The sequence below is a fragment of the Aphis gossypii genome, chromosome 2 (assembly GCF_020184175.1).
Source record: "Aphis gossypii isolate Hap1 chromosome 2, ASM2018417v2, whole genome shotgun sequence".
Taxonomy (NCBI): domain Eukaryota; kingdom Metazoa; phylum Arthropoda; class Insecta; order Hemiptera; family Aphididae; genus Aphis; species Aphis gossypii.
This window is the reverse complement of record NC_065531.1, coordinates 43901116-44112101: the sequence shown is the minus strand read 5'-3', so window position 1 is coordinate 44112101 and position 210986 is coordinate 43901116. Positions and strand designations below refer to the sequence as shown.

Here is a 210986-nt window from a genome sequence, read left to right as displayed (position 1 = left end):
GCAAATGTGTATTTACATAACCTTGACCGTTGACCTGTCAGTGGATCATTTTAGTGAACCTCTCAAAAATGGCATAATAAACAGCTACTTATTGTGGGCTGTTCTTGACTTTCACCTGACCTATATACCTATTACCTATATTACCTCATTTCGTAGATCCTTTATATGGCTTTAAAACAGACTACATCGATATATTTACGTTGGACAATGTAGTCTTGATCTTGAAAGCATATCGTTGGGTGGGTACCTAATAATCGGGCATCATAATTTAGTATCCACTATTTGAAATTAAGTGTTAACACCCAGGCACGTAATTTTTATTTGATATGTAGTAGAGAATAATATATTATGTAAAATATTTACAAAATTAATTACAACTTGATTTTATAATTAAATATTAAATCAATATTTATATGTACTAAATTCGATATTACTTAGACAAAGAATAAAAATAATTTCAGTATTAATTCATGAAATAGTAGTTAATAGACATAATAATATTATTATACTACACCTACTACCTATTGGCTATCGGCTATGGATTAAAAATCACAGAATGCGAACATTGCGAACTGTAAAAATCGCCTTGAATCTTGACCATTGTCGAGGAACAGCGCTGCAATTGATATCAGTCATCAGCTGCTGCGAATTGAACCAATCAAAATGGTGGCAAGGACGACCGGAACCCTACTTTTTAGCTATGCGCGAATCTTTTTTATGGAGAGAGCCGTGAATTCTTATCAGTGTGACAGTGTCCATTCCGCTTTCATAATTGTGATTTCGGTTCGTCAAAATTTCCTACAATTGTTATTCGTCGTAAATATTATTTAATTTTTTTTAGTTTTTTCTTTCACCCATCGCTGTGTTTTATAATAAAGTATTATTTTCTGTTTTTCGCTCGCTGGGAACCCGACATTAATGATAATCGCGCTCTTTCGTGAGCCGAACCGACGGAATTTATGGTGGCGTAATGTAATCGCGACAGCAATCGAACGAGATTCACACTAGAGAACCGCCGCGGAAGTTTCATTTAGAAAACAATAATAATAGGTAGTCCAACATTGTCATTTTCCAATCATGTGCTCAAAATCATCGCTACTTCTGTTATTATGGAGTAGTGCAATGTTAATATTGGTGCTTCCTGCATTCTGTGATGTACTCGGTGAATCTAGTTTTAATTCGGCCAAAGTCCGGGTCACAGAACCAACAGATTCTGGTAAGTGAACCATATGATATTACTTAATCAGCAAAACATTATAATATGAATAATTATAAAATGTTTATGTTTGTTGTTTATTATTTTATTATTATTCAATATATCTCTACTTATTGTTAAGAAATGCTATTTCACAGTATAAATAAATATGAGTAATAGGTAATGCCTATATAATGGATAACTAGTAGTTGAAAATCATTGTAAAAGTTTCATAATGGATAGGTTTTTAAATATTACTCAAAACTGTGTAATAGAATAGGCTCTAATAGAGCTTTTGTAAGTACACATATTTATCAAATATAAATATATATTACATACATTTTTCTTTTTTATTTAAATTTATTAGTCATTCTATATACCTAAAGATCTTTTATTTTACTTTGATATTCATTTTAGGTTCTCTATTTATTATTATTTGTTACAATGACTACTTACAATTTAATATATTTAATTGTCCAGATAAATACTTAACTATAATTAGATTTAGCAGAACTGCAATATTTCTCATCTCCCAGATTAATGATTGTTGTTAAGATGTTAAGAATATTTCTATTTTATAAGTTAATTATAAAGTAGTTATAAGCAACTGCATTAAATATGCTTACTATGTACGTAATAAGTACCTAATCTTCTTAATTTAATGATGTTATTTAGATACATAAAGTGCTTAATTTGTATAGGTATATATTTAAATTTATATAGGATTAAAATATATACTCCAATATATACATTATACAATACCTAATACCTAAATATATTTAAATATTTTAGATATTTTGTATTTACTTACTTCTACTTTTAAAAAATAATGAGTACATAATTTATTTTTACGTTTGACTAAGTTCACAAAGTACCTAATTTTAAATTTATTATGGAAACAATTAATAGAAATGTAAGTTTTTAGCTAGAATTAACAATTAATTAAAAAACAAACATTTTAAATAAAAAATGCGTTTGGTGCATTGTATACATATTGTAATAACTAATATTATTGTATTGTCTAACAAGATATAAATAAATGGGTTAGGTTAATGTTTCAGGTACATATTCACTTTTAATTGTTAAATTTTTGTACCTAACTATTGAATTTACCCTTATAAGATATGAAAATAGGTATATGAATTATTTTAACTGAAATTTTAACCTATCAAAAATAATTAATTTATCAAACAACTTCAGTGTAGCTGTATGCCTAAAATGTTTGCTTGTATTTGATTTTAATAATATAATAATGATTTAAATGTGTCCTTGAGTTTTGTAAATTATCATTAGATAATTTTTTGCAAATTTTTCTATTAATATAAATCTTTAGTGTTATTTAAACATTTCAATCATTAGGTACCTAATTCTTGAAAAATTACATTGTTTTTTAGTTAATTTAAAATATACAAAATAATTCCATATTTAGAATAATTACTGCTTACTAGAATTATGATGTTTCTTGTTCTCTTTTATTTATGATATTTACTCTTAATCTCGCTCTTAACCATAAAGATTGAATTTAAGAATAATGTTTATTTAGGATTACTGTTATTATGTAAGATAGATTTAAATTTATTATATTTATTAATGTTAATGTATGTTACATTCAATAATTATTTCTTGGTACCAATGGTACCTACTTATAATTTAATTTCTTTTTAACCGTTTTTTAATCTTATATTTTAAGGTGGTGTTAATGATTCGTGCAATGATGATATTGCATGTTTGACAATGGCTACCCAAGACAGATTGGGTTTAGATGCAATTCGATCTTTACATCGACAACTAGATGATGATGCAGATGGTGCTATTGATCTTTCAGAATCTGATGATGTAAGTTTAGTTTAAATAAAGAAATTTTTATAATATTTGAAAACTTCAATAGTAATAATAGTAATAATAATAATTTTCAACTATTTATTAGTAATTGGTTGTAAGGGATTACCATAATAAACAATTACATATTAAAGTTCAATGCAAATATATAGTCAATTTATAACTAATATTAAGTGAAATTATTTCTAATTAAAATTGAAGTGATGACTATCTTGTCATATTCTATGAAATTGAAGACAGAGGGCAAATTGCCAGATATGTTTAACAGTTGTCACATTAGTGAGTTTTTAGTAATAATTGATTTTTTAATGACACAGTTGATATCTTAACATATATTATACTTCTATGTTGGAGCAAAGCCTGTATTTTTTGTATATATTTTTAACATAATGTTTTTATCAGTAAACATTTGAGTATACTGATGTATTATAATTTATTATTTTTTAGCTTTATATCAGAACACTTTCTTAAAACGTGAAAGACAAAACTTTATTGTTCCACTTTCATCATAATAGAGTATATAAATAAAAAAAAAATGGGAGGATTCTAAATGATATTTTTATTGTAGTATAAAAGTAAAAAAAAATAGTCTAAATAGTGTGTTTGTATTATGGTATAGAAATTGATAGTATCTATGAAATATATATATAATGTATATTGTGTATTATTATTAGATAATCATTAGGAAAACATAGGTAATGTAACCATAATTTTCCTGTCCAAATGAGGAACACTTTTTATAAATAAAATTACTAATAAGAAAAATTATTAAATGCTTACTACTTTGAATTATTATGCTTATTAATTTGACTTCTGTGTAATATTAATATTATTATTAATTATTATATAGTAAAATAACATTTGAATACTACATTTTTTTTTAATTTATCATAGTACCTATAGATTATAATTGATAATTGAAAAATGATCGTAGTATATAGTACTATATATTTTTCAATGGTATATTATATTATGTTTCATTTTATCTCTAAAACTGCAAACCGCGGATAATAAAAGATTTAGTTTTTAATACTTGTTATATAACATAATTTTTTTTTTAATTTTCATAAATATGTGACAGAGAAGATGCAAATTTTAAAAATGGAACAACTCCTCTACCCTAATATGGGATTTATAGTTAGAAGTCACACTAAAGTATAAATAGTATAAAAAATTTTTTTGCACATTTTTAATATGTAACAAGAAGGCTTTGTACATATTTGGTATAAAATAATTTTTATAATTCATTTATATTTTTATAATAAACATTATTTTAGTTATTTCAAAATATATTCAAGATTTAGATAAATAAGTAATTCATGTTATAAAAATATGTTTTCAAGCTTTTAGAACCTATAATATGAAAGTATATACCTATTAACATATTTTTATCCTAACACAATTATCCATAAATATTTTGATAAGGTAATATGTATTATAATAATTAATAATTATATTGATAAAAATATAAAATTGCTGCTTTTATCTGTTTAACTATTCTATTATGTTTTGATTTTCTTATGTATTAGTATTAGCATTACTATTTTAAAAAAAGTAAAAAATAAATACCTACAAGTTTAAAATGGCCTTCACTTCATGGACAAAATAAAATTATGACAGTCTGTTGACTCATTTCACTTAAACTAAGTTAAACAATAATTTTAAATATTTAATTATTCAGAAAACTATATTTTTAGTTTTTATCATAATTAATTCTCATTTTATTTAAAAAAATTGAATTCCAACTTTTAACTGGAAGTAAATAGATGTCATCTATCATTCTTCAAAAATAATTTAATGTCTTAAATTATTTAATTTGTACCTTGAATTTTTACTATTTAGTTATTTTATAAACAAAATTAAGTGTTTTTTTATTATATATAATAAATATCATCTACGTAAAGAATTCTTCCTGAACAGGATCAAATAAGCAATTAAATACTGTTACAAAAATGATTTTTTTTTTTTTATCAAAAGGATACGGTTACACAGATTTAGCATTGATTAATATTTTAAAACAGTTATACATTTTTCCAGAAAGATAAAATTATTTTAAAATTAATATTTAATTTATGAAAAATTAGTTTCTTAGAAGGATTAAAGTTTAATTATTAAATGTTAAGTCATTTTTCATTGTAGTTAGTTCATTATAGTTTTTATGATTATTAAATTGAAAATCGTCAGGGTAGTATATCTTAGTTTTAAATTACTAAATACTAATTATATTAAGTTTAAATAAAATTGTTTAAACCTACTTAAGATAATAAAGAAGTTATATATATTTATTTTAATGTGTTTAATCTTAAGTTTAAATTATATTTAGAAGGTTGTTAAAATTTATTGATGAAGGGTTTTCGATTTTCCTTAGTTTTTAATTTTTTGATGGTACCTATATGCTTATTTTGTGGTTTAATATATACGGGATTAAAGTTTAGTTATATTTTCAAAAATATGACATTTTTTTCAGATTAGGTCCGTGTATTAGTAGTATTTTAAGAAGCAATACGATACTTTTGTCCCTCTCAAAAACAGAAAATCGGGTGTGAGATGGTAAAATAAATATTAATGATTCACTTGTGTACCTGTAATCAAATATTATATGAAAAAATAAGTTTTAAAATGCTCATAATTTGTTTCATAAATCAATAAAAGCCTCGGAGATTCCCTAGATAATCTCACCTTTATATTTTATCCTAAATCAATTCCAATGTATTTTAAAAATTACTGAGGAAAATAGATTATTGTAATTTGTAAGCATAAAATTTGTAATATTTTACGTTTGTAAGACTGAGACAAGACTTGCGTGTATGGCGTAAACCCTATAGCTTAGTTGCTTAGTGTATTTAGTTTATCGGTTTATTGCGCATAAATAGAAACATAATTTATCTTTAATTATTGTAGTACTGGAGATGAACTTAATTATTGTGCTATTGCCTAAACAATTAGTGCTTATTAATTAAATTGATCACTATACTCGTGGATATTGGATATGCTATGTCAATGACCTCAGACTAATACATTATATTCCAATAATAAACATTTATAAATATTATGAAAATTATATTTATTATGTACGAGATGTGTTTAAAAAAGGACGGTACTTTAATACATTATTAGTTTATAGTTTTCATATAAGTAGATCAGTTATGTACTCAGTATGTATTCTCATATAACATAATATAAATTATCATTTTTACTTAGGTATTTATATGCTTAAATACCTAGTTAAATTATTGTATAGAACAATGCGCATACCTATATGCTGGCTATATTACAATTTCTACCTTAATCAAGTAGTATATTGATGTACAACTATGGTCTATGAATATCTCACTTTGCGTGGATAAAATTTTATTTAAACATTGAAACACTTTTTAAAAATGAAATAATTTATATTATTAAAATAAATATTCGTATGTATTTATAGATTTTTTTTTATTAAATAAGATTTACATATTATGTAACATATAAGCGTAAGAAGTAAACACTACTTATAGAATCTAGTCTCTACTCTCTACACTATTATCTGCTTTATTTTCGGAATACGCTGTTGGTTATTTGTATAGGGAATCACTAACATAATATTATTATGTTGCTTAATGCCTATAATACCTATATTTTGTATACTTATATAATTGTTATTATTTTGATTTTAAATTCCCAAACCTTGAAAAATACGTAAGTACACTCGATGAATAAACAGTAATTTTTAACATACACCTCACACTATCGTAATTTTTTTTCTTAACTTTTACAATTTTATAATGCTTAATTATTTATTTAAGTATAAATATACTATGTTACAAATATATTAAAATTTTTAACACTTTGTCATTAATAGTGATTGATTCGTGTCTCTTGATAAACATAAGTAAAAAAGTTTGTAAACCACATGGGCGGAGTTATAAAAAGAAAAATACTAAATAGACAAACCGGTGAAATAAATGTAAGTCATTGATTTATTGAGGTAGACTGTGATGTTAGCCAATTGTTAAGTACTATGTATTGAGATGTTTAGATATGTAAGGGTTAATATTGTGCAGAAAGAATGGATGTTAAGTGGAAGCAAAGCGGTTCGAAGGAAGGGCACCAAAAATGGAAAACGAAATCGGGGGAAATACGTTTGGACGCATTTACCCAAAACAGAACACTTTAGGCCTTTAGGCCTTAAGGCGTAAATCCATAACACGTTTGATCGTAATATTTATTATTTATTTATTTATTAAATAGTACGTTTGGGTGCATTTATTTCTTTGCATATATAATATATATTAACATATTTTACGAAATCTGAGCCTATTAGTGTTATCCAGAAGACACTACGAGGAGGTTGGCTCAATAGTTAATATTATTATTGTGTTTAATATTTATCACATAGATATCAAAATGTTGGTAACTCTTTAGTAAACTCAATATTATATTCTACATTTCTACCTTATAAAAACAGTGTAGTGTGAACCCAATTTTATTAAAAAATCATAAAAATCTATAATTTTTACATAGGTATGAGTATAATATCTGGAAGTTTTTTAAACATGAGTATTTGTGTAATGATCATACAAACCCACAAATCATTAAAAATATTAAAGAATTGTAATTTTTAACTTAAAGCTATCTATGTATTATGTATAAATATTTATGATTTATCTTTAATTTTTATTATTGCTACCTACCTCTTTGTGCAGTTTAGTGTCTATTATTAAAATTGGATTCACTTATAAATACTTAATGAAGTTTTAACTATATTAAAAATATGAATTTATAATATTAAAATATAAATTTTTAATAATATCATAGTAAAATGTGTTACCAATTTATCATTAAACTATATTAATTTTCAATTTCTATGTTTATCCATATTTTGATTTGATGCAATTCGCCTCGCTTACAAACTTCCATTTTTTGTAAATAATTGTATAATTACTTTAGTAGATAGTAATTTTATTATTAATCGAATAATATAATTGGGAGCTTTAGTAATGTTTCTAAGTTTAATTTTTCCCAATTGAGTCAATATTAATAGGATCAATGAAAATAAGTTACAAATTAATTTATATTCCCCCTCACAATACTGTTGGTAGTTTATTTATACATATGGTTGTGCGAAAAAAAGTACTGAATATTTCCGCTTCAAATTAAAATTATACTCCCAGGCAACCTAGATTTTGGCAGTTTGCTCTTAGGAATATTATAGGTGAAGCATTTTTTCGTATTTCTTATAAATAGTGTGTTGAACGAATTTGGCACTTAAAACATTCCTACATAAATACATAAAAAAATACAATTGAATGCGCTTGCGGAAAGCATGTTTAAGGTTACGTCTCATTTGAAATCATAAATCAGAATGTAAATTATGTTAATAAATCTGTTACTATGTTTATTATCTATTTAAATTATGTTTACAAAATTGACGATATCGCGCGTATATAATCAACTATTTACATAATATTGATTCAAAATTTATCATAAGAATTCATCAGTATAATATAGTATTATTATAGTATTAATCGGGATCCACTAATAAAACATTGTTTAAGTTATATCTATAGTGAATATTTTGTTGTATTTTAAAAAAAAATTTGCTAAGTGTTCAAATTTCAAATATTATGTATGTTTTCGATTTATATTTCTTCTGCAGATTTGCATAGAATATAATAAATATATCAGTGATATATTATTATTTAGGCAATATATATTTTTATTTTACTGCTTATAAACTTATAAAATCTATATAGTTAATAAGTATAATAGATACTATATTGTAGTCTTTTATGTAGTCTTTATTTTACTGTAATATTCTCTGTAGTTAAAAATAATTGAGTGAATTGGTTCAATACGTCTTTTGCATTAATTTTAATGGTGATACAATCTGATGCAGTTGAATAAATTCAATTATACACCACAATATACTTTATGCAGGTATTTTTCAAAATTTGTCCATGATTTAAAATTCACATTCGAAAACTTAGAAAATTTTAAGTACAGAAACCTTACGAAAAAAATGTAAGTAGGATCTAACTGTTGGATATTTTCGTAAAAAACCTTTATACGAGTAGATTATTTAAAACCAATCACCAATAATTTGATACCCATAATGGCAATATTTGTATTTTAACAGTGATCTAAAGTTGTATTAATCGATGTGTAAAGTAACATGATTGCATTTAAAGTTCAATAAATTAACATTTAAAAACTTAAATTAAAATTAGGTATATATCAACAATTAGATTAACTGAAAAGTTTTATTATATTATTATTTATATATATATATTATTTTTTTTTAAATATATAATATTAATTTATTACATTTTCATATTTTGGTTCTATTATTTTTATGAAAATATCCCACTAGGAGAAGCGTGAAGGTGCTCGTCAAAAGTCAATACCCAAACTTTCTGTATCTGTCTATGATACTTAAACTCTGAAAACTTACTTCTTATCTTTTTTGAAATATTTACGAGAATAATAACATTTTTATTCCGAAACATGTGTCTCCGATTATTGTATAAGCTGTTATACTTTTATAATATATCTTAAATGATGAACACTAAAGCTACCTACCCTTTATTTTTATAATGATGACCTATGCTACTTTTGGATTTTGGTGCATTGCAATAAACCGAATGACACATTTAGATGAAGATCCTATTGTATCTACATTCTACTTGTCATGTCAGGCCAAGGTTGACACTTGAGTAATTTAATAATAGTTGATCAATATACAGTTTTCTGTATGCAATACGTTATAGGTTTTACTAGGTTAATCTAAACCATACGGTTATTGCAAACTATAACTATCTTCAACAATTTATCGATTCAACGAGGAATTACAGTACTAAAGAAAAAAACGTATTATTTCAATAATAATATAATAACCTAATTATATAATAACTTTTCATTTTTTCACGTCTTCCAAAGCACATTATTGAATATCCATTGTTCACACATTTTGTATCTAATAAAAATATTTTAATTATATACATTAATTAAATATAAATAAAACCTTGAACTAAATTACCTATAATTTCAAATTTATGTCAACATTTTGAAGTTTTACAAAATATGAAATTTCTATGTTAATTGAAATCTTATGTTTTGTATTTTACAGTTTCTTCGCGAAGAATTAAAATATGAAAAAGGCGCGGAAAAACGCCAAAAGGCATTTCATCAAAATGATGATATGTATATATCTGTTAAAGACTTGTGGGATGCTTGGGTAAAGTCTGAAGTAAGTGATTGAATAATAACATTATTATTCACAATAATATAAATCATAATTATAAATACTTATATTGAAACCCGTATAAAATATAATATTGAAGATTATGAATATAATTAATTTTTTATATTGTATTTTAGGTACACAATTGGACTGTCGAGCAAACTTGTGATTGGCTTTCTACATCGGTGGAACTGCCCCAATATGTTCCTAATTTTATACAACATAGAGTGACTGGAGCCCATCTCCCTAGGTTAGTAACAATTGTGGAATTACTACCTATGCTATATATATACGAGTTTTTTGGCGTTTGTCTATAGAGTTTGACTTGCGAAAAGAGGGTAAATTAATAAACATAATATGAAAATCACAAGGCCTTATTTTAAAGCGTAGTTGAACACATTTTATTGAATCGAGAAAGCATATGCCTATAGTTACGTAGGTACTTGAAAATCAATTATTTCGTATTCTATTCATTTGTGTATAGTGTCATGAATCATGATAGAAATGCAGTATATTGTATACGAACCTACTAATATTTTGCTTATTACAATTAAAATGGTTAGTATACTATGAGCAACGCATAATATCAGAAAACTTGTATTTTAAACTAATATTTTCATGGATTAATTAATAATAGTTATTTATTAGGTGTCAATAATTTTATCGAAGTTTTTTATAATTCCTAATCGAGGATAATCAAAATTATGGTTTTAAATATTATAATCAAGTGGTTTATATAAATTTCCAGCGTTCAGGAAAACTCTATGAACAGTAATTTTCGGCTTTCATTACTCTTTTGGTATACTGATAACAGATACAAAATCAAATCATTATTTTATGAAGAAATTATTCTTCGACATGCACCTATATGGCTATATAGGAATGTAGAATTATATAAAATATATACAATTTTGAAGCGTTACTATAAAAAGTAATAACAATTCATTTATTTAATTATACTTGTAGTCTATGTACCTATACAACAAGATAACGAATTCATTTTACAAGTACCTAGGTATCAGTCCAGTATCGATATTTTCATTATTATTCTAAGACCATCGTTTCTCAAACTATGGGTCGCAAATCAATTTTTAGTGGGTCTTGAGAATTTTATAAATTATATAGATTCTAAGATATTTAAGATATTTTATTCTGTATAAGCATAAATTATGAAATGCTGCTCTCAATCACAGCAGAAAACAAGCACACACTTCGCATACCTACGCCTCAATAATAAAAATAAAATTTTAAAATTATATTTATTACAAACCTATACACTTTAGAGTATAAAGTAGTAAGTAGTAAAAGCAATAAACAAACTTTGATTTTTTAGAACTACTTCCTGTTAGAGTGATATCATGTGGATCGTGATAGTTTTCAGAGGAAAATTTGGGTCGTGAACTCGTGAACCGTGGTATTAAGAAGATTGAGAATTATTGATATAGCCTATTGTAAATATTATCATCATATTAGCTATAGTATTATAATATATTTACTATTTCATTTTATTCATCGATAAAACTATAATTAACTTCTAATTTACAGGGTAATTTTTTTATAATTTAATTATTCGTAATTTCAAAAACTATTCACGTTTTGAAAATACTTTTTTACATAATTATTGTAAGTAATAAAAAACAAAGTTTGTGGTAACGTGGTGTGGCATTGAAGTATCCCAGACAATTTTGGTCTACTATTCCGCTCATATAAACTTAAAATACCTATAATTCATAAACTACTTCTCTGAAATTTGAAGTATACCTATTTTATGCGAATACGTCGAATAATATTCTGATTCGGAGTATGAAATCAAAAATGTGTGTTATATTGTGTAAACAATTAATAAAAAACTTAAAAAATAGTTGAAATGTAGTTTTTCTTGAAAATTTTTATTTTTAAAAAAAAATGATGATTTATTTCTAGTCGAAAAAAAAAACAAAAATGAAGGTAGAATAGGTTTTAATGTAAAAAATGTTTTTTAAAAAATTAATTTTTTTATTGTTTAAAAATAAATAATTTTAGGAACTTAAAATTTTCACTAAATATTAATATGATCATTTTCTATACAAAATATAATTTTCAAAATATGTCGATTTTTTTGAACTATTTATTAATAATTAAAATTATCAATTTATTTTTTAGTTTTTATTCATAAAAAAATTTTCACTATCTAAAGAAATGAACATTTTATACAAGGTTCCTCATGAGTCATGACTTTATTAATATAATTAAAAAAATTCGAGCGTGAATCCATAAATATTTTTTATATGTTTTTGAAGATAGAATCTTAACAAATTGTTTTGTAGTTAAAAATTCCTAAGATTTGAAAATTAATACAATATGATTCTTTATATATAATTCACACTGGAACCAAAAATTCAAAATATATATATATATACTGTTATTTTTATAAACATTTGAAGTATAAATTTGTACAAAATTATATATTATAATGACGAATAATTATATTAATTATTTTATTATAATTCAAAAACATTATTTGCTAGATGATTAGTTTTGAATTTTGAATGTCATTTTAGTAATTTTTGTGTATTTATAATATGTTTATTTTGATGTAAATTCTTTTATGCCTTGATTGTATTGTCTTAAAATTTTATTTTTGACACCTAGTTGTTTAATTATTGACTATGTGTTTGCTGTCAATTTTAAAGTTTTTTTTTAATGATGCTTAGTTATTACTAACTAATAATAATTGTTACTTATAATATGTTTATAATTTCAGACTAGCTGTTACTAATATGCAAATTTTGAATAATGTACTCGGAATCAAGGATCCTATTCATAAACAAAAAATTGCATTGAAAGCTATGGATGTAGTTTTATTTGGACCCCCTAAAGGTTAATAACTGATTAATACAATTTGAGAAAATAAATCTCATGATAAACTTTTTATTTTAAAATATTCTAGATTTAATTTTAAATATTTTAATTTTAATTTATTAATAGAGTCAGTCACACATTTGAAAGATTTAGTTTTAATAACATTATTGTTGGGAGCATTGATTGGTTTTTGGTATGTTTACAACCAAAATAAAAGTTCAACACTACATTTAAAACGTATGATGAGAGATATGGAAGGTTTGCAAAAAGCAGAAACTGCTTATGAAGATTTACAGGTATAAATTGTATAACTTGTTAAATTGTTTATGTTTTATTGTATTCTTAATAATTTAATTTTAGAAAGAACTAGAAAAAGCAAAACAAGTGCAAGAGTATGTTATTACTGAAAAAGCAAATTTAGAAAAACAGTTACAAGAACAACAAATTAAAGATGAAAACTCATCAGAACTAAAATCATCTTATTCTAATTTGGAAATTTCTCAGCTTAAAACTGAAATTGAAGTAATCCAAATTATATAAAGTATATATGTGATGGTTACAAATAATAATTTAAATTTTTAGTCATTAAGAGGAGAGTTAGCTAGAGCAGAAGGTGAATTAGATGACCGTTGTTGGACACCTCCACATGGATTACAGCAATGGTTACAACTAACGCATGAAGTTGAAAATAAATCTTACATTAAAAAGAAATTAAGCGCTGAGAAACAATTACAGCAAGCAAGAGAAGCAGTAATATTTTATTTTATATAGAGTTTAAATAATGATTATGTATATAATATTATATGTAACATTTAACATTTACTTTTTTTTTTTATTAGTGCGAAAAATTACGTAAAAAAAGATCCAGTTTAGTAGGTGCCTTTGTGTCAACTCATGGAAAATCAATTGATGATGTTGATCGTAGTATTGTCGAAGCTAGGTAATATTTAATAATACATTTTAAATTACTAATATATAAACTATATTGATTAATATTGTTTGGTATTTTAGAACATCATTAAATGAAGTTACTCAAGAACTCGCAGAGAGAGTGCATCGATGGAAACAAATTGAAATATTGTGTGGATTTAATATCATAAATAATAATGGTTTGTCACATTTAGAGAACATGTTGTATAGAAATGTAGTGAATGGGCGAAACTTCTCACTGCGAGGTTTGCACAATATCTAGGTATTGGTTATGATGTGTTAAAACATTTTTGACTTTTTTTGTTTCAGGGCGCATGAGTAGCCAAGATGACCTTGAAGATGATTCAAGCCAGTATTCAGTTTGTGTGGGTCCAGGTAAGGGAAGGGACGATGAATCTATTGGTTGAAATTTACCACTGCTTGTTTGTCTTTTACTGTTTCTTCGAGTGTTTCCTATTGCTTGCAATAATGTTTAATTATTGTTCAATTAATTTGAAATAAATACAATTTTTACTTGTTATTTACTAGATATTTTCATTCTTTATTTTTTATATTAGAATTTGATTTAATACAATGGATTTTGACCAAACTACCTAGCATCTATATGTCTTTAATATTACTGTATTATATTGATGAATTATTATGTTTATAATGAATAAATAATTTTTATATCATCTTCTATTAAAAAATAAAGTATTTTATTGTAATCCAATATTACATTAATTATAGAGTATAGTAAATGAACATTATTTTTAACCCTTTGAATATTATTATAAATATTAAAGTTCTACAATTTATTTAACAGTGAGATGAACAAGTTGTTCTAACTATTATTAATTATATTATTACTTAATTTAAATTAACTATGTTTGTTGTAAATGTATTATACAAATGAAATTGAGAAATGTTATACTAATTTTTATCATTGAAATATTTAAAAAAATTAATTTGTTTTGTTGGAATATTTTTGAAATTTTAATCTGTAATAAATAATAATTGGGTTAGCTTATATATAATTTGATATTTTAAGTTTAAATATTGCTTGTATGATTTTTATTTATACTACCACTTATTATTTGCTTACCTCGTTTTATGTGTATTTATTTTTTTAGATTTTAATTTGAATTCATATTTTTAGTTTTTAAAGTTGTTAGCTGTTTTAGTTTTGAAGCATTAGATATTATTTGGCCTATACATTAATATGTTAAGATATTATTACTTGGTGCATTTTAATAATTAATTAATTTTTATCCTTAATGCTGCTGCATGAAGATGAGTTTTTGTGGTAAGCAAAATATAACAATAATATTTTTTCAAAACAAAACTACTGATGTTAAGACAATAAAAAGTAAAATTCTAGTCAAATTGGCAATAACATTTACCTTCATCATTATGTGTACACTTACAGTACTAAATATTATTTTTTTTAAAGTTATTTTAATATTCCATCTATTGAAATGAATCGTTGATATATAAAAAAAATTTTGTAGATACTCTTCATGGGAAGTCGTACTTAGCTTGATTATAAGATATTTGTAAAAGTATCAAACAACGTTATCTTATAGTATATTATATTAACTTGTATAACCTAATACAATTTAGATTTATTATTTAGTTTAAGGTATTGTAAAATGGAAAAAAAATTTTAAATGTTTTCTTTTCCAATAAATAAAATGTTTATTTATATTTTTAATATTTATAATAATTATGAATAAAAACATAATTTAAATTAAATTTTATTGTATTGTTCTAATGCTCATAAATATATATGACTTAACTCAAATTTATTTGATAAATGTAGTTTTATTTTATTTATTTGATTCATTATATATATATGTATGTTGTATACTAATATATCATAGAATATTAATACTTTCATTTGCTTGTGTGTTTTAATAAACATTTTTAACACATTTTCATTTTTTTTTAATTGCCATTTATATATTTTCAGGGACGTCGTATCAAGACCTTGGTGCTTGTGAAAATTCCGTACAATGGCGGGACAACGGCCAGGATTCTTCAGGGAGCGATCAATTAGAATGCGTGGACGAAGAGCAACAAACCCATTCCTCGGATACAAAACCCTGTTTCATACTCGGCGAAGACATTTGTGATTTAAAACAACCACAGCAATCTGTTCAAACATCAGACCCAAAAATAAAATCACCCAATACTGATAGCAACCAATTCATATCTGAGCAAGTTGTAAGACTTATTTCAATATACTATTATATATTATGTGTTTCCTATAAATATATATATATATATTTATGATTTATTTAAGGGTATATTTATTGAATCAAAAAATTATTTTTACCAATCAAAGTTTATAATGGATAAAAATACTGATACAAACTGTCTAAATATTTAATTTTAAAATAATTCCCTATTTTTGTTATAATATTCAAAAACTATATTTAATAATCAACGGATACATACAATCCAGCAATTAAAAAAATAATAATAATAATTTTAAGAATCTATTCTTTTTTAGTTAGTTTTTGCAATCTTAACTACTAGTTATAATATTATTTAATTTCTAAACTATATATTGTAGTTGGTATGTCATAATATAATCAATATTAATTCATTGTTCCATTTATCATATTGAATCTAAAAATATATTTATTAAATAAATATTTAATACATACAATTTTGGTTAACTTGAATATTTAATTTTAAATATCAAATTAATTTTTGTAAAATTATATATTCTAGTATTAATAACAATTTAAAACATTTAATATTAATGTTATAGGTCGTTCCTGGTACGTTCCGCCATTCAAATTCAGATTCTAGTATAGATCCAAAACATCGAAAGATATCAAGAGTGTCTAGCCGTACAGATATTGTCTTAGTATCTCCAACACCTAGTGAAGTATCTGTAAAACGTATTAAACGTCACAAATTATTCCCGATATTTTTATCTGCCAAAAGTAAAGCAGCTAAATCCTATCAAAATTCTGAAAACCCTAATGTAAATAATGATAAGGCGATAAAGTCATCTAAACAAAAATTATGATTCTACTCATTCCTTTGTATGTGTTACTTGTACATAATAATGATTGTGATAAACATGATTTAGGAATGTTAAATATAAGTGATTTATTATTTGTTATTTGTTATTGTAATATATTATTCGTATTTATTTATATGTATCTAGTTTTAGATTGAATTATTTGAATTATGCACAAAATGAGTAATTCCAGTTATTGTTTTATTAATGTTATAATGTATGTAAATTAATTATTTATTTTAAATAATACATTTTATAGAAGGTGCCTTAAAAGTACTTAGAGCTGTTAAATGGTACTTAATTTATAAAGACAAGGAAATATATATTTATATATGTATATTTTTTACCAACCCTTTTGATGTGATTATTGAACTCAAGAACATTATTTATAGGACTGAACAATGTAAAACTATATTAGACAATTAACTGCAATAATAAATGTAATAATACAATTAATAATTGTTTACATTTTTAAGTAAACACAAGTTATTTAAAGACATTGTTTTTATTATTAAGTAATTAATGTTAAGTTCATGTTAATTTCCATTCTTATTGATGTAGAATTATACTTTGATGGTTGTTACTATGTATACCAAAATATATAATTAGTCATTTTTTTTTCATTTAATATTATGATTAGGAAAATATGAAATCTTTATATTTTTAGAATTTTTTAAATTATATTCATGATTGGGTTTTGACTACATAAAATAACTAAACATTTTTATTGATAGGATTTTTTTCAAATGTTTCATTAAATAATAACAATCAATGTAGGAAAATGCAAGCTAACTATATGATATAAGATTATAACTTATTGAAACCTTTAAATATTATAAAACTTTTAATATTTCAAATTATTTAACCATCAACTCATAATACACTAATACCTGTTATTACAATATTCTATATAATATTTTAAAAAGTATAACAAACAAGTAATATAATTAAATTCAAAATTTTACTACTTTCTATCTGTTATATTAATAATATATGATCATTGATCTATTAAGAATATTTAACCAATTTAATTATTTATTAATACATACCATAATATTTTAGTAGTCATAACTAGCGGTTGGATTTTTATGACCTTGCATATTTATTTCTATTGTATGCAGTTAAGCGGGAGTAAAATATTTTTACAATCCATGAAGCACAGGATTCATAGAAATAATTTTATTTTGCAAAAAAAGCATAGTTTACGGGTTAAAGAATATTCAATTTTATAGAATATTTTTATGTTTGTAAATATTTTTCAAAAGAAAATAATAATTATATTTCATATTATTTTTATGTATCATTTATGCACCAATTAGTTTTGATTGTAGACAAATAAAATAAATATTAACTGTTATTGACTTGTTGTAAACCAAATAAATAAAATAAATTTAAACTGAATAATTTTAATATGTATATATATTTTTTTTTTACAGTACATTAAAAAAATATATAATGCCTATTTTTAATGATGTAAAACATTATATTAGGTAAAAGGATTTTAAGAGAATATAAATCTGATCTCTTGTGATAACACTCATAACTCTTAATATATAAGGATAATTAATATTTGATATACTTAAATGTCATAAAAAAAATGGTGCATTGACAATTATTTGTTTTTTTATTTTATTTAGTTTACATAGTTTGTATTTTTCCCCATATTTCTTAATAACTTGTCATAAGATAGAAATAAAAAGTTTTATAGCATATTAAAGTGGTAATTATTTAATAGTTTTATATTTTATAAAACAAATTATCTCTACAATTATGAATATTATAACACAAAAAATGATATAAATATGTTTAAATAATGCCAAAATTAATAATTAAATTGTTTGATATAGGTAGTCATGATATTAGCCTGTACTCCATAATATGTTCATCTTTATAATTATATTTATGTATGTGTCCTCTATGCATTTTTAAGTCATTCATACGATTGCGATGAAATTTTATACAGCATAGGTTAGACCTCTGGGAAGAAAATGGAGCTAATTTAAAAAGGGAGATGCTCAAACAGGGAAAATACACTGGACATTTTTGTTTATACATTTATTTGGCAGTTCATACCTAATCATTTATAAGTAATGAATTACTTATAAAACAAAACATATTAGGGATGGCATTTTTAATGGGAAACAAAGTACACGGTATCTACTAGTAAGTTATATTTATAAATTCTAAATAAAATGATCTGGGGATTATTAAAACTGAAATTTATCATTTTTTCAAAAATAAGTGCTAAAATCTTTTAAGCTTTAGACTCTGAAAGTCTGAAATACTTTATAACAAACAATAATGGTTTATTATTGGGCATCATGGAACTTAGATGGACATTTAGATGTTTATGCAACTACGTGTTGTCGTGTTGAGAATCTTATTTGATTCACTCATTTAAAAATGCATACAATTAAAATCTAAAATATTTATTAACATTTGTAATTGATTAACTAGTACACTAGGTGAATACCTAGTATTCATTTGTTTAAATTTTTATCACAGGAATATTCTTTAAAATGAAAAAAGAATCCTGACAATAGTTTATCCTTGTTTTAGTATACCTAATATATTGATGATTTCTACAGTTTATATTTGCAATATTACAGGTAGCTATGTAATGTGTGTTTTTTTTTGAATTTCATATTAAATGGTTTAATCTTGAATGGTAATAGTAGTGAAATATCATACCACACTATTAAAAATACATAAAATACATATTATATGTAAATTCTTATAATTTTATGTATGATTTTAACATTAGAATCATTATATAAATATAATATCGTGTTAGATTTTTGGTTAGGTATAATTTATTTTTTGAAAATTAAAATCACGCGGCTGATCTAAGATCATGGACGTTCTGAAAGACATGCAGTGCACAACGTCTTTGGTGGCGGATCCGCGGTCGCCACGCCATTGGTCGATACACGTCCATTGTTATCGATGGATACCGTGGGAAACGAACTAACAGTCGTTAAGGTTACGTTTCTGTCGTTCACTTCAATTCCGCGCCTCTAGTACGCCGCACTTCGTTCAATTTTCGTTGTTACGAAGTTGTGTATTGTGTGGTGTGTGCACGACATTCGCGCGACCGCCGAATTTTTCGTGCCCGGTGAACAAACCCACCAGTGCGTACACACGGAGATTCACTTAACGATCAGCAATCTTTCACGTACGGTTCTTTCGACACCTTCAGGTAAGAGAACGCACTTTTTGTCCGGTTATTACTATGAATATCGGTGATGATTGCGCGCGCTACACGCTGATGACCATGTGCTTCCGAAAATTTCTCGTTTCACGGCCCGCCTAATACTATCGTGCTGACTTGAACATTAATTGCTGAATTATCATTATGTATTGGCGTTTTCGTTTTTTTTTAATATGAGCATACAAATTATAATGTAGGTGTATGGTCGACGGATTTTAAGTCGTTCAGGTCGGCGTAACGTAGTGATAAGGTGGTGAGGTTAGGCGGTAGTGCCGCCGCTCGCACGCCGACGGTTACATGCCGGACCATGATCAAACGAGGTTTTCTCCGTTTCTGAATTTCTTATTTTAATATTGGTTTGTTCGGCACGAAATAATGAAAATTCATTGTTGTATTACGAATTAATCCGTTAAAGCGACGTATTTTTCGAATTTATTGAGGTTATCGATATGACGTAGTTCCTTTTATCTATTTCAACTGTCAGTCAACGTCGTTTATTACGTCTTATATTATTAAATTTAATTGTATTATCATTTAACGCATTGCGCGTAATGAGAAAATTATTGAAATTTATTAATTGTCAAATGTTATATTATGTAACTTAATATTATCCTGTTGTATATAATATGATAGTTTGAAAATTGTTAAACTAGGTAGATTGATTGAGTATTTTATTTTTATAGTCGAAATACTGAGTGTAGTAGACTGAGTTATTCACTTGGTTGACTCATCATTATACTGTATGTGACCTTGCTTAAATTAGTTCTAAGTATTGTCTATTTAATCAACTGATATTTTAAACTAAACATTATTTTTAACAGAATGTCTGCAGAAAATGACAATGATTCTTCATCATCTGGTTCTGAAATGGAACAGGACGCTCCATTAAAACATAAATCTGGTTTTAGAGGTGAAGGAGATGATATAATGCCAGTAAGATCTTTGTTTTAATACCATATTCTTAGTGAAAATTAATTTTAATATATTTGTGGCAATTTTATTCATTAATTTGAGTTTTGCTTTTTTCATATCAAGTTAAAATTTCAATAAGTTTTTAATTTAACTTTATTATTAGAAAAATAATTAATAGTTAATTTAATATTGCTTACTTACATTTTTATGAAATACTGATAAAAATAAATTTTCCCTCCAAAACTATGAATACCTTTTTTTTATGTCGAAATCGTGGGCAAAGAGGGAAATTTGGTATCCCATTACTGCCTTCTTGCTCACATCATTTATTGTCATATCCAGAAAATAATTAAAAGTAACAAAAGTGATGCATAACATATATTATTAATATTCTTAAAAATATGAATACCTAAAGGTTAGGGTCTAACTGATACCTATTATATGTAATTATTAAATTTGATTAATTGAATATTATAGTCAATTCAGAATAAGAATTCCCACTTTCGTGCATACATATTGAGCCGCCAGACGGCTTGACACCCCTGGTGGAATTGAAGTATGCTGTGGTTGGTTTTCAGTTGTCGACCACCACTGTTGCTGTGTATACTATACAGATGACGGTGGTGAACGAGATGAGTTGTGTACGGTTGAGTGGATATTTTTATTCTGATTAGACTATTTAAGTCAATGTATTATATTTGTTCTCTTAGTTTATTTAAAAGTTTTTTTATAAATACATTAAATTTAAAAATGTAAACCAAATTCAGAAATATTTTTATGATTAATACTTAATTATTTAGATTCTTCCACCAGTTGTGAAGAAACGTGTGAAGGCCTTGAAAAAGTTACTTGTAGCGCAGACTGATGTTGATACTAAATTCTACACTGAGCTTCATGTTCTTGAATGCAAATATCATAAAGAGTATTTGCAATATTATAATAAGGTAAAATACATAATAATATACTCTAAATATTTCGGTTTAATATATTATTTATTTTAGCGAAGTGATATAGTTCAAGGAAACTATGAACCTACCGAAGAAGAATGTGATTTTCCTTCAGATGAAGAAGATGATGTTAAAGATCTCTCTACAGATATGGAAGGAAAAATAAAACTTGAAGAATCAAAAGCGTAAGTGTATTATTTATATTTATTATAATTATTATAGTAATATATATGTAATTATTATTTTTTTAAGTTATATGAAAAATTGTAAATAATTTTGTTAACAGTGATGCTGTTGTAGACAGTACTAACGACAATTTAAAAGGCATTCCAGACTTTTGGCTAACTATTTTAAAGAATACAAGTCTTATCAGTGATATGATTCAACCCCATGATGAACCTATTCTTAGTCATTTGACAGATATCAAAGTTTATCTGTTGGAAGAACCCATGGTATATTTCTTTAGGCACAACTCATTTTTTTTTTTTTATTCTTATTTATTTATTATTGTAGGGTTTTGCTTTGGAATTCCATTTTTCTCCTAATGAATGGTTTACCAATACTGTATTAACTAAGGAATATGAAATGAAATGTGTTCCCGAAAAGAACAATCCATTAAGTTTTGAAGGACCTGAAATTTTCAAGTGCAAAGTATGTATTTATATATATTAAACAAATAGAAAAAACTTAAAATAATATCAATATAAATATAGGGTTGCACTATTCAATGGAATAAAGGAAAGAATGTGACAGTGAAAGTAGTTAAGAAGAAACAAAAACATAAGGTGAAGGGTGCTGTTCGCTTTGTTAACAAGACTGTACAAAATGTATCATTCTTCCATTTCTTCAGTCCTCCTACTGGTGAGTTATTAATCTTGAAAATTAAGATAGTTAAATATATATAAGGACTCAATTAAAATTTGTTTATCTATGAAATTTCATTTAATTTTCCAATATAATTTTTTGTAAAAAAGCATTTTAGATTGATTTTGACAAATTATTTAATCTGACTGATTTGTCCTTCCATAATGCTAATATTAACTGGCTTAAACAACTACCACTTTGACAAATAGTGTAATTGTGGCTTTAATTGAGCCAATAACAAAATTAATATTTATATTATGATAGGTATCTAATTTTCACAATTAAAACTGCAATTTGTTGTAATTAACTTAAAAGTTTTTTTTCTATTAGAAAAACTAATCCTTTTAAGTTTATTTAATGTTATACGTTTGCTCACATTTGTAATTACATTGTTATGTAATTTCAGTGCCAGATGATCCAGAAACTGAAGTTGACGAAGAAATTGATAATTTGTTGACAACAGATTTTGAAATCGGCCATTACATCCGTGAAAGAATAATTCCTAGAGCTGTTCTGTATTATACAGGTATGAATTGGTTAATACTTTTTCTTTAATATATTAAATAATAATAATATAAATTTCTGATTTTTAATCATATAATAGGTGAAGCATTATTGGATGAAAATGATTATGATGAAGATGATGATGAGGAAGAGTCTGATAATGATGAAGACGATGATGACGATGAAGATGAAGAAACTGGTAATGATCCTGAATACAATCCACGTCAGGATAAATTGTTGAACAAACAAGTCAACCCAGCTGAATGTAAACAACAGTAAATTGTTGTAATAGTGTTAAAATCAACCTCATGTATAATCACTACTCGTTTTACAAATAAATAATAATAAAAAAACCTTCACTCTAAATAAGTTCACATTTTTGAGATTAAGCCTTTATTCATTGCTATGTTGAATTGAATATGAAATATTATGTGTATTTTATACATTTCTCTAACTTTATATGCAAATAAAATTATTTTTATATTATCATATATATATTTTTTTTTAATTGTAGTAGGTTCTGGTGGATTAGATCAGGGATCTCCAAACTACGGCCCGTGGGCCGGATACGGCCCTCGAACAAATTTTAACCGGCCCGCGGCGCTCTAGGATAATAAATATTCGAGATGATATATCTAACATTTAAAAATTAAAATTTGTATGTGTTAATGTGTTATAATATATGTGTATAAACTTTTGGCCCGCTAAGAGAGAATGATATTTTTTGTGGCCCTTGAATAAAAAAGTTTGGAGACCCCTGGATTAGATTATATATGCATTTAGTTCTTAAACAGCTAATATATAGGATATGTTTGTGGATGTGTGTTATTGTACTTTTTAATTGATTTTAATTAATTATTCAAGTGTAAGAAATAGAGAAAATTGTTGAACAAAATGTTTTGAGATACTGTATTGAGCGTTGATGATTGAATGTTAATTTTACAATATTTTTTTCAGTTTATAGTAGTAAATATTAAAAGACTAGACTACAAACATTTCTGATAGTGTTGTATTTTTAAGAGGTTAAAACATTTAATGTTTCTAGTATTTTTTACTTGAGGAAAAATAGATTTTGTTGTTGATTTGTAATCGAAAAATAAATTAATTGTATAAATTATAAGATCTGAATAGACTGGCTGTGAGTCACTTTAACTTAAACATATTAAAATTACATTTCTATACGTTCACTTCATCAAATATAATATTATATCCACTTCATTTATCAAAGGTTTATCAGTGATTTTGGCTTTATCTTCAAGTGCAAACATATAATATGCATTAAAGCCTGCAGGTAGTATTATGCATACTTTCTTCATTTAAGGCTTTCAAATTGTTCATTAGTTTTTATGAATTACATTTTTCACAATTATAAGTTCTAAAATTATATCACAAAGCTCTATAATATTGCATACTTGTAACTTTTATGCTTTATTCTTGTGTATTTCTCAAAAGTCTTATGTGATAAATGTCTAAACGATTGTTAACTATAATACATTAACCCACCTTTAATTTATTACAGTCACTGTCACCGCATGTTCTATCCATGCCATTATAGGTGTAGTCGTGTAGGCCATAATAGTCAATGTACTTAAAAGTCAAATCTTCTGTTGAGATTGACGGTATTGTAATACTGTCATTTCAATATAGTTTATAATTCATAGGTAAGTGTACATTAAACACTTACAGTATTACTAAATAGGTGGTATAGTATTGCACTTTTAATAAATCTTCATTTTAAAATTAATGTGCTTTTATTTTAGGTAGTATTAACTGATAATACCAAGGTAGTAAGGTAATAATATTTGATCGAACAACATTAATCTAACCTTTATATTATTTGACCAACACCATTTTTATTTTTAAGAGCCATCATTTTTGGAGCAGTTAAAATGTTCCAACTTTGAATATTTTAAATGTTGGGACTTCAGTGGCATGCGTAGGAAAATTTGGTATAGTGGGGGCTGTCATAAATAAAAATGTATTATTTTACATTATTTTGATAAACGAGATCCATAATCCAGTCATGTTTGAAGACTAAAAAAAAAAAAAAAAACCCACAGGGGATATGTCCCCCATCATCCCTCTGAGCCCGCCAGTGTTGAACGTAGTAAGTTTGTTACCTATGAGTTTATGAGTACCAAATCATGGCTAAATTAAATTATTTAGCCATGTACCAAATTAAATCTAGAAGATACTATGGAAGAAAATATTCCCTATACCTACTTTTCAAAATAATGAAACTTAGAAATTACAAAAGACAGACAATCCATATAAGAAGTTAATAATAGTTAAGTTTTAATTTTTACCAAAATCTAGAAATTGTATACATTATTTTGTAGCTTTAAATAATTTTTCTCGTTATGCCCACGGTTTAAGATGTATCTTAAATCGTGGTCATGCTTAAGGCTAAAAAAATTTACCATACTGTTATGAAACAATTTAAAAAATGTCAATGAATTAAATTTTTTATTAGATTAGTAAACGTCAGACAGAATTGCTCTGTTATCAACGTTGATAAAAATACGTTAATAGACTGTACTTGTATTAGTTATGTGATATAGTCATAGGATAGGTATGGTCGTGTGTATGTGTATTTGAAAAATTACAATTATTTTGTAATACCACTTTTATAAAACCTTAGATAAGTACAAAATTCTATATAACACAATACATACATTGAATGCGTTTATTATATTATACGTTCATAATAATCGCGAATAGTAAAATAAGATAATAAATAATAATATTTTTAATAAACAACCATTTTCTTTGTCTATACATATTAGTAAATTACTTATGACCCAATTACTGAATTAAAAAAACAACAGTGGAAAGTTAAAATTTACAATTAATAGCATAATAAAGTTACTTCTTGAAAACGAAATGGATACAACATTCCTGCCAGAATATTTAGAATTACTAGTGAAAAATTGGCTTTCATGGAATCAAGTATGAGCTTTATTGTTCGAACAGTTTTGCCATAGAACATTATTAGTAGCATTATTTAACTTATTTAGTTGTGATTTTCAGTCACAACAATATGCTGTCGAACTAGCAGAAATACTTGTAGAGAAAAATGTGGATAAAATAAAAAATATGTTTGATGGTCGCCTGTCATTTGGAACAGCGGGCCTGAGAGGAGCGATGAGTCCCGGTTTCAAACGGATGAATGATCTAGTAGTCATACAATCTGCTCAAGGGCTTTTGTATTACATGCTTAGTGTCTTTGGGGATTCATTAAAAACATCCGGTATCATTATTGGATATGATGGAAGATATAATAGTAGAAGGTTGTGGAACAAAATTCCCTTAAATAATGTGAATTTTATTAATTGTTTTAAATCATTTTAGATTTGCAGAATTGACATCACAAGTTTTCTTAAAACATTCTGTCAAAGTATATCTAATGAATGAAGTCTGCCCAACTCCATTTGTGGCTTTCGGAATAAAGTTATACAAATGTTGTGGTGGGATAATGGTAACTGCGTCACATAATCCAAAAGAAGATAATGGTTATAAAGTATTCTGGGAAAATGGAGCACAAGTTAGAAAGTTTTAAAAAATATTAGTGATTCCGCTAGTCACCTTATAACTTATATAAATGTTCAAATATATTTCCAGATTATCTCTCCGATTGACAAAAATATTGAAAAAAGTATTACTGAACATTTAGAGCCTGAAGATGTTTGGAATACTGAAGACATTTATAGTAATAATTTGTTAGTAAATCCATTAATTGACCTGCAGAAACATTACAACTGTTATGTTGACAAAATGTTGTTTCCTAATTTGGATAAAAAGAATACAAATACAGTTTTCACATATACCCCTATGCATGGTGTAGGCTATAATTATATAAAAAATGTGTTTGAAAATGCAAAATTTAATGTGAGTATTTATGGAAATTAACAAAATTGCATTTGTCATGAATATATCTTAATAAATTAATTGATGCGTTAGCTATTATAATACCTATTTGAATCACAATATATAGCCAGTGGTAGTTGTTGAACAACAAAAAGATCCAAACCCAGAATTTCCAACTGTTCCATTCCCAAACCCAGAAGAGGGTAAAAGTGCATTAAAATTGGCAATAGAAACAGCTGAAAACAACTGTAGTCGTATTATACTTGCTAACGATCCTGATGCCGACAGATTAGCTGTAGCTGAACATCCGTAACATAAATATTATATAATTATTATAAAATATTCTTAGTTAGAATGAATGATAAAGCACATTTTATTTTTAGGATAGGTAGCAATGACTGGAAAATATTTACTGGAAACGAACTTGGAGCTTTGTTAGGGTGGTGGGTGATACATACATACAAAAAAATACACGGTAAAACAAATCCTAAATTGGTTGTATTATCAAGCACAGTATCATCTGCAATACTTAAATCCATGGCTAAAATTGAAGGCATCAAATTTGAAGTACTTAACATCACAAGCCAAAATTAATATCTTAGTTTATGCTATTAACAAATTATAATTAACATTTTAACTTTTAGGAAACACTCACTGGGTTCAAGTGGATGGGAAATAGAGCTGATCAGCTGTCTGCTGAAGGATATAACGTAATTTATGCCTTTGAAGAGTCTATTGGTTACATGTGCAGCAGTGAGGTTCTGGATAAAGATGGAATATCTGCTGCTGTTAAAATTTCAGAACTAGCTATATACTTAGAAAAAGAAAATAGAACATTATCTTCAGCTTTAGAATTTATATACAAACAGTAACGGTTAATTTTAAATTTAATATTTATTTTGGAAATAAAACTATTTTATTTTGTATTAGATATGGTTGGCATTTATCCGTAAACTCGTATTTTATATGCAACGATAGCTTGATGATAAAGAAAATATTTGAATCAATTAGACAAAATAATAATCAGCCAAACAATGTAACTTTCAATATCACTCATAATATGTTGCAAGTTTTAATTTATCTTTTCATTTTTACAGTATCCAAAATCCATTCTCGGAGGACGATATTCAATTAAATCGGTTCGAGATATGACAACTGGATATGATTCCAGTACTATAGATCATAAACCAGTATTGTCTGTATCAAAATCATCTCAAATGATAACATTTCATTTTGATAATGGTTTGATTGCTACATTACGAACAAGTGGAACAGAACCCAAAATAAAATATTATGCTGAATTATGCAGTGAACCTGAAAATTCTTCGTAAGTCTTATTTAATGTTTTTTTTTTTTTACTATTTAACTTACAATGCTTTATATAATTTAATATTTAAATTTATTTTTAGTGATGTTAACAAATTGAAAAGCGTCCTGGATGAAATGGTGGAAGGAATAATTGAAGAATTTTTAAAACCACAAGAAAATTCTCTTATTTTTCGCAATAACTAGTTAAAGACAAATAGACATTACTCAGATTATTTTGTATATTAATTTAAAATTTAAAATAGATTCAAGATTGTTATAAAATTAATTTTTAAATTAATACTGGATTTGATGGTAGTTATTAAATAGAAGCGAACAGTGGTCAATAGTCATACTTAAACATTCCAATGAAAAGAATATAATCCAATTATTTCAATTATTTATTGTAAATAAACATATGTATTAAATATTGGTATAAAAATGCATTTGAATTTACAACTTTTATAAATTAACGACAACTTGCCATAACACCCAAAATATTTTCATAATCAATTTTCTCAGTAATATTTTTGGTTTTGATATTTTCATCTTGGTTAGCTACAAACACATATTTATTGTCCAGTTCCTTCCAATTGTATTTTAGAATCCAATGTTTTAAAGCAGCGTCTGTTGAAAAGAATGATTATTAATTATGGTAAATTGAACTTTAATATAATTGATTAATACATACCGTCAATCCCTCCCAGTAATTCCATAAGAAAATGTTTTTCGATAGACTGAAATGTAATACCAATCACATGGCACACAAATTTGCGCACAGAATCTAAAAACCCATTAACTTTAGCATATAGTTCAGGCGTGGAATGAACATTATACCAAAATTCTTTGAAGTTGCAGTTTTCCAATAAATCAGCCAAGAACAATACTTGACTTAATGGAGCTTCTTGACACTAAATTATTTAATAAACTCAGTCAATATATATTTAAATAAATTGAATAACCAGTACATAAGAACAATAAAGTATGAATTAATAACATATTTTCAAAGATTTGATAAATTATTTAAAGTTATAACTCAGTAATTGGTACTATGAAAAGTTCAAAACTTAAATTGAATGATCAATATTAATAGCTACACTTTAATATTACTATACTCCATTTACATTAAAGAAGAGAGCCAGGTAGTCAACTTCAGTGTATGGGTATGGTGTCGTTCTGTTTATATTACTGGTGGTTGATTAAACAGGGAGAAACAACGTATGACCAGTGCACCATCAACCAAAACTGGTCGCTTCTAAATGTGAATGGAGCACCTATTTTAAGGTTAAGTATGTATCAGGTGGCAGCCAAAAAATTAATTTTATCATACCAATTTATTGTTATTTATTTCTTTTTTTTTTGGCCATAATCACAGATGGCTGGGATTTTATGTCCCAACAACACTAGTTTTCAGTCACCACCTGATGCATTCTTAAACTGAAAAGATTGGAGTATTCTATTTAGTAATTATTAATTAAGTAAAAATTACTTAATAGTATTTAAATGAGCTGTTTAATCTTAAAAATCTAAACCATTTTATTCTTTCAAAATCAGTATACCTCGTTAATTAAAATATTATGGATGAACCTAACCAAAATATTTCTTACCAATTTTTCATTCAACAGACATTTGCACAGCACGAAATCAGAGTGAGGAAAGTTGGTGATCGCCTTCAACATGATTTGAACAGTGATATCCAAATTATAATCGTGATGAAATTGATATATTTTGAGGACTGCAAGGTTCGCTTCTAGATCGTACGTGTTCTCTTGAGACTGTACTTCCACGTAGTGTTCAAGGGTGGACAAATGCTGGGGATTGTATCTAAAAGTGAACAGTTAAATGCATGTGAAATTTGCTGAAGAAAGCGAAAAGACGAGATCAACAACGCGCTGAAATGACTAAACATACCTTTCGATGCCCTGCAAAAGTGACGCTACCGTTTGTCTCATTGCTTCGGCCATGATTAGTTCGATTAAAAAACGAATAAAGTATTAACACCCAAAAGTTTTAATAAAATGATTAAACGGACTACAGGCACGCTGGTTATGGAGACAGGAAGAAATGGTAAGTCGCGTCGTGACTCGTGATCGTATGACTTTTTATTTGTGTGATTATAATTTTAGGACGGCCGTGTTCATTAACAGCTAGTTCGATAAGCAAATGGACAATGCGGCAAAACCGGGAACCGGTGTAGACAACCCCCACAACACGTACATTAAAATATGGTACTATCCGTGGCCTTGTGCTGGCGAGCAACACTGTTGTATTTTGAATTTTCATCACACTTTCTTCAAAAATCATCCACTTTACAATCAGTAGTTTTATCATTATCGGATAACACACTATCATCAAATAGCTGCAGTCACTGAGATAGATAAGAATATACTGGAGCGCGGACTATGATGTAAAAACGGGCCGACGTATTTTTCGTTACCCCCACTCCTGTATGGCAAGAAATTGAACTTCCATACCAATAACATTGAAAGACTACACATTTTAACTTGACATAACTCTGGGATAAATTATCGTATTACGTTAACTTTGGTATCAAAATTTTTGTTTTTATGTGTACTTCAAACTTATATTTACAAAATATAAAAATAAAAACTCTGAACAACATTTTTATTAAAAACAAAATTGCCCACGCTGTAGTATAAATAGTATAATACTCATCACGCGATACCATATTATAATTTATATTATTTAATGAAATTAATATTAAAAATACAATTTTAATAATTTTATCATAATGAATCTTGGAAAAAAAAGCCCCGTACCAACTAAATACATTTTTTTTAAATTTTATAATGTACCTTTATATCAACTTAATTATGTAACACTTTTTTTGACATAGGTATTTATAATATATATTATATAAAATATTCGTTTAATAATAATTTGTAACTACTTTTATATCATAATAATATTAATAAAATAATACACCAAATATTTTAAATTATAGGTATAAAATATACATTTGAAGTATCTATAAGAGATTAATCATAATAAAAATAACATAAAATAAAATAGATGTCATTTGTATATAGTTTTAAAAAATGTTTAAGGGTGGTAAAAAATTTCATATAATAGAAATAAATAAAAATAATTATCATAATAAAGGCATTGTTTTCTGATGTTGTGGCTAACTATTAGAAATATTAGACTACTATTAGAAAATCTAATACCTACACTTATCTCATGCATAGTATTCACTATTTTTGTTTTGTGTATTTACTAATAACATGTTTTACATTTTATTAATTATATAAGGTAATTGAGACTTTAAGTTAATTTCCATATAAAAATGGTTTTGTCATGTTCGGCCTTTAGATGTACAAAGAGTTGGAACAAGGAAAGTAAATTAAAATCTATTCAATTCCATAGGTGAATAATATATTATCTAATTATTATATTTTTAATGTAATGTAGATGGTCTTGATAATATATTTTTAATTTTTTAATTTAAAATCATGCTGTTTATTGCAATTAATAGGTTCTATAACTATTGTAATAAAATATAAATTAGTATCCAATTAAAATTTAAAATCCTAATTTTAATATCTAGATTCCCACTCAAAAAACCTGAGTTATTACAAAAATAAATAAAAATGTTCAGAGATTTTATTTTTATTTTTTGTAAATACAAGTTTGAAGTACACATAAAAACAAAAATTTTGATACCAAAGTTAACGTAATACGACCATTTATCCCAGAGTTGTGTCAAGTTAAAATGTGTAGTTTTTCAATGTTATTGGTATGGCAGTTCAATTTCTTGCCATACAGGAGTGGGGGTAACGAAAAATACGTCGGCCCGTTTTTCGTAACATACGAGCATAGGCAAGTCCGCGCTCCAGTATATTCTTATCTATCTCAGTGGCTGCAGTATAGCAATCAAATTGATAAAAGTTATTTGAAAATAAGATCAACAACTTAAAGTTATGTCGAAATTATTTTATTAGATTTTTTCCGAAAGACATTTCTATTGCTTATAATATTATCCTTACGTTTTTCATTTGAATTTTAATACTGCTTTCGATTGGTGAGTGTTGCAATTAATTATAAATAGTTAGGTACAGTTACATAAATTGTCTTAATCATCGGTATTACGGTCGAATCCCGAAAACTGTATAATTTTGTTAATAAACTTCGGCCTTGATTCTAAAATACTGTGTGTATTTTATTTATTACTTTGATACGAAATTATGAAAATCATTAATATAAAAATACATTTCGTAACATAAGATAATCTACCAATGTTTGTATGAACAATTTGAACAAATGGTATAGGATATTAGGATACTTGTTTAATTAGTAATAGCTTATTATTATTTAATTTAATGTATGCATAAGTGCATTTTTTGTTTCAACTCCATTATTTATGATTTTTTTTTATTGCAAGATACCTAATTAACTTTTAGAGGTATAAGGCCTTCATTTAACCCTCCTTTATTTTTAAAATATTTTACTCCAATCACTAAAATGACTACCAAATATAAGATAATTTTTAATTATAGTTGAATAATATTATTGTCTAGCAATTAATAATTACAAACCATTGTAAAGAATTCTAATTTTATTTGTATAATAACATCAAGTAATGATTTGTATTATTCTAGTGGACAAACTGCAGATGCTAGGATAGCTGCACCTCTTCCACTGCCATCTTCAGAAAGTATAATTCCAAATTTAATACCACTATTAACTAATTCATTAATCTTGTCCACTAGTAACTGATGATAAAACGGATGATATCTGTACACTGATCCGTCCACTCCAATTATCACATCTTTTTCATTCATCCTATTTAATATGACTGTTAGTCCAGCAGCAACTAAGTATGCAGATCTTCTTGAAATGCATTCTGCTGCATATCTAATATTCATGCAGTCTCCATCTGTTGGATTGACCACACCAATTCCTCGAAGGAACTTTCTAGTGGCTGTATAAGTTCCAGGTGGGTCATTCTCAATTAGAGATATCACATCACTAGTTAATGATTGAGGAACATCAAGCATTGATGGTTTTGTGCCATCAAATATTAATTCGTTCTCGATCATTTCTACTAATACTAATCTTAACAATTCTCCAAGGTAGCGTCCAGATATCATTTTTTCAAAAATTTGTTGTCCACGATTTTCAGAAATTTCATCAACAGATTTGTCATATTTAGTATGAAAATCTTCAAGTTCATTATTATCTCCAAATGCACCCCACTCAAGATTGATAATCATTTCATCTTTTGATTGGTCACCCTCGTACAGCTTGATATTTTTTACCTAAAAATACAAATTTCATCATATTTAGTTATTAGAAATATAAATACCTAGGTTTTTCAAATTTACTTTTTCTAAGTAACAACAATTACAGCCTGTACCAATAATCAAACCTATTCTGGTTTTCGGATTTAACCAAGCACAGGACATTAAAGTGCCAACAGTGTCATTTAAAATTGCACAAATGTTTATTTTTAGGTCAGGAATATTGTTAATTGACTTTGTTAACAGCTGTACAACATCTTGGCCAACTACACCCTCACATGTAAAACCTTTTGTCCATCTTACTAGATCTCCTTTGTTAATGCCTGATTGTGACATTGGGAAACTAAATGTAAAACCCAAAGGCAGTACGGTATTGCTCTTTAATCCTTCCATGTTCACAAATTCGTTTAAACATTTGGCTATGTAATCAAACAATATTGTTCCTGATCCAGTCATTAGCTCCTTAGAACATGCATATACCTTCTGATTCATTGTGAAGTATTTATTTTCCCCTAATTCTAGATCGAGTACTCGAAAATTTGAGCCACCCAAATCTAGAGCTAAGTATTTTCCTTTTTCATTACCAGTTGGCATGTCTTGGACATATGTTTGCCAACATTTGATAGTTGCTTTTGCGTGTTTTTCTTTATCAAGACCTTCATCAATGCAAGTGTTTATTCGGTTCATAAATTCTCGTAGCTTGTTATTCGGCAGTACAAAATTCCTGCATAAACGTCTGACTCTAACATGATTTCTCCATGTTTTTAAGTTATTCAAATGTCCTTTACAACTTTGTCTCATGTCAGTCATTTTGATGAATTATGTTAGTTTCTCTGAATAAAATAATAATATTCTAAACAAATTTATAGCAGTCTATACTCTACATGAACTATATTTGAAATGTTTATTTTATACTATAGATGTGGTTTGTTTATATTTGTACTGTTTATATTAGCCAACAATTAATTTTATGAAAAATTAAAATATTTTATGGTCATTATGTATTTTTTGACTTATAAACTACTTTGAATTTAATACTGAAAAAATAACAATCTAAAACCATTAAGTTCAATATTATTAAATTAAATACTTGTATAGTATGATTTCTACCCTAAAATACCATCTAAAGAAAATATTGTATTCTACCTACTAATTAATGATAATTTATTTAACTAAAATTTATTTAATGTTTATTGCAGATGATTATTGTCATTATTTTAAAACTGTATCCTAAATTATGTAAATTATTAGTTATTTATCACTTATACCTTATATTGTATTTATATTTTATATTTGTTTATTAGTAATTGACAATGGCAGATTTCAAAACATCATCAAGTATATTGACAAAAGAATGTTTAAGAACACAAATTTGTGGTAAACATTTTTTTATTTTATCTATTTATTGTATATTTAACTCATTGTTTTACAGGTGAAAGTGAGTGGCCAAAAAACACAGTATTATACCAGCCTTATGAAACAGAACAAATCCTATTACCTGATAACTCAAAATGTTTATCTGTTAAAACATTTTTAAAAATGGCTGGATTGGAATTCATTGTGGAAGCAAGAGAAAATGCTGAATATATGTCACCACATCGAGGTAAAGTGCCTTTTATTAAAGCAGGCCAGTTTTTAGTTGCCGACTTTGAACCAATTGTCAATTTTGCCCAATCTAAAGTGAGATTAAACATTATTTAAAATATTCAATTAAATTAAATGTTAATAAATGTTTATTTAGGGCTATTCTTTATCTACACATTTAGATGAAGCTCAAAAGTGGGATCTAAGAGTATATATGGCACTAGTAAATAATGTACTTTTAAATGCCGAGGTTTGTTTACAGAGTATTATTTTTGAAACATTTACATAATTTTAATTATATTTAGATTTATGTAACGTGGAACCATGAGCTTACTTACAAAGAACTCACTAAGCCAAGATACAGTTCTGTTTATCCTTTTCCATTGAATCACTGGGCTACATATTATAAGCGCCGTGAAATGTTATCACATTTAGATGTATTAGGTTGGAAAAAAAAAACTTTGGATGAAGTATTTAAAGAGGTGGAAAGAATCTGTGAATCATTGTCAAATTTTTTGGCAGACAAGAAATATTTTTTTGGCGAGAAGTATGTTATTAACTGTTTATATATGAAATATTTATTTTATTGATGAAATATTTTCCAGGCCAACTGATTTAGACGCTTTAGTATTTGGTCATTTATTTTCCATCATAACAACACCACTATTAAACAATCGTTTTGCCGCAACTATCAGAGCTTATGACAATCTAGTTCAATTATGTGTACGCATTGAAACAGAATTTTATCAGTCTAGAATTCTATGATACCAATAATTGTGTTATTTGATTGAATATTAGTTAGTATTAAATACTAATAACTTCTTAATAAATTTACTATTAATATTTAATTATACTAGAATGAAAAAAAATGAAATACAATATTAATTGATGTTATATAGAAATATTTAATGTGATTTAATTATGTTAAGAAATGTTAATAAAATTAATTATAAAACATATTATGTTTGTTGTTGCAATTTTATAAATATACTTACCTTTTCATATTTAAGATAGGTTTATGTTTAAAATAAAATAAAAATGTGTTCAACTTCAAAGCATGTCATAAATTTTATTTTATCAAGAACAAGTATAATTAATGTTATATAACAATAATAATAAAACAAACAGTAAAGCAAAAAAATAAAATAAAATAAAATACAATAAAATTATGGAGAACAATAAATTGAAGTAAATATACCCAATCCTAAATAAATATAGATAAGATTTTTCATAACAAATATTCATAATAACTCGCTTAACGTTTCCTTATAATACTGAAAACTTAACCAAATACTGAAACAAAGTTATTTATGAAAAATAAAATATTTTCAAAAGCAACATAAATATCATCATTTTTAATACATCATAAATGAAAATTAAAAATTGTAAAATTAACCAAAATTAAATTTAATATTAATAGTACTTATAAGTAATAATAAGGTATTTAACATTGTGATGTGTATAATTAAACATAAAAAAGTTACATATTTCTCCACATATATAATATTTAAAAAATTTGTTAATTACGTTAAACCGGTTCTATAATAGTTTATTATCGTTACCTAAACTTGGTTTAATAGAAATAAAAATATATTAAAGACAATATTTATCAACTTAATATTTTAAATAATTTCATACTTATAAATTACATAGGGAAGACACTTAAAATATTGGATACTGTTAACAATCGCAACTAAAACTTATTATAATTTTAATTATTCAATATAATATGTTATAAAAAAATACTGTACAATCTGTTGTATATATGTTAAATAACAGAGAGTAGTTAATCGAGGAAAAAACATATATTGTGATTTGAAATTCATACATAAATTTATAAATCAATCTTTTAAAATTAAAGTGTTAGGCTATTAATATTGTGATGCGTGTTAGACATACTTAACACATTTTATTTTAAGAAATGTTGACTTGAAAAAAATCATTTTATGATATGAAGAACATTACATTTATAATCAACTATTTTACTATTTTTTTATGTTTGATAAATATACTGAAAAGAAGTAAAATTTTTAATGCAAAAGTAAAAAATGTTCAATGAGTTAATAGTAACACAAGTAATTTATAGCAGAAATATTGTCTATGTGGTTCCCCCATAATGTCTGCTTTAGAGAAGTTGTTTGAGAAGATGTTTTTGATTGCATCTTGCAATATTTATAATTGTTTTTTTATGATGATGATGATAATAATTTTTTTTTTTATATAAAAGAATTGTATCTATTATTTTTGTTAAAATACTTAAGTTGTTAAAGATAAGGTTCTAAAATTAAAATAAATACACTTTAACATTTATTGCAATATTGCTGTAAAAATTAAACGTTAAAAAAAAATATATAGTAACAGCAATTTCTGTAACACAGTAGCTTTATAACCAAGACTTAATAGGATAAAGTATTATGTACTTTTTATGAGTATGTCAGCACAAGTATTTTAAAGGTTTGAAAAAATTTTAAAGTAGGTTAATATTATTTAAAAATGATTTATAAGGAATCTCACGTCTGTACTATTTTTGGTTGTTGCATTATTATAAGAAGAAAATTAATTTTAAAAATAAAACATTTTCAAATGGTTATGGTAACTAACCTAATGGTTAGTATATACGGTTTTATAGTTAAGCATCAAGTTAATAAATAAACATTATAATCAACTCACTATTTAAGATAATACTTATAGTAAATTATTATAAATAATTTTCATTAAATAATGAAATCTAAAAAAATATCAATGATAAAGATATGCGTTCCTATTTACCAATATAAAATAATTAAAATTAAAGCTTAGTTTAAATACTAATTACTTTAAAAATCTGTTTTTAATATTAATTATTTCACATTTATATATAAGTACAGCTCAATAATTATAAAATATTAAATACAATTATTATTATTTTAATGGTAAAAATTGTAGTTGAATTACATGGAATATAGAAAATCACTAGATTTTAATAACCTATAGCTATTGTCATGAAATAAAACATTTAAAAATATATAACAATTTTTTTAAGGTAATGTAATTATACATTTTTCACAAATATTTTGAGACGTTAAGATAAATATTAATTGCAAGGACTAGGTTCAAAATTTCATCATACAAAAATATATACATATATACATATGATATATGTATTTAAGATTAATTATTAATGTTAACAAATAAGTTATAACATAACAATAATATGCCTAACAATAGACAACAAAAAAATTATTGAGTGTAACATTGTCATTAAATAATTCAAAATGATTTCAATAATCTTCAAGGGTAAATAAAAGAAATAAAATTGTTTGAATTGTTGGCATAATAAAATAAAAACAAAATTATAGAATATCTAGATTGCAAGAGTGGGTTAAAGAAGGGGAGCGATTTTTAAAATACAATAACCATGCTTTATCCATAATTCTTATAAAATATAAGTAAAATACTGATGACTGATTGAAGAAGAATTAAACTAATTTTTTTATGCTGCAGGGTTTAGAGATATTATATTGGATTGATTTTCTGTTCATTGAGTGTTGTATCATATGAATATTAGTAATATAAAACATATGTTGAATGTTTATATATAGGGAAGATTCAGTCTCACTCGTTTTCCCCCTTTAATAAACAATTAATTTTAATTTTTTAAGGAATGTTCATGGATAAATAACTACTTATTTGTTTAAATAAAAATTTGAAAAAATAATTTTTGTGTAATTTAACTTTTTTATATTTTTGTAAACCATTTTTAAGAACTATTAATTATCTTTCGTACATATATTTTAATAACCCAAGAAGAGAAAAAACTAGTTATTCCAATTTTGACTTAGAATGTCAATATATTAAAAAAATATATATATATTTATATAACTTCTTAAATGAAATAAAAAAATTAAATAATTGGGTATAATTATATTTAAAAATTCCAAAAATCATAATTTAAATAAATATTTTTATTGAAGTAAAATATGGGAGTAAGTATGCCTAATGCTTTGCAATAAAATAAAATATTATTGGCTATTTATCATACTTATAAATCATTATTCTTAAATTATTAGATATTAAATTAAAATTTGATTTATAGCACAACTAAACAAATTTTTAAATCTTAAATCGCCCCTCTTCACTTCCTCACAAAATGAGAGTGATTAACTTCCCTGACTGACTACTAATTTGGGATTAAAGAAATTACAGGCTAATTATTTCACTGTAATATGATAGTTTGACTAGTTCTTATTAACTATAAATTATTTTTAAAAATTTTAAACAATGGAAACAAAAACATTTACGATCAAGACTATCTCTTAAGTATAAATATAACAGTAAGAAATAAGTAATAAACAATAAATAGAAAGATAAGAATTATTCAACAAAAAAGGTTTTAAAGATACAAAAAAAATGTCAAGATGAGGAGATATTGTATACGATATTACAATTACATTTGGACAAAAGAATAATATGTTAGGACAATGTAAAAATATTTGTAAATAAAAATTATAAAATGGTTATTTCATTATCACAGGTTACTAAATCCTTACAAACATATAATCCATCCATTAATTAAGGATCACATTAAGATTGCTTATAAGTCATAAGCATAACTATAATAGTTATGTCACATTTTCAATTTAGTAAATTCAAAACATTATGCAAACCCTGTAATATTAATTTGGGATTTGGAATGATTAAAATTACTTTTTGTAATTATGCACATTAATTAAATATTTTACAGCTGTAACTATTTGATTAATAAACAAATAAGTCTTTGCGGTTATTTATTTTGGAATACTAAAAATGTATTTATTTATACAATATTTTGTCATAGCTTAGGTAGAATTTAGAGCAGCTGAAGTAGTTTCTTAGTTATGCCTATGACTATATTTATAAATAATTATACAAATACTCTACAAATCGTAACTTATTGGCAAGTAAATACAAACAACAATAATTTCATAAGCATTTTATAATTTAATACAATAATATAGGTTTTCAAACTTTTTTAATCAGATAAATAATAATGAATTTATTCATTTGAAAATGTACGGTAATTAGAAATCAAGTCACTTCAATCTTTAAATATATAATTAATTAAGATTTTTCTTTTACTATACCTACTAAACTGTGGGATAAGTATTGTACTTTAACTACATTTATCTTGTGTAATAAAATAAAATGTATTATTTATAAGTTTATTTTTAAATATTAAAAATTATTACACTTTATGCCCATTTTTGAAATTATAAATTAATCAAAATGTCATGATACTATAATATTTTAGATGTCATTATAATTTTAAAATGGCGACTTAATCATAACTCATATTGTAAAATAATAGTACCTAAAAGTTAACAATATAATAAAATGTGAAAATGTTAAATTAGTATAAGTAGCATAACCAGAAATATTTATAAGAGGGTATTTGATAGAATTTTAAACAAAATATATTTGATGTACACAACCTATCTTAATGATTTTTATTATATCAGTAAATAATATTTTTTGTCCAATTCTTTTATCAAAGCTATATTAAATACATTAACTATAAAAACTTTGAAAATTATTGAAGTTTACACAACAAAAACAATTTGAAGTTTAAATTGCTAACTATTAACTAAAAGAGAAAATTTTTTAGTACACCTCTTTTTTTCTGTTTATTCTAAATTACAATTGATCTCAATTTCACAAAATATTTTTGCATCTATTCCAACATTTTTCCAATTAAATCATTCCAAAATAATATCATTATTCTTAGGTTGAACTACTGTATAATTTTCATACAGTGGGTATACAGTGACACTGTCTATACCTTAAACTTATAATTTTGTAATGCAAAATACAAAATTAAATTTTAAATCACAAAAATTTAGGATATTACTAATTTAAAGTTTAGTATTTTTATATTTAAATATTGTTTATGGTAACACTAATTAATCACTTTGTCAAATTCAACATTTTATCATTAACAACTAATTTTCCTGTTAAATTATTAACATTATTATTATTATTTATCATTACAATTTTTAATATTATTAATACCTATAATTTTTTAAATATATATTTATATATATATATAGATTAAGTATCTTAAATAAGAGATTCCTAATAAAATACTGAGCTAAACTATGAGTCATTGCAAAGAATTTAAACTCCTAAAATATAAGTAACATAATAATAGTCTTTCAATGTAAAATAAATTATTATTTGAAAGAAAAAATTGCACTTACGTTTTATGCATTTTTAGTATACATTTTATTAGTTATTTCTTCTACTCCGCCTGGATATAGGCTCTGCAGTATCTCTAGGTGCATGACGTTTTCCACCTTGAGACTGAGCACTCATTTGTAAACTAATTGCTTGTGTATTCAATTTTTTTGCAATTAGTAAATCTTTCATACTTCTCATCTTTTTACTTTTCAACACAATTTTAGTTTCAGGTTCATCATCTTTTATTGTTGTTTCTAAAATAGGTGTTTGAGGTGTAGTAGTAGGAATAGGTAATGAATCAGAACTACCTACAAAAGGTTCTCCACCACCTTGTAATAAGAATTCTCTATTTAATATTCGTTCACTACAAGCCGCAGTTAGTGCTTCAATGCCAGGGTGGAGTTCTGACTTAGTTTCTTCTTCTGTACCAGGTATAGTATTTAAAATTTCTTTAGGTAGTGGACGATTATTATTATTCATGTTATTATCATGATAATCTTGTATTAGATCAGTATCATTTTCAGAATCCTAAAATCATTAGAGTAAAATTAAATATGAAATACATTTTTTTTTTTTATTATGTAATTCTGTTGTTACAAATGATTATAATTTAAATAACTTGGAACAAAATATCTTACTTTTGGTTCTAATATGATAAGTCTTGTTCTCACACTATCATCAAACTTAGAAATAGAATTTATAAAATGTTTTGCCCATTTAATATGTAATACTGGGGTTGTACCGTCTTCTTCCCAAAGACAAAGGCCATCATAAATTAGTAACACATATGCATAACATTGTGGATTATTTAATATTGATCGACTTTTGCCACATGTCATTTCTTTCAATGAGTATGGTATTAATTCATAAGCAATATCCATCATTTCTTTATATAACTCTTCATCATCTTTACTAAAATTATATCTGAAATGTAATAATTAAAAAAATCAATTGAATTAATAAACTATTAAGGAAGTAATAGTATACTTGTAATTTATCTTACTTGCTTATAACTTGACTAGCGTTGGCCCAACTTGCAAAAGCGTCTTTAATCATATTGTGTCTGTAGAAATATCCACCTTGGTAAGTATATGGATAGACAAACATATCATTATAGTATATACGAGCAGCTGAAATAGCTTCTTCAAATAAGATAGTACAATGAGGTCTTCCAGGTGTTGCATTTAATTCTTCCAAATCGCCTAAATTACCTAAAAAAACAGTAATTTATGTGTTAAATCCTGTAACAATAAATTCAAAAGTTGTAATTACCTAAAGCAAGTGGAAATTTTGATAAATGTCCTTCATCATAGAGAAGCCACAAAAGATGTTTTTGAAGAGTAGCAACTTCCAATGCATCATTAGATTGATTAATACTTGGGTTGATGGAACTTACTAATGCTGATACTTCCATATGCCTATTACAAACTACAGGGTGGCCATTAACATAAAGCCACGATCTATGACCTGGTCCTGAATCTTTAATTTTTTGTCCACGTTTATCTTCATTTCCTTTTCCTGAAATAAAATAATTAGTCAAATTAGTAAAACAGTTTGTGCAGCTTTCTGACCAACTAGTATATTTAACTATAAATAAAATTAAAACAAATCACAGAATAGTGCAGGTCATTTAATATAGATGATACACACTACTATTTATATTCTATACAAGCAAATGAGTAGTTGCTACTAAACTATTGTCTGGTGGCATTATCATGTGTAAGATAAAAATAATAAAACTTTTTTGAGTTATAGATGTCCATAAAAATATGAAAATGAAAAAACATTACAGAACTTTTATTAATGTTTGTATTAAAGAAAAATATAAAGGAATACTATTCTTCTAAATACCTAAATTGAATATTAGTATTATACAAAAAATTACCATGCCACGTAACCTCTGCATTTTCACTACCATCTGGACCAAATACAACCCATGCATGGTCTTCAGACAAAGCCAAATGAACATCATTGTAACCGAGTATTTGACAAGCAGCTACTACAGCAAACGCAACACCAAAACAGTCCAATTTTGAACCTAAACAAAAATTTTTATACAATAACATAGGTGTATGTTGAGGATAGCGTCTATGTTTTAAAAGGTTTTCACTCACCTGTTAAATAGCTATACATGCTTTGCAAGTGTGCTCTGTCCTTGTAGTAACTTCTAGTCAGCGTGTTCCATATGACGTCAGACACTCTTTTCACAAGTTCTCGGCTGGCATGTCCGTCTCGTTCATCAAAATGCAATGGGTCAATGCTGCTCTTGATGACCGAGTAGAATTTTGTGTACAGTGCTTCTACAATGTGTAATTCAACGTCGGGCAGCCTCAGTGGTGCCTGATCAAAGTCAAAGTTGGTTTCAGCCGTCACGGCAACTGACACTTCGGTGGTTGGTCGGACAGAAGTCATCGTATTCTCGATGGCGCCAGCCACTAGCGACAGCAGCAACAGGTCGGGTTCTTTTTTTTCTAGCTCTCTGCGGAACACGGCCACCACGGCGGGTACATCGCGAATTGGAAACAACTCGGCGTGCTCTTTGAATACCTTCAGGGACATAATAACCGCCTGTACTTACCCTAAAAGGTGCACCCACAGCACTGCAACCACCAATGCTATTGATGTAGACCGGCGACCGCGTCGTGAATACGAAAAACATTCACCCGAGGTCGACTGCAGCGCGTCCCCAGTATGACCGTTAAAAAGTGTTGCGGCGTTTTGTATTGTTACGGACGGTCGTGTCGCGTCGTTTTGTGTTTTGTTGTTTTTTTTTTTTGTTTGTTTACTTTACCGCGTTGTAATCTCGGAGTTCAGATCATGCGAATCTGATGCAGAGCTGCCGCCGGACCAACGTTTTCGAGCGGATCGGCGTTGCGAATCGGTTACTTTGCTGCCGGCGTCGCCGGTGCACGTCCGTCATATACGAATTCGTTATTTTTGTTGATATTACCACAGTATAGATATTACCCACGGCTTTAGATCTAAAGCCGTGATATTACCACAGAATAGATGATAGTACTCGTGACGTACCCGATGACGTATTTAAATTGTGATTAATAATTATTCCATAGTCAGTAGTTGTTGTAGTCAAGGTAATCGTAATTACCTTGCCACTTGCCAGTAGTGAGCGGAGCGGCATAATATGAAAAAGCAATGTGCAGTCGTGTAGTGTCAGTGTGTACAGTGTACACACTAGACACACAGGTTCTGAAGTCTGAAGACTGTATGGTAACGAGTCGTGTTCTTTGTTTTTTGGACGACGATAATATTAATAGCAGCTGTTATACTTACATAGGTATTAGGTAGTATAGTCGTTGTATTAAGCTCGTTAATTAATAATTCATAACGTGGCCCCAACAAACGCGATTCGTGTAGGTGTATGCCGTACACTGATTATAGCAGTTATGCATGGAATGAATATAAAACTCTGAAGGAATAAAATAAACACAAAGTATATGATTAAAAAGCTCTTAAATATTCACATTTTAATTTACCGGAATTTTATATTTTTATGTCAATTTTAAAATCTTAAAATATTTTACCACACATCTTTTACCTCTTACATTTACGTACCTGTATGTGATATATCTACTTAATAGCTTATGTTGTAAATAGGTACACATTACATTATTCATACTCGAAAATAAAATCAATATATATATATATATTTAATAAATTTCATACAGCATATAAATTCTATAATATTAATTATTATTTATTAATTATGTAATTATTTATAAAAAAAATTTCAGACTACCTACCTACCGTTATTACTTCGCTTATTTTATGTTAGGAATATCTATATTTACATAATATTATATATCATGCACCATAAAATTAATAATGTATTCAGGGGTTTTCCCGTTTTCCACTTATATAGAATATAGACACTTTCAAATTCACCGCCTTCTCCTCCCTATCCTCCTAAAATTATTTATTAGACATATTTGAATAAATGATGACGTGTTGTATTATTATATTTTATATAAAAAAAATATATTATTATTTTATTAATGATAATGAAGATTAAATTGCACGTTATACTTTTTTTTTGCAATTTATAAATTAATTATACTTAAAACTTTTTATTTTTTCTTCCGTTTTTTTATTTAGCAGATGCATCAATTAAATCATCACTAGACACAATTTAAAGTCGACAGTAAATCTATTTCGATATTTAATATACTATAATACTAAAATGAGTATACTGTCTACATCATGGGCATCCCCAAGGAGGTGCAAGATGAGACACTTGCCCCCCCTGGAATAATGTTATTTCTATAGCAATCAGTAAAATTCCTAATAAGAAATAAGCTTCTAAAAATAGGTTTACCTATGTATTTAGTTAAAAAAAATTTTGCCCTCCCAGAAAAATGTCTGGGAACGGCCATGGTCTACATTATTATATTTTAATCCATATTATGAGATATCGAAGTTCGAACCCATATTGAATGCACGCATTTTTTCTGATGCTTACTGGTTCATATCGTATTACGTATGTGTATAATTTGTAGGTATAGCTATTTAAGTTTAAGTGAACAGACGTGGTTGCTTACGGTTTAACTTGTAATTTTAAATTATATAATACTAGCTGACCCGACAAACTTTGTTCCGCCTTAGAGGCAATAATAAAAATATAAAAATAACATGCCACATATAATTGATCATAGGAAAAACAAGTTTTATAGATTCAGACCATAAAACTTTCAAGGATTCGCCCTGTGATTTAGTCATGGCGAATGCAAGACGGATCGGAAATTGAAGTCGTTTTAACTCAAACGGCATATCGGTTGGGATCATTGGGATCCTCGGAATAAGAACTTCCTCACCTTCGAATTTTCCTTTGAGTATCGTTGCGTAAATCACATTGTTCATCAATTTATTTACCACCCAACGCGTTCTGTTGCACAGTTTTGTTTGGTTTATATTTCGAAGCATGATTACCTACTATGGAGCCAACCTTTAGTCGTAAACTGTGCGGTAGTAAGCCAGGTACATCTAAAGAGTTAAAAAATTTAATTGGAAAGTTGGTGGCTTCATTTTCATTTTTTACACAGTCAATAGATTTGAATGAATGCAGTGTACCAATGAATTATGTAGTTTAAGTCATCTACATCTTTATTCTTAGCCGCCAAAATTGCTCACTCACTCAACCATTCATTATTTTTGTGGTTAGTAATGATGTTTGGGAATACTTTGCTTATGCGTTTATCTTTCGATGAGACAAAGTTACAAAAATTAGGAGGAAATGAAATCAATCCGCTCGATTCGTTGACAATTACTCGACCATTACCGATAGTCAGCAATTGCTCAGAGAAAGCTTCAGCAGATGTATCGTTCAGCAATGCAACTCTCATATTTGTTGTCAGCTGAAGTTTCTTCACATAGCACCATAGATTCGATGATTTGAGGCAAGCGTTTATTTCGTCGGCAATAGTTGATCTTGGAATTATACTGGCAGTGTTTGACGAAAATCGCCAGACAGTAAAATCATTGCGCCTCCAAAACATCTCGAGTAATTGCGTAAATCTATCAATTTTCGGTTAAGTGTTTCCAATGAACATTTATGCGCCATCGTGCATTCGTCCCAGATGATGATTTTCGATGCTGATAAAACTTTGGCCATTTCGAAGTGTTTTGCGATATTACACGTTCGTTCTTCAATCGTTTGAAGATTTAACGGTAGTTTTAATGCTGAATGAGCCGTACAGCATCCTTCTAACAATTTGACTGCTACCTATTTCAGAGGAAGCAACTGCAACCATAATGTTGGATCTCGCACGAACAGTGACTAAAACTACTGACATAAGGAATGTCTTATCAGTTCCACCAGGAGCATCCAGGAAATATAAACCGCCATTTCCATCACCAATTGCCTTCATTAATGTATCATAAGCTTCTTTTTGTTGGGGATTCAACAAGGTTACATTTGTTTGAACAACTAAATCTAATTCAAATCCCATTAATGGTTATTACTTATTAATAAATAAGTAAATGAATGTATTTTATTTTATATTTTAACCATATGCTTATTGTTAAGTATTTGTTATGTAATATTCGCTTGCATATTTGGAATTATTATTGCAGCAAGTCACGATCCTTACGCCCTACTCATACACTGAATTTTAACAATCTATAGATACAATAATAAAATAAAATGAGCAGTTTTTACTTTGTTTATACAATTTTATACTACAGGTACTAAGTACTATAAGTACTTGTATAAAAATATTGTAGATGTATTGTATACAGAATTACTGGATGGATAAGAGTAATATATTATAATTGTTTTTTAGTCCTTTATTGATCATTATCAGAACTCAATATCTTTGATAACCCATAATTACGCATATTTTCTGTGTGTATATTTTAGTCACAACTACGCTTTAGTTCTTCGATTACCGTTAATCGTTGCAGATAAACCAAACACTGACACTAACCACGTAGTATAAGCGTGAATAATAATAAAATATAATAATTAATTATTTACGTTCAGCATTACATTTTTAAAGTCCACAACATCAAAAAAAAAAAAACCACAATTGAGTTATATTTAACAATTAATAAGGGAAGGATAGTTGAGATTTATATTTTTGAATGTGAAGATGGATAATAATGATTCAAAAGATTCAAAATTCAAAGAATATAAAGAATGCCTTTGAACGGTAGAAGAAAGCATAAGGCTAGATAGACAAAAGAGGCAATAAAAGTGGGTTTATAAAGATAATACTTTATTAAAGCAGTAGGTAAAAAGACGAAGTATCCAATTTGATTTGGGTTGGGTAGAAAAACTTTTCTCCGATCGATCTTCATCAATTATATGATTAAGGGAATGCTGTCCCAAATGATTCTCCTTCAATTGTGTCGAGACTATAAAATAAAAAATATTAATGAAAGATATATTTGCTAAAAAAAAAGTAAAACTTTTGCAGATATCTAAGTAAGCGAAGAATATTTTTATCGTTATAAGGAGTTTGGTTGAAGTCCATTGCATGATTTTCTTTCAAAATGTTTGTCTGCGTTGTCATCCAGAAGTTCTTCGCTAGAGGATTTAATTTGGATTTGTATTGAATATTATTATTGTTCATAAATATTTTTTTGTTCGTTTCTAACTCTGCGTTATCAGCTTTTGTTAGTGCAACCATATTTGGTTCTTTATCCATAATTTTTGAGTAAACAAAATTTTTATTTTTGTTCGGATTAATTAATTATAAGTGAGTTTTATCATTTGGATATTTTTATTTATTTTTGTTTAGTTTTATACAATATATTATACGGAATTATTATTTTTTTTTGTTTTATAAATCCACCTTGATGGCTACACATTTTATTCTTTTCCTCTGATAATAAGTGATAGTATCATATCAGTCTAATGATTTACGAATTCCGTTGTTCCCAAGAGCCAACTATATATCTATTTATATAATTTAATATATTACTATAATACGTAGTATATTATATACAACTGACGTCTGACAAACTGTATAGTGTATAGACAGTATAGTCATAGTTGTGTAGTTATTTCTTATTAAGGCTTAGTCTTTATTCTACCCAGTACTGTATTTATTACTATTCTATATTTCTCTACTAAAAAGCAATGGCGTATTTATGGACTTGGGTGGGGTTATGGGATAGATCTACCTTGCCTTCTTTTTTATGGTTTTTTGTTTTTCTAGAAAAATGTATTCATAGATAAGTATTTTTATAATGCAGAAAAGATACGTGTCTAAGTGAAGTAGTTGGCCTTCAAATGTTTTGACGACGAATAGTAAATATATCAAATTACAACAATAATTAAGAAAACGTCGTACCCGCATGTGTTGTCTCCGTCTAACACATGTACGACATGGCAAATTTTCGTTCACTAGTTTCGAAAATAAGCTGTTAGTTTTGATATTAAAGTGAACTGACTTATTATACAATTTAAAGGTAATATTACTATCTAGGGTCTGACCCCAGGTAGACTTTTATTGATATTATTAATTTTAAGTAAGTTATGACATTTTAATGTCAGTTTTACTATATAAAAATTATATAGTATAGTATCTATAGCCGTGTGTAAGACTTACACTAGTTGTAAAAACATCAATGAAATATAATTTTTTACATGAGGTACTTTTAAAATATTGACTATTTTTGTTTAAATTGTTATTATGTAAAATAAACACACAGGCCCTAAAAGTTGACGAAAGGTTGGCCAAAAGTGCAAGGATATATCACAGAAATATTGTACAGTCTATTTTTCCTTTTACTTTAAAAAAATTTACAATCATTATTCATTACCTTTGATGAATCTTTTCATCTTTTACTCTTTGCTTGAAATAGGACTGTTCCTACCCAAAGCAAGATGTATGGTCACGTTAGGCTATAATTGTAATTGTAATAAGTTATAAGTATTAAGCAATACATTATACAACTAGTACAATAATTGTGTTGTAGAATACTAGAATAGTAGAGTATTCAATATGAATTATAAAACCAATAGTACCTATTTTTATAGCCTATAGGTCTTTTAGTATTTTATAGTTCTGGCGCACAATATTATAAAAGCAATTTTCAAAAATCAACATAACATTTATTTAAAATAAAAACAAAAAATATTAACTTTTACATACTTAAAATGAAATTATTACTACTATACAATATCATATAATCTCGTTTTATAAACCATAACATTAAAAACAAGATATTACTTAGTTTAGTAATATATGTTTTTTATATATTAGTATTTATAATATATTATACCTAGTATACAGTCCCAAATAAAATATTTTCTTAACAAAACACCTACGTCATACTGTTATAATTGTTCTTGAATAATAAATTGATATATATTATATATAATATATTTAAGTGTATATCAATATAATTATATTTCTACACGGTGAATTGGTAATAACGAATAAAATAATACACACAAGTTATTTTAATACATTAACGTGTTGCATATGTACGTAGGTCCCCGTAACTATTGATTTTATTAATATAATTAAAATTTGCGTCTATAAAAAAGAATTATATCACAGATTTTTTTTTGTTTGCAAATATTTTTTATAAATATCAAATAGGCAATTGATAAAAATGACAAAAATAGGTGAATATAATCTAAATTAAAATATGTAGGTAGTAATCATTAAATAGATAATACGATTGAATATTATATGAATATAATACTTAACTTTATATTGCTTGATTTAAAAACACATTAGCACTTGACTATAGCCATATACTGATTTAGGTAGTATGGCGTATAACTACTTATAATTTATGACAGTTAAACAAAAGAAAATACATTTATTTATTGTAAATAATACGTCATGTCATTCCATATATTTTCGATATTATATTAATTCTTTATTCTAAATTTGTTTAGTTTGTTCTTTGTTCTAAATTTTACTTTTAATAATTTTTAAATTTGATATTTTTTTATTAATCGAATTACGTTTACAATGCAACTTCTACTTACATAATATATAGTCATTTAGAGATAAAACAATTTTCCTTAAGGAAAGAGTTTATGATTAACTATTTTTAGGTATACGCTGACTGATACTAAGAAGCCAATACATTTAAAATTATTATGAACAATTTCGTAAAAATTAAATTTGAATAACGTATGAAACACAAATGTGAATCAATCTGATGTAGTGGATACCTACTTAATTGATAAATAGGTAGTTTTAACGTAATATGATTTTGATAATAGTTGCATTATCATTTAAATATAACTACACATATAATCAAGACAGTTTAATAAGTCAATTTTCTCAAATTTAATTTCTTCTCTAGTTAAGTAATCTTTTAAAATTTTAATTGATCATGTGTTATAGGTAAATTTTATATTCTGTTAGTTTTATTTATTCAATTTATTATTTCATTATACCTATTTTTAATCTTAAGCCTCTAAGTATGTTCACATTTTACTTCCCTTTATGATGTACACAATATATTAATATATATTATTAACATAAATATAGTACTATGATACAAAATAATACATGATATTATACGTCCAATTGGTAATTGTATAGGTAGGTATTAGGTAAATGGACAAATGGATATAATATAGTCATATATTCTTAACCAACATAAATAGATACATTTATCCATTTAGGTCCATGTAAATTAGTTGAAAAATATTAATCGGATTCGGATATAAGCAATTGAATTGAAAGCATTGACACAAAACCAATGGCAATAAATACTAGTCGTAATATTCTTTGTTTAAGTTGTAAATTTCCAGGAGACGGTTTGAGCACTTCAAAGAACACCACATACATCAATGTACCAGTAGCTAATCCTTGTAGAATGACTGAAAATAGGACCACGCTTTTTGTTTCTTCAAGATTGCTGACCAATGTGCCTATACCAATACCTATCGGAGACGTGACAGCAAAAAGCAATATTGAACAGTGCGCCAGCAATGGCTTCGTCCTATCCGAAAGCATCTGTAATCCGACGTAAAATGCTATGACCAGCTTATGACATGCAACGGCCACAGTAAGTGACCAAACCTGTTAAATGGAAATTAAAGTTATTATTAATTTCTGTATAAAATATGCACTATATGTACTACTATAGGTACATAACATTTATAAGTAAAGGAACAATATTGTTGCAGTTTTATTTAAAGCTACATTTTTGTAATTATTATTCAGTGCTTAATTTTACGTACTACAAACTTTATATAACAACTATTTATAAACGAGAATATATATATATATATTTAATAAGCTATGCAATATTTTAGAAAGGATATCAACGTTCTTTCCTAAAGCCTAAATGAGTAAAATTCGATAAATCTAGTATTTTATTTAACAGTATGTATATTATGTGTAAAATATATGGTTGAGATTTCTCGTTATTGATACTACTGCTGTGCATTTCAACTACTCAAAGAGAAATTAAGAAATTTAATAGAAAAAATATTATATTAGAATCTATTCATTATTAAAACAAAATTTTGAAATAACACCATTGACAAAAGTAGAACAATATAGGTATAACGAGTTTTATATTGAAAAATTAAAACAAAATGTCAAAATGAAAGTAAATATTTGAACATGTTTATAGTATAGTATGGTCAAAGATGAATGTATTTATTGATTTGAATTATGAATTCAATTAAAATTTGAAAATTGAAAATTATGAATCGTACTATACATGCAATGGCATTTTTAAAATATGTAAATTAATTTTAAATTATTACTTATTGTAAGATTGTATTAACTCAAAAGTTAATAACAATAATATAATATTATAGTATACTCGTATAATTATTAAATACTAGTAATATAATAAATGCATATTTTTTGGAAAAAATAAATAAACCTAAGATAATACTAGTGGTAAAATAATTTACTTTAATAGTGAAATTAAAAAAATACATCATAAATTTAATGATATGAAATGTATTTTGTGATATAGGCTGACAGACTATAAGAGACAGTCTGTTTTTGCTCGGAATCATTTTTTGTGTATAAATATACAGTGATATATAATTGAACTCAAATTTAACACATCAAATACAGTGACTAATTCAACATCTATAATATACAGCAGAACAAATGCACTTATCGCTGTTTTTATTATTAACCTCAGATTCATTAACATAGGGATTTAAAAGGTTTTTTTTATAAGTTATATTTTAACAATTTCTAGGCTATATATTGTGTATATGAAATATAAATTAGTTTAAATAAACTATACAAGTGTATAAGTATTGTATATTTTGTTTATCATTTAAATACAATTATTTGTTTAGATAAGATATAGGTAGTTTGTCATGGCATTTTCATTTTTCAGATAACAGTAAAATTAAAAATGTCAATGAATAGGTACTTAGATTTTAAATTTCACAATTTTCAATAAATCTTTTGTATATACTGTAGTCTGTAAATATACATATTAATTTTAAGATAGGAACATTACATGATTTTAAATGTATATTTGTCAGCACTTAGAAATATTTTTTATAAATAATAAAATATTTATTTTTTCTACATTCTATACTAGTCCATAGTCTACACTCTACATTATAATATTATGCACAATAAGTAAATTTTATTACATTTATAAACAAATTATGATGTTATTATAATATGTTAAAAAAAGTTCACAGTAGGACCGCTGGAATATGAGTTATTGTAAAATAAAAAGGTCATTCTATGGTATTTTATTTATACCTATGTATTTAATTTTTTTGAAAATACGTTAATTAAAGTTACAACACAATCAGCGGCGACTCCTAGTAACCTCACCCTACTACAAGCTAATAATTTAAAAAATTGTATATTTAGTAAAAATAAAATTATAAAAAAAAAAAAAATTATACCTTCGACTATTATGGATACGTGCAAGTAGGGGCATGAACCTATTATATATAATATATAAGTACTATGAAGTATAAATTAATTAATAAACTATAATAATATAAAATATACTATTGTATATGATATTAGTATGAATATTATGACTTAGCCCTCCCTCCAAATAAGTTTTTGGAGTCGTTTCTACGTAGAGTAAAGAATTTTATAATATCTTATAGTTTTGATGTAAATATGCGATATAAAGTCTACACAAAAATAACAATTTTGTATGACTAACCTTCAACAACACGAAAGTCAGTATTATTTTGAACTGTATTTATGTGATATAGATATTTTGTAGGTACTTATGCACAATCGCTGTTCATTATTTTTTAGTGATAAATGATAATAATCATTTGTTTTTGCTTCACAAGAATATATTGTAGTTGTACTTTTAAGTATTTAATCGTTATCGTACTCTTTATATACCGTCTATAACAAAAATGCATAACTCATACCACTCATTAAAATTGTCAACTACTTAATCATTAACAATTTTATAGGTGCTTAATAGGCACTGCTTATATATTTTGTATGATAATATAATTTAAGTGTTATCTCCGAACAGGAGCCAATCAATACATAATGCCTTATTTATAACCTATACATTTTGATATCTATTTATAGCTAGTATAAATGGATAAAATGGATTTTGTCAGGGGTACATTTCGGATGGAATAATTAATATATAATACTTTGATTGAAATTTAAGTTAAAAAGTTAATCATATATTATCAGATGCTGATGTAAGATAATGCTTACCTATTGCTTTTAAGACTGAAAACAACTTAGATATATTTTATAAATATAATATAATGAATATGAATGTCACATTTTCAATATCACATCATTTTTGTGCATTGGTAATTAATATTTGATAAACACCAATGTATTTATAAAATGTATATTCAAAACAATCGTGTAAATATTAATAATCCATAGAATAAAAATAGAAGTTTACAAACATTATCAGATATTTTTATAATACTCTAAAAATTTTCAAATGTGTTGTGACTCTTGTGAGGTTTCGACTGTAATAAATCCTAAATTAAGTTAGGAATATTTTGAAAATATAGTCCGATTTCAAATTAAAAATTATAATAAAAATTTTCAACACACATTAATATAGTGAACAACGAAAATAGTATAGTTGATTCATTAAATTAATTAAAATCGTGAAGTTTATTTTATGAATCATAGGCAATGCCTAAGAGGTCTCTTGAAATATCGAGTCAGGCCCAGACGTCATTACATAAAGCAAGAAAGCATACTTGTAGACTGTAGTATAGTTTTTATTATAGCTTATTAGCTTATAGACGATTATATTAAGAAATAAGAAGCATTGTTTTATAATAAAACACTTATAAAGATAATAATTTAAGTTGAACATTTATTTATTTTTATCTAGAAACAATAATATTTTACAAGAGGGCTTAATACATATTTTTCACTTTTTATTCAGGTTTCAACATGTTTTAAATATTATAATCGCACATTTTAATTTATATAGCCATAATAAACTAATTAATGCATTTTAATTGTTATATTGTTGAATATATAGACTGGACCAGTAGGAATAAAGACTAATATATAAATATAATATAATGCTTAAAATTAACTATAATTAACGTTTGAATACCTTTTATTTTTCATATTACAATACCTCAAGTGTTGTTTAAATTTAGATTTTATATCTATATTCTATATGCATAAAAAAAAAATGAGTAGTACAATTTTGCTAGCTAATAAATAATATTATAGTTGATAAAAGGTAGTTAACATATTCTTTATAAAATATTTACATTTTTATTTAAGATTCTGAGCGGATTGTTGAATTTATTGATGATATTTTTCTGAGTGTTTGTATATAATAATTATGTGTATACCTAGTAATTACGATAAGTAGTCGAAAAAATGCTTCGATTTTCAACGCTGAGAGTGGTTTTGGGTAAAAAAAATTGGATCTAGATACTAATTATCTAGTCTAAAAATACAATAATAAGTATTATATCACAGCAATCTTAATTATATACACTATTTGTTAAATGTACCAAGTTACTTAGCGCATAAGACAAAATAAATGTGATTGGCGGTTGAGTACCTACGATGCGTTGTGGTTTGTAACTTCCTTCTCTCCGCGAACGGAGAATAAATGAAATTCCCATTACCTACATTTTAAATTTAAATTGTAAACGATAGTATAAAAAGGAAAGGAAGTTTAAACGTTTAATTAATAATAAGTAACTTAAGTTTATTATGATGTAGGTAATAACTTAATGTTATAAATGACAATTAAGAACACGGGGTAAAAAAATTGTGTTTAAATTTATAAATTTTAAAAATATTTTTAGGAAGTCAAAAAATTCAAAAATTTTAACGTTTAATTTCTTCATTGTATAAATTGTAAACTATTTAAGTATTAAACAGTAAGTACCGTTAAAAATTTACACATATAATTCTGCAGCAATATAATAATGATACACTTGTTTTTTAGACAAACTTTGTTACTTTTTATTACCAGCTGACAGCTGTTCTTAGAAACTGTGTTTCCATTATTTTAATTTCTTGATTCGACCTTATTTAATCATCCAACCAAAACTAAAATTTATTGATTGTAAAAGTATTATAGAACATGTAAAATAAACTTTAACCCAATATTTAACCTCTATTTTTTTTTAACATTTCATTTAATATAGGTACTGTAAATCGTAAACGCATTTATCGTCTATGGCTTAGGTGATGTGTTTAAATAATTATTGTTCCTATTCAACTCTTATATAGCTACAATATTCTAAAATATTATAATCTAAATATTTCATCCGAAATTTAATTAAATTTTGAATAGGTAATACATTTTGTAAGCACAATGAGCTACTTAAAAATAATTATTTAGATTAAACGATATTTTTTAAATTCTGATAATTATATTTATTCCATACTGTTATTTTTATAATCAACAATAGATTAATGTCTGTGTAGATAAAGTGCGTTTTGTGTTTTGTAGAATATATACCTATATTTACATTTTACATATTTGATAGAGAATTATGAGGTACCTATAAATTATATAGTTCATAAAGAACCATTGAACCAACTTATTTTAGAAAGCATACATTTTATTAACAAATTAATTTTTACCGACTATACCAATAACTAACCAAATTAAAATTAGATACTGTTTTTGATCTCGGACTATATTTTGATTATTTATTTAAACGCGTACCTACCTATTTAATTCGTATCGAATTGAAAATTGAATAACTGAAAACTATCAATACGGACATAAGTACGTCATATAAAACAAGTAATACAATTGTATAAGAAAAACAGTAAGGTCAATCTCGTTGGATTTTACTATGACCGTGAAAATAAAATAATTTAACAGGTGAATTTAATAAAATGATAACAGGTCATCTAACTAAACGAATCCATGTCTATGTATAATTAAGTCTTGTTAAATACTCTGATAGAGTAAATAGTATTTTAAATACTTTTTAAAAATAAGAAATCAGTAAATCAATGATCCCATATAAAAAAAATAATAATAAATGGACATGTGCATAACATAAAATAAAAATATTATTTATTTAAAACAATAAAAATTGGGTAGACATTTTCTTTTTTATTTTAGCCTATAAATAGTTTAAAATGTAAAGTTAATTATTTTTAGACGCATAAATTATTAATTTAATTCAAAATACTTGTGTATAATAATTATGATATATTTAAACCATAAAGGTAGGTAGGTAATAAGTACTATCGCCCATCGATTTTATAATAAAATTGGAAATACCTATAATAGCCCTAAATAATAATACTCTCATTCTCTAACGATAAAAATATTTTTTATCCGCGTGAGTGTGTGGCAGTTTATTCTACTGAACTTTCAAACAAGGAAAACAGATGGTAAAAGGTTTAGTTATACGAAACGTTGACGTGGTGCACATTTTTAAATAAAAATTTTCTTACGGAATATTAATATAGGTATTTTAAATAATTTTCAAAGTAGCGAGTACCTGCGTATCAGCTGAACCTGTGCTCGAATACTTTTAAAAACGGTCTCACGTACAAGACTATGGTATAGCTGACAACATTGTATTCGGGAATGCCGGATGTACCTACTGAAAAGCGTATTATATCATAGTTTGTGTGGGCACTGTGATAGACGCGACGACGTAAGTATGAAACGCACATATTATTATAAATCGGAAGGAACCACAGGGATAAGTACTATAGGAAAAGTGTACCCAACCCGCATCATAATCGATAAGAACGTCGATGTCACCACGTCAAATCGATAGTTGAAAAATAATCGTAAATAATATTATACACATTAATATATTATATTTTAAGTCGAGCGACTGACCTGAGTGGGATTTTTCTCCAGACCGACGGCCAGGCCTTCGAACAGTTCGTGTATGCTGAGCGCGCCGACGACCAAGAAGCCGCGGACCACCGACTCGGACGCCGACGACGGTACGGCCGACACCGGTTTCCTGACGGTCGTCGCCGACTTCTTGTCGGCCGCCGCCAGCTCGACGGACGACATGCACGAGTTGTAGTTGGCCACCCGCCCGGCGCCGCCGTCCATCTTGTCGTACGCGACGGCGTTCGTTTGGCAGCCGCCGCCGCCGCCCGCGACGGTGACCGCGTCGATGCGGCGCTGTTGCGGCGTCGCGGCCACGTCCTCGCCGTGGCCGCGGTCCGCGATGCTGTGGTCGCTGCCGCCGCTGTGGTGCGCGTGACAGTCGCCGCCCGCGAACCCGTGCACCAGCTCCTCGATGGAGTACATGAAGAAGAAGCCCGTGCACATGATGAGCTCGGCCAGCAGGCCGGACAGCGGCGAGTCCTTGTCGAGCCTCCCGTCCGCGGTCAGCTTCTCGACGCCCTCCCGGACCTCGGGCAACAGGTGCAAGAACGTGGTGCACAGCAGCACGCCGCCGCCGAAGTTGAGTATCAACCGGAGAGCGGTGTTGGCGGCGCCGCGACCGCGCCGCCTGATGCCCAGCCGCTCGAACACGCACACCGGCGTGCTGCCGGCCACGAACGACGACACGCCCAGGAACGCCATGGCCAGTATTTTCGCCAGCACCGCCGACGAGCCGTCTTCGCCCGTCTCCCCGTCCGCCGCCATCGTCGTCTGTTTTATCGAAATATACTGCAAGACGCGTTGTATCGCGGGCGGTGTTTTCTTTTTTGGCAGTTGTGTTTAGGTAGTAAACCTCCTCCTCGGACACGGCCCCGGCACCCACCGCGACCACACGACCCGTCGACGACTCTGCCCTCGGGCGCAAAACCACACGAGAGACGTTGAACGCGCGCCGCCGAACAGACACTGCGTACCTACGCGGGCGTGTGTGGGTCCGTTCGTACGAGTGTGGGTATATCTCTCCGAGCACGCACACGCACACACACGCACACGCAGACACAATATATAGTGGCCGCGAGATAAGACGACCGCGCGCGCCCAACAGATCTAATCGCGTCCGCGTACCGACACGTTGTCGCACTCGACGATATTATATTATACGACGACGTGTTGTTTACCGGGCGTACGGTCCGATACGCGTACGACCGTTGTAGTCGTTGTAGTGCCGGCGCGCACGCGGCTCGTACGGCGACCAACACGGCCGATATACCTGTGTATCGTATTATTTACAATCAGTCGAATATTATTAATAAGCAATAATAATAATAATACTGTAATACTATGTTATTGCGCGCGTCGTAGTATCTATTATTGTCTCTCGTCGTAGTCGCAGTTGTTGTTGTTGTTGTTGTTATTATTTTTATCATTATTCATCGTCACCGTTCCTATGCGTTACTCCGTTATTATAGCTCAGTTGCTTACTCTTTTACGCTATATATAATGTACACACACGGTCGAGTGACATTGAATTGAAACGCGTTCCGACACGTTCGGTTTGGTCAGGTTTTTTTTTTTTTTTTGGAAACACGACATCGGTCGTTTTTTACTTTATTCCGGCTCGACATTTAACCACACACGTGTTTGTATTATTTATCGCGGCGCCGTAAGTCGCTCGTCGCCGCCGTCTTTTGCGACTAAACAAACCTAAACAGCGAGTAGGGCACTGCACGTCTTATTACAACTACTCTAAAACCATTGTACGCGATATTCTTGGTTTTAATGACAATTTTATTTACAAATTTTAAGTCATAATAATAGATTTTATTTGTAGCACGAAAAATTCATAATTATTAACCGAGTTACAGATATATGATAGCTACTAGCTGCAATAATCCTTGTAAGCTCAGCGTATGTGCTGGTGGGAGTAGAGATACTAACAGAATATTATTATGATATTTTACAAAAGAATTCCACAATATAAAATATTTACATTATAAATTCAGTAGTGTATACAAAACTTTTTTTTTAAGAGGATATCCTAAAAACTAGATTATATTATTTATTTTTATATGTACCTGAAGTTTATATTCGTCACATACCTAAATAATTATATAATGATTTTCACTAAATTACTTTATCAATTATAGGTCATATAAGATGTGCACATGCATTTATTGCTCTTGAGTCTAGACGCTCCAGTAGTGAATGTGTAAATCAATAATAAAAGATAATCGAACAAATTTTAGTGAAAATTAATCCCTAACCCCCACGATCACCCGTTGAACACGCCGCTTTTTTCTTATAAATAAAGGTTAAACCAATTCTGTAGTCATAAACAATCTTCAATATTTATACAGTTATATCGTAAATAATTATTACTCCTTTGTAAGTACTTATTCAAACATAAAATTTTTCTATACTAATTAATTACGTCAGATAAACTCAAACTTAATAAATGTACACACGCCACAAGCGAAAAGCAATATTAGACGGGAGTAGAAAAATAATTATTTTGTGTTTATTATAATTTAAATTAATTTTGTATACTTTTTAGTTTTTACTAAATACACTTTAGTATAATTTAAAATCAATGTTACTACTATTTGTATTAATATTATTACATACTACATAGTATTAAATATTTAGTTTTTAGGCAAGACGTCGCGCGCCGTGTTCATTGTAACCTGCGCACCGAACGAAGTCTGCAGCATGTATAAGGGTTTTCCAGGGGAACATATTATTATATTTTCTAATAAATGTAATATGTATACGACTGCACAAACTCGATTTTAATAATTATATTAATACATTTATTTTTAACTCTCCAACTTGTCATATTACTATTCTCAATGTAGGTAAATCAATTCTCGCGGGAAACTCGTAATTGCATCCTGTTCCTGCATTCTGCGTTGCGCGTACTTATTTAAGTTTTGTACCGTTTTAATTTAACTTCTCTTCAACTTAACTCAAGACGATATCTATTTAGTAAATAGGCCCACTGCGTACTTATCGTCGATATATTATAAAATTATTATGACATTGAGTTTATTGCGTATCGGTCGTTCAATGGCATATTATTATTATATATTCTTCAGCTATTTTTCCACTCCTTAGTGCGCAGCAATAGATTAGGACTTAGGAGTGACTTGAAAAAACTTATAGATTCCCAACTATAATAAAGTATAAAAAGTAATAACAACATAATAATACATGCGTATCTGGATTACTAACAATAAAATTATCGACTTTGATTGTTTACCAACTGATATATATATATATATATATATATAATTTTTTTAATAGTATTCACATAATACGATGTACCTATCTGAAAACATGACTTCAAAGAAAATATCTGTATAACCTATTTAGGCGTGTGAGATTAATATAATATTATATAGCGTGTATTTAATTTTATGTTTATAACAACCTTTTGAAGAGTTGAGTTTGATGAACAAGCATGCAACAGTGCGTTTTGTCAACAAAGAGAACCCTTTTAACGTTAATAATTGTCTACTAAGTACAAAAACATAAGTGTAAGATTTTGTTTTTTAACTAATCTACAAGTAGGTAGATAGGTATGTAAAAATATTGATACCACGCGTCATTGCGTTATCGAGTAGGTTAATCGACAGTGTATACGCACTACGTAGGTAGTTTGCTGTTACCTTATTAGATAAATGTTTTTCCATTACATAACACTTTTTTTGACTAGTTTGATTAGATAACGATAAAAAAACTATCCTTACATTTATATCATAAAATATAGCTGTATTATACGTGCATTAATATACTTATATACTTAGTTCTACTTGCAATAATATGTTATTTACTTAATCATTCAATGATTAAATATAATTATTAATTAGCTTGTTAATATTTAATTTTGATATAATACGAGTATTATATTAGTATTATCTTATTGTGTGCCTGATTATACACTTAAATTATTATTGTAATATTATTTCATATTAGTTAATAACTTAAGGTAATTAAGGTATTCAATTAGAGCCATTGATTAAATATTTAAGTATACATACATTTATGTTTGATCAAGTATAATATTCAACTAATAGAAGAGTGCAGGAATCAATTAAATAAGTGCACTTATTAAACTAAAATGTTGTTCATTATTTTATTCATATGAAAACCTTTTTTTTTTATTATTAAATTAAATTTATTAGAATTTTACAATATAATATTTAAGATATTTTAAACTATATTTTTATTTGATATAAAAAAAAAGTATACGTGTTTATTTAAAATATACCTATATCTATAAGTAATGCTTTTAATACTCGTATGTTCCTATTAATTTTAAATTGATTAATTTTCTCAATGTTTTCCTCATCATAATTACACAATTATTAAAAAAAAAATGTATTATTAAAAAAAAGTTATTCATTTATTAACTAATAATCAAGTCATTTAATATTTGTAATATTAGGTACATTTAAGACGATTAAAGAAATTAATAAAATATCATTTATTTTATTAATAGGTATACAAATATTAATTATATAATATAGAAAGATAGTATTATTATGATATTAAACAGTTAAATTTATTCTTATCAGTTATGGTAAATATAACATGAAATACGTAACCTATTATAACACAAAATTTGTACCATCACCTATGTATGCACATTTTAAAACTATATTTTGTTCTTAGGTACATAATTATAAATATTAAAATATATTTTGGTAAGTATGAAATATAAATCCATATTGTGTAGGTAAACTTCAGTAACACTAAATCTAATCTAATCCAATCAATGAATGGAATTTAATAACACAAGTTTAACTTAAATAAGTTGTTACTAACATTTTTTTTCGCGAATATTTTTCATTGAATCTTCATTGTTTTATTTTTTTGCTTTAATTAAAACATTTCGTAAGTTATATAAGTAGTACATTATGCTCGTTGTGGTTAACATGTCTACCTACTTATTATTTTAGAATTTGTGATCATAATGAATACATTTTAGAAAATGTTTGTATAATTTAATATCAACCTACCTTTGAACAAACGTAAGACGACAATCAAACGTAGATATACAGTCCATCTGTTAATGTAGTGGATCACCTTTGGCTGTAATGATTGATGTCCTATTTCAAAACAGAAATGCTCAAATAAAACAAACAATTTCTCTCCTAATGTTGATTAATACATTTTTATCTGTATGACTGATTAGTAATTATACATTTCACTGAAATGTGTTGATATAGCCGATATATAGGTGACCAATGATGGCTAAACACGTGAACAGTGATTATGTGTTTTAATCATAAACAACTAATAATATTAATCAGTTAATATTTAGAATCAAAATATAAACTATTATAATGATAAACATAAATGATAATATTATAATATGATTGCCGTAATAGTTATAGATTATTGACTGTAGTAAACTATATAATACTTTCTCATTAAACTAATACGCAGAGGAAATAAAAAAGGATATGTATTAACTAATAAGCTGTAATATAATACCTACTTAATTACAGAAAATAGGAATTAATCAGTTTTTATTTGTATTTATTAAATAATACGTACTTATAATAATACTATCTATATTTTTATCATTAATTAACTAACTTTTTTTAACTATTGCCGGTAGATAAATTTATTATTTTATATCCACTTAAATCATTACAATAGACAAATAGTTATTTTAAGTTTATAAGTTTTGTATAATACGTATTCTGATAATTAGATATTTAATCAAACACTTTAAATAAACTATTTTTCACTAAATTTATTATTTTCTCGTGACATTCAAGGAAACTTAGTGTCTCAGCCATCGCGTGACTATTTTACCAAAGTTATTTTTGGATTTTATAAACCTATATAATAATGGTTAAGAGGTCAAAGATTGTAAGTTCGTTTTTTCAATACAATATAATATTATTATTATAAGATATTATGCACAAATAATATAAATCGTAAATAGCGGTAGAGTCGTTGTCATACGAGGATTCCACGAACAATAAAATTAATGACTAATTTATAACTTACCTTGACGGCTTGACACACGTTTGGCTCATAATCTCCAAGAAATATCCGACACAATTCGACGGACTAAAGTGACGAAATCTGTAGATATACGCAAACGAAGATGATTTCCCCGGAATTTTATTGCAGTGGTCGCACTATCTACACGTCACAATCGCACAATACACGGCGCTCATAAACGGTGACGGAAATATAATGATCGTATTGTTCATTGACAATCAGACGGAGAAAACGATCAGTGGCCACCTCTTTCCTTGACTGTTCAACGGAAAATATGCTGTTACTTGTTTGTAAATACAATAAATCTACAATATTTAGATCCTCCTGCACAATTGGGGAGGAGGATCAGTGACATCCTTGTTTCTGGAGCTTGGATTCTCGAGGACCTCCGTAAACGTTATAAACAAACAGTTAATTTAAAATGACTAATCAAGAACGCACATTATATTAATCTGTAAATATTTATTATTTATAAAAATGGTCCATGCGAGTATAATAAAATATACTAGATCAAATATTTAATTTATTTTATACTTCCCTAAAACCATTTTTATGGACTTAATATAAGCATCTTAATAACTGAAAAACTAACTGTTCAATTATTGTCGAATTAAGTACATTATAATTAAAAAAAAAAATGATCCACAAAATAATTTAAAGTGGAAAAAAGGTTTTCATTTAAGAAACAAAAGTTTTTAATACCACAAGACGCTAAAAATACAATTTTTAAAAATGATTTTGATTATTTCTTTAATAATGAGAATTTGAATAAACCCATTATTAAAGGGAAAAATGTGAGTGAGTATGTGTTTAGTGAATCACCAATAATAAATACTTATACATTTTTTTATTTTGTAAAAATTAAATCGTAAAATAAAATTTATAAAATTTGATACAAATAAAATATTTATGAGCAAAGTCTATTAATTAATTTACAATACATTTTCACTATAACTTGTGAATTTTATTTTATTGATTTATTGTTGTAAAATACAAATTAAATTAATTATAATTATGATTTAGGGATTTTTCATTTCCTTTCACAAATCAATTTTAAAGTCTCCCCCTTGTAATCGTAATATTAAATTTACTTATCCCTTTCTTATTCCATTCGCCATTTCTAATTATACCCAAACTCCCTTGGTATGTGTAGACCCCATTTTAATTTTCCATCAACTATTTATCAACTGGTTTTTTTTATTATAATTATTGTTGTTATTATTGTTACTATTATTATTATTATTATTATTATCTACCGTAACTAAAATATCTTTAAAATTCTTTATATTGTGTTTTGTCTACCGGTTAATGTTTTAGGGCCTCGATCTGTATTGTTATAAAAACATTATAATAACTTATAGTGATTAGCATAGCGTAATGTAGCCTCAACAACATACAACATAATTATACGTATATACTGTTAATACTTATAGCATTAAAACTTGAAATATATTTCAAATTGTTCGCATAAATGAGTAAAAAATGGCAAACCATTTCAACTAGTATCTAATCAAGTGTTTTATTTAACACATATTGTTTCAAAAAGGTACAATTACCTCCCCTTAGCTAGATTATTTATTAGTGTCTTGTATAAAGTTAGAGTCTATCCGATAGACAGATATTTATATACTCTTACGATAGACCTTAATACGATTTTAAGTATAATTAATATAGTTAATAGTTATTATATAACAATGATTTAAAACGCAGGTATATATTCGTATAAAATAAACGCCAACTAGGGCTATCAATTTACAATACCACCCACACCTCTTAGGTAATACGTCTCTGTAATGCTCAAGTTATGTGTAATATAAAATATATATATATATAGTTTTGTATAATTTAAGATAAATTATGTTAAAACACTTTCGTTATGTAGGTGGTCAGAGGATTTTCTTTGTAGGTATTAAATTTGAATTAATAGCATTAGGTACATTTGCAAATTATGTAGGTACCTATGTATAATATTATCATTGATTATTTTCGTCGTTTCGTATTATTTGTATAGATACATCTGATATTGATGTAGCAACATTATATCGTAGCTGACAACGATATAATCACAATTAGATAAAGTCGGTAGATACGCATGTAAAATTTCGAAGACAAAAAGCATATACAACTTGCTTGAAAGGGTGGAAACTAGTAGTTGCGTCCCACTGTAAAAATTTCTTTCGAATTGTGGCCCACGTTTGTTTGGGAGTAAATTTGAATTACAGCTCAGATCTTTTTTAGTGTACACACGAATTGCTGCCCAAATTTTATTAATTCAAAATTTTTGAAATATTAAATAATTTATTCTAAATTTCATTTCTCTTTCGTTTTTTGTACATACCTAAGACAGTCTTAAAATGACTGTCTGTAGCATTAGCATTATGGGTAAGTTAAAATTGTTATATTTTTTAAAATTAATAACATAGTTAACACTTATTATATAGGTTAAAAATATACTAGATATGTGTAAGATATTTTTAATTATTATTATGACACAGGTATTATTAATTTATTATTATAATATTATTATGTATAATAATTATTAAACAGTCAATAAGTTATCAGCTAAGATAGAAAATTATTTTGATATAATGTCATAAACCTATGTAGGTATTATGACAGCCGACTGTCGTTATTATCGATCGGAGAACGATAGTAATATTAGGATGTGGACAAAAATTAATTGGGCCGCAACTCGGATAATATGACACGAAAATCTAGGGCCGCGATTCAGATTCGACCTTTTTTCCTAGATATCTTTGGGACGCAACTACTATGCAGGTCTAATCTGAATTAATGCGGTCCGATTTTTTTCGCGTCATATCCGAGTTGAGGCCCAATTTGTTTTTGTCCACATCCTAATATTATTATCGTTCTTCGTTCGATAATAACGACAGTCAGCAGTCATAATATAGGTTTATAACATTATATATCATGATAATTTTCTATCTAAGCTGATAACTTGTTGACTGTTTAATAACGACAGTACAATGTAGACACCCAAACTACCAAATACACCTTAGTCGTCGCTTTTCTACCGTTGAGAATGTTTCACCGCTTTCGGATTTTGATTTTGATTATGTTTGTATTAGATTTATTTTCTAATGACTAACGAAATGAAAACCATGTGCAGTGAAAAAGTTTAGAATATACAATTTTATATTTCAAAATTGTTAAATTAATACGATTTGGGCCGCAATTCGTATGTACTCCTCCAAAAAAAAAAAACGTGTGCTACAATTCGGAAGAAATTTTTACCGCCGGATGCGACTAGTTGCAACTCGTATTATTATGAAAAAATATAAGAAACTGCCGTTTCACTACAGTCGCACTAAAGTGCTTTAAAGGTAATTTGTTACGGCGATTAAAAGTCGAAGTCGAGAAAAACGCGTACTATTCGTGTACTTTAGTACTTAGGAAAAACGTCATACTTTGACTTTTTTCGGGCAGACCTATAGTTGTGATTAACATAATATTTGAACAAAGCGATAACAACTAGCGTCTAGCAACTATATTTTTGCTAACTATAGGAAAGATGTTTTTTTTTTAATATTTGGTACACATAATTAATGATAAAATAAATATAATATTGTATATTATACTATAATATTATAATAATACAATTCATAATGTTAATTTAAAAAATAAAAATAAAAATAGCATGATGAAATTTTCAATTGAATTTTCAATTGAATTATTATTCAATAAATTGATACATTTGTATACATACCTAAATTGGAATATTATAATTCTTCATTTAATAATAAAAATACGTAATATTTTATATTATAATATATTTTTGAAATATTTATATTTTATTTTTTATTTACAGAATTACATGTATATACTATCGTAAAATTTTTTATAACATAATTAAATATTCAAATGTATAATTGATACGGTTTTTTCTAATGATGTTAGTCACTACTACTTTTTCCCGGTCATAAGTCGAAATATGACGTTGTGAGTGGCAATTCTTGTTTTGACTGTGGGATTTCTGGGGTTTACCCGATTTCAACTTTTGTCCATACATAATATATTAGTTCACATAAATAAACCGAACAACAAATATACGTGTGCTTCTCGAAGTCAGTGGACAGTAATCGTTTTTGTATTGGTATCAGATCTACAGAATAAATTTATTATAATTATTATTCTACAGTATCAAGTTTATACGTGAGTCGCTTTCAATTACGTATTGCTCTTTTTGTTTCAATATTGAAATTTTATAGAAATGCATTCTTGAATTCTTCATACTATATTGTTTTAAGTGTTTTAACGATTTATTTTAAACATTTAAACAATGAAATAGTAAATAATGTATCTGGGTTTTTTATATTAAATAAAATTGAATGTGAAAGTATAGACTATCCATCATTATTCAAATGTGCATTAAAAATTGGAAACCATGTTTTTATGAGAAAATACGCTGTTGAAGAACTGAACTACATTTTATCGGAATCACATATTTGCTCAGAGTTTTATTTTATGTTTATTTTTTGATTATTTTGATTAATTATAATATGGTTGAAACAAACGTCTTGCTCTTGCAGAAACACTTACTACAAATTGATTCGATTCAAGTTCAGGATTTTTGTTATTTATAATAGTAAAACTGTTATTAGTATTTTACATTTCAAACTATGGATTTTTATAACATTTTAAATCCCAAAAAGTTATCGTAGTAATGGGTGTTCCCTACTAATATTTTAATAGAACTACAACATTGCAGTACATATTATGCATACTATTAAAATATTAATGTTAACATCAACATAATATATATTTTAAACTTTTAATTTCAAAATTAAATTATAAATGTAATAGTCCACATGTTGTATAAGCATACGATTTTTTAAATAGGGAGTTCACAATTTAATTTTCCTATATCTAATACATAGATATTATTATATAACTCTTGTCTTCATTTTTAAAATTGACATAATATTATACCTATTAGTAAATAATGGTTTTGTTAACTGTTTGTATTAAATAATGCATTTTTCATAAATTATATTTTTAAACTCAAAAATGAATGATATTTTATTTTGGTTTGCACCCACAATAAATCAATATTTGGATTGAACGGTATATTATTAAAATTGAATTAGGCTCGTAAAAGAGTCTAGTGAGTAGTGAGTGGAAAACCGTCTTTTAAAAGCAGTCAATCGCTATATCGGTGTCGTAAACGATATTTTATTATTATTGTTATTAGGTATTTGACGACGCGTTGACATAAAAATCGCATTATACACACATCTATTGGATAAACCCCGCAGAGGAGGAAAGTTTTTTTAGTTGTATACTGGAACGTTCATAGGAACTGTAGAATTTATATTAAGCGAATTCCTTTGTATAGTATTATACGTCATTATGTAACTACTCAATAAGTATTGAAATAACAAAAACCAACTATCTACCATTTAGATTTAAGATAATATTAAAAACTGTTAAGACGTATGGTTCATTAATTTATAAGGAAATGAGACTTAATAAAAAGAACTAAGGTCAGTCGTATAATAACTAATAATTAAATTTAGTGAATCGTATAAGGGTCTATGATGTTGGCATTAAAAGTATTAAAACATATTTAAAAGTGTGTTGGCGCTTGAAGCTGGCCGTCGAATAGTCGGACGATTATCCGACTTAAATAATATCACGTTGAGATTGTGCCAGAAATATACATATATTACATATATTATGTATTCCACGACAGCGTCACTACGCCGTTAAAATTGGAAATTCGACGAGAACATAATATTAAAATAATATTGTAATATTCATTATGAGTTATATTGTATTATTAAATTAATTTTTCGTGACTAAATTAAAATCTGTCAGTGTTGGTTTATTATAGGTAGTTAATATATTATTATAAGTCGTATTGTATTGGCAGTAAAATATTATGAACATTAATCGTCTATAATTTTTATATGTCTGGTTAATTTTTAGTGAACAATATTGTTTTGATTATTTTAAATTGTTTAAATAAATTTGTTTTATTTGAATGACCTCTAATAAATAGGTACATGAAAACGATCATTTTCATATTTCAATTAAATTCTAATATATGTTAATAAAAATATAATATATTGATTATATTACATACCATTCAACATAATACATCTAGATAATCAACGATTTTTTTTCACCTAAAATGATTATTGATAATGGAAAAATAATAAATATAATTAATAACAGGAAATTGGGTCTTAAAAAAAATAACACAAGTACAATTTTATTTTAACTATAAGAATATAGAGATAAAATATTATGAATTTGAATTAATTAAAATCATTAAATATATTTTTCTACGTTCTTATACAGATATTTTTAATTTTTGTTCTACTATTTTTTTCTTAAATAAGTGCAACCTATGATTGAAACAGTAAGTTAATAACGGCAAGGTGAAGAACAAACAATTTGAATCGTATATAATAATGTCTACCGGAAATGAACTCTGCGGGATTCTTATTTTAGTTTTTATCTATTATAATGACCGTGGTATTTAGGAAGTTATGAACCTCAACAACGCAATAATTTTTTGGTTTACATAATGAGGTGCAACTTAAAAAATTCTCATTTTATTAGTTATTCTAAATTTTTTTTTTTTAAGAATGTGCTTTCATAAATAGAATTACAATATTATTAGTAACATGAATATAATATAATATAAACTATTCTTAGAAATTTATGCTGATACATCTTTTTCCTTCGTTTGGAACCGTTTTTTTCATTAACAATGATTTACCATTGAACACAAATTGAACACATCATTATATTGATTACATCAATGACGAGGCACGATGATCGATACCTACCTATAACTATACAGCAAAAGAGAGTTTCCGACTTGCATTATAATTTTATTTAGTTTTTACTTTATCTAGGAAGTATAAGTATTAGATAATAATAAATAACAATAACATACGAGAACGGCTATTTGATATACCATGTACAGTAAAACTTCCGTTAACGGTCACCTCTAAAAGACGGCCAACTCTATGTATCTAACGGTCATTTTTCTTGGTCCTGTCAAGTGTTATGGGAAAAATACATTAATACCTTTATACATAGCGGGCACTGTAAATAACTATCTAATTATAAGATAAAATAATAGAAAATATGTACATGTGTATGGTGATATCAAGTCATTTATCACTAGAGATAACGAGTAGGAGGAATGTAATGAAGAAACCTAGGAATCTGCAGAAGACTGAAGAGACTTAAGAACCTATGTGCAATACATACAGTTATTCAGAGGTTGTTAATCAAATAAAACAATTAGTTCGTTTTACTCTTCAAATAGACAGTTTTAATTTATTAAAAACAGCAGAAATTTATTTTGAAAAAAATTGTTCAGAAAATAAAAATTTAGAACAAACTAATATTAGCCAATACTTTTAATTTTAATTTTTTTAATTTACACAACTTAAAATTTTTAAATTTTACATACATACATACAAGTAAATAACACTTGTCATAAACACATTTTTTAGTATGTGCATATTATTGTGTATATATTTGGTTTTTTATGCACTCTATACCTATAGCGGTCATCTGAAAGTATTGCGCTTTTATTAATAGTCACTTCTGTAGGACGGGCACCTCTATATAGCGGTCATTATTTCCGGTTCCTTCGGTGACCGTTACATAGAAATTTTACTGTAATAATATTTACCTTTCGTCATCCATACCTATACATTTGAAAGCAATTAAGCGAACTTTCATGAACAGTAAACACGTGTATTTTTCATATCATAAAATTACTATGAACAAATATTTTCTAGAAGAGAAAAAGTCATAAAATAAAATACATATTTTGGGGATTTATAATCATTCATAACAAATATTTCCTGGCCTCATAAATGCGCAACTGTATTGAAGTTACATACATAATATTATATTTATATGTATCACATTGGTTTCATTGGAATAGTTTATTCTCTAATTAATGGTTCCTACATTAACATTTTTTTTGTTTTAAATAATAATTGTTGGTCAGCTTTCATTGCATGAACAGTAAATATGGTTATATAAATATTAAGTATACCTACTATTATAGTCAGCTAGGTAAAGTTCAACAAACTAACATTTTTTTTAGTTAAAATTCCTGCAGTAGGTACACACAATTCTTGATTTGAGTAGAATTACAAATTGTTTGGTATTGTATCAGTATTTCAATATTAATGAATGTTGATAAAAAATTATATCATATATATGGGATAAGCACGAATAACTAAAAAAATTGCATATTAAAAACAATAATACAAATAGTGGGATATGCTTTGAAGGGAGAATTTACTTATTAATAACACTTGCTAATTGATTTTTACTTTTTTTTATTCATTGAGTTTATTGTGTATATAGTTTTTCAGTTGAAAAATAATATTATACTCATCTATGTAAATTAGTGATAAAGATCACAAAATCATAAAATTTTGAGATATTTAAACATTCTCAAAATGTTTAGGTTTATCGTGAATTATGGAGACTGCAACTAAACTTATGACATTTTTTTTTTTTTTTAGTTTAAAAATATCCAATTTTGTCTACATTTAAACTTCAAACGTGAAAAAATGGCACTTACGTGGCTATTATGTATTTATATTTTTTAAGTTGTTAAAAGAACTAAAGCAAATATGGTATTTTCTACCAGATATAAACTTAGAGATTAAAAAACCATAAATAATTGTAAAATCAATGCATTATTCCACCCACTACTGACACTCAGAATCTAAAATAGTAGGTTATATAACAGGGGTGGCTAAACCGCGTCATAGACTTTGCGGTTCGCATCTTATCGTAACATTTTTACAAAAAAATTTTTTTAATATGAATTTGTGTATTATATTATAATAATATGACCTTCTTTTTTTATATACATATTTTGGCTTTTCCATATTTATTAATATATTTAGTGGCTCGCGAGTCTCTTCTTGCTGGTCACCCCTGTTATATATAAGCTTATACACGTACAATATATAATGTATTAATTACTCATGTATAATAAAATAAATCTTAGTTACTTTGTTGTAGTTAAATAGAAAAGCTAGTAGATATAGAGATTTCAGATATTCGTTGAAAATTAAATTGTATTTAAAAACTACCTTTTTATTTTTTTAATCGCTTACTTATATAGTTTATACATTTTATGATAAAATTATAAATGATGTAAATAACTAAATATTAGACTCATAAACGTAACACATATATCAAATATCAAACATATATACATTACCTAATATAAATATTATATTACCTATAGTATGTATTATATAGATCAGTATTTAGTATTAGTATTTATTAATTTTTATTGCATCATATGTTGAATTATGAATAATGATGTTATTTTAAATAATTTGTAGTTAATATCAACTATCAAATCTAAAATAATTCATAGGTATAAAAAGTATTAGGTACTAACGGCACGCTGAAAAATTATCATTTATTTTATACAAACAAAGTCCATACACCTTTTAGATTCTGAGTAGAGCAATGATAATTTATTAATTTTACAATGATTTTTTTTTTCTATTATTATTAATTATCACCTTTTGGAATAGTAAAAATATGACGTAAATTACTAACTTTGAGAGTGATTTCTGGTACATAGTTTACTATTTCTAGTTAATAGTTAAAAATCTCTAGATGATAATATTCTGAATGTCTTATTTTTTTTTTTTTTTGTTATTCAAGAATGTAGAAATAAGATTTTTTCACTTAATATTTATAGTAGCATTTTCTAGACAGTTAAAAAAATTAATAAAACAAAGGTACTTTTGTGTATTGTGTTATTATAATCATTCGAGATTTTAGAATATTTAAGTTTTTATAAGGTTTGTCAATATATCTTGGTCAAAGAACTTGAAAATTAAATATATTATGTTCTAAAAAAACTTTTCTGATAAATATTTTAAAATATTAAAAATAAATGCCAAGTTTTTTTATTCGTTTGAAAATCAAATTTTAAAATAATTGTGATCATCAGGAAAATTTGCAAATTATTACGTAGGTAGTTAAAGTTTATAAATTTTAAATTTGAATAGCTTATGTTTAAAAATTTAAAGAAAAATTTTTCATAAGTTGTTATTATAGAAACCAAAATATTTTAAAAGTTTATAAGGTTCAATGCCTTTTTTTGTTGTACACATTTTGTCAAAATTATATATTTAATAATTATTTTGTCATAATTCCAAAAAAAAATAATCGTAATGATTTGATATTTTTCACCATTAAGTATAAGTGTTTAATATCATATTATTAACTATAGGCACACACTAAAATTCTTAAAATATTTAGATAAGTTTCAAACTATTTTACCACGAACATATTATTTACATCGTTCTATGGTACGTTGGAAATCGGTATTAACTTATTATAATATTTTATAAAAGCTAGTAAATAGTATACCAGATAATATTATAATAACTACTAAATAATAATTTATGAGATTTGTTTTGGCAAAGCCCAATTCAACAATCAATGTAGCTACTTTATGCAATATAAAAATATATAGTAAAAACTAAAAAGTTCAACATTTGATTTTAAACACTTGCTTAATAAATATGTCATCATAAATATAAAAATTAACTTTGAAAATGCTGTTTCAGACATACACCATTGAAGTAAGTACATTTTATCAAATAATAATTTTGTTAGTTCTAACAATGTGTATTTTATTATTTTTAAATATAATCATGAACCGTATCATTAAAATCCACAACAGTAGGAAGTTATTGCAAAAATAATAAATGCGATAAATAATAATCAATATAAATAAAATATCAGTAACTTATCGTAGTGACTATGATATAATTTGTCATAATTTATTATGCAAAATTGAATTTCTGAAAAATGTATTATTCGCATTTCGTTTCATGACTGTCGCTCTTATAATATAATAATATTATATATATATATAATAGTGTAATAATATTATGTGATCATTTAAAATTATTAATACTTTTTATGTGAATTCTTCAAAGTCCAATGAAAGCCTAGTGGGGGTACACACTATTACAGAAATAGAATAACTATTACTGGATTCTAGACCTCTTGAAATAATAATATAATATTATATAGGTTAACATAATAATATATAGGTATTACATACATAAATTATAAACTGATACCTATCGAGAAAAATGTCTTGTGGTCAACCTATAGCTATTTAAACAGTGAATGCAAGTTATTGTGGTCATGGATGTCATTAAAATAATCATTGCTGAAAAGATTTAAACGACTGGTACCTATTTTAAAGTATTGTTTTTAACGACTTTAATAAGTTACTTTACTGTTACCTACTTTTAGTTGGAAAAAATGGATATAATTTTTCGTTTTAAAATAAATTATTATGATTTAAACAATTTAAGCATGTTTATAATATATTCACAAGACGTTCACAAATATTTATTAAATCAAAATTATTATTTTTCTTTGTTTACTGAGTAACTTTTTACTCTAGTAATTGGATAAAATATACAAAGCAGACATAAACACTGAGATTTTGAAAATTTAAATAATTATGATCGAGTGTTATATTATTTATATATTATATTATATTCATACACGTAAGTAATAAAATCAACTTTAAACTTTTATAATTTTATAAATAAAGAAATAATGTGTATTTTAAATTTATAATGCCAATTATATACGGCGATAAATTATGCAATTTATATCAAAAAAATTAAGAATAATTTAAGGCAAAATAAAAATGATTGATTTTTGCATATTTGTAATGATCTTATTAGGTAATATTTTAAAAAAAATTTAGCTATTAATTTTTTAATATTTTACAACTTGTATTATGTAGTCATATAAGTGTTTACCACCATTTTATAAGTGTTGATTATTACAAGATAATTCTTGGATATCTGAATTTTAATTTACAAAACTTTATTCATTAATAATATACTTATTAATACACTTCAATCGTTTTATTAGTAATAATGTTTTTGTTACAACTCGAGACAAATATTTCTGCACAAATATTACAAATCTATATAGGTCAATGTCCTAACATTTATAAATATTTATATATCAAGGCGATTACTTTTTAATAATCGAAATTAGAACACGAAAGCATTGGTTGACGGATTGATAATATTATATACATATGTGTCAACGAGTGTCTACCATGTATACCTACTGGTGAGAAAGGACCTGTTGGCGGCAAGCAGGTTTATCCGTTATCAATTTTATTAATCGTCGTACTTCTCATAATATGGTATCTACCTATATCTAGCGGTTAGTTACTATATAGCCGCTAGTGGTATATTATGGAAAGTGCCCTCATATGAATCATTAGAGTGAAATCAGAGGGGCCCGCAGGTGGAGCCAATGGTACCCATTAGCACCCACAAAAAGATTAAAAAAAATATATTATTATATATTTTTTACAATAATGTATAATGTTTAAAATTTAAAATACTAAGTAAACATTATTTTCTTTACTTTTATCTCATTTTTTTTTTTATAATGTGTGTTTTAAGCCTTAAAAGCGTTGAACCTGAAAGTGTTTGAAAAAAGCTGTTTTGTTCATCAAAACGAATACTAAAAAGTGGAAAAATGGATTCTTCAAATTTTTTTAGTAAATCCATTATAGTAATGTTAACAAACTACCTACTGTTATTTTGATTTATTTATTATTAGAAGGTGTGTAACGTGAATATTCAAATTGATATGATGAAATAATCGTATTTTGGTCAGTGCATATTTATACCTACTTAAACATTTACGAGTAGAAATAATAAATTGCATTTTTTTTTTAAACTGAACTTGCCAAACGTACTTATGTGCGATGTACTAACTGACGGATACACGGTGTAGACTCTAGCGTCTTTAAGTATGCTAATAATATCCATGATATTTATTATTTTATCGTACAACCACAATAATACCTTTCTTTAACAAGATTTCTTTAACAAAAACTATCAAACAATATTATGTATCGCTGTAAACGCATATAGCAATGCGGTTTGCAACGTCGACATTTAATGCGCGGGAATTGACACTGCAATAGGAATGGCGGTGAGGTGGAAAAGTTCGCAACACTAAGAGGGTTGCTACTGAATTTTTATTGTTTGTTAGAAAATACAAACACCAAAACGTACGTGTAATATTTTTTCAACAGTCCAAGTCCTAATAAGTACTCGGTATTATATATTGTAAACGATTTATGTATAGCAAACGACGGTTAAGATTTCATCAAAACTTGCGGAAAGGTTGAGCAGCGGTTAAACGAGCGGTATTGCCGCCGTACTGACAACTGAGTATGATTTATTGCGAACAATAACAATGGCAAAACGATGACATAATTTGGAAAATCAAAATCGAAGGAGAAGTTTTAATGCGGACGGCGTATAACGTTCACTTTATAGTAGGTACGTATACGATGTGATGGCTATAGAACAATATTGCAACTATCTACAGGTATTATGATCTGTCGGATCGTGCGTCATCGTCGACACGCGCGCTCACATTTTAATCGAGCCATCCGGTCGGATCGATCTCCTCTCACATCATACGGAAAACGACAACAACAACAACAACGACGACGACTAAGACTTAGATACGCGCGCGTGTGGGTAATTTATCACTCGTCCACACGTGAGCGAAGGTGCGAGAGAAAGACGCGGAAACTACCTACATACCATTAGTGCGGTATATAACATAATCATAATAATAATAATACATATTATTATTATTTATTATTATAATATTATTATTTTCGTGCGTGTTTTCGTCGTCGTCGTCGTCGTCGTCGTAGTAGTAGTAGTAGTAGTAGTAGTAGTAGTAGTCGTAGTAGTAGTAGTAGTAGTAATAGTGGTACACCGTCGGCGGCGACAGTGGTAGTGGTACATATAGTGGCTAGAGGCGCGGTAGTGGTGGCCGATCGCCGCCGTCAGTGTGTAGACGCCACCACGACGGTTCTCCACGTTCGGCCGTGTAGTCGCACACGGCACACCACGCAGTAACCGGCGTCCGCGTTCGAGGTGTCCGCTCAGTGTTTGCGAGACTGGTGCTGTGCTATGCGTTCGCCGACGGTCATCGTAGTTACGGGTGGTGCACGGGATCGTAGTCGGTGCTGCAGTGACGGCGTTTGACCGCCGCCGAGTCGTCCGCGTTTCGCCTGCGGAATACAAGCGCGCCCGCGCACGCTGCCGACTATTATTATATTATATTTTTGCGCGTCACGCTCGCGGTTTTGCGCTCCAACGCGTATTATTGTAATAATAATATATTTATAACAATATAGTACGCGTCATATACGCGAACGACGACTACGCGTATACGATTTTCACGTAATACCGAGGCGGTAATATTAATAGTATAACACACATAATATATTATATATATAGCGCGGAGTGAGATCATGGCCGAAACGGTAATAGTGTCGGACGACGCGACGGCGACCAGCACGTCGGCGCTCGTCGACCAGATAATCGTGGCCAAGACGTTCGCCATGCTCGTCCTGGGCCTGGGCTCGTTCGTCCTGGGCGTCGTGCCGCTGAAGCTGACCAAGTGGTGGCGCATGGACCCCGCGGCCGCGGCGGCCCCGCCGTCGCACCACGCCGGCCACTCGCACGGCGGCGACTCGGCCACCGGTTCGCCGGCCGTGTCGCTGCTGCTGTGCTTCGGCGGCGGCGTGCTGCTGTTCACCACGTTGCTGCACCTGCAGCCCGAGGTCCGGGAGGGCGTCGGCCGGTTGCAGAAGACCGGACAGCTGCCCGACGGACAGGGCACCGAGCACCTGGGCGACCTGATATTCTGCGCCGGGTTCTTCATGGTGTTCATCGTGGACGAGATCGTGCACTCGGTGCTGGACCGGTGCGCGGCCAGTCACGCGGACCGCAGCTCCGCGGAGGAGGTGCTGCACCGGTCGATGAGCCTGAGGCGCCGGACCATGTCCATACCGAGGGCCTCGCTGGCCGGCAGCGGAGGCTCGCCCAGTTCCGTCCCCTCGGTGACGGGCGGCATGTCGGTGGCCAGCAACAAGGAGCTGCTGAACGACGGCAAGCCGCACGACAAGCGGTACCGGCCGGCTGGCTGGGGGTCCGGCCCTACGGCGCCGTCGTCCGCGCTGGCGGCGCACCGGCCGCGAGTCGACGAAGACGCCGAGAAACAGATGAAGCTGGACGGCGACGGCGTCGGCGGGCCCGACGGCGGCCACTCGTTCCGCGGCCTGTTCACCGTGCTGGCGCTGTCGTTCCACGAGGTGTTCGAGGGCCTGGCCATAGGGCTGGAGGAGCGCGTCGACAACATGTGGTACCTGTTCATCGCCGTGGCCACGCACAAGCTGGTCATCGCCTTCTGCATCGGCCTGGAACTGGCCTGGTCCAAGACCCGGCGGCCCGTGCTCGTCATGTACGTGGCCACGTTCGCCCTGGTCACGCCCGTGGGCATCATCATCGGCATGGTGCTGGTGCAGTGCGGCACCGGCGGCACCGTGGACGGATCTCCCGGACGGGTGGCCGTCATCCTGCAGGGACTGGCCGCCGGCACTCTGCTGTACGTCGTGTTCTTCGAGGTGCTCGCCAGGCACAAGCAGTCGGGATTCATGCACCTGCTGTCCATCATGTTCGGATTCAGTATTTTGCTCGTATTGCAATTGATGAGTGAGTATATTAAAATATAGGTAGTACCTTAACGTAGATAATATAGTATATTATATCACTCGAGTGTAAACAATTTTAACCGAAAGATTTTATTTTAAAATTAACGGTAAAAATGCTAAAAACGAATAAAAATCTAACAAATGTAAAATTGCAAATTAAAAGTTTCAAGATTGAATTCATTAGTGACAAATTCGAAGTTTGTGTTAAAGAAGCTATGTTACACAATGGACTAAAGTCTAAAAGTAATCGATTTTTTTTTAAATTCCCCAAAATACTAACTAAATGGATTAGGATTCAGTTGGGTAGGTATGTATGTTTTTTATTCACAACGTGCTTCTACAAATGTGCAGGTTAGGTATGCCCTCAAATCAAGTCACAATAATATGTCGATACAATAATGATCTATTTTTTAGTTTTTTGTCATTATTGTTATTGCTAAAACGCCTAAAACTGGAGTTAGACTGAGTTTATTTCTCAGTAAAAATAGTCGGTTCTTCATTTTTTACGTATCGCATATTTTAACAATGCTATACAACCTCACGATGCGAAAACGACCTACCTACACAACAAAGGTTATTTGTAACAATAGTAATTTACAAATAGCTATAAAAAAAGGTTATTCGTAATAATAACTATGAGCAAACGCCTGACGCCTGTTAAAACTAAATAGACAAAAAATGCTTGTATTCGCAATGGTATATATAATTGAACGCAAATAGTAATAATTGTCTAATTATAAATAATATGTATAAAATATATTATTGTAGTTATAAAATACATACAAAAAAATATAGATATTAATATTATATTAGTATTAATTTAATCGTAACTAATCGTAATTATATAATATATACATAAAATACAAAATTCAGTTAATATTTAATAGTTGAACTGCCATTATATTATTATCTTTATTTATAATAATATATTGGTTATTATTAAATTCGATTGTCGACGTTATTAAGCTGTACATTTTTTTACTTATAGTTTAATATAAAAATACCAAAGGGACTGAACTAGAATAACTAAATGTTTAACGCAGGACGGAATTAGTATATCCATTAAAAAAATCCGGGACGAAACTATAGTATATCTTTAAATTCAATTTTTATGCATGGGACGAAACTCAAATGCAGTTATAGATAACGCGTACGTATACGTCGATTTTATAAAATTATTGTTTTTTCGTTGCATTGATCGTAACATTTTTTAAATTATTCCTACTATGGAATTATTTAAAAGTAAGTCTAACAAAACTGATTTGGCTTATATATATATATAATATGAAAAGCAATTTTATTTGATGTGTTTTAAAATTATTCGCTTAATGATAGTTTGGAACATTGTATTGGTAAGCTTGTCGTATATTTTCATTGCGCATATCTTAGCATATTTTATTTTTTTTTATTGCGCATATTATACACCCAAGCCCTGAATTCATAACATAAAATAATATTATAATAATATTAAGCGAGTCACATAATTCGTTTCTCTTTCTTACTTAGGTTCTCACACGCGTACCTACTTATGCGAACTACATTTTAATAATATACATAATATTATAATGTAATATCAGAAATCATCGTGACGCGTATATTGTAAACTATTACAGCGCTGTTTACGTTTTTCTAATCCCTTATTGGGCGGCGACGTGGTATAGCTATAGGTGTGTACGCTATATGCACGTCTTGAAATTATTATAATAACACTTATCGCCACCAATTCAATAACCATACCTAATACAAATATACAATGTAGAATTCAGATATATATTATACTCGTATATATATATATATATATGAAATATACGCTGAACAAATATGTGCGTTTACTGTATTTTTAAACCTTTTTATAGTAAGGGTGGTATTGTTGTATAACCGAATTAATGCGCATCACATATTTATCACTTACAACTCACCATTGCGCATTTACATACGTATTCCGATGTCGTCTGTTCTTTTATAATATATTTCTGATATATTTACGATTATTTATTACTATACAATTATTTTTTACCGTATAATGATATATTGAATCAAGTTTATTATATTTTTCTTTTCAAAAATAATATAATAATGCTATAGATTATGTATAATTTTTAACTCGTTTTTTAACTTCGTTTGAAAAATCGTTGGGTTGCTTATGTAATTTACAAGTATCCATACAGTGTTTAAACGTTGAGCCATTGAGTAATTAATTATATATTATAACAGTATAATCTTAAATGGTCTATGATGGTATAGTTATCAAAAGTTTTTGTTTGTAGAGACAGCTAGTAGAGTTCTTAAATAGCTAAAAAAAAGAAATCTACAAAGCACTAATACTAGAAATGTCAATTTTGAACTAACAAAATGACAAATCGTGATTTGATTCCGATGTTTTCACGGAGTTCCTACATAATTGGCTCCGTGAAGCACTGCAGCTTGAAAACGACTATAGTCTATGGCGCGTGACCTGCAAGTTATTTACATTACTATCAATTATCATTCTACCTTGACTCGAGATACAAAATACAAACTATTATCACTTTTTTATTGATTTGTTATAAAATTAAAATTAGGCTACCCAAAATAAAACAAATTTAGATGATACTAATCTATTTATAATGTGTATGCGTGTAGTTATATTTTTAAGATTGATAATAATTTCAGACTAAGTAATAAATATATACTATTAAGTGTTTATTTTATTAACTGATTATAAAAAAAAATAAAGATTTAACACTATATAACCCAGAATATTAAAAAAGTTATAGTTAGCAATTATGAAAAAAAAGATAAATAAATTTAATTGTTTACAGTAATATATAGTTTGTCAAAATTCAAAAAGATTTAAATGTTATTAGTTGCAATGAAAACGATTAGGAATAATTAGCATAATGGATAGTATTATGAAGTTAAAAAACAACTTAGTGTATTTTACACAAACAATAAAGATTTCGCAAAGTTCTTAATCATTATTAGTTCTGCACATCTACACTAACCAAGTTAGAAATTGGTGATCCTTTAATGGTTTGAACTTAAAATTTAAATACATAAGAACACAAGAATTTCATGACTTTCACGTCTTCTTTTTTTATTTATTAAAAATAAACCGGTTCATTTCAAAAACAAGATATTTAAAACGTCCTATAATAGACCTCAGATGATATAAGCATGATAGGTAAAAGAAATAATAATTTCACTATGTATACTTACTTTGTTGGTACCTACTTAAGCCTAAAGAAATCTCAGAATGTTTATTTAGCTATTATTCATGAGACATCGATAACCCATAACGAACTTGAGTTGTTGATGTTAAATTCAAATTTATATTCGTAAAATATTTATATTTTGCCTTAGTAATCCAGGTCACTACAGGCACTTCCATAAAGATTTTTTTCAATAATTCTAAAATAATTTTAAATATAAAACGTAAATACTAGCCATGATTTCTCCTGATACTACCTATACATTTTTCATTTAAAAAATATATAAACCAAATTGTTTTAAAGTAGAATTTAATTACATTGTTTAAAAATGTACAATAGTCAATAGGCTCTATTAACAAAGCATATTTGTAAATTGTCTCTTAGACCTACTCAATTATAATATAATTTGGAATGTAATTGTGGACATTAATAAAGCGAATTACATTTGATGGAAAAATCAATGTACCTAGACCGATAACGGATACTTTTATATTTTAACTGGAATTAAGAGAGTAAATTAAAGATTAGTCCAAGTATAGAATAATTTATACAATTAGTAACATTATGAATGCTCACTATTAGTTTTAATAATAATAATATTAACATTAATTTTTACGTAAAGACAAAAACTATTGAAATATATGATCTTGGGCCGTATCATTAGTATATTTTGTTACTATACTGTTTCCGCATCTAATGCATCTCGAACACAAAATTAAAATTCTTCAATCTCATATCGAACTAAAATGTAGCTCGTAGGTATATCATCCTTACAGCTCCAGCGTATGTTCTAAACAAAACACTTCATAAGGATATTTTTTACCCATTTTAAATGAAGTAGCTAAGTTACAATGATATAAAAGATTTAGAAATCAACTCTAAAATGACGCTAATTCACTTATCCATCTGTTGTGCTTTAAAAGAAACGCTTTTATTTTAAGAAACCTCATACTCGTATAATCCAGCGTAACTTATGTAATAATTTGTAAACCATAGTCTGGAAGTCTTTCAACGGACGGATTTTCTCCAGTACTCTACCTATATATCTTAAATGTAAATAAATAAATAGATCATATAACTATACTATTAATAAAACAATTATGTATCTATGTATTGATTAGACTGTATATAGAATATTTATAAATAACATTGTAAATTAACTACTGCATTTTATGTTTAGGTAGGTATGTATTATGTATTATTCATATTTTACAACGAATTAAATTTTAAATAAAAATAATAGCAAAGTATTTTTATAATATAATTTTTGTCTTATCCAAGTATCTTATATCTACTAAATATTTATCGCATTTTTTTATAAATACATTTCAACTTTTATAAACAACTGATAAATATTTTATAGTTACCTAATAAAAATTATGATTCATAATAATAGACTTTGATTAATGAATGGATCTAGGAATAGAAATGTATTAGTTTTACAATGATAATATGATATTGTGTTTTATTATCGTAATTTTGTATTAGAAAAATATTTACTTCAACGATCAATTTTCAATCGTAAAAGTTTGATAAAAAAGTTCTAAATTTTTCATTTTTAAATTTTTATTTGAAAAGTTCAGCAATCTGTATACTTTCTTAAAATATAGATTATTTGAATTGACAGGAACGTGTAGGCTTAAGTGAAGATACTATATAGAAAGTATTCGAAACGTCATTCCGGCCTTAAGTCGAGACAAACTAACCACAAATAGCAGAAATACGGGAGTATTTAAGCAACACTAGTTTTTGACAAAATCAGTTTTTTTTAATTAGATAGGGATAGTAGACTTATAATTTTCACCAATATGTTATATTTTACATTATATTTTCTACACATGATATTATGTTTTAAAAATCGTTTTCATTAAAAAATACTAACATTAATTTAACATTGATATAGTATAAGATGATTTAAAGATGAGGACGTCTTGTGAACTATTTTTTGAAATAGATGCTGATCCACAAGTTTTTATTATTCTGAACCGTCTATTTGTATAGCTATAACGATTTATGAATTTATAACAAAAACAAATAAAATAAATCTTTATTCTGCATAGATGGTTTTAAATTTTGTTTATATAAATTATTCAAAAAAAAATTGTATGCTCATCTATTGCATTAAAAAAACAACTTGATATAATAGTTAGGTATTCATGACTAAGAATTGAATGTATTATTATTGTGGTTATTTTTGTGTAAAAAAAAAAAGTTGACGGATTAGTTTGGTGACGAAAAATACAGTAAACGAATGGATGATATTATTAAAAATGGTGGTAAATCTATTTCTATCGAATATATTACTATTACGCATCACGTTCATAACATGTTGGAGTCACGGTCACGGCGGTCACGTTTTGCTTGCATACTTCATCTGTGTGGCGGGTAGACGATTCGTGAGTCGTAACAAAGAACTGTGACATAATGGTGAATTCACAAACAATCAGTGTCCATCAACATAATAATAAAACATGAATTCGTTCTTTGAACACATGCTCCTTATGTTATTGACCGCTATAATAAGGAAGTATAGATATCAGATGTTAGTGACGGATATAATTTTGAACGTTTCCTTTTCATAATAATATTCCCATCAACTTTCTACGAATTTTATGTTTGTACGGAGTACTTTAAAACATATTCATTCTTTAAGACTTAACGAAAATAATGTAAATACTAAAAAAATACAAACATGTGATACATCAAATCCGAGATTCGTGTAAAAATGACAGGTGTGTTTTTTCCATTAGGCAACAATACCTACTGAATTTTTTCTCAAGTATTTCCTTTGTGAATACATGCGGTTTAATATCATACACATATTGCGTATGTTGTACGTATTATACTATCTGAATTGAACTAATTTTAATGCGCAATACACACAACCTCAATCATTGAGGTTAAGGATATTGGGGTATTGACAACAATTCGCAACGGACACGCAGGAACTATGCGAAAGACAAAGACAATATCCGATAGCTAGTGTTCCATGAAAACCATTAAAAATTGTAAGCTATTTAAATTTTTCAATTTCATAACGCAGTTGGTTTTGCATACAGTTTATATACTTAAACAATTTAAAATGTAAATATAGGCTTAACCTTCTCATTTCGTTAATAACAGATGACATTAATATAACTACAAAATATGTTATCTAATATATTATAAAATTAATTAGAGGTACATAATTATTTCTCTTCAATTTACCTATAAACTTGTATATTCATATACTCATTTGCCCAAACAGACCACATTTGTGTCGATTCGCATAAACGATTCGCGCCAGAAAGAATTGAGTTTAGTATGTATATTTTAGATGTATGTAATGGGTGGGTTACTGTTGGGCAGCGGGAGCGAAGTACCCAGGAGGTCTGCGTTTGCCGACGGGTGGTTGGAAAACAAAGTGAACAGAGGGCAGAGTCCTCTATAGTCACTTATAATATAATTATTAATTAATATATTTTAATTTATTAATCATATATATATAAATTATAAACGATAAGTACACTTATGTTAATAAAATATTAATTATTCCTGAAAGGACAGTTCGTTAGACGTGCTTAAGATGTATGTATATTTTAAATTCTCATTGAGGATAATTCAAACATGTATTTAGTATTTACATATTACACACATGTAATTATTCTATAGATGTCAGTTCCTACAGTTCCTTGGATGTCAAACTAAATATGTTGTTTAGATAAAATTAGTGTAATTGTTTAATTTTTTTCTCTTCCCTGTTATTTGCGCATAATCACACTTGTCACGTATTGTCATATTTATTTTATCGATTATTACTCGGCTATTTCCTATAATTTTAACAATAAGTAATTTTTGTTAATTACAGTTTAAAAACTAACAATTTGACTTAAAACTTTAAATTTTAGTAAAATTATTCACTAAATACTTACCTAATTGATTTCATTTTGTAAATTTTTACGTAAAGCAATCATTAGCCATGGTTAATATTGGTACTTTAAAATATGAACCTATTATTATTAAACAGTAACTATAATTTATTTTAATGTGGCATCATTACTTTCAATACCATTTCATTGTAAACATTTTAATTGAAAAAATAAAGCTATTTCAAGTTATTTGTTGGTTAAAGAATGTGTACGATACTTTTGAATTAAATGTTGTAGAGAGGATTTCAAACTAAATAATACGTTATAACATTAGTTATCTAAGTGAAAAACTAGCAGCAGATATATATTTTTTTTGTGTACAAATATAGTTTAAAAACATATGATTATATGAATAAATTATAAGTTAGGTATTAAAAATAATAACTAAAAAATATATAAATATGCAACAATAGTATACTCCATACTCTTTTAAAGTAATTTATATTTTTCCAACTATTGTATTTAAAATCTAAGGACATAAGGGTTATTGACCATTTTATAGATATTTAAAAATTCAATGCGCGTAGACTGATGAGTGATAATGTTTTTTATAAATATATTTATTTATTATTACAATATTTCAAAATATTATGGTAAAATGAATATATGTTTGTTCTATTATCAAGTAGAATTCATAAATTTTATAATAATTTTTAAAATGCGAGTATATTTTAAATAATTACCTACCATAATTCCTTATTAACTAAACACAGTATATTATTTAAGTAGGTATAAAATAACAATGCAATTAATTGAATATCAATTTATCCATTGTCTAGAATTTAGTCTCTAGATCGTAGAAAGATTAAAGTAGTTTAAATCTATTAACATATTTATATGAATGTGGCTAATGTTATTGTTTGGTTTTATATACTGTATTTTAAAAAAATATTAATCGGTATAAATGATATTTTATATATTGCAATAGGTACTTATCGTAGCATCTAAATAATTTTATAATTATATATATTTCTATATAGAATTCTACTTTAGATAATTAATACTTATTTTAGTTTAAATAATATTTTATTTTTTGGGAAGACAATTTTTGGCTTAGTAATAGAAATCGAAAGTTTAGTGATGAAGTAACCGGGTATAGTTTAAAACTGATTACATACAAGTTGAATATATTATAAATAATTTTCATTATTTCATTGAATTTTTTATGTGAACAAAATTGATGGATAATTATCACTGATAATGTTTGAGATAAACAACACTATTTAATTAAATCAAGACCATTTTTTCGTTTATCGGATTCTATTCAAAATTATTTTTGGAATACAATATAGACAGTTATTTTTTTCAAATTTAAATTAAAACATTCCACACTTCAATTCTTTACCAGTTATTGTACAATAATTGTATTTAAAATTTATAATTATCTATACATTTACGTTTTTTTATTTTTTAAGTATTAGTTCACTTATAAATTGCTTATTTATTTTTATATAAATGTCTTATGTATTTATAAACATTGTAAGCTATTATATAATAAATTATTGTGAATAAAGTACTAAAGTAAACATAAATTTTATAATTTTGTCTACAGCAGCCTGCAATGATAAACAACTAAAGATTTTTATTACATACCGTATCTAACTTAACTTACTAACTACACAAGTGGGCAGTGTCCTTGGCATTTCGGTTGATTGTTTTCAAAGAATTGTTAATAATGTAACAGTCATATTATTGGTAGTTCATCAGTCATCACTCATCACTCATCAGCTCTAATTACAGTCATTGTAAATTTTAAAATCACTCGTAACTTTTTTGTTTCAATCTATGCCTACCTTAATTGCTAAAGCGCAATATGAATATCTGAATATAATTATTGCAATGCTGACACCTAACCTGTTGTTATTATTAGGTATATTATTATTTATTACTTATTAGTTTAGCAATAGTATCTAAATAATTTTCGCTTCAGGCGTCTTAAAGGATTACGTTCATTGACAATAATAATTCAGGGAAGGGGATCAGTATCAGATTTCGCCAGTCTCGATAGTTAAAATTAATACTTTCGATTTTTTTGTTTTGTAAATATTTAGTATAACATTTCCGTAAATTTTCTAATCTAGATTTGAAATTTTATGAGAATTCTTTCCCTTGCAATATAAATAATAGATTTATAAATAAGGCCAGCATTTATAGGTTTTGCCAGTTTATTTGATCACTCATTTTAAGAATATTTAAAAACATATTATATTTTATTTTATTCATAGTAAAAATTTTAAATATAAATTACTTAACTATTATTAAATTATTTATATAATATGAAACAAATTTTGAATGTTTTGAGAATAGTCTATAGATGTGTATAAAATGTGTATCTAAGATATCTATAGAATTCACAACTTACTTCCTCTTTCGACAACTGTACAATATGCTATTAAAAATTGTATAATACCGCATGCATGTTGTTCATTGAATACAATATGCTGAATAAATTATTTGAAGGAGCCAAGCCATAACATATGCAATTTATATACTTAATTTGATGTACATATTTAATAGATTTAGAAAGTTAATAATAATAAATCGCAGTTTTTGAAGATGAAGTAATTATTGAGTCAGTGGATATTATATTGAAATTTGAAAGGGTAAATTGAATACTATCTCATTGCTGACTAAGACGATTCCATCCAGAAATTTATATGACTAATAAATACTTTACAATTACAATGTACTCTGTGTTTAATTTAATATGTAATGTTTAACACTTGTTTTGTAGTGAACAAAATAAAAAATAAAAATTGTATAGCAGTATACTGCACTATTAATGATTTATTTTGAAGAGACAAATGATGTTATAAATAATAGATGAGTTAATGTAATCGTTACATTTTTTTAGAACTACGATTTTTGTGATAAGATCAATAATATTTTCAATATATCCAAGTATTGACTAATGAGTAATTACAAGTGAGTAATTAATACCAAAGCAGTTGAAGTTAACTTAATAATAAAATAAAAAATTTTTTTAACTAAAATATAGATTATCATCTTTAGGAAATTTGATAACAACTGCTTATGTTTATAGAACTTATAACTTATAAGTCATTGTATTAATACTTATTAGGATTGAATTTAGTTAAAATATTATGATTACCTCATAATTTAATTACGTAGAGTTCATTCCGGTCACTTACAATTTGCTCTGAACGAAATTTATTTAGTACATTAATTCGATATAGGTGAACACAGCATCGATCGCTTTATGTTTGTAATGCCTTTTTACTTTTTGTTCATTGGCCATTATAATAGCTATTAACGTGTGGTTCTGTAATCGAATCTTAAGTAAATGAAGCGATGAGAGAATTCTATATTATTATAGGGTCATTAAATTTTAAAAATAACAAATTATATTATTGTGCTTTGCTGTAGCTGTATATCATTTTAAAGGAGTTAAAACGGACAACAGGCTGTAAGCGTACGAGTGAATACCGCATCAAATTATCCAACAATGACGTACCTTATAGTCAAGTTAGATGGCTGTGTAATATGTGTTGTTTAATTAATGTCATGATTCAAATTTATATTTTTCAAAAGGGCTGAATAGGAGGAAAAAGAAGGACCCAATTGTCAGTTTTATGTCGCAATAGCTCGTGCAGTTGAGTACACGTAATGTACCTACCATTGTGCTACAAAAACTAAACTAGGTATATTCTTAATAATATAGGTACCAATGTGTTACATAACTAGTATACATATTATATTTTGTAAAGAAAACAATTAATTTTAATTAATGTTTAAATATTTTTATTTTTTTTATTTCGCATTTGTTGGTATTCGGACATTAACAGGTCATTAGAAACTGTATTTATCTCATACAGACAATTTTAGTTTAATTTAAATATAATATATCGTAAACTTACTACGTTAATAGATTATTGATAAGGAAATAGATTTTTAGTATATTATTATAAACAAAGTAAACTTCGAAGACATACTTATTACACGCATAATTGCATTAATTGACAACATTTTAGGCAATATCTTTTTCAAAGTAAATCACAGAGTTTCTATATTAAAACATAAATATTTATAAAAAACATTATAATTTTATACCGTACAATGTTTATTCATAATATAAAACTGTTAATAATTATTAGTTTTAATTTCTTAATATGATGAACTAATTATGTAATAAAGAATTATGTTATAAAAAAAATAGTAAAATACGCATATTATATTATTACCTACGTATGTTTGGCTACTGTCAGATGTATAGATAATACTATAATATTTATGATTTATATAACAAACAAAATATTAAAAATTGAAACAGTAATAAGAATTTGCTGCGCATTAATATGTATATAATTTTAAGAGAGTTCTTCTTCGAAATAAATTCTTTAAGTGATGTTAAAATAAGAAAACAAATTAGCCTCGGGCGTTGTTTTAGATTTAGAAGCCTGGTCTATTTTAAATAATTTCAAAAAAGTTAAATTTAAAACAAAAATATTGATCACTATTCACTGGAAACCAGAAATAAAAATTAATACATATTCTTTTAATTTATTTGAAATTTAATTCAAATGTGTCTTAATATAGTAAATAAAAAATATTCTTACCAGTTATTAGTATGCTAGTATCATAGAATCTTTGAAAAATTAACAATAATTATTATAGGTTGATTGTTTTTTTCTTTTATTGTTCTAAAATATAGTTTGAAATTTAAATGTATATATTGAAATTGAAGTGTATAATATGTGTTAGTGCGGTTACGCTGTTATATGCTTAAAAACATAATTAATAATTAATGAAACTGTTGATGTCCGGTACGTCGGTACATTTAAATTGTAATATTACCACAGTTAAGTGTATTTAAAATTTTAAATTATGTACCCCATGTCCTCGTGTATTTAATTTGTTCTTGCTAATAAAATAAAATTACACATAAAAGTCAACATCATCAATGAGTAAACTAAAAGTTATTAGTTATAACTTATAACTTATAATGTATTTAATATTATGTAATTTATAGTTAGATGGTGTTTGAGTTTGACTTAAATGTATATGCTAAACAACATCCAAACCTGTAGGGTTACTTAAAAGGTTACACATGTTTAATTGTTTGTGGTGTTTTGTGTTTAACTTAGAATAACCTCGAAGTATAAATAACAAAATTGTTTACAGTATTAAATTATAGCAAAAATCAAGGAATTAGGTATTCTGTTTAATATAATATAACCTGCTTAAAGTACACTTGTGATGTTTTACTCTACCATTGTGGTTAACAATTTCATAGAAAATGTAGTAAGAAGGACAAATAGTACATACATACACATTACACATATATATAATTAAACGTCTACTAAATTAATAGATGTTTAATTTGCTTAGAAACGCCGTCGTTCTATAAAATAATTAATTTCTAGTTTGGAAACAAATTAAAAAAAAGCTATACAGCGATTTATTGAAATTGAAGTAATCTCTAATAGCTAATACAAGTATAAAATAAATAAATAAGTCATCAGAATATGATCAAGTATGAAAATGTCTTGTATTAGTAAAATAAGTTGAACCCTAATGAAGTTCCTAAATTATTCAAAACCTAGTAAATATATATTTTTAAGAACATTATGAAATTATGAAATCCGATAAAATAAAATACATATATTAATGATCAGTATAATTCATGTTTACTACAATTACAACAGCTAATTGCTTGTAGTTAGTATTATATTATTTATAAGCATTTTTATCAATTATGAGTAAAATGAAAACGAAAACACAAAACATTTTGATCAATAAGTTATGATGAGTAAATGACGCGATTGAAATACATTAACACTACTGTTTAAAACTATCAAAACAGCGTTTAAAAATTGAAAAGAAGTTCACATACCTATATAATATAATAATATGTTGTACTTAATAGGTAGTGGCTAATAATGAATTATTTACTGAATTATCAACTTGATTAAACAATAAAATTAATAAATGTTTTCAATAATAATAGCAAATAATGTGTTATAATCTGCTAGTATCTGTGACTCATGTATAATAGTTAGATCATAATATTTTTTAGCTAACAATGACTTACCTATATACCTATATATTTATAATATTTTAATCAGAAACCAAATATGATGTATTAATAGGTAACACGTTTTAGATAACACTGAAAATTAATTTGTAAACAATAGTTTGTAGAAATTTTAAATCATGCGCAATTATTTTCGAATGATAAAAATAATAATAATATTTTATTTTATGATCTATCTCAATATGTTTTATACTTGATGTTAATGGTATTGTTTTGTGTTATACAATATTAAAAAATGCTTAAATATAGAGTAAATTCCAAGTTACGACTAGTCCATTGCAAATATCTAATGTTTATGAAATTATTTAACTACCAATGGGCTATGAGCTATAAGTTATGACTATTAAAGTATAATTAAGAATTACAAAACACAACTTTATTTTTTCTATATCTACCTGAAATATTACTGGATTTGTTTGTGATGTACTAATGTGTAAATGTGTTGATTATTATTATTTATTATAATAATTCCATTAGTTAATCCATTTGTCATTAATATGTATTGTTTAATTATTATAATTATAGCAAATGAATAAAAAATTTAAATATTCAATAGATAAATATCATACTCACACACATATTATAATATATATGTTAATTAGTCTATTTTATTCAAATACTTAAAATTATATTTAATTTATTTACGCTATTGAAAAAGTATTATAATATTAGATATTAGCTTACTATTATAATATTAGGTACCGTAGGTATACAATTTTGTATTACGTCTTAATAGGTATTGCATCAAAGAATAAAGATCATTGTGTATTTTTAATATTTATTCTTGTTACAAAAAAACAATAGCTAACATAACTTCACCCAACCTACGTTTTCATAATTTAATCCTATAATTGATATGACGATATATACCTGCATTTTTACGTTATAAGTTATAACTATTGCTTAACTTTTCATTATAACAGTTTTACATCAGTTTGTAGTTTATTTGATAAATAATATATTTTAATATTTTTCAGCTCATCAACACAGTCACGCCCCAGTTGACAACCATCAACATTCGGATCACGATCATTCATCACACGAACACGAACACGAACATGAACACGTGCATGATCATTAGAATTTCTCAATGCTTTGAGTTACCAAGTATTTTATTAAGCCCATCGTGATCTAAGTTTGATGTAGTTTGTATTTCGTTATTAAGTTAAGCTATCAACTATTTTGTATTGTTTATTTATTTGTATTCAATATTTCAATACATATAATATAAATATATACGAGTGTATATAGGCGATTTTATTAACGTAAAATACTTACTTTATAATATAGAGTTTTAAATTTGTTATATATTTTACATTTTACTATACATTTTGAAGAACATTCGACTTTAATTGTAAGCTTATATATCATAATACTTTCGCAAAAAATCTATTCTATATTATTTTCATACTAATGATTTTTTTATTAATCATATCCATCATATTATCATATTCTAAGATAGACATTTTTTATTTACAAATATATCGAACATTAAACGAATATGAATTCTATTATTTATGAATAATGATTTATGAGCATATAAGGATCTGATAATAAGCATGAAGTGACAAGAAATTTATTTATAATTTGTTGATTTACTATTTCGCTCATTGATTTAAATGTTTAGGTACCTACTAATAAATAATTGATTTAAAAAAAATAAACAATTGCAGAATTATTGAGATTTGAGATACCTATAATGTTTTTATTATTATTATTATTTTTATTATTTATTTATTTTTAGTAGTGCTATAAATGTTTAAAAATATACGTTTTTTTCCAAAATCATAAAAATTGACTGAAAATTTGAGTTTTTAATATAACTTTAAAATAATTAATATTTTATATGTATATGTATGTGTTTGATATATTGTATATATTATTATATAAAAGAAAATAATAAATTATTTTTTCATAAAACGACTTTACCATATTAAGTACCTATTCTATTTTTTAAAAAAAAAAAAAATGAGATTGTTATTTAATCGATCCTTTTTTTCTATGCTCTATACAAAACATTTAGAATTATTGTTATAATTTGTAATATTATTGTTTTAGATTCTATCATTCTGATGTGTTTTTTTTGTGTTTGAAACCTTACCTTTTGTTAGAAAAAAAAGAAATTTTTAAGCAATATTATGTGGTCACATACGTGTATTGAGACTTACTGAATTTTTCACCAAATATTAATATTATAATTTTATAGAATCAGTTTTCTTATTAGTGTACAACGATTTATATCATTGAATTCACATTTAACACATCCATTACAGTGAACTATTCAATGACAAGGTATGCAGCATATTTGACAAAATTAAGTGAATTTAATTTTTTTTAAATATTTTTTACATCACCTCACAATTTATTAACTTACCAAGTTCTACATTTGTTGATTTTGTTCAAGAAAAAACCAAATTAAACTGTCTCTATACAATTATTGAGTTTATAAGACTGTATCTAAGTCATATAATCACTATTCACTATTAGTACCTACTAAGAAAAGTAGACATAAAATAATTTCAGTTCACTTTAAATTACATTTGCACGAAAATATTATCGTAACAGTGTTACGATTTCCGATCTCTCTCTTTTATTCAATCAATTTTTATATTGTTTGCGTTATTTCTATTCACTTATATTTTTGACGTTAAATCTTAGTATACACTTTCACCACTCGTTTAAGGTATAGATACAAATAACATATAGGTAACAACGCATAACAATATACTATATATTTGAATATGTATATCGTATGTATATGTTACGGTAAATTATGTTATATTGAAAATCACGCTATTAACGTTATTGATCAATTACATAAGTAATTATATCGTTATAAACCGGATAATCACGTTGTTGGCTAAAAATACAGGTAATTATTATTTATTTTTATAAGTCAAATATTCACACGAAAACCTCAAATAATATAATTCAAGAATTATGTAACTATTTTTTTAAATTGATAAGATGTATTATCATTACATATAATTTATTTGTTTTTACAAGTCATATTTCCGTGAACCTTAATTTTTAATGTTACACAACTTTTCAACCCCGCGACAGGGACAATTTTATTGTTGCAATCAGTCTTGCAATGTCAGGGCTACTATTCGCTTGAGGAACCTCAACATGCAGAGATATTTCTAACTGAATCTCTCGGTGTCCACTGTTCATCATCTAGTATCTGCTAATTTTATTTTATTATTATTCATCGTCTTTTTTCTAAGAGTTCTTCTTCACAAGTAACTATTTTTTTGATAAAATTAGAGTGTTAAAAAAATCATGTTTTGTATATCTATAAGAACAAAAACAACCAATAAGTTGTTTTAGTTTTGCCTACGAAAGTGCGAATTACACATTTTCGAAAATTTAATTAGTGATCACTTTAATTTGTTGGACATCTATCTTATGATTAAAAGGGTTACGTGGGTAGGACTCGATCAGTGACAAGTAAACATCATAATTTAATTATAATAATTCATAAACATAACATTTCCCATTTCATTCATTCTAGAATAACGATAATTCCCTCATTTGTCGGTAAACAATTATATATTAGATAATGACTGCAGTATTATGGCGAATAACTTTACTTATCGATGTAACGTCATTTACCGTAAGTCCGTAACAATACAATTATTATGTATACTATACATTATAGAAGTCCCTGTAGGATGTTATATAGATAATGAACAATTCTATAAATGTTCAACAGCATAATAATAAAAAAATTATTTGTGAGGAAAAAAGTTGTTAATTAAAGCATACGCAGATTGCAGATATATTAATTATTGGGAACCTATATATTATATTTGATTTATTCACTGTGTGTGCCGACATGCCATACATTATATTATATACGGATTGGGTTCAGAAATAACTGCGGAGTTTTATAATACGTATACGTCATAATAAATATAATAATGTTTGTTGTAAAATTATTTTTCCCTATTATTTACATTCAATTAAATTCGAACAGAATAACCGGTATACCTATACATAAACAACGGAAAAGTAAGTATTATTAAAAACCCCGTATAGAAAACAAACACGACCCTTACAATGTAAAGTATTAAATATTTATTTTCATGATAAATATATCAAGGATGAACTTATATTAACGTCAAATTGACATGAATATAGACGGTTTTTTTTTTAATATCGTTTTAAACGTATCATCATTATTCATCATTAAAATGTTGATGCTATTGTTAAAAATAAAATCGATAAATTCCAAATTCTTGTATTATTTGTGTAACAAAACTCATGCTTAGTATAATATATATATGTATATAATATATATACTACATAGGTATATTAATACTTGGTAGTTGCTTAGTAATTACAAATTATATTAAAGTCGGCTGTTGAGCAGAAATTTTAAGATCGGAGTGTCTTTACCGATGAGCGATGAGATGATTTACCAAGGTCCAAATATATATATAGGATTTAAGAAATTTGTTTTTTCAAAAAAACTTTTATTAACACATAATAATATACTTATTTACTTATAAAAAAAAATTAGTTTTACTACGTCGTACATATTAAAATCAACATGTATCTTTATATTATGTATATTTTGTTATAACTTATAAAAAGTTATAAATATTATCTATTATAAATATGTAGGTATATTTATTAAAATATGGGTAATTATTTTCGTTATATGTATTTATACTGTATAATTAAAAAGATCACTTATATATTTTATTAAATTTAATGTTTTCTGTTCTTTTCAGCGTGTATTTTACAAATTAGTTACCGCCAACCACAGCGATAACCTAAATGGCCAAATACCCAATTATTATTATCTTCCAAACTTCTTTATACTTTCGATGGTATACCAATCAATTAATTCAACAAGTTTTCGTTAATCGAAAAGAAAAACCATTAAGATTAGGAAATATGAATAAAATGTATAAAAGATAAATATGGTGCCTAATTTATTGTTTAACATGTTTGATAGTAAATACGGGGTAATCAATTTAATGTAAAACTTATGACCTATATCAGAAAAAAATTACGTTTTTATAAAATCTGCTTTTAAATAATTTTAGGCAGTTACAAAACGTTATTGGCACTTTTTACTTCGCTCATCTAAACTTTTAAACTCATAAACTAGTAATCCAATATTTGATTTCTATTTACCTATCTAAGAATTCCAAAAATGTTTTGCTTTATAATAAAGAATTACAAATTTGTGTTATCATTAAAAAAATTAAATATTAAATAAATGATATTGTTAAAAATATATTTATTTTTTAATGACATAAGATTAAATAAAAATTATTTTTAAAAACTTTAATAATTTTGAAACAATGAATCACTTACGTTAAATATATCATCCGGTGTATTATATCCTTTAACGAGAAATAAATTATAATATTGGTACCTAATACGGTTTTTAGTTTCTACGTCCATTACCTATTAAGAGTGACCGCTATCTAGAGGTTAAAACACTTGTTGTGTACATTTATTTTTGACGGATAATTATAAAATCTCCATTAATATAAATTTAATTGTATCTATACTTTAATGGGAATGAAAATTAAATTGTATGCAATGAATAGGTAGTCTGCAATAGATGTTTAGTTTATATAGGTAACTATAGCTGGCCTTGTGCAATTCGTTGCCCGTTTATTTGGTTATTTAATATTTGGTTTAATGCGCTGTTCAAAACTTAAACATTTTCATTAACCATTTTGAATCTCAAAAAACTTGTGCCAGCACCACTTTAAAATGTGAATTTTGTAAAATGCTTTCTTATTGTACGCTAAATTTGTAAATTTTTTTTCCACATCGAAATCCATTCAACCGTTTCGAAGTTTATCACGCACAAAAAAAAAGCCACTTTATTCTATACTATGTGTATTGATTGATTATTAGCATTTTTCAGTACTTCTTTATGTAATACGGAAGCATACAGTTAGTATCATACAAGAATATGGATATATAATATACATCATAGTTTCACATGTTAACGAAGTGCATTCAAATAATCGATTTTTGAAACACAACTATAGATTATCAAAAGAGGTAAACTGAAATGCAATTAGGTTAAGACTTATTTTTGATCTTTTTGATTCAAACGCAACTTCCTTAAGTATTAAATAAATTCTGAGATGCAATAGTAGTATATGTACCGATCCATTCGCTTTTGGACTATCGCACGAAACCAATCACATCATGCTCTTTCACAGAAACTGATTTATTGTTCTATATATTTTATAGAGACCCGGTAGATCTATATTCAATAATGTTTTTTATGTAGTTGGTACAACCAGTGGGGCACGATTACGAAAGGTTTTTATCGAGGTGATCTTTTTAAGAACACGATTTCGGACGGTCAACCTAACAATGGATCCCCAAAACGACACGAATGCAAAAAAAAATATTGCCAAATTTAATTACATGTGTTGAAATTTTATTAAATGTAAACACTTATATATAGTATTTTAAAAGTTATTTCAGTAAAACATTATTAATAAATAAGACTCGAATTTTATATAAAATATAATATTTAAAATATTTAATACTATACTTTATAATATTACTCGAATAACAATTAATTACTGAAATGTCTAATAACAAATTATTTTAATCATTTCTAAGAAAAATGTACAAAATTATAATAAAAATATTCACGAAAAACCAAAAATTGAAAATTAAAATAATTTAACACAATTTTCAAAAAAAAAAAAAAAAATGAAATGAAATAAAATAAAATCTTTATAATTTAAAAAAAAAATATATTTTTGCTTATTATTTTTCCAGGGAATGTTTATCTCTATTTTATAGCAGTTGTGCTAATAAAAGTTTTATAAAGTTCAATCATAATTTATTTATTATTATTATAATGTTGTGTAGTTGCTACTCTTTTTGAGATTTCCAGACGATAAGCCGATCATAAAATTGATAAATGCGATGGGTTCAGTGTACAGTATCGCACAATTGGCAAACTTTTCATTAAATTATGTCCGCAATGTGTGATTTTTTTTGGAAAATAATGTCTTGGTCATAATGTAGTAGCTATTCGTAACCATGCTGTGAAAAAGCGTCAGCAGTCGTGTTTCACTCGATACGTTATATAAGTGCTTAGAACCATGTGGTTCATCCTGACCAGGATCCATCCTATCCAGATAAATGGCGAACTACACGCGTTAAGTATTAAAATCTGGTGTTATCATATACCTATTATAGGTTTATGAATATGATAAGTAGACAGGTACATAATGCAAAATAAATAAGATTCTAATTGTTTTTAAACGAGACAGCGTTTTACGAATTACTTTCGTTTCTACTATAATAAAATATAGAACAAGCATAATGTCAATGTTAATGTTTAGACGTGAATTATCACTTCGTTTGATATAGATTAATGATTATTTGATTTTAATAACTCATACACGAACACCTTATCTTAATGAATACGTTTATTTCTCACGGTTACGTGAAATGTTTCAAACCTATACTATGAACGTTAAACGCTTAAACATACATAATATATTACGATATTATATTATAGTCACTGCATGTAATAATTGAAAAAGTACTATTATAACATTTTTGATAGGAAAATGATGCAACATTCCCCTTTTTAATTATTTAAAATTATTGTTTTAAGTTTTTTTTTCATGTAAAGCATCTGAGTTCGAAAGTCACAGGTTGATATGAATATTTTAAATTTAATTAATTTAAGTAAAAATAGCTATATCTATGTCTTGGCCAGCTCCTGTTGAAGGTTGAAGTTCTAGTACGTAGTACTTCTATTAGTTTTTGGCGATTGATCAAACCAAAGTACCTACATAAACTTGACTAACGAGCAAACTCATGAATAACATATAATTAATTAGGCAGTTTTTTCTTAGCAAGTTTGAATAATCATTTAGCAGTATTTTTTTGTAAAAGCTGATAAATTTACCTACCATCTTCATCATGCTAATATGCTGATTACTGATTGTATAATATGATAAAAATGATTTTGTGATAGTTCACCAATTTGTAGTTAATGGGTACTAGTATGACATTTTGCTTTAATAGGTTCAATACCTATAAACTGAGTATAGCCGGCGGGTTGGAATAATAGGGTAAAAAAAAGATAATTTTATTTTGGAGGTCTTTACATATTATACAAATGAGCAGTGGCAACGATTTATTTTTGTGTTTTTTACCTTGTATTTTTAGTATATTAATCTCTAAAAGATCAAATCATTTTTGTGTTTCAAAATGTTTGCAAAAAGCAAGTCATTTGTTTTTACAGGTGTATAATTGAATTAAACCACTTTGATTATTTTTGAAAAAGAAATGTAAAGGATGACATTCAAATATCTTCGACTTATTTTCATTATGTAGTTAATAATTTGTAGTACACCACTGAGCATTAAGTGTTATATGTGTATAATTTTTATATAATACTTCAATGTATGTATAACTATGATGGTAATTCAACAAATAACAATTTCAACACGTATAATTACGAAATTCTAAACAAAAGTCACGATCCAATTTTAATTCATTTTTGACGACTATAATAAATTATAATCATTTATCGTGATTCATAAGTTTATTATGAAAACAAAACAATGAGAATGATAGACACGAATTATTGCGATCTCTTTACGCACTGAACGAAAATGAAATGTCTAACTGATTCAAAATTCAATCTTGGTATACATATTATATTATAGTACATTCAATATAGTCAATTATGTCAATGGATATTAGAAATAACCTAACTATAATAATTATTTTTTTAGGAACCGTTCGAAATAAAATTGTATGCTTAACATAGACAGGGTAATCTAAGTAGTCACTTATCATTTATCGATAATGTAAGGTAAAAATAAAGGCAAAATAGTTTCCTTTACGTCGGTTAACAATGTACGAACAATTTAATTATGAAATCGTTATAGGTTAAGTTGAAACTTGATTTTTATAGTTATGAATTATTTAAAGAACAAAATAATATTTCTGATATTATCATTACTGTTATTGCAGTATCAATAATCATTTAATAAATAAATCGAGAGATTTTTGGATTGTCCATTGGGATTTTTACTATACCTATATATTTGTTACATTGCGGTGTTCAGTGATAGGTAGAATTAATACTTGCTGAATTCTTAACCTAAATGCTACAGTAGCCTGTTGTTTGCAATTTTGAAGAGACAATAATTAAAACGGGTTTTCTGTTTTTGTACTCAGTAATAAAGTATAAAAAAATGTATGATAAAAAATGGACAAGGCTGGTTTTGATCAGTTTGAAAAATCATGTTGACAAATGGAGACAGTCAGTTCCCATTTTGCCGAATTAATTGTTTTATCGTTCCATTTCTCCGAATTTATTTTTCAAGTAATTTAAAAAATAACTTATAGATTACAAATTACATACTAAATAATTGTATTTATATAGTATGTATTTATGTACAATTTTAAGCGCTATTATTAGGTACCATTTCTAGTCATACATAAAAAATCGATAATATTATGATAAAAAATTTTAATTTTAACATCGACACTTATCGATTTGTACCGTTAATAAGTATAATATGTTGTGTATAAAACTATCAGATCTCGTAAACAAAAAAGTCGAAAAAAATACATCATTCATCTTAGAATTAAATATAAAATAAATAAGTATATAAAATTATTTTCTATTATTATAATTTAAAAAATTTTAAATAAAAATTTTCCTTGTGATCAAGCAATTAGAGGGTATACGCGGCATACCGTATACCGCATAGGGTATAGTCAAAACATATTAAATTAATAAAATATACTAAAACTAGGGCTCAGATTTTAAAACATAAGTTTCTTTTTATATATATGAGATAGGAATATAATTTTTATACTTAAATTCGTTTCACGTCATTCGGATTCCAAATAAACCAATTTATTTTTGATTTTTTCGGGTTTTTTATGCATACATTTTCAGTTGTAGAATTTTTATATTTTTATTACGCTACTATAGTAATAATAAAAAAATTAATTAATAAGAAACGTAAAAACCCAGAATGCAGACTAAATGTTTATATTGGAATATTTGATAACTATTGTTTTCGTTATCGGCTTGTTTATTAAATGTATATCGAATATCGATCTATATATATTATAGCAAGCAATATCTATACGGTCAGTAATCAGTATACCTACAACATCGATATCGATCCCTTCCAGGTCCGACTCAAAGGGTAGGCAACATAGGCTCACACCTGGGGCGGCATTTAACTTTTTTATACTATGGATAAAAAAATATTTAATGTAGTATTTACATGTAACTATGTAAGGGGCGGTAAAACTCAAGTTTACCTAGGTGTGTTTAAACACTTGAGCCGGGCCTGATCACTTCAAAATTTAAGATTTAGTGTTGTAATTTGAAACCTCTTGTATGAAGTATGCACTGATCAATTCAGTGAATGTAGAGACTAGAGAGTCGTTTTCTATGTATAGAAATATTCCATCGGACAATATAGAATCAGTTTCACTACTGAAAATCTAGAGAAATACATGGTAATTAATTCTTTAAATTTTTTAATTAATTTTTTTAACTGTTAATTTTTGATTATGTTTTTTGTTGTTTTTTTAAAAATAAACATTCTTCTTTTTTGTTTTTTTTTAAACAATCGTGTGCTTTTTATATGCTTATTATGCTTTAAAATCTGTGTACATTAATATTTTTTTAATTATCGTTCATTTTTCTTTCTAAAAACTGAGTATACAATAAACAAACTCAATAAAAATCCTAGCAGACATCAAATATATTTTATATACATTATGTTTGTTTTTCTTAATCATAACAAATCAATTTTCAATTTTAAAAACAATATTTGTATTAGTGTAAACTGTAATATAATAAGGATCAATAATGGTTCAAAACTCGTTGGTACAAAATTAAATCTTGTACAGAAAATGGTAATTTAAACAACTGGTATATGAATCAAGTTTTTACGACTAGTCATTTTAAATTTTAATAAAAATCTAAAATTATTTGATAGTAAATTGTTATTTTACGAGTGAATTTTGGATTTTGTAAAAATTTAAACTAAGGGTAAAATTTTTTAACTAGCAGACGTTCTTTTATAATTATTATTGTAAGCCAAACTTATGGAAAAATTTTGTATTAAATTACAACTCTTAGCTACTTATACAAATTTTTTTTATACATTTTTAATACAAAATAATTTGCAAATATTCATAATTTTAACGAATTTTTGTCAATATTTGAACTTCAAACACTAATAAAAAAAACTTTGTCTTGTTTGTGTATTTTTATAATTTTTGAATCACTATAAGATTAACTTATAAAGAACTTTATAGTTTGTATTCAATTTTCAAGTATTTTGACTTGGCCAAAAAAAAATTATCGATATTTATAAAAATAACTAAACAAAAACGAATATTTAAAATTTAAACACATAACATTTTTTCCTATACCTAGTGACGCTATGAGTTTTTTCTATAGCTATTGGAGGGAAAACTTATGGAAAATTGAGTTTGAATTTTTTAACTTTAGATATAAATACTTTAAATTTTATAATTTTTCAACTACATAACTACTTGCAAATTTTCGCGATTTTGACATATTTCGTAAAAATTTGAACTTTAAACACTTATTAAAAAAAAAATTGTGACATAATTTTTAATTTTTTTTTAACTACAATAAGAACAACTTATGAGAACCCTTGTATTACATTTTTAAGTTTATTTAACTTATATTCAATTTTCCACCAAAAACCGCCCCTGAAGTTTTAAATTGAAGCATTATTTCGACAAGTTACGGTGTACACAGACACAAAAAAAACCCACACATCAATGTAAAATCAATACATTCATCACTCCGTTCAGAATCTATAGTAATAAAAATAATTAAAAAAAAAGTTTTTTAAACTACTTAAAATTATTCAGCGTGTTTAATTAAATAACTAACAATGTTCAAATAATCAATTTAAATGATAAATATTTATTCTATCACTTTTTAAATCACAAATTCATAACCATGTTTTAAAACAAAAATTATTTGAGAATTATGTGGTGAAATGAAACGTAGGCGAAACGGGATACGACCAATTGAAACCTTCTTGGACCATTTATTTATAAAGGAAAATTGTCGTTTTATAAAATGTTAACCTTATTTATATTATTTAAATTTGCATAAACTATTTAGTTTTAAAGGTTCTACAGTTATTAAATAGATTGTATTTTTTGTCAATATTGGTTAAAAAATGTATTCTGTCCATTAAAAATTTTAACCATTATAAATTATAATACCAGTTAAATAATATATCAATAAATTCTAAAAAAAGAATTATTGTAACCTATATAGGTACCAGAGGTAACCTACTATATGTATGTACGCTGTACCTATAATTAAACAGAACAATAATTTAAGGCAACAATAGAATTTTCCTTAAAACGATATCATTTAAAACTACGTCTGTATTTTAATAAATTGTTAGTAAAAAATAGTTGTATGGAGTTAATTTAAATTTTAATAAATATATTATTTAATTTTTTCTTGATTTAGTTTCCATAAAAATCTAAAACGCGATCACAATCGTTTTGTAAAAAAAATAAGGATAATAGATAAGTAAATCAATTTTAATTACGGGAATTAGGAAATTATTTTAGGTAACTATAAATTAAGTATATAATATCATAGTCAAAAAGTGTTTAATAAACTTGATAACATAATTTTTAAATTATTGATCATAGGCCGTAGTTTTCGTGATGCATTGATAAAAAAAAAGTAATAATAAACCATTTTAGTATGTTTTTCTGTAGTAGGTAATTAGTAATTAGTAATTTATTTACTATGAGTAACTATAGTTATATATATATACTCTACTCAAAAATCATGTATCGTTGTTCCAGACAAAGAATTAAAATGGTTATGTTCTCGAATCAGTTGTAAATTACTACTATAGTACCGACTGCTGAGTGCTCGCATATAAGTATAATATACGAGTAGATACCCATATCATTCTAACTACGTAAATATAAGATTGTACTTGTCCTTATATAGGTTAGATACTACAAATTATTTTTTATAGTATTCGTCATTATAAATCCATAAAAGGTTTCTTCCTTGTGAATTTGACACGAATTGACAAACGTAATGTCTCGAGTACAACATGCAATATCGCCAATACCTATTCATATTTTATGATATTATATTTATAATAATATGTTCGATAGCCGTAAACTGTAGTGGAATAAAATTCGGTGTGCAATGCATTATTATTTATTATTGTCCGTTGCATACTTGCATGTATGAACGTCGTTTTCTCTAAACCTCGTCCGATTTTACCGGACCCGAACTTGAACGAATCGGCCTACGCTCAATTAAGCGAGTAGGTAGGCACACGATATTTATTTAAATATAGTTTTTTATATCGTTATGCGTTAAATATTACGAGATAACTAATGTAACTGACTGACCAATCCTGCAGTAGTGAAACGACGACACGCATATTGTCTAAAAGACAATACTAACATATATCATAAATTTTAATATGTGGATCAATGGTTCATATATTAAACATACTGTTCATCTGAGTATCTGACTGTATTTTATATGGACGAGGGTTAATCTAATGTGTAAGCTACTGTGAGATTCTGAGGTTAGATATAAGTAAATCCATTTATCTATGTAGTATGTGATTAGTGAATATTCCTACCTTGAATTGCTGCAGACCCGTAACAGTTGTTGAGCGTTGCTAACCAATTTGTGTTCCGAGAGACAGAGAGACAGAGACAGAGAAAGTAAGTAATATTACAACATTTCGCAATACCAACGGTGATAGTTAAGTCAAAAGTCTAAGCATGCCATAAAACAATTGTAATTGAAACAATATAATAGTTTTAATTGTTTATATTTTTTATGATTTTGATTTATTATATACATATGAGTATATATATTATATATATTATATACTAGCTGAACTCGTGTATACATATACATAATACATATTTTATATTACCAAACGCAGAATACGAAGTGAAGCTAATAATAAATTCACGAACACTTTTCATATGCTTTAAAATCTGGAAATAAGCAACATCTTCAAAGGCTTTTAAAAATTCGTATTTTAGTAAATTTTTTTTAAATTTTTTTTAAATACTAACACTATTATTAAAACCTATAATTTTAATCAAAAATGTTGCGTTCGATGGCCTTTGAAGCTATTTATAGCTATTTAATAAAAAATATATATATACATTACACATTTATTCGTTATCGCTAATGTATATAAGACATTTATCATATTAAAATACATTGACTTGTATAATGAGTAGATAAAGACTTTAATCTATAACGTAATTATATTCAATCTGCAAACAAGTGACAGGATCAATATGTTCATATTTTGTAGGTACATTGTTCAATTATTCTTGCTGGTCAACAAATAAATAATCAATAAACAGGGATTCAAACAAATAAGTTTATAATCTTACAATAATTATGTGTTCTTCGAACTTATGATTTATATTTCACAAACATTGTGTTGATTACATAAGTACTTGTACTAAATCTAGTTCAAATAATATATAAACTATAACTATTGTATTAAATCATTGTAAGTATATTTCAAAATAATAATTTATTTGTACCTTTAATATGAATTTTACAATTTCAGAATTATTATTATTTTTTTGAACGACCTTATAATTTAATATATAACTTTTTTTGAACAAATTTACGAGTTATTCATTAATTATTATATTTTATTAATAAATTTAACGTATATATTATTATGTAACAATACTATGCTACTTTTAGATATAGTTTTTATTTATCAAGTATGCATAATCTCTATTTTTTAGTAGTTTAGTCTAAGACCACTGTATATGTATGTGACTCGCCAATTTTGATGCACGAAATCCAATTTGCTATAATATTATAATATTATATTGTTACGCGTGAAGATAGATAGCGAACAAGTTAAAGTGTTGCGTTCGCCTATAAGAGAATGTCACACGGTACAAACTCACACAATGCTTACGTTTTTTTTATACCTACTGTGTTCGACGTAATATTATTCGTTTTATCCATGAAACAAACTATACGAATTTTAAATTAAATTTATTGTATTTTAACAAATGAAATTCAAAGTGAATAATAATTATGATGTCATTATTATTAGATTATACATTATGATATACAAATAATTACTGTTTATAGATATTTGTACTGATCTGAAGCTTATTTAAGAAAGCCGGGAATTATGGTATATCATAGTAGGTACCTACTTACAAGGACGTAACAGAAAACAGGTGGAGTAGGGTCAAATCATTTTTTTATGTACTATACACATGTAAATTGTTACGTTAAAATGTATTTCCATTGTAATTTTAGAGAAATATTAGAGTATTAAGACTCGCAATTGAATATCGAATGAAGAAAGGAAAATTATATGTTTACAAATGCAAAAAAACTAAACAATTTTAAATGCTTATAAATAACATAAAATTTGTCCAAATATTTTGAAAATATTATTGTGTACGGAAAAAGATTAATAAAGTAATAATGAAATGTTTCAAGTTGTGAAAATAAATGTTTTTTAAATAATAATAAAATATTAATTCCAAACGTTCACAAAAAATATGTCTAATTTCAACTTTTTTTTAAATTTTATAGCAAAACATTTTGAAGAATTTTTCGAATGGGAAATAATATGACAATATGAATATTTGTTAAAAAATTCAAGTTTTAAATGACTAAAATGTTTTTCTATCACAAAAAATTAATAATAATTTTAATTTTTTCTGGTTTTTTGAAAATTCAAATTCTTCTCTTTCATTTTTCTTCCAATTACATATCTTCACATATCTTGAAAATTATTGGAAATTTTCGACGAACTAGATAAAATTTTCTGTCAGTAACGATCTCACAATGTTTAAGATCGAAGCTTTTTTTTTACCAGCAACTAAATTACGTGTAGAAAGGTAAAAAAAATAGCTTACATCATTATAAAACTAATTTGCTCCACTCAGATATAATATTGCTTTAATTATAATAACACTTGTTAAATGAGTAACTTTTTGTTGTTTTAAGTTTAAAAGTTAATTAAAACTAGTACTTGACAGAATTGTTCGTGTTTTTCTTATTATATTTCGTGAAATGTAAAGTCATTAAATAATTTAGTCATGGTGATCAATAGGGTGTTGGATGCAAATACTTATTGATTGAGCTTCAGAGTACCTGATATTTTGAGGAGCATTAATATTGACAAAAGATCTTTATGAATTTTTGGTTATAAATGGGCTTGACAATAAAGCAGTAAACTATTAAGTTATTCCTCACCATAATAATATATATTTTAAACTTCTACAATTGTACAGTCCGATTTACTAAACTAAAAAGTGTCAATTCCATTTAAAATGAGTACTAGTTTTCTATTGAACATTTTTCCTATTGTTAAATTTATCAATAATACCTATTATTTTTCCATTAACAATTCATTCATTATAGATTGCGTAAGAAATGCAATTTTTTATTAGTATCACATTTCCTTATAATTCTTAACTAGTACCTAAGTAACTATATATCCAAGCAATTGAAAGAATATAAAAATTAAATGCATAATATATATTATGTTTATAGCCCATAGGTATAGGTAGTATATAGCTATAATACTCATAGCACTGGTTGCGAAACAGTTTCCAGGGATTGGAAATTGTATAATATAGGTACCATAAATTCCAAACTAGGTTATAGTAGGTTTTATGTACAACACAATAAAATTATTTAATAATTTACCCGGAAACGCGATACTGTGTACAAATAATTACTTGAAAAGAGTTGGTCTGGGAGTTTTTCAGTGTTTGACGTTTGTATATTATAATGTTCGTGACGACGATGATTCACGATTTTGATTGTAACGGAAATCGTCGGTAAACAATGTGTGAATCTCTTTTAAACTGTTTTTGGCCTTGTTAAGTGCATTGAGTGATTTATAAAAATCCGTTTTACGAGACTTCCGTCTTATAGAGATACAATGCTGCCTACGTTGTGTGAACTTAAGTTTCCGGAACGTGTTTTGTGCCAAGCTGAGTTTTAAAACAGGTTTTAGCCGACAGCTAAAATATTGTTTTTTTTTAGTAATAAGCAAATATTAGAAGATTTAGATAGACATAATTTCTCGTTTGTAATTATGAATAATATTATTCTTATTCTATATAGAAGAAATTTAATAAACATTTTAAAACATCTAATGACGTCTGGTATTCCGGCAAAGACTCCATCCCACAAGTCTGTGTTAAATAATTGTTGGCTTAAAACGCCGTTTTAGAACCGTTACATTAAATCCTTCAACAAATTCAAGCAACGGTTTTAGGATTATGAATAATAATTATAAAATCAACTGCACTGCAGCCTACCATGGGTCAGTTGAAAGTTGATGGATCACGTTATAGCGATACTTGTTATTACCTACAACTAAACCTAACGTAAATAATAACAGAAAACATGTCATTTAGTATAGATAGTATCATGCAGGTAAAGTGCATAGCCATTAATATGCTATTTTCTTATTTTTTTTTAATCGTTTAAAAAACTCTGTATTTTTAAACACCTTAGGAAAGGCCACGAAATACCGGTTTTTTTTTTTTAAAAAATCACATTATGTACAATACTTGGTGAACGAGTAAGTTTTCAAATTCAAAATTTCACAGATATGATAGTGCGATGAATAATGAATGTACATGCACAAAAACTTAAAAAATGTCAAATTTATATAATGGCCCACAGCCACTTGTCAATTTTTTCTAAAAAAACTTTCACAGTGTAAATAAACTACCACCGTTTTACAACTGCACTATAAATCTAAAGCTATTTGCTATGGACTTAGATGAACAGAGTTACCTACTTTTTTTTTGTAGGGGAGAAGCCAGTAGGTACTCTTTTTTGATGCATGGTTCATGTCTTTTTGTCCTCAATATTAATATAGTGTTAAGTACAAGACATTGTTTTTTTTTTTAAATGTGGGCTAATATAATTTTATGATTTTGATATAATTTATATTTAATTTATATTTTATGGTTAATACCTATAACGCATTTTGATTGGTTGGTAACGTGGTAAAATAATTTAAATATCCATACTTTAGTTTAAAATATTTAAATTTAAAAGTATTTTTATCATAAAGACATACACCAAATGAGTTGACATTATATTTTAAAATAATTAGTTTTTATTGTTTATAATAATAATAATAATAAAAATTAAAAAAATAGAGTAGGTAGGTACCTAATCAGATGAAAAAAATACATTTTTATAATAGAAAATTTCCTATGGGCTATGATATGGAAAAAACGGGTAGAATAATATAGGTACGTATTGGTCAATTATCAGCTACGACAAGTGAGGAGCTAATTTTTAAAATGTAGGTACTATTTTTAAATTTTTATGTCTAATCAGTGATCACCATAGTCATATAGCCTCTCACTACCGCTGATTGTTGTTCTCGACGTACAAATACAAATTAATATATTTTCACAATATTTACATTCAATGTTTATTTTATATACACAAATACACAATACACATATACGACTGGAAGTATTTAATAAGTACTTACCTATATTATTTATTGAGCAAATGAAATAAATTAGTAAAATGTTATAATATTATATTTTGTGTTAAATATTACGCTGGTTTATGGTCATATTATTATCGTCAATAGACTACTGAACTGTGTTTATATAATATCACTTACATTTTAGAAAGATAATACCTATTATGTACCTACTATAGGTATAGTTGTAATACACCACTAAAACAACATTTTTTTGGGTTCAATTTCAACATTGTAAAAAAAATGTTTACATAATAAGGACATGAATTTAGGGGAATCTCCCTTTTCCCCAATCACAAGCTGTAAAAACCCATACAGACGTAGTCACACGCCGATATCCGATACTACCCTTAGCACAGCCATGTAGGTTACACCTGCATATTTAGACAGTAAGTATTAATGCAATGGGCGTATGGGGCTTAGATTAACTTGACTAATTAATTACTAATTCATGATTTCCAATTCTGTTTAGGACCTTGATCCATGATATTGAAGATTATTTGGACTACAATACTACATATAGAACGTTTACGCAAAGAATTAAGACGTACTTACTTACTAACGACTGTTGTTCACTTCAGTCACCATGTATACCGTATAGGGTGTACCATACTTACGATTTTTATTTTATTTTTAGATCAGATTCCTGGTTCCGTGATAACTGAGTACCTATTGAGTATAGGTAAGATATACGGACCATTATGACGATGTCGTTAACTAAAGCTAAAATTAAAATTCTTAAATACAATTTAAAAATTGAGCGTGATAAGCACTACCTAATTTGATTTGAACACTCATCGTCCCTTGTCATGGCTGGCTAACAATAATTTATTTGCTTTGTTCAATTTGAATTCAGAAATATATTATTTTTAATCCTAACAGTTTACTCTAATATCTGTCCAAATTTCAATCATTTTTGTACAATATTAATAAATTATAACTTATATTAAGCTAGAATGAAAACACGCCTTGATAAAAAATAAATAAATATAAGATATTTGTATAGATTAAATTAAAATTCGAGGTACAATTATTGTTAATTCAGTAGTTATGATGATAAAACGAATTAGCTACCTAATCAACGACAGATTTACTTAAACTGAAAATATAAATACATTATGTGTTAATGTTAATAATATGTTTAAACCTAATTGTATTATTATATAATTTAACATTTGAAATATAGAATTTTTTTGTGTAAAAATTAGGATTAATATTTTTAATTAATAGGATAGAAGTAAATTATAGTTGATCTAGCGTCAAAAATATGTTAATATAAAACAAATATAAATGTTTACTTAGTATCAATATATTTTATTTTTTTCACATACAATTTAATAAAATTAATATTTTTACACAAGTTTAAATTCATTTATTTTGTAATACATAATACAATTCATGTATTAGGATTTTTTGTCCATGAAATATGGTAATCCATTATTGGCCAAACGTTTGGTCAAAATATCAACTCCAGTGTCGGTAACTAATAATGTTTGTTCAAATTGTGCCGATAATAATCCATCCACAGTCACAGCTGTCCAATTGTCTGGCCAACACTTGTCCCGCCAACTACCTGCAATTTCAAATCAAACAATAATTTTAAAAAAAGTAAGAAGATAAAAAGGGAAAAAAAATACAAAATAATTCAATAAGTTTACAATAAAAAATATTTAGGTATCTGCATAATAAAAATGGCTTAAAATAATCATAATTCCATGATAATACTGAAAGTTATGTATTTATGTATAAGGTTCTTTGAGTGTAAAATATTTCATAGTTATTACTTTAGGGTTAGGTTAGGTTAGGATTAAAAATCTAATGGTCAAATAAGTTTAAAAATTAAATTTGTTATGTAATTCAATCTTCCTGATGAAAAGACTACACTTTACAATAAGTTAAAAACAAAAAAAAAAAAACTAAACATATTCACATCACTAAATATAATTAATATGAATGAATATAGTAAATATAGTAAAAATATCTATAGAAGGAAATTGATAAAATATAAAATACAATAAAAAAAAATATTAACTTAAAAATATAAAATTGAATTTGTTATTACATCATTCAAACTTTCTGTTAATAAAACTATGTTTTACAATAAGCTAGAAAATATAATCTGTGGTAAAAATTCAGTTGTTTTTTTAAAAGTTAATAGTGTTAAATAATAATTTTATCCCTCTATATAAATAAGGTTCTTTATTTTGTATATAGTCAGAAACTATTAAATCATTTCCAATAAATGTTAAACCAATAGATTCTTGAGGATGTTTGTAACTTATTATTATTAAACCCTATGATTGCTATAGGCCTATTCACACATGGATTTAGTTTTGGCTCAATAAAATAGTATATAATATTTTAGTTTATTTAAATGGTTGCTACTAGTTATGGATTATATTATAATACATTCTAATTAATAAAAACAAGGCTTAAAAAAATAAAAAATAGAAAACAACAAATTGTGTAACATATAAATTATTTACGGAAATAACAAGGTTTTGTAAAAAGTATTGTTCTAGAAACAAATTATGTTTTTTCAAATATAATAAAAACGATATTATGTAAATTACTTAACGCATAAAAAGTAATTAAAAAAATATGCAAATAATTGTAAAACACATGAATAAAATTATTTTAATTAAATTTGTAGTACAATTTTTTTCAGAAATGTAAATAGGCAAAGTCGGGTAATATTCAGCCATTAATAATGTAAATAAATATATATTAAATAATACAATGTAATGATTATGTGTATTAAAATTGGACCAAAATACATTTTCATTTTTAATATTATTAAATTCAAGAAATTAAATTCAAAAGCTTGGTAGTTAACATGAATAACATCACATAATTACATATTTTATAAGAATAGGTTAATATGTTAAATAAGTTTTTTTTTATTTTATATAATTAACTCACCTTGTGATATCATAGGCTCAATTGTGAATGTATGTCCAGGTTTCATTACACCAACAGCTTTGTTTTCTGTTTCATTAAAATTGTTTAATTTATAAAATGAATTACATAATTTAGAATTAACCTAATAAATATATTTGTAAAACTTACTAGCATAATGAGGAACTCCCGGCGATGTATGGAACAATTGATGAATACCATGACCACAATAGCTTCTTACAACAGAAAATCCGTTGGATTGAGCATGTTTATGTATTATATTACCAAGTTCTCTATACTTTTCACCCGGTTGAACTGTACAATAAGGTATTTTAGATTTAAAATAATTAGTTATTATATAATAATATATTTATTTTACCAGCATTTATAGCTTTCTCTAAGCATTCCCAAGTAACATTAACTAATTTTTCTGCAGTTTTAGAAACATTTCCAATAAAAAATGTTTCATTCAAGTCACCATGATATCCTCGATGACATACAGTAACATCAACTGTAAAATTAAATCCATATTATAGTAAATTTGATTCTTAATTTTTAAAATTATTTCTCTAACCATTGCAAATATCTCCATTAATTAAAGCTCTCATGTCAGGTATTCCGTGACAAATAACTTCATTTATAGATGTACAGCATGATTTTGGATATTTGTAATAATTTAGTGGGGATGGATAGCATTCTCTTTCAATGCATGCTTCGTGCACAACTCTATCAATTTCATCTGTTGTTACTCCAACATCAATCATTAATGCCACTTCATCTAATACTTCTCGGCCAAGCTTAAAAATAAAATAAAATAAAATTAACAATAGGATACTTTTGTCATATTAATTGAATTTATTTATATTGCATGATTTTAATTAAATATCATATATAATTTAAATATTAAAATTTTTTTTTTTTTAGATTTAGAATTTCAAGTATCTAAATACCTTGCATGCAATTATCATTTCTTCTTGTTCCTCATCATTTAATACTTTAATATGTGATGATAATTTTACTGATTGTTCACTCAAAGGTGTGCCATCAGGATGATCAGCATAATCTGGTCTTTGTATATGTCCAGGAACAGTACGCGCAGGAGATGTTCTATGAGGTCTTAATGGACCTAAAAATTTTAATAATTTCCTTATTGTATGAGTGATGAATATGAATTTAAGTTTATTATTTCCTATATTAATAACTAGTACATAGATCATAATATTTAAATTAATGCTTAATTTAAAATTGTTTTTATTTTTTATCTTTTTCATTGGCTGTTTGATATTTTAGTACGGTGAACTTATATTTTTAGCGGAAAAAATGTTTGGATTTTTAACATCGAGGGTGGTTTTGAATAGAAAATTGGACTTATCGTGTATTTTGGAGAGGTTAAAAGTAAAAATTCTCAATATATATTTATTTTCTTAATCAGGAAAAGAAATAAAAAGAATGGGGATTTTTATACACACAATTTTTAATGTATATATATTTTTTTTTTAAATATAACTCGAGAATAACGAATAATCATGGATCCTTAAAATATTCACCAAATATTTATTTGATCATTAAAATGTTCATATTTGGGGTCAAGTTTTAAAAGTATTTTACTTTTCATTTTCGAGCTATTATAGGTATAAGACATTTTCAATGATTTTTTAGATTTTGTACAATCGAGAAAAAAACATCATTGTAGAATAATTACATTTATTGTTCTGCGCAGAATCAAAACATAAAATAATTAAATATAATTTGATAAGTTTAATATTTATTTCACCTGTAAATACATAATCTGGCCATGGATTGAATGGTTCAATGATACCATTTGAATTTTCTGTAACAAAATTTAAACAATAATATTAATTTGGTATTGTGATACATACATATTCTTAAATTATAAGTTCAATTTCTTCTTTAATGTTAAGCCAGTTCACTAATTCGTCATTGGATAATCAAAAGATATTTTTACTTGACGATTTCCAACTTTTTGTTGATTAACTTATGTCGAACCAGTATAATATCACCATTAAACATACATTAATTTAGATTTTTAGATGTTAAGAACAAATGTTTAGTTTAATTTTTTAATAATATTATAAATTATTTTAAATATTAGAATTAATATAATCTGTTGTTAATTTGCAGCAAAATTTTATATTGAAGTACAGTTTAATGTTTAATTAGATAGATCATCTATTGAATTTAATGTCAGATAATACTAACTTTTGTTTGTATTATTGTATTGTTTATAAATATTTAATGATATAAGTACACATAATTAAATCTTAATCTTTAAATAATTAAACACAAATATTATTTTAATAGTTGTAGGAAAATTACTTACGGCCAACTTTATGAAGAGCTTTGTGCGTAGACCAGTTCCCTTTAAAACACTCCTAAAAAATTAACAGAATATGTAAACATTTTAATTAAAACATAAAATATTAAATCTGGAAGGTTAGTATTATACATTACATTATATAACAATATAATATAATTAATATAATAAGTTATATAAATATATAATTTAGTTATTATATCTGGAAAGTACCTCATGCTCGAATGGTTTAGCTTAAATACATTTTGCATAAAAAAAAAAAACAGAATTGAAGGATACGCAGGCACAGCTCATGTAAACTTGTAGTAACAGACCATCAAGCAAGTCATCGCACTTTCAAAAAATCAAATTTTGATTACGTCAAGATTTATCCGAACGGTTAGGACTGATTAAGTAAAACGGAAAATAAAGTAGATCGTGTATCTATCACTTATACAGTTATACTTCCATATATTAAAACTTTGATTATAAGCATTTGTCAACTTGCTCACAATATACACAACAGTTAGAATAGCAACACATGATGGAAAAAAAGTCCCAAAACATAGAAAAATTATCATTAACAAAATTACCTGAGAACAAAAATAGGAACCAGGGATGTCAAGTTTAATGCAGGTGGGACATTGAAGATTAGCTTGGGAACCGCATCCCGCCGTTTCGCACGTTCTGTTTGCCAATGACGCGGACATTATAACTGGTAAATCCAATTAAGTTGTTGACACAAATTCAGCGATCAAGCTTAATCACAATTTTTAATACTTATGTAACTTATAATAATTATGTTTCGTACTTTCGATGAGAAAAACTCGCCGAAACACGATTTCATTTTGATTGCGGCAACGTGAAATCTGATATTGTTATCAGTGGTCAAATAATCAGCTGTACCGTCCGTTATCAATCCACTCTGATAATTTTCAATTCTATTATTATTATGATTATGATATAATATTATAAGTTATAACAACAAAGTTAATTATTATTAAGCCATTAAGGGCAATAAGGCGTTCGTGACTGCGAGAAAGTATACCAGTATTCCAGTTGATTATTGACTTTCGTGACGACTAGTGCTGTATTCACATACACCATGAATATTATTCCGAGGTTTGGAAAGAATGTTAAATTTGGATTGTTCAACTTGACTAAAAAGTATACTACCCCAAGTACTACTCCATCAAATCCCCCGCCTACAAATCCAAGTGTAACACCTTCATTCAATTCAAGTAAATTTACTTTAAAATTTATTATTTAGTTAATTCATATTATAAACTCTAATTGTGTATAGGTAATTGTCATGGTTGGTTTCCAAACCTTTTATGGAATATATTATTGTATGGTGGCTTAGTGTAAAAAATAAACATAAGGTCGTTCCTAAATGCCTTGAAATAAAGGGCATCAAATAAAATAAATAGAAATGTGTAATTTATATATTTATATAATTGTCATTGGCTTACCTACCTTGAGTTTTATTGTTGAGGTTGCTTTTAATATTAAATATGAAGTACTTAATTACTAAATAAATTTTATATAGTAAATTTTTACTGATAAATTTATTTTAAGTTTTTCACAGATCACAATTATATACAACTTATTTTAACAAATTAGTTTAATAATAATAATAATAATGATATAATAGTGTTACTGATTTAACTGAAATAGGGTTATAAGTTAATTATATATAATATTACATACTATAATTTGTAATACCTAATTCAAATTGGTGCATTTAATCAATAGTATTGATATTTTTCTTTAAAAACAAATTATATTTATTTTATCTTTTCTTTTTAATGAGCTTTACAGAAGTATACAATCATTAACTATAAAATTTGAAAATTGTTGTTAGTTAATTAATTAAGTCATTAATTTATTTATTAGTAAGAAAAGAACAATTACTTATAAAAGTTATATACCTACTATTTAAATGTTGCATAAATATATGCATCTATCATATTGTTATTACTAGTATGATTTAATAATAGCATTAATGTTAAGTATATCCAGGATTCACATTTTATGCAATCTGTATTATATAAATTGAAGTAATGTAGTCATTAAGTATAATAATTATTATATAGCAATAAATCTGTTTTAAAATAGATACTATAATGAATAAAGATACAAGTAGATAATAAATAGTACAAAATAAAGTCAACTCTCAATAATTCAAAGTTCAATGGTCTTAAATTAAAATTATTCAGAATTTTAAGTTAATGAAAAAAAATATGTGTTACACAATTTAATGAGATGTTTTTTATTTAAAATTTTTAACATTGAGAATTAACTGTGAATTGACTGTATTACCAAATTAAAGACTAAATGTTAGGATAAAAATAATGAAATATTTTAAATATTAAATAGAATATTTTTATATTGAATATTTTTTTAGATATCAAGTATCCACTAACAAATACAAGAAAAATCTTGTGTGTCTGGGCTAAACGATATCCGTCACTAAAAGATGTTCCAGATCATGTCACGTATGGATAATTTCATTTTATTTTTTTGTGTTATACATTTTATAATATTTATCTTACCTTGAACATTTTTTTGAGTATTTGAATAGGTGCAAATGCAGAATACATATATAATAATGTTCCTTTGTAGTTATATCACTTGGGTTTAGACAATTCTGTTATGTCTCCTTTTTATGTAGTGTTAATAACAACTATATCATCACAAATTGTGTAAAGTAGCCTATGTTAGGTTAGCTGACTAGTAATATTAACTCGTAGCATAGTTTCTTTCTTTTCATATTTAATACTTTTTGTAGGATATTATTCCTTTCATAGCTAGATAATTTATGTATAAATTCACAATTCATTTAAAATTTATTATTTTCTTTTATACATTTATTAAACAACTTCTTCGATGTCTATAAATAAGATACTGTCTGGGTTAATAAATAAATATTGATAATAAATGACAGTACCATATGTATGTACAATGTACAATGTGCATTGTATATACAAATATGTTTAATCAGTGAATGTGTTGTTAATGTTAATAGGTACTTTAGTTATGAAAGTATTTAATTGCACTTTCACGTGATGTAATGTTTATGAAAAAAAAAATTGTTTTAAATTTCCATTGTTTTTTGTCATGTATACAGTAATTGTGTATTTTATTGTTAATAATAATAAAAAAATAAGTTAAAATTTAAAATGTTTATTAATAGCATAATAAAATAAAAATATTTTGAAAATAATATCATACTTAGGAAAAGTTAAAACAAAATTAAAAATACTATGTAAACATTTTAAGTCTTAATGGTTATAATTTTGCCAAAAACTTATTTTATGTAAATATATTTTGGTAATTATTATTTCTATCTATACATATTATATCTAATCTACTACTTGAAACCAAAATTAATTATAAAGATAAAAGTATTTTATTTGTTATAAAAGTGTCTTCATAAAACAAAACATATATTGTAGAATTTATGCATACATTTCTCTACTCAGAATCTGAAATATTTAAGTGTAAAAAACACTAAAAAATATTACTTTAAACTTAACCATGAGGTAAATTGTCTGTTCTAAACTATAATACCCCACTAATTTCATTATATCTTATTTTGTACAGACCTGAAGTATGGAACAAAGTGCGTTCTATTGTACGAATCAAAGTGGCTAACTATACAATGTTCTTTATAATATTGGGCTGTATTGCAATGATTATTACTGGCAAGAGAGCGCGTGACCGTGGTGAGACAATAATGCAAAGAAATTTGGATTGGCATCAAAAGTACTCTGAAGGAAAAGAAGATATAAAAAATATTGGTGTGTTTGGAAAATAAATAGTTTTAGAAATATTAATATTATTTAATTGTTGTACAATGTTTTATTATTATTGATAGATAGGTTCAAGTCCATTTTATAAAAAAATGTATAGTTGTTAGTTGTTTCTTTTTTATGTGTTTGTCAAATTAATAAAATCATAAATATATTTTTTTGATTATAATTAAGATAATTACTAATTTATCTACCTATACAATGAGAAATATAATATTTACTTTTATTTGGATTGTTATTTATTGAAGAATAATAAATTATGTCCAAAGTTAAATGTTTCAAAATCTATTTGAATTGATGATAATATTTTTTAACAATAACATGTAGTTGTTGTTGTATTATTAGTTATTACCAACTTCATTATTTGTTTATTAACTTATCTTTTAATAGAACTCTTATAATTATTTAAAGCATATTAAAATTTAATCAATTTCAAATTGCGGCAAATGTTATAAATGGTATCAAATAACTTTTCAGGCATGTTGTAATGCATTGTGGTAAACTACAATAAATCAGTACTAACTAATAGCATCTGTTTTATTTTAATTGAGTATTGATGTTGAAAATTTAGTATTGATTTTACAACAATATGTTTTTTGATAAAAATGAAAATAAAATAAATACAGGGAAAATAAATATTTTTGATCTAAACCAGTTTTTAGCTAGAATGTTTATTTTATTTTGTACAACTTAAAAATGAATAACTGTAGATATTTAAAAATTTTACCAAGTGCTTAAGTATATTATACAAAAAAAAAATATGCACAAGTATTTTAAATTAAGACTCCAACAAATTTCTTAAAATCAACAAATTATTTTGTAGTTAAAAGTTCATTAAAATGTTTGTTATTCATATCTAAGATTTGGTAAAGTTAGTTTCTCTGATTAAAACTAATTAATAATGCAATTCTCACCAAATGTTTGTACTATAATTTTTTATACGAGTACATATATCGTATAATTTAAAAAATATTTTGTTTCTTTTTTAGCTATTTAAAGACAATTGAATTTTTTGAATGTTTTAGTTTCCTTTTAAAAATGTAATTTTGTATTATAGTTACCATCTTAATTATAATGCTTTTCCACTAATTTACTACCCAATACCTATTTAAGGGGGGTTGATAGGGTGTATTATATCGAAAAAAATTACTTCACGGGAATAATTCTCAAGCCTTGTAGAATTGTCGGATTTTGGTAACTATACTTTTATTTGAAAGAAGAAGACTTCCTACTGGCCGTATCGAACTCCGATTTTTATTTTATTCGAAATAATAGTAAAATATAAATTGCTTACAATTGTAATATATTTTAAGACAGATTATAAAGTTTGAGATTAAAATATTGAAAAACGGAGATCGATGCGGCCTGTAGAATATTACGTTCTATTAATTAAAAAAAAAAAATTATCAAATTCGGTTGATTCTACAAAACAGGATCCTTATTCCCGTAGAGCGTATTTTTGTGTACAAAATCGTAATGTCACCGAATGCCTTAAGAGATATAGATATTTGTTGTCTCCGTCTTACAGGTGCGTAATATAGGTGTAGCAAATTTACGCTCGCAGCAGATCACGTTTAGTTCCATTAGTTTAAAAGTTAAAGTGATTCGATCGATTATGAAACTTAGTGGTAAGAACATTATTTGTGTTTGTATATTGGGTTTTTTACTTAGTTCAATATTTTAGGAAATTATAGCGTAAATTAAGTGATCATAACTCACTTGAAAACTGAATAATCGTAAAAAAACCAACTCACGTACACAGAATAGATAATGTCCTTACCATCGTTTTATAATAGGCCGTTTCACTCTAATTTTTAAACCAACAGAGCTAAACGTGATCTGCTGAGCGTAAATTTGTTAGGTATATGTTACTCACTTGTAAGATAGAGACAACACATGCGGGTGTGATGTCCTCTTAAACGTTAAATACAATAAATAAACCTTATAAGTTATTCATATAGGTATTAATAAAAAAATATCAAAAATACATTGATAACACTATTTTAGTTTAAAGTCGTTTGAAATTCAAATTTAAACGTTCATTACGTACATCCGTACATGATGGTACCTGTACGTCAAATTTGAACAAAATCGAACAAACTTTTAACGTTTATTATTATATATTTTTTTATACATACAGGTATTAACATTTTAAAATGCAATATTTTCGGCAAACATTTATTCAACCACTGTATCACTAATAGTAAAGTAAATAACTTTAATAGTAATATTAGGTAGTGATGTTGAAATACGGTTTTTACTTTTTTGTTATACTTATTGTTTTATTCCTTGTATTTTACGTGTATAAAATTTTGTATAATACTGAAAGTATACTAAAGTGTATTACCTATACAATACATTTTTGTATTTTACCGTATTTTACAATGCTGTATTGTATCTACAAAATTTACACGGTATAAAAATCGAATTTTTTTATTAGAACACATGTAAATTTGAAATTATATACATAACTTAGACTTGATTATTCAACCATTTTCCGTCTGAACATTGAATGTTATTGCTAAAAAATATAATTTAAAAGTGTAATAACCAATGACTAATAAATTATGAAGTAATTAATAAAAATTGTAATTAACATAAAGCAAAGTAATTTTGCTTTTTCACTTTACAGCTTTGAAAGTTACAGTTTTGTACATAAATGAATAAATGTTAATTAATTACAATTTTAGTATAGAAATTTAATACCATTGTACATAATAGTTCTATTATATAGCATGTATAATAACACACATAACATGATATTCCTTATACATTTGTTTAATATGAATCCACATCACAGGGTAGGTAGACTATTCGTTAAGAATCGTTTTTAAAATGCAATGATAAATCATTTCATCGAATTTAACATTTACATATAGACCATAAAGTGAATTATTCAATTGGTAAGATACATTCGACAACTACGTACCTACTGTGCATTAGATCGGTTATCTGATTTTCTCATTTTTTATTATTAAATTAGTTTTTCCGGATTGGTTATCTCGAAGAACTTTTAAGCAGAGTTAAGATTTTAATATCCTAAAAATTCGTAATTAAAAGCAAAAAATGACTTCAAAATTTATTAAAAATGTTTTTCTTTATGTTGAAAAGTAAAAAAAAACAACAAATAAAAGGAGGTGCATAATATGAATATGAAGTTGTATGTGTGTGCGTGTATTTATTTGACCACCTCATCCGCCATATAGCTAAAGCCGAGAAAGTGAAAAAAAAATTCAAGTTGAATTATTGTTATCGGCTTATCGCTACTTTTAATATTTGTAGAAGATAATTAAAATTTTGTGAAAATGCTTTGTAACTTATATCTAAAAAGTTAAATTTGTCAAAAAATGCAAAATAAAAATTGTACTAAGATAATCAATATATTATTACCTAGAACATATTTTTCACTTACGGAGCAATGTTTTAAAATAAGAAAAATACAAATAAGAAATAGCATTGGATCAAATTACCAGTCATACTTATAAATAGGTATAAATAATTGATGTTTGAATGTTCTGTAATTTAGTGAGTAGTTAATTCACTCATATCGACAGCTCTTGTAGAGTGGTCAGAGTGGTCAGACAGTTATGAAGGATTAGGTACCTAACGAAAGTAAAAGAAATTTATATTTTTAGTTTTCTATTTATTTAAATTATAGTTTATTATAGAATACATCATCTTTGATTTATTTTGTTTTAAATATGTTCAAGATACAAGATGTTTTCAAATTATGCAGTGCAGTTATGAAGTTAAATTAAATTAAAATAAATATTTAGCATAGATGATTTATGTTACGGACGTTACGGTATTCTCAATTTTTATTTTAGAAATATTCTATTTTATAAAGTAGGTATGTACCTACCTATTATAAATATTATCCCTACGTAAATTATTAAATAACAACATTCAAATTATAAATTAAATTTTTTTAATAGTGCCTAGTAAAATAAGATGTAATATAATTGTGTGTTGCAATGTTTAAAAAACGTCTTGTTATTTGTATTGAGTGTTGTTATAAAATACCGTCGTAAATCGTGCGATATAGTTTATTTACGCGCGCTAGTAAGATTAAATGGATAAAGCGATTGAGGGGGCATAAGATAATTTTATTTTCTATTTCTATGATCTATTCGCCTTTTAAAGCCTGCGGTTTATGTGGTCCTGTAAACGCAGCGTATCGACGTTGTGTAAAATAAAAACGATAAATCCGTATCGGGGAGTAGAAAAGAGATAACAATAAAGAAGCCCCATCGAATAAATATACTGAGTGTGTAATAAAAATCTGATAAAATCGACGAAGAAAAATAACCATACTGATGAAAACCCGCTGGGTAATATTCGAATGAAATCGTTTACTCTTCTTTTTGTGTGTTGTATGTACCTACATAACTATATAGGTATCATTCTTATTGTATTTCTTTAAATTCAAATCTATTTTTAAGTACTGTACTCAAATAATATAATACCAACAATCAAGTTGTTACCAAAATTTTATACTTTGTCTCAAATAAGAGGTAGGTACCTCATACGGTGACTGATTTCTGTTTGGTTCGGTCAATACACTTAATTTAATTTACGTTGACTTTTATCGTTAGCTTTCGTTTTTGACGATCGAACATAGTCAAAAATTACTTTACTGAGTTAATTTTAGTACCTACTTACCTACATACAATGTAAACTAGGTGATTGTTGGAATAATAAGGTAAACGTTTCCAAGAACGGGTTTGCCAAACATATTCCTGCCGCTTTAGATTATTCTTACATGGGACATCGAAACAGAATATATTACTTATACTTACCTTTGTAGAGCTTATTGAGAAGACAGGCGTCTGGTATAAGTACCAATGGAGCAATTTGGTTGGTAATTAGAGATGGTGGTGGTAGTGGGAAGGGATTGCCAACAAGCACGAGGCTTGTGCACTCCCAAGCTTAAAATGTACAACCCCAAAAACTCAAAGCTTTTTTCTTTAATATTTTTATTATTTTGTAGTAAATATTATCGAAAATTTGTACCTATAATATTGTATCTAGACCAATATTAATATAATAATATAATATGTTTTCACATTTTCAGCTATATGTACATAATATATTGGATATACAATCAATTATCAAGTATGATACAGCAATGGTTCACCAGTTTATCAATACTAAATACAGAGATGGATATTACAAATAATTGAAAAAGTGAACAAATTTAAATAAAAATAATTTACACTTGACGAAAATGTTAGAACGTTGAATAGGTATTGAATCTTTTATCATAGACATTTACAGGAGAGCCCCTTGGGCCTTGACTAATGAACGTTCTCAATATACTGTGAAAGTAATACGAAAATTTAGTTGATCTGCAGGTATATGATGTATTTATAATTTTTAAATGTAATCGAACATAAAATATTTTTCATATTGTTACATAAAAATTTAAGAACAAACATAACATTTTAAAAAAGTAATCAAGCAGACTGGAATTACAGTTAACACCTACTATACCTATCTTGTCTGTCATGTAAAAAATCACACGTACCTAATACTTAATAGTTATTGTATATTTAAAATAATATTTGTGATAATATAAGTATACAATTTAAGATACAGATAATATAAGTGTAACTAGTCCATATTTTATTGTATTATATTAGTTATATTATGGGTAGAGCATATATTATTTTATGTTGCTGATTTCTATTCATCATTTATAATGTTTATATATATCTCTGTTGTTATTGACTATTTGTTCAAAAACCTATGTCATGTTTTATATACTTACTTATACACACCAGGTGTCTGTAATAGCCATTTTGACAAAACGCGTTTATTCGATCGATGACTTTGTTGTAGTTTAGCCCGTTGTCACATTTACATGCAAATACAAAATCCAATTTCAAACAGAAGAAATTGAAATGCTTTCGATCTTAAAAAAAAAAAAACCGACAAGGCAACAAATACGGCTAATACCTGCGTTGTTCTTATTTGCTGTGTGTTGCTGAGTATGCAGTAGGTAATGTTATCATATATTTTTTCGCCGACGTGCATAATGCATATAGGTACATAATAGGTACGTTGTGCTGCATATTTTCAATTTAATATTTATGGAGGTAGCTGGAAAAAGTTTTTATATTTTTCTGGTTCTTTTAAATTTCAATAAAAATATTAAATATGGAACTAAAGTCATAATTACTTATTACGCCTAATGATAATATTATATACAAGGTAATTTACCAAGGTTAATAAACATATAGTCATGTATTTAATACTTGTTTGTACGTGATATTAATGGTACCTACTACCTAATATTTGTACTCTGTAGGTAGATATTTATATTTTATAAGCCTAGATTCTACGTATTTATTTAAATAATTTATTAGTATAGGTTTTTAATAAATGTATTATTATTTACAAAATACAGAAACAAATACATTGCAGACGATTAGGTAGATGAAAGTGAATTGAATAATGTAAATAGCCGGAGCGTTGCCCTTGCGACAAATTTATAGGCTATTGGACAAAGAGAGAATACAATAAATAAACATATTTTTTCAGCTTCACTTATTTCACCAAGACATTTCATTCATTGATTTTTTGCACGTTTTTATTATTAACATTTTAATGGTATGATATTTTTTTTCTATTATTATGGCATGGCTTATTGGGTAAGTATAGCCAGTATAGGTTTTGAAATATTTTCAAAGTTTAGTTTATATAATGTATATGTTTCTGAGAATTTTTTTTATTAATTTGCAAGCTTAATGTAGTATATTATGTATACGAGTGTCGAGTATACGTCAATATTTCTATGAACCTATATAAACTTATGCGGACACGTGGCACGCAATATTAGTTTTACATCATAGTTTAACACAATATTATATACGACACAACATCTAAATAGTTATATTAGAAGCCTATACCATATATAAAAAATATAAATGCTTATCCTGTGAATGTTATCCTACCAATCTACTGCATACAAAATCACCCAAAATGATTGGTACGTCTTTCTGTTATTCTTATATATATATTAACTATATTTTCAATTTTCTTTACACATTTTACAATTTCTTCTAAAAATGTGTATCTATTCATTATTCATATAGGTATAGGCATGCATATTTTGGCATCAGCTAATACTTTCCATGAATAATTATGTGGGTAAATAGGTATTACAATATTATTGTTCACACATTTATTTTTATTTTATTCGACCAAAATATATATTAAATTTTCCCACTTGTAGGTATATTCCTATAGCTCAAATATGTTTTTCTATTTACATAATACACATACTTTTATTTAAGTGCTATCCCAAAAGCTTATAGAATCTTGTTTATTATTGCAGCAATAACATGGCGTGTTACCAATATATTACTAATATATTTAATGAGTAATGACTAATGGTCCCCAAGGTTTATAATATGGTAAAATAAAACGGTTGCCTGTTCTTGGATTGTCGAGTGACATTTGACCAGATGATTATTGACAAAAAAAATATCTATAAGTGTTACACAATAAATAATAACCACAATTATTATACCAAATATTTTTTTTTTTATCAGCTTAACAATAATAATTACACATAATCAACAAATTAATAGAACACATTAACTTTAAAAAAAAATCTAGTGCTTGCACGGGTCGTTAGGTAAACATCATTAAAATATAATATATATTTTTAGTTATTTTATATATTATAAGACTATATCAACTTTCTATGTATTATTTTATATTTTATAGTATTATTTGAATAATTGTAACGTAGCTGGTCAGTTCAGTTCCCAGTTATATAAATATTATAATTACAGAAGTTTGGTGTTGACGATAAATAACATGATGAACATAATCGACGTCCAATTCTGTAATCTTGGAGCTTTACCTAGAAGTTAGAAACATTTCATGATAAAAACAAATGGTTAATATTTATTGTGATTAGTGGTACAAGTATAACATATTTTGTTGTATTTGTCTACCATTCATGTTCTTGTAACAAGACATGCAAAAGAAAATAAATGTTCACAAAACCCGATAATAATAAAAATTGGACATCTTCATATTATCGAGAACAGCAGGTACTTTTACATTTAAGTGCTAGTTAGCTACTAATACATCATTATGTAATACTAATACTTCTAGACACGAAAGAAAGAATAATGTTTTTTGATGCATCTCGCATCATTGTTATAGTACCTGTAGCCGTTAATATAACATTTTTAAAAATATGTTTTAGATATTTTATTAAAACATAATAGTATACACATTACATAAAGTAAATGACGTAACATTTTTATAAATGAACTATTTGTGATGTTTAGAAGTAGATCACAAAAAAGGCTCATTAATGATGGTATGCTTTCAATTTTCATTTAAGCTTTAAAAATGTTTAGTTTTTATAACGTTTGCTAATAATTTTACTACAAATATATTTAAACGTATTATTATTTATTACAGATTGTCGATTGATACTACAATAGGTATATTCTCTCCCTGATAACCTGATAGTGCTTAATAAAATGGGTGATAAAATATCTTATTATATCTATTATTCTTATGTTTAATTTGTTTTAAAATAAATTATTGTCAAAAATTAAAATTATAATTCATAATAATATATTCATTATGAAATCTGTTTGATTACAGACTACAGCTGCTAATGATTTACCTACTATATAGGTACATATACATATTTATGAATTTTAGTTATCGCTACTACTTTTATTCATACGTTTTAAATAAAATCAAACAAGTGATATTGAATCTAACAGGTAGATTATTGAGTAGGTACTAGTTTTTATATTTTTTTTTAGCTATTAATCTTAAGTATTTTACCTGTAGAATGTGGTGACAGACTCGGAGCGATGACTTGTGCCGATTTTGGTGGTGCGTTGTCAACCAGTTCTAAAAAAGCCGACTGTTTGTACAAGTCGAATTGAGAAATTTCACATATCACTTTAATACGGCCAGTCGGAAATAACAACGTGCTAGCTCTTGTTATTAGATAGGATCTCATTATTACTAGTTCGGAAACCTTACGTTCGAACGTGGTTTGGATACGTACTGATTTCATGTTTTCAGCCTGTATAGAGTAAAAATAATAACACCAAACAATTAATACAATATGTTTCATTAACATTATACAACATACATGTGTATAAATTATATATTTATATATATTTAATTACCAACAAGTAATTCAAGTTGATAAAGTATTAATATTAATATTTATTCAATCACTCTAAATTTAAATTTTTTTATTAACACATGTTTTTGTTTTGTTCAGTTTTAATGATAAAATTTTAGTTTATTTGAATAGGTAATAAGTATAGTATACAAATAATTACTCTAAATTTAATATTTAAATAATTCATAGTAATTATTGGTATAAAATAGTATGTTGACTGGCAAACGCGAAAAGTGAATTATTTTTGTCGTGGGTGGCGTGTGTGACACGTGCATTTCGCGAAGACTGACTGAATACGAAGCCATACAACATAAGTGTAATTTTTTGTAAAACCTCTGCTATTTATCGATATTACTAAGGTAATGGTATTTATAATTTATGGATTATTATAACCATGTTACATATTATAGTTTGATTAGTATCTGAAGGTAACCAATATGAAAGGTATCCCTAGATCTATTTGTGGGAGGTAATTAAAAGGTTATACATACTGTTAAACTTAGTTTTTGTAATTATTTTTTTTTAAATGCTTATTATAATGTATTCATTTTTATAAGTACCTATGGTTTGATGGGAGGTCATACTAATATGTGTTATTGTGGTGTCTTTGTTATATTAACGCTTAACAACAAAATTATGTTCGGAATAATCTATTTTTCTCCCATATTTATAATATTATTTTGAACCCTACATAGGTTTTTTTTTGTTGATATTTTAGATTTAAAATAATTTATGAGTAGTTTCAGTAATTAGTATGCATAATAATTCATATAAAATTGTGTAGTTAATAATATAATTAGAAACAGTTCAGACAGTTAAGTTACATAAAATCAAACTATAAAAACTAAGACATTTTTTAAAAAGGAACAGGTTATTGAAAGGCTGACAGTTTGTCCCCATCGATTACGCTGTTGGCTGTTAATTTATCAACTGTTCTTGTCGTTTTCATTGTCAAGATTTACTAAACTCTTTCATAGAAAAGTGTGGGAGTAACCACTTATCAGCTAGTACATGATATATTAGACCAAAACCAGTAGTGGAGTAAAAGTATTTTTATGAAGCTTCCGGTTGATGGAGAGGAAAAGTACTGTAATAGAACAGTAGTAAGCGGGTGGTGAAAAAATGAAAAGTCTCATGAAAAATATATGTTCATATCATCACTCGTATATCAAAAAGTATTTACTGTCCGGTGGACAGAAAAAGGTCATTATCTAATGTTATAACTGAGATGGAAAATTAAACTTTAAGTGTAGGTGTGACAAAAAACCTATTAAGAAACTTAATATTGGCTAAGAAAAAATTGTCGTGATCTATTGTTTTGAATATTATCAAAATCGAAGAATATTTTTGATTGAAATAATGAAAATTTACACTAGGAAACCTTACACTTGGCTTGTAACTATAAAACTAGGTAATAAGTTAAAAATAAATATTATTATCATTATGAGTAATAAGTAATAACATATATTTCAGATCTTATAATTTAAAAGTGCAACCATTTAAAAAATTAACATATTAGTGTCATCCTATAATTATTACTAAATGTGGGTAATTAAATGAAAAAAATAACTAAGTTAGTTAAATCAATTAAAAGATTTAAGATTTAAGAATGTATATACAATTTTAAAGTTTTTATGGAGATAAAAATAAACTAAGTAACTGAATTTAGTTAAAAATACATTTTTTAAATTATTATATGGATAACATATTATGTAGTGATTGTGCAACTTTGCAACTTAAATTTGTTTCTTTTTTTAAATAAGTAACACCTTCAATTTTATTAAAAATGCATCCTATGTACTATTCTTACTAATTTACAACTGTACAGTGGCCTAATTACGGAGGGTGATTTAGGTATCGTATTTTTTTGTGTTTTCGTGTCACATGCGTACATACATTTATTGCATTGAATGGTTAATAGTGATAAATACAATTTTTTTATTTTTTTTTTTTGAGAGGGGAGGTATAGGTAAAATATAAAAAAATGTATCCCCTCCCTACAAACATGACCAAATTACGCCAGGTTAGATAGGTTAGGTAGGTAAACACAATTTTAGTTTAACAAATTATTTTTTATATAAATTGGAAATATCTAAAATATATGGTATGTTAACTAGATAGTTAAGTTATTAAGTTAATAAAAAAATTAACTATTTAATTAAAAAGTTAACTTTTCAATTAATTGACCCATTCTTAATTATAGTAGTCTAGTTTATATAATGTATGTATTATATCCATAGGTATAATATTCAGAATTTTAAAATTTAAATGGTTTACTTATAATACAGAAATGTAGGTAGCAAAAACGAATTTAAGTGAGCCTACATTTATTTTATAAGTTGAGTTTATAGTACACTCTTAATGTTCTTACAATAAATTACTTTTTTTTTACGAGGGAAAAAATATAAACTTAATCTATATACTACACAACGTGATCATAATATTAGGTATATGATTGAAATGCATTTCAAAATAGTAAATATATTTTTCAATTTGCTTAAAAATTAAATTGATTTAACTTAACAAATTATGACATACGATACATATACATATTCGATATTCGTATACATTTTTTATTATAAATTCATATCAACGTCTGATAACAACAATGACGTAAAGTTAATAATAACTTTTCAGTGCCGGGATTTTATGAGTTATATTTCGCAGGTTGGATATACTTCAAAATTTGATTTATGAAATACCGGAAAAATAGATCAAATGTGAGTACGATTGTATAAAAAATGAGAAGTGTAGTGCATCGAAAGCGTGCCCTGGGTAAATAACACAAGTCGGTTTTTATGGGTAGGTATACGCGCTTTATTATATAAAAGTTTTCAATTTAAAACTGAAATACCCATTTATTAAGTAATTTAATTTTTATTTAATCACTTTGTTAAATTTATTTATGAAAAAGAATAAGAATAATCTCTTAATAATGAGTAAATACAATTATGTATCTTTTTTAATTAAAAAAATACATCTATAATATTTATAGAAAAGAAAATAATGTTTATGATAATAAACTTTATTGAAAATATAGTAAAAACCGTATTGCTTTAAACAACTTAAAAGAAGACTAAACTAACTGTAAGTCAAAGCGTATATCAAATGAGATCATGAAATAATTAAGATATTTTTTTTTTTAAAGCGTACACAGCGTACATTAACAATCATGATAAAATTCGAAGTTTAAATATTATATTAGTATCATACACAAGGTAAGTGAAGAAAATAAATAAATAACTTAAATGTCATCTATTATGTTACTCAAATAACGCATACTCACAAGGATATAATGTCATAAATTAAAATTATTTACTAAGTGGAGTAATTAAGTATTAGATTCTTCATAAGTAGTTCATAGTAGTTACTAGTTAGTTCATACTAGTTCATACTGAAATCACTTGAAATTCAAATTTTGATGAAATTAGTAGACGTTTAAACGCTTTAAACTAAAAGTAACGATTTTATTGTAATTTAAAAAATGTTATTAATAAGAGATTTCAAAACTTTTCTTTGATCTCTGTATTATTATTGCATAAACATCATAATGCTATTTTCCAAAATATATTTTTTTCAATTTGATTTTTTAATTTTTGTGTTCGTCATCATCTTTTGGGGCAGTAAAAATGCTTTAATTTTCAATTTTGAAGATGGATTCTGGTATCAAATTTTATTTAGTTCGTACAATGGAGAACAATATTATGTATTATTTTTTTTAAAATTCAAAAACAAAATTCGTGGGAAATTAAAACTTTTACGTATATTATGAATTTAACTGTATGCAATGGTATTTTTAAAATATTATGTAAATTGATTGATAAAATTATACCATGAACTAATTCACACATTTTTACGGTAAAGCAGTATTGATTTAAATGTTAATATAAATAATACATATAATTATTATAATTATATAACAATAAAATATATTTATAAATACCTATAAAGTTTTTGAAAAAAATTTAATCAATCTACCGTTATACCTACTAATTTTAAAATGAATTACTACTTTAGTAACAATACATATTAGAAAAAAACAAATACATGGTGAAATAAGCTGAGAGACTGTCTTCGCTTGTAATAGTTTTTCGTATACAATATTATATCACTGAATTAAAATTTTATACATCTATTATAGTGATCCACGCTTTAAGTATTGAGCTTACCATACAGCAAAGCGTTACTTAAACGTTGCCTGAACGGATTTTTAGTAGAATTGTAATTTTTCCGTTAAGACGTTTTATCTATGTGGTAGCGTCGATCAATTTAGATTATTGCACAGTATTTAAGTTTTTGTTTTTTTTTTTTTAAATATTCATAATAGTTAAAAATAACATTTTACAGGAAGTTAATGTTGGTGACAGATAAACAAAGTATTAATAAGAAGTAGGAAGATTGAAGATTTTTCTAAAAATAAACAAAATTGATATATTTTTTGTTTTTTTGTCCCTAGTAAGATATTTTATTTTATAACTATCTATTATAATGTTATTACATACGTAAAAAAAAACGATTTCTTAGAAATAATTTACACTTTATTAAAGTTTAAAAGATTTATAAAATAATAACTACAACGGACGTTCCAACTCCCTATGTACTTATTAATTAGGTACTTGTTACTTATTTTTTAGAACGTGTTCTTTTATGAAACAAGTTTACATGAACGTGAACTTTTTACATTCTTTACGCATTGGACGTGAAAGTGAAAAAATTCAATTATCAAGTGTACTTTCCCTGTTGTACTGTATTTTCTACATGTATACAATTTTAATAAGTAATATATATTATACGAAAGATATAAAATAATATTGGATGGTTTAACTGTAGGAGATGTCACTATCTCATAATTGTAAGGGTTATACGAATATACAAATAGATCGAATGCGTCTAATTTGCATCGATGGTTTATTGTATTTTTGCAAAAAAATTTTGAAATATTATATTATTTATAAACATGTCTGCGAGCAATAGAATAGATACTCGTATAGAAAAAGTTTTTCTGGCGCAATAGAAATTTACGTAGTGTTAAGAAAAAAAAATATCCATATCCTACTCATTTTGGTTAAAATATTTATGTTTACCGTCGTAACATTACCTATAAATATTCGAATATTATTTCGAAAAGTGTATTTGTATTTTGTGTTTTACATTTCGCAGCTACCAAATAATTCGAGAATAATCATCACCGTTCGCGGGTTAATGATTATGTAAACTCGAGGGTATATAGGTACTAGAACTCGGAACACAAAATATTACTTTTTTTTTTGAACAGGTTGTTAGCATTATAACAATATACGATTCTCGGTATTCACGATTCATTGTTTGCGTCACTACATATGCCATTATAACTACGCAAAGTATACCAATATGGTAATTATTATTACGGCGCGTTTGTGGTTTCGAGTTAAGCGTTTCAAAATGAAATTAAAAGTACAGTATAGATAGGCACATCATTTTCCGCGTTAAAATTGTTGTTGTTAGAACGTACAATTTCAGTCGGTCGGGCGAGCGTGCATGTGTATGCTGGACCGGTTAACAGGTAGCAAATAATTATTGTTAAAACATACGCGATTTTCAATGGCGCTGATTTTTTTTTTTTTTACGTTTTGTTTACTCAATTATTTAGGAAGCCCGATGGACGATCCAAAAGTATTTATTTTGTTCGCAATTACTACGGACGACTGTGCAAAACAAGCGCGTAACAGGATAATTATGTTTGTACAAAACTGTGCGTTTAACGCTCGGCAGCGGTCAAAATACACGGGAGGGACGACGCGCGATTGTTATGGGGTTAAATGGTAATGGTTAAATATTATAACGTTTAATAATAAATTCACACTCCAGCATTATTTTCGCGTTTTACGTACAACTTAGTCCAACGGTAACGATCCATTTCTGCAATTTATTTACACGCGTTAAACGAAATCATTGTCGTACCAGCACTGATGCAGTGCGTATACGGCTTGGCTTTTAGCCGTCAATTATTTTCCTTCAATAGGATGTTTAACATTATAGTTGGACACCTCCTGTGTTTGTACACGACAATAAAAGTATACTACTTATTACGCTATACTACTAAGTAAACTAAAACTATACTGAGTAAACGATTTGCGTTCCAGACAACAAATGTCGTGGACTAAAATATGTGATTTAGAGAAATAGTAAAAAGATTAAAAGATCAACAGGTATATCTATTATTTCTGTAGTCTCATATATTAAATATTATATTATATCTTATACATATATTTATAAAATAAAATATGACTGACTGATTAATCTATAATCAACAAATTTATAAACAAACGGTAGGTACAGTCAACAACATTAAGGAAGAGACTTGACATTGTGTCATCGTATCACTATGCAAAGGTGCATTAAGAAAGGATTTCCAAAATTCAAATTTTTAAGAGGATTTCACGCATGGATTCGTTTCCTCATGATAAACTAATACATTTTTGTTTATATAGGGTTGCCATTGATCACAGAAAACATTAGCACAATATAGTTATTAATTAATATAACTGATTATAATTTTAGACCTGTATTTTATATTTAGTCAAAAACTTCATTAATTATTGTGTTAAACACACGTACAGTTTACATTTCATGAATTTTGAAATGGGGTAAGTCAACAGGCATTATTTAATTTGTCACGGACAACGATGTGCAAGATCAGATACTAGATAGTATTTTATAGTAATGAAAATGCGTACGTAGGTACGAACTCATCACACCGTCTTCACGTTTGTACCTACTCATTCACATTGTAATATTATAACAATGTATCAAATCAATGGTTTTTCTAGGCAATTTAAGATTGCATTTAATTTCTAGATCTATATGATTATACAGTGTTCTAAAGCTGTTCTTATTCACTAAATACTTTTTTGTAGTAAACTAACAATTTTGTATCTATGATTTTTCTCTTATATGAATCTCGGTCTGTGTATTTCTGTATAATTAATTATTATTACTTAATGAATGGCTTAAAACAATAATAAAGCATTTAAATGCGAATAACACTGATATTGAAATCCACTGTATATAATTAAAACTATAGTGAAACACCTCTTTTTTTAGTAGTATAATTAGATAGGAAGGTGTATTTCAACACAACACTTGAAAATTATAGAGCCTACTGAATCTAAAATATATTATAAACTAAATACCTATATTGAATTAAAAATATAATCATTTTATATCTATACAATGGTATCTCAATAATAATTTATTATAATAATAAACATTTTCTTTTATGGTAAACATGACTACACCACCGTACAGGTTATAGTAGGTATACCCTATACGATTTTAGAACTTTGTATTTGATTTACAGTCGACCACCAATGTTAACGCGGAAATTGTATGTATAAATTAATTAATGTATTTAAACAGGTAGAAATGAAAATATTTTTAAGCTAAATGCCGTTATCATTTATTTCCATTCTAATAATAATAAATAACAACTGCACAATTGACTTAAAAATTATTATGTTGAATAATATTAATAGTATTTTTTAATTTATTATTATTTACTCTTTAACTATAATAGATATAAATAAAAAATTATAATAAACCAAGTAAAATTAAATACGATTTTTAAACTTGGAATTTTAAAAATGTAACTAAATATAACCTTTCTGTTTTTTCTTTTATTCAAAATAATGTTAATTATTTGCAACCTTCAAGTTATTATAAATACATAATATTTACTTAGTCAAAAGTGTTTTTCTTTGACGTTGTTTTTAATGAAAATATTAAATATTTATTAAACTTATATACATATTATATAAGTATTAAATAAAAATCAGATTATGAGATTTACGTTTTTAGTTCATGCCCTGTGGTGATTTTGGTATGTTTATTTTTGTTTATCTTATAACCAATAACCATTCGTTGTTCTGAAATTATTACTTTAATAGCGTATTACAATAATGTTTGTTATTTTAAATATGTTTTAGGACTGAGCTATTTTATTAAAGTATTTTGTGATATTTAATTAAATATTTTATGTTAAACCTATCTGAGTCTTTACATTAAAATTGATTAATTATCTAACATTTTTAGAATGACTTTTATTTTGTGCATTATTGAATCAGAGTTTTATATAAATTATGAATTTTATAAACATTTTAATTAATTTGAGGGTTATATTTTGTTATCTTATTATGGGTTCTTCATCGAAATCGTGTTTAGTTCTTAAATACTTCCCTAATAATATCAATTCAAATTAAAAAAAACAGTGTAGGTAGTTTATACTAACCATTCAAAAAGTTAACTTAACATTTTGTTTAACAACATAAAAGCATTATCAGGTATTGTTTTTCAGATACACATAATACATATCTAAAATAAAAATTATCTATTAATAACAATCACAAAACAAAACGTTTTAACTTTTTGAGTGGATTTGTGTTTCAATGACATAATTTAAATTAATAATGGAAAAAATACCGTTTGATTATTTAAGAACCAACTAATGTTGACAGCTGGATAGCTTTCGCCTGCAATGCAAGTGACGTTAATTAGATCACCCGATGAGTACTTCTTTCTATTCGCGTTTATCGTCGGAGGGAATGATGGTTCATCTGAAATAATATAATGATGAAGTAAACATTAGTACTATACACATTACAATGTCTACCTACTCACATTTTATTTAGTAAAATATATTAATTATTTGTGAATAAATGTATCGTATTCATTAGTTTTATAATAATCAATGCGATGATTCACCAAGCATTTTTACTACTTCTCATTTTCTTTAACAATACGGTTTTCTGATTTTGGAGAATTTGAGTATAATTAAAGAATTTAAGACCATATTTTCGAATACTTGAGATTTTTTTCACCATTTAAGAAGTGGTGATACAAACTTCTGTTTTCGAATGAAAAATCAATGGTTAATTGCAAATTCGCACAACTATAGTTTCTGGGTTGTTAAATTATTACACTGGAGATAATAATATTCAATATTAATAAATATTGTATACAATTATATAATATTGAATTTAATATTTTTCATAGGTACTAGTATAATTTTTATAAATTATAAAATATGAATGCATGAATATTATTTACTATAATTTTAAAATCAGCATAGTCCCTATATTTTCCTAGCTTTTATTCTTAATACATGATGTTTAATAACCATAGGAAACTATTCGTTTAAATTTTAGTTTGAATGTATCAATATCCTCGAAAAATTATTTGCTGAATAATTTAAAATGCAAAATGGGGGTTTCTTATTTGTATCACTACTATAGGACACATAAATCAAAACTTATCAAAAACCTATTCGAAAATATGGTCTTTATGTATGTTCATAAATTCCAAAAATCATATTGTGAAAAGAAAAAAACAGCAATGGATAACACTTATTTGACGAATTACTTTATTATGCATTGCAATTCGTTCGTCAAAACGTTTGAACACAATAAAATTATATGAATAGATTTTTGTACGAGGTGCCCGTAAATATTATGGTTTGAAATATTTGTATGGACATTTTGATGTTATAAATTATAAATACTTAACTTTCGATACATAATATGAATTAGCCAATAAAGTTATATTTATTTGTTATACGAGTGGTAAGAATTATTTTTCCCTTGTGTATTTTTATTGCATTACTCCGTTTCTATAAACTTCAATAGACTATTAACCAAAAATCAGACGATAAAACATAAACATTTTCTGAAAAATATTTAGTACTCTATTATATTATATAATATATTGATGGTTTGCTGTTATGATAAAATATAGTTTTAGGTTTAAATAAATAGAAATAAAATAAATAGGTATTTTGAAATTAAAAAATATATACTATAATACATATCTAGGTAAGAACTATGCAATAATTTTAGGTGCTATTAGTGTTAAATTACATTACTAACATATTTACCTAATTTTTTCAATTTTATAATATTTAGAAAAATATATTTTATTTTGTTTGAATTAAAATAAAATATATATTCAAATAATGCCTTAAAATAATTTAGAGTAGGTATACTTCTTTATCAATCTTTTGTTGATTTTAACTTTCTGCATTTCTGTCATTTTAAATTATGGAAATAAAATTAAATAATATTATTGTGTATGATAATAATTAGTATATATTCTAATTCAGTTATTATATTTTTATCTTTCTATAAAAACACAACTTACAAGTATAATACGTGTATAAGAAATTGAATTATTATTATTCAATATTTTAGTATTATTGGAGAAATATCGTTAACCATCAAATTTTGAAATTATTAACGCAACGTTGCACGATAGGATCTATTTCCCCTGTTTTTGGGGAGACGCTAGAAAAATGATTCAATCCATTAACCGATTTAGTCCGGCTTTTTGCAGCTTATCTCAATACGTTTCATTAATCATGTCACTGCAATGTTTAACTGACCCAGTTATTTTTTTATTTCTAGAAAATAAAAGCTGTACAAAATTACACCAAACACGTCGTGTACAAGTTTAAGTATCACGAAGGCTAAGAAAACATTTAGTATGCATTTCTCGAAGCGAATATTCGATGTATTATGTTATAGATTTTTATGAAACCCCGGGAAACTTGACGGGCACTTACAAAAGGGACGAAACATTTTCATGCATACACAAGCGATACGCAGCAAGTCTGAATTTCTTTGACAGTAATGCGTTCCCAAATGTACATCTGAGAGTGTTCAGATGGTTTTTTTTTCGCGAAAACTTATATTTTTGAATTAATATTCATACATTATTCATAATACCAAAAAGTATACACAGTTCTTTGGTCCATTACTATTTACTATAGTAAGAAATCGCTCAGTTCAGGTTAGTTATTATTTTATGCACAATACAAAATGAAACTTTCAATCGATCGCTAATTTCTTTTCATATTTACCTGGAATTTGATTTCTATTTTTAGTAATGATTATAAACCCGAATTAAAAATGTTTGAGAATTGAACTAATGAATCGGAATGTTTTTGTAAATTTATCTATACTTCCTGTTAAAAATATCTGTGTTATACAATCATGAATAATTATGTTACATGAGTAGTTTTTCTTTCAAAGGTGTATTCTTATTGAGAAAAGTGTTTGGAAAAATATACTATAGGTCTCGATATAAAAATTATTATGACTTTGGTTAGACTTTCAGTGTATTAGGGTATATAGTTAGAGGGGGTGTTTCAATGAAAATCGTAACGAACCATTTTCGTTGAAATAATTTTTGTAGCTTTCGCCAAAGTTTGTTGAAAACTTTTTCATATGTTTTCACTTAGATTTTGTGATGAAATGCATTATTATTATTATTATTTTTTTTTATTGAGTTTCTGATTGGACTAACCTTAAATAACTTTGGCGCTTGATTAAATTCGTTCATTTTAATTTTTGCAGCGCACGTTTTAAACCTCGTGTGTCTTACGTGGACTATTAGTTTAGGTGGCGGCAGTCGTGATGTGTTGACATTTTGATGTCCGACGTGAATAAGGACTTTAAACAATAATAATAATAATTGTAAATGTAAATGATCCTTACAGATCGATTCCGAAGGGACGGGTGGGGACAATAGAGAAAATTCGCCATCATCACCATCACCGCCGTTATTATTATTATTATTATTATTATTACCCAGTTGGAAATGGGAGTGTAAAGTGATGGTGGCAACAGTAGTAGTAAATACGTATACATTATACTATATGTGCAATATACAATATAGATGTATACACACATAACAATGGTATCATCCCGGTTTTGTGCTTTATAATAATATGCTCAAACGCTATTCATGATGTATACCTATATTATATATATACATTACACGCATATGTGTGTGTGTGTGTGTGTGTGGAATATATGTATACACACATGTTATATACAAAATAATATACATATAATATTATAGAATAGTGTGTGCTGTAGTCGAACAACGATATAATAATTAAACATTTTGCAGAGCTGCAGAAGTGTGTGCGTATTAATAACTTTGGAATTTCCTTTCACGTTGTAATATGGTTTTGCAATGGTAAGAATATATGATTATTATTATTGCAGGCGTGGCGGGTTACAAGGGACAGAGTGAAGTATAAATTAATTGGTGTTGGTAGTTTACGTGCTTTTTAAACGACATAATATAATATAAAATATATGATTATCATATTATGATATCAGGTAGTAATTTTCCTATGCGTTATAGGAATTGATCTGTTAGTTTATGACCGAAGCGAGGAATATATTGTATTGAATTTTTAGATAAAAGTTTTTTAAAAAACGTGTTTCGTTATCACGTTTATCTAATAGTGAATAGTTTAATTTAATCTTCAAATTTGATGTGTGGTTTCTTGTATACAATTTGATCTAGTAAGTATTTTGGTGATTTAAAAGTAGGAAAATTCTACTAATTATTTTTCAAAAAAATTAATAATAAAAAAAGAAAATGGCAGGAAAACAGGCCCTATTTACTTAACATCAGTTTTTAACAACACTGATTTTGTTTCTTTGTTGATGTAACTCAGAAAGGAATAACAACTAATTTTAAATGTTCACAAATATTTGTATTTACACTTAATAGACATGATTATATTATAATTGAAAAAAAAATCATACGATTATTTTTGAGTTGTTTATACATATTTTAAAAGATTGATTACCTTATAGATTTTTTGTACTATATAGGTATACCAAAAACTTATATACTTCATTCTATAGTATTTCAATATTGACTTATAAGTTATAACATACAATGTTTTGGGAAACAAAATAAGTTAAACCTATCGAATTCAGAGAGATAAAATAAATAAAATATATAGCGCCTTTAAACATATTTACTAATAATTAATTTATCTGATTCGCTTAAAATTATTTTTCATGTACAATGATTTATCATTAAATAAGAATTAGAATGACTTGATCCCCGCTGACCAAGTTTACTCAAAACCTATAATTATGCAGCAGAAGCGAATATCCTATTTTTAATTTATTAAAAAAAAAATTTACTTACTAGTGACGTATGTGAGTTTTGTCTTAATACCGGTGTGGAAAAGTGGTGCGTCCGCTGAGACTTCGCATTTATAAAATCCCGTCAATTCCCTCTGGACGTTTACAATGGTTACTTTGTTTTCGTCGGATTCTTGTACCTAAATACAAAATTAAATTTTATAAAATTGTGATTTTAAACTTTTGATTTGAAATTTGTGTACGTCATATTTTGTGCCATAGTTTATATCAACAATAATTGCTTATATTATTCATTCAAATATCATAATGTAACAATTAAATTCTCAATAATCAATATTAGATTAAGTAGGTACCTACTTACTGTATTTATTATTATTACCTACTTAATAAGCTAATAAGAAAGTTATCGTTGTACAAGTGTTTTTCTGTACACACTGTATTCTTTAATTTTTATAATATCTATTTTTTAATTTATAACAGGCAAAAATTCAAAATATTCATCATTTAAAAAATAAAATAATAAATCATAAATAAAACATTTATTATACTAAAATTGAATCGTATACTTCTTACGAGTTATTGAACTTTTAATACTCATAGATTTGATTAGGTTTGTTGAAATGATATTAAACATAAGTATAAAATATAAATTATTGTATGAAAATATTGATAAATAAGTTTACTTGATCATTATGTTTTTTTTAATGGAGTTTTAAGATTCATTGTGTATTTATATTTTATTTATACATTTTGTGTAAGTGGAAATGAACTTACCGAATATTGCTTTGTCAGGTGTATAATATACATTTTGTACATTATATGTTAAAGCAATGAATTAGTAAATAGGTTTATGCTTATTTAAAGACTTGCTATAAGTTATGTATTATATAATTATACTACCATTTAGTATATACTACTTGTTTTTATTGTATAATGTCAGAAATAACACGAATGAAGCTGATGTTATTATTTTTACGGTGTTAAAAATTAGTTTATTTTTTTTTTAATTTAGGTAATATAAATACTAGATAGGTATATTAAATAATTTGTTTAATTAAAATTAAAATTAGTATTAGAATTAATGTTAGCTTATAACTAAAATATATGTAACGGTTTAATGATAAATGTAGGCTAGTACTTAACAGTATTATACTGTTATGACTGTTATTGTTGTAATAAGTTCTAACGAATCGACAATAATTTATAGTAAATGTTATTAATACCTAATGACAATGAATTATTCAGTGTTTCTTTAAAATAAAATAGATTTTGCAATAGGTGTTGAAGTCTTATCTATTTTTAATATTGTTATTATTATATGAGAGTTATTAAAAAGTTTTAATATTGGTTTAAAGTCAATTTAATTTCGGTTGATAAAAATGAATACAATAATATTATAATAATTATAAGTATACTTATTTTTTTGGCTAAGATTTTTCTATTACAATAACTATGAGTTAAAGCCATTTATTATTTATATTTAAAATTCAAAAATAATAAAAAGTATTAATAGTACTTTAGTTTATCCAATTATCAATATAGGCTTAATTTTAAGAAGGGGAGATATGGGAAAAGTGAATAATGTCAATAACACTTTGAATAACAATGATTAAAATTATTTTGTACTCACATAAGTCAGTGACAATGTAAACATTAACATATTAAGCATTGAATACATTTCACTTTTACCATAACAGTCTCTTAAGTGAATGTCATATACATATATGTATCGCCTCCGTCTTATCAAATGTACTACATAGGTAGACAATTTGCGTTCAAAAGTTTCAATGTGATATTTTTAGTTTTTATATTAGAGTGAATTAATCTATCATAACTTATATTTTGTTTCAGAAATAAAACATAAATAATTAATATTCTTACCTTAAAGCTTAAAGTGATAATAGGTCAATTCAATTTAATATTAAAACTAAAAACATAAAATTGGAACAGTTAAACATAAATCTGCAATGTTAAACATTTTTAAGACGAAGGCAACGTGTGAAAAATATTTTTTTAATTTTGATTATTTTTTAAAAATAATATAAATACAAGTAATGAATTATGGAATATTTTTGGTTTATTTTGCTCAATTCTATACAAATATGTAATTTAATATTCTTCAACTTGTTAAGTCATTTTTAAAGTTTAAAAAATAAAAAGTATTCTGTTTCAAGTAAAAATTAATTCGCCTAAGTGAATTTAATATATTATGAGTTATATAAAATATTTATGATTTTTTTAAACTTAAATTTCTTCAAAAATATTTTGAGTATACACATATGTCATATATGTTAACTTTTAAATTGAAAAATTTAAGTATTTACTTAGTTGTTTTAACTTGATTTTTTTTTCTACAGTCAGTATATTTTTAAATACTTTGTTATAAGCCATATTGGTTTCTAAGTATGAATAAAAAGTTGAAGTTATTATATGTTAAAATTGTAAAAAAAAATTAGTTCAAAAAAGTTTATAAACCGTATTCTCTTTAATTGTTTTCCCTTTGCCTTTATGGGGTTAAATTTGTCCTACTACATGGATTTTCAAACTTTTTCATTCCAAGGCCACAAAAATATCAAAAGCTCTTAGCAGGCCAAAATGTGTGAACACATAATTTTTAATTATATATAAAAGTACTTATAAATATTTGAAAAATAATTCTTTTAATATTCATAAATAAAATTAGTCTTAATTTTAATAATATTTTTTTATTAATAAGAAGGATAAAATTGATGTTTTTTTGTTATAACTTCAAATGTTTGTCAGACATAGCCAATCTGTATATTTTGATTTAATTGTAATTTTTTTTTTTTAATTTGGATATTGTGTATCTAGAAGAAATTTATAAAAAATAACTAAAGTTCTTTACACGATATTTGATTTCTAATGCATTGTTACATAGCAAATCAATCGTTTTCATTTGTAGGGTAGGCGCCAGGAGGCAATTTTCCAATATTAAAACTAAATGGATTTTGAAAAATACTAGGATTTATTATGTGGATAAAGTTAATAATGTACATTATTCATGTAATGTATTTTCCAAGTTTTTATTTCATTATTAATATGTTCTTATTTCATTTTTAAAATTCAAAGCGTGACATTTTACCATTATTTTAAAGCAAATTTGAAAATAAATATTATTAATGTAAAATTTTATTATCATATTTTGACCACTTAAATTAACCTAATGACTTTTCCCAGATATCCAATTTTATTCAATAATAATTAATAGTTATTTATTTGTATAAAAAAACTATTTGTTATCAAATTATACATGTTTATAAAATATATTTAATAAAATTGATTTTGTATAACTTTATTGTGTTGAGTTTAAAAATCAATAATAGGATTTTCATCTTATTCGTTTTTAACATTTTGATACAATTAACAATTTCAATAATCAATCAAATTGCTGGTAATTTTAATTTTATGAAACTACCCTATTTAAGTTTAAATAAAATTATTAGAATATATCTACCAACAAATTTTATGTCTAAATCCAAAAACAGACAGTTTGGAACAATAAAATTACTAAAAGTCTTGAAACTTTACTACATCCATTCAATTATTTTTTCACAATAAAACGCTGTTGAAATAAAGTTTTTATTTTTATTTGAATGTCTATTTAAGTGATAAACTTTTTTTAAGTTGTTGTGTAGGTACCTAATTATTAATTTGAGTACATATCTATAATAGGCTCTAGTTATTATTTATACATTTATATATAATGTTAATAATATAAACATATCAAATATAGTTGGATTTAGATAAACATAAACAGAATTACTGTTACATAATTTATTGATGTAATTGAATAAATAAGTGTATGTATATATATATACATAAAGTACACTGTATTTTTTAAATAATACAAATTACAGGTACAACAAAAAACGTTATCACAATAATCTACTGTTTCTAAAGGAGTTTTAAATATTTAAATAGGTTAATGGAAAGTTTAGTTTTAAATTTATATGTGTAAAAATACTAAGTGGTCTAAAGCTTTGATTCGATGTATTGTTTCAATAATTCTTTTTTGTTGTTAACTGAAAGTGCTTATGCAAATTACATGGAAATTCAAACAATGTTATTTCGGCATAACTTCATATCACGTTATAGCGGGTACATCAGCTGCAATTCATTTCTAAAGAAAAAGATTATAAACTTTTATTTTCACTGTTAAATTATTTATATTGGTTTATTCAGAAATGTAGAGATTCTATATTGAATATTAGGTAAATATTAAAAACATTTGACGTGTATTAATTTTATTTTAAAATTAGTAAAACTTAAAATTAAATAGTTAACAGTATTTTGTTGATCATGTTCATATTACTATATTAGTTTTGTACATAATATTTATATTTTATTTATTTTATTATATTGGTTTGTCAATTCAAGATTTAATGTATGACTTAATAGTTTGTTGTTTTTTAGTCGAAATTAAATAATCTATACATATTTTGTACCTACAATAAGCATAATTGATTAAAAATGGTTTTTGTAGAATATTTTATAAGAGGAGCCGTCCACTGACGATACTCGTGGATTGAAGTTATGGAGTTAAGCTAGAAAGAGCTAGACGCTAAAAGAGTAGGTCGCGACACTATTTTCATTTTCATTTTTTGGGCGGATTAGTATAATAAGTTAATGTTGTGTTATATAATTTTAAAATTTAAGTATTCTTTTGTGAATTTAAATAATAAAATTAAAAATAAGTTAAATACCTATGAGTATTGTCCTCGTTGACTATAGACTTAATTCATTTTCAGAATGTTTAGGTTATATGTATACTTATATTAAAATTGCCTTACCAAATTAATTAATATTATTGTAATAATGTAATAATAATTATGATGGAATACCATTACTAAAATGTAATAAACATAATAAATAGCCTCAAATGATTTCTTTAATAGTGCAGTTGAAAAAGGATAATGTGTAAGTTTATTTTTCACTAGAATGATAACGGTAGCAATTGATAGGTAGTTAACAAATAATAAGAAATGCATTTCATTTTAAAATCATTAACGTTTAAAAACCAATCAAGTACAAGTTAAAACCAATGAAATCAAACTGTATAGTCTTAGTGTTCATTAAGTTGAGTCAAGAATAAGGAGTACGCTTAATAAAGATTTTATTCTAAACTAAAAATATTATTAATTAATACTGTAAAACTAATTAAAAGTAACTGGGAAAAAGTGTAATGATATGATAATAAATAATGATATAAATACGATAAGAGTAATAAACATAAAAAATAATTACGTTCGATTATTACAATTATCGATAATGATTAGTCATTACTGAGAATGACTGATGGCCAGCATTGGCGGTAATACCAATTTATATGGTTCATACTTATATTTTTTGTACAGTTTCGAATTTTTTCGATTAGTTTTGTTATTATTATATTAATTTTTTATTGCTGTATAATTAATTATACACCTATTATAACTTTTTATAGTTAACATTTTCATCAATAACTTTAATATTTTTTAAATCGTGTACTATAAATTATTACACATTTATGAATTTTACGACTACACGCCTTATACAATATTATCTCAACCCTATATTTTGAATTTAAATTAAACCCAAAATGGGTTTTCAAAAACGATATACGAATCAATACAAGTGAAAGGAAAAAAAAACAATCTAATAAAGAGTTCAATCGTCAAAAATCGAATGAAATATAAAAACTGGCTCTATTCATTGTACACAGTCCAACAGATCGGAGCCATATATAAACTTTTACTTGATTCGATATAGAAGTTGTTGAACACTATAGACCATAATCCCTTCCTTTTGTATTTTATTAGATCACATTTATCAATAGTTCTCTCTTTCTATCTCCGTTTTCTCTTTGTAGTTTTTATCAATGATTATGGCCGAAAACTAGTTGTGAAAACGAATCGTACGAATCGTAAATCTCATCACAATACAGTTTATTATTGCGTATACAATTCGATCAAATTAATAGTATTTATGAATTATTTCTATTCGTAAGTTTTACAGCGTTCAGTAATAATGTTATATAGCTTATGTCTAAAAATAATATAACATTATGTTAATGACGCAATGTAAATTCGTAACGACTTATTATTCGGTTAAAATTATAATCAAAGATTGTTATTATACCGACGTTTGTCGACTGTCGGTCACCACCGGTCTGCAGTCAATTGTATACCTTTGTATGTGATCCTGCACGAGCACAAAACCTCACGTGTAAATATTATAATTGTAATGTAAAAATGTACGTTATTATTTTATTTTTTAACAGGTAGGTAGTAGGTACTGTATATAAAATATTAAAATAATTAATCACTCGTTATGTTTGTTATGCATGTGTGTACAAAACAAATGGTACAGAAATTCATATTTGGCATTAGTTCAATAATAAATGCAAAAACCTGGCATTGTGATGTAAGACTATAGAAGTTATTTTAATGAACCGGTACGAGCAGTGTGCACAAATATAATTAAAACTAAAACCCAAACTTGCCTGCTATTATATAAAATCAAAAGTAATTTCCCATGTCTGGATGGCGTTATCGATTAATTTATTCGTGTGTATAACCCACCCCCATTAATGAAGTCAAAATAAATACTTCATGTTGTTTTATAGAATTAATTTTTATGATTAGAATAAATGACGATTAAACGTGTATTCTAAATCAAATTACTTGATGTGAAAAAAATCAATGATGTCACTATGTTGTGTAGAAGATATTGAGTGTAGATATCTTATTATTGAGTAGTTACTTTAATGGACGTGTTAAATTCAATTTTAATGATAAATCATTGCATACTTGTCTAAATAATGATTCTGAATGTAAATGGTGTGTCTATCTCAATTTTTACTTTTTAGTACTTTTCGTGTTATAGGTACTGATAATTGATTTTGAGTAAACATTAGGTTAAATAAAATTAGGTTATATTTATACAAATATAATTTATAATATTATTTGTAATAACTTAAAGGTAAGTCCATACCGACGTACAGTGTATAATAGTGTAAATTAGTGTGTGATATAAATAACAATAGACGAACCAAAATATTTTTAAAAATTTAATTTGTATAAAAATAGTATAAATTTATCGCGGTAAAAAAATGGTAAAAACTATAACAGGATAAATTATCATTTTTTGTTTGAATTTACAATTTCGAAACTTCAGATACCTAGGAAATTTTTGATTTGAGATAAAAAAAAAATAATAACAGAAAATTCTAAATAGTGTTATATTTATCACTTCGCTCAAATTATATTATTGATGTTTTTGAATTTTTTTTCACATAATTGTTATTAGTTAATAAAAAAAATTATATTTTTACAATTGATTAGGTACCATTTTTTTAAGTTTTTACATTTTTGAATGACACGATATATTTTACATTATGAGGGGAGCAATGAATGTATTGATTTTAAAATGAAGCGTGTTAGTTTATTTTTATTTGTTTGGGTATATCATCATCTTCTTGAGTAGTAAAACTGCTAAATTTTTGATTTCATTATTTTTTTTTAGTAAGAAAGTGAATCTTCTTTGTACTCCAGAAGGAAGTGGTTAAATAAAAAAAAATTCCCAGAATTTTCTTATAATAATAAATTCCAAACATTATGGAAACACGAGAATTCTTATGCAAAACTAGTTTTTGTCATAATCAATTTTCTTATGTTATTGTAATTTATATTTTACTAGCTGTCACCCGCGTGCTCCACCCTCGTGGATAGTTGTATGTAAATTGTGGGGCTGTTTCAAATCCTGTCTAGTCGTTGTTAGTAGTTGTTATTTTGATCATAAAATGCTATAAAGTGTACATATCTTATACTATTGATTATACCTACGTAAAATAATAATAATTTAAGGTGTTTATAAATTGTCATAAATATACTTATAGATAACAAAAACAATTTTTTTCTCACATTTATGTCATTATTCTTACACTCGGGAAATATATTATATAATAATATTATAACACGTCGTTAAATAAGTAACAATAATAATGATTATTAAACAATAACAATAGGCATAGCATTTTGTGGGTCTTTGCACCATTCAGCCAATCAGCGTGCTATTGACTTACTATTTTGCTTTTCTATTGGTTATTATTATTTTTGGATGCGTTTTAACTTTTTTTAATTACTCGAGTCTCAAGATTAAGTTCATCGGTCCTAGTTAGAACGCAGTGATATATACTTTAAACTCTGCAGGCCCGCTCAAAGCACCGATCCGTTGTCACATCTCATATACGTCGACAATAATAATTGATTTATCATCGATTCTATATATACACATTCTGAGGTGGGTTGTGGACGATTGCTTAATTATAGATATGCTTTATTTATTATTTCAATATATAATGCATACCTATACGTGGAAATTCAAATTTCACAAATTTCAAAAATTGGGACTTGCTTTTATAGTATAGATAAAAAAAAAAAAAAAACAACCGTAGATACTTGTAATTTTCAATACATATTTTTATTATCATTTTATCTTTGAAATTGTCAAACAATTTATATAGTTTTACGGTAAGGTGTAATTAAATATAAATGCAATGCTTTCGGAAAAAGTTAAATAAATTTACCGTAGTTCTATGATAATTATATAATAATAAATTACTTTGATAGAAATACAAATATTACATTTGGTAATACAAACTAAAAGATGGTTTCCGCTCAAAATCGTTTTTCATACAGGTATGATGTGAAATCATTGAATTCAACTTTAATACATTCATTACGGTCACTTAGTCAATAACTTATTACAGAATTATACTCGACAATTATTTTAGAGCAGATCTGTTACCTACTTTCTTCTCTTTTAATTTCATATGTTAAAGCAGAATATTTATTGGCGTTTTTTGATAAATAAAAATCGAACTTTTAACTAAATTTTAAGTGTGATTATAAAGTTATTATTTAAGTTATGTACTTAGGTATATATAATATATAAATGTGAAAACGAGGATTTTTGACGTCAATGATCTTATCAACCACTCGTTTTATCGTCATATGGTTTATTTTTAAATTATCTTTATTGCGGGTTATGTTTTCAAGTCTATTTTCGATTTTATAAATTAATTGACAATTGAGTTATTAATTTTTAAAATAATAGGAAACTTCACATATAAAGACATAAAAGGATTAATCTTGCATTATTTGTAAACGGATTCCACTTTCGGTCGTTACCTAACCTTGGAATTTGTCGTTACCTTCTTTTCATAACATAAACACCAAATAATCAAAGGATTTTGAAAAATTCACATTTTAATGAGGGGTTCATACTGTGATATTTTTTTAAACTTTTTCAAAAAACGATCATGTTTTGTTTGCATAGAATTTTCATTGATTAAATAAAATGGTTACCTATTATAATTGAATACATTTTAAGACTGTATCTATTTTCTATTTGGTCAAAACCATCAATTTAATATCGTATTCAACGCATATTTGTACAGGTATTATCGCGTTTTGTTTTATTCGATTACAATTCACAGTCTGGTTATTTAGATAATATTTTAACATGTTATTTTAAGAACGTCTTGGTTAACGGTAATCATCTTAACAATAAAATGGAAATAGATAGGTTAATATCTGACTATCATCTGCCACGTTAGTTATAAATTAATATTTTTGATTTATTATTAAATAATACGCGTTTTAGTACTGTGTTTCATTGTTTGAGTATAAATGATAAAATACTCTTTTTTTTTTAAAGTTTTGAACAATATTTCATCAAATATTAAATAACAAATCAAACAAAGTTTGAATCATTATAAAATATATAATTTTTAACGGGCAGCAAAGTGCATGGGGATAGTCAACACATTAAAATTTAACGATTCTTGATATACTTAAGTGATAATCTACTTCCTAAATAAATAATTTAATATTCAAACAAATTTCTAAAAACAAACGATTCATAATATATTTGATTTAATATCAATACATTTTCATTTAAACTCTAGAAACTTATATACTGTACTGTTTAAATGAAATTATTTCAATTTTAAGTTTTAACGGCGTTATACTCGTAGTAAAAGGAGGTTAAATTCATTTATTGTTACTCACATTAACTATAATTCCAGGCATTGGAAAAACACGAGTGGGAGGCGATTCTTTTGGCACATATCGATAGAATTCTTGATCCCTCAGATACCATTTTATTGAATACAGTGCCGTATTTTCCAAATCGTATGTACAGTTCATTCTCAGTATGGATCCGGATCTTACTGCCACTGGGACGTGGATTTTCAAGTCCCTTAAGCCAACACATTCTGTAAGTCAATAAAAACAATAATATACTACAATGTATACTTGCAAACAAAAGTTACTATTATCCTCAAAAGTTAAAAGTAATTTAAAATAAATATATTATTATTATTTCTATCTTTACAATTTAACCTATACGAAATAAAGGTTCATGTATACACACAGGGATGGAGAGGTTTGAAATTACATACCCCCCTTGAGTTTCTTATACTATGAACGTCTTTGTGTACCAAAAGTGGTGGGGATTTTGTAATAACTAACATACCTAATCCCTTCCATTTTTTTGTCACATGCAGTTTGAAAGATCTTGTATTTTATATTCAATATACATCTCGGTTCTTTTGTTGAAGAAGATTCATTATATCGAAATCTATTTATGTTTTTGAATTTCCAGTTGAAATAAATAATATTTTTTATTGTTACGATTTGTTAAGGGTTTTTACTTTTTGAGTGACTATATACATTTTTTATTTAATAATTTTTGGAATATTTTGATACGTAAAAATCGAAATTTAAAACTAATATTAATTTACGAATTAAAGTATTTAAAGTATTGGCGATGAGAGTGGAGTGATCGGGAAGAATACCTTGTCTATTATTCCCCTACCTATACTTTAAATACTAATAACTCATAAACTACTTGTCCGAATTTTGATTTCTATGTATTAAAATACTCCAAACAATATTCTACTTCATAATATGTAACAAAACATATGGTGACATTAAAAAAAACTTAAAAAGTTATAACTACAAAAGAACTTATGTAAAACAAAAATTCTTTAACATTAATATATTTTGAAATAATTTCTGTTGTTTGATAAAATAATCATATATATATATCATATACTCGTATATTATATATAATTATAATAATACAGATAAATTAATATATATTTCAAAACAATGACACCATATGCATGGTGTGTCTAGATTTAATTTTACCAGTGAACCTCAAAATATACGTAGGAATCTACTTATTTTTAAAAATTTTTTTTTATAATATTATAGTGGATAGAATATAATATTGAACGAATAACTGATAAATAAAATTTCGAAACTTATTTGTTGCGCATGGATGGGTTTTATTGAATTTTTTGTTGAGTATACAAATGAATAAACAATGCAGATATTATTATATTATTATCATTTTACAATTTTAAACTGAAATTTTCAATTCCGGAAGTATTGGGCATTGATTTGTATGATAATTGTATATTTGTATAGATGTTTAGAATTTTAGTATTATGGTTAATTGATCTTTTACACCATTAAATGTATGTGTAAGATTTTTCAAAAAAGGTGATTTAAGTAATCGATCCGGAAAAAATATTCGCATAATAACGTTTAGTATTATAGGTAGTCATAAAACGATCATAAACATGTTTACGATTACTTTTCTCGGCCGCAATAAAAAAAAAAAAATAATGCGTGTTTGTGATTAATTAAATACTATGTAAAAATATAACATTATTTACAAATTATTATGTACGCGGGTTAATCATATACAACAGACACACACTCACGTAGAATATATAGCGTGAAATATGTGTATTTAATATGATAACAGCTCGAAAAACCTTTATATTCCGATGCCTATTGTTTTGTGCTGGGACAAAAGTGATTTATAGTTTCGAGATTTATCGTTTATAGGGTTTCCCGATTCATTTTTCCAGGTGTTGGTTTTTAATTTTATGAACGCCGTGGCATGGCTGTTGGTTCCAATCACGCTACGTACCTAACTATAACGGTTGATTTTAACTGCGTTTGACAACCGCACAGAAATATATCGGCTTTCGCTCGAGGCCAAGTTTTTCGCTGTGTTTGGGGACGTATGTATATTATTAGTAAAGAATGATTTTGGTTTTTTTTTTCATTTATATTACTAAAGCTCCGCGTGGCCTTGGCATCACTGGATGAATTATTACATTGCACTAACACGGTATAAATCATTTGGTTGCAAATAATAATTTATATAAACACATAATGTACGTCGCACCTTGCGATGTAATTATCATAATAAAACTCGACGACGAGGCCGGCCGGGAGAAACACTGCGGAAGAAAACCACCCCCTTGCAAGTGTGAGGTATATATTATCTGGTATACGCACACGACCGAGTTGGCCGTTGCCGCTGGTACCAAATAACAACTATGATGTCAGACATAGTGAATCCTTTTTTTGACTTTCGTATGATGCCATACAATACTTACGAAAAGTTGGCGCAGAGTGACTTTTTTCTTCCGTGTAAAATATATATAATATGGTCGACGGTTACATAAATGCATCCAGAAAAAAACATTTCGATAAATTTCGTAAATTTGATATATATATATATATATATTAATAATATAATTATTTCGACGATTATACTGTAACTGCAGTAATTTTATTTTCATTTCGTAAAAATTAAACGGGAAATAAAACAAACATCGGAGATTATATTTGTATTCATTTCCGTTTTGAAATAGTTTTATTTGTGAAACACTGCACGACTGTAATATCATCCGTTCGCGGCTCTCTGTGTTTCTCTACCTACCAAGACGGTATTTTGCCGATTAACAGATTTCCTGTACAGGAAATCGGGGTGATTTACCAAGTATGTACAATGTACATGGTAAAATTTCTTTTAACAATACATTAATTTTATTATTTTAATAACATTCTTTATGGCATTTAATAGAGTATTGTGGAGAAACAAACTTATTCTTTTCAATCAATAATCACTCTTTTTATTTTAAATTGTTAAACAAACTGACTTTTTTTAAATGTTAATGTACCTTTATTTTTATTTATTTATTAATAACTATAGGTTTATAGATTTGGGCTCAGAATAATTTTTTAAAAAATTATACAAATAAAATAAAAATACAAGACAACACGTGTAATAATATGCTTTATATTAAATAGAAATACTGTTTAACTAGTAATATGAACCTAGTTAGTTATCATAGAAAAAAAATCAAAATTATTTATTAATTTACTTGAAATTGGTATTCTATTGCTCAGTGTGAATAGACAGTCATTTTAATAGTAAGTCAATGCGTATAAAACATTTGAAAACACGTGTAGTATTAGTTTGAAGAGCATTTAAGGGTGTTTGGCTAAGTTATTCAGGATAAGTAATTAAAGAGTTTATTTATTATTTTTAATCACGCCTAAATGGGTGCAGTAACTTCAAAATATCACATGTGCCTAATTATCATTTGTCTAAACTACCGTTTTCATTTTATGTACGTCAAAATAACATTAGGTTTGTTTTTTTATGTTAATCATATTTTAGTGAAACCTTTAAATACCGATATTAACATTTTGTCCATTATTCAGAGGGTTCAGTAAATAAAAAAAATTTGTAATATGTTATCAGAAATATGTCCGCTATTTGGAGGTCATTGCTAGTCGTCGCTATTTGTTAGAAGAGATTTCAATGCGTTACCTATTTATTATACATAGTATTAACGTGTTACATTGATTTTTATTAATTTGAAAATGAAGTGTTGGGCATTAAAATTAATTACATTACTTTTTTTTTTCAATTTTATACTTTGTAAAGAGTAAATACTTAAACAAGATAATCGTGAAAATGAAGAAAGATTTATTTATTTTATAAAATCAGCTTGAAAAATGTTCATTTTAATAAATCGTTTATTATATTAACCTGTTTTGCTTATCCAAAAAGTTTGCCTCATTAGGCTGATTAGGGTTGTGGAAATTCTAACTTAATGATTTTATAAATAGTATCAAGAGAGAAATTATAATAATATAGACATGAAATGGTTCAAATGTTTTTTTAATTGATTAATATAAAAGATATTTTATTCGTTTAAACTTTAAATATTTGGCAGAACGTATAATGTATAGAAATTATTCTAAGTCAAAATAATTTGTTTATTTAATAAAACGATAGTATAATATAATATAGTATACGACATATTATTATCTATATTTGTTGTCTATACAGTATACTTAATATGTATGTAATATAATAAATATCATTTAGTGATAGAATTACATTATTCTGTAGTATTTGATCTAAAAGCAATACCGAAGAAAGTAATTTGTAGCTTTATTTTAACTTTTATTGTAGGTAGGTACTTCGAAGTTCAAATTATACTTTGAATATTATACCTCTCTTAGACAGGATTACAGTACTTTGTAAGGAAAACACAGTTTAGATTATACGCATGCCGCTTACAAAACCATTAGTCCTGAGTCTAAGACCTTTCCTTTATTATAACATAATATATTATATATATATATTAATATTGTTACTGTTTCATTTTGTTGTATCTTTCATAATGTATTGTATACCCTTGAGAAAGAGTAACGATTAAAGCCACGATGCATTTAAATAGGTCGAGTTTAAACGAAGAAAATTGTAGTAGGTACCTATAATTAATGTCGCTTATTAAAATTATTATGAACTAATGATTAAATATTAAAATATTGCTATATAAACTCTACATTTACGGTACCTATACAGGATGTACCGTATAAACAAATACCTATTGTAAAAGTTTTGATCGTGATTTTAGTTGAAATTGTGTTGTAATGTAGGTTTATGAATACATTTATTTGCACTCAATTTTTAAAATGTTAATAAACTGCGCGAGTGTTATTTTTGGATTAAAAAAAAAGTGATAATAATTATATTAATAAATAGGTTAAAAATTTTTGTTTTGAGGAAAAAAATGGTTTATTATGAGATTGTGTTCAAACCAAACCCGTAAATATTTGTAATTGCGGTTTGGTGATAAATTATTGTTTTTTGCAATAAATTATGTTCAAGTGCGTTACGACTAACGAGTTATTTTAGTAATTGAGGTTTTTAATTGAATAATTAATAGTATTATGAAAGTGTAGGGTGAAATGATAATTTTTTTTTTGTAAAAATCACACAAATTTATTTTTATTTTCATTTTACATTGCAGTATATTTCGGTATTTCACGTTTCAGTATATTATGTTATTGAAGTATTATACATTTTTTGTTTATTAATTATTCCACTTCAAAGACATTTTCCCTGATTTTGGATACAATGTAAAGCTATCGTGTTCATCGTTATAGATGTTCATTTGCTTATACAATTTATTCTGGCATCCATTATCGTTTAATTATGAACTATTATATTTTGTACAGTAAATAATAATTTGAAGACGACTCTATAATGTTTAATTTGAAAGTTTTAAACGAATAATAAAATGAAAAAACTTTATCCTTCATATTTATATTCTATCTAATAAGTAAAATATGAGCATAATTTTAAGAGCATTAAAGATTATTTTTTTCAACTTTGAGTCGTTGTTTTACGAGTATAAAACATCTTTTTGGTTTAATTTAACTATGATTGATGATTGTTTGACATAAATATGACATAACATTGGAATTTCATTAATTTTGTATGATGTTATACACTTATACATTGATACAGGTTTTATCTACTTAATATACTTGTATGAAAAATGTAGTCTTCATGATGTACAATCTATTCATTTTTAAATTATATTTGAGGGTAATGACTAATGAGTTTTTTATTAAGTTTTAATTTTTGCATAATATGTATTACAATAAATAGTTTTATTTATACATTTTCTTTGTTTGTATTATGAGTACATCATTAGATTTGAAAATTGTTCACCTTATCGGAAACTTTTATATTATAGTTTTACTGTACTTAAAATTATGCAATCAATAAATTCATCATAAAAATTTGGATTTATAAATTCTAATAAATAGTTAAAATAACTATTAAGACATACATGTATGTATCGTGTAATATTATATACTATAATGGTTGTTTTTGATTTAATGAAATTACATAAATCATTCTCATATCCTTTTTTAAATTACGATGAAATATTATATATAGGTAGTTTAGAACAGCTGGTTCCAAACTCTCAAACATGCATAATATTTCTTATCCTTTTGTATTATCCATTAATATGGAAATAAAACTATAGTTTATACAATTTTAAACTTAACAACTTTCTATGTTTCAGAAAACAGCTAAGAAACATTTTATATTTATATTTTTTATTTTAAGAAATCGTTAAAAGTAGTATATTAGATATCTTTGCGGTAGAGTTAAACTAAATTAAATTATAATAGTTAAAAATATACTACTTATATTAATAATTGGGATACACTATGTATTTATATTATTATAGTTACATAATTCATCGAAAATAAAAAAAATGTCAAATTGTTAAACTCTGCCAATTCAAATAATAAATAATAATTGGTATTTGCATTAGAGTCAAACGGTTAGTTCAAAAACAGCTTTGTATTTTTGATTTGAACATATTTTAGTAATTGATAATAACAAAAGTTATGTTATATTCGTTGAAATATTTACATTTGATGTCAATTTACACTAATATTTGATCTAAGTATAGATTATAAAGTGGATTATAATGGTGTAATTTCGTTCATATTTTTAGTGTTTCAATTTATATTTTATGCCATAATTGATATTTATTTCCCCTCAATATCTTAATTTTTTTCTAATATGAAAAAATGTGTGTAAAAGTGTCTCCAATTTTTTAAAATAATTTTCAACAAATTATTATTAAACTAAAAGCTAAAATTTATTTTCAGAATTTATAATATAAATAATATTATACAGGTGGATCTATTATAGTAAAATTATTTAGATTAATAACATGTTAAAAAGCATAACTCATATTTAAAATATTAAATATGTAAAACAATATTTTTAGCCCACATACAAATATTGTTGTGTGGCAAGTGTTACATTTGCAACACTCCAATTACGCCATTGAAGAGAAACAGAGGTTGTTCACGTTTAGTCTGAAACACGAAGCACCTACGTAATTAGCTATATGTCTGTATATACGTGTTAGGTTCTTGGTTACTAATTTACTATAACCTCTTTGTATGGATTTAAGAAATAAAATTGTAGACATATACTGAAAAAATTAATTAGCCGGTGCATTACATAATATCGATTTTCCCATATACAATAATTATTTTCTCGTATTTTACATATCAGATTTACAATTAAAAACGTTTTACTAATAATTATATAAATTTTGAATATTTTCATTTCATTCGTTTAATTACTATAAAAAAAAATAAGTATAAGACAGTATTATTATAATACTGTTTTAATATATATAAATAATACATAAAATATATTTATTTTTAATTTATTTATATATAAACTGTATATGTACATTTGATTAAATTACAACGAAATACATCGTTACTATGTAATTTTTAGTTATGGTGTTCTTTGAATTACTGTAACATAATGAACTGTAATTTCAAGAAAATTTGAATTTCTTAACTTCATAAAATGTAGAATAATAAATACATTTTCGTTGGATATGAACCGTTAAGTTTTAATTTGATATTTTGTTAAATGGTATATTTTTTAAAAAAAGAGTGAAAATGCATTTAAAATTCGAGAGACAAACATAGAAACGATTGTAATTTCCAGTTAATAAGTATTCCAGGTATTCTACTGATACGTTGACTATGTGAGTCACTTTGAGATTTTGAATACGTAATAGAGGAGTTTCTGAATCCAATGTCGTACATTTTTTTAATTTCTGTATAATCAATTATAAATATTAGTTTAATTTTAGTTAGTACTTAAAATGTAATTATTAATATTATTTTTTAAGTTTTTAAGATACCTAAAGTAAGTTTTTATAACGAATGATTTTTAATTCAAATATTTTTTAAAAAAACTATTGGTTTTATTAAATTTAGTATTATACGCGTAAAACAATCGATTATAACACTATTTAGATTTTTTAGTACTTTCCTAAGTACCTGATTATCATATGATATAATATATTTCGTTTTTGTACCTAATTTATATTTTAAATATTTTGTTTACCTTATATTTAAGAATACGGTTTTGTTCTGTTGATTAACATTCATGTATTTCAAATTTCACTAATAGTAATTATTGATCCCTCACTTATAATTACATACAAATATAAAATAATTTATACTTAACTTAAAATATTATAATTAATATAAAATACTTGATTCTAAAACTATTATACTCATACTAATTAACTTTTACATAGTTAATTGAATTAATTGGTTAAAATGTGTATTAGTTATACGTAACATAATTTTTTTTTTGCTTAAAAATCTAGGAGAAATTAAAGTTTGAAATGGCATATACAAGTCTTTGCAACATAAAAGTTTTACTTTGAGTTTATTGTATACTACGCTATATTTAAAGCCAATATGCCTAACTGGCAAGACAGTATACATAGAAATATATTAAAACTTTTTCCAATTTTCCAATACAAACTCTTCTAGCCAATGTAAAATTGTATTAATTTCGAATAACGATCAAAATAATTTGTTAAAGTTATATAAGTATTAAATATTATGTATAATGTAAACAAAATAAGATGTCTTTCTTTTTTATGTTCTGAAGATACTAATATAGTAATTACTAGAAAAAAACCACTTGAAAAATTGTTGTTTGAACATACTTTATTCGTCAAAAATCTGCTGTAACAAGTCTCATCAATCATTTATAGAGATAAAAGAAGTGAAGAGATGATCTCATAAAACTATTAACTATAAACAGCGCTGAAAGAGATTTATTTTAGAATAAAATATAAAGGACAATTTCTTATAAGGATGAATCTTAACATTTTTACAGTCTATAAAATAGCTAAACTTTAAATAAATAAGTATAAAATATATATTAATACATTTGTCGTATTAAATAGTATATTGTATTTTGTTTGTAAACATTCATCTATCACGATTTAATAAGAGATACAAATAACACTATTATTATTTTTTAAGTTTTTTCTTTAATTAAAAATATTTAATGATTTTATTGTATCTATTATATTGATAATTTTTTTAATTATTGTAATTTACATTAGAAATGATTTGTATTCATACATTGAATATAATAGTCATCTGAATATTTAATGTTAATGCGTCGCATAAAATAATTTAAAATCTGTAGCTTTTATCTTATATCTATAACAACATAAATACATATTATAAATTAAGACCGAAGAAGTTGGTCTGATCTATAGTAAGTGTTGAGTGTATCTAATCATTGAGTATACGATAGTAAGTCAATGTAATGGATTTTAATTCAATGATAAATTAAGTTATACATCATATCAATATGATTTTTAGCAGAGATAGTGTGTCAATGTTTGTTATTAAAGATATTCTTATATTTATATAAATATAATATAATATAGTAGGTATTATAGTAATATTACAACTAGTAATTTATCTTTCTGTTAGTTATATTATGATATGATAAGCTCCTAGCATTCATAGTAAAACGTTATTTTATAGTTATCAGTATAATATTATATCGCATATTATTTGTACTCATAAGTCAGTATTGAGTAAGGTAGGACAATCATTTAGTTTCTGATTTTTATTTAACCAATTATTTTAAAGAAATTTTATTTAAGTTTCAAAATTTCAAGTATCAATGTCAGTCTAGTTCTAGTACTTTATTCTGAGAAAATTAATTAATTTTTATTGAACTTTTAACTGTTAATAAGTTATTGATAAAATAAGTTTTTTTTAAAGTTTTTATGAGTTTTAATTTTTAATAAATAAATGTATAGGTATATAATAAACGTTTTATTTTTTTTATGGTAATTTAAGTTAATATGTAATTACATTTTTACACAGGTCAATGGTGAGGTGCTTTCACTATTAAAAACCACTTCTTATAGTAGTTAAGTCATTGTTATGGATGTGTAAAATATAAATTTGATGATAAATCATTTATATGTAAACAGTGAAACTTATATAAAACCTCTAAGTATATATTACTCTCTTAAAATTAGTCAGTTATTAGCGAATCATTTTATACTATATAATAATTATTTTTTTAATATAACATAATTTATTATTGTTATTAATGACTTATAACTTATAAGGCTGTATCAGAGTACGGCGTATAAAGTACCTAATTGTGTAAAATATAGATTCGTGGCAATGTGGTATAAAGAACATACAATATTGTCTAAATATTTTGAGATTAGCATCATTTATGGTAAATAATACTTAATGATAAAAAGTTTCAAGTATCTACATATAATAATTTTTGAACCATAACAAAACTATCTAAAACCATTATTTTACATTTCAATGTTTAGTTTAACATAAACTTGAACTTGAAGTGTCTATAAAAATAATTGTGCATAATATGTATTATTCATATTTTGTTATGTTGCTGCAAGAAAAAACTATGGGATCTTATATTACATTATATGTTATCGATTTTGTAAAAGTTAATATTGTATAAGTATTGCATTTTTTCCGATTATTAAGAAATATGGAGAACATTTTTTACTTTTTACTAATTCCTAAGTACCAATTTGTTACCAGAAGCAAATATTTTTTTTATTGAAGTTAAAAATCGAAGAATTTTTCTATTATAAAAAATGTCTACGCATACACATACAAAAAATAAATAAATCGTTTCATTTGGATTCTAGATTTTAGAATATAAAAATATGTTAATATATTATATTATATAGGTAACTTATCATACAGTTATACTTATTTTTCAATTAAAAAATTTTAAATTATATTAATTGTAAGTTTGGATATGGATTCCCAGTAAGTTTTATTAAAATATTTTTAATTATTCATGATATTTTAATCTTAAAACAATATTATATGTTTTACTAGTGGTTTTTTGAAAAAATAGCGTGTTTAGGTTGATCAAGCATATTGAGTTTTATTGGACTGAATCATTAAAATTGTGTACATTAATTGAGTGAGAAACGATTACTGCACAAGTTAATATGTTTATATTATTAATTGTGCAAGTATTTAGTATAATTTAGACACTGTTTGTATATTTTGTTAGGTAGCCAATTTTCAGTTAAAAAAAGATGCACTATAAGTCATACACGAGTAAACATAAATTTAAAGCTAAATACACTTACTTACTGAGAGTAGTACAATATGCTTGTATTACAGAAGAGATAAAAATAGGTTCGAAAATTCATCAAGAACGTTTTATTTAATTCCCATGGCGTTTGGTGGTTTAAACTCGAAAAGTTTTCTCAGCGGTGAAAAGGTTCCGTAAACTGTTAAGCGCCATTCGAATGCGCTTTCGTCCACGAAGCATTTTATCCCTTTTGATTGTAGTCGTTGGGCAAGCTGAGCAGCTCGATAACTAATGACTTTTTAAGTGAATTTTGGGTCTACATCGATGTATAACACTTTTAGGAACGCAAAGACTTCCTTTTGTACATAAAACGCTTTCACGCCTGCCGTCGCCGTTATTCGGGTTTCATGATTGCCAGCCAGCCAGCCAGCCAGCCAGCCGGCTAAGCTAAAGTAATCACTAAAACGTTTCTCATTACAAGTTGTCTTTTATCATGTATTCCCGTAATGGAGTTAGACAATTAAATACGCACCGTATATAAAAGGTTAATAGCTAGATTGTTTGTTGTTTCAAAAAACTTTTCAAAAACTGATAACGCTTAGTATATACTATTATAGTAATACCACGGATATACACTTAAACAATTATTATTGTATACAACTTGCTTTTAATTATTATAGTCAATTATAATTTTTATGGTGATTATAACATTAATGATTGTTAGTTTTATTTTGCTTGTATAGAATTAAAAGAAAAACAAATACAGTGGAACCTCGATAACTCCAACTTCTAAAAGTTGAATTTTCGATAACTCTTAGGAATACCTTGGCTTTGAGCGCTAGGTGCAAATTCTGATATACACAGTTTTTAATCATATTTTTCTATATATTTTGATATAAATTTATTTTCGCCATAAAAACAATAGAAATGTTGACGTCAAGGAAATGATTTTCCGGAGTTATAATATATTTATTCATCTTTGCTAGACAAATATTTTGTCATTACTATTCTGAACGTTCTACCGTATACTTCTCAATCAATATATAGTAAATAGAATATGTCTCAAGCCATAAATGTTAATTGTTTAAAACACCTGGACTTAATGTAGAGCTCGTGTCCGAATCTCACACATTATTGCAGCATGAATTCACTATCGAAAAACCGAGTTCCTTCAGGAAGACCCAATCCTTGTCAAACATGGCATTCGGAAATTATGAATTCGCAACAAAGTCACCACATTCTTCAGTAATAGCGACCGAAGAAGCGTGTGTACAAAAAAAACTCGGAGTTGAAAGTGATCGTTTAGCCGTTGGAAAGGATAAACCAAAACGCCGATCACTATGTAAGTGCATAAAAAGATTTTTCAGGCGTTTTTTTTGTTGCGGCGCATAGTTTAAGCTTTTCGTATTGTTAAATATTCAATTTAATTTTTCCAATAAACGAACCAATACTTTGGTGACCATGTGCATAGAAAACATTATTTTAACAATAATTAGCTAATAATATTAAATATATAATGAATATATAATATTATTAGCTGCATAAAATACACTATTTTAACTATTTTATTTGTTTTTTTTGCATTTAATGCATCTATCGTTTAAAATTAACGATTTTTTTTTAAAAAATACATTTACGAGCAGAGCTACAAATTGCTCAAGACTTGGCTCAATTCAGTTGTATACTTGCACAGTATTTTTAACACCAATTATTGTTCTATTATAAAATTCAAAGGTAAACGTATAATTTAGAGCCTCGATAAAACTTTTTGTTCTTATAAAAAAGACATGAGTGTTTTGAAATTCTAAATCTTGTTGTGCGTTTAATAAAACTGAAACAATACATGTGGATATGACGTCTTCAATTTATATTACATTGTTATCATTTTCAATTTTTATCACTCTAATTATTAGTTGATTGAAGTTAAATCAATAAAATGTTATAATATTTTGAAATGCAAAGGTTCAAAAACTTTTAATAACGTGTCCGTTTCTCGTTATACTATCTTTAATGTAAATAAGATTAAGGGAATATATTTTGATGAGGTAAAATAGAAAATACTATAAAACTTTTTTCACATCATCAATATAAAATTTTAAAATGCTCAGGTCGTTAAAATTTGAACATACCATTTTACCATGCTATTTTATAATATTTATAATTAAAAAAAAAAAAAAAAAAAAAAATGCAATATGTTATTTATAATGTAAGCCATTCAAACAGTTTATTATGTTTGTGGTGGAAACCATACAATTGTTTTCTGTGCGTACACATTAGTATAAACATATAATTTTATACCTATACAGCTATACTTTGAGGTTCAGTTTATTCATTAAATATTATTAAAATAATGTACTTAATAGATATTTTTAAGAACAATTAATACTATAATATTTTTATATGTTTTACCTCCAAATGCGTGTGAGAATAATCTAATAATTATGCCAAATAGTAATTACACGTGTAAAACAATCAGACTTAACTGAATAGTGTGGGTTTATCAATTTAGAAAACGGGTATAATATTATGTATATTGTATTGTAAACAATTTAAATTCAGAAAACGTCCTCATCCGTCGCCATTATAATTGTGTTCCGCAAGATTTTACCATGGCTGGACAACTCGTGGGTATTCGCTAAAGTTCTCTCCTTTTTTTTATATTAATTTTTTTTTTTTTTTTTATTCGTTTTGCTTGGCCACCGAGTCTACCCGTTTTCCCTTCGCCTTCCCAATCATACCCTGTCGCGGTGTTTAACCGTATTACAGCGCTTACATACCAAGCACGTAATTTAATTTTGCTGTAAACTGATTTATTAACTAGTCAGTTGTGGAGATGGATGGAATCCCTAAATTTTGACAGCCTGCCTAGACATTGATAACTTTAAATTATCGTTCACGTTGTCTGCCAGATAATAATATTGTGGTTTGAGCAATCATTCTAATTTATTGTCGAATTAATTATTGTACAGTTTTTAGCACTAAATTTAAAGTGTTTGGTTTATATAGATTAGATTTATTATAATATCATACACGATATACAAACAGGGTAATTTTTTCATCATGAACTAGTCAATAACTCGATAAGAATTAGGAATTTCAAAATATTTTTTTTTTTAATTTATCTTATTGTTTTATAGTGTGTTATAATTTTGATAATTTTAACTGCCCCCCTTATTAAATAAAACACTATTTACTATTGATTTTCAATACTTATTTTAAATAACGAAAATCTATAAAAAAATATTTAAAAAAAATAATTTTCATGTTAACAGTACTTAATTTGAGTAATTCCTTCGCGACTTTTGAACTTTTAAATTCTCATTCAATTTGCCCTAAGAGTTAGTTTCAACGTAACGTGGGCAATTTATACTTAAAAAAAAATATTTTAAAATTTTTAATACTTACCGAGTTATTAACTGGTTGAAAAATCACTCTGTATATATATTATATAGGTGCACTAAATTTACTTTGATAGAATATCATAATTTTAGTACTCCATGTCTTGTGACGTAAAAATAATAATAAATTTTTTTTCCATATTTCATTCAAATAATAAATTATACCTATATATAATAATATGATACTGTAGCAGTGACGTAGACAGGAATTTTCAGGGGGAGAGAAAATATATGTATCACAAAAAACTAGCTAATTTTTGTTTAAAAAAAATATATTTAATTTTTTCTTTTATCGGTGTATAATGTATAAAATATATATAAAAAAGGTCATGGTGGGGGGAATTTGTCACCCATATTTCCCGTATCTACGTCTATGTACTATAGTATTCAATTTTTATATTAAAAAAAGACCTATATTTAATCTATAATTGTCATTTTTTATAAGCATAAATTTCATTTATCTCTCGTTTATTTATATAATATTAGATCAGGAGTTCAGTATTTTTATTAAATAACAAATAAACTAATTAATTTATGAAGTTTTCAATTTAAAATGTACGGTTCACAGTTACTCATTGGACGTATATTAATTAAATAATTTTAGAAATTTTAAAACTAAATAATGATATTTTAGTCAATTTTTTTAGTTTTTTGAAACATTAGTCTTATTTTCATTGGATGATTCTAAAAATGCATCAAATCAAATAATGATATTACATTTAATTGTTCGCGGTTTTTAGAATTGTCCAAGGGGCAAATGTTAGAGGCGTCAAATAAAAATTATTTAAATTAAAAAACAATTAATAATATTAATTGTTTTTTAATATATAATATTGTATTTTATAATTTTTTTTTCTATGTATTCTGTATGAAAATATCAGTATAAAGGTAATATTGCTTACTAAAAGGAATACTTAGAAAAAAATAATAACATTCCTTGAAAAAATAATAACATTTTGGCTTCGCTTAAAATTCAATAGTAAACACAAAATAAGAATTGATAAAAACCAACTGAAGAATTGTATTACATTGTAATACAATTTTTATTACATCAAACACATATTTGTTTTTTCATAAATATAAAATTGAAGTTTCAAACTTATAAATAATAATATTCTATTAAAAACACATTTATGGTTTTTCAATTTTTTTAAAATTAAATATCCTTAGCCAAATCGTGTTATTACTTTAAAAAATTTGAAGTATAGTGTACACTTTTCTGCAAAAAGAACTATACTTTAGACACTTAATTAATTCATAACCTATATTTAAAATACGAACAGCCAAAAGAAATTTAACAAATTAATTAGTTTTATACCTACTTGTAAATTATATTACAAGTTTGGAGGTTAAAAGTTTGATTTTAAATATATTAACAGTCAATAAATTGTAAATATTAGTTATTTAAAAGTGATTTTTATTTGAAATATTTTGTGTATAATTCAACTAGAAGTTACAACTTTGTAGTAATAACAAAAAAATATTAAATCAACAATTTACTTTTATTTTTTAGTTAATCATTAAAATAAAAATATAATACTAATAAAAATAAAAGAAATATAGTTAACAAAAAAATAAAAATAAACATTTTAACATCATAAAAGTAAAATTCACTCCACAATTGTTCTATTATTTCCGGTTTCCAAATATACTTTTTGTTAATTTACTGAACTTCAACAACTAGAATCTTTGTAAGTATGTAGGTACTTAAAACTTGTTATTATGTCAACTGCCTCAAAAAAATGTTTTTTATTTGTAATAAGAATTAAGATATCTATAAGTTTTTGTTTTTCGCATTAATTGTCAGTAAGTTTAAGTAATTTTGATTTTCAAATAATTAAATTATGTTGTTACGAAGTATTAACATATAATAGTTGAATATAAGAAAAACAATAATATGAATAAATAATTCACGATGAAATTATAAATATATATAAAAAAATCGAACAAGAACTTTGAAATTGTATATTGGTATAATGTCCGACTTTTACTGTCGTAAATCTGTCAAATATCATGTCATTTCCAAGAAACAATAAATTTATAGTAATTTTCGATACAACCGATAAATTTCGATAATTTTTGAAATGTTTCAAACAACAATTACTATTATTTTATCTCATGTTCAGATCTCGTTCAAAACGTACACATAATATTACGTATACGCCGCATTGACAATCACGTACAATACACGATCGTGGAAAATTAGATATTTTATTATAAGAATAGTCATAAAGTTAATAGTATTTCGAAAAGTAGTGTTCATTTGCTTTATTTATTATTATTATTATTTTTTTTTTTGAGAGCATCAAATATTTATTGTTCTATAAGCGAATTTATGTCTTATTTTATAAGGGATTCGTTGACATTGAGAAATCATAGATAATCGGAAACGTAGTACAGTACTGGATTGATAAAGTACATAATTGGATAATAGGTAGACATTCGGTTGTATGTATAACTACGTAACTGATGATAGGTTTAGATATAATTACCTACGAATATTAAAACAATAAATTCGTCCTTAATCTGATAAATTTTGTACTTAAACCATTTTCCCTTTCAATGTAATCCAATTATGGAATTTTCAGTGCGGCCTGCTTTTGTATATTGTTGTACTTATATGAACTTGGGTTTATTATCGCTTTGTATTTTGTTAATACGAAAACAATACTAGAATGATTAATAGTCGGTATTTATTGCGTAGGTACATGAGAGAAAAGTAATATTTAACCGTAACACAACATAACTATTTTGAATGCAATGTTTTTAACATTTTTACAATTAAAACACGGAGATATATTTTTTATTGGAAATGGAAATATTAAATTAAAAACAAACACTTTATAAGTCAGGCATAACATCAAATACAAGATTTAGTATTTTGATAAGAAAATTACATAAAGTAGAATTATTCATTTATTTGACAAATTTTAAATAATATTAGAATTTGTTTGTTGATGACAATGTTAATATAACTATGCTAATACATCATTATACCCAATAAAATAGATTCAAATACTAAATGTTTAATGTTAACTGGTTATGAAGTGTTTTTTTTTACCTGTGGAGTGATTTTAAAATGTAAAGTTTAAATGGGGTGAAATTACATCAATTGTATGGATACAGTTAAAAAAAAAATATATAAAGTTCTGTTAATTAGTTTATTACTCTAAGTATATGTCAATGGTTTGTCATTAAAATATTTGAAAAATTATTTTTATCAATATTATTTTTATAGGTACCGAACGCGAATTATTGATTAATTAAATTGAACATAATAAAGTGCTTACGATAGTTACTAATTAGATTATAGCTTAGGTTAGTTTTATTTATAATCAGATTTGTAGTAGGTACGTGCAATATTTTTTTTTTACATAATGCTGGTTACATATTTTTACTAGAATCTATCTTTTATTAAAATTTTGTTATAACCATATACTATTGAGGGTGTACAAATTGAAGCGAGCAAACTTGCTGAATTACCTTAGTATATGTATATTGTATACACGATCCGATTGATAACACATAATTGTATATTATATTATATAAATATATTGTATTATTATAAGAATAATGTAGATCTTGTAGGTCGAAAAACGAACAAACGACCGACTCTGTCGAAGCCCGGATTTGTCGCATAAAAGCTGTCCACGGAAAACCATGTCCAAATAGATAATGGGGAAATCGTGTATTTTACCTACTTTTTTTCCATACTGCTGACAAGTATATACTACACACATACACACACACACAGAGTAGGATATCAGAGTAGCATCGTAGTGTAGGGGGTGTAATGGCCACTCGGTGGCATACCGATAACACCGACGTCCCTCAGTTATAAAATTATATTGCTCCGACGAAATGACGTATTATTTGACGATGGTACAACAACTATTACTGTAGTGGTTGAATATGGACTCAGGGCCAGAGAGTCTCTGTTACGTATACATCGCAGTACATTATGTACTACAATATCAAAATTTCATTGCGAAAACATCGTCTTCTGTTGAGATTTTTTCTCGGTATGTACGTATATATACCGACAATTACACTACACAGTCATGTATAATGGACGTTAGTCTTTTATTCTCTATCTTCTTTCTCTCGTCGTTTTCTCCCTCTCTCTCTCTCTCTCTCTCTCTCACTCTCACTCTCTCGACCTGGAAATGATACACCCAACGACCTAAAAATCGTCCGACGGCAACAAAACCCCTTATAATAAGCTATTATTACGCCCCGTCGAACGCCCATTAAACGAAAATAATAATAAACTCTGTGCGTACAGGATCCAAGAGCTATTACATATATAACTGTTGCTGTACATAGTGCTGTGACTGTACCTCTACCTACGCTCGTTTCTATGTTTCATCAGCCACCGACAGTATATATTTATGTACGCTCTACACTCTACAGTCTTCCTCTCCCGATTTTCCGTTTCCTTTTCGTTTATATATTTTTCAAAAGCTATATTTGATATTTGATATAATAATATACTATTATATTATATTAGAGACACACATTACGCTCTCGTTCTGTGTACCACTCTGTATATATAATATTATACCGTATAACTTGATGTATTGTAAATCTTTTTCTTTATCTCTTGGCTTACGCGTTATGCATTGGCGAGTTTTTGTCGAAACACACAAATATACTATTATTGTAAGTGCCTATATACGCGAATAAACACATCGTATTATATAAATATTATAATTGTGATAGGAAAAATACCATTGCTACAAAGGTTAAATCAGGCATAACAAGAACTCGGTATCTGTTGCCAACAAGTGTGTATAATGTATCTATTATTGTACTGGGCGATTCATCAAACATGCTAATTCCCATATTTTTTATTTACCTTATAATACGTTTATTAAAATTCTAATTTTCGAAACTTTTAAACATACTTAAATATCATAATTTAAAGTTATTGAATACTCCTTACATCCCATGAGTAGTAAAAAATTTCGGTCTGTGGACTTACAAACTTCTGTTTTATTTTTTTGAGGATCGTCTTATTTAATGTAAATTATTTGTGGATATTTTTTTAAAAAATGCTGATGTACCTAATTTAAAATTCAAAGGAGTGGTTTTTTAGTTATTAAATTGTTTATATTAAAGATAGTATTTCTTAAAAATAATTTTACAAAAATATAAAATATAGGTATGTAATATCGCATCTAGAATTAATTATACTTGGACCATTTTTATGAATAATAAATATTGATAGGATTTATAAGCTACTAATATTTTAAATTATATAATTTGCAGTAGAAAAATGTGGTTCTCATTTGAAAAAATGAAGTTCAAATCTCTGCAGGTCATTCCTTTGTTATACATAAAAATCTCGAGAAATTTTGAAACATAACTTTAAGAACTTTTGAGCATTTTAACTATAAAATTTCGAATAATTACATTATTAAAGAAGAAAATAAGAAGAGTATACTTGGTGGATCACTCTGTATAATATATTATTTGGCCGACGCACGCCGAGTTATGACTGGCAAATGTAATAATAATACACCTTTTGATGTCGAAAACGACGCTCTGGCGGATGTACGGCAATTGAAATCGTATTGAACACGTCGTCGCCGCAGTCGTCATGACGTGCGCGCGTGTGTCGCAAAAAGTTGAAGCGAAAAAAGAACGATCAAATCTCTCTGTTCTTTTGTTCTTTGAGTACAGTCAAACAAGTTTTAAAGGGGAGGGGGCGGTGAAATAAAACATAATCATTAAGTATACCTATACATATCCGTGACGGATACGAAGTAGCTAGGTATATATAAGTAAAAATGAAAAACAATGACGTTTGAAAACGTAATGATAGAATTGCGTGGAAGTGCAATTCTTATAATAATTTAAGTTTGGAAGTTCGGCGAAATGATTCTTGGCGAGGGATGATACGTTTCGAACTTCCGAGGCATATCCGCGTACGTTCATTGTTTTTGCGGCGGCGGCGTCGTCGTGACTTTAACGTACACGAGATTGTGCGTTTGACTAATGCCGTTGTTTTTTTTTTTTACCAAACGCGGGAAACTGCTTTTATTATATTATAAGCCATGGTTTGTTTTCTTTGTACCCGAAAACAGCTGCAACGTATAAACGTAAGACATTTTTGATTTTTAAAAATCTCACCATACACATTTCATATGTTCACATTCAATTGTATACATATTGCATTAGTAAAATATGCGATAAACGTTACTGCTTTTGTTCAGATAATGTGTTTACAATTTTCGGACGACGTGTAAAGCAGAGTCAATATTAAATATTACTTATTTTATTTTATTTTTTTACCACTAGGTTAAAATAAGAAATGCTTGTTTTGATATTTTATTTTCATTTGCTTTAAGTACGTCGTAGTCTTAAACATCAGAACGCGTTTTTCGTTAAGCTAGTATTGTGTATACAACATTTTACCTAATCTGTTTGAAAAAACAATTATTTTTGCACAGTACGTATTTTTAGAGTACATTATAACAGCGAGTTTCTATACAGTAAATATTTTTAATCAATCACGATTGTCTATTGTAAGAAAAAAAAATGTGTACACATTATAATATTTTATATTTTTTGTGACGATGAAGATGAATTTCAGGATAACGATTAAAAAGAAAAAATGTTTATTATAAGATGATGATATTCAAATAATTTTCTCCTCGGTTCTCCGTATCGGTGTCATGGCTGAATGCACAAGGATTATGAGTACCTACCTATCGGATAATCACTTCGGCACGGTTGACGATAAATCCGTATAATATTTAAAACAAATACATCGAATTTCGCCTATTCTTGCAGTTTTGTGATATTATTTTAATAATTGTTTGTTATAATATAATGAAAAAGCAACTGGATGATTTTTCTTCTCCGCGAGATGGATTCGTATAATCTTCGTTAATGACGAATATTGTTTATTATTTATCATTGTATATTGATTAAACATTAACTGTATTATATGCGTGCTAGATTGTAAATAACTTTTTCAGCATTTTATTAGACTTAAGTAATTTCTATAAAATATTTATTTTATGATAAATAATTATTGAAAATACAATAAAATGCAATCTTATTGTGCTGCATAGTTTCAATTGAAAGCATTGTAATTTGTTTTATAATAGGTAAAGAAATCGAAAATGAGGTTCCAATTATTTAATAATTATTATTTAAGCTTAAAGTTGTTATTTTTTTTTTTTTTTTTGATTTTATATTTTTTTTTTCAGTACATATACTGACATTATACATATTATTTGTTTATTATTATTCTATAATATAATGAAATGCTTTGATTTAAAACTTTAATTGTGGTTCAGAGTAAAAAACTGTATCTAGTTTGTACACAAAAGAAATCAAAATTAAAAATTTCTGATACCTTTTTTGTAAACAAATCATGAATTTTCGTGTAAAACCAGGTTTTGACTTAATTGCTTTTAATTTTAATTTTTTTATTTTAAAACAATTCAAAAATGAATAACCGCAGTAACTATTATACTAAGTGTTTATATTATTATTTATTACGCATAGTATAAACTTTTAATACGAGTAATTTAACCTTTATTGAGCTATTTACAGACAACTGAATATTGTTTTTAAATAAATATAGATAGAAAATTTATAAATGAATAAAAATGCTTGTAATAAGTCACTAGCTTTATTTTCCCAATTAAAAGATATCGAAAATGTGTTTTCTGAATATTTTTATAAAAGCATTTAATGTTAGAATTTCGACAATTTATAATTCAAAAGCGTATAAATGTAGATAATTGAAATACTCACCAAATGTTTACACTATTGTTTTCACTTTTGTATTATACATAGTAAAATTTTTTAAATATTTTAGTTCTTTTTTAGTTATTTATAGATATAAAAAGTTTTCGATTATTTTTAGTTTTTATTTTTATAAATCCCAACAAAAAAATTGGTTCAAAGTTTTCTTTTTTTGTATTAAATTGTATTCGAAATAATAAATTATACATTTTTCTCACCTATTATACGTTAGAATATTTAAATTAATTTAAAATTATTTGTTTTATTATTTACAATTAATAATACATAAAAAAAAAAATTTGTACCAATACAATTTTTGTAATTATATGCATTTCAGACTATTATACATTTTTACCTTTGTATCTGAATTGTTAGATGAACTATAGTTCACACTATAGGTACTGACTAAAAGCACATCACATGAATATGGACAATTTCGAAGGTACACCTAATAATTTGTGGTCTTAATTCGAATTGAACGTTGATTAAGTTTGCACTTAATAAGGTATATTAATATGGTATATTATGATACTATATGTTGTAGTAGACCATTTTATCTTATGCATTCTATAAATAATATATGTTACTGACACACAATTTAATTTGATATATTTACTTAAACTATTGTAAAAAAAAAAAATATGTATCTATATGTAGATTTACAAGTTTCGGAGTAAACAGATTTATTCAATTTTATGAAGTGAATTGTAGATAAGTTGACACTTTGAAGGTTCAAAGTAACGTTTTTTTAGTAAAATTTTGAAACAAATATTATTTATACACATCAGTTTTTGACAAAATCGATTTTGTGTTTGTTCATTGTAAATTCAAAATTAAAAGCTGCAGAAACTTAACATTTTAACTTAATATTTTAGAAATTATAAAATTTAAAAACATTATTGCATCTTTTCAGCTATTCATTGGTATCTGAAATTGCTGAACCTTTTTTTTTTTACAATTTATGATGGTAAAAATCAAAAGCTTGAAAATATAATATAAGGTTTCTCATAAGTTATTCTTGTTTAAAGCAAAGCAAAATAAAAAAATAATGGACTTTTTTTTATGTAAGTTTGATATTCAAATTTTGACAAAAATTGAATATTTATAGGTAAAACAACGGATTCTTATCAAACAATTTTTGTTATTTGGTATAATTTAATAAAAATTACTTTTTCTCTGTAAGAAAGCTTTAAAACATAATACAATGTTCCTGGTTGTTGGTTCTTAAAGTAATTAAAAAATATTGATAATGCATAAGTATACTCTTTCGGGTCAATATTATATTCACCTGAAGAATATATATTAATTCTACCAAATCATTTTAAATGTATAGAGATGTACTAGCGAAGTTGGATATTGCTGCATTATATTTTTGAATTAGTTTTAATATATCTAATTGAAGTTGGGAATGATTATATATTTATATTTTCTATAATAATTCCTTCAAAAAATAAAAATTATAAACTTCTGCTACTTAACCTTTGTACTTAGTTAAGACGTTCACTGATGAAAATGCATCATATTCTCTGATAATGTGCGCTTAACCATGAAGGTCAACTTTAAAAGCAACCAATGCTTGTGAATCGTTCTATTCGTTTTCCAAATCATGTTTTTCTTTATCTATATGTATTAATACCCTAAAAAATGTTCAAACTAAAGTGAACATAAGAATTAAAAGTTGCGATAAAAAAAATAAAGTAAGTAAAAACGATAAAAAGTAAAGAAAAAAAAATACAAAAAAATATAAATTTTTAAGATCAAAAAATTGATACCTTAAGTTTTCTTTTAATTTGTATGATCGTGATACAATTATAATCTACAAACGAAGTTATAATAGAGTTTATATGTACCCTTTAGGTAGTACTGAAGTTGACCCGGGCGAGTTTACATGTACCCTTCAGATAATAATGAAGTAGATCCGGCAGAGTTTACCATAAGAAGAGTATAGAGATCATTAAAATCGGGAGTTTACAATCACCCATCGAATTACTAAAAGAATGTACCAAACAGCGTAGTGTAGCTATATTGCATAACCAAATCGCCGTGTTACAGTAATTAATTTATTAAAATTCATTAAAAATAAAAAGCATACTTATGACTTATGATATTCTAAATACTAGAAAAATTAAAATATATATATTAAATATTTCATCGTTTTAAAATAGTTAATATCAAATGTTATGTATTTGTTATCCATGCAATATGATATCTTTTGTACTCAATATCCATTTTGCTTTTCAGTTTTTTTTTTTTTTTTTTTGATATGGACTCTCACAGAAAAATTGTTGTGTGAGTTTTTTGGTGAAATCTATTAAAAACCGATATAATATATATGATTAATGAAGTAACTATAAGCCACACACTGACGCATTGCATCCAATAATCTAACATACTTACACATATTTTTCTAATGCCTAAATTGAATTAAAGAACAAACATAAACTTTTAGAAACTCTACAATAAATCTTCTAGCAAAAAAAAAAAAGGTAAAGAGCAGTAATAAAAAATATATTTTAAGTGAAACTGATCTACTAATTGTATATAATCTTAAATTACTCAAATAATATAATATTGTATTCTTTAAAAATCTCGTTATTGATGGAAAAATACGTGTAAATGAATGCATATACTACTATATAAAACAAAATATACATTATAAAACTAATAAATTAATCGAGATTTTCCAAATTTTCTTGATATAGTAAATAGTAACTCAATGATTATTTAAAATTACGAAGTTACGTACAGATACTAAAATGGTCGGTAAGATGTATTCTTATATAGATGTAATATAAAATATAAAAATGTAATTAAACAATTTCTATAACGAACAATTAAAAAGTGTGCAGGATGAATAGAAAAATGTATTTTTGGGCAAACATGATACATATTACTAAACGGTACTTTTAGAAAGGTGATTTAGAGTAAAAAGAGTAGTTTTACTCAAAAAATAAACTTCCCCAGTTGAATTGTTTGTTTGATGGTAATGATAATATTATCTATTATAAGTTATTATAAACTTTGTCAACGAAAATTTTAGGATACTATACATTTCGGTATGATTAATCGTTACACCAAGAAACATTTCTGCAGCAAAATGAAAATAAATCGTATATTTTACACAATGCATTCCCACACTTGCCGTATGCAAATTCAACTACAACGTCTAAATTTGAATAACACATCGGTCCCAGCTGCACACAAACACGGGGATCCAATCCAAATCTACTATCGTGGTATGTTTAATCAATATTATATTATAATTACCGTTCAATCGCTTGTAATAGTTTGACGAGTACGGTTGTCTTACGGAATTTCCGTTTGCCAATGGTATACATCGAATTTGAGGTAAAGCACCGCGTATCGCAAGCGCGTATATTATACACTCTCGTGTTGATTACTATGTAACATTATGTTAAACGGATCTGAATATTCACAGTTTTGAATGCGATTAACTATTAAAGGTGTTATACGTTTTGAATAAAACTATAATTATCAACTAGGCAGCTTATAGTTATATTTTTGTTTTTTGAAGAATATCCGTTGTGCACTATCACGGAGGTAAACTCGTTTCACAATTCCATAAAAATGTATATTATATTCAATACATCAATTTTTTTTTTTTAATATAATCTGGAAAAGACAATTTTTACTTGATTGTTTTATTGCTTTTTTAGCAATAAACTATGATTAGCTATAAAAAATGCGATAATCGTTTTAAGAAATCAAAACTATTTTTAACAAACATGAAATAAATATGGAAATGATCGCTATAATTAAACGATCAAATATTGTTTATAAATACCATTTTTTTTAAATTTATTAATATAAAATATCTACTTATGGGTATGGTATATATATATATATATACTTATATACTTATTGAATATGCTTAAAAATCATAATTTTGAAACTGCAGGAAACTATTCATTGGACATAGATACTTGTAATTGGAGTACCGCAATATTAGATATTTAAATTTAAAATAATATTTTAATACGTACAATTTCACTACTATTACTAAGTACTAGATACTTAAAAGAAATATATAAAAAATGATTAAGCAATCTAATAATATCCATTATGGCTTATTTTAAAATGTATACCTATTATCTTTAGTATACACGTAAAAGACGTTTAATTCAAGCACTCGAAATAATATAAGACTCAGTTAATTATCTGAATTTATTATTCTATAGTAAATTATTATTTTAAGTCGTTTCAGTGTTAATGTTGACGATTTGCGGAAAAAGCCAGTAAATCCAAAGTATAAACTCATAAATTATGCAAGTAAAAAAAAAAAATAATTTCTCTGCTAAGATAAAAAAGTAAACAATAATGCCATAATAAGATACGATAGATAGTTTCTTAGTCTAATTAAATATAAATGTTTTCAATAATATTATAGTATAAGACACGCATCCATTCTTAAAACTGTGTATTATGCAATATATTTTAATATATATATATATATATTTAGTATTTCATAATTGTTATGGTGATCAAAAATAAATAAAAGTGTTAAGAATTTATGAGTATTGAAAAATAAAAAGATTTTTAGATACAAATTCTAAGAGAATGTGCGTAATCGCGTTATAAAAAGTCAAGTCCAGTCCAAAGTATTTTTTTTTTTTATATTATAATGTAGTAACACTTGTTGAAATTATTTTTTGAAATACTCGATAATACATGGGTAGATCAAAATAGTTTCACTGTACAAGACACAAGATACAATTATTCGATTTGTATGATATTCGTACATATACGTATATGTATATCTTGAATACTACCCTGGCCACCCACCATACAAACGAAAATAATGTTGAGTAAATAATATTAATTTTCGTTTGGATATCTAAAGAACGACGTTGTTACACCGGGGGTTGCGCAAATCGTCATCCATTAACTCCGCTTGCACAATATTATTATGTTTATTCACCACTAATACAACGACAACAACGCGCCCCGAGCTATGACACTCGAATTACTCGCGTTAATGCGGTTTAATTTATTATCGCGTGTCGCGCAGTAGAGGGTTTCAAAAAACCCGTTTCGTATATGATTACGGAGATTTGATCGAAACAAAATATCATTATTGCCATAGGATTGCGAGCAAAAAAAAATAAAAAATAAATATCCTCTAAAGATTATTTTTTAAATGATAAGTTTGTTTAGTTGTATATTAGTATTGTTAAATTTTTTATTTTGTTATTATTACCAAGTGCGCGGCATTCCAATAAAAACCGTCGGTATGATTATGAGGGGGGAGTGGTGGAGTTTAGTAGCTACGCAAACGTTTGACCAACAACAATATCAATATAATATCTATCAAATCCTTTTTATGCGTCCTTTTGACGGCGCACATAAACAGAAAAGAGCTTAATCGTCGTCCGACGACCTGATCGGATTAATATAATAATTTAATATAACATTTTAAACAGCGAAATATTTTTTTTCACGTACTCGAGCTCGAGCTGTGTACTATATATATATAAATTCTTCGGGTCGTTATAATGTCGCGTATGCATTCTGATTTATGGGTTCCTTCGTTCGGATCGGCATTTAGATTGACTTTAGCGACGATGGAGGAGGAGTAGGTAAAGCGCTTGGGGACGTCGAACAGTAAAAGCAGTGTACAAATTTAAACGGCCAGTTTTATTACACAATACGAGCTTGGCCGGAGACCATGAAATAGCGGTCAGATTTGGGTTTTCTCTACTCCGGTTCACGTCCATGAAACGTGGCTCGCAACTCTATCGAATTTTTATTTCGACCGACAAACTAGTGACGACAATGAAATAATATTTTGAGTGCTATGTACGGTCTATACTGCATGTTTAAATAATGCATTTAGAACGAATTTTATGACTTTTAACTAGGCCGATGAATGTATTTATCGTATTTTCGTTCACAAAACAAAATTTTATAGAAAAACGTCGGATAAATATCCTGCCAAAGCCATGAAAAGTTTATATTTATAATTTTTTGCATTATTTATGCATTTTTTTGCTTAAAATATTTTATTGGTTACTGATAAGTTAAACTGACAAATAATAAATAAATACAGACTTAGTAAAAATATTACAGGTTGCTTTTTAAAATTAATTTCGTGGAACTGTTTATTTCATATTATAAGCAACCACCTTAGCATAAAAAGTATTTTTGAATTTTTGATCATGCTATCCATAAATGAAAACTTTCGTTCACATATTATCTTATAACTCTTTCCAGTATTTTATTTTTGGTTGTACTAATGAAATTGTTTCACTGTTGCTTCATTAAAAGAAATTTGGTTATTTTTTATTATTATCATTATTACTGCAACAATTGTATCAATAAAAATGATAAATACGAAATTAACTCAATTTATTAGCTATATTCTAAATGTTTGAAATGTTTGTATTAATAAAAAATATAAAATGTTAACAGTTTAAATTATACTCATGATTTTTTAACGTAGACAAAAATAACTTTTAAGCTAGTTTATCTTTATTTAAAAAGTGATTACATAATTTTTTTAAATTAAAGTGGAATGTACCATTCTGATGTATTTCCGACCAATAAATTAAACGCTTTATCCTCCTCCCCTAAGAAATTCAATCAGTTTTGCAAAAACTAAAAGCTATTTGCTTCGACGTTTTTATAATTGTTTAACTTCAAATATTTGCCCATTACTCGGACATTTATTTATCTCTATATTGCTGGTTTTAGTTTTTGAACCACAATTCAGTTAAAAAGTTGAGTATCGATTTAGATTTATACGTTAGTTGTTATATGTATAATCTATTTTTTAAATATAAGTGTTTTACTTTATGACTCGACAATTATTATCAACAAATTCTTATAAATATCATTTAAATCTATAACTAATTAACTCTGTTCTTAGAATTGTATTTATACTGTCTTAGTACATATAATATATACATACTTTTAAATACACTATGGTTTATCTTAATATTATATTTATGTATTACATTATTAATTATAGTATATACATTATGCATAATTATTGTACATTCAAGTCATAACCATCTGGCTTTGAACAACATTTTAATACAAATATTAATTTTAAATATCTTGATTATAATTTAAATTGTTCTGTTAGTAATAAACAAAGAGTTTATTATTTAAAAATTAAATGCACATGATATTATATAAAACCGGAAGTTAAGCAACTGAATTCTTAAACAACAATACAATTTCTAAATATTATTGAAATAAGTAGACTAACGACATGTTTATTTTTAACTTTTTAATATTGTCTCTGTTAAAGTGTATTCCATACATACGAGGATTATACAGTATTTATTACACAGTACACACATTTTAATTTGGTCAAAAACAATTCTTGAAAATGTTTTTAGTTAAACATGTCTAACGTTTTATAAATTATTTGAAAATAAAAACGAATTATAATAAAATTAAATAAACTTGGACATTTGGCACCGGTTGTATTGTTTTTGAACCAAAATAAATTATTTTCAAACCACCCATTGTAGTATGGATTTAATGTAAATTAATACAATGCGTCCAACGAATTGTATATATGGACAATAGCTGCAATGAGACCCGTCGAGCAAGTCCTTGGAATATTGGTAAAGCAAGAAAAACTGCAAGTGCTCCACCTCTTTCCTTGGTCATATAACTTAACTTTAATTCATAAAACATTCAGCCATTTTCCAATTATTATTATTAATGTATATTTATTAATTAAAACGGACAAACGAAGTAATTATAAATTCAATTTGATTAAAATTACTATGCGTGTACATTAGATGAAACTCACCAATACTGTTTGAGATAGGCATACATATTAATTTATAGTTATCTGGAGTGAATAATTTTTAACATCCAATTTTAGATCCATATCTCGAGGAAAAAATGAATTAAGTTATGATACGATTGTACTCGAACGTAATTTACCGTTTTATTGTTATTACGATTATTTTTTATTTTATTTTGACATACATTTTTAGTTGTTTAAAAAAATAAATGTCAAAATCTTATTTAGTATAATTCCTATCCAGAATCGCTAATTCGATGATTGGCATATTTTTCTCTCTTAAATTTAACAAAATATATTATTCCGCATTTAATCTATTATAAAACGAAACCTTATTTTTCTAACTGGAAAATTATTATTATTAATATTTTATTATTTTATTATTATATATTTATGTTATTATACTTGTTTTTTGGAAATACCATATCTCTAATATCACTCACCATATCACTCTTATAATCGTAATAGTTATAGTGTATAATTTACCATTCAAATTATCATTCTTGTATCGTGTCGGTTTTCAAAATTGTTTTAGTTTTTTCAGAAGTTGTTTAATTTGTGCCATTTCCTTTTTACCAAAACACGATGTTAATTCCATGTTGAGTAATGGGTGGATCGTAGTACTATAATATATTATAAGATGGACGACAATTGTCGCAGTTTCTCTATATTTTATTAGTTTCTCTAAATGTTTTAACGTTGTAAGTATTTGTGTACAAAAATTGTAAACAAAATTTATTTACAATGTAAAAGTAATTCCAATGATTAAACGTTCAAGCAAAACTGTTTGTTGTTAAGTTTTAGTTTAATTATTCCAGAGGGTCCATTTTAATTTCACCAAAATCATTAGACCACATTAGTTACCGATAACAATAACGAAACACTTACTACACGCTGAATTGGTTGAAGTAAGTTATGCGTAGGTACATTATATATATTATTAGTTTAATAAATCATCGTGTAAAATATTGACTTACTAACTAAAGTAACGGTAATCTAAACTAAAAACATTGTTGTAATACGGTAATACTTTATGCATTAGCATTTTTTTTTTTTTTTATAACATTGCGTCTCCGGTTGGCTCAAAGTTTACGGGATACTTGTTCTCGAATTAATGTAAATTATTCTGGCAAATTTCCAAAATATAGGGTATGTAACACTATAACTTATTATGAGGTGGCTTCGCTAACTACAACCCCGATTCCTATGGTGGAATGAAATTAGTTTTACGTGGTGATGTGATTTCTTTTCAAACTGAAACTTTTCCCTTTACTCTCCAACGTACGTAATAAAGCCTTGTCAAAGTTTTATGCACAAGTATGTGAACAAAACCAATGTGGTAAATCACATATTAGGTACCTACTAATTTATATTAGAATAGGGAAATGCATGATATGTTTAATTGAATTTTTCCCAAACAAGGTGGGTCACATAAAGAAGGATCTAAATAATTTTACTCGACAGCTTGTCTTTATCAATTAGAGCGTGAGGTTATTTAAAATTTCAATTATACATTTCAATTGCAATATAAATACGAACGACACTTGGGATAATTTAATTAATGGAATTTCTAAATTAAAATGAACCGTTTTTCACATAACTTACGAACACTGTATATAAACACATGTTAACACATACAAAAAAAAAATATTATACCACATATTAAAATATTTTTTTTTTTATCGTTTATTGTTTTATTTATAATTAACCATGTGATGAAATAATTTTTTAAACAGTATTCGCACTCAAGTGATTGTACTCATTTGTGATTAATTTATAACTATTCTACTTCGTTTAATACTATTTTAATCTATCATATGTAGGAAAAAAGTAGTAGTTGTGTTTACATATTAAATTTTAAAATAAACACAAAATGAATCTATATTTCAGTTTTTTAAAAAATATATTTATTTATTAACTTTTGTTTTTTATATCTTATAGTATTTTTTTTTTTTTTTTACATTGGTATTTAAATTAATAGTAGGACCTTGCAAAATAAAACACTTTAAACTAAACTTTTAATTTATAAACTTTAATGTTATCATGTATCTATAAGAGTGGTAACTTCTAATTTTGACTGTTATTTAAAAGACTAAGGGCGAGAAGTAATTAAATTCTGGAATTCCAACTGTTGTAATAAATTAGTTGTTATCATTTAAAATATATTGCATGTTGTAAGATTGGAATTTGAAAAATGTTTGTTGTATCACTGATTAACTTAATAGAATTATGATAAAAATGAATCATTCGGGTTTTCATATTTTTTCACTTATTATTATTATTTTCTTAATATAATTTATTGTTGTTATTTTATAATTTATTAGTATTTATTTTATTCCAAATTATTATTACAGTTATAATTTTATTATTTATACATATGTTTAAAGAAAATCAACACAATGCTTATAATTAAATTATTTTTTAATAACACAATAGGTTGAAATTTCCGTTCTCAAAAATAAATAGTAAATAGTAGGGTTATGGCATAATCTGTAAAAATAAATGATATCAAAAATTAAAAAAAAAAAAAATATCTATAAAACAACATGTCGATTATTTTAGTCATTCTACTTAATTAACAAGTTATTCTAAGACAAGAAAATTTGTACCATGCACCAGAATGAGAACATTTATTAAATAACGAGTTACACCCTGTATATATTAATGATATTTTTAAATGGAAAACGTACTTGTTTTTTCAGTTGAAGATATATATTTCTAAATTTTTTAATTCAAATTATAATTACTGATAACATAACAAAACATTTTAATATGTATAATCACACAGCTTTTTTTTTTTTAATTGTTTCAAGAGTTACTATTACTTTGAATTACTTTTTTGCTAATATTTGCTAATAGAATATTTTTTCAATATGTTAATGTTACAATAATTTTGAACATTAATGCTGATTTAATTCATTTTAGACAAAATGAGTGACGTAGGTATATGATTTAGAGAGTATACATAAAATTCTACATTCACTTTTTTAATAATTTAAATTTAAATAAAATCAATTGATGATTTTTTCTAATATACTCACTCGTAGACTACTATAGTTAAAAATACTAAAATAAAATAGATTGTACTAAGTACTACAAAGAATATGTTTCTAATAATTCAAAAAAGGGACTTATTTATAAGTAAACAAAAATTAAATTTTTAAAATAAAATATATTACAACATTTATCATGTGTTTTTTGAAAATAAAAACACTTGTTGGGTCTGTAAAAAAAACCTCAAAAGTTCCAAACAACAATTGTATAAAATAAAAATTTTACTGTTATAATTGTCGAGTTTAGAGGCTGTTATTGGACCCATATTTAACAATGTTTTAAATATTTGAAGATAAACCAAATTTCACACATTGAATGCAAGGTTGGTAATTGTTTTAAAATCGAAATACACGCACATTAATCTAAGACTTCATTGACAAGCTCTTTTATTAATACATTTCATTTTTTTTATTTTTACGTTTGCGCTTGCAATTTGAGTGGTAACTTGTTTATAATTGTTTTTTGAAATAACATAATCATTATTGTTAATATAGTAATCAGGTTTATTTGGGCTATGTGGTAAAAATCCATAATTTAGCTCCACATTAAAATTAAAATAAAAATATTCAGTAATATCCATGCAGTACGTTAAAATTCTATTTTGAATAAACAAAGAGGGTCGAGTTAAATAAAATATAAGTTTGTTTTAAATCACGTGGTATATGTGAAGTTTATGTATTGCATAACTCTAGTTCACGGTAAAATTTAAATACAACTCATGATGGTAAATAGTTGATGAATGTATATTTATTTTCTGTAGTTAACATATTGCCGTAACTTCTAACAATGTGTTTAAGAAAAAAACAAGTAAGTAAAACATAGAAAAATTAATTAATTAAATATGATAAAATTATTATAAAATAGTAATTGGTTATTTAATTGCAAAATATATCAATAAGTTCTATGAAAAGAACTTTTATGGTAACATATTATATTGTTGTTTAAATATAAGTAGTTACATGATATAATAACTGTCTACGTAAGTTTTATTACTAATATTGTTTGTACTGTAGTTCTACCATGTAGAAATAATATTTTGATATTTGTTAGAGTTATATTATATACAGAAACTATGGAGACGTCAAAAAATTTTTACTCGGCAGTCCAAATAAAACTCAATAGCCTTAGAATAAAGAAAAAGAAAAAACTTTATTATAAATAGTGGATAATATATAGGTATATAGGTATAGATGTAAGAGAATCATTTTTTTTTCAAAAGATAAAAATCACATCTGAAGTAATTTTGAAATTGCAAAGTTCCGTGCTATGTTTATAGTAAAATGTAATGAAAGCTTTTTCACTGTTGTTTTATTCTGTTTCAATACTTATACTGTGGCGAATATTTCAGTATAAACTAACCAGTATAATGGTTTGTATGTACATCGGTATAATTAAAATTAAGAGCTTTTAAACTAATAATAAGAACATTAATGAAATAACCAACATGCTTGAAGGAATAATATATAATTTTATTCACATATTATTATCAGATCTGAAAATTAGGTAATTGGTTTTCATTGAATAAATTTTGTTTTTTTGTTAACTATCCGTTAAGATAGGTAACTACAATAGTGCAATAATAGTATTATGAATCACTAATAACTACAAAGTTAACTTGAAATATACTGATGTGATATATTAAATAAGTAATAATGGCATAATGACATTAGCATTAAAATTGAAATATCATATTAATAAATAATTTTTGTAATAAATAAACTTAGGTTTAGTAGAATATTAGTTATGAGGAAGTTATAAAAAACTAATGGTTTTACCTTTTATAATTATGTATGATATTTTGGCAGACCCATAATTAATAATTATTGTGAATAAATTGTCTTTATTTACATTATAAAATTTTTTTTTTTATATTAATATCTATTGTTTTTAGTTAATATAACATGTATATATGTATGTAGGTACTTTTGAAAAAAAAATGAAGTATTAATGTACAATTTTAAATATTATTTCAGATTAAAGTGTGTGATACCAACAGATGAAAATCTATGACAACGACTGACAGCATTTAAAGAATAATAATGATAATAATAATAATAAATGTACTGATGGCTGCCGGAAAACAAAAATTTTTCAAATATAAAAAGAAAAATCGTTTGTTTAATTACCATCAGTAATAACCATTAACCATAGTAATAATAAGTATACGATATTGTAATATGCGACTTCAAATATTAGTACAGAAGTGTATTATACCTAACTGTAATGTGTTATGATTTATGTAATTAAGATGAAAATTTTTATTTCCTAATCATAAATAATTGATTATAAATATATGTTATTATTTGATATACCCATTACCTTTCATAAGACATTTTATAGGATATGTTATTGAATTGTCATCTAGAAATGTATATTAAAGGGGTGTAAGACGTAAGTTATACAATATTATTTCTACGCATAACCATATTATTATTCAATTTTAAAACAGTTTTCTACGTAGCAATTTTTCTTTCGAATAAAACGCATTTATATCATGTTCTTATGATATTTTAATTGAATTTTGTCGGGTTTTGTGAAATACTGAAATGAACACGAATATAGATGTATTGAATACCCGTGTACTCTCACATCGATCTTTTTTTTTTTTTTCATAAAATAATGCATGAACATTCCAATCTATACACCAATATAAACGGTCGTTTAAATATACATTTTTAGTCGGTAATATAATATTTATAGTACTATTCAACGCAAACACGTTTCTGTAAACCGTACGTTATAATAATATTCTTTTAGACGTAACGCTGTGGTTGGTAACCACGTATGTAGTCCTATAGGTATATGATATATGTTTTATAAACTAAAGTCGCATGCTCACGTAAAAACAAAAGCTCATCTCTCGGCGACGGGTTTTCGCACATTCGGGTAATTTCATTTCTGATTTATTAGACACCAATAAGTCTGCGGAAAATCACACGATTTGAAATTTATACACGTAGGTAAGAATTCTTACATATAAATATATATTTACGCTCACTAATATCGTGGGAGATGAAATTCTATAAGGTTTTTGACTTTTCGTTTTAAATATGGCTTAGATAATAATAATAATAATAATAATAATATGCCTGAACATAATATTACACGCACAAAGCGCAGTAATGACAATAATCATCGTGTCGCAGAGAAAAATGAAAACAAGTCGTGTATGTGCGTGTGCGCGTGTGCGGGCGTTAACAGAACGATATTGAAATTTTTCGGGTCTGATAAAAGTAAAGAACCTTGACTGTTTTCATCATCGTTCGATAACATTGCGTGGATGTTTAGGAATTGTTCAACCTTTAGTTGACGACAAGCAATTTAAAAGCAAAATACACAGTGTAATATCGACGCGGCGCCGACGGGGTGTTATCCTTTGGCATTATAGATTTATACATGTACGTTTTACACACGTCTTTATGCAGTCGGTATACACATATTATACAGACGACGTACGAGAAGTTTTACGATTTCCATTTACCTTCTAACCGTAATACGTCGTGGCGGTGATGGTATTATACGACACGACGCAGTATATAATGTAATACGTGTATACACGAGCGGACTGTTACCCAACGTATAATAAGAATAATATATGGGAAATAATAATTGTTTTTTTTCTCTCTCTCTCTCTCTGGAATCTATCGCGTGGCGTTTTCCGACGACCGAAAACTATTTGCGAATAAAAAAAAAAAAAACTATCATTGGTAATCTGCAGATGTGATATTATTGCACCACGAGTGTCGCGGGCCGTCGTCTTGTCGTCGTATAGGTAGAGTTTATAAATACGTCAGGGCGATGATGCCCGACGTGTCGTAATCCCCGTCCTGCGAACGTCTAGGCCATTAACTACAGTCTCACGAAAGGATGAAAAAAAAAAAAAAAAAATAAAAATAATAATAATGATGATAATAATAATAACAACAACAACACAGTGAGCGGCGTAATATATATATATATATGTGTGTGTAGGTGCGCGTATATAGTTAATAAACGGGGATCGTTTATTTTGACATTCCCTCGGCAGATATTTTCGTCACAGCAGCACCCTCTATTTATTACTCACTCGCCGTTCCGGTCGGTCTCAATCCTCTTCTCTTCCGTCTCTCTACTTTTTTTTTTTTTTCATCTCCTTATTCTTTTTATCTCATTTTTTTCCTCCGGTTATTATTGTTATCCCAGACAATCGTCCGTATATACGCGTATGTGTGTGTGGGTGTGTGTGTGTGTGTGTTGTGTGTGTGTTTTGTGTTTCGGTGTATAGGCACGTTTTTATTAATCCGCACATACCGCCGTTGTCGTCGTAGTCGCCGCCGGCGGCAGTCCTACACACCGCATCCGAGCCCGGCTACGAATTAACGTCGACTCTAGTATATGGTATAGCTGGTTTTTTTTTTTTGTTTTACCGCTCCGGTCGCATTTACAAACTACACATTATACAACTATATTATAATAATATATATTGTACTGTTCAGTAGAATGTACTGTGTACAGACACAGGCGGACGACGACGGTCCATTTATTTACAATATATGTATAATAATAATATACATATAAACGTGTCTCTTGCCGCCCCACATTTACGCCGTCGTCCGGTCGATTTTCAGAACCGATTTGTTGTTTTTGATCAGACTCGGGGGCTTTTTCACCGACTCGTATTGTTCGTTCTCGGTGGCGGATACAACGGACCGAATCCGAAATAACTCTCTTCTTTTATGCGCTTTGGCTTTTAAAATAATTATTATAATTTACATGAAACTGTTGTTTTCTGCGAAATTTCTAGTTTACCCCTCCCCACCTCACATCCATTTACACCCTAATTATTAGACGAAATGAAGTTTTCATTGGAAACATGTTTTCTGTACAGCAGAAACCTGCATACTATATATTATATATATAAGTGATTTGAATATAAATGAAAACGTAACCATATAACATAATAGCAATGTTTGTAAACCATTAATATATTATGTATTTTATTTATTTATTCGAATCGACTCCAAAATTTGAAACACAGTGTTATAAATGAAAAATCAAATTTTTTTTAAAGATATTATAATTTGAATCTACTGTCAGTCTTTGTTTCCGTGCATATAATATAATATGATGTACTATAATGGTCATTTTGATATTACGATCTAATTTAATGTGAAAAATTGGAAAATTCTTGTGATTTTATATATTGAATGTATTTTATTAAGCTGATTTTTATAAAAAAAACTTTGAAGTATGGATAACCACTAAAAAATAAATATATGTATAAGTTAGAAGTTTTTAGTAGATTTCAAAAATACTTGCAAAGTGAATAAATTAAATAGTAATAAAGTGCTAATATACTGATTTTGACGTATTTGACATTTATATCAGAAAAACGTATAAAATACTAATTTAAATCAAAAGTAATTTTTTCATGAATAATGCAACCTACTATAAAATTTTTGTTAGTATTTTTAAATCCAATCATTAGAAATATCTCGTTCAAAAGGCTATAAATTCGATCGTGATAGATTAGAAGTGAAGCTTTGAAATTTAAATAGTTTTATTTAAATTAATTGAATAAACCAAAAAGCAACTTCCTTAAAAAAAACTACAATGAATTAAAATTAAATTCAACATATTAATTAACAATAATAATGGCATATTTATAAAATTATAATTATATTACAATTTATAAGTTATAATAGTTACAACCTTATATTATTGCAAATAAATAAATAATTATATTTATGTTCGAGTTTTTAATTGAATTCAACTTTAAAAGCATCCATTTGAATCATATTAATGCTTTGTGAAAATATATGTATTATTTTATAAAAATAAAACATTGCTATAACTTTGCATATTTAGTTTGTTTATTCATATAAGATAACATTATAAAATTAATAAATAAATAATAAATAATTTATGTAATCAGAAATTGTGAAAATATGATATAGTTGATGTATTATATCATGTATATCATGAGATATCAAGACTTACGTGTTACACATACATCAGTGCCTGATATATTATATTATATTATAAACTGTTTGAAACTATATTTTAGTATTCAATCATCCGAGTGCTTTGATAAAATCATATACACGATTTTATTAGTATACTGTATACTAGTATTCGGCTTGTATCAAACCACGAAATTAATTAATTCATTAATATTTTGAAAACCACCTATTATTGAACGGAGTTACTTGAAATGCTTTACAAAAGAACCTCGTGCACGCGATGCAGGTTTTCAATTAAACGACTATATTATTAACTTAATTCTGTGAGGCTTTAAGCCACACGGGACAAACTTGTCGTCATAAATCTTATCGAATATCGTGCAGTTAATAGTGACGTTAAAATGATATTTTGCTTGTTTAAAATACAGCACGTAGGTGGTATAGGTACACTAGATAATAAAGGATTGGTTAAATTGTTTAAATATATTGTTTTTATTTAATTTTTTAAGTAGAACTTTATTGCACCAGTATAATTATAATTTATAGTGTATTTATAATTTTAAAACTATGCAGATGACACACCAACATGTTTTAATTCTACGTCTAATTTATTACGTTAATAATATTACCCTGCGGGTTATCGGGAGTAGACGGTAGTAAACACTACTACCTATACTATAATATGGTCTATAGATTATATGCATGTAGAACATAAGTTATAATTATTATGAACCTAATCTGACTCTTCCGGGGAGGTTTACTAAAACGTTTCCGGAGCGGTGGACGACAATGAGTCTTAACGCCGATTTTCCGAGCGATTTACTTTGAATGATCCATAGAATATTTTGATACACCGTGTTTTATGACCGAGTTTTACGAGCGTTAGGCTCCTATAATTATATCGGCGTGAGGTAAACTCCAACCTAGCCACCGTAGGTACGGATTCGAGTTAAGCAATTTGGATCGACCGGAAATGAAAGGATTTATACAACACGCCCCTCCCTGTGCAATCTACATCACGACCAACTACTAATCATTACCCGGCGGCAGTTAGTGCTTCTTAGCGTGCTCATTCGTCTGTAATTAACCGAAATGTTCATCGCAAATTATTATCGTGACACGTAATTGAATCAGATTTGGTTCAAAGCCATCGGACACGTCAAAGGTATTTTAATGCGCCTATATGTATGTGCGTGCGTGTGTGTGTGTGTGTGTGTGTGTGTATGCGTAAAGAGTGATAGGAGGGGGTGAGGGGATATAGTCAGAATTTTAATGTTTTGGGTCTTATTTTGACCATTCTACTGAAGCTCTAAGAACACAAAATCATTATCCCTGTGCGCATAGGTAGATAGATAAGATAGACACTAAGGAAAAATGGAAAGAGGAAAGTTGAACTGCGTAGGCAGTATACACAGGAATCGAATTGTTCCTATTAGTATTAATCAGTTTTTGTGTCCAAGCGAAAAGCGAATCATTTAATTTTTTGATAAAGAATAGAATAATGATAAACTCTACAGTAGGTAATATGTATTATTTAAGTTGTAACTTTTAAGTGAATCGCGGGGCTTTAAGTGAGTTATTATAGTGGTCGAAATTAGTGCAAACGTATTTGCTTGACAATAATAATAAATTACCTACGCAATTTAACATGTTTTACAAACTTCACGGAACAATGTATACAGCTTATAGCACTTATCTGTAATTGACTTTCCAAATAATATAATATTTACATAATAATATCATGTTTCTTTAATAACACGTGTATGCAATATGCATATACATATTTTTATGTACCTACATTTGTTTTTTTGTAAGTATTTTCATAAAAAAAAAAATACAATTTCCTTTACTATTTATTATGTATAAATGGATATTGTGGTCTTTTTAGATTCAAATTGTCGTTAAAGTGTAAATTATGCTGGTCGATAAAAGAAACGAGAACCGTGTGAAACGTACCTTCGCACCGCAAATATCCTAAAAAACACTGTAGTATATAATATCATGCGTATTGCACATGCTTTATATTAATACTGATTTTGAATTGCGAAGAAAATTTGCCTTTAAAACAACTAGAAAAATATTCTAAAAGTGAGGAAATGGGAATATTCAACTATAATATCTATACTGTTGTGCGTAGTCAAGCCCGTATTAAAGCATTTAAGGGCCCTTAGTTGCTGATATTGGTCTGATATTGGAACTTCAATAATGGAAAACAAAAAAATAACATTTTTGATGTATATTATACTCGTACGCATACTACCTAAGCCGAATCGGTGTACATATGATTATAAAATATATAAATTATAATTATTCACTGTTAAAAAATATAATATCAGTAATATTAATGATATTACTGAAATTCAATTATAAAAAATACCTATAAAAATAATAATATGGTTTAATAGTTTTAACAACTTAATGTTTATATAAAATATATTGCTTAAGTTAATGACACATATTAATACTTTAAAAAATATATAATATGTGTATTTACGAAACAATAATTATATTATATATTTTTATTATTATTTTTAATAAAGCAATATAATTTATCAAGGTTAACATTTGTATAAAAAATATATAAGCTTTAAATACATTCATTTTTATTTGCAACTAAATTAAATAAAAAATAATATTAAATATAAAAAAACTACTGGAAAATTTAATACAAGATTTTTATATTTTAGTAGTTTTTTCTTCTTTGAATACCTAATTGTAGTTTAAGACATAACTATTGATATATATTTATTATTGATAAGTATACACTATTACTAATATATTTTAATGCACGCCGTATGTATATACTTAGTATTAACAATTATTATTGTCATCGTCAAAACTTCTCACCGACCTGGACCTCATTATTTTTAGCTTATCAAGGGAAATAATAGTATAAATAATATAAAAATTGATTATATTATACAAAACATGGATAAAAATTAAAATCCAACAAATTCAAATAACGAAAATTATAATGTGTTTTAAAATTAAACTTTTATATGGAATCTTGTATATTGAGTTATGTCTAATTTACTATTACCATCAATTCCATCGTATTTTGAGTACCTAAATATTACACATAATAGCACATTCACGTTCACATAATATTTCAGTTAATCATTAACATTTTTTGAAGCGATACCTTTTTTTACGGGTAAATAAATCTATTCTTAAGATAATCACGAACGCATTTTAATTAATATTCACGGTGTTCAGTTAATGTTAATTAAATAGTGCACATATATTATTATATTATTATATCGTATTGAGTTTATGCGTGTTACGTCCAATCTATATATATATATATATCATTATAAGATGCGATAAAATTTGTTAATTCCAAATTTCTCTTAAAACCCCAGAGAAAAAATACATGCTTCTAGGGTTTTATACAGTTTTTATTTTAAGCTACCTATCGTACACAATTAAAACAATTGAAACAAACAATAGCAATTTAATGTAACTATCAATATTTTATCAAGCTAAATAAATGTAGAATGCAGAAGTAATACTACATTAGATTATCTGTTATATTTTTCTTGTATTTGTTTCGTCGATACGAATCGTAGGTATTGAAAACTATAAATTGCGCGTGAAAAATTATTTTTGACAGACTGTTATTGCATCTTATCGAAAGTCGAAGTATTGAAAAATGCGTTCCACCAATGAATTATTATTGTAAAGAAAATAAAAACAGTGAAAATTATATTATACTAGTACAAGTATTAAACAAATAAAGACAATAAAATGCGTTATCGACTAATCGACTATATTATATTGATCGATTTTAAGCTATTAGTTCAAAGTAGGTAAATCATCCGTTTGGGAATACCACGACCAATACTTTTCAATTGTAGCAGCCGCGTTAGATAACGAGTTTCGATGTAGGCCATTTGTGGTATGGCTCGATGCAGCGATATCGTTGCAAACATTTTAGAAAAAAAATCGAGGGTATAATAATTGATACATAGGATATTAAGTTTGGACGGTTTACAATATTCTCAAGGGTCCGAAAATGTTCGCTTTCGAAGAAAGACATCGGCTTAAAACATTTTGTTGGGTCTAAATGTGACTTTTGGGAATGTAACTGCAGTGTATAATATTTTACTGATCGCGGTATTTAATCGTAGTCTGTTAGTCATAAAGATTTAAAAATTAAAATTATATTATTTATATTTATATAAGTAATTAGAGTAATAAATAATACATTGCATATTATATTGTACCATACCCAGACATTTTATATTTGTTTTCGACGAATTATATCAATACTAGAATGGCGCTGCTATAAAATGCCGTCTTCTAATTTTTTACGAATGTCACCACATCACCCTCTCACAAACGGTTTTCACGCAGTTTTTTAATTTTTTTTTTTTTTTACAATAAAAAATTAGTACGATTTGTATTTCGTTCCTAAAGTTGCATTTTAAAGTCATAGAGTCTTCAAAAACGTATCTGCACTTTTTCGCTCCTATTAACTTATTTTGGCCCGTTCGAATACATAACAGGTACCAAATTTAATATAATTTTGAGTAGAAAGAATCAAATCGAACTTTAAAAACAAAAACGATTTCCTACAGCTACATATTATTATCCAATTATCGACGCGATCGTTTAAGCCGTAATACGCAGTCGGATGACGTGCGAGTATAGTCACGCGCCGCACAATAAATTCCATAACGTATCATAATATAGGTATTGTCTACAAAAGCACACATATATAAAATATATAGAGTTAAGCTCGGTACGCACACAATTTTCGTGTTATCGCGAGGCACCGAATCGAATCAGTGATGGGAAATTATAATTCTACGATTTCTTTCTCAATACTATCATCAATCGAACGATTATAATATTTTTTTTTTGTTTTACGCATAATAATAATAATAATAATAATAATATCATCTCGGGTTAGAAAATCGAAAATACGTGTATTGAATGCGTAAGACTCCAAAGTTTTTAACCATCGCGGTATATATACGGTCGGTGGGAAGAGCAAAAGACAGCAAAGATTGCGCGACGCGACGGAGAAAGCCCTGCAAGTTTTATTTTTTTCTCCGGCTTCTATGTGACAACCCCGAAACTTATAACTCAGATGGCCGGTTATTCAAATTCAATGTCCGGAAAACTTACTCTTTTTTTTTGTTCGTTTTATTTCATTCACCCCTCTCTCAATGTGAATATCATGTACTGCCATTGTATACTATAGTATAATATAATATAATATACATAGTCACGAAACAGAGTAAAAACAAACATCTTTTTTGTTTCAATAAATTACGCCTTTTTTTACGTAAATAAGACCATTTTAACGGTCAATTCTATTTTTTCTTTTGTATAGTGCGGTCAGTTGTATTGTGCACACATGCGATATTCATTTAGTAGCATCGTGAAACATGTTAATTCAATTTCTAGAGTTTAAGTTTTTCACTCAAAACTCCAAAAATTGCTATACATAAATAGATTAAACTAAAATTATCTTTTACAATAAGCACTTGATTGAAATTTAAAAATGTATAACATAATTAACAATATGAAATAATTATTTTTAATAGTATTATGATATAATTTAATTTTGTAGTCTTTCTTATTGTATTAATTTTGGAATTATTAATATTTTGCATAAAAAGAATAATATTATAATAATAAATTAATTAGGTAATATTAATGATTTAAATATTATGTAATATAAATGCTGACAAGAAACATTGAGTACCTACCTATATTTCATTTTTTAATTTCTTCATATTATATTAATCGTACATTTAATTGATTATAATATATTTATTATATAAAAATATTGAACGTTTAAAATACCATCAACTAATCAGTTGATACAATCAAATCATTCATTGGGTGTCATTGTTAATGTTTTTATGTTTAAACATTTTTAACCAAGAATAATCGAGAACCGACTAAATTATTTTACCGTAAGCAAATCATAAAGTGAATCTAAACTGAGTACATACAAACTAAACACAAACATCCTTCCGAAAAGTAATTTAAAATGCACGGGTTTTGACTTTTGATTTACACAGTGCAATCTCCGAGAACGTTTTGGCAATCCGACGTATGTACAATAATGACTGTTTTGCAAAATTGAAATCCTCTGCAAGTAAATTAATTGGTTTACAGAGATAGAGAATTATTACATAATAATTGTAAGTTTGCTATCATTGATCCTTTTGTTCAGAATATACAGTAATTCGTTAAATATACTCACTTTATCTTTAATAATGCATTTATTAAAATTGTTATTTTTTAAGTTTATAGATATATATCACAAAGAATATATTTTTAGATAATCAAAACATATCTATAACGATACAAACTACTTTTTTTCCAAATGAAAATTATCTTTTTTATTGTGGAAGATTAATTAGATACCTAGATGTTTTTTTTTTTAATATTTCGATGTATCTTTCCATATTAGAATTCAAACGAATAATATAATCATATATATTTATATATATATTATAAAATGATAATAAAAATGAGGAAAATTTAAATAATTGAACCAAGATAAAATTTAATGTCTTACAAAATGTACAAAACAATTAAATTGTATACCCTAGAGCGATTAATAATATTTAATTATTTAATTGTATTGTCAAATTTTTGTTTTAAATCATTTTTGGTTTATGTTTACGTGATTCAATTACGCATGTTGTTGTTTAATATGTTTATGAAGTTCAGTGCAATAAATAATAATTATTGTTACAACAATATTCAACTATTTTTTTTTCTATATTCCTTAGCTATACTCTCAATATGTCAATATTTTTTTCTTTTTCCAATATTAAATGATGATAAGTCTACTAAAACTTTGTAAATATTCAATTGATTACCGCTCAACGAACCACATAGGTAATTCACAATATTGGTAAAATTCTTTGGTAAAGCACCTACCCTATTAAAATTGTATTTTGTTATGTGTTTACAACACATTCACATCATAATATTGTATTACTATTACATTACTATGGTAGAGGATAATTCACTTATATTTATTTGGTTTATTAAATATAAAACAAACAGCATAATGAGACCATTGGTATAGTTGAAAAAAATTACGTAAATTTGATAATTACTGATTACCGTATATATTTGATATAGTGAATAATGATATAATTGGAGATTAACTAATATCTATAGTATATTTTAAACTAAATTGCTTAGTGTAAATCAAACCCTAGAATGAAAAAAAAAATGTAAATTTAAATTACTTACCAAGTATGTATAGCGTGAACAAATATAATAGAGCGTTCATTCTGTGACTGTGGACAGTTTCAAATTCAAAATTCAACAATATCTGAAAAAAATTCAATTAATGAATATCATTAAGCACAAGTTTGTATAATTTACTTTATATTATAAGGGATATTAGAATTATATTAGAACAAATGTATCACAATATTATAAATATATTATATTACGTGTAATAGCCGTATAGACTTTATAGGTACAAAGAAAATTTTAAATTACATTTGGCATAAAACTTGGTCGACTTTGATGGTTCTATGTATCGTTCTTCAAAAAATGATAACGTAGTAAAAAATTTTAACATCATAACGTGCAACGTTGTTGTACAGATTTAAACGGTAAAATTAATGCCGAAAACGAATAAGATACTAACGAATAACCACGGTAATATTATTATAAACGTAAGCGTTGCAATTCGAAATTCAGAAATGTAAACAAGCATCGCGATGTCATAATAAAGACACCGTTCTTCGACGTCCTTAATACAACAATATTAATATATGTATTATATTATAGTAAAGTTTATGTTTTTTTTTTTTTTTTATAAAAACAAAAGCTTTATGTGTAGGAAACACACAAAAAAAATCTACAGCGAGTACAAACGCATATACTATGGATTAATAATGATTATTTACGCCGTGCAGAACACACGTGATTACCGTTTTTAAATAATTATTGTTCGTCCGCCGATGATGAGGACCGCTTCGGCTCGTCGCGGCATAGTCGTGTCGTGTTCGACAGCAAAGATCGTAACGACAATATTACGATAATGACGACGGTTGTATCATGACGAACCCGACGACGATGCCGTCCCAATATCGTCGAGTGCTGTTGCTCGGATCGTCTCACGTCTTATCGACGAAAACGGTCGTTACGATCACGATAATATAGTATATTGAATATTATAATAATAATTAATCTAGAGATCGATTCGGTCACCACTATAAAACGTCTCGTCGGTATAGCGAACCGTCGTGCACGACGACGACGGAATTGCAACTCGGTCCGGTCGAAAAAACTACGGTTTAAAAAATCGTATCGGACATTATTATTTTTTTTAGTTTTTTTACTATTATTGTTCCCAACGTACCCGCGACGAACAAACGAGAGCCCTTCGGTCTAACGGTTTCGACCGCGGATCACGCGACTGCAGCGTGGTGGCAGGCGGTATAGTGCGGTAAGTCGCACGCCGAAACGTCTAATGCCGGTCTAGCCGCGTAACGAAGTCGTGCGCTCGCAGTATCCGCGGCGCGCGCGTTTATACCACCGGTGCCGCCACCACCCTTCACGCCGAACCGACGAAAGTCCGAAAGCCGCGCAAGCTTGCTCCGCCGGCGTGCCGATATATTTATACGCGCCACCGTACACCTTAAACCGCCAATACCCATCAACCAACCCACCCCCGACCGCGGAGACCCACACCGTTCGGCAAAGAATCCACCCCCTGATGATATATACGCGACGCGCGTGTAAAACGGTACGCAGTCTTGTCGTCGTGTACTTTTACTATTTCATTTTTTTTTTTTTTTTTGGTTTTTTTTTTTTTTTTTTGCAGCAGAAAAACAGTATCTACTTGCTCGTATATAGTTTTGAATTTTTTATTCCGTTTTTAAATAGCGACATTTGATTCGTAAGCCTCTCCGACGTCGGGGAGACGAGTGATTAGGTTTTGGGGTTGTTGGAGCGGTTTTGTTAGAAATTAATCATTTTTTTTTTTTTTTTTTTTGGTTGAATCGATAAGTCGTCTAAAACGTACTTGGGTACCTACCATTGTTATGTTTATTCGTACAGTATAAACACGCAAATATACTATTTATTTCACTAGGAGCTGAGGATATTAAAATTTTCATAGAGTCTTAATTTTAAGTATACCGTCTTCAATAATTAATAACTAGGGTTCGAATTTTAAAGCATAATAAGCAACTAAAAGAGCACACGATTGTTTTAAAAAAGCAAAAAAAGAACACGACCAAAAATTAACACAAACTAGTTATAAAAATTAATAAAAAAATTTGAAAAATTAATTTAAATTAAAAAAAGAATTAATTACCATGTATTTCTCTAGGTTTGCAGTAAAGACTGATTCTATATTATCCAACGGAATATTTTTATACATAGAAAACAACTCTTTACATCCACTGAATAGGTCGGTGCATACTTCGTACTCGAGATTTCAAATTACAATACTAAATCTAAAGTATTTTTGATATGGTCGATATTGATGTTATAGGCATACTGGCCGTATAGGTTCTACTTGCTATAATATGTAGATCGATAATACATTTAATAAATAAGCCGATAATGAAAACAATAACAATCCAATATAAACGCATTTAGTCCGCATTCTGGGTTTTTACGTTTCTTCTTAATTCAATTTTTTATTATTACTACAGTATCATAATAAACATATACAAATTCTACAGCTGAAATAACTAAAAAAAGAAATAAAAGCATTTTATACAAAAAAAAGCCTAAAAAATCAAAAATAAATTGGTTTATTTGGAATCAGAATGACGTTCAACGAATTTATGTATAAAAATTAGATTTTTATCTCATATATAAAAAAGGAAGCTTAAGCTTTAAATCTCAAACACTATTAATAACTAATGAACTTCCAATTACAAAACAACATTCCCTCCCAAATTAAATTTTAACTGTGTTAATGTTTTCATATCATTAAAATTAATTTAATAAAACTAATGTATACCTACGTGAAGAAAGTTAATAATATACATTTATAATAATTTTATAATGTTCATAACTTGAGTACAATTAAAATAAAAAAAAAACTGATATTGAATTTGAATAATATTTTTACCATTTAAATTTAATACTAGACTCCCTTAAAACTTCACTCTAATATTAAAAATAACAGAGTAAAATGGATTATACTTCACTTACAATAAAATAGTTCATGCTTTGTACTAGTAAGATGGAGACAACACATGCGGGTATCGTCCTTTAAGCAAATTGATATAATTAAAACAGTAATACCCCTCTTGGTCCCCTCTTGGTCCTAGAATATATTATCAGGCATCAGGGTTGTAACAGATACTTAGTATAACAACCATAATTGGAGAGTAAGTACTTCATAATTGAACAAAACATTATTTTAATAGTATCTACTCAAATAGTATTATTTAACAAATAAGTTGGCATTAAATACATACATATTTTGTAATAAGTTTTCTTATAGAAGACATATTTTGATTAATTTTTGCTTATAAATAGTTGTTTTTCTATGATTATTATTTGATATGCTTAAAAGTTTTAACAATTATTTAAAAAAAAATTTCTCACTTTAGTATAGGTGTAATTATATTATGCAGTTATGAATAAACCTAAATTAAAAAAAAAAATTAAAAACCAGTTATGATTATATTATATTACTCAAATCTGCATAATTGTTAAAAGCCAACAATTTTTTAAAGTATAATTATTTCAATTAAAATAATATTGGGAAATTGTGCAATAACTGAGTCAATAATCATTCGAATATTATACTAATTATTATAAAAGATAGAACACATTTTTAAATATATATTATACTATTTCGTATTTATTACATAATCTATGATACTATATACTTAATGAAACAAGTAAAATACGACACAAAGGTACAAGACATTCAAAATGAGGAATGAATACTAATATTGTCTAACGAAGTCAAATAATATTTAATTTTAATTTTCCACATCTTACCTTAGACGAAAAATAATTTTCATCGATTTTATCGAAGTCAAATACATAATATATTATTATACTTAATTTTTTTTTATTTTTCAACTGTCGCTGTTTGCCATAGAATAAATTCCATCACCACCGAGTTAATGTAAAACCATCGCATTTTTAAAGCAAACTACGTGTACCGACGAGATAAGAAGTACACCGAAACAAATTTAAATAAAATATGTGTTTATTTTGAGCTTATTAAAAAAAATCAAACAACACAGCAATAGTTTTTAATCGTCTTTATACATAGAATATAGGTACACATAAAACAATAAGAATTATGGTTATATTAAATTGTGCTCTCGCAGCTGTATTCGCAATGTCATCTCTATCATGATATGGAAATTTAGCGTTTGAACCCCAATAATGCATATTCATAATCAAATTACAAATTATAATACTATTCTAAAACGAAATATTGATCGGATCATCTTATGCTTGAACTCGTAAACTCTTTAACGAGTTGTATTTTTTGATTATTTTTATATGTGTACAACTGTGATTGTTTTTATTTTATTTATATTACTTATACAGTTTTGGCTTTTGATAACAAGAATATTCGTTAAAATAAAATTAGCTTTAAAAATTTTCTATAGCCAAAAGTTTCTAGTGAAACAGTTGGCAAGTATTGATTCGATACAAATTACAATGATCTCCTCCAAGTCATTAAAGTCATTTATTTAAAATAATAAACCACGATAATTACTAGTTTTTAGGTAACTATTATAATTTACTGAAATATATACATACATACATATATATATATATATATATATATATCATTGTGCATTGGTCATAATACGTATTAATTATTCTAATAGCACATACTGCTTTGATCATAAGTCATCGTTAAAAAATACCATTGTATATAGTATAACAGTATAAGTACGAGTAATAATGGTATGTTTTTTAATTAATAATTTTTACTTACATGTTACAATTAAATAACAAAAATTGTATGAGAAGAATTTGATAGATAGACGAGAATATATTTTATGCTAAACTTTTTTTTTTAAATTACAATTAGAAACATTTTTGAGGAATCCTCGATTAAAATTAAATATATATATTTTTTTTTTTAAAGAGAAAATATTTAAAATTGTATTATGCCTTTTGTCGAACAATTTTGATGAATATATTTTAAAGTGTTTATGATTATTTGTTTTTGAATAATTTACAAAATAAAGAAATTTAATTCACTAATTATTTTTTCTAGTTTTTTTTTCAGTTATTAAGAACTACGAGTATATTGACACCCTCTCCTATCATCACTAAGTATAAATTAAATACAATTATCACCGTTAAATGAAGATTGAATCATTTTTAATTCAAAAATTACTTTTTATATACATGCCATAGTATATTATTATCATTTGTTTTTAAATTTGTATTTTTCGTATAAAACGATGTTCTAATAAAAATATCAACAATTGTTACAACAGTAAAATTAAATATAATTTTCATGGCTTTTCTTCTATTTCAAAAATTAATATAATTTAATTTGATGACCGCTAGTTTCATCTAATTTAATTTTTAAAATCCTGTGGGAATATTTGTTCAGTAAGTCAATAACTAAAAAATATACCTATCATGGGTCTAAAAATAGATGAACATTCTCACAAAAGTAAAAATGTCTGAAGTGATTGCAAAGAATAAAATCTAAAAAATAAAGATTTCATAAAAAATATGTAAACAGGTGTGTTTTAAATACAAAATACCTCCATTATTTGATTAAACTTTATAAATAAACATACTTTACTTTTAATAGTTACATTATTTATTTATTTTTAAATAATTAACTACAATTCGTTTTTAATGTAGTATAATTATTATGTCATATAAAGAAAATTTCGTACCCAACTTTATGCATTAATTGAAAGCAAAAGAAGAGTGTTTTGAATGATTCATGCTCTTGTTTTACATTGCACGTGATGACTGACATAATATGAGGTAAGTGAGGTGTTATATGAACTTTCAACACAGAACCTAACACCTTTTATTTAGATGTATACTCTACATATGATGTACACTGCTGTCACATAATTCAATACGACGTATAAGTATGGGTGAAAGAAGACGATAGGTACATCAAAACTGATTTATCATATATCAATAATTTTAGTTATAAAACTTAATACTAATTATCTAATTTTCAATTTATCAATCAATAATGATACGACAACTCCATCCAAAATATTAAGTTTTCAAATGAAATAATTTTAGGATTTATTTGTTTTTTTAATTATAGGTTTAATAAAATACTTGTTTTATATCAAAATTTTATATTTATCATATTAATACTACAAATGTATTGATTTGTATCAATTTAAATTTAAATTTTTTTTAAATTTTTCGGACTATCATAGGTGTCAGATATGTATTTATTGACTTGTTAAAATTAGAATTTTTGTAATATTAACATTATTATTATTATTAAGTGACACTCTCAAAGGCTCATATGAAACAAAGTACATAGACAATGTATTTGTAAATATTACAGCAAAATAACATAATAATTTTAAAAAGAAAATTAATGGTTAGTAAGTAAGTATGTAAATAAATACCTAAGATTTTTAAAATTTTCATGGAAAAAATTAAAATCAAGAATACTATTATAAGAATTATATAGTTAAGATGAGCACTTCTAAAGTAACAAGTAAGAATGTTTTAAGAATATTATAGTGCACATTTTACACAGAATTATTTTTAAGTTAAAACAATTAATCGTTTATGGTTCATAGTTTTTACGATGTCTCAATGTTTTTCACAAGTCACCATCAGTAAATAGATTAATATAAAATATTGTTTTGAAAAATAATGTATAAAAATAATTTTATTACATAAAAAACTACTAAATATGAATGCATAAAATTAGTATTTTGACATTTTGAACTGTGATATATCATCAACATATCCCATATTATATTATTAGAATTTTTTTCATTAATATACACGTATGTCATATTTAATTGTCGGGGTAACATTTTATAAATATGAAAATAAATCGTATGTTACAGTCAAGTATAATGAAATAAATAAAATAATAGAAAGTTTTTTATATTTTTTTATTTTTAATATTATGATAAAATAATTATTAGGTTTTAAGTATTATGTTTTAGTATAGATATTTATATCATTTTTTTTTTTTTTTAAGATTAAAATTAAACATTCAATATTACGCTAGTATATACCAACTCTAATTTAAATGATCAAGTTGAGAATATTCTCAAAATTGTAATAGTATTTTAATATTTTATGTTTTCCAAATTAAAAAATCCATAATTGTGTAGTATGTTGTTGACAATGCTGCAAACTTTTTTTATAATTATTATGATTTCTTTATTTTAATTAAATTAACTTACTGTATAATCTCTATAATTGCTTTTTATGTTATTGTGTATAAAGACTCATAGATACTTGTACTTGGCACACATTGTATAAGTATGTAATAATAAATCATAAAATTATTAGTATCTTTGGTATTGTTTACTGTAATTAAACGTATAATAGTCTTATGAAGTTATATAATATATCAGAAAAAAGACATAATATTTGATAGTGTATATAAAAGAATAGAATAACATAAATTAAACTGTACGAGATTTACTGAGTGATTAATGTGTCAGATTTTTAATAGTTAAAAGATAGTAGATGAAGCTGCGTTATCTGATGGAAATCGTATTTGCTATAATATTATGAACTTTCCAGAATATATAATATACTCATATAAAGTGTATACGAGTATATGCACATTGTAATCATACATAAACGCGGATGCAGTAAAATATCTGTGTACTTTATGTAAAATTCGCAACAACTTTAAATGATTTGAAATCAATCACTTTCATTTTTAATTCAAAACTCAAGTACAAATTCAAATACAGTTTAAGTAGTTTAATTGTTAAACGAATTTTAGTATAGTACTTACAATCCATTTTATATCCATCTAAAAACAAGAATTCTTTGTTTTTAAACTTTTTTTTTTTCATTTCCGAGTTTTCACAACCACAAAATGTTGGTTAAAACATCTTATGATATTAATATTAATGGGTCGCACAATCGGTTTTCAATGTTCCAACACTATAGCATTGTCATACTATTTACTAATTACCATCATATTATACTACTATCCACTTAATGATAAGTTGAGGTCTACATTTTATAATTACTGCAGTTGTTATTTTAAAACCTTAATTTTAAAAATCAACATTTTAGATTTAAAGTATAGTAAATTTTATAAAACAAAATAAATAAACACTAAATCTATATGCTTTTTATCAAATTTATAGCAACCAACTTTTATGCTTTTCTAAACGGTTTTTAAAGATGGGCAATAACTTACATAAATCGAATTCATCTTTCATAAAAATAGCGTAAGAGGAAGTTTTGCATTATTGGAAATTTTTATGGTAATAATATATAATTTTTATAATACGTAAAGACAAGTTTGATGTAACTAACTATAATAATATAATAATATTAGTCATGTCAAAGAATTTAATATAAGACACAAGAATTTATGAATTCTGTTATACTGTATTAATGTAAACATCGATGTGATCAACGTGGAAAATACATTTGATCTATACATTTAAAAATAATTATGTTTGACATTTTCTTATAGAACTTTTTTTGTTTATATATAATTTATATATGTATCATTATAACTACCAAATGAAAATCATGAACTTATCACATTATTAGTGTTTACATTTTGTTTTTATGTACTAGGCCATTTAGTATAAGTTATTGTCTACCAAAAGTCATAATACGAGTATAAACCTGCAAAGCTGCAACCCAATTTCAAGCTATACATAACACAATAATATTCCATGCCAACAACACTAACCTCTTATCGATACGGTTTGTGTAATAATATATTAATATTAATTACCCTGTAGATTTTGTGGTTGTAATATCAATTATTCCGTATGTAGTTAAATGAGGTTAAGTCAAATTTTGAGATTTTGAACCTTGGTCGATAAAATCCTAGTAACATTATAAAAGGTTAAAGTGATTTATATAGTAAATTGTGTTCATTGAGTATAAAATATAATTTTATTGATAGGTTATGGTCAATAAGGATTATTTCATACATAATTGTTATAAAATTACATTTTAAGCTAATAATAGATACATTAGTCAAAAATGGATTAAGTCAATCATAGAATTATGACTGGTAGTGACGTCAGTTCAAGTCACTATATTTTAAATAAAATAAAGAAATATTTTGACGGTTTATATTCTTGAAATATTAAAATTGTATATTGCAATAAATTTGTAGGTAGTCATGAATCGTAAAAAAAAAAATTACTAAAAAATTGATTTTTAACTTAACTCCTCTTGTTTTTTTTCTTACATACAATAGCCAATATAGGGATTAAAAAAAATTTCAACAAACATAACATAAAATTCTAAAATTATGTATTTAATTTTTATATGATATAATATCCTAAAATCACAATTGAATCTTAACCTCTTCTACAAGAGGTATAACGATACACTCCAAAAGTCTACGTACGTTAAAATATTTAACATAAGAGCACCTCGTGACTGTGGACTGGATATGATCATGCTTCTCTGCGTTTTCTCTCGCAGTCAAACATATTCTCGTCAAATGTTACAAGTCCCAAAGCACCGGAACCAAGCTCTAATAATACACAACCTTTGTGAAATTTTTTACCAATTTTTAAAACCACCTTACTGTTTATCAAATTCAAGCTATAATTAATAGATCCTCGTAGTTTTATATTAGTTTGTTATAAGTTTATAAAAAAAACACATATATATTTACGATGATTAGGCATATACGTTTTGTTACGGTTCTGTATTGTATTAATTTACACTCATTAGACCTGTATATTGGTAATCGCCAAGATATACATTTACAGTATAAATAACTCGTCACAACAACGTTGTCTGTACCTATTAGTACGTTCTCCTGGATGCACTGCAGTGGCACTGTAGAGATAATAGAAATACGCAGAACCGTAAAACGAGATATTCAAAAATCATACTTCACGCCGCACACAAAGCAAGCAATATTGCTGTTGAGACAGCTGTGCAGGAGCGGCTGAGGATGCATAAGTATAATAGTAGTGACACAGTCTTAGGCTGTTGTACACGTAACAGGAACGCTTTGTGTCGTTGGCGTCTGTACCCATGTCAACTGAAGTTATTTCGGCTTTATCTGTGCATTGTCCTGGTTGGTATCTGCTGCTGTTCGGGTTGTTAGAGCGGATTGCAGCGCGAGCGCAGTATTATAATATTTTATAGTTAAGGGGTGTTATCGAGGAGGAGAGGGTGGATCTTACTCGGTGTGTATAATATGTAAATGTGTAAATGTATATTTATATGTGTGTGTATGTGTGTATAGGAATACCTCTAGAGAGGATTTCCCGCTGTGATAATTGGTCGTGTTTTGTTGTCTGCGCGTTTATCTCAGAATAATAACTGTTACGCGGCGAAACGATGCTTGCACGCCGAGTGACTGATTGATAACCTTGATAAAATATTACTATTATATTGTGTATTTGAACACAACGCGATATCTTCTATTATACTATTCATAATTCCATGATATATATACATATCATGGAACAATTATTATTAAAATATCTGTACACACACACGCGCGCTCTCAACCTATCCATATAATATGTAGGGACGCGAGACGTCCTCTATTCATTGCCAGATAAAGCGACAACATGGCGTATCATCGGTTTAACATATATATATATATGTATCGTAAGACAATATTGTGCACATTCGAGTTGATTGTACACTACTCTTCCAATTATATGAGTAAAAAAGGTAGTTTGTTGGCGTTTGCGTATACGAAAGATTTATAAAATACGCACTCATAATAACCCATATAGGATGCACTTGATTTGTGACTTTTAAAGTCTCCAAAGTATGGAAAAGTAGAAACGCGTGTAGCTAGAATTTAATCTGATGAAATTATGTCATTACGGCTTTTAGATTCTTAGTAAAGCGATGAATATATTAATAATATTATGTGTAATAATTTTACTGATATTTTGTGTTTGTCTGAAGCGTATCACTTTTAATGGAAGGAAAAATGTTTTAATCTTCAATATTGTGAGAATTTTCTGGTTAGAAAATAGGATCAATTTTGAACAAAAATACGAGGAAACGGAAATATTTACGCAACACCGGTTTCCGACATAATCGATATTATTTTATGGTTGTACCTAATTCAAAAATGAATTATCGTAAATGCTTGACATTTTCACCAAATATTTATATTGTTATTTTCTAAAGTTAATAATATAATATATTATTTTAAATTATTTGTAAGTATTTTCGTTTTGTTTTTTACATCACTATAAATATTTGTCGGTAGGCAAATACATAAGTAAATTGCTTCTGACACAGTAACTGATATAAGGTTTTTGGTAAAAAATAGTTCATTTAACCATTTACTAATAAAAACATTAAAAACATTAATCAGTTTAATAGATAATATTAATAAATTATATAATATGCTATATGGAGAATGACACTGTTTCGACGTAGATCATTTATCGTATGCAATGCTTTATAATTTAATTCAAATTTATTACATTTTTTGCTATGATCTATGCGATAAATTGATACTAAAAACATTATATAGAAAAGCGAGGTTTTTTTTTTATCGTTCGTTCGATTTGTTTTATTGGTGTAGGTACTAAACTGTAATGGATTCGTTATATATAATCAAAACTTGTATCAAATTATTTAAAATGATGTCGGGCCAGTGGTGTATACATTCATATGTGTCATATGTAAAGAGGGAGTCAGTTAAAAAATTTAACCTATGCATAACGAAATAGCCATTTTGTTTTATCTATTTATAATGCTAAAAAAAGTCAATAAAGTGAAAAAAAAATAATACTAGGTGAAACTTAACTATTCAAGTCTTTTTGGAATTAAAGACCAAGTTACACCAA

General features: G+C 26.3%; 12 protein-coding genes across 19 annotated transcripts; 6 read left to right on the top strand and 6 right to left on the bottom strand.

The window, feature by feature from the left end:
* The first annotated feature begins 727 nt into the window (after nucleotides 1-727).
* LOC114130603 (stromal interaction molecule homolog) lies at nucleotides 728-17245 on the top strand. Of its 2 annotated transcripts, none has more exons than XM_027995608.2 (13): nucleotides 728-1216; nucleotides 2886-3031; nucleotides 10143-10262; nucleotides 10394-10506; nucleotides 13000-13115; nucleotides 13224-13393; nucleotides 13458-13619; nucleotides 13680-13847; nucleotides 13937-14037; nucleotides 14109-14272; nucleotides 14337-14402; nucleotides 15300-15312; nucleotides 15979-16161. In XM_027995608.2, exons 1-13 carry the CDS (start codon nucleotides 1078-1080, stop codon nucleotides 16007-16009), a joined length of 1509 nt encoding a protein of 502 aa, XP_027851409.1. In that variant the 5' UTR covers nucleotides 728-1077; the 3' UTR covers nucleotides 16010-16161. The 2 variants fall into 2 exon arrangements, with proteins under 2 accessions (XP_027851409.1, XP_027851408.1); XM_027995607.2 differs by lacking the exon at nucleotides 15300-15312 and adding an exon at nucleotides 16786-17245 and having other exon boundaries at nucleotides 729-1216; nucleotides 15979-16232.
* A 2782-nt stretch (nucleotides 17246-20027) lies between these two features.
* On the top strand, nucleotides 20028-23972 carry LOC114130609 (nucleosome assembly protein 1-like 1). The gene is made up of 9 exons (XM_027995614.2): nucleotides 20028-20242; nucleotides 21076-21187; nucleotides 21967-22110; nucleotides 22168-22298; nucleotides 22400-22565; nucleotides 22627-22764; nucleotides 22827-22974; nucleotides 23384-23503; nucleotides 23582-23972. Exons 2-9 carry the CDS (start codon nucleotides 21077-21079, stop codon nucleotides 23758-23760), a joined length of 1137 nt encoding a protein of 378 aa, XP_027851415.1. The 5' UTR covers nucleotides 20028-20242; nucleotide 21076; the 3' UTR covers nucleotides 23761-23972.
* A 2103-nt stretch (nucleotides 23973-26075) lies between these two features.
* LOC114130623 (phosphopentomutase) lies at nucleotides 26076-29099 on the top strand. 2 transcript variants are annotated; one of them, XM_027995634.2, is made up of 10 exons: nucleotides 26076-26430; nucleotides 26512-26771; nucleotides 26833-27025; nucleotides 27103-27369; nucleotides 27476-27657; nucleotides 27732-27915; nucleotides 27993-28216; nucleotides 28279-28384; nucleotides 28446-28675; nucleotides 28758-29099. In XM_027995634.2, the coding sequence occupies exons 1-10, from the start codon at nucleotides 26365-26367 to the stop codon at nucleotides 28858-28860; spliced, it is 1815 nt and encodes a 604-aa protein (XP_027851435.1). In that variant the 5' UTR covers nucleotides 26076-26364; the 3' UTR covers nucleotides 28861-29099. The 2 variants fall into 2 exon arrangements, with proteins under 2 accessions (XP_027851435.1, XP_050055039.1); XM_050199082.1 differs by having other exon boundaries at nucleotides 26499-26771.
* On the bottom strand, nucleotides 29037-30788 carry LOC114130627 (eukaryotic translation initiation factor 3 subunit K). The gene is made up of 4 exons (XM_027995639.2): nucleotides 30565-30788; nucleotides 30261-30477; nucleotides 29345-29564; nucleotides 29037-29280 (listed from the first exon to the last, which is right to left on the bottom strand). The coding sequence occupies exons 1-4, from the start codon at nucleotides 30615-30617 to the stop codon at nucleotides 29123-29125; spliced, it is 648 nt and encodes a 215-aa protein (XP_027851440.1). The 5' UTR covers nucleotides 30618-30788; the 3' UTR covers nucleotides 29037-29122.
* A 1738-nt stretch (nucleotides 30789-32526) lies between these two features.
* LOC114130626 (metaxin-2) lies at nucleotides 32527-36453 on the top strand. 3 transcript variants are annotated; one of them, XM_050199083.1, is made up of 7 exons: nucleotides 32601-32695; nucleotides 33273-33328; nucleotides 35219-35291; nucleotides 35347-35594; nucleotides 35656-35748; nucleotides 35804-36045; nucleotides 36104-36453. In XM_050199083.1, the coding sequence occupies exons 3-7, from the start codon at nucleotides 35228-35230 to the stop codon at nucleotides 36261-36263; spliced, it is 807 nt and encodes a 268-aa protein (XP_050055040.1). In that variant the 5' UTR covers nucleotides 32601-32695; nucleotides 33273-33328; nucleotides 35219-35227; the 3' UTR covers nucleotides 36264-36453. The 3 variants fall into 3 exon arrangements, with proteins under 3 accessions (XP_027851437.2, XP_050055040.1, XP_027851438.2); XM_027995636.2 differs by lacking the exon at nucleotides 33273-33328 and having other exon boundaries at nucleotides 32527-32695; XM_027995637.2 differs by lacking the exons at nucleotides 32601-32695; nucleotides 33273-33328 and adding an exon at nucleotides 33471-33610.
* On the bottom strand, nucleotides 33212-34864 carry LOC114130624 (hexokinase type 2-like). The gene is made up of 2 exons (XM_027995635.2): nucleotides 33999-34864; nucleotides 33212-33932 (listed from the first exon to the last, which is right to left on the bottom strand). The coding sequence occupies exons 1-2, from the start codon at nucleotides 34722-34724 to the stop codon at nucleotides 33264-33266; spliced, it is 1395 nt and encodes a 464-aa protein (XP_027851436.2). The 5' UTR covers nucleotides 34725-34864; the 3' UTR covers nucleotides 33212-33263.
* A 94-nt stretch (nucleotides 36454-36547) lies between the features above and the next one.
* Nucleotides 36548-44972, bottom strand: LOC114130622 (menin). 4 transcript variants are annotated; one of them, XM_027995631.2, is made up of 7 exons: nucleotides 43808-44962; nucleotides 43579-43731; nucleotides 42966-43211; nucleotides 42697-42904; nucleotides 42332-42617; nucleotides 41714-42221; nucleotides 36548-36791 (listed from the first exon to the last, which is right to left on the bottom strand). In XM_027995631.2, the coding sequence occupies exons 1-6, from the start codon at nucleotides 44250-44252 to the stop codon at nucleotides 41742-41744; spliced, it is 1818 nt and encodes a 605-aa protein (XP_027851432.1). In that variant the 5' UTR covers nucleotides 44253-44962; the 3' UTR covers nucleotides 36548-36791; nucleotides 41714-41741. The 4 variants fall into 4 exon arrangements, with proteins under 4 accessions (XP_027851432.1, XP_050056801.1, XP_050056802.1 ...); XM_027995633.2 differs by lacking the exon at nucleotides 36548-36791 and having other exon boundaries at nucleotides 41785-41947; nucleotides 42006-42221; XM_050200844.1 differs by lacking the exon at nucleotides 36548-36791 and having other exon boundaries at nucleotides 37702-42221.
* A 5876-nt stretch (nucleotides 44973-50848) lies between these two features.
* On the bottom strand, nucleotides 50849-63577 carry LOC114130615 (zinc transporter ZIP3-like). Its single transcript, XM_027995623.2, has 3 exons — nucleotides 63452-63577; nucleotides 58428-59700; nucleotides 50849-52207 (listed from the first exon to the last, which is right to left on the bottom strand). The coding sequence occupies exons 2-3, from the start codon at nucleotides 59193-59195 to the stop codon at nucleotides 51833-51835; spliced, it is 1143 nt and encodes a 380-aa protein (XP_027851424.2). The 5' UTR covers nucleotides 59196-59700; nucleotides 63452-63577; the 3' UTR covers nucleotides 50849-51832.
* A 14735-nt stretch (nucleotides 63578-78312) lies between these two features.
* Nucleotides 78313-94844, top strand: LOC114130621 (zinc transporter ZIP1-like). Its single transcript, XM_027995630.2, has 2 exons — nucleotides 78313-80071; nucleotides 94202-94844. Exons 1-2 carry the CDS (start codon nucleotides 78829-78831, stop codon nucleotides 94303-94305), a joined length of 1347 nt encoding a protein of 448 aa, XP_027851431.2. The 5' UTR covers nucleotides 78313-78828; the 3' UTR covers nucleotides 94306-94844.
* Nucleotides 94845-113090: 18246 nt separating this feature from the next.
* LOC114130613 (methionine aminopeptidase 1) lies at nucleotides 113091-117860 on the bottom strand. The gene is made up of 9 exons (XM_027995621.2): nucleotides 117605-117860; nucleotides 117039-117090; nucleotides 116472-116528; nucleotides 115648-115823; nucleotides 115272-115494; nucleotides 115077-115208; nucleotides 114869-115012; nucleotides 114722-114787; nucleotides 113091-113372 (listed from the first exon to the last, which is right to left on the bottom strand). The coding sequence occupies exons 1-9, from the start codon at nucleotides 117719-117721 to the stop codon at nucleotides 113203-113205; spliced, it is 1137 nt and encodes a 378-aa protein (XP_027851422.1). The 5' UTR covers nucleotides 117722-117860; the 3' UTR covers nucleotides 113091-113202.
* Nucleotides 117861-117967: 107 nt separating this feature from the next.
* Nucleotides 117968-121052, top strand: LOC114130614 (UPF0389 protein CG9231). The gene is made up of 3 exons (XM_027995622.2): nucleotides 117968-118252; nucleotides 119419-119509; nucleotides 120618-121052. The coding sequence occupies exons 1-3, from the start codon at nucleotides 118117-118119 to the stop codon at nucleotides 120829-120831; spliced, it is 441 nt and encodes a 146-aa protein (XP_027851423.1). The 5' UTR covers nucleotides 117968-118116; the 3' UTR covers nucleotides 120832-121052.
* A 7299-nt stretch (nucleotides 121053-128351) lies between these two features.
* On the bottom strand, nucleotides 128352-200572 carry LOC114130618 (uncharacterized). Its single transcript, XM_027995625.2, has 7 exons — nucleotides 199962-200572; nucleotides 199270-199351; nucleotides 153019-153224; nucleotides 142989-143124; nucleotides 138459-138592; nucleotides 129650-129896; nucleotides 128352-128699 (listed from the first exon to the last, which is right to left on the bottom strand). Exons 2-7 carry the CDS (start codon nucleotides 199307-199309, stop codon nucleotides 128623-128625), a joined length of 840 nt encoding a protein of 279 aa, XP_027851426.1. The 5' UTR covers nucleotides 199310-199351; nucleotides 199962-200572; the 3' UTR covers nucleotides 128352-128622.
* Nucleotides 200573-210986: the final 10414 nt, after the last annotated feature.

What these genes read in the sequence shown, in the direction of transcription:
- LOC114130603 (XM_027995607.2), top strand. Translation starts at nt 1,078, where the DNA reads ATGTGCTCAAAATCATCGCTACTTCTGTTATTATGGAGTAGTGCAATG. An exon ending in ACTGGAGCCCATCTCCCTAG is followed by an intron (nt 10,507 to 12,999) that starts GTTAGTAACAAT and finishes TTATAATTTCAG; the next exon opens with ACTAGCTGTTACTAATATGC. An exon ending in TACAGCAAGCAAGAGAAGCA is followed by an intron (nt 13,848 to 13,936) that starts GTAATATTTTAT and finishes TTTTTTTATTAG; the next exon opens with TGCGAAAAATTACGTAAAAA.
- LOC114130609 (XM_027995614.2), top strand. Translation starts at nt 21,077, where the DNA reads ATGTCTGCAGAAAATGACAATGATTCTTCATCATCTGGTTCTGAAATG. An exon ending in AAACTTGAAGAATCAAAAGC is followed by an intron (nt 22,299 to 22,399) that starts GTAAGTGTATTA and finishes TTTTGTTAACAG; the next exon opens with TGATGCTGTTGTAGACAGTA. An exon ending in ATCTGTTGGAAGAACCCATG is followed by an intron (nt 22,566 to 22,626) that starts GTATATTTCTTT and finishes TTATTATTGTAG; the next exon opens with GGTTTTGCTTTGGAATTCCA.
- LOC114130623 (XM_027995634.2), top strand. Translation starts at nt 26,365, where the DNA reads ATGGATACAACATTCCTGCCAGAATATTTAGAATTACTAGTGAAAAAT. An exon ending in ATTGGCTTTCATGGAATCAA is followed by an intron (nt 26,431 to 26,511) that starts GTATGAGCTTTA and finishes TGTGATTTTCAG; the next exon opens with TCACAACAATATGCTGTCGA. An exon ending in ATAATAATCAGCCAAACAAT is followed by an intron (nt 28,385 to 28,445) that starts GTAACTTTCAAT and finishes TCATTTTTACAG; the next exon opens with TATCCAAAATCCATTCTCGG.
- LOC114130627 (XM_027995639.2), bottom strand. Translation starts at nt 30,617, where the DNA reads ATGGCCGAAGCAATGAGACAAACGGTAGCGTCACTTTTGCAGGGCATC. An exon ending in CTTTTGCAGGGCATCGAAAG is followed by an intron (nt 30,478 to 30,564) that starts GTATGTTTAGTC and finishes GTTCACTTTTAG; the next exon opens with ATACAATCCCCAGCATTTGT. An exon ending in GTCTGTTGAATGAAAAATTG is followed by an intron (nt 29,565 to 30,260) that starts GTAAGAAATATT and finishes TAAATAATTTAG; the next exon opens with TGTCAAGAAGCTCCATTAAG.
- LOC114130624 (XM_027995635.2), bottom strand. Translation starts at nt 34,724, where the DNA reads ATGACTGACATGAGACAAAGTTGTAAAGGACATTTGAATAACTTAAAA. An exon ending in ATTGTTGTTACTTAGAAAAA is followed by an intron (nt 33,933 to 33,998) that starts GTAAATTTGAAA and finishes TTGTATTTTTAG; the next exon opens with GTAAAAAATATCAAGCTGTA.
- LOC114130626 (XM_027995636.2), top strand. Translation starts at nt 35,228, where the DNA reads ATGGCAGATTTCAAAACATCATCAAGTATATTGACAAAAGAATGTTTA. An exon ending in ATGTACTTTTAAATGCCGAG is followed by an intron (nt 35,749 to 35,803) that starts GTTTGTTTACAG and finishes AATTATATTTAG; the next exon opens with ATTTATGTAACGTGGAACCA. An exon ending in AAATATTTTTTTGGCGAGAA is followed by an intron (nt 36,046 to 36,103) that starts GTATGTTATTAA and finishes AATATTTTCCAG; the next exon opens with GCCAACTGATTTAGACGCTT.
- LOC114130622 (XM_027995631.2), bottom strand. Translation starts at nt 44,252, where the DNA reads ATGTCCCTGAAGGTATTCAAAGAGCACGCCGAGTTGTTTCCAATTCGC. An exon ending in CATGTATAGCTATTTAACAG is followed by an intron (nt 43,732 to 43,807) that starts GTGAGTGAAAAC and finishes ATTTTTGTTTAG; the next exon opens with GTTCAAAATTGGACTGTTTT. An exon ending in TGCAGAGGTTACGTGGCATG is followed by an intron (nt 43,212 to 43,578) that starts GTAATTTTTTGT and finishes ATTTTATTTCAG; the next exon opens with GAAAAGGAAATGAAGATAAA.
- LOC114130615 (XM_027995623.2), bottom strand. Translation starts at nt 59,195, where the DNA reads ATGGCGGCGGACGGGGAGACGGGCGAAGACGGCTCGTCGGCGGTGCTG. An exon ending in TGGAGAAAAATCCCACTCAG is followed by an intron (nt 52,208 to 58,427) that starts GTCAGTCGCTCG and finishes TCCATTTAACAG; the next exon opens with GTTTGGTCACTTACTGTGGC.
- LOC114130621 (XM_027995630.2), top strand. Translation starts at nt 78,829, where the DNA reads ATGGCCGAAACGGTAATAGTGTCGGACGACGCGACGGCGACCAGCACG. An exon ending in GCTCGTATTGCAATTGATGA is followed by an intron (nt 80,072 to 94,201) that starts GTGAGTATATTA and finishes AATATTTTTCAG; the next exon opens with CTCATCAACACAGTCACGCC.
- LOC114130613 (XM_027995621.2), bottom strand. Translation starts at nt 117,721, where the DNA reads ATGTCCGCGTCATTGGCAAACAGAACGTGCGAAACGGCGGGATGCGGT. An exon ending in TAATGGAGATATTTGCAATG is followed by an intron (nt 115,209 to 115,271) that starts GTTAGAGAAATA and finishes TTAATTTTACAG; the next exon opens with TTGATGTTACTGTATGTCAT. An exon ending in GGGAGTTCCTCATTATGCTA is followed by an intron (nt 114,788 to 114,868) that starts GTAAGTTTTACA and finishes TTAATGAAACAG; the next exon opens with AAAACAAAGCTGTTGGTGTA.
- LOC114130614 (XM_027995622.2), top strand. Translation starts at nt 118,117, where the DNA reads ATGAATATTATTCCGAGGTTTGGAAAGAATGTTAAATTTGGATTGTTC. An exon ending in AACACCTTCATTCAATTCAA is followed by an intron (nt 118,253 to 119,418) that starts GTAAATTTACTT and finishes ATATTTTTTTAG; the next exon opens with ATATCAAGTATCCACTAACA. An exon ending in GATGTTCCAGATCATGTCAC is followed by an intron (nt 119,510 to 120,617) that starts GTATGGATAATT and finishes TATTTTGTACAG; the next exon opens with ACCTGAAGTATGGAACAAAG.
- LOC114130618 (XM_027995625.2), bottom strand. Translation starts at nt 199,309, where the DNA reads ATGAACGCTCTATTATATTTGTTCACGCTATACATACTTG. An exon ending in AAAACTCACATACGTCACTA is followed by an intron (nt 138,593 to 142,988) that starts GTAAGTAAATTT and finishes ATATTATTTCAG; the next exon opens with ATGAACCATCATTCCCTCCG. An exon ending in TCTGTCACCACATTCTACAG is followed by an intron (nt 128,700 to 129,649) that starts GTAAAATACTTA and finishes TCTAACTTCTAG; the next exon opens with GTAAAGCTCCAAGATTACAG.